Source organism: Rattus norvegicus, chromosome 1, assembly GCF_036323735.1.
Source record: "Rattus norvegicus strain BN/NHsdMcwi chromosome 1, GRCr8, whole genome shotgun sequence".
NCBI classification, from domain to species: domain Eukaryota; kingdom Metazoa; phylum Chordata; class Mammalia; order Rodentia; family Muridae; genus Rattus; species Rattus norvegicus.
The window spans coordinates 255,095,464-255,339,353 of record NC_086019.1 but is presented as its reverse complement, the minus strand read 5'-3'; the positions used below and the strand labels follow the sequence as shown (position 1 = coordinate 255,339,353).

The window sequence follows — 243,890 nt, the reverse complement described above, 5'->3', positions numbered from 1 at the left end:
ATCGGAAGGTTTTTTTTTTTTTTTTTTTTTTGGTCCCTTTTGAAAATGATAATCAAAGGAAGGGACGCGGTGTTTGGTCACGTGGAAAGCTCAATGTATAATTTAGACGTCTGTCAAAAATGCAACAAATAAAATGTAGCTGCAACGAAGGCAGTCTGGAGCGAATTGTGGTCTCTGCTGGGGCTCGGAGAGGGCCCAAGCAGCTTTGCCCTTTTAGAGGTTAGGTTTCCTTAAGGGAGGTTAGGCTTTTTGTTTCGTTTCGTTTTGTTTTGTTTTTTTCAGAAGAAAACACATGAATACCACCACCAGGTAATGTGAAAACCACCAGCACCATTGCAGCAGCGGCAACCACAGCATCTCACCCTCCCCCTAATCCCAGCATCTCCTGCAGAACTAAGCAGTATTAACCCCACTTTGCAGTTGAAGAAACAGAGGCCTTTAGGATTTAGCCAGGATCACAGCAGCCTGTAAGGACTGGAGGAGCCTGAAACCTGGGTGCCCTGCTGTTTCTGAAAGACAAAAAAAAGAAGAAAAAAAGGAGGAGGAGGAGGGGGGAGGAGGAGGAGGGGGGAGAGGAAGAGGAGGAGAGGGAAGAGGGGGAGGAGGAGGGGGGGAGGAAGAAGAGGAGGGGGGAGGAGGAGAAGAAGAAGAAGAGGAAGAAGAAGAAGAGGAGGAAGAAGAAGAAAGAAGAAGAGGAAGAGGAAGAGGAAGAGGAAGAGGAAGAAGAAGAAGAAGAAGAAGAAGAAGAAGAAGAAGAAGAAGAAGAAGAAGAAGAAGAAGAAGAAGAAGAAGAAGAAGAAGAAGAAGAAGAAGAAAAGTGCCACAGCCGACCTCGACCCCCTGGCAGTTTCGACCTCACCTCCTGCTTGTTCAGCAGCTGCCTCACCACAGCCCTCTCTCTGCACCAGGTGTCTCCTAGGCTAGCACTGCCTGCCCTTCCGGACTCCCAGTCCCCAGGGCCTCAGGTCCTCTCATCACAAAAGCACAGCAGCAGATCTCTTTCCTTCCGTTGCACAGGTTCAGCCCCATGGACAGCAGAAAGGAGGGAGATATCAAGAACATTAGCGCTACCAGGGACATTTGCAGTCACCTATTGCCTACCACTGAGTCCTCTCGCCTGCAGCCCCTGAGAGAAAAATGCTAGCCTTTGAAAGGTGGACTTAAAGGCAGCCTGGACTACTTGAAACTCCATCTCAAAAACTCAGAAGTCTGATGGGGACGTTCATGAAAGGTCACACGGTAGCTGGCAGAGGTTCAGAGGTCTATGATCATCCCTTCATCCATTTCCTCCTAGAATTCTTCCTACCCCAATGAAGGGAGGGTGAGTTACTGGCAGGAGAGGGGAGCCAGAGGTGGGAGGAGCAAAGGCACAAGGTGTCAGATGTGTTACAGGACAGTCAGTTCATATTGAATCTCTAATAAAGACTAGTTTTTACTTCAGCTATACTCCATGCAATATGGGACCTCGTTATAATACTCAGGAAAACGCTGTTTATCTGAAATTAAAATGTTACTGCCATTTTGTTTTGTTTTTTCTCTTTTGATAAATCTGATGTTCCTACCAAGGCCTAATAGAGGATATGTGGTGAGTGCACTTGTGTCCTCAGACGGGCAGAGTGGCACAGGCCGCTGATCCCAGCACTCGGGGTCTGTGTGCCTGTGATCCCAGCGCCTCAGGGCTGGCAGGTTCAAGACCAGCCTAGGCTCCATAGTAAATTACTTGAAAAACAACACAAAACGTCCAGCTATGGTAGCACACAACTTCAATCTCAATATTTGGGAGGCAGAAGTAGGAAGATCTCCGTGGGTTCAAGAGCAGCAGCCTGGATTACATAGACAGCAGAGAGGGGGGCTCACCATCCATGCCTGGAAACCTGAGTTCAATTCGCAGAACCCACAGAGTTAGACAGAAAGAACCCACTCTGCAAACAGTAGACCCTTCTTCATGCCTCAGTCTCTCGTGTGTAAAACAGTGACCAGGAGGAGCAGAGAGTAGTTCTGTGTGGTGTGTGATATATATATGAAAGCTCTGAAGCTATTACCAAAGGAAAAAAAAGCATGGCACTTTCCCAGGCTCCCAATATGTCTGCTTCCACCTCCATTCCTAATCCTGTGTGACTCTGTGACTCTCAAAACAACATACAAGCAGTCTGCCGGCAGCCGTCCCCGAGGGGCTGGCAGACCCCTCTCTGAGGCTCCCAGGACCACCCCAACCACACCTCCTGCAATTAGATTTGTAAGTGGGAACAGGCTCTCGTCAGAGGCTCCTGATTGGCTCCAGGCAAAAACACAGTTTAGCGCTCAGTCAAGCTGCATTTTTAGGGCCTCTGTGCCCCCCCATCCCCCTTAATTGCAATCTGCTCTGTAATTTCTTTTTCCAACACTGCAGAATGCAGAGAAGCTGCAGCCGCCACCAGCAGGGCAGGGAGGAGGGAAAGGGCTCCTGTTCCCTGCAGAGCATCTGCTGGTCCAGCACTTGGTGGATAGAGATATGTGAATATGCGTGTGTGTGTGTGTGTGTGTGTGTGTGTGTGTGTGTGTTCTCAGTGTGTGTGTTCTCAGTGTGTGTGTTCAGTGTGTGTGTGTTCAGTGTGTGTGTGTGTGTGTTCAGTGTGTGTGTGTGTTTGCAGTGTGTACAGTGTGTGTGTTCAGTGTGTGTGTGTGTTTGCAGTGTGTGTACAGTGTGTGTGTGTGAGTGTGTGTGTGTGAGCATGTGTGAGAGTGTGTGTATAGTGTGTGCAGTATATGTATGTGTGTGAATGTGTGTGTGTGAGTGTGTGTATGTGTTTGTGTGTATGAGTGTGTGTATGTGTGAGTGTGTGTGTGAGAGTGTGTGTATATGTGTGTGTGAGTGTGTGTGTATGTGTGTGAGTGTGTGTATGTGTATGTGTGTATACGAGTGTGTGTGCGAGTGTGTATGTGTGAGTATGTGTATGTGTGAGTGTGTGTATGTGTATGTGTGTTTATGAGTGTGTGTGAGTGTGTGTGTATGTGTAAGTGTGTGTATGTGTATGTGTGTATATGAGTGTGTGTGTGAGTGTGTGTATGTGTATGTGTGTTTATGAGTGTGTGTGAGTGTGTGTGTATGTGTAAGTGTGTGTATGTGTATGTGTGTATATGAGTGTGTGTGTGAGTGTGTGTGTGTGTGTGTACCAGCCACTGGCATGGACATGTGGAGTTAAAGTCTGCAACCAGTAACCAGACCTCCCCGCATCAGAGTCAGCTGAGAAAAAACAGTTAAGTCAGTATCCTCTTGCCCCAGAAACATCTTATTTATTAATCTTACTTAACCTTTGCAAGGACACTATTAACTGGATATCCTGAATCACTTGTCCAAGATCTCACAAGAAGGAGACAAGGCAAGCTCACTGGACATGGTGGTGAGCACACCTTTAACCCCAGCACTCCAGAGACAGACATAGGCAGAACTCTAAGTTCTAGGTTAGCCTGGGCTACAAAGAGAGTTCCAGGACACTTACACAGTTACACAAAGAAAAATAAAATAAAATAATAACAATAATAGTTTAAAAAAAAAAAAGACAGGCTCACACTGTGTTGTCCTGGCTGGCCCAAACCCAACCAGAATGGTCTCAAACTAATAGAGATCTCCTCCATAGAGTCCTGCCTCTCTGCTGGGACTAACCCAGCTCCTTCTTGACTTCCAAAACGGTGCTCCTAGAAGTACAGAATGAAGGCTGGAGAGCTGGCTTGGTGTTTAAGAGCACCCAGGTGCACACAGTGCACAGACATAGATACAGGCCAAACATCAATACGTGTAAAACAAAACACCAGCAATCTTTTAAAATATTGCTTTGAAAGAGAGAACACAGGAATCTCCCTCACAAAGAACAACAGAGCAATTTCTGTGCTTAGCGTGAAGTGCAGTGTTCCAGGGACAAAAAGCCCTTGCTAAGGAAATTAAATATTAATGACAGAATTTTAGAGAGCAAATGGGGTGCAAGAGTGGGCAGAAGTCTTGGCTGGGGTACCTGAAGAGGCGGGGGAGGGCTGGGACCCAAACAAACTGTTGCCTCTTCTAATGATTGGCTGAGCGAACCCTGCTGAACAACCCCCACTGTCCTAGTGTTCCTGACAGAGGAGAGTGGAGCGCACAGGAGACACAGGTAGCTTGGGTTCCTGCTGACTCCTGGCTTGGAAGCTCTTGTTCTCTGTCGGGACCAGCAGTGGCTAGGAGCACCTGGAGGACAGGCCTCCCAGGTACAGCAAGGTGGGCCAGAGGTGACCTCACTCTGCCTTTGGACCTATCCCTAGCTGCTGTTCCTGAGGTCATCAGCTTAGGCAGCAAACAGGAACCAGCCCCATCCTTAAAACAAAAGACAGCAGCTGGGGTCAGCTGGGAGCGGAGTTCTGGGCTAAGCCTGTGGCCTCTACTCTGGACCGGAGATTGGCAAGTTTGATCTAGGTCATTGGAGCAGCAGTCCATTTTGACTTCCTGATGGGAGGGGAGGAAAAAGGGGCAGCTTGCAGGACTGACACACCCCCTCCAAACACCCACAGCTTCTGCCTGCTGAGCAGTCTTGAAAACAGAAGCCCGAGGACTGCCGTCTGTCTCCATTTTCCTCCTCTGGACAGATTTCACACTGGCTAGAACGCCAAGCATCCACTGGCCTTTCAGTCAGGTATCCGTGTGTAGGGCAGACTTCACATTCATCCTTAGGAATGGCTTATCTGTGTCATTAGCTCCTCCCAGCCTGCTTTCTTTCCCATCCCACCTCCGTACACTCTTCGGGGGCCGGAACCCACCCGCCTCCCTCCCCCAGTCTTACTTGTACCAAAAGGTCCACATCGGGGAAGCACACCAGCCCCCAGTGCGGCTTTTCTGGGGCTTTCCAGTACGATGGGACTTCCCTTCAGCTCCCAGATGACAGGGCTAAAGCAGTTTGCCACAGATGGCTTTTGGAAAAGAGAGGATCATCTTTGGTTGTCACCAGTGGCCCATCCTGAAGCCAAAAGACTTACTTAATCCAGCCCAACTCTTCCCCTCAATTCACTGAGCCCCCCCGCCCCCCCGCGATGGCAGGCTAAATTTCATCCTGACACCATGGCCCCAAGGCCTGTAAGAACTAGCAGGGCAGGGAGAGTTGGGCAGAGAGAGAGTGGGAGGAAGCAGGATTCGTTCGATGGCTGGGATACTGATCCAGGCAGGAGGAGGGGCCTGCACAGCTGCAGGCGGCCCCCCTGCCCCGAGTCTGTGAATGGGCGCGCACCCTCCCGCCCGCCTGAGCTGCTCCTGAAACAGTTGGCCCTAATGAACACTAAGCATGCAGGGCAGCTGTACGCATTATCCATATGCATGGGGAGGTGTATATTTATCCTCACATCCCACCCCACCCTGCAGCTGCTGCCGTCTCCTGTGCCAGGAGAGTGAGTGGGCACCGGGGCCCAGGCTGCTCTGCCCGCCCCCGCCCCACTTCCTAGCCTTCCCTGCCCAACCCACAGCCACAGCCTTCACTTGACCCATTTAGAGGCAGAAGTGTGTGTGTGTGTGTGTGTGTGTGTGTGTGTGTGTGTGTGTGTGTGTGTGTGGTGTGCGTGTATGCGTTCGTACGCACGCAAATGCGAGAGTGTTTGAGAGCGAGCGAGTGTAAGACAGTGTGCACACGTCGTTTCCCCAGTTGGCGCTTTTGATTTCCTCTGAAGCCTCTTGATTGCAGGCACACAATGGCATCTTGCTGCCCTGCTCCCTCAGCAGCTTCGGGTTCTGTGCTGCCTCCTCCCTGGAGCTGCGGATTTTCTGCTGACTCTGGGCACAGGGTTGACAAACAAGGAAGAAAAAGCCTGAACCAGGCTCCCACCCTTGACCCTGGTCCCCATATCTACAGTGCCTTGTACTTCCTTCTGTCTCCCCACTGGTACATTCTCTCCTGCTCCTGGCCCCTCTTCCCTATGGAGGTCAGGGCTATTGTGCAGAAAGGCAGCCCTCTGCTCCGAAGCCTGCTTTCCAGGTCTTGCTAGGACCCTCAAGCTCAAAACAAAGATTTTTCTTTCTTTCTATTTCTCCTTCTTTCTTTCCTCCTCTTCCTCTTCTTCCTCCTCCTCCTTTCTTGAAACAGGGTCTCCCTATATAGCCCAGGCTGGCTTCAACTGCCCAATTCTCCTGTGTCAATATGGAAAGTGTTGGATTTACAGACACATGCTACACTGGATCACTTCTCCTCTTATGGACTTTTTTTTTTCTTTTTCTTTTTTTTCGGAGCTGGGGACTGAACCCAGGGCCTTGCGCTTGCTAGGCAAGCGCTCTACCACTGAGCCAAATCCCCAGCCCTCTCTTATGGACTTTTGACTATGGACACAGACTATGGACACACACAGACCTTCTCCTCCTTGTCCTCCACTAGAGCTCCCACACCTGCTCCAAGAGCGAACCTCTTTCTCTTTCGTGCCTCTCTCTCTTTTCTCTCCTTCAGGACAAGATTAAGCCCTTCCTGCTTAGGAGCCCGGGCTACCCCTGCTTACAGCAGGCACTTGGTTCTCCCGCCCTTACTCATTGAGCAAGTAGCTCATGAGCAGAAGCAGAGCTCGTACAGTGGCCTCAAGTTCCCTCACTGCCTGGGTGACCTCATCACTCACTACCCTGTTCCTCCCTCAGTCTTTCAACCACACTCACCCCCTGACTCTTCCTGAAAGGAACTTCTTCTGCCGGGAAGCAGCTAGCTCATTTCTCCTGCCCGCCCTGCTTGCTATGCCTTTAACTATCTCTGGATTTGCTCCTCCCATAATACATTCTTAAAGTTTTCTTTTCTTTCTTTCTCCCCCCCCCGCCCCCCCCCCCGGGCTGGGGACCAAACCCAGGACCTTGCGCTTCCTAGGCAAGCGCTCTACCACTGAGCCAAGTCCCCAATCCCTTCTTTCTTTTTTTTTAAAGATATATTTATTTATTTTATGTATATGAGTACACTGTAAATTCAGACACACCAGAAGAGGGCATCAGATCCCATTACAGATGGTTGTGAGCCACCATGTGGTTGCTGGGGATTGAACTCAGGACCTCTGGAAGAGCAGTCAGTGCTCTTAACCACTGAGCCATCTCTCCAGCCTTCTTTCTTTTTTCCTTCCTTCCTTCCTTCCTTCCTTCCTTCCTTCCTTCCTTCCTTCCTTCCTTTTTTCCTTCCTTCCTCTGTCTCTCTCTCTCTCTGTCTGTCTCTCTCTGTCTGTCTCTCTCTGTCTGTCTCTCTCTGTCTGTCTGTCTCTCTCTCTCTCTCTCTCTTAGCCCTGGCTGTCCTATCCTAGAACTTGCTCTCTAGACCAGGCTGGCCTCAAACTCAGAGGTCTGCCCACCTCTGCCTCCCAAGTGCTGGCATTAAAAATATGTACTGCCGGGGTTGGAGATTTAGCTCAGTGGTACAGCGCTTGCCTAGGAAGCGCAAGGCCCTGGGTTCGGTCCCAAGCTCCGAAAAAAAGAACCCCCCCCCAAAAATGCCACCACCCAGTATTCTTGAAGTGTTCTGCTCAGTAAAAGCCTACCTACCCATCTCCCTATATAAGAACGTATAGACCCCCACTCTTCCTCATAGCTATATCCCTAACTTACTTTGCTTTTCCTTTGTGATATTTGCCCCAACCCATGATTACTTATTGGCTGTTGTCATCTGCCTCTTCCTCGTTAGATTATCAACTCTAAGATGAGCGGAGGTCACGTTCAGTGGCATTCTAACACTGGAGTGATGCCCAAGACCAAAAGGATCTCAGTGGACATTTACTGGCTGCATGCCCGTCTGAATGAATGAAAGGCACAGTGCTAGACTCTGAAACATCAAAGATGACCAATAATGTGTGTTTCCGTAGGGAGTCATATCCTAGTAGGAAATGTAAGCCCTAACGTTTGTACCCTGACATGTAAACCACAATTAGATTTTTTTTTTTTTCCGAGATAGGGTTTCTGTGTAGCCCTGGCTATCCTGGAACTCACTCTATAGACCAGGCTGGCCTCAAACTCACAGAGATCCACCTGCCTCCTGAGTGCTGGGACTAAAGGTGTGCACCAACACCACCTGGCTTTTCTTTTTCTTTTCCTTCTCTAAATTGTGTATAAGTACGTGCAGAGCCTCTGGCCTGGAGCTCAAGTTACAGACAGTGTACACTCTGAATCATGGAGCCTTCTCTCCAGCCCTGTGAATCACAATTCAAGCATGAAGGAAGGCAGTCACGTGCACGGGAGTAAGGTTAGCCTAAAGGAACAGGAACTTAGGATGGCTTCCAGTGTGTGCAAGCTGGCTAGGCCAGACCAGATCTGGCACTTCACAAACACATCCCATCACTCCTCCGTCCTCCTCCTCCTGCAGAAATGGGGTTGGCGGTGTTCCATGGAGGAAATGAACCTTTGACACTACAGAAAAGGAAGGGTCTGAAGTCCAAAGCCACTGGGACCTGGGACCATGTGGACTGTTGGAAGACTGACCCTCAATATGTGGTTTAATGGGTAAAATCTAGGGAGCTACAGCCGGCAGGGATGGCTCACCGGTAGATCCCCACTAGACTACAAGCTGTCCATTTGCATCCATGCCTTCTCCTGTTTGGTACCCTGCAGCAGGGACGCATATGGACAGTGTTTGATCCCAACATCCAACTGACAAACAGGACATCCATATGTCAAATGACTCCCTGCCAGTTTCCCTCTAGGTAGACCAGTAATCCACATCACTCTTATCACTAGGCTCTTGGAAACCGGCCCCCTATTCTAGTTCTGACATGCAATTTGAGGTGGTGCCTCTGTCACCCCTCACCTCCATTCTATAAATGGCACATCATCCCACATATCACCCCCGTGTCACCTCAATGTAAATACTGAAAAGTAACCCAGGGCACAGAGCAGATGGGTTCGTTTTCAAGAAAGACCCAATTACTGAAGATCTAATGCAAGGAGAAGTCATAAATAGCCTAGTTTGCTGCAGTTGAGAGAAATTAAGCACACAGCAATTAAAGAAAACTGGTCTCCTGTGGAGGGAACAGGCAAAGGCCCTCAGCGCAGAACTCTGAGGTAAGTCCACTGCCTGGCCGAAAGCAGCCCTGGGTCTTCCTGGACCCAGGAGTGTGACGCCCGCCCATGGGTCCAGTCCCCAGGTTTGTTTTTTCACTGTGGAAGATCAGTGAGTTCCAAGGTGAGTTCCTCAAGACTACTGGAATCCATCTGGCTGTGATCGTACAGTGTTTAGATCTCTGTGTGGTGGAATTCATCCTGCCCTGAAGGAGAAGAGAGGCTTTGGGGAGCAGGTAGAAGGGAGAGAGAAAAACATAAGAAACAGATGACTGCTCTTGGGGCCAGGCCTTTCTGTTTTCCTCTTACACCATTCAAGCCCCATTTCCCCTCACCTCAAAGAAAGTTCTAGAATGATAGCTCTTTAAAGAACCTGGATTCAAGGCCTTCACCTTGGCATTTCTGCTCAGGGTAGACGGCGGGGACAGGTTGCCCTCTTAACTTTAGGGAACCGGCTCTGGCCCTGTGAGGTCGTGGATGCCTATCCTGCCAGTATTTGGCAAGCAGTGACAAGAGGAACTGTGAGCTTAAGCCCACCCTAGATTGCACATTGAGAGACCCTGTCTCTCAAAAGAGAAAGAGTTGGGCATGGTGACATGATGCACCAGGGATCCTAGCACCAGAACCTGTTAGAGGAGGTTGGAAGATCTTCCCAAGTTCGAGACCAGTGCTGTCCACAGTGAATTGCAGGCCAGTCTCAGAGACTTTGTCTCAAACAAAACAAAATGAAAGCCAGGCATGGTGGGACACTCAGGCAGGAGGGTCCCTGAATTTGAAGCTAGCCTGATCTACAGGGAGAGTTTCTGGGCAGCCAGATTTACACAGAGAAATCCTGTCTCAAAAAAACCAATAATAGAATAAAATGCCATAAAAGTCGAAAGAAGAAGAAAGCAAGATTCTAAACCAGTGTCAGAATTTAGAGTCTCTCCTCCTTAGCCTGGCAGCCTTCCTCTCTACCTGTCTGTCTGCTGTTTCAGACAAGGTTTTACTTTATTTTATTTTTTTAAAGATTTATTTATTTATATGTAAGCACACTGTCTTCATCCACACCAGAAGAGGGCATCGGATCCCATTACAGATGGTTGTGAGCCACACCATGTGATTGCTGGGATTTGAACTCAGGGCATCTGAAAGAGTAGTCAGTGCCCTTAACCTCTGAGTCATCTCTCCAGCCCCTGAGACAGGTTTTTTTTTTTTTTTTTTTTTTTTTTTTTGGTTCTTTTTTTTTCGAAGCTGGGGACCGAACCCAGGGCCTTGCGCTTCCTAGGTAAGCACTCTACCACTGAGCTAAATCCCCAGCCCCCGAGACAGGATTTTTTTCCTCAGTCCTGGCTGTCCTGGAACAGATCTGTTTGCCTCTGCCTCCCCTGCTAAGACTGAAGGCCTGAACCACCACCCACCCAGCCTTCCTTCTTTAAGTTCTGTCCTGTTTGGTTGTGCAGACCCTGCTCCACCAGGCCAGCTGTGAAGTCGGGGAAACCCTCCCAGCACTCTAACCAAGAGTCCCTGGAGACTCCACCTCTTTGGATTCTGCATTCGGGGTGACCTTTATTGATAAAGGAGAGAGTCTCAACTGTCCCCTCCCTGCGGACCCTCCTCCCCCAGAATTTACTGGATGCAGAGGTCTGGTAGGGAATCTCCCAGAGACTAGGTACACTCCTGAAGTTGCTAACCAATAGCTTCCCAGTTGGGGAGAAGATGAAGGTGACTGAGATCCGGTTTGATGACTGGGCTTTGAGTGGGAGGGTGTGAACAGGGCTTGGGAGGAATTCAGAAGTGAAGCTAGAATGACAGGGGTCTCCATGTAGGGAAGATGCTGACATCGCTCAAATGGCTCTTCGCAGGGTGTGCTGGAACCCTAGGTACCATTCGAAGTGGGAGAGAGGTTTCGCATTCTGTTGCGAAAAATTTGGGGTCAGGGGATCCAATACCCTAGGGCAAGGAGCGGACTGTCTCCAGCCCTTCTTGCCCTCAGTCCTTCTCCCTCCTAGCCGTAGAGAGGCTTCCGGCAGTTGCTGGGCGGCGCCCCCCCATCCCCGCCTCCCCCGCCCTGCAGCTGTTCTCCAGCTGCCCAGCCCCACCCCAAAGACAGCTGGGAGAGGCTGCGGGAGGGGGCGGGAGCCTGTCCAGCTGCTGGCTCTGGCTGAGTCGGGGGAGGGCTGTGACATAAAAGAGCCCGACAGGCCCGGGTAGTGGAGGAAACCGACACCCCTCCCCACCCCACCCCCGCCACCCTGCCGGGTGGCCTCCTCGCGGGCTCTGCACATCTGGGCCACAGGAGCTGCTGTCCCCATCTGTGGGGTGGTGGGGAAAAGGCTGTCGCCTCCCAGCACTTCCTGGAAAGAGGAGGCACAGTGGCCTCCGAGAAGGGGTGAGGTTGAGGGTTCAGGGGCCTGCCTAAAGGACAGTGCACCTTCGGGGTTACAAGGCCTCTGCCTGCTCTTCCAGGTAACCATAGGAAAAGTTCTTCCCTGCTCCCCCCCCCCCCCCCCCCCCCCCCCGAGCTGAGGACCGAACCCAGGGCCTTGCGCTTGCTAGGCAAGCACTCTACCACTGAGCTAAATCTCCAACCCCTTCTTCCCTGCTTTCCTAAGCGGGCCGGGGGCGGGGGTTGTGGGGGGGGGCACTTAAGCCCTTTCTGGGCCTCTGCCCCCTCACTCTGCTGGGAGGTGGGTGACAGCTGCTTCTATGAAGCCAGGACAGCTGGGTAGCTAGGGACAGCTGGATGCAGTTTTCCAGTTTCTCTGGCTGCCCAAACAGGCTCTGGGCCTACAGCTGTGTAGCTGATTGTTGGGGTGGGCTTCAAAGGGGGCTGGGGGTGGGGTTCCACTCTAACCTATCTCCAATGGTGTCTCTCCATGTCTCCATCTGGTTAATGCACCTCGAGAAAGGGCCCCTCCCACTAGCCAAAACAAACTGGGCCAAGTGGGAGAGAAATTAGGGGGCTTTGAGTCTTGGCTTTCAGCTCTTGGCATGGAAGACGCACCAGGGCTCCTGACAAACTAGACGGTGAGAGGGGAGCCGATACAGTAAAAGTGTCTTATCTGCCCACCAGTATCCACCTGTCTCAGAAATCTGTCCCCCGCCCCTTGGACAGGTGCAGGAACCTGGGTGGCTTTTTGTCCTAACTCCTAGCTCTGGCTTCTAGCCAGCCTAGGGGCATGACTTACTTCCCACCTGGAATTTCTGGTTTTTCTGAGGTTCAGTGACCGGAAGTCACCAAGGCCTAGGCAGCTCACAAGGGCCTTAAATTATGGCTCTCTGCCCACATTGTACCAGGTTTCCCCGATTCCACACAAAACAGGAAGAAAAAGGAAAGAACTATGTACCATTCAAGGTTTGTCTCCTTCCAGTCTGGAAAAAAGTTGCAAGCTTACTTTAAGGGGTGGGTGCAAAACAGGCAGCAGAGGCAGAGGTGGTGGCCTGCTCTAATTCCAGCACTCCTGGAGGCAGAGACGGGTAGTTCCAGGCTAGCCTGGTGTAGAGTTCCAGGTCAGCCAGGGCTACATAGACCCTGGCCTAAAAAGCAACCAATCCATTAACCAGACATCTAAACAGAGAACCTTCCAGAATTGAAAGCCAGCCAGCAATCCCAGTGCTCAGGAGGACTTAAAGGAATTTCTAGTTCAGGCCAGGATGGTCTAGGTATGTTCCAGCACCCCTCAAGGAGGCCCTGTACATCACGCAGCCCTTCTCAAACCCTAGGGTCTGTAATCACCACTGGATTTAGGAATGCAAACTCCTGGGTTTTCCAATCTACTCCCTCCCCCAACCCCCTGCCTCCTTAATCCTATTACCTCTCCTATCCCTTCCAGGGCCAAAGTCCCAAGTCTTTACAGGAAGGGATCCAGAGGCCCCTCTCCCTGGAACAGGGCCTGTTTTGTCTCCGAGACAGCCCCGTGTAGCACCTAGCATGTGCTTAGTACTTGTGGTTAGAAGGCAGGTAAACTTTGCAAGCCTCCAAGGTGCCCCTCCTTCACCTATCTTAGCTAGGAGCACACCGGCAGGATCTCATGGTGATGTCAGTGGTCTGTGTCACATGGGGCCAGGTCTGAAGGCTTTCAGCAAGTATTTCTCCAATGACCCCAAGGTGAAGAGCAGACGTAGTTGGTGCCCAAGGAAGTGACATTTACAGGTCTGGAACTGTGTCTAGACCCAGGAGGACAGAGGCAGCAGCCTTAGAGAGAGCCCTGTGCAAACCAATGTCAAAGGCCTGGGCCCGAGAGGGCCAGTGGGGTAAGAGGCAAGGCCGGGCAAGACTGCGCCATCTCGTTTTTTAGAAGACTGGATCTCGGTGTGCTGCACTCTAGACAGGAAGTTCATGATTAGGATAAAGCGCCCACTCTAGGGAGCTGCTCTGTCAAGGTCCAGGTAAGGACCCAAATCTGGGCAGCCCCTTCCCCACTGACCTCAACGAGGGCTGGGCTCTTGTTTTTTATTCATTATTTCTTTTATTTCTCTTTATTATTATTAATATTATTATTTGCTTTTGCTGTGGTCACTATCATTGGCAAAGTTCTTTTTTATTCTCAGCTTTTCCTGGACACGGGGCTCCTGGCTTTGTAGGGTTCCACTCAGGCTTGAAGGTGCCAAAGGCTGCTTGAGACTTGAACTCCATCCGGCTGGGAAGGTGTTGAGTAGAAGAAATCATTCTTGGTTTTTAAAAAATTAAAAAACAAAACAAATAAAACCCTCCACAATCTATAGGTCATTCTTTACTCCACCAGTGATCAAACTGCCCAGAAGAAACATTGGAGGGGGGGGAAGAAATAGGCCAGCGGGCACTGGGCTGCCTCCCGGGGTAAGCAGGGAGAGTTGGCGCCCAAGGCTTCTTCCAGCCATGGGGGGATTGAAGGGAAAGGGGTAGGATTTTATTTAAAAAAGGAACGATAAAGAGCCCAGTGCCTTGAGTTAGGATACTGTCCCAGCTCCAGGGCCACCTGCAGCCCCTGCCCAGGCCACTTCCCACCATCACCTCCTCATCCAGGAGATGCATAATTAAAAAAAAAAAAAAATCAAAACAAGACCCTAAATAAAACATAATCCAAAAAGAAATGACCTGGAGGAATGGAGAAGAAAGGAGGAGAGAGGAGGGTGGAGAGGGCCGGTCTCTGAATGCATAATTCCCGAGCCACCGGGGCTGGGGAGAAGGGTCCCCAGCGTCCATTGCCTGCTTGGCGTTAGCTTGTCACATAGTGTTTGGTGGATGGCTGCCCATACACCCTGTAGAAATCTTGGTGGCCAGGCTGCTGGGAAGCGTCGAGCCAGTCTCTGACTGCCAGGCCAGAGAGGGACTGAGGGACGGAGGGTGTGGGTGGAAGTGGGTGTGAGTATTCTTGAGAGGGCACTGTCCAGGGGAAGTGGCCGGATCGGGGGTACGGCTGGTGGCCACCATGGTTGGCCACGGAAGAACAATAACAGTTGTCCACAGAACAGACGAGAATCTTGCGACCGCCATACTGGGGTAGCATGGGCTGCTGAGTGGCAGAGCCATTGGGGTACTGTGATGGGGGAAACACAGGACTCGAGTGTACTGGCTGGGCACCACCTGGCAAAGCAACCAAGTGCTGCGTGGAGCTACAGGGCCCCAGGGGTTGCCCGGACTGCCCCTCGCTGCTGGCTGGGCCTGCTGCCCCGTACTGGCTGCCCACCGGGCCTGATGAAGTCTCCAGGAAGCTAGCCTCTGGGAAGGCCGTGGAGTGCTTACGCTTCTCTGCCCCAGAGCTGTTCACACCACAAGGGTACAGGGGGACGCTCTGTAGGAAGGGCACCGGCGTGCTGAAGGGACCTGTGGAAAGTTTGGAATGAATGTTGCTGAAGCTCCCAGCCAACCCCAGCAACCCGGGTCTCCTCTCCCGTGTGGGCTTTGAACCACTATGGGTGCAGATATATGACATCTGGGCTGATGTTTACTATTCTTATATTCTAGCTGGAAAAGACCTGAAGCTCAGGAAGGTCATGTCGCTGCCCAAGGTCCCATGCTAGAAGTGGCACAAGCCAGGATCTGAGCTCAGGCCTGCCGTGTGAAGCTAAGACTGCTGCCCTCCTGGAGGCGGCACTGGCGTGTTTACCCCTGCCCAGAGGCTTTAACCCTCACCTTCTAGCATCTTCCGCAACTGCTTCTCCTTCTTGGCCACCTCGTTCAGGAAGAGCTTGGAGTTCAGGTGGCCGATCTTAGGGGGAGAAAGGCTGCTGCCTGTGCAGGTCTGGGTCCTGGGGGCAGTGGACGGGGCGTCTGCTGTGAGGAGGCATCACCAGTGAGCCCGCCCTTCCTCCCCACCAGTGGGAATGGCCCTCTCTGCCCTCCCTCAGATGTGTTCTGGAGGACTGGGGGCCATCAGCTCACCTGTCCATTAGGATTTTCACAGACTTGGTATTCTATGAGAGAAGGAGAGAACAGTCAGTTGGTGGGAAGAGCGAGGTACACCGGCTTTGGTCGCCAAGCACCTGCTCAAAACGGAAGCTCATGCATCCCGGGCTGGCTTAGAACTAAACATTAGGATGACCCTGAGCTATCCTCCAGCTTCCACTTCCCAAGCAGAATTACAAGAAAGTGTGGCAAAGGGGAACAGTATACGGTACTGAAGACCAAACCCTGAGCTTCGTGTATGCCTCTGAGCCACAGTCCAGGCACCGTTTCTTCTCTGTATCTGTTATATCCGGGAGAGAGCTCCACAGGCCCTTTGCTGGGTCTCTTTGTTAGTAGTTCTAGATTTCCTAGAACTCACACTGCAGACCAGGCTGGTCTGGTAGGTAGTCTGAGATCCATCTGCCCCTCTGACTTTTGAATGCTGGGATTAACAGTGCCCCACCACTGTCACAGGCCTTTGAAATCCAGTACGTTCTGGATTTCAGAAGTGAGTGACGCTGCTCTCATTATCACGTTACACACAGACAGGATACCACAGCCCGACCCATCAATACTTCCACAGCAACCTGTTTGAATTTTCTTACCGCGTGACACAGAGAGACTGTTAACTGCCCATGCTAGTTCTACCCAGTAAAATTTGCTATTAAATGACGTAGGTGCCAAAACGTGTTTTAGTTTTCAAGGCTTAAAAAAGGATCTGGACCAGCAGATATATGAAGGCAGACTGGTAGTCAAGGCTCAGGAAGCATCTATGACTTGCCCATGCAGGCTGGCCCTAAAGAGGAAGGGAGATGAGCACCCTGGTTTGAAAGCAGCTGGGGAGCAGGGCTGTGCGGAGCGGGGCCCCAGTCCCACCTTCATGAAGCTGACGTCCTCTGTCTTGTCAAAGAGGAGCTGCAGGGAGCCCAGCAGCTTCTTAGCCTCTTGCATGCGCTCCCCGAGGTGCAGCGCCTGCGCCGCGTTCTCGCTGCAGAACTTGGCCTGCGCCTTGTCTAGGACCTCCACTGTCTGCCGCAGGTCCTCGTCCAGCAGCTGGTGCAGCTTTTCATACTGCAGCCTCACTTCCTCCTTCAGTTGGCTCACTTTCTCCTGCAGAGGCAGACAAGGATGAGCAGGCCCAGGAGCACCCAGTGATCGATACGCCAACTCCATTTCTGATGCTGCGAGGCTAGGGTCTGGGCTCTGGAGCCCCTGCTTCTGAGTAAGGTGTGACCCGCCAATTCCCCACGTGTAGCACTGGGCTGTGCGCCAACCACTCTTAACCTAGTCTGAGAGGTGATTGACAGATGGCTCTGGCATAGAGCAACTCAAGACCCCTAGAAGGGAACTCACCCAAGACCCTGCATCCCCGTCACCCGACCTGTGCTCAGGGTCTCCTACCTCCACCAGGCGCTTGTCTGACTCAAGCTTGTACAACTGGTCCTCAATGTCCTGCTCTCTCTCCTCCAGTCGCTCCTGCTGCTTCATTAGCATCTTCTGTGGGGACAGTTGGGAGTAATGGTGTCAGCCGGGCATCATCTCCCCCTCAAGCAGCCTCGGGACCAGTTATTTTCAGGAACAGGGAAAGCCAAGGGGCTCCCCTTGTGTATTCAAGCCCTGAGCTTCCTAAGGGCAGGCTCTGCACACTAAGCACTTGCAGTCCCCCACTTTCTATGGGCCCATCATTCATTATATCTTAGAAGGGGGTTCATCTAGTCACCCCAGCCATCCATGAGGTAAGTACTGTACTGTGATCATTCACAAAGGGAGAAACTGAGGCCTGGAGGGGTTTTACAACCCGGCTACAGTCATTCAGCCAACGGAGCTGAAGAGATGGCTCAGTGGTTAAGAACACCCACCGCTCTTGCGGTAGACCCAGAGTCGGGTTGCCAGAATGTCAGGGTCAGGGGACTCTGACTCCTCTGGCCTTCGAGAGCGCTTGTAGGCACACATAGACATAATTAAAAATAAATATTTATTTCCGAAGTGGTAGAGCTAATGAGTGACACATCCCAGGTAATGAATGGGGCAGGAGACCTGTGATTATCCAAGCCGGCAACCTTTCCCTGGGGGCACCCTAAGAAGCAGACAGTCAAACAGCCTTCCAAGATGACACAGGCCCTTGAACTCGACTTATATTTGCCTTAGTCTACAGCGCAGCGATGAAGCCACCCTTCCTTGTTCCCGAGGCTAAGCCCTGGCCTCGGAGGTCAAGCAGTTAAGCCCCCCAGTAAGACCAGTAAGTAGAGCGCAGCCCTGCTACTCTCAAGACCAATCTGCTGCCAGGTCAGGTTGGTTTTCCAAGCTCTCAAAAAAAACAAAAAACAAAAAACAAAAAAAACAAAAACCAAACCAAAACAAAACAAAAACCCATTATATTTATTTTATTTAGTATATGAGCGTTTTTTTTTTGTTTTTTTGTTTTTTTTTTGGTTTTTTTTTTTTTTGGTTCTTTTTTTTCGGAGCTGGGGACCGAACCCAGGGCCTTGCGCTTCCTAGGCAAGCGCTCTACCACTGAGCTAAATCCCCAACCCCTATATGAGCGTTTTGCCTGCATATATCTATGTGCACCAGGTACCTGTCTGGCACTGGCAGAGGTCAGAAGGCATCAGATCCCCTGGAAATGGAACTGAATGCAGGTCTTCTACAAGGGGAACTAATGTCCCTACTTGCACATTTCTACAACCCTCTCCTCATAAGCACACCTCTTCAGACAAGGCCTCTCCCACCTAACAAGACTGCCTCCTTTCAGGTAGTTCAGCATGGCCACAAATGATCTTTTAGAGCAGCTCCCAGCCGCTAGGGTAAGGTAAGCACACCTTTGCCTGGGCCAGGATCTCCACATGCCTTTAGAAGATCCTGTGACTATCTACTTCTAAGGGATCTCCCCCAGCACTGTGCTCAGAGGACAGACACTTCAATTCTTCCTGTCATTTCCTGCCAGCCAACAGCACCCCCCCCCCCTTTGTCTGCTTTGAGGCCCAACTCTGAGGAACTTTCCATGACCCTGTTTGTTCTGAGTTGGTACAGGTCCCTTCCTATCCTGGTCATGTGGTGGGTCGGCAGTCACATCCTGCCCTGCTGGGTAGCTGTGTTTAGTATGGCGGCCACTTTTTACATTGACGTTAATACAGAATAAAGCAAGTCAGATGGCCTGGAACCCCAGCACTGGGAAGCAGAGACCGGAGTTTTGGGAGCTGGAGCCAATACATAGGAAGGCCCCCCTCCCCCTTCAAACAAAACGAAACAAAAACAAGAGAAAAACAGGAGTACAGCTGCGGTTTCCGGTTGCACCAGTCTCATTTCAGAGGTTTAACAACAGCTACATGTAAGGAGTATTGTACATAAAACGTTGCCACTTGCAGGAAGTCAGATGGCAGCTCTAGCCTAGAATCCCCTCACTAGGCTACCGCCCCCTACTGTTACTGTTGTGTTAAGACACGAGAAGAGAGCCCAGGGCCTCAGGTGAGGCAAGAGCTCTACACAGACCTACATCTCCTACATCTTCAGCTCACACTCTAGTGCTTTGGATTTCACTTGGAAACCATGATCTGATTTCTCTAGAAATTCCAACGCCCCCCCCCCTTCTCTTTCAATTTGTTTTTTCGAGGCAGTGTTTCATTCCGTAACAGTCCTAACTGTCCAGGAATTTACTCTGACTGACCTGAAACTCACAAGAGACCTGCCTACTTCTGCCTTCAGAGTGTTTGGATTAAAGGCGTGTGCCCACACACCCACCCAGCATTAATCTCAACCCTCTTAAAGAGCTGAGCTTTGGCTTAGGGTGGCGGCATACACCCAAAGGACCAGCACCCTGAAGGTGGAGGAGGATCACCGGGAGTTCAAGGCCAGTCTGAACTACCAGGGGGAAAATAAGAACAGGGGTGGTGGATGACAGTGCAAGCCAGAGTTTCTGATCTGGGGAGACTGAGGGACAAGTTTGAGGTCATCCTTAGCAACAAAGGGAGACCCTGTGTCAAAGGGTATTGTAGCTGCCCTCTGCTTCTCTTAATAGTCAGGCCTCAAAAAGGCCTGAGGACCTGGTTGCTGTTGAATTCATTTCCAGAAACATCCAAGGGTCCAGCACAAGGCTCTGCAAAGCAGCTCCCAGACACTCAGAGGAAATGTCCGCCAGCAAGGTGTGCTTCTTTTCCTCTGTTGTGGGGGTCTTTAGTTTTATTATAACCCTTGCTCACCCCATCATCACTACCACTGCCAAGACAAGCTCCTACCAATTCCCTCCTTACCACCCCACCCTTTTTTATATATGGGGAAACCAAGGCCAGCAAGAAACATCAGGCAGATCTATTCTATAGAGGTCGATAGCCAAGAAACAAAGAATCAAGGTGCTGAGGGCAGGGTTGGGTGAAGGTAAGGTCTCCTTCTAGGCCTAGAAAGCCTGGAGTTTGTCCCAGCTGGCTCTTCAGTGACCCAGCAGCCCTTGCCCTTGTCAGGCAGAGTGGTCAGATTGACAATAAATATAGCTTGTATGGAGTAGAAACAGAGGTGCCCGCAGGACTGCCCAGATACACACCCGAGCACACACACACTGCAACCTGGGCCAAGACCCCAGAGTGCACACACACTTACACCCAATTATAAGTAATGACCTGGGTCTTTGGAGACCCCCCAGACAATGAAGGGGCCTGCATTAAAACTTTCCTGTGGGTTGAAGAAGCAGTTCATCAGTTAAGAGTACACTAGCTGCTTGGGTGGAGAGGACCCAGGTTTGATTCCCAGCACTAACAGAGGCTCACAACCATCTGTTAAGAAACCCCAGTTCCATCGGGGGTTGGGGATTTAGCTCAGTGGTAGAGTGCTTGCCTAGCAAGCACAAGGCCCTGGGTTCAGTCAAAAAAAAAAAAAAAAAAAAAAGCAAGGTATCTCAAGGTTAAAAAAAAAAAAAGAAAGAAAAGAAATCCCAGTTCCTAGGGTTCCAACACATGCTTCTGGCCTCTGCAGGCACTGCATATACATAATACACACACACACACACACACACACACACACACACACACACACACACACACACACACACACACACGGCAGGCAAAACACTCATACACATTTAAAAAAACAAGCTTCACTGTAAACGGAAGCCTTCTCCCCCCTCCTATAATATAACAAACAGGGCTCAAATAGCATGCTGGCTGCCTGTGTGTGCGCATAGGTGTGACTCACATTGAGCCCAGCACCCCGGATACAAACCAGGATCCAGGCCATCTGACAGCTCAGGCTCTCACCACTCCACGTCTGCCTGCCCAAGTCATGGATGATCAGGGCCCTGAACAGAGATGAGGGAGGGAAGCCAGGCTGGGTCCCAGGGGAAGGAGAAGACAGAGAAAAGTTCCAACCAACCTAACTTCTCCTGATTTTTACCCTGCAAGCCATGAGGGTCCTTCCCACTTTCTCACTGAGGACCTTCAGGAATTTATGACTGCTGTCCATCCACTAGCTCCCGCTCAGCCCTCTCTCTCTTCTTAGGCATTCCCAGGAAGCATCCTACTCTGGGAGGCTAGTGTCGGGAACTCAGCTTCAGGATTTTGCAGTTTTCAGAAGGGCTTGGATCCAGCCAAAGCCCAGTGAAGACAGTAACCCCAACAGAAAGGGGGGCTGGTTTCCCCTTGCCACCTCAGAGACCCCCTTTTTACAGTTCTGCTGTAAGAGGAGACAGGGCAGAAAGGGGAAGGAAGCTCAAGGAGACCTCCAGCGCTGCCATAGGCAGGCATAGGCAGGCCCTTCCCCCAGGTTCCCTGCATCCAGGGGGCGGGGAGAGGTGCTACTTCAAGCGAGATTGGCAGGAACCAAATGCTGCCTCTCCATCACAGCCACACCAGCTCCAAGTCAAAAACTCAAATGGGGCGAGCACGGTGCACACCTTTCATCCTAGCACTTGAGAGGCAGAGGCAGGGGAACCCGTGTGCCTTTAAGGTCAGCCTGGTCTACAGAGCTCCATAGGGAGACTCCATCTCAACAAACAAGCAAGCAAACAAACAAACCCCTAAAAACCAACCACACACACCAAGCAGGAAGATGCCAGAGGACCAGGGGCCTGGGAGGCACAGCCTCTCCTCACCCCCAGCAACCTTGTTCTCCCCCAGGTTCTCCCCACCTTCTCTGGGAGTCACAATTCCCATTTGGGAAAAGCATGGCTGAGGCTGGACTCCATCTCCCAGCTTGACTCCCGGCAAGGCACCCCAAAACAGGGAGTAGAGGCTTTCTAAACTGCCTGTGGCTCCCCCCATAAGCTTCCTGGATGGTGGCCCACAATCAAGTGTGTGGAAGGTTGGAACCATGTCTAGTTTAGAGGCAACGGAAGGACCAAGGTCTCTGGAGAAGCCTAGAATTGTAGGACTTGATCACTGTTTCTTTACTTTTGGGTCTTGGCACTCTGGGACCTACTGGGCCTGCTAACTCCCATGCTCTCCAAGGCTCCAGGGTGCCCATGTATCTCAGACCTACTTCCATGCCTTGGTGCCCACCCAGGAAGAGGGGTACTCTTAGGGCCTAACTTCTGCCCTGTCAACTCAGGCTCCTCTGGAGCCTGACCGGCTAGGCCCTGTTGGTATTTTGCTGTCAGACTAGACTAGGCAGACGGGTGAGGTTTGGAGAGTCAGGGCTGTGTAAAAGTTAAATAATAATAAACCCTCAAGTCAACCTTGGAAGAGAAGGGAGGTCAGAGGAGAATGGCGAGGCAGAGGTAGGCCCCAGGTTTATAGGCAAGGCTGAGGTTGGCTCCAGCAGCCCCCCCCCCCCCCCCCCGTAAAAATGAGGGGACAAAAAAGGAGCCAGGTTGACGGGAAAGGAAAAACACATCTCCTTGCTTAGGTCACGCCAGCGCTGGTTCCTCGATCCAGCTTAGAACCATGCAGAACTTTCTTCCCAAGCTTCTGAGACTACCCTTACTTCCCCATTTAATCCTTTATCCCAAGATCGAATTTGACCTGACTCCATGGCACAAGCACTTTCCCCTCCCGGCCATGTGAACCCTTAAGCTGGGGAAAGCACGAACCCAGGGATGAGGGGTGGTGGGCACAGGCGCCAGGGCAAGCAGAAAAGCTAGAGACTCAGCAGTCCCCGTAGACCATCAGCATGAGAGGGCTTCCCAGCTGCAGAGCCGAATTAGCTTTTGCTGCGCACAGAGCAGCCTCTGGGGCAGCAGAACAAAGAGGCGAGAGAGAAAGCCCCCCTTTGTCTGGGTTTGAATGCCAGGCTGGCCAGGGAGGAAGGGCTTTCCCAGAGCCAGGGATGAGCTGGCCAAGGCTTCCTTGCTCAGACCAGGGCAGAGGCCCAAGTGGGGCTGCCCACCCAGACTCTACCCACTCCCCAGTTCTGCAGCACCCACAGGGGCTCTGTCCTACCTCCAACACCCATCACAGGCAACAGCTTACCCTAACGTGAGTCCCAACCTTCTCTCCCTTCCCAAAGATCCCCAGATAAGAAAGTCACAGGCCCCCTGGCAGGCTCACAGCCCACCTTAATAGTCAATGCTGCTCCGACCACTTAGCAAGGGGTGATCTGAACAAAATCAAGGCTAGGAAATTCAGTTTTCAGAAGTAACCATCGAGGCCCAAACAGCCTGCCCTGTACCCCACTCGCGTCTCACCTGACACCCACTTCTCTCTCACAGACATAAAGGTGTGAGCGTACATACTCTCTCCTCCACTCCACAGCCATACAGGACAGCAGTGTCAAGGAAGTCAGTCATGAGACACATGCTTTCTTGGAGACACTCATGTGAGAAAAAAATTAGTTATGACAGACAGATGAACTGAAGGATGGATGGACAGGCAGGTGCCCCAAGTCCATAACTGCTGGCAGGTAAATCAATCAATGGCTGTCAGCAGGATCCTAGGGTAGAGGCAGGGGACTGGGCCTCTGCCTGAGGCTTTTCTTAGGTCCCAGGGAGGAAGCCAAAGCCAGCTCTCTTCTCTAAGGACTCAAGGAAAGGACAGCATTCACACTAACCCCACCCCCACCCCACCCCTTTTGGCAGAGGGAAGGGTGGGTCTGAACTCCCAGAATCAGTCTGTAAACCCGGCCTTCAGCTTAGCAAGAGACCTCCAGGCCTCCTCTCACAGCTAGACTCTCTACAGGGTTGTGCGCTCCTCCAGCACAGACATGGGGTACTCTCACTCCAAGCAACTACAGATCTCAGCAGTGGGACTGCATTCCCAGAGAGCACCCCTTTTCCTTAGGAGGGGGGATGTAAGTCACATGGGCCAGGCCAACATCTCCCGTCTGCTTCCAGGGTCCTCAACAGGACACAGAAACACAAAAATCATGCAAGTTCAACCATGCACATTTGCAAAGCCCCTCACATGCATGACTGTGGCTTCCCTTGGGTCCCTTTCTAGTTGAGAGAGGTCATAAGAGTGTTCCCAACTCCCATTGGCCCCCTATTACTAAGATGAACCCTTAAACTTAGAGGCTTGAAGGGATTTTGTCTGACATTCAGGATTGCTAGGCCTGAGCCCCCTGGATGTCTCAAGCCTGGGCTCATAGCCCAAAAGAAAAACACTTCGAGGGCATAGGTATGTCCCAGTGAGTGATCTTGAGGCCCCATCTGGTTGGCACCCAGTTCTCTCAAAGGCAGAGTGGAGCAATGTCCTGGCCTGCACAGGCCTAACTCTTGAGTACCGCCCCTTCCTGATGCCCCACCCAAGCCACAGGCTCAAGTAGACAAAAGTGAGTGTTTGAGTGTTTGGAGATAAGGCTACTGGAAGGGTTAAGCGGTGGTTGATTTTTTTTGTTGGTGGTGAGGGTGGTATTGGTGGCAGTGGGGTTTTGTTGTTGCTATTCTTGTTTTTCTAAGACAAGGTCTTACTATGTAGCCCTGGCTGGCCTTGAGCTCAGAGACCTCCCTGCATCTGCCTCCCCAGTGATGGGATTAAAGGTGTGGGTCACCACTCCCAGCACAAAACACTCAGCAGGGTTAACTGTTCCAGCCAACCGACCTGGACCCTAACCCACTGTGGGAGGGCAGGTGAGAAACAAACAGAACAGATTATTTTTGTGGTTCTTTGTGCTTCTGCTCCTGTACCTTGGAAAATTCCAGTGCCCCTTTTCCACAGCACTAGCAAAAGGCCCTTTCAGGCAGATTCCCTCTAGCATAAAAAAAAAAAAAAACCAAAAAAAACCAGCTGAGGCGAAGCCTACTCCTCCTGGATAGCCTAAAGAGAAGGCAGGGTTTTCTAGTCAGTTCCTCAGGGCTCAGCTCCTCCCCAAGGGTGGGACCCCTACCTCTGCATTCAATAAGTCAGACTTCTAGAGATAAGGGACAACTGAAGGGTTTTTAAGCCTGGGGCAGCAGAGAGAATGGACGTGAGGAAGATAAGCTGAGCTCATAGAATTGCACATCTGGCCCTAATGCAACTCACTATTTCTGAGCTTGCCCCATAGGCACCAGAGTACATGCATACAGGCACGCATGTATGTGTGTACAACAGACACACACATTACAGAACTGCTGACAAAGTTCAGAACCTGATGAAAGGAATCCTCTAGCCCCAGGTACACTCTACAAGCAAACGCCACCCTTTCCTCCCAATACTAAGGCAGGACATACCCATTTGAGCCTAAGTGCAGACACACACCTAAGGATGCCCTCCTAATACCAAACCAGGTATGATTAACTTTTCATCCCTACCCCAAGACATCCCTAGCACTTAAGGAGTGCAAACACATGGAATATACCACATTCTCCACTGTTCCATTCAGTCCTACCCTTTCCCCCTCTACCCACTTTCTACAGCCAATCCCAGGACAGAGGGCTGGACAGCCATCTTTTCTCCAGCCTTTCCCTGCCTCCAACCCTATCATCTTTATTAATAGCAGCAGCTTCAATCCTGGGTAAAGTGTGGGCTCTGCCTAACTGGAGTCAGGGGAGGAGGACCCCGGGCTCCTCCACTTCCCCCGGACTTGGCCTTTCCCAACTGGTGGGGAGGAGTGACTCCACTTCTCCATCCCCCACACTTCCTTTAAGAAACCAGAGGCCTCTCCTGGCACAAAACCCCAGAGCTGGCCCATGCAATTGCAAACTAATTATACAGCAAATTTTGTTATCCCCGCCCTCAGCCTGCGGTGGCCCTTCTGCCTTTTGTTGGTTGTATATGTGTGGTTTTTAATTGCTAAACAGTGACTCATTTAGATTGGTCCCCTCCTTGTCTCCATCCAGCCCCCACAACCACGGAGGAAAGAACCCCCATAGGCCTGGCTTCCTCATACTGCAGTAGCCTCATTGGGCTCCAGGGGCCCCCACCCTAAACACACACTCCTAGTCCTACCAAACCCAACCTTGCTCCCTTAGCACCAGACCCCTAGCTAGAGCTTTCAAGATGGCACAGTCTTAGATCGACTCCTTCCTTTGGTGTGACTCAACCCAGAGAGGCAGGGGACCTGAGAGGAACCTGGGAGGAGCCCCTTCAGTGAAAGGGACAGAAGTATGCCCCACTCCAGTTCCCCAGCCAGGCCCAGAGGCCTAAGAGGGGGAAGGCCGTTTTGACATTGGCTGCTGCAGCAGGGTGTATACAATGGGAGGGGGGTGCGGTTCGTAATCACCCAGCCGGCAGCCCAAGGGAGCCAGCTGCCTGAAACCAGATTTCAACGCGGCTCAACCTTAAACCCACAGGATTCTTTTTCCGTCTTCCACGTCCCCTCCCCAAATGTGGGAGGGCTGTGTAAGAGGGCAGGGCTGGGAGGAAAGAGCCCAGGGTGAAGACGACACATACTTTAAGGTTTGTTCATGCCAGGCGCAGGCAGCAACCAAGTATATAGAGAGCAGCCTTAGCCTGGAGAGCGTCTACTAGGACGGATTGGAGGAGCTGACAGTCGGGGACTCCTCTGGACAGTCAGGCCTTGCCCAGCTGGATGCCAGAGTTCTGTTCTACCTCCGGAAGCTCACCCCCACCCCCAGTGTGTTTCCAATAGAGCTTAAAACTAACATGGCTGCTTTTGTTTACTTCCTCATTGGTATGCCAGCATCATGGATCATGTCAGCCACAGCAGCGGCACCAGGACACTCATTACATAAACAGCAGCTGGAGAAGCAGGACCGGGGTCACTGCCTTGGTGACTTCCCGTAGAGCTTACAGAAACAATGCAGGGGGAGGGAGCTGCGCAAAACAGAAAAGCAACACTCAAAACTACTTCTAACAGCTTCCCCCAATTCCATAAATGACTTGCAAGAGGGATCCCAAGGGCGCAGGTGCGAGAATGCATCCAGCAGCCGGGGCCTTTTCCCCAGGGCCTTGCCCCCTAAACTTTCACGGAAGAGTTTGGAAGAAGGCCTCTAGGCTAATGTCAAGAGAGTCAGCATGTACGGATGGGTGGCTCCCAGGCCGTATGTGTGAGTGTGTGTGTTCGCGCGCGCGTTCTGTGTACTTGCCCGTATCTCATTCCTCCGTATCTCCACGTCACACACCGAGTGTCCCTGATGCGCGCCGCTGTAGTAGCAGCAGTACTGGCACACCGCCACCTGCTCGGCCTCGCAGTGGTACAGGCGGTAGGCGTTGTGCTGCGGGCAGCTCCAGGCCCGCACGTCGTCCGCCTCCACCAGGAGGTGCCCGCGGGCGGTGGAGGGCTGCTGCAGGTGCGTCTGCACGTGAGACTGGCAGCAGGGAGCCTCGCAGCGCAGGCAGACCTTCTGTGCCGGCAGCGGGGGGCCGCGGCGACAGAACACGCAGTGCAGTGCCGTCGGGGGCTTCTCCACGTGCAGGGCGTTGAACTTCTCCACGATGTTGGTGAGCTTCAGGTTCTTCTCCAGGCCCGGCTTCTGATTGTAGGCCTGGTTGCACTCCGGGCAACGCACAAGGCCACTGTCCTTGGCCCAAGCCTCGCCGATGCAGCCCCGGCAGAAGTTGTGTTTGCACGGCAGCTGCACCGGTTCCACGAAAACGTGCAGGCAGATGGGGCAGATGAGCTCCTCCTCAAAGCAGTTCTTCCAATTCTCCGCCATGGCGGCTGCGGGCAGGGGGCCCGGGTAGACCTCTCTAACTCCCCAACCCTGGGGATCAGTCTGGTGCAGCTGAGGACCCACCAAGCCCGGAGCTCCGGTCCCCGCCGGCCGCGCCAGTCGCTCAGTCACCAGCGCCTTCCGCGTGCCCGCCCCCCAGAGGAGGGAGCCTGGGTCCTTGCGCCGCGCGCGCCGCCGGCTGCGTCTCCTCCTCCTGGCGAGAGCCTAGCGGGAGGCGGCGGGCTGCGCCAGGGCCGCGGCCCGGGCACCAGCCCTGGAGAGGAGCGCCGTGGTCCAAATTCCATATAACAGGCCGCCTTCCCGTCAGCGCGGCTAGGGCAGCGGCGGCTCGAGGCCTGCGCTCGGCCCCGCAGCTGGCATCGGGGCGCGCCCCGCGGCGCACCGAGCTGGGGAGCCGCACTCTTCCTTTGGCGGTGACGGTGGCTCCCTCTTGGCTGCTGCGAGCCGCGCCTTCCTCGCCTGGATCCCGGCGGAGGTCCGAGGGACCAGGAAATCTAGTTCGGCCGCGCCGAGGCTGGCTGGAGCCGGAGCCGGCGAGCAAGGCGCGCCGGCGGTCCCCGGGCTGTGGCGCGGGCGTCCCCCAGCTGGCCGGCCGGCTGCGGGTTGCAGGGCGCGGGCGGGCCGACTCCGGGGCGCTGCGTGCGCGCTGGGGCAGTCATTCAGATGAAATTCCAGTCCCCGGCCAGAGACACCAGCCCGCCTCTGCCTTCCTCCTCCCTTCACAAATAGAAACGGAAGGGGGAGGGAGAGAAGTGGAAAAAAAAAAAAAAAGGCAACCAGAGAGGGAGGGAGGGAGAAGCCCGGGAGGTGCTCCGGCCTGACCCCCTCGTCGCTACTTCTGCGCTCCCTGGAGGCCCCGCGCAGGGCGCCCCCTCCGCGGAGAGACCCCACTCCCTGTCCCCGCGCTGGGCGGGCGCCTCGCCTGCGCTGAGGAAAACAAGGATTGATCAAACTAGAAAGGAATTTTTCTCAACTGCTAATGAACAGGAGGCTCGGCTCCCGGCCCTCCCCTCCCCCCCGCCCGGCCCTCCCCCTTCGCCCCCCACCCCTCCCCCCCACTTTCTTTTCTTCTCGGCCTCTGCTCCGGCCTGGAAGGCTCCGGGCTGCGGTCGGAGCCAGCCTGGGGCGGCGGCGGGGCCAGGCCGAGCCTGCCGGGCCGGGTGCGTCCTCAGCGCCCAGCCATCTTGAGCTCCCAGCGGCCGCGGTGGGGACGGGGGTCCGGGCGCGCGCTCGAGGGTCCTGTAGCTCGCTTTTCCACCCCTCCCTTTGGTGGGATTTTTTTTTTCTCCAAGGGGAGGGCTGGTGGCCTCCAGCAAATTAGGAGAGAGAGAAGGAGAAAAATGCCAAGTCTTGATTTCTCTCTACCTCTGCTCCACCCATCCCGATCCTTTCCAAAAAAAAAAAAATCTTTTAAAAAGATTAGAATTGGAAGAAGTCGGCAGAACGGCGAGCGCCTATTGCCCCCAGCGCTGCCCGGGCGACGCGTCCGGGGCGGGCCCGCGCCCGTCGTTCTGTCCGTGGGTCCGTTTGTCCTCCCGCAGCTTCTCAAGTGAGGGGAGGGCGGGCACTCCGGGCAGGGTCTCCGCTGCGGCTGTCGCTTCAGAGCTTTATCCTTAGATCAAAAAAAAAAAAAAAAAAAAAGGAAGAAAAAAGGGGGGTAAAAAAGGAAGAAACCACCCCCCAGCCCGAACACTCTCATCACAGCCACCTTCAGCCATCTTGCGTGTATTATTTCAAGAATAATCTGTTTAATAGAAATAGCTGCGTCTCTGGCCCCCTTCTCCGCATCCTGGGGTCCCGCCCCCTTTTAATAATAATCCCGATAATAAAAATGATCAGCGGGCCGAGCAGTTAGAGGCTGCTTTTTCCTGCCTCGGGTCTCTCCGCTTTCTTCCCTCTAAGAAGGGACACTAGGGGCTCGCGCTGGGGCTGGGGGTGCGGCCCGCCGGTCCGGGCCACCAGCTCAGCGAGGAAGGGCGCTCTCGTCCCTGCCTGGAACAGCACGGGCGGGGGAAGAGCTTGGGCCCGCGAGACCCACTGACGGGGCACACTGGGCACACTGGGCACACTGTCTCTGGCCCCGGTTCGCAGCTGCCCCGCATACAATGGGTTAGAAGCAGAGTGAGGAGGGCAAGATGGGGGTGGGAGAAGGCAGAAGGATTGCAGCGCTCGGGGCTCCCGGATAAGGGCGATAGAAGCGCGGAGGGGGGGTCAGGGGTGTCCCTACATCAAGGCCGGTCCCGCTACTCGGAAAGGGGGCGGGGAGACAGGCGGGGTGGGGGGAGGTGAGGAGAAAGCGGCAGGCGGCGCCTTTAATCAGCACCCGCTGGTTCAGCCCACCCGGTACTAGCGAAATAAACGGGGAGGGGGAGGGGAGGGGTGTATTTTCCGGAAGTGCTGTTACAGCTGCTTAGATCCTTGGCCCCGCCCTCTTCCCTGTCTGGAATTAGGGCTGTTCCTAAAGCGGTTTGTGCTATTGGTCCCCAAGGAGAGACTCCTCCTCTTTAAGGCGTGGCGAACCTTCGTACTCTCACGTGACTTGCACCAACTTCGGTACATTAAACATTGCCGAGGGAGGGGCTCTAGCCGAGCTTCTTAAAAGGGCAATAATGCTGCTAGGCTGTGGGACCATTTTTTCCCGGGCCTCTTCAGCTGTAGCTCTTTTTACTTGAGAGCGAAGAAGGGTTGTCAATCAGTCCGCTCAAGTGTCTAGAGAAATTAGCAGGGAATTGCAAAGGTTCACCATGGAGCCCGATCTCTGAGATACTTTACCCTACATCTCAGAAGCTTAAAACTACCTGCTAGGAATCCCTTTTCCTATTCAGAAGACGCTTAAAGAACTGTGGACATAGCCCTGGTCAGTCAATGACTATAAAGTATAACAAAGACCTGTGACATCGGTGGAATTTTTCTAGGCCCAGGAAATTGCCTGGGAAGCTACATTTTTTTAAAATTTAAATATAGTTTCTGAGCATAAGAGGTACATGCAAGGGGTTAGGGATTTAGCTCAGCGGTAGAGCACTTGGCTAGCAAGCGCAAGGCCCTGGGTTCGGTCCCCAGCTCCGAAAAATAAATAAATAAATAAATAAATAAATAAATAAATAATAAATGAATGAATGAATGAATAAATAAAGAGGTACATGCAAAAGCTCTAAGTAAAAATGACATTTAAGCCCAGACCTGAATGCACAACAAGAATCATGCCCCTGACAGACAACCTGGGAAGCAGTACTCTCATCAAAAGGCAAAAACAAGGTTTGGGGATTTAGCTAGGCAAGCGCAAGGCCCTGGGTTCGGTCCCCAGCTCTGAAAAATAGAAAAAAAAAAGGCAAAACCAAATGCATGCGCTTATACCTGGGCAGGAAGAAGGCATCATGAGAGAGGGAGAAACAGGTAGGGACCAGAACACACAGGCTATTACCAGTCACAGGAAGTCATTTGGACTCTAAGCTGGTTCTGAGCCACTGGGTTTGGTATATATTGAAAAGAGAGCCAACAGAACTTATTACTGGATTAGCAATGGGGCAGAGAGAAATCCACATAGCAACCATAATAGGGGCGGGAAGAGGACCAAGATGGACTTATCATTCTATGTATACCCTGTTAGATATATAAATATGTGTTTATTGCCTCAATTATCTTGCACAATGTTTTATTTAGTTTGTGGTGGAGGTAACTGAACCCAGAGCCTTGACCAAGCTACAACCCCAGCCAGCCAGCCCTGTGTGTGTAGTGGTGTGTGGACACATTCAAGTCACCCCAGGGAGGCCAGAGCACAGCCTTGCTTAGGTGTTGTTCTCCAGGGTGCTCCCTCCAGTGAGTGTCCCCAGACTGTTAATGACTCTTTCAGAGGCCCTGTCTGTCTCCACTTCCCTGACAAGGGACTCACTTGACTTTTTACATGGACTCTGGGGATTCTACTCTGCTCCTCACATTTGCAAGGTTAAGCTATCTTGCCAGCCCCAAGTCCTCTATAAGTTTATTAAAGCATAGAATACTGGTCCACAGTTATGCTGACGAGTTCTCTGTCAACTTGACATAAGCTAGAGTTGATTTGAAAGGGGAAATCTCAATTGAGAAAATGCTCCTCCCGACTGGGCTGTGGACAAGCCTGTGAAGCATTTTCTAGATTGAGGATTGATGCGGGAGGGCCCAGCTCACGATGGTGGCGCCATCCCTGCCTGCACTGATGGTACCGGATTCTATTAGAAAGCAGGCTGAGCACACCAGAAAGTGGCTCCCCTCCATGGCTTCTTCATCTGTTCCTGCCTCCGAGTTCTTTCTTGAAGTCTGTCTTGACTTCCCTGGATGATACAAACTGTGAACTGACACAAACCCTTTCTTCCCTACTTTGGTTTTGGTCAGGATGTTTCATCATAGCCATGGAAACCTGAACCAAAACAATGCTCGTGGTGTCTAATATGATAACTCACTGACGCATATGTATAATGTGTAATGACATCTTTTTCTGGTGCTGCGTATGGATTAATACGCACTCATACTAGGATGTTAGGTAAATACTCCATCACTAAACTATATATCACAGAAGTCATATACAGAAGTGTGTGTGTGTGTTTGTGTGTTTGTGCGTGCAAGGATGAAGAGTCTCTAAGTTACCTAGCCTGCTTTAAACTTGACTTTGTAGGTCAGTCAGACCTTGAATTTGTAATCCTCCTGAGGATTACAAATAGCAGAGATAGGCTTGTGCCACTAGGTCTGGCTTGAAACTGTTTTTAAATGGCTCACAGAATTTGGGGCTCAACAAGAAACTATTTACTAAGAACCAGGAGATTCAATGAGCATTCTGTTCTGGTAGAGCATCTTGATTGGCTGGGCTAACAGCAGTGTGGCACAGAGGTATATCTATGGGCAGACTCAGTGAGGAAGTATGGACTAGATGTATAGATTTCAGAGACAATTTTTTAAAGATTTATTTATCTATTTTATGTATATGAGTACACTGTATCCTCAGAGATACCAGAAGAGGACATCAGATCCCATTACAGGTGGTTGTGAACCACCATGTGGTTGCTGGGATTTGAACTCAGGACCTCTAGGAAGAGCAGTCAGTGCTCTTAACCGCTGAGCCATCTCTCCAGCCCTTCAGAGACTATTTTAAATTGTAGAACTAAGGTCCAAATCCAGTTCACTGTGAATTCTGGGTCCTTGATCTTTTGAGGACTGAAGACAGCTCAGGCCTTTAGTACTTTGCCGCCCTCCTTGAGAGGCCATCTGGTTGACAAGGAATACATGAGTTAATTCATATACGTGCCTGATTGAACAATGTGAAAATGGCCCCTAAGACATGTTTGCTAGAAGCAGGTGGAGGGTCTCTGGCCACTTCATCCTAGGGATCAATCTAAAGGATTCTTTTCATTTCTCAAACATGGCTTGGAAGACATCAGGGTCTTCCAACTTCTCTACTCAGTAACTCCCAAGTTGGAGATGTTGACAGTTCTGAGAGTCCAGTCCTCCATCTCTCTCTTCCCTAATCCCACCTCTCCTTTGCTCAGAGCCTTTATTTCTGTCCAGATGCTGATCTCCCTGGTGAGTATCTCCAGGCGGTTAATGAGTGACCTCCAGCTTGCAGATCCACATAGCTCACCACCCAGGTCTCTCGGGTCCTTTTGAGTCCTGGGGCTTAGACATGGAACTGCTCACTTTCTTCTCTCTGCAGCTCAGTCCTGCTCCTGTGGTGCCTCCCGTAGCTCGTTGGACAGTCAGCTGTTTAAACACACACAGGTATGGCAGACACACAACGTAGGGTCTCTGTCTTTCACTATCCCATCTACGCAGTCAGCATGAGGAACTGCAGCTAGATCTCTCTCTTCAGTCTCAGATCTCCTACGGGTACACCAGGTTTTCTCGTGCCTTTTTCTTTTCTTTTTTGCTTTTGGTTTTCAAGATTAGGTTACTCTCGAGCTGTAGGCCTGGCTGGCCTGGAACTCAGAGGTTCACATGCCACTGCCTCATGCATACCGGGATTAAAGGCACGCACACCACCACCTGGCTGCTTTGTTTTTCTAGACATGCTCTGTGTGTAGTCCTGGCGGTCCTGGAACTCACTCTGTAGACCAGGCTGGCCTCTGCCTCCCCAGTGCTGGGATTAAAGGCATGTTCTGCCACCAGCCAGTAAAAATAAATCTTAAAAAAAATAAATAAATGAATGCAAACAAAGAGCTCAACAGTCACGTGCTGTGACATGTTTGCGGCGCCACTGAGGGGGCTGAGGTAACGGGAGCACACCGCTTGGAGACTAGCTACGGTGTACTCATATACATAAAATAAATAAATAAACCTTTTAAAAGGAAAGAAAGAGAAAGAAAGAAAGAAGGAAAGAGAGAAAGAAAGAAAAAGAAAGGAAGGAAGAAAGAAAGGAAGAAAGGAAGGAAGGTCGGTCCCAGGTGGAAGGTGCAAACACAGGTGGAAAGTGCAAAACTCCAAGAGCAAGCAATTTCCTTAACTGGGAGGGGACTCTGCAAGAGCAGAGGTCTATGAGCAACAGGTAATTCGCGGAACACTGGAGCTTCGGTATCTGACCCCGGAGGTGAGCAAATTCCCAGACCTGAGATTGGTAGGGCAGCTCCTGCCCAGTGCCAGGGGTATGAGGCTCAACTCTCACAGAAAGGCAAACAGTGGCTTCAGCCTGCGACCAAGCCAAGAGGGACAGAGCTAACACCATAGACTCACGCTGTCCTGAGAAAGCTGCAGACACACAGAAAAGCAGAAAGAACATTTTCCCCAGAGCTTGACTGAAGAGCCCCAAACTTCTTAACTGGTAATGTATAAGTTTGAAGACAATAAAAGTAAAACAAATATTTAGTTTGAAAATAATAAAGTCTCTAAGGAAGAGAAAGAAAAATAAAAATGTTTTAAAAGGTGAATAGATACTAAAAAAAAATTGAACATAGACAGTATTCATAGGAATACAGAGTGCAACTATTAAAAAATAAAGTTTCCATAGAAATGACAAAGATAGAAAAATAAAGTCTCCAATGGAAGGAGAAAGGCAAACTAAAAAGTAAAGTATAGTCTCTAAACAAAGGTAGAGAGTTAGAGAGATTAAAAAGAAATGATTTTCCATACTAAAAAATGGAAAACACCGGGTTGGGGATTTAGCTCAGTGGTAGAGCGCTTGCCTAGCGAGCTCAAGGCCCTGGGTTCGGTCCCCAGCTCCAAAAAAAAAAAAAAAAAAAAAAAAAAAAAAAAAAAAAAAAATGGAAAACACCATAGAAGAAGGCATTAGGACCCATAGAATTTTGTTTTGACTGTCAGAGTAAAAATAATTATATGTTTCAGTAAGTATTACAATTTTATATATCCTCTTTAAGAGAAATCAGAGGGCTGGAGAGATGGCTAAACAGTTAACAGCACCTACTGCTCTTCCAGAGGTCCTGAGTTCAAATCCCAGCGACCACATGGTGGCTCACAACCATCTGTAATGGGATCCGATGCCCTCTTCTGGTGTGTCTGAAGACAGCTACAGTGTACTTATATATAATAAATAAATCTTTAAAGAGAGAGAGAGAAATCAGAATAAAACAAACTTGGAGAAGACTTAAAAATTAAATACTAGTTTAGAGGGTCATAGAGCAGAGATTAAAAGATTCTTTAAACCAGAGTAAAGCACCTTCAGAAGAATCCAATCTGGAACCCAGAACAACAGCAAAAAAGGTAGTTCCAAATGAGAAAACCCACAAAGGCTCAAGAAATTAGAAATAGTAACCCATAGATATGCATCATTGAGTTAAGAATCCAGATTCTGCTTGTTGATTCTACCTTAGAGCAATGTCATACAATAGCTTCTATGTTTCATCATGTAGAGTTTGAAATTTTTAAATATGTACACATGTTGACACATCATACTATTGATCCATTCCAAGGGGCTTTGGCCTTGAACTCTGAAAAGGACGATTCTAAGATTGCACATTTGGCAAGCGCAAGGCCCTGGGTTCGGTCCCCAGCTCCGAAAAAAAGAAAAAAAAGAAAAAAAAAAAAAAAAGAAAGATTGCACATTTGGGGATGGTGGCTATCTTGGAGACTTTCGTGTTGGAGCTAATGACCTGTGATATATGTATTCCTTAGAATACAGCAATATTTTAGACATGATGACATAAAGCCATAACATATCTCACAATCCAATAGGACAACCAACTGTAGAGAGATCTGACAGGACTTTAAAGGAAATGCTCATAGAACAGAAGGGGGATATCGGATCTTCCAAAAACGAGTTTAAATAATGCTTTTATTGACTTTACATTTTCAAAATGTCATGGAGACAGCACAGATCCTGAAAAGCACTGGATTTTAGGAAGGAATGCTAAATTAGATCAGCGTAACTATGTGTTAACTTTAGAACGGAAGTTCTGTTAGGGAAGAGGTTTTGTCTTTGTTTTATCAGGAAAAGAAAAGCTATGGATTCCATCAAAATTAATAAAAATTCAATTTGACCAGGGAGACCCCTTGAAGATATTGAAGAAAGGAATCAAGAAGACCAACAAGACAGGTAACATGTATTGCTGATCCCTCGACATGGGAACAGGTCTGAGACTGTCTGAGACATAAAAATGTCTCCAACCATGACTTCAGCTAAGCGTAGCCAATAAATTTTATTGGCCACAGAATCCTCAGGACATATGCTATTCTTTCAAATGGCATGGATACAAATCTATATTATAGTTTGGTGATCTGGTCCAAACTAACTTTAAAAAAGAAAACCAAAAAACAGAGAGCAGAGAATCTTCTTTAGCTGAATGATGTATACCGCACATTCAATACATGTTAATGCAGAAATGTATATTATCTATGAATGTTTTTATGTTCACAGAAAAAAACAACCAGATACCAATGAGGTTAAAGCAGCCCTGACAAGATTCACCTTGAGGATGCTGAGACACTGAGACACACTAATTCCAGCATCCTGCTTGATCCTACCTCAGACTGCCTCAGTGATGTGGCCTCAAAATCTATACCTGGGATCATTTCAAAATGGCTAGCTAAATTGTCCACCATCACAGATGGTTCCAGCCAGGATTTCACTTGAGCCTTGAGACTGGACAACCAATGCCACAGCTAGGATTCTTAAAACTGGCCAATATCCTAAATTTTGGGCCTCCAAAAGAAAATAATGCCCCCAGACAGCAGGGAGCAATTTTAAAAGAATGATGTCACATGCCCAAGAGGTCGGGTGGATGGGTTTTGGTTGTTGGCTGGATGACAGATGTATCAATATTAAAAGGGGGTTGGTTATAAGTTGATAATGGTCTTGGTCAGGAAGGAAACAAAGTAAGGTCTGTTAGATTCAATTTACTCTTTTTCTCTTTCTTTTCCTTATTTTTTTATTCTTCTTCTCTCCTATGTACTGTTAAGAGGAAAGGGGAGGAAGGGTTAAGAAGAAAACAGGGGGGATCTAGGAATAATAGTATTAAAAGGTAGATTATTAAATTTACTAGATCAAGGAACATCAACAAACTAAATATTTTTACATTGGTATGGACTTTGTATATTGATACAAGTTTAAGGTTACATTTTGTTACAACATACTATGTATATAATGTTACAACTCTTAAGGTATTGTTCCTTTGTGATCCTTAAAAATTCAGTGTAAGTTGTAGTCCTTTGGAAAGCTGCTATTATAAACCATTCAGGATAATTAAGAAATGCAAGTGGATAGTCAACCAAGCTTACGGTCATGTTAGATACTAGTTTAGTTAATTACAGAAACAAGCTTAATTTAAATTTAGCTTCCTATAGATGTTTTCTAAGTAGATAATATGACACTTTAAGGTGTTTCATTAATAAAGGATCTTTTTTGACAGTGAGATGTGTCTACTCCTGGCAGTACCCCCCCACACTAATTCAAAGAATATTCAAAGAAAAACATTGAAGAACCTCCTTATGGAGTTTGCTTCAAAAGTGGCAAGCTAGTCACTGGGCAAAAGACTGCTCTGGCCTCAACTCCTGACAGATTGCTGTCCAAACTAGACAAACAAGACGCAGGGAAGTCAATTGCTGAACTTTGCAGGGACAGGGTAGGCAAGTCCTTCATAATTCCTGCTTCACAGGAAAGTCTGTCAAATGTTTTGGGCCAGAAGGCTAAGGATGATGTTCTAACAACTCAGAGGAATCATAGGTGACTGACCAGGCAGCCTGCTGCTTCTGTCATTTCTATAGTTTTGGAAGCTGCTTATTCTGCACTTTCTATTTACTGAAGTAATGTTCACCCTTCTCAGGGTGAGGTTGAAAACTAGATAGTTATAGTCTCACAATTAGGTTTACATTGTTTGGGATTTAATACTTTAAAGTCTAAAAAGATATTCTTAGCTTTATAAATGCAAGTTATGTAAGAAAATGATTTAGGGGGGTTGGGGATTTAGCTCAGTGGTAGAGCGCTTGCCTAGCAAGTGCAAGGCCCTGGGTTCGGTCCTCAGCTCCAAAAAAAAAGAAAAGGAAAAAAAAAAAAAAGAGAAAATGATTTAGGTACAGAACTTTGAACTCACCAAGATAAGATAGATAGTAGAGGACTTTCTCCACGGCTGCCAAATGCAAATGGACTGGACCTTGTGGGTGTAATTTTACTTGTTAACTTTTCAAAAGGCCACGTGATTGATATAGGACTCTGCTAACAACACACATGTATTGGTCTGCCTTACATTGTGTGGTTGTGCTGCACTTCTTGGGACTCCATAGAGAGAAACACACCAAAAAACTTCTGGTGGTGTGCTGTGGTTTCTTGCTACTTCTGCAGATTTGGGCTGACTGGCAGAGTGATATCCGCTGAGACAGATGTCTGGAGGGTGTAAATAGGACTCACGGACATTGACAGAGGCTGAGCTAGGCTTGTGTATAGAACGAACTGTGTGAAGCTTATAGGTCTCATGTCTTTGATCTTTGCTGCCCTGAGAGGGGCACAGCTGAGAACGTCTCCCGGTGTTTCTCCTGGTCCCTCTTGCAGACTTGAACAGAGGCTGAGGCCTGGCTGTCTCTGCTTGGTTGTACCACCACTGTTGCTAACCTGACTCCACTGAACTGAACTGCTGGAGTAACTGAAGTGTTTGCGAGTGGATTGAGCTGCTTTGCTGCCGCCTGTGAACTGAACTGCTGATTTCCAGACAACAGGAACCTTTCTAAACAGGTCCACTCCCCCCTCCCCCATATCCTTTAAAAGGGAGGTTAAAGCTTTTAAGAACCATCATTACAAATAAGGTTTGAAAACATTGAAGTTAGAGTAGCCCATGGAATGGAGCTGCCTATGGTTAGGTGGGGCTTGCCGTCTCAATTTCACTTTGATAATCCCTGAGTGTCAGACCTAGAGGCCAATCTAATCTAGGAAACCCCTCCCCGGTGAGCTGAGGTTTATTTTCCATGTGAATCCAGATCCTGTCACGCTGACAGACAGTGTTAACCAGGACAGAGTGCTTCTTAAAAATAAAGCAAACCTGGCATGGTGGCACCCACCCATGATCCTAGCTAAGGGAAACTGAGTCAAGTGGCTTCTGAGGCACTGGCTAGACCTGTCTCTCAAAAAAAGAACTGTAGTGAATGGCAGATTGTCATCAATCAGGGTATACCTAGAAGACCCCGTGCAACCTAGCCCCTGTGTCATGTGCCTCATTCAGTTCTAGCCAGTGGCTTCCCTGTGGTTCCTAAACATGCTTGTGCGTTGCTGTCTAGTCTTTCCAGCTGCTCTCCTCCTGCCTGACCTGGCCTTCCCAGATGTCTCTATAGTTTATGTCGTGTCCCAGAGACTCCTTATCCAAATATCAGCCATGCCTCAGGCGTTCCCTGACCTATTTAAAACACATCCCTCCACGGGGGCTGGAGAGATGGCTCAGTGGTTTAGAGCACTGATTGCTCTTCCAGAGGTTCTGAGTTCAATTCCCAGCAACCACATGGTGGCTCACAACCATCTGTAATGAGATCTGGTGCCCTCTTCTGGTGTGTCTGAAGATAGCTATATGTACTTATAGAAATAAAAATTAATAAAAAATAAAAAAACGCATTCCCCACTCTCCCTCTCATTTCTTCACATCATGTATCCCCACGAACATGCACACTCCTTGTTTGCTTCCATGCATGTTTGAGACAGGGCCTCATGTAGCCCAGGCTGGCCTCGAACTCCCAATCCTCCCATCCTCACCTCCCAAGTTTTGGGATGGACTGCATGGCATCCAGCCTCTATATTTGACCTTTAAAAACCATCCTTGGGCCGGAGAGATGACTCAGCAAGTAAGAACAGCTGTTATGCTTGTGGAAGCCCTGGGTTCAGTTCCCAACATCCATGGGGTGTCACTTGAAATGGCACTGGTTTGGAAGCTTTGCCTAGGGATAAGTGAGGTCAGAGGCTGCAGGGCGGCCAAGCAGCTGAGGTCCTCATTGTTGGCATCTGTGGTGAGTCCAACTTCAGCGCATACAGCGGAGGACTCAGCAGCTGAGAGGTGCTCTTGGCCAAGAAGTGGGTAGAAATGCACTTGGGGCAGACATCCATTTTCAGGGGTGAAGGGCCAAGGCAAGAGAGCTGCTCCCAGGGTAGAGAAGACAGGGGCAGAGGTCACATAAATCTTAGAGGATCTCACTATGTAGGCTCTGGTGACTAGTCTGGAACTCACTATGTAGACCAGGCTGACCTCAAATCTGCCTGCCTCTGCCTCCCAAGTGCTAGAATTAAAGGCTTTCACCACCACACCCAGCACCATCTTATTTTTTGAGAGAGGGTCTGTCACTGAGCTTGAAGGTCAGTATTCGGGTGAGGCTGGCTGGCTAGTGAGTTCCCAGGATGCATTCCCCTCTTCCCCGACACTGGTTACACCAGGCACACATGGCTGGTTTTCACATGGGTGCTGGGGACTTGGCCCTCATGCTTTCCCATAAGTTGTTCTTACCCACTGAGCCATCTGCTCAGCCTGCTTTGCACTTCTCACTGCTCACACAGTGTTACCGCAGAGCCTCGACTATACTCGTTGTGCCAACTGACGGCCACCTAGCTCTTGTGCTCCACGCCTAAGACCTCTCATGAGACTGGGGTGGATGTGAGTGGGGTGTTCAGACTCAGGTCATCAGGCTTGGCATTTACTGAACAGAAACATCTCACCAGCCTCTCACGGATTTCCTGAGTCAGCAGGACTGGCTCAGGTTTACTGAGGGCCCCCCCCCCGCCTCCCCCCCAAAGAAGGGCTGCCCCTCCCAGACCACATCCTGACCTGCCACTGCAGACTGGGATCCCATCGCTTCATTCTGCTCAGCAAATCACACCCTACTCTACCCCAACCTCCCACTCCCTCCTCCCTCTCAGTGCCTGCAGCTGCCTCAGAGCCTGGCAGGCTACAGGCTGTGCAGTGACTTCAGCTTGCTTTCCCTTGTGGTTGGGCCAGTTTGGCAAATCTCTTGGGCTCTTCTCCTACCCCCTAATGCTGGAGCAGAGGCCCCCACTTAAGGACCCAGATTAGATGCCCACAGTAACTCTGAGGTCTTCCTAGAGGAGACATTAGAGCCCACATGCCAGATCCCCTGAAGTCATAAGAAGGGGCTTCTGCTCTAGAGACTGGGACTCTAGACAGCTCTTGTCTTTCTAGACAACTTTGGCCTGGTATAGACCTCCCTTTCTGTGGTCTTTGGGACAAGATCTTCACTGACTCGTGTTTTCCTGGTAGGTTAGGTAAGAAGGGTAAGTTAAGGGTAAGTTAAGCGGGAAAGACATGGTCATGGATACCCTGGTCTTGCTGATCTGGCGTTTACTCTCCCTCTTGTTCTCTTGTCCTGGGTTCTGCAGGGACCAAGGGTCCAGGAAGGACCTACTCCGTTGCTCAGAGGCCAGCCATTCTCAGAGTTCAGAAGATGTCATAAGGGGAAGATGGACGCTAATTTCTTGGGAAACGAGTCCTCCAGATAGCTAGTCATAGGTAATGAGAAAAGGGGCTAGCCTCCACATGGGAACTGAATCTGCTCTCTGCCTTGTGATGTCTCAGGGCCTGTCACTAGTCCTGAGTGCTACCAGCCCATGCTGAGGATCAGGAGAAAGGCCCTGCCACTTGCTTGGATAGAGAAGGGGAAGAATGTGGAAGGCCCCAGATGGTTCCAAGGGTTCCAAGAAGCCTGTGTGGATGCTAGTACTTACTGCCTAGGCTGCCCCCAATCCCTCCCCGACCCCAGCACAGGCCTCTATTGATATGAGGGCCCTCAAAAGGCAGATGCCACTGGGCAGCCCAGGGAAAGACAGTATACCACTTTGCCTCTTTACCTAGCTTGGGTGTCTCTGGAAGGGTGAGCTGGCCTGTGTTGGCTGGTTCTGAGATTTTCCAGACCCGAATGCAGCCCCAGGCCCATGCAGAAGAGGCTTGATTTAGATGCCTGGTAGAAAATAGCTAGCTATAAGGGAGAACAGAGCCTGCAAAACTGGAAGTGAGAAAGCCTTTAGGCACCTTTGGGCCTCTTTAGAACCGAAGATCAGATTAGGCAGAGGAGGGGTAAACAGCTGGAGGCGTGCTCCTATACCACACTTGTGGTTCTGGCGCTTGGGAGGCTGAGGCAGGAAGATGATGATTTTGAAGCCAGCTTGGGCTACATGATGAGACCCTTTCTCAAACAAGTAGCAGCAGCAGCAGCAGCAGCAGCAGCAACTTAAACCTAAAGAGGAACGAAGCGATAAAATAGCAGAGAAGCACCTATTACCAGAGACTGTGTTCCAGCTCCAACCCCCTTGACCTTAAGGGAAACAAGACCTGTAAAGGAGGATTCTGCAAGCGCTCGTGCGTGTATGCATGTATGCATGTATGCATGCGTGTTTGGCACCCCAGGGTTTCCTCTAAGGCTCATTCTACATCTCTGAGGTTGCCAGGGTGCTGATCTTCTTGTTCCTCTACTTTAGGCATGCAGAAAGGTCCAGCAGGGATATAACTCAGAGGTAGAGCATTTGCTCAGCATGTGGCAAGGTCACAAGTTCCATCCCCCGTGCCATACTCATCCCAGGAAAACACACACACGTGCGCGCGCGTGCGCACACACTCCCACACGCACACTCACACCGTAGCATGGCAGAAAGAAGCACGCCCCGACGCTCCTGCAGATATGTTTAATGCACTTAGATTACACAGAGGAAGAGGGACAAGTGGGAACAAAATCTAAGTGAGTCACTCAAAATTTCTTACAAAAATCCTGAGCCAGCTGTAGCCCCAGGAACTGAGTCGCCACTGACATTAAAAACTGATATAAAAATGTACAAAAGTCTGTTCATTGCAGCATTCAGATCTTTGTACAAAAGCGGGTCTCCCAACAGGGTTCCTGACTTGTAACAGGGACCCAGACACCTCACCTGGCACCAACATCATGGAAGCCAGAGAGGGAAGACCAGGTTAAAAAAATACAGTTCAGGGAGTTTTCTGATCTGCCCCATAGGGGCACCAAGCTTCATGTTCTCTCCCTGCTATCAATCTCAAGACTCAGTCCCAGGACCCAGGGTCTGCAGTGTACATGCCCTCGCCCTTTAGACTCACTCCCACAGCTTCTACAAGCCCTGTTGGAGTGTCTCACTTGGAAAAGGAGTACCGTGCTTCCTTAGCACGGCAGCTGGCACAGCCACCCTCTGCAGTCCACACAGGCCCCGGAAGCTTGAGTTACAGGAAGTTGAAGTCCCTTCCTTTCAGAATCTCTGGTCCTGTGGACTTGGAAGGTTGAAGGGTGGGGAAATGTAGAGTCAGGGAGGAAGACTCCTGAACCCCTCCCCATGACGGATTAACAACCCCAAAGAGCTGGTTCGGGGAGGGAAAGAAAGGGTCCCTCTACAGAGCACCCATCACATGTCTTGGTAAGGCCAGTCTTGCTTAATCCGATGTTAGGGTCTCTTCCCAGCCAGCAGTTTAATGGTGAACCTCTTTCCCTGAGATTCCTCTGGAAGAAACCAGAGCCCGAGGGAAAGGAGACCTGGTCAGACCAGGCTGAGATCAGCCACTACAGGAGTGATGGGGGTCTGGACCCAGCAGGATTTTAGACATTCCTGAGGTGCCTGACAGGGCAGGGGGAGGAAAGACCTCAGGACCTATGGACATCTGGAGCCTACCTGCCAGTCCCTGCTCCCCAAGTATGGAGCCACCCAAGCAGGTGGTGGCAACCACCTGTCTGCAAAGATCTCACAGAATAAGGGCAAGTTGTTGACCACAGTACTAACATAAACTACGTGATGCTCATAGCATGCATTCTTGCCCCAAAGCCAGACAAATGGAGATAGGGGAGAATGCAGAAGGGGCCCTGAGGCAGGTCTCCGGAGAGAATTAGGGAGGGAGTACTATTACCACACTGGTGATGGCAAGGAACATAGGCTGTGCTGATAGCATTTCTTGGCCCATAAACTTTCAGAAGACAAGAGCTTTAAAGGTAGGGTTTGAAATGTCCTTGTGGAAAAGTCCCAGGGCGGTATGGTGTCTGTTCCAGACAGGCATCTATATTGATTGGCTGGTTAGGGTCTGCAGCCAGCCTCTCTCAGATGCTCCTGATGGGTCTGCCTCTAAGTGCTGGTTAAGCTTAGACCTAGGATATGCAGATGAGGCCAGATGGAGCCATTCCTTCAAAGGCCAATTTCTGCTTCTTTGAGACCCCAGACAGGATTCACAAGGCCCCTAGAGGCACCCGTTGTAGGTGGTGGGTAGAGGCAGCCAGAGCAGGGGAGCTCCTGCAGGGCCCCTGGCAGATAACATATCTTTCCTTGGAGACATTTGAATTTAAAGAATGAACGAAGACCATCCCCATCCACCCTGATCTAGAGGCAGGCAAGAATGCTGGAAGGGGCTTGCCAGTTCCAGTTCAGAAGAGGGAGATCTCTCCTACACAGCTCCCAAATGTCCCTGGAAGGCAAGCAGATCTGCAGTCCTGGGAGTGAGAGCAGGGAACCCACAAGAGGGCCAGGCTGCAGGAAGAGACAGTGATAGAAGACAGGTACAGAATGGATGTGGGAAAGATGAAGGGCCACAGGGAGCAGTGTCAGCAAAATGAAAGGACATAAGCTAGACAGCGTGGGCGCTGGGACTCAAGGGAAGGGGGGATCAAAGCGCTGGGGGCCCTGAGCAGGATGGGGAGGCAGTGGGCTTTACCCTCTTCTTGGGAGGCCTGGCTGGGTAAGAAAGACTGGAAGACATAGCTAGGGCCACCATGTCCTTGAGTCCCTCAAGTCCCCAGAGTCTTGTAGAAGCCTACTTCACTTGGAAGGCAGTGGCACACCTTCCAGGCCACAGCAAATCTATACCCAGGTCTACATGGAGTATGTCAGCTGTCCCCAGCCTTCTCCAGGGTCCAGAGCAGACAGGCAGCACCAAGCATCTTTTTAGGAAGAGGGTATGTGGGATGGGGGGGGCAGAGCCCCCAAACCCTTGTCTAAGAGAACAATAAAGTTCATCTAGAAATAAGTCCTGTTTAAAAATCACTATATACATGGCTTCTGAACCATCTTTGCTGAGCAATAAAAATACCATCCGGTTTCCACAACATTCTCAGGAAAGAAAAAGCAACGGTTCCGCAGGGTGGAGCAGCCTGAGAAGCTCACTGGGGCTGATCAGGCAGTGTCCTCATGTGCATTCTGCACACCAGGCTGTATGATGTCTTATCCCAGGAGCGCATCAGTGAAACCTGGGGCATCAGCGGGTGTGTGGGGAGGGTCTGCAGGTGCACCCTTACTCACTCACTGACACGTAGGACAGGGGCCTGGTCACATGGGCTTGGTTGCTAGGAGTGAGGCCCCGCTGAGCCCGAGGTGGGCGGGGCCTGTGATGGGTGTGGTACTTTGCAGTCATCCCTCACATTTGCCCTTTTATTCATGGGTGTCTCCTTTACAAGCTGCCACACTGGAAGTCACTAGGAGCAGCTGGGCTCCTCTTGGCCCCTGCAGGGCCTAGCTCAGGCTAGTGCAGCGGACTGTCGAACACCACGTCGGGGAGGATGGACACTTTGAGCTTCTTTTCAGGCCAGCTGTACTCTTTGGGAAGTTTAAACTGTGAAGAGAGCAAGCAGAGTAGTTAGCTGCCTTCTAAGACAGTGCCCAGAGAGAGGCAGCACGCTGCCCCACACCCTGTCATTAGGCTGTTGGGAACAAGACAGGCTACTGTAGACCTCTCAAAGGCTAGACTCAGGGTGCGTGTGAGTGTGCGTGCGGCTGGTTCAGGCGCCCCTTTCCTCTGGCACTGTCAGTGCTCAGCAGGCTGCAGAAGGCAGGCTTTGGCTCCTAGTGTAGACTCTCTCCTGCTCTTTCCCTTGGTTCTGCTTTGAGCCAAAATCCTGTAAGGAATCTGTTCCCTGGGGCCCTGGGGCTGGAGGATGGGGACCAGCAGGGAGTAGATATTACAGGAGAGGTCTGTCGTTGTCATGGACTCTTTCTCAGTCTAGAATCTGTCCTCCACTGCTCTGTCAAAGGGTCCACAAGGAAGGAGCAATTCAGCCCCAAAATCTGACCCTGCTGGGAGAAGTACAGGATGAAGGTGGTCTGTGTCCATTCTCAGAAGGAAACTTCCTCTCTACCCACTGTCCCTGTCACCCTGCTTCCCAGGGTTCTCTGTTCAGAGTGACCCCAGATGAGAGCCAAGGTCTTTTAAAATCAACGACAGTCTTGTAATTTTCTCTCCCTCACCTGGGGTCTTTGCTTGGGAGAGGAGGAGAAGCTGACTTCTTGTTCTTTCTGGGTTCTAGAACCTTGTATGGAGCCCAGCACACAGCTGGTGCTGAATAGGTCTCCCTGGCTTGGGTCAGTGCTGGGGCTCTAACTCCCACTGTCTCTGGGTGAGGCTGTAAGTCAGAGCCAGGCACAGGAGGAGAGCATCATGCTGCAGCCTGCCTGGAGCTAGGCTGGAGGTGGACAAACTGACACTTCCTGGCTGCTCCCTCTGCTTTCTCTCTTGGGGGACTGTAGACCCAGGACAAAGTGGAGCCTGGGGCAGGGTGGGGACGGCATCTGGACAGGAAAGAGGCAGAGAAAGTCATTTGTCGTGACCTACTTTCCTAAGCTCCCCTTGGCTCCTGTCTCTCCTGCCTGGACTGTCCTCCTCCTGCCCACTCAACACCCAAGCTCAAAGCAGCAGCTTGGCGTAATGCCATGCAGTGTGACAAGACCTCTCCGGAAGCACTCTGGGCAGCTGGCTTTGGTCTGACTGAATGGGGAGCTAGGCCTCTGAGGCCGTGACTTGTAGGGGTGACTGGCTGGCACAGAGTGGGTACTTCATAACCTCGGACTGTGCAAATGCATGAATTGATCAAGCTGGATCCCTGGGGCAGGGGCAGGGGCAGGGAAGGCATGGGTCTATTGGGGTGACCAGCTCTGAGGAGTTTCTATCTGTCTGGGAGGTGAGGTACTTTGCTTCAAGCACATTAGGGTGATGGAAGGGACGGGGCAGTCTCTGCCACAGGCAGGGGAAGGGGGCAGAGAAGCTTGCAATGCCTCCCACTCCCCACGGATCACTGGGCAGGAAGGACGGCCTGCCTGTTTCCCGGGTGCTGGTTACAGGAGGCAGCAGGAAGAAAAGGGACTTTCCAAGATGAGGTAAGTCCCTGCAAATGAGGAGGCCAGGAACAAGGAAGAAAAACAAAAGGGATTATGGACTCCATTCCTGTACTCCAGAGAAGCAGCCAAGGGGAGAGACAACCCCACCTGGCTGGCCAGCTCCTCAGGCTCGAGCTAGCCAGGAAGAGGCTGAGAGAGGCAAGCTATAGCTGGAGAAGGGAGGGAGTGTGGCTCTTGGGTGGCCCAAGGCAAGAGCAGGAGTCCCCTCCTGCCCACTAGAACTCCCCAGTGGGATGTTCTCTGGCAGCAAACATGGGCTTTCTGTTCAGAACCTGCCAGGGAACAGCAGGGGCTGGGGAGAACTCTAGCCTGAAGGCCCTGGCTACTTTTTCAATGAGGTTCTCAAGAGCTGGCAATTCAGTGTGCTGGGTGTCCTCATAAGGGTGGGGGCAGGGCAGGGTGGTTCATCAAAACAAGAAAAATAAAGTCATTTAACATTCTCAGGGCTCCCCTCCAGATTATCCCTGGACTTCACTCCAAAGATGGGAGCGCGCGCATGTACACACACACACACACACACACACACACACACACACACACACACACACGTAGGTCCATGTTCTGACGCCCAGCCCAGGAGCCCTCTATCAGTGAGAAATGAAATAGGCTCACTTCCTCTGGAGAAGTTAGATCTTCTAAGTCCTCCAACATTTTCTCTACAAACTCTTCTGTCAACAGAATCTGGGAAAGAAAGCAAAAGGCAGGTTTTTATTTTAAAAAAAAAAACAAAACAAAAAACCAAAAAACCCACTCTTTTTTGCCAACTGCAAAGCAAGGGGTGTTTCTTTCAGCTGTGGAGGAGGGATGACCCACTGATTAGTTCTAGGGACAGAGGGAAGTACTTGAGGGTTTCAAAAAAGGCTGCACTCTCAGCGCCTCCCACCACCACCTGCTGGGAATACCGGCTAGAGAGGGGCAGAGAGGTGGGGCGGAGGCAGTGGAGAAAGGGATGGCATCTGGAAGGTGGGCAATGCTGGCCTCAGAAGGGAGCTGGAAGGTGGGTGGAAACCCACGTCTTTAGGCTGTTTGGCCTGTGTTTGCAGGGCAACAGAGAAGGACAGGAAAGCTGAAGGCCATGGGAGAGCTCTTGCCAAGGTCTTTCTTTGCCTGGTCAAGCTCACGTGTTCCCACCTCCTTCTCCCAACCATGTAGGGCCAAAGGAATCCACTTGACTTTGGAGTGCAAGCCCTGTCTGGGGTTTAGATGGGCCCCAGGGGTGGAGCACAAGTCCTGGATCCCATCTCTACCACTGGGGGGCAGGGAAGCAGGTAACGACAGGACAAAAAAAGACCAAAAAACCTGAACCTCAGAGAATGAGAGCCTGCCTGGCTTTTCACAGAGGTGGGTGGACTCTTCAGTTCCTGTTGCAACCACAGCATTATCTGTCAGGGCTGTCCCAGCAGACCCCAGTCAGCAGCTATGCACTTCTAGACTTCTGAGCTACCTCTTCTCTGGGTGTCTCCTACCTCCCCACTCCCCTGCTTTACTCTGATGCTGTTAGCCACAAGCTTTGGTGTTCAAGCCAGCGAGCCCCACCACCTGCTGGAGTATCTGTCATCCTTATGCCCTAAGCAAGTTTTCTCATGCTTCTCCATGACTTGTCGTCTTTGCTCCTCCAATCTCCTCCCTGCCCTTGTCCACAGGGCCTCTCCATTTCTCTGGCAGACCCTGTGCCATACATAGAGGGTGCAAACGAAAGTGAAGGGTTCCTCTCAGGGAAATCCGCCCTTTCAGAAGGTGGTGAATCAAAAATCTGAGAAAATACCCTTTAATTTCCCTTGGGAGTTGTTCCACTGTAAGGGCAGAAGTTTCCATGAGATAAAGTGAGGCAGCAAAGGAAGGAAACAACAAGGAAGGGGAAAGCAACGTGCAAGATGGAGGGCACAAGGAAGCCAATAGCAGACACCACACTGACTGCTCACACCTTATCTCTTTCAGTCTCCTTCCAGATGGAGGAACTGAGGCACAAAGAGGTTATGGCACCTGCCCTGTGGGGCCAAAGCAAGGCCATATCCCAGTCCTGTCTTGGCCTGAAATGTGATGCCTTAGACACTGAGGTAGAGGACACTGACTCATGTCTCCTTCTAGGGCAGGCAAGCCTAGTTCCCACTCAACTAGCAGCTCCCTAGAGGAACAGGACCCACCTTCTCCAAACAGGAGCAAACAGCACTGACCAGCATTGGGAAGGAGGAGGGGGAGGGAGAGAGGGAGGGAGAGAAAACCAACAGTGTCCATGAAGAGTGTCCTCCCAAGGCATTCATTTCTTTTCCTCCTCCAAGACCCCCACAGGGGACTGGCTGGCTCTTTCCAGTCTATCTGGCACTTTCTGGTCCTCAGCCACATCCAGTCACACCTGGCCTTCCTTCCTGGAGCCTGAGCCCTCCCTCCTCTTATTCCATGGGTCCCCTCTCCCAAGCCGAGTTTCTCCACTGGCTATCACCAGTCCGCTTGAGTAATAAAAAGTCACATTCATATTTTTGGCATTTCCGGGGCTTGTTGCCTTCTCTGGAGATGCTAGCACAAACATAAGCATACCTCCAGCCCAGTTATGTTACAGCGACTCCAGTGTGGGTTCATTTCTAACCCTCAAATCATCTGGAGGGAGGAGCTCTCCTCCAGAATGGTAAATAGGTCTGGAACTGGCAGGCTGGGGTAGGATGGGGTGGGGGAGGTTCCAAGAACAGTGGCCACCCAAGGAGACTCCCAAGGGTGTTTTTCAACAACAAGAAAGGTAAGGCCACCAACAGTCCAGTCCTAAGCCAGTCCCTCTGTCAAAGGTCTGGAACTGGTGAGTTATGGAGGCTTTCAGCAGAGCTGCCACCAAGGGTGACACCGTCTGTGTGTGGACTTCATTTTGTACTCAGTTGGGGGAGGGGGTGACAAGACCCCCAGACGGGGACAAATCCTAGCTGTGCCTTCATTTTCACTTTTTGAGATTTGCCGGTTTCTGCTGGAAACCACATTGTTTTAAAAGAATTAAAGGGAAAAAAATTATACACGAGGTTCACATAATATTAAGGGTGACATTCTCTGCAAAGAAACACGGCAGACTGTCATAGCTCCAGGCACCTGATTTAATTTCCTTTGGGAGTTAAACCTTAGAAGCTTAGACTGAACAAACAGGCCCTGTTCTTTGTATATTTCAGAGCTGGAGCCGAGAATGTTAACAGATCTTATCAACAGGATACTGGAGATAGACAGCTATGATGGAGTAGCTCCTGGGAGCCCTCGCTGGGAACAGACTCGCCCTTGTGATGCCACTCTGGGAAAAGCCTGTGCAGGGCTAGGGCTTGGAGCTCCTGAACCGTACTGTCCACTTAGAGTGGCCAGCCTCTGTCACAGTAACAGGAACATCGAGGATCAGAACAGTAAGTTTCTACCTTATACCCAGGAACCTGTGTTACGTGTTAACCTGTATCTCTCCCTTGAGTCCTGCTATGGGCTTGCAAGGGAGGTGACTCTAGTTCTCAGTGTGCAGATGACTGGGTGCAGACAAGGAAAAGCCAATCTTCCTGACTTCAAAACAGGAGCATGCTCTTTCCCTGTTTGGGGAAGTGCGCCAACTCTGAAGGTGCGGATACTCAGGGCTTAGCTCTTTCCGATAGGGAAGGTAATGGTAGTTTTTACCAAGCATCTGGAGGAACAGCACCCTCAACCCAGCCTGGCATCTATCTTCTCATTTCAACGGGGCCAGAACCTGAGTATTACAAACCCAGCTGCTAACAAGAGGCAAACAGAAAAGCACGTTGGCCAACCGGAGAGGGAAGCTTGCTATGTACCACCAAGCCATCTTGCTGGCCAGAGCCCAGACTTTGTTTTAAGAGTCTCTCTCTTTAGTTGTGGCTGTTCTGGAACTTCTTTTGTAAGCCAGACTGATCCCAAACTCTCAGACTGATCTCAAATCCTCCTGCCTCTGCCTCCTAAGCACTGGGATTAAAGGTGTGCACCACATCTCATTCTGAGTCCATACATTTAACAGTTCCTCTAGTCTAGAAAGATCGCAGCAATGGCAAACCATCACTGCATTCTATTACAATTGCATGAAGGACGGGAAAAAGCACTGAGGTTTATGCCCTTGGAGGGAGGAGACCCCTAAGGAGAGAGGCAGGGCCCCTGGACCAATCTAAGTTGCATGTTCCCTTGGGGGCCTCTGGAGAACACAGATGCTGGGCTACACACTCTCTACAACGGCCTATCCAAGGCTATGTGAGACACCCGCATCTTCACAAGGCACCCCAGGAGATCAGATTAGAAGTGCAGGAAGAGGCCTGGAGGAGGAAGAGGAGGAAGAGGAGGAAGAGGAGGAGGAGGAGGAGGAAGAGGAGGAGGACTGTGCTGTGGCTGCAGCTCTGCCACTGTCTGACTGTGAAGGCCCAGTCAGCTGGACAGAGGGTTTGGAGCCAAGGCTCAGAGCTCACTCCAGTGGGCTCATATCACAGGACCTGTGCGGTGCAGTCGGACAACCTGGCTCACTGGTGGTGAGAAAGGATTGTCAACAACCTCTCAATTCTCCAGGTTCTAGCAAGTTCCAGAAAGGAACCTGAAAAGTGACCTTTTGTTGGTGCCTGCCCTGGGCAGGCCCAGTTGTGCTGCAGGCAGAGGCTGGACTGCTACAGATCTGACACTCATTCCAAGATCTGCGGTCAACGGATTTCTAAGTGGCTGACAGCACCCATTCCTTCCTTCGGTACGGGTGACAATCCACACTTTGTCTTGGGCCTTGTTTGCTCCATGTGTTGACACGTTGTTCTGCTTCCCAGCAAGCTTGGCTTTCTTTCCCTCCCTTTCCTCTTCTCCAGGAAGGAAATGTGCTCTTTACAGAGGCAAGGCCTGCCAAGGAGCAACTCTGGCACCCGAGATGGCAGTAAGGTAGAGACCAGCAAGGACTCCTGTCAGCTGTTCTGTTTCTCCACACTCTGGCTGCAGACACTCCCACACTGGGAGGGCAGAGGCCTGTGTGTGAGCTGTGGGGGTATTCATTCATTTCCTGCTCTGGGTGGGTGGTGAGAAGTTGGCTTTGGTGGCCAGAAGCAGGCTTAGACCCCTGCACTGTGACAAAGCAGGGAATTAGTTTGTCCTAAAACTTAATAGGCACTGGACTGAACAATGAGGCCTTCACAGCCCAGGCAATATTTGCAAAGGAGACCAGGTACAGCTGTGCCCACCACAAGGAGAAAGGGAGGCACCAGGAAGGGAGTGCTAGAGGCCGGGCTGGGGACTCCTGGGTTGGCTTCCACACAGCGTCCAAAGGTGTGTGTGGGGACAGAAGAACACAAGGCCTTGGCTGAAGGAATCTGGGGAGCCTGTTCCTGGGCTTCGATAGAGTTAGCAGAGGTTTCCCACTGGGAACAGCTGTGAGGTGTCTTCTCCCAGCCAGGACCTCCCATTGGGCTGCTAGGGAGTGGCTGGGACTAAGGGCGCCACCTGGGTGAGCTATCAGACACCACACAGCTGAGAAAGCATTGCAGGGCCTAAAAAAAATAATCTCATGTTTGGTCATATGACCTCTCTGTGACCTCTGGGACTGAAGTGTCTCCTTCAGATTGCTCTGGCTGAGAACTGATGTGGAACTGACTCAGCTCTGGGCGGGGCTCTGCTCAGAAGACAGACAACTCAGAGTCAACAGGCCAAGGGAGAAGCATGCCTCAGCCCCCAGTGAAGGGGTGCCAGGGGTAGGAAAGGGCACTGGCCTGTTCCTGGGTCTGGAGACCTTCTCATGAAGGTCTGGACTTGGTTTATAGACTCTAATCTTAAGGGTAATACGAAGCAGAATGGATAAAGCCATGTCTCTACTCTGGGAAGAGTAGAGGCCTGAGGTACTTCCTGCCTCTGCGGCATCCCCCAGTGTGTGTGTTTATACCGGCCTCCTCTTTAGTACCTTGGGCCTGACGTCCCCAGGCCTGGGTCCCCCTAAGGTGGTAGAAAATGGGGGAGCATGTGGCAGTCCAGGATGAGGTATGTATGGAAGCCTGTCAGAGGCCATCTCACCAGCTCTGACAAAGGCTCCCTTAGCTTCCCCTCTTCCAGCACTGGGAGGATGGATGGTTTTGCCTCACCTTTCCCTGGGCTGGCAGCCAAGCTGAGAGTAAGCTCTTCGAGGACTGCTGAAGGCTGATACAAGACAGTCTCCTTGGCCTTCCCACTCCAGTTGTGACTTACAGGGACAGTTCAAGCAGCCAAAGGATAGAGGGCTGTCTCTCTGCACCCTATGCCTGTGGGCACTCATTGCTCTTTTGCCTGCAAAGGGCCTGGGCGCAGAGGCTCTGCATGTTGAGTTCTCCCTCCAAACAGGCCTAGGCCCCTTCTTGGCATTAGTGGGGTTTGATTTGTGAGTGAAACCCCAGGAGTTCAATAGACTCCTGGGGACACAGCTGGCCCTCAGAAGCAACCCAGAGGCCCATAAGTCATTTCAAGCCTACTTCCCACAAGCCCAGGAGTGGCCTGTGACCACAGAGGCGAGACCCGGAAGGAAAGTCAGGCTAGGTCAGAGGCAGAAAATGCTGATGCCTTCAGGAGGGGGAGGAAGGCTGATGTGGGTGTGGCCTCACTGCTGAGAACCCGGCTGACTGGGGCAGGTCAGATGGAGAGTTTCCCAGGGCTCCTTGCAAAGAGCCTGAGAAACCCCTTGGTGATCAAGGGTGCGTGCCTGGAGGGCGGGACCTGAGCCAGCCTTCCCAGGACTCTCCTGAGGGGCGGCCCGTGGTGGACCACACTAATGAGCCCATAACAGGCCTTTGATTAAGCAGCTCCTAGCACAGCAACTTGATTGAAACATGCCGAGGCCAGCAACTCGTTCCCACTGCTCCCTGGTTCCCCAGGCAACAGCCCACGGGAGGGGACCCAAGTGCTGGGATTGTTGAAGGCCCCAACTCATTGAGGTGCTGTCTGTGGCAGGGTGGGGAGGGGTAGGGACAGTGGTGCAGTAGTGCCAAGAGTGGGAACACTAGCAGCCAGGGGATTAGGAACTTGAGAATTGGGCGGGGTGCAGGCAGCTTCCTTCCAGAAAACTGAGGGACTGCCAGACATCTGCTGAATTTTCTGGGGACCCAGGTGCCTGAGCAGCTGAAAACTGGAGATGCAGACCATCCCAGCCCCAGGCTGGAAGACATTCTTAGGATGACAGAACAAAAGGGCAGACTCTTATTTAATCTAGGAAGACCCCATCCCTAATTCCCTCCTCAAAATGTGCTTGAACTGCCAATGTACACGCAAATGAACCACAATGACACTTTGCTAAGACCTGCTGGCATGGCATCTCATCCTCTCTGTGGCTGGGGCCTCCTCTGGGGTCCCCATCTCCCACCTCCATACTAGTTTTGACAATGGGAAGAGTCCTGCATCCTCCGGTTGTCAGAGCAGGATGGCAGCCTAGGACAGGGCTGGGGCAGGAGTGGGGGTGGGAGACCTCCTCCGCCTTCTCCACGTGTGCTGGGCTCATTTCAAATGTTACACTTCAGAGCTTCTGCTACAGTAACTACAAGACCACACAGACGAAACCTAACTTACCAAGTGGGACTTTTAAAATGTATTTATAACTTTATGGTTCAAAGTAATTTTGTTATGAAACAATGTAATAACTACAGTGGAAGATAATTTATGGAACACAATATCCCTAAAGCACTAGCTTCCATTTCTACCTCTGGGCTTAGTCTGAGAAGAGTGGCTGGTATCCTTTGTTTGTTGTTTGTTTTAATTAAGGGTTAGGACTTTGGTGGGGAGTAGGGAGGAGGTTGCTCTGAGGGAGGAAGGCTCAGCTGCAAGCAGACATGCGCAGACAAAATTATACCCATATTAAGAATAGTGCAGACCCCAGACTGGGCTACCCACAAAGTCAGTGTAATTCTTTGCCTTTTACTGTAATTTCTGCTTGCTTTCTCTTACACACCACAGACAAAGCTTGGTTACACTTTGGATGAAGATCAGATGTGTTCCCCAGTCCCCTGATTTCATTTCATTTGCTTTTCTTTCCTTTTATTCTTCCTTCCTTCCTCCCTTCCTCCCTTCCTTTCTTTCAAGACAGGATCTCCTAGCTGGCCTGTAACTCTTTGTGTAGAGTAGGCTGGCCTCAAATTCATACAGATCCCCTGTCTCTGTCTCCCAAGTACTGGGATTAAATTGTTTATCAACATATCTAACCCTGATTCCCTTTCATGATATTTTTTATGAAAGGTAAGTAAATTACTTTTCCCCTACTCTAAAATATTGCCACCACCCCCACCCCCAGGAAAAAGAGAGTATGGCAGACCAGGCTGTGACCCCTGAGAGATCTGGGCAGTACAGGCACTGGAAGGAGGCTAAGAGCCCCATGTACTGTGCTTGATATCACCTGTGATCCTTGCTCCAAGCAGGAAAATGGAAGAACAGGACGCTCTAGACAAGCCGTCAGGTTCTGTTCAATGGTTTCCATCAGGAGCAAAGGGAGCAACTGACTGGTCAGTGCAGAGCCCTGGCCACTGGGACCTGCCTGCTCTAGTCACAGAGTTCACTTCCTATACATTCTGGTGAGGTGTCTATACAGTCACTGGAGAGGGCCATCATGTCCCACCCTCCATTCTTGGTCTTGACTTCCCAGAGTATGGGGAGTTCTTTACTTCTCACGCCTGGGTTCCCAATGGCCAGGGAGTGCCCTGCTGCTGTGAGGACAGCAGCATCCATACTCACAGCCTCTGTATCCAAGAGGCAGCTCCCAGCTCAGCATGGGTACCACAGAGAGCTCCTGGGAGGGAGGGCAGGCAGCAAGGGAGGAGTGAAAGGAAAAGAACAAGGAAGAAAAGCTGCTTCTCACTTGTAACCAGGGTCCGTGAGCTGCGTAAGGATGTTCCTCAGTGGCAAAGGCGCCTTCCACTCCGGTGGACACAAACGTGATGGCCATGTCACCTGTGATACTCTTGTAGGTGAAGTGCCGGCCATGCAGGAGTCTGCCCCTGGAGATGGGAACATGGAGACAGTGGGGATCTGTGCCTACAACAGTCCCTAGCCAAGGTGCTGGGGCTACAGAGCAATGTTCCGAGATGGAGCGTCTGGCCAGTGCCCTCCTGATGGCCCACCTGTTCAGTAACAGGGGACTTTAGTGACCAATGACAAACATGTTCATTGTAGCACAACAGTGAAAGGCCACCACTACCAGTTCACTAAAGGCATCCTGCCTTTAGCTCCTGATGCTAGGTCAGAGCTCAGAGAACCTCAGGGAAGGTGAGAACAATGAGGCCAGAGAGGGAAGTTAACCGTATGTATGCTCAGAGGGAAGGACGTATGACTCCCAGTGGGATATTAAGTGCCCGGAACAATCTTCCTTTTGTTCTGGGCTCTCCTGAAACATTTAAACAGTTATCCTAGAGGCAATAAGCAAATCTTTAAAAACACAAAAACAAAAAAACAAATCTGAAGCCAAGCAGGGTCACTGCGAGAAGTCACCACTAGTCTGAAAATACACTTGGAGGACGGTAGGCAGTGGCAACCAACGGCAGGGATACCGAGCATCCAAGGAGGAAAAATTGGCTTTGCATTCTCTGCCTGCTTCAGATAAACCCTTCCCCCGGCTGGAAGTCCAAGCCTGTGCCCAAGAAGCTGCTAGGAGGAAACAGCTGAGTCTGGTGCTGGCCCTGGGAGGCCCTGCTCACCCAGACCACTTGCTACCTTTGCCCTGTTTCTCAGGGCAGTTGGCTAAGGCTGGTTAAACTCTTGACTCCTCCCCTACTTCGCCTGGCTCTTGGATCCATGGGCAGGGTTCAAACCATGAAATTACTTCTTCCTAGTCACTGTCCCCTCAAGTTTAGAGGGATTCTTGTTGCTTCCTCAGTTTGCAAAGTGAAGTTGGAACTCAAAAGTGTTTGGGAGGGGGCAGCTGCAAGAGATCCAGCCTAGTGCAGTGCTTTGAACGGAGCTGAGTCCTGTCCACAGCGTGGGCGCTGACTCTCACAGCAGCAGAACGGACACAGCTGGGCTTCCTGTCCCTCAAGGAGTCTGCGGGGTTGGTCACTGGCTTTTGTAAAGGATCAAGTATCTTTTTTTTTTTTTTTTTTTTTTTTTTAAAGATTTATTTATTTATTATATATAAGTACACTGTAGCTGTCTTCAGACACACCAGAAGAGGGCATCGGATCTCTTTACAGATGGTTGTGAGCCACCATGTGGTTGCTGGGAATTGAACTCATGACCTCTGGAAGAGCAGTCGGGTGCTCTTAACCGCTGAGCCATCTCTCCAGCCCCAAGGATCAAGTATCTTGCATGGGAAAGCATCAAGCAGGAGGATGCAGAGCCTAACCTGTCAGAACCCTCTTGCTCCTGACCTGTGACCCAGCTTAAGGGATGGCAGGGCCATCCTAGACTCTCTTGGTCACTGAACCTCCCAAAAGGGGCACAGCTGAAGGACACTTCCTAGATAAGTGAGAATTCTCAACATCTAGTCCCCATGGTGTCTGACTTTGAAACTTCTTAGAGAACCAGATGTTAAGAAACCTAGGTGTAGGGTGCATATCTTTAAGCATGAAGAAGCAGAAGCTCTCTCTGAGTTCAAGGCCAGCCTGGGCTACGTAGTAAGACTGTCTCAATAAACAAACAAACCCCAGATGACAGGCGGGGTGGGGTGGGGAGTGGGGGCTGTTATGTGACTGGGGCTGTCACAGATCTAGCTTAAGAGATTCGGAACAATCTCTGAGAATGAACTCTAGGCCATCTGGCCTGGTCACTGTCTGAAGACTTCTCAACCACCTGCACTGCCCAGAGCTTTAGACAGGGTGCACTGCGAAGGCTTGTGACACAGAGTCCCCAGTTTCCCACACAGGCCCAGGGCAGAGCTGCCTGAGTGTCTGTCTTCCATCCCTAGCCCTGGACACTGCTTAGGCATCAGACGCTCACAGACAGCCTGTCTGGTAAAATGCTTGCCAAAGCTTACATGAGTTGTACTGGGGGAAGATCGACTGTGGAGGTTTTGAGGCCTGCAGGGTACTGCAGAGGGGCTGATGTGGAAGGTACTGTCCAGCTCACCTTAGGCAGAGGGGGATGAGGGCTCCCGACTCCTGGTTAAATTTCAGATGCACGCTTTCGAGCTGCCGTGTGCGGATCAGCTCGTGGGGGATAACAGCCGTGGAGATGTCACTGCCCAAGCTGTCCTTACGGCTCCTGTGAAGGAAGCACATAGGGACCAGGGGAGAAGCCAATGAGATTTTCTCCATGAATTCCTGGTCAGCACCTATGGTGGCTGTTAACTGCAGTAAGGGTCACCTTCACTGAGCACTAGCCAAGGGTGTCACACACTTCTCAATGGCTGGCTACTCCCCCTAATGCCCCACAAGGTGGGCACACTGGGACGGAGGGGCTGAGTGCCCAGGCTGCACAGCCAATGAAGAGGTGGAGTTGGCATGTGGTCTGAAGTCACTCAGGCGTTAGAGCCCACATCTTTGGCCAACAACACAGAAAAGTCCTCACAGCACGGCTGCTTATTTTGCCTATGAAATCAACGGCTGCTCTAAGGAGCTTTTCTTTCCCTGACTTGAAGCCCTAGAGGCTCTCAGCTCTCCAAGGTGTCACAGACAGCGGCTCAAGGTCAGGCTGGCTGACCCTGGCAGGGTTCTAAGTGAGCCCACTCCTGCACAAGGCCCGGCCAGGCAGCAACATAAGCAGTGACAGGAAGCAGCATGACCTTTGCTGAGAGGTGAATGTTGGGCCCTTAGGAGTCAGATGTGTGTGCCTATGTGACACTCAGCTGAGCTTCACTGGTGTGGCATGTATGTGGTGGTATATGCTGTGTTTTATAAAAAAGAAGAACCAGGAAAATGTTTGGTAGAGGCATGGTATGCTGAGGTGGAAGGAGGTGCCTCTGCAGGTCCATGCTGAGGCATCCCTTCCCCGAGGTACCAGTCACACAATGGGTATAGTATAGAATAGCTTATTTAGGGCATAGGGAGGGGAGTTGAAGGAATAGTAGAGACAGAGAAAGGGAGAGAGAGAGATTGTAGAGGCCAGCCATGAGCACATAGAGAGACGGGGGCGAGGGGGGGGGACGACAAGAGAGTAAGAGAGTAAAAGAGCAAGAGAGTGAGGAGGGGGCAAGCAGCTCCTTTTATAGTGAGTCAGGCACACCTGGCTAACTGTATAACTGGTAACTGTGGGGTGGAGCCTAGAAGAAATGTTAACAATGTGTGTGTGTGTGTGTGTGTGTGTGTGTGTGTGTGTAAGCCTTGAATTAGATCCCTTCTGACAGTGACCTTGGCCACACTAAGCTGTTGCAGTCCCTTAGGTCCCTTCCAGTTAAGACCCCCAGCAATAGCTCAACCCACAGCTAGGGTACTGGACTCTAGTTTGGCTTGTGAAACGCAGAAAATTCTCTAAGTGCCCAGGAAAATACCAGGCTCAGAGCATTCGGTTTTGTTTGTTTTTAAACCATTCAAACAGCAGGCAAGAGCTACTCAGGATGTCTGAGCAGGACAGTCACCCAGGAGCAGGCCTCAATTTACGAAGGGAGGGTGAGCACAGGGGCTTCTAGTCAATGATGCACCTGACAGATAGATCCCCTCCCAGCGGAAAGCCTGGGTCAGCTGGGTCAGCACAGGCAGCAAGGCAGTGACTCAGCCCGCCCCTCACCCCAGGTGCTGGGCAGTTCAGCTCTGCTGTCTGCTCCTCCCAGGACCCACCCCCAGATGACTGCTCTGTCACCAAGGCAGCCCTTCCTGTGGTTCCCAGCGCTGCCTTGGGAACTGCCTTTCCCTTGGCAAGCACTTTCACAAGAGCAGTGAAGGAGACACACTGGCCAAGAGGGTCACAGCATTTCAAGATCGGAAAGAAACTCAACCTGTTTAATTTACCTCTTTCCTTTGCAAAGGAAAACATATCCAAGGCCAAACAAAGAGCACGAGTGTGGCAGGCCAGCTTGTGGGAACCAAGGACTTCTGACCACCTCTGCCTACCGGCCAGCAGCCAAGAAGAACAACTCCACATTTCATCCAGGCACTATGGATAGGTTCAGAGATGACATGTGGGGTACCCCTGGGGCCCAAACAAGAACAGAACACAGGAAACAACAGCAACCATGTTTATCCAGTGCTTCCTCAGAGAGTGTGTCAGGCTCTCTGTTAAAACGCAGTTGCACTCACTGGGTCCTCCCAGCAAGGAAGGAAACGTTCTAAGCCCCAAAGTGGGCACAGATAACCTTGAGGTTAAAGTTTTATTTGGGAGGCAATAGGGTTGAAACTCAGAGTTTTGTGTATGCTAGGCAGGCGCTTTACCACCGAGCCCCGCCCTGAACCCCACTGAGTGATTGAGGAGCAGAGCCAGGATGTGACTCTTATCTGATAACAGGCTCTCCTAGTCTATGCTGCTGCCAGGCTGCTCACTGGGGCCCAGACCTGGCCTGCTAGGGGTGGGACCTTCTGGAGGATTCCAGCCTCAGTGGGCCAGGCAAACATGCTGATGACTAGCCTCGGAGGTAGGGTGGGGGCTGGGAGAGAAGAATCTCACAGCACGCAGGGCTAGAGAGTCTCAAGCTAGAGGGAAAAATAAATTGTTGAAAGTCAGCTAAAGTCACCTTGGTAACTGCCACAACACACTCACCAGAAGGAGGACAGCAAACCCGACTGCAGACAGCTCTAAAGAAGCAGCAAAGAGCTTAATCATCTGAGGAATTAATGTGACAAGTGCCCACATTTACACCTCCCACCAACCTTCAATCATTTGAGAAAACATACTTTAATCTTTTAAGAAAAAAAAACTCAAAATGCTAGATCTGCACTCCTGGAGCCTGGGTATTTCCGGCATGCTGCTTCAATGGGAAGGCGGCTGCCTCACACTCGCCGAGCCCAGCTTTTTGCTGATTTGTTTTTTCTGGACATCGATGCAGAAGCATGAATTATTTGTGTGGGCTGGGTGAGGTATTAAATCTGCAGCCGACACAGGTTTGCAATGTTTTGCATGGTTGTCAGCTTAATCTTAGTCATAAAAAAATAAGTAGTGTGCTAGGCGGCATGGCCTAATTTTTCAGCTGGGCTTTCTCCCCGAGTTCACCATAGTGAAAGAAGGCAGAGCTATTGGGGGATGGGGGCTGGAAAGGGGAGGGGCTTCTGGGAAGTCATGACCCACAGCCACTGGGGAGGTCTAGGGGACATGGGACCATGAGTATGCTCTAGGAGGCACATCATGGGCTCATTCCTTGGTGACCTTAGCAAATGACCTTCCTCTTTCCTTTTCTGAGACACAGATTTGCCATGTAGCCCAGGCTGGCTGTTCATTTATTTTTTAATTTTATGATATTTATCTTCTGTGTGTATGCATGTCACACAGATATGCCAGTGTGCAGAGATCAGATGGCAATTTACAGGGGTTACTTCTCTGGTTTCAGAACTCAGGACAAGTTTTACATACTAAAGTAGACCTGCCTTCAGGTTCTCCTACCACCCCTCAGTCCCTCCCGGGCATTCCCTGAACTTCCCAGCCCAAAGGCTTGGCTGCCCTTCTCCTAGAGGTTCTTCTCTTTCCTATATAATCCAGACATTTTGGTCTCTCTTCTCATTTCTCTGTGAGTGTGCCCTTTCTCTTTCTCTGCCTCCCCCTCCCCATGTGACTCCCCTGGCCTCAATTCTTGGGGCCAGCAAACTTTCCCAATAAACCTGCCTTTGATATAATCTGGCTTGGACTGGCTCAGTCCACCAGCGGCAGAGAAATAACCTATCCCTCTCCTACCGTGGAGCCTGGGCATCACACTCAGGCCATTAGGCTTTGTGGAAGTGCGCTATCTGTTGAGGCACCCCAGCACCCACCCCTTGAACTCCCAGGCTAGTCTTGAACACATGTAGCCAGCTCTCCTGACTCAGTCGCTGCAGTGCTGGGATTCCATCATGTGTTTTGGAGGGCTTAACTATTTCCCTAAGCTTCAATACCCCTAGATAGAAATAAGTAGCTGTAGGGTACTTGTTATAAATGGTCTACTTGCGTCATACTTAAACAAGATGCATCTGATAAGGCAGCTAACAGTGCATGGGGGCCTGAAAGACTGGTGATGGTTCTGAGAGCTAATGGAAACTCATTTGCTCTTATCCTGGGCCCCGATTCAGCTGCCTCTGGCCAGGTCAGTTCCCTACTGAGCAAAGGTCTTAAAAGGTAGACCAAGATTAAATGCTTCAGGTCCTGGTCAACCATTGGTGCACTGGGAAGACCAGATTAAAGGCAAAGAGAGGGGCTGGGGATTTAGCTCAGTGGTAGAGCACTTACCTAGGAAGCGCAAGGCCCTGGGTTCGGTCCCCAGCTCCGAAAAAAAGAACCAAAAAAAAAAAAAAAAAAAAAAGGCAAAGAGAACCCCTCAAGGCCTTTCCTCCCCAAGGGAGAGAGTGGCCAAGTCACCTTGCAATCTGCCTCCCTTGTAAATCTCAATCCAGCAGCCTTTAAGCAGCTCCGTGCTTGCTTGAATCAATCTCTCCCCGGCAGCTTTTTGCATCCTATCAACAGCCTCTGTTTCTTGGCTACAAGGCCCCAACTTTCAACTTCATCCTTGACAAGGTTGGTCAAGCCACCCTCCCCTGGATTCATTTGAACTCGTCAAAGTTAGAGTGCCATGTCCTGAAGTGAGGTAGCATGTGTGGACATAAATACAGTATGTGCCCTAAGCAGGGCAGATCTCAGGGGCTCTGTGCCCACTCTTGTCTGGGGCGGTTTATTTCTATTAAAACTGTCATCAAATTGTCCCTCTTTATAACCTCCTCATCTTACTACCAACTCATACAGCTTTCTCTCTCGCGCTCCCCCCACCTCAGCGAAATCTTATCAGGTTTTCCCCACATGCTGCCCTCTCCTGTCCTGTCCAGTCAGTGTATATTGTGTGGCAGGCACTAAGAGCAGACTTCCCCATTATCTGGCTAGAGCTGCGGGTAGCATGGATGGTTCTCAGCCTGACTGGCTTCCACCAACTCTGCATTCCATCTGGACGGCACGTCATCCACATAAATGATCTACCTGCTATCGATATTTTTAGTCCAGTCGTTGATTAAATTGACAACAGACCTGGGCTGTGCAGACAAACTGACAACACTGCTGTTTGGGTATGCTCATCCAACCAATTATAAACAAACCCGCCTTCCCTCCTGTACACTCTCTGGACATTTCCATCTTGTTTTAAAGACGCCCTGAGCATACTCAAGATGTCTGGCTGAATGCTAATGCTACCCAGGCAAGGCTACAGCATGTTTTTCATCTCAGCAGACATGTAAGCACTTATACATGGGACTCTGTCTCCTGGGATTGCTTCTCCAACAGCGGTCAAAGTTCCTTGCTGAATAATCCAGTCCAGAATTTTCCTGAGAGGATAGCAAGCCACTCTTAGCAGCCTGGCCTTCTCCATGCCTCCAGACTGAGGGCACCTCACTCCCCCCGAAATGATCATGCCTCATCTGCTAATTCTTCTGGCATTCTGGGGCCACAGAGATGTGAAGCATGCCTCATGCCTTCTGCCCTGTGTGGGTCTTCCTAGGTTGTTATCATTTGGTTTGCGATGGACACAGAATACAGCTCCAATACATGGTGCTTCCTGTCACTGCTCAGTTACTCTGTCCAAACAGTAAGTCCTAGGTCCTTTATGCCAGCCACAATTTGTCTTCCAAGACCCAGTCCTTGAATTCCAGCTCTGTTTTTATTTTTGATTCCCTCCCCCGCTTTTCTTGATTTTTCAGGACAGAGTTTCTCTCTGTACCTCTGGTTGTCCTAGAACTCACTCTTCAAACTCAGAGAGCCGTCTGTCTCTGCCCTCAGAGTGGCCATTATGCCCAGCAAATTTTAGCTCTTCCTGACCCTGCGACTTACATCTGGTGGTATAACACACCTCTACGTCTAGATATTATTCATTTTTTTTTTAAAACCTGAAGTGTGTGTTTAATTCTCTACATACCAACACTGGTATCTAGATACCATGCTTCCTTTGGGTTCTCAGATCTATTCACAATAATACCGAGATACCACTTGTCTTAAAACATTATTACTGTGTGGTGTGTGGATGCCTCAGTGCACATGCAGAGGTCAGTTCTCCCCTTCCGCCTTTCCTGGGTTCGTTGCACAGCCAACACTTTTACCCACAGAGCCATCTCTCTGAGTGCAGACAATGGTGCCTCATCCTGTGCTAAGCTCTATCATATACATCACTTCCTTTCATTTTCATAACAACCCTATAAATAGGAGTTAGTTCCCTCACCTTAAAGATGAAGAAACGGAAAGCCAGAGACCGTAAGTAACAAGCCCCAAGTGCACATACAGGGTGCACAGAAAAGCTGACGCAATGCTTTAGCTCTTTCTGTTGCCAGCCAAAACATTTTAAAAATCTCCACCTCAGGGATGGGGAAATGGCTTGGCTGGTAATGTGTCGTGCTGACCTGAGTTCAGGTCCCCAGGTACCCGGATGAGGGGTAGGCCCCATATGGGGCTGGAGAGAGAGCGTGGTGGCTAAAAGCACTTATTGTTCCCACAGAAGGTTTGGGCTCTCAGCCTCTTGACTCCAGTTCCAGGGGACTAGATGCTCTCCTGCACTCATGGGTACACACACTCATGTAGAGTTATACACACACATTAAAAACATCTTTAAAAGCTGGTATAAGCAGCATGTGACTGTAACTCTATCCTGGGTAGGACAGACAGCAGAGACAGGTGGATTCTCAGAGCTTACTGGCCGTAAGCATGGGGTTCAGTGAGGATCCTGTTCAAAAACAAAGATAGAGAGAGAGACAGGAAAGATTCCCAATGTCTACTTCTAGCCTCCATATGCACCCAGACACATATGCATACGTCCTCACTCATACACACATACTCTACATACATACACAATCTCACATACCTCCTCCAGCTTAGGAATTGTGTAGGCAAGCTGGGCCTGGAACTACCTGTGCAGTCGAGGCTAGCCCCAAGCACTTCGATTAGTGCCCTCATACCAGGCTTCCCTGGTCTCTTAAGAGAATGGCCTCTCTGGAATACAAGATTGTGCTTCTTAAACTTTAAGAGCTACTTCTAGAAAATAGATACGGTAAGGCTAGACTTAATAAATTGCTTCTCAGATCAGTGGTTCACAGAATGCTTGCATTCTGGATTAAGGACTACAGAGAAAAACCAGTCAGTTTCACTTTTATAAGCCAGCATTTTTGGCCTGTCAAGAACCTCCTTTTCACTGAACACCAAAATTCTCCAAAATTCTCTGAGGCTGTGAGGATGCCTCTGGGGACCAGAAGCTGGGTACCATCTGAGAGGACTCTGGGTTTCCCATCCTGAGCTCTGCCCTGCCCAGCCACTTCCTTCTAAAGTCCATGTTAGCGGGGTTGGGGATTTAGCTCAGTGGTAGAGTGCTTGCCTAGCAAGCACAAGGCCCTGGGTTCGGTCCCCAGCTCCGAAAAAAAAAAAAATAAAAAAAAAGTCCATGTTAGCCTACTCCATCACTGCTTGATGGCCTAGAGGAGATCCACACTGAGCCCCTCACTCCAAACAGGATGCTCCCGAACAGCTATCAGAGAGTCCTCTGTTCACCACACAACTTATCCAGATGCAAGGGAAGCTCGTGTTCCACTGGGGCTCACCTTTGAGGATACTACTGTGTTTTTACCTGGAATGTGTCAAGTCTTTCCCAGGGCAGGCAGGCTGTAACAGTTAATACAAAATTCTTCCTTCCTTCCTCCCTTCCTTTTTGGTTTTGTTCTGTCTTGTTTTTTTGAGATGGGAATCTTACCACTATAGCCCCAGATGGCCTTGAACTCATAATTACCTTGGTTAACCTCTCCTGGCTTCCTGTTGAAGCTGTCAAGATTACAGGTATGTGCCAGTGGGCTGTTTCCTCTTCGACATCTTAGAGCCAAATGGTGCTACAAGGCTTACTAGCACGGTTCCTAGTGCTCCAGGTTCCCCTCAGAGAACACTGTCATCTGTTAGCTGGCCTTCTGTCTTCCAGTTTCAGTTCTGATCTCTTCCTTGACTCTAACCTGCATTGGCCCTAAACCCAGACCAGTCCTCTTGCCTCAGCCTCCTGGTGCTAGGATCACAGGCATGAGCTACCACACCTGGCCATCCCTGGATAGAAATGTGCGTTTTGTGTGTGTGCATACAGGTAGGGCAGAGGTCAATGCTGGCAGTCTTTCTCAATCATTATTCACCTTTTTTTTTTGACCCAATTGGTAAGATATAATTGCCCACTTAAACATACAAAGCCCGGTACCATCCATCCCCCAGGAACATTAATACACAGAGCAGAATCTTTTTTTTTTTTTTTTTTTTTTGGAGCTGGGGACCGAACCCAGGGCCTCGCGCTTCCTAGGCAAGCGCTCTACCACTGAGCTAAATCCCCAACCCCCACAGAGCAGAATCTTAACATCACCTGCCATGGCTTCTCCCCTTCTCCTCTTCACCTTATTTTTAAGACTGGTCTCAAAAGTCAGAGCTGCTGATTCAGCTACAGGTTAACTGGATCTCCTGATTAGAGCCTCCCTGGTGCTGAGATTACAGGGGTATGAAACCTTTTTTTTCTTTTATGATTTATTCTATTTACAGTATGCACATGTCTTTGAGGGTATGTACATGTGAGTGCACGCGTCTGAGGCTAGAAGAGGGTGGGCATGGAGCCCTAGAGCTATAGGGATGTAAACCTTCTGACATGGCTGTGGAGAACTGAACACAGCCTCTGGAAGAGCAGTGTGTGCTCTTAGCCACTGAGCCATCTCTCCAGCCACTTCTACTTTAATTTTATTTAATATTTGACAAGGTCTTACTGTATAGTCCTACGTGTCCTGGAACTCACTATGTATAGCAGGCTGGCCTTGAACTATTAGCGTCTGCCTCTGCTTTCCTGAGTGCTATAATCAAAGGTGTGTTCCATCATACCTGGCCTAATTTTTTAAAAGTGTTTTACACTTTTTTTTTTTTTCCGGAGCTGGGAACCGAATCCAGGGCCTTGTGCTTGCTAGGCAAGCACTCTACCACTGAGCTAAATCCCCAACCCCTGGGTTTTACACTTTTATCTGAGCATGCACACATATATACACACGTGCATATGGGTCATGAAACCCATAGGTAGGAAGACATCTTTCAATAGTTGGTTCCCTTCTTTCCACCATGTGGGTCCCAGAGACAGAACTCAGTTCCCTTTAATTTTGCAACTGGGTCTTTTGAACCTAGAGCTCAAAATTTTGGCTACACTAGAAGGTCAGTGCGCTCTAGGGATCCACCTGCTCCTGCTGCCCAGTGCTAGAGCTGCAGACGTAGAATATGCCTGGCCTTTTACGTGGGTGATGGGGATCTGTGTGCAGGTCCTCAGATTCAGTCAGCAAGTGCTGTATTGACTAATCCATTACCCCATCCTGATGCTGTCTAATTGAATTTATTTATTCTTTTAACTAAATTCATTCCCCCCTTCCTTCCATTCTATCTGGTGTATGTGTGTGCGTGCGTGTGCTTGTTGTATGCACCCATGTATGGAGGTCAGAGGACAGTTTGCGGAAGTCAGTTCTCTCCTTCTATCAAGTCCCAGGACTGAACTTGTGTTGTCAGCTTTACCTGCTGAGTCATTCATAGCGCTCGCTCTCTCTCTCTCTCTCTCATGCGCGCGCACTCGAGCACACACACACACACACACACACACACACACACACACACACACACACACACACACAATTTTTTAAGTGGTAGGGAGACAGGGTCTCACTATGTAGCTCCAGCTGGCTGAAGCTTGCTATGGAGACCAAGTAAATTCATAGGACCATTTTCCTCACATGCTAAATGGGTTTTTCCCCCCTTCTTTCTTCTTTCATTTTTTTAAAACAAAACAAAACAAAACAAAACAAAACAAAACAAAACAGGATTTTGTTGTGTAGCCCTGGGTGTCCTGAAACTTACTCAGTAGACTAGGCTGGTCTCAAACTCAGAGATCTGCCTGATTCTGCCTCCGGAGTTCAGAGATTAAAGATGTAGATCACCATGACCCAGCAAAGTTTTTGACATTTTATGTGATAACGGTTTGCCTGAATGTCTGTCTGACTGTCTGTCTGTCACGTGTGTGCAATATTATGGAGGCCAGAAAAGGCATCAGATTCCCCTGGGACTAGAGTTACTGTCTGCTGTGAGCCACCATGTAGGTCTAGGAACTGAACCTATGGCCTCTGGACGAGCAGCCAGTTCTCTTAACCAGGCAGCTGTCTTTCCAGCCCCAACAGCCAGCTTCTTCAGGTTCTATGTATGGACTTCCTGCTATGGAAGCTGAACTTTGAGCTTTCTTTCATCCCAGTCTCTCCTTCCCAAGGCAAATTCCCTGGCACCTTTGTGTGACCACAGTAAATGGTCACATGACTGACTACATGGCTCCTTCTTACCTCCAGACCATGAAGTGCACTTAAAGAATGTCCCCAGTCAGAAGCTAGAAAACAAGAGGGACGGAGAGAAGACACAGGCTCCTTTCTCCCAGGTCCATATTGTTTTGGGTCTAAGAACTGTGTTGATGAGGTTGGGGATTTAGCTCAGTGGTAGAGCGCTTGCCTAGCAAGCGCAAGGCCCTGGGTTTGGTCCCCAGCTACGGAAAAAAAGAAAAGGGGGAAAAAAAAAAACCAAACCAAATTGTGTTGATTACTTCTGTGACACTGGAGAGGGCACCCAGGGCTTACATGTGCTCGTCAGGTACCAGTCCTGCTTAGTTGCTTACCACTGAGGTATCGTAAGCTCTTAACTGCTGGATCATACTCAACTTCATTTCTCTGATTGATTGATTGATTTGATTGATTGATTGATTTCTCACGACAGGCTTTTTCTGTGTATCCCTAGCTGTCCTGAGACTCTGCAGACCAGGCTGGCCTTGGCCTCTGGATCTGCCTGTCTCTGCCCTCCTACTGTGCACCTTCTCTTCTTGCCACACATCTGGAGTCATGCTTACCTGGCTTACCTTGCCCCTGACTCCCATGCCTCCTCATGCTGGAGCCTGTGCCGATTAGGTTTGTTTTGCTTAGTTTTTGTCACTGTGACACTAGCTAGAGTTATGGGAAGAGGCTGTAATCTCAAGTTAGAAAATGCCCCGCCAGACTGGCCTGCAGGCAAAGCATGGGAGGCATTTTTGCTTCAGTAATGATTGATGTGGATGAGGAAGGGTCCAGCCCACTGCAGGCAATGTCTCTCCCACACTGGAGGCCACAGTTGTATAAGGAAGCAGCCTGGGCAAGCTGGGTAGAGAGAGAGCCAATAAGCAGCATCCTTCCATGGCCTCTTCAGTTCCTCCTATCAGGTTCCTGCCTCGAGTGCCCTCAGTGATAGCTGTGGGAGCATAAGAAGAAGCAAAGCAAACTCTTTTTTTTTTTTTTTTTTTTTTTTTTTTTTTTTTTTTTTTTTTTTTTTTTTCGGAGCTGGGAACGGAACCCAGGGCCTTGCGCTTCCTAGGTAAGCACTCTAACCACTGAGCTAAATCCCCAGCCCCAGCAAACTCTTTAATATTTAATAAAGCCGGGGGCTGGGGATTTAGCTCAGTGGTAGAGCGCTTACCTAGGAAGCGCAAGGCCCTGGGTTCGGTCCCCAGCTCCGAAAAAAAAAAAAATTAATAAAGCCGTTGCTTTTGGTCTTTGTCTTTTACTCACTGTGCTGTTTTTCACTTTTTCTGTTTCACTTTTAAAAATTATTTTTATCTTTTTAAAAAAATTTCTAATTTTTAATTTTTTAAAATTTTATGTACACTGATGTTTTGACTATATATACATCTGTATGAAGGTGTCAGGTCCCCTGGAACAGGAGTTACAGACAGCTGTGAGCTGCCATGTGGGTGAAGGGAACTGAACATGGACCCTCTGGAAGGGCAGCCAGTGCTCTCAACGGTGGAGTCATCTCTCCAGCCCAATTTTCTAATTCTTTTTTTTTTTAAAGATTTATTCATTTATTATATGTAAATACACTGTAGCTGTCTTCAGATACACCAGAAGAGGGCGTCGGATCTCTTTACAGATGGTTGTGAGCCACCATGTGGTTGCCGGGATTTGAACTCAGGACCTCTGGAAGAGCAGTCGGGCACTCTTAACCACTGAGCCATCTCTCCAGCTCCCCAATTTTCTAATTCTTTAAAATACTTTTGTTATGCTGGGTGGTGGTGGTGCACACCTTTAATCCCAGCACTTGGGAGGCAGAGGCAGACAGATCTCTATGAGTTCCAGGCCAGCCTGGTGTACAGCACAAATTCCAGGACAGCGAGGGCTACACAGAGAAACCTTGTCTCAAAAAAACAACCAACCAACCAAAAAAGAAAACAAAACCAAAAACGTTTGTTACATTTGTTTGTTTGTATGTCCAAGTGTTTGCCTACACGTATGTCTGCGAACCATGTGCATGCTTCGTGCCCGCAGAGACCAGAAGGTAGCATCAGATCCCTGAGAACTAGAGTTCCAGAGGGTTGTGAGCCACCATGTGAGGCTGGAACAAACCTAGGTTCTCCCCTGAGACATTTCTACAGTCCTCTGCATTTACTTATGTGTATGTTTCATATATGTACATGCACACACATACCACAGCATGTATGGTGGTCAGAGGACAACCTGTAGGAGCCAGTTCTCTGCTTCCACCACGTGGATCTCAGGGATCCAAGTCAGGGATCAGGCTCGGGCAAACGTTTGCCTGCTGAGCATTACTGTTGCTGTTGTGATTATTTGGGGGTTTTTGTTTGTTGTTATTATTATTATTACTATTTGTTTTTTGACACAAGGTTTTTCTGTGTAGCCCTGGCTGTCTTGGAACTCACTGTAGACCAGGCTACCTGGAACTCAGCGATCGCCTGCCTCTGCCTCCTGAGTGCTGGAATCTCTAATTCTTAATTATTGTTTCTTTCAGACAGGGTCTCTCTCTCTCTCTCTTTTTTTTTTCTTTTTTTTTTGAGCTGGGTATCGAACTCAGGGCCTTGCGCTTGCTAGGCAAGTGCTCTATCACTGAGCTAAATCCCCAACCCCAGACAGTGTCTCTTTATGTGGCCCTGTGACCTGTATATACATACTTATTATGTAGCCCAGGCTAGCACTGAACTCACAGAGATCTGCCTGCCTCTCCTTCCTGAGTGCTGTGATTAAAGGTGTACGCCATTACATCATTTTTTATTTTATCAAACAGGGCTGGCTATCTACCTACCTATCTACCTACCTATCTATCTATCTATCTATCTATCTATCTATCTATCTATCTATCTATCTATCCCACTCTAGAACTTTAGACTGTTCTGCCTCAATACATACCTGCTGGGATTCCGAGTATGTGACACCACGTTCTGCTCTGTCTCCATTTGCAGGTTACACAGTGTGAGATGTGGTTCTTCAGGCAATGGACCAAGGTTCAAAAACTGACTGATTCTTATTGCTAGTGCCTTGATTCTACAGGGGCTGATTTTGACACAGCATCTGTGTAGCCCTGGCTGGCCTGAAACTCCCTATGTAAACCAGGCCTTCTCAAACTTGCAGCACTCTTCCTGCCTCTGCTCTCCACATTCTGGGATTACAGGCATGTACTACCATGCTCTGGCTTGACTCTATACTGATAAAATCTGGGCAATGGCACTCTACCATGTGACGTGGGGAAAGCAGCAGTCCCCTCCACCCCACAGGAGATATATTTAACACCTACTCAGCCTTGAGAACTCGCCAGCCTAGGACTGCCTGTGTTCAGAGGACTGAGGGCGGTGTGTAGAATGGTTATACTTGATCTTTGCCTGACAATTCAGAAATGGAGCTCATTCTCCATTCCTTTGTTACCACCTGCCTTCCTGTATAACACGATCTGTATTTACCCTTCTCACTGTATAAGGTGACTTTCCACATAGCCTAGCACACCCTTTCCTTCCAGCGTAAAGAATAAGCCTCCTGATTTCCAGTCCTGGGTAGTTTATGGCACATGCTCCAGTCACCCTGCCTTCAGCAGACTGGCAGAACCTAATCTATCTTTCTCGCCACTCTGGAAAGGTCTCAACTTTTCCACATTCACCTAAGCAGCACTGGGTATTTTCTATCCATGGCAACAGGGGCAGGAAGAAGAAGAACCAAGCAGCTGAAATTCCTGCTAGCCATACTCCTCATCCTGTGACAGTTATGACGTCTGTACTGGCCACATGACTTGAGACCTTCTCCTTGGGGACACCTGGAAGCAGGACACTGGGCTTGGTGACAAATCAGACGTGAAGTACAATTGCCGGGCAGAGCCCAGCTCCACCTTTGGCTTCAGCTTTTTGCCCGGGAGATTATTCCTCTTGCTTTCTGATTGGTGACAGAAGCCCCGAACTTTGCAGAGAAAGAGCCCCTGTAGGCCTCCCTCAGGGCAGGACTGTGAAAGGGTGTGAGGGAGAGGGAAGCACAGGCTATGCCTCATTGTCAGCACTGTCACTCAGCACCAACAGGCAAGAACTAAGGCAATGCTTTACTGGGACATCCCACACAGCAGGCACAAAGCTGAAAGGACAAAGGCAGGCGGGACAAGACTGCAACAGAGGTGCTGAGCTCGGGAAGATCCCCTAAGCACTCTTCTTAGCCTGGCCCCTCCGGCCTGGGTGGTAAGGCCAGGACCCCTGTGGTCTCGGGTGAGCCCATTCTATCCTAAGCCCCTGGCTTTCCTTTCTCTGAGACACTGAGTCATTTCCTCTCTTCAGTTCTCACCTTTGAACCTTCCCTTTCCCTTCCCTGCAGAAGTGACTCACTGCTCAAGTGTTGGGTGACACTGAAGATCAAGGATAGATGATAAAAATACTCCCAATTGTGCAACTCGAGGGAGGGGATGCAGCGTTTGCACCTAGACTCAAACCACCAGCCAGGAACTTGAATGATGGCCACTGCTTAGCAGAAGTGGAGCAAAGACCAGAGTCAAACATAAGTTGGCCCATGTCAGATTTGTCAGACCCGTTCCCTTTGCCCTTTCAGATGTGGTTCTAAGCAAGGCAGTGCAGACATTCAGCATGACAACCTGGTTCACAGAGAGGGAGCCAAAACAAAGACCCTACTCCAGGAGCAGTGGAGGAGAGGCCAGGGCCTTTCCACTGTCAACCCTGAAGCAGGGTTCTTTCTGGGCTTGCTTTCCAGTGCAAATGACTGTACTTTGCCAGTATTAGAACTGTGAGTGAAGCCACCGTGACGGAGAGGCTCCAGGCTGTCTACTGCCCTAACACACAACCCTGACAGCAGGGTTATCCAAATCTGTCCTATGTGCAAAGGGGTGCCACAGCAACCAGCTGCCTTCCTAGGGGAAACTCACCTTCCTTCACCCAAATCCAGTGGCGGGGTGGATGAAACCAGATAGCTTCTTCTAATTACACTTCATGGACACCATGGGTTGAGCAAAACAAAACAGTTTTCTCTAAAGAACAACTCCCCAGCCACAACTACTACAACTCAAATGGGAATGAGGGGCAGCAAAGTCACCCCATCCAAAGGCCAAACAGACAGGAGCAGAAACCTGTACAGAGGTAAAGAGACGACCAGGTCTGTGTGGCTCTAACCTGCAACCCTACTTCCTTGGAAGGCCAAGGAAGAAGCATGGCCCTGAGTTTGGGCCAGCCTGCACTACTGGCTACCTGTAAGTTCCAGACCAACCTGAGCTATGGAGTAAGACCCCACCATCTTAAACAGAAATAAATAAATAAATAAATAAATAAATAAATAAATAAATAAGAATAAATGAGTAAATGAATAAACAGAAATAAAGGAAAGAAGGAAGGGAGGTGTGTGCGTGTGTATTTAGGAATCTTACAGAGGTAATATCACAACAGGAGAATTCATTCTCCAGGAAATTAAGGGAGGAGCATCCTGAACCTTCTGGTGATGTCCTAGACAAGTAAGAGGCCTGGCTGAGCAGTGATGCTGAGCTTGCATTTGAAAGGCCCTGACTCCTCACGAGCCTTCCCTCTCTAACACACACGTGCATGCACATGGCGCTTGTCCCTCTTTGGGAAGATGTAGGGCCCAGAGTTGCTTATGGAGTGCTCCTCCTCAGTGAGTCACTGGCTAAGTGAGGTCAGGGGCAGGACACTGGAGGCACAGCTTACAGACACAGACCTTCCCTGCACACACCTGACCCACAGGCTCACCTGTCACCATAGCCATGGAGGCTAATATCAGACTCTTGCTGAGCAGGGGCCTCAGACCGACAGGATGTCCAGTGACTCCCACCCTGCACCCCAACAAGTGTTGGCGGGAACAGCTCTAGCTAGACCAGGCTGTCCTCTGTGGCACAAAGGACTGCTTCCCAGATTCACCCGAGCAGGCAGTGGGAAGGGAGGCGCCAGCAAGCCGAAGGAGGCTTTTCTCAACTGATCATCTTGGGAAAAGGCAGATACAAATTTCATGGCTGGAATGCAAGGGTTGTGAAATGCCAAAGACGCCCCAAAGAGGGCCCAGGACTCTCCTTCCAGGAAGGCCGTGGGAGGAGGGCTGGCAACAGTGGGAGGGAGAACAGGTTACCCAGAGGGGCTGCCTTTCTGGGAAGCAGGAAATAGGGCTCCAGAAAAAAGCAATCCCCCAGTCCTGAGGCGGGAGGTGAGCCAGAGATTGGGCTACACAGCCAAAGCCTGTGTCTACAGTAACTCTGCTATAAAGGAGCCAGTGTGACAAAGCTCATTATTTGTAGAATCATCGGGGCTGAGGAGAGGTCTGTCTGACAGTTAAGTAAGCCTGGCAGCCTGCTAGCACGGACCTAGCTTGTCCTCGGCGCCATGTGAGAGCTTGTCCCTCCCTATTCATGCTTCAACCAGTTAGTACCTGAGTTCCTCCGGTGAGATCATTATTGTCTCAGAGGCTTGGCCTGCATGGTCCTCACGGTCCCTGAGCACAGGGCTAGGAAGACCACACTCGTTGAGCGTGCCCTAAACTACTTATCAGCTCCCTATGTCTCACTGTTTTCTTCTGTAAAAGGAAAACATGTAAGATTATCTGCTTTCCACAGTGGTTTTGAGGATGAATTGAATGAATACTGGTATAAACTGTAGGCTGCTATGGATGTATGAAGTTAGCAAGTACCCAACTCCCCAACTAGGCCAGGACCCAGTTGCTGGTGCCTGGCTGGATCAACTCTTCTAAACTGATCTGTCTCTGTGACCTCCTAGACCCACACATCAGGCTGTACAGCCCAAAGTCCTGACGAAAAGAAAACTGGACAGGCAGACAAAACAGGGCCCTGCTGTGACGGCAGCTTCCCAGGGGGAAAAGGGCAAACGGTGGTGCCAGCACATTTGGGGCTGGCTTTCTCTGTCATGATCTTTATGGTGCATCTGAAACGAGGTCAGGTCCCAGAGTGGGCAGCACAGATATTACAATGGTGCTTGCTAATCTCAACTGAGCTGACTATTGTCGATTCTGAGACAACAGAGAGCTCTGGGAGATCTGAGAGCATGCTGGGGGTGGTCTTAGCCAGGGAGTGAGGAGGAGAAACTGCTGCTCAACTGCTTGTTAAGTTGGTAAACAGGACCAAGAACCTCAGAGGAAGACATTGTTACCCCTTTAGATGTCAGATTTCAGCTCCTTGGGAACCTATTGGGCCCTTGAGCTGCAGGGAGGGCAGATGACTCCAGATCTATTCTCACCCATCTCTTTATACCAGCCAATGGAGAGCAAAGAGTAGGGGCAAAGGGAACAACCTTCTGCCAAGTGCCCAGTCCACCACTTCCTTACTGCCCAATTGTGGTGTCTACAGGAACTGTGAGTCCAACTGGTGTCCCTTGCAGAATCTAGGGGCACAATAGTCAGACACATAAACAAGACAGACAATGAGATATCAAATTCTCTGTCAGAAGTCCTGGCCTTCTTTGAGAGGTGGGAGGGACATTTGGAAGGCTCCACATTTCCTGCACATTACTGGAGGCTATAAGTCCACTAGTATCACTGGCCTACCACCAGTGCCGAGGAAATTCAGTGTAAGAAGTCACAATCAGGGCCTAGGGAGGGAGGAAGGAGTGCAGCTCTGGGTCAGGGTCCAGACTGCAGGTGGAAAGCTTCCGGATGCCCTATGACACAGCTTGGCTACCTGCTACTGCCAGAGCAAAACCCAAGCAACCTAAGAACGTCACGGGCTGGCAGCTGTAGGCTTTGGGCAGCACTGGAGGCCTCTTCACGCTGTTAGAGAGCTCAATTTTTCCAGCGTCTGGATGGCAAGTACACCAGGTAAGCCACATTGGATGGAAGCGAGCCCAGGATAACCCTCTCAGTACCATACTCAGCACCCAGGGTGCATCCTCAGTGCTAACCAGCTAGGCCTCTCCTCCTCAGTCCCTGTAGTAGCTGCAGGTCTAGGGCACACTCTGGATCCTCTCTCTCCAGACACGCTGCCTGTTCCAATGCTGTGTTTGCTGTCCTGTGCTACACCACTGATCTTTCCAGGGATCTTGAATCAGCAACTGCAGCCTGACTCCAACCCATGGTCATTTCCAACAGACTGTGTGCAGGCAGACTGCATGCACCATGACCAGTTTACTGTTTCATTTATGTCCCCAAAGAAAGGTCCTGTGCATCCCAGATGGCCCCCAGGGCTTGGGGTTGCCACATAGACTTCTTAAGGGGTAGGTGGATCATCCTAGTCTTGCAGGATTAGTCCAGCTCCTTTTCCACCCAAGCCCCAACAATTTCCTCCCAGGTAGGCGAGGTCCCTGCTCTGAGTGGCCAGCACCTCGGCATCACCTACTGTGTGAGAAGGGATGCCCAGTTCTAGCCTTGCTCACCACTTGCCTCCTAACAGAGGAAGAGGGGGGAGGAAGCAGATCTGACCTCTGGGGGAGCTAGTTTCTCCTAAGGACTACAGGACCCTTAGACAGGCGGCAGAGGCCTGCACAGGACTTTCCTTCCCCTCCCTGGGCCCCAGGAAGGCAGGCAGGAAGAAGGGCCTCAGCAGCAGCCTGCAATACAGGGCTGGCCAGACAAGGAGGTCCCTGGGGCTGCAGCTATCAGCCAGAGCCCAGGCTCCAGGAAGGAAGAAGGAAGGGCAACTCTGACCCAGAGTGAGCTAAGGAAGGGACTGGCTTAGCACAATGGGCTCCCACAAGGTTCAGAGGCCCTCAGTCAGATTCTGTCCCAACCTGGACTCTCTTCTGTTCACACACAATCCATATAAATATTTACTGCTGTTTATAGTCATGGTCCCCTTTGAGGTCCTTTGCTACAGTCCACAGGTCTATGTGCCCTGGACCAGGGCTGCCCTTAAACCTAGAGACCCTGGGTCTATTCAACAAGAACCATGTACACTGCTCCCTCTCATGCAGTGCTCAGGGATGGCCCCTCAGGAAAAATACCATCCTTTTGTCTTAGTCCCAGCACACAGACACTTACGGGGCTCGGTCGTAGGTGAGGCCATTCTGCCTTTGAGAATTGATTGGTGGAAGGACAGGTTTGCTGTTAATCTCCAGTCCTCGCCTCAGGGTCTCCCGGATCTGCTCTGTGTCTGCAATGAAATCACAAGGTTGCCGGTTGGCCCTCTGGGCTCCCAGCCTGAATGATTAGAAGAGCAGCACACTGGGGAGAGGCAGGGCATGGCGGTGCACATCAGCAGACCCAGCACTCAGTGGTTGAAATACAAGTTTGAGATCAGTTTGGGTGGGCTACACACAATAGCACACTGCGTCCAAGTGAAGGAAGAAAGGGGAAGGAAGAGATGGGCCGGCAGTACTAATGGAGAAGGCACAACCAGCAACTTTGCTGTGTGACCTGTTATTGTACAGTGGATTATTTTACAATAACTAAAAACAAAACCGTGCTGGGCATGGTGGTGCATGTCTGCAATCCCAGCACTGGAGAGTTTGAGGCAGGAAATTAGAAGCCAGTTTCTGTTGCAGAGAGAGAGCCTATCTGAGAAATAAACAATAAATAAAATAGCAACGTTGTCTGCAGCTGTGGACACAATTGCCAACCTCTCTTAAGTCATTCTTTTTTTGTCAAAAGCAACTGAGTGTGCACCCCTCTGACTCCTGCAGGAAGGAAAAAAAGGGCTCAGATGTTTGGGTGAGGAGTTGAAGTTGTCTTTTTAGAAACATTTTCATGAGGGATGAGTGTTCTCACAGACGGCATGGAGTGTGGAGGGGCAGCTCCAGGGCATGGTCTGTGCTTAGCTTCTACCCAGCACAAGGAAGGAAGGAAGGAAGGAAGAAAGGAAGGAAGAAAGGAAGGAAGGAAGGAAGGAAGGAAGGAAGGAAGGAAGGAAGGAAGGAAGGAAAGAACCAGGTGTTATGGTGCCTCTGGAAACCTACCACTGTAGAGGCTGGAAGCAGGAGGATCAGGAATTCAATCAAGGTCATCCTTAGCTACACAGTAAGTTGGAGGTCAGCCTAGGCTGCATGAGACCTTGTCTCCAAAGTAAACCAAGTCAGGTATTTTATTCAAGGTTGAAGGCATCTTGTTCTTTGATAAATGAAAAAGACAGAAGAACTAAGAAAGGAAGGAGACAGAAAGCTTAAACTTACATGCATATAAATGGTTGCTTTTCCTTTGGCATTAGCCAGGGACAGCCTTAGCAAAAAACAAAACAAAACAAAACCCCACAAGTACTTCTGTAGCCAAGACCAGCATGGGAGCGTCCAACAGGACAGCCACATCCTCCTTCTCTAAGCCCTTACCCGGAAGGCAGAGGGAGTAGGCTGACCTCCCACAGCCTCTGGGACTGCAGTAGAGGGCAATGTAGGGCTCCACATTCAGGTCCCTCTCATTAAAAGCCCAGGAAGGCCCAAGGAGAGAGACTCTCAGGCTTGGCGTGGCTTCAGGCTACATCTGGGCTCTGTGTTGGCTCTGTGGGGGTGGACACACGCTGCCTTGTCTTTGGGTGGACTGTGTACTTCTTCTGTTAACTATGCAACGGTTCCTACTCACATGCATGAGGTCAGAGTCCAAGGAGCAAGGTGTATGCATAGTTCCCACTAGTGTGTTTGAAATGCACACAGGAAACAGCTCTAAGCAGGCCAATAACTCTCAAGTAGTTCACCCACATTGGAAAAATTCATTTGTCAGAAAATAATCAGAGTGGGCTGCTATTTAGTTAGAGACTTGTCCTAAGGAGCCTGGAAGAAAGGGGCAAGGCAGGGGAAGGCCTCAACCTTTGCCAGACAGCCTTCGAGGCTGCGTGCCGAGGCAGATGCTCCGGCTATCCTCATCGTCCTCCGGAGGCCGGCTGAGGTCATCCCAGGCACACTTGGCACTGACACCGCTCAGGTTAGAACCGTCTGTCTCGATGCCTTTGTCAACTCTCTCCTGCTTGAAAAGAACCAAAGAGTCAGAGTCTCCCCAGTGAACCAGTGTCCCAGGGTTACTGCCCCGGCACAGCTACTGCTCGCTACAGCATTAGCCCTTGTAGGTGCTGAGTGTGGACAGCTGCTGTAAGGTCAGGGCCTCGTTGACCTTGTTCTGTTACATGCACAGTGGCTCCTTCCAGGCCTGGGACTCCTCTGGGAACAGGGTTAGGAGAAGCCAGAAGGAATGAGCATAGACGGACACTTCCTTCCCACCAACATTTGTGAAGATGGTCTTTGTGCCGTCTTCAGCCCTGACAGACAGCTCTAACCTGCTGGCTCTCAGAGCTGAAGGAGCAAAGACCTATTTCTGTCAGGCAAGGCAGAAGGCTTCCCCTCTTCCTGATCTTCCAACGATGACCATGCACACCCCACCTCACCCCCTAGAGGAGTTAGGGTGTAAGCCTGACCTGATTTGGGAACCCGTACCTGCAGTTCCTCACTATAACAGCTAGAGGGGGCCGTCGCCCCAGAGCAGCCGTGCTCCCTGTGCATAGGTGCCAGCTCACTTTGGCAAAAGGCTCTGGATGGGGTTCTTTTCCATTTCCTAGGCTGAGACAGGAGTCTGAAGGGCAGCAACTGCTGCACACTTCCCCCAGAGGCTTTGCCTTTGTGTAGACATTGGCTCCCTTCAGTCTAAACTTCCTCCAAATGGCCTCAAGGAAGAGTTGTACTCAAAACATCCCTGGATTTTCTGGTAAAACATAGTACTATGGTGCTGGGCTTTGGATCAAAGGTCATCTGGAAGACTCTAGCAACTTTGTCCATAAACAGCCATGCAGGCAAAGTAACCCTCCTGTGACAAAGCTCCTCAGAAGCCCCCATGTCCCTGTGCCAGTCCAGGGCTCCCAGACAAGGGCATTGTTCTTATGCCTTGGTCACAGGTGGCCTCCTACCCATAAGCCACCGGTTCTTCTCTCCTCTGGTACTGTCACCTCCTGGAGAGGCTGGCAGCAGGCAGGACACAGCTTTATAGGTCCTTTAGGCATGAGCGAAGGGGTAGGCTGGAGCTGCTTGGGGAGAAGCTGAGTTCTCTGTCAGCAGCTGCCCTGAGGCCCTCCCTCAGTGAGGCAGAGTGGAGGGCAATCAGTCCATGGCCCCACTAGTCCTGAACACTTATCTTTACTGTAAAAAGGAAAAGCTAAGATCCATAGACGCGGCTGCGTGGTTATCCCAGCTACTCAAGAGGCTGAGGCAGGAGGATAGTAAATTTAAGGCCTGTTGGGGTGCAGAGTAAATTCAAGGCCAGCCTGGGTAACAGCAAGAACCTGTCTGAAAAAGCAAACCGTGGGCTGGGCTGGGGATGAGAGTGGTGGCGAGCACTTACCGCATCATGTGTGAGACCCAGGGTTACAGGGACAAAGGACCTGCCTGGTTAGGCACACAGCGGGTTAGTGGTAAACTAAGGTCAAAGGAATAGGAACCAGCTCTCAGTGGAGCAAACAAGCCCCAGAGAGGCACAGCAAACAGTGTTCTCACTTGATACATGGAGCCATCAGGAAAGCAAGCCATATTCTTTCACTTTGCCTTCCTGTCTGATGACAAAGACCATAGGTGCTACGGTCGTGCTGGCTGTGATCTGAGGGAGCCTCCAGCTTTCACCATGCAGAAGGGGAAGGCTCTGCTTGCTCTACTAATTCAGGGGACCAAGTCCTTTCTGAGTACAGGGGATAAACAAGAGCCCACAGTGCCCCATGCTGTGTCCCAGTGTGGCTGCAGAAGAAGGGATGGAGCCGCCATGGCTTCTGGCTCTCACATAAGCAGAAGCCACACAGAAGGCAGGTTCAAAGTAGAGACACACGAACAGTTCTGACAGCACTGAGACCATGTCAGGGTTAGAGGTACCCGGAAAGTGGAGGAGCCTCTTGTGTAAAGGAAGGCGCTGTGTGCCCCACAATGCACAGGTTGGTAGCAAAGAACCTACGTCTGCAAACGACATGTCCCTGTATAATTTAAAATGCCCAGCCGCTGCCATGGTCTGCCTTACAGGCCTGCCGGAGCTTTACAGAAACATGCCAAGTTCAGAGATGGCCACCACCTGCCTCTGGTGTGAGGTGAGTAGGAGGAGGCAGTGGTTTGGTGCTTCTGCCCCTGCACAGCATACAAGACATGCAGCAATGCTCTGGGTCTTCCAATGTGCAGTTGTGTGCCAAGTGATCACAGAAGGTGACACTGACACTGTCCAGGCAGCCACAGTAGGGTCAGCTGCAGACTGGTGGGGTCTAAAGACTCCTTCACACATCAGAGAGCCAACCTACCTTGGCAGGGTTGGGGAATGAGTTAGGAAGAATGACAGAATCTTTAGACCAAGCAGCACTCACCCTGCAGATGGGCTGTGGGGTCTACATTGCCCGTGCTGCTGTCTCCCTGACACAGGGAGGGTGGCTCCCTGAAAACGTGGTGAGGAGGAGGAGGAACAGGGAAAGGAACACAGGGCAAAGAAACAAAGCTCCTTATGATCACCTTCCTTTGCTGGTGTGATCTAATTTTAAGTTGATATGTAATTTACATATAATAAAGTCCATTCTTTGTAAATGCACACATATATGTGTCAGGCTTGCTTTTCTGGGCTGAAATCTCTGTTTTCCTACGTGGGCTGTATTTAGGGGACAGGTTCCAAACCATGCCATATTTCTACTGGCTCACACACAGGGCTCCTCCGCTTTGTCAGGATGGAAGCCAGTGTTATTTGGAAGAGTGTGCTAGCAAGGTTTTCCTCACTCAAGACATACTTGCAGGTGTGGATCGATCTCGAATATGGTTTCTCCCCTCCGCATGTCAGTTATCAGCCAGGGACCGCCAGCACTGTGGACAAGAAGAGATGGTGGTAACTGAGGGTCTGAACTGATTGGCAGTCAATAGCCTTTCTTGTTTGCTGTCCCGGGCCCAGAACACAAAGGGCAGTGTTAGTGGTCAGGGACCACAGCAAACTGAGTGCCCCAAAGAGCAAAGCGAGAACTCTATAGGTGGGATAGAGGGAGGACAGCCACCCCAAAGACCCAGGGGTCCAACCTTCACCTCACAGGAACATGTACTCACATGGGCACTGTCCGCAGCAGCTCCAGGATGCCCTGCCCATTCCACTGCTGGGCTGAGTGTAACTCCTCAGTGCAGACACCAACAATCTGTGGCCCAGGACAAGAAGCCACTGTGTTTTAATGGCCATCCCTCCCAGATGTCCAGCTATCTGGACTCTCTCAGGGGCTTCTCAAGTAGCTGGGACATAGGTAGGGTCTGTTTCTAGGCTGGTGTCCCCAAAATGTAATGGCTCCCTTAGGAGGTGTTTGCCTAGCTGAGGGGTTCCTGAGTTGCATAGACAGGCATGGAGGCCTGACCAGGTATCTAGTAGCACAGAGCCTAGCTCTTGGCTACAGAAGAAACAACGGGCAGCTTATACCTTAAGTCGGGGGAGGCTCTCCCTAAGGCAGGGGTGGTCAGAGCTGTTCCCACTATAGCTACACCTTTGTGTACCAGCCGAACCTTCTTCACTTGACCTCATTAGAACTGCAAGGATGAGCAGCTGGGGAGAGCCACGCCCACTGGTCTGTTTCTAGGCTGGTGTCCCCAAAATGTAATGGCTCCCTTAGGAGGTGTTTGCCTAGCTGAGGGGTTCCTGAGGCGAGGGGAAGTCCCAACTGCAGCATGAAATCAGATTAGCCCACCACAGGGGAAGACAAGACCAAGGGGAGTCTCCTGCCCTTCATTTTCCCCCTTCGCCTTCCCCTTGTTCTGGACTTTCCCCACAAGGATAAACTGTCTGAAACCTCTGAGGGTACCTCACCTGGAGGAAAGTAACTACCCCAAAGGGTGTCTGCACAGGCTGCATCTGTGGGTCCTCCGTCAGCAGCATGTGCTGAATTCTTGACTCACTGTTATCCAAAGGGCTGTGCCAAGACACGTGGTCCCCACTACAGAAGGTATTCTCTGTGGAGAGACAGGAGGACCCTCAACATTTGGATCCAGGCCTGGAAGCGCCCCAAGACCTCAAAGCCCAGGTTGGGAGGCTCCTCAGTCCCTAAGCCTCCTAGAACAGCCAGATACACCCATTCCCAATACAGGCAAAGAATTGAAGCCACTCCCGAAACAGCAAATGGTCCAGGATGGCCCAGCCTGTTCGCCTTCACTGGAAAGGGTAAGCTACTGGTGTGTATGCTCGCTTGGCCTGGGAAAGCCAAAGACTTCTAGCATCTGCTGTGCTTCTCCAGTGCCACTACCCGTGGGGGAAGGGCATGATCAAGTAAGCCAAGAATGAGGTGCTTTCCAGTGGGGCCAGCGGACCATCAGAGAGCAAGGAAGTTGGGAACTGTGGGAATCCTTCTTGGAAAATGATCTAGGATTTCTGTGCTGGTGAATCAGCACAGAAAGGGAACACTCAACCTCAGAAAACCCTGGCGAGCTGCTATTAGTCTCCCACAGGCAGCCAGAATTTCTGAGGATCACTGGGGACTTCAGATCAATGGAGGTCAGGAGAGTGCCTGCCCACCTCAGCAGACTGCATGGTTTTGGGGTAGGGGTACTTCTGTGACAGCACAGTGACTACAACCTCAGGACACAAAGGCCTATTACTTAAAAACAAAATAAAGTGCCAGGAGTAGGAGGGGCACATACATGCAATCCTCGCACTCAAGAGGTAAGGCAAGAGGACAATAAGTTGAGGCTAGACTGTGTAGACTGAAAAAATAAAAACAAGAAACCAAACAGAACATGCCTAAGGCAGCAAAGCCTTGGAGAACACTCCCATGCGGTACTAAGTCCCCAACCCGGTCTCTTGTCATGAACACTCAGTGTGTGCTGCTTTAGCCAGCTCATGTGCAACCACAGGTGCCAGGCTGGCCCCCAATTCCCTATGCAGCCAAGGATGACCTCGAACTCTGAACCTAGTACTTTCACCTCCAAGTATTGAGATTACAGACATGTGCCACCATACCCGGTTGTGGATTCCTTTCTAAAATGTGCATGGCTGTTTTGACCGCATGTGTGTCTATATTCTACTTAGGTGTTTGGGGTCTGAGGATACTGGAAGAGGCATCAGGTCTCCTGGATATGAACTTTTAGACATCTGTCAGCTGCCATGCGGGTGCTGCAAATCCAACCTATGTCCTCTGGATGAGCAGGCAGTGCTTTTTACCACTGAACTATTTCTCCAGGCCCAACCACACCCAGTTTCATGTGATGCTGGAGACACAGCTCAGACACTGGGCAAGCTAGGTGAGTGGGCTCTGTCCCCAGCTCCCCTCCGTTTCTTTTCTTTGAACACATATGCAAGGACCCTCTTTCCCATATTCCCCCCCCCCCCGATTTCCACATCTTAGCGCTCATTCCACACCTGCTTGCAGAGAACCTCTGCTAAATGTGTGTGCCATATGTCAAGGCAAACACGTCATACATGCCACACAGGTGTGCATACCCCAGCCTAGGGCCAGAGGTTTTTGCCTTCACTTGCCTTGACTGTCTTGGCTTGCTCTGAACTCTAATTCCTTCCTGTGTCACCTCATTACCCAACCATCTTTCCCAGGCAGACACAGGCTCAGGGAGCCGCCAATTCTTCCATAGTGTTCATTCAGGAGGGAAGGAGAGTGTTCCTCTAGGAGACCAGAGGAGGAACATGGAGAAGGTGGAGCTCCTTAGAAAGCCTCAAGTTTCTGGACTCCTGCTTGCTTACTCCTGAACCCCTTCTCTCTTCCCTGCCATGTCTATCTATAATCAGCAGCCCCCCAATACACATGCAGGCATCATATTACATAGGCAATAATAAACACTGAAAGCAAAGAGAAGACTTGGGGTCACATGAGTTTACAGCAAGCTTGGGCTATGTGAGATCCTGTCTATAGGAACAAAGATTAAAAGACAGAAAAGAACAACACAACACTGGTGTCTCTGAGACATGGAAAAACACTTGACAAAATTCAGTGCAGACAAAAACAAAACAAACCACTGAAACTGGGACTAGATGGGCGCTTCTCATTCTGAGAGAGGATGTCTAAAAATCCACGGCTGACACTGCGCTCAACGGTAAACCAAAGACTCATTTCCTTCTTCCACCAAGAGCAAGACAAATATTTTCTAAGTATGAACAAGGAGTCTAAGCTCATCTCCTGGAACTGAAGATAAACACGTAAATAGTAAGAAGAGACAAAGAACAAAGTTGAAGGGCTCCATCTCCCTAGGTCTGTTGTTTGTGTGTTGATCTGTGCGGTACTGAGAATCAGACTTGGGGCCTCAACATACAGTGATCTCAGTCCGCCTGGCTCTAAGCTATGAAGCTACAGCAGCCAAGTGAGTATGGGCTGGCTGGCACGAGGAGGCACGGGATCAATACAGCACAATTGAGAGCACAGAAATAAAGCTGCTCGCTTAAGGCCATTAATTTCGACAACGGTGCCAAGACACTCAAGGGGGGAGGGGGGAGTCTTTTCAGCAAATGGTGCTGGAACAACGGGCTATCCAAATTCAAAGGACTCAAATTGGAACTCTTCCTTATACCATAAACAAAAATTGACTCAAAATGGATCATAGACCTAACTGTGAGAGTTAAAACTGCAAAACACTTAGAAGGAAACAAAGAAGTGTCAGATTGGGTGCCAGTTCCCTGGATGTAATACCAAAGGCACAAGCAACAATGGACAGGCAGATTGAACTTCATCAAAATTAAAACCATTTTGTGCTGTAGCCATCGCCATCAAGAAGGAAAAAAGAAATGCAAATCAAACCACGCCCACTTTACATCCGTTAGAATGGTAATTATAAACAATAACGGAAACAAATCCAGAAATGACAAGTATTGGTGCCTGATGTGGAGAAATTAGAGCCCTTGTACCCTGCTGGTGGCGATGTCAAATGGTACAGCTGCTATGGAAACAGCATGGCAGGTCCTCAAAAACTGGAAAGCAGAATTACCATGTGATCCAGCAATCCCAATTTGGGGTACACACTCCAAAGTACTGAACGCAGGGCCTTGAACAGATTGTGTGCTAATGCTCACTGCGGCAAAAACGTGGAAGCTGTCCAAATGCCCATCATGAACCAATGGACTACCAATATGTGGGATTTACATAAGATGAAATACTATGTAGCCTTAAGAAGACGGACATTCTAACCTGTGCTACCACACGGATGAACGTCCATTAAGTGAAGTCAGACAGAGGTGGGGAACCACTCTGTGTAGTCATGTCACACTGAGACGGGTGACAATTGAACTGGTTTAATGGGGTAAAGTTCAGTCTGGGAAGAGGAGGAAAGTACCCAAGATGATGGTGGGAATGGCTGTATAGCACTGTGTGTGTTTTTTTTTTTTTTTTTTTTGGTTCTTTTTTTCGGAGCTGGGGACCGAACCCAGGGCCTTGCGCTTCCTAGGCAAGCGCTCTATCACTGAGCTAAATCCCCAACCCCGCACTGTGTTTTAAGATGAGAATTTTCATGTTATTTATATTCAAACACAACTTTAAAAAGACAACCTACAGAATGGAAAAATAGTGTCAAGCCAAAAACATGGTAAGTCCTCATAAAATATAAGCATATTGTACCCAGAATATATAGAACTCTTACAACTTAATGACACAAACAATTCAATTAAAATCAGGCAAAATATCCAAATAAATGTTTCTTCAAAGAAGATACAACAGCCAATTAGCTCATAAAAAGAGGCTCAATATATTTGAAGGGGAAATTAAAGTCAAAGCCATGAGGAGGTAACAGTGCTCTCTGTATGCAGCAGTAAAGTGGTTGAGAATTTAGAAGACAGAAAACACAGAGCAGTAAGCATGTGGACAGCCTGGGCTGGGGAGATGCTCAACCTGCTTGCTATGTAAGCCTGAAGACCAGTTCAACCGCTCAGAATCCAGGGAAAAAAAGGGAAAATCGCAGCCCTAAGGAGGAATCCAAGACCAAAACCAAGAAAGGGCTGGAGAGATGCTGCCGTGCTTAGTTAAGAGCACTGTTATTCGTGGGGAGGACCTAGGATTAGTTTCCAGTACTCAGACTGGAAAGTTTGAGAGCCAAAGTTTGATCCCCAGGACCCACAGAGTAGAAGGAAAGGACTGGTTCCTGAAGCGGTTCTCCCACTCCCCATGTGTACTGTGGCACATGTATACACACGTGTGTGTGCACACAAGCTCACACAACACTCACACTAAATGAATGTAACTTAAAAATGACACTAAATGAAAGGAGCTAGTGGATCACAGAAGACCACGTATTCTTGCCAGATGCCACTGCTATAGAGAACTGGGAGCAGTTGCAGGAGATGGAGAGGGAGCGGGCGGGGAAAGTTCTGCATGTGCGTTTCTTAGGGAGATGTTCCAGGCTCACTGAAATAATGGTTTCCAACTGTGAAGTATATATTATGTGAGTTATCAAAAGCTATTGTGAAAAAGAGGAGGAGGGAGAAAAAAGAAGAGGAAGAGGAGGAGACAAGAGGTGGAGGACAAGGAAGCGGAGGGCGTGATGATCCTGGAGTGGGGTAAAGTAGAGGAACCAAGCCCATCTTTACACCTCCCTGGCTCAGCAGCCAGCCTAGCGGAAACCAGCTCATACTGCTGGGACAGCATTTTACTATCCACAGTTGCAGAATCATGTGGCTGTCAGTGAGAGGGACGCTTCCCAATATTTGGCACTGCTACCAAGAGCTCTGCCTTATCTGTGTCCCTACATCATTATTATCTATTTTCCCCACAACACTAACACACTCCTTTCTCAAACAAGCTTAAAAAAATTTTTTTTTTCTCCATCCCCTGGAACAGGAGTTACAGATGGTTGTAAGCGCCATATTGGTGCTGGGAACCATACCTGGATCTTCTGCAAGAGCAGCAAGTGCTTATAACGGCTGAGCCAGCTCCTCAGCCCCTAAAGAAATCTAACTGTACTCAAACCTACTTTTTCTTCAGTGCTGGGATGAACATGACATACACATTAGGCATGTATTCTACCAAACATTCCCTCCACAACATGTATTTAAACAAACAAACAAACTTTAGGGGCTGGAGAGATGGCTCAGAGGTTAAGAGCTCTGACTGCTCTTCCAGAGTACTGAGTTCAATTCCCAGCAACCACATGGTGGCTCACAACCATCTGTAATGGGATCTGATGCCCTCTTCTGGTGTGTCTGAAGACAGCTACAGTGTATGCATATACATAAAATAAATAAATCTTTAAAAACAAAACACCTTTATACCATCATACTCATACTAAATACTGAAGAGTCATATTGTTCAGTTGTCATGGAGTAAAATCGGACAGCTTCAAAACAATACAAGGAAAACAACCCATTAGGTTCTAGCTGATACTGTTGCCAGATTATTGAAAACTGCGAATGAACACGTTCACAATGCTATACAAGTATTAGAAAGTCATATTAAACTCAGATAAAATCAACAGGGCTCAAAGAACTCTGGTGGCTCTAAGAGCAGAGCACAGTACTCTGGAGTTTGGAGGCCTTTGCCCCTTACTAGTTGTAACCTTAGGTTCAGTGCCCAATCCTAGGCCTCTGGTCTGTACTCAGTGTACTACTGCTATGTGCTGAAATACCACAGAGACACACGTGTAATTGCCAGAAAACAGGACAGCCACTGAGCCTGTAGTAACAGAAAGCACCCAGTAGGTGGCACCGTTGCTCCTGGTTTATGAAACAGATGGCTGGACCCTGCAGGCTTGTCCCAGGGCTCAGTTGTCTAGTGAGAGCCTCTATAAGACAGTAAAGACTTTAGATTGGACACAGGGAAAGGGTTGGGAAGGTTTAAAGCTATGACTTTCATCAACCATTATTGACTCCAATGTAAAAACAAATGGTTACCAACCCAAATGGTTAAATAAGAATAATCAAATAGCACTGTGTTCAGGCTTGATTTAGGAAGTAGTGAAGAGACCCTAAGCAAAAAGAGCCTCAGGCCAAGTTGCTGTTCTAGGGTCAACAGACACACCTTGCTCCAAGCATGTGTGTGGCCAAGGCTGCAGAAAGCATTACTGAATTAAGAGGAGTAAAAGAAAGCCTCACTTTGCAATAAATATTTAGAGAGCATGACACACTAACAGAACTTTCCAGAGAATGGCAGGGTCTGTAGTGGCCAAAAAATAGTCTTTCTTAACAATGAAAGAGGCTTGGTCACAGTTTTCAAGCTAAGGACAAAGCCACAAAGGGCTCATTCTTGAGTCCAGCCTGGTCTTTATGCCCTGAACACTTGGCCCTATTCTGTGGGAAGCCACCACAGGTCTCAGCGCTAGGCCCCAGCGCTGCCCCAGGAAGCTCTGGCCCTTCCGAGCCTTTTTCAAATGCTAATAAAGCCTTGGTTGGAGGCCCAGCTGTCCAGCCAGGGGCTAGAGGGGCTCCTTCCCTCTCTGGTTCCCTAAACCTCCTCACCAAGAGGGACTGGAAATCCCTGGGGTCAGGCCTGGCCTATAAAAGGCCATTCCTAGTAGGGGGCTGGGAAATGGCTTTTTATCCCTTCTCTCCTTCTTTCCTTCCTTCCTTCCTTCCTTCCTTCCTTCCTTCCTTCCTTCCTTCCTTCCTTCCTGTGAGCCCTCAGGTTACATGAAAGGCCACTGTCAGCCAGCAGAGTTCAGCCCTCTCTGAATGCTCAGTATTCAGGATATCAGAGAGCCTAAAGAAAGCCAGTTCCAGTCAGTGCCCTGCCCTGCTTGAAAGAACTCATGAGTCCACATGAACATTCCTCAGTAACTACTGCCTGGCAAACCCCTTAAAACCCTGTGCGCGTGTGTGGAGTGTGGATACCTACATGTTTGTGTGTATGTGTGTATATGTGTGTACATGCTTGCAAGCCTAGTGCTGAATGAGTGTTGACTCTGATGGACACCTCAAATTGGCCTTTCCCATCCCCACCTCCCCAGAGTCCAGCTTTAGTCACAGTGCTCTGAAGCCTGACTGATCAGGATATAATAGATTAGCAAAATCTAGGGAAATGGGTTTCAGGAAACAGGTATTGTTTGAAAGAGTGAATACATTCTCCAAGGGTTCCTAATTCATCCTAACCCCGTGTAGCATGATGGGCTGGCTGTCTGCGTTCTGTGTAATAGTATAGTCACACTGGTCTACAAGGAAAATAAGGCACAGCCCCCCCACCCCCAATTTGGCCCTTAGAACTAAAGTGCTTAGGGGGGAAGATAATGTTTTGGGGGGTTGTGTGGCTGAAGCAAGTGTTCCTTTCCAAGTACTGTTTTGAGTACCCTAGGATGGTGATCAGAGGCCTTCTAGGGACAGTCAGTGATAAGCAAGAAATACGACAGAGGGGCCAACAAGCTAGATGAACCTACAGGGTGGAGGAGAAACAACATCCTCCAAGTTCTCTGACCTCCATGTGCGTTCTCTCTCTCTCTCTCTCTCTCTCTCTCTCTCTCTCTCTCTCTCTCTCTCTCTCTCCCCTTACATGCGCTGCAGTCCAATAGGGGCAAACATATAGAGGTTGGGACAGGCAACAAGACTCTCCAGAGGTTGCTGTTTTAACCAGGTCTGGTTGAGGCAGTGAGGGAAACCAAGATCACACATCCCTGATTGGGCTCCCTAACTGTCCCCACTGCATCCCTCCTTAAGTTCACCCTGATTTGAAAGCTTGGGCATTTGCCTACTCTGCAGCCCTAAAACACCTATGCAATGCTAACTTCATTTGGGGAAGGGGTGCACCCAGCACTGACATTGAGGAGTACTATGCTGTGGCCCAGTGTCCTAAGACCCCTCTGCAGTCAGATCCACCTCCCCCTGACAGCACTTACCCATCAAAAGAGGGCAGCAGACTCCCTTCCTGCTGAGGAGGACCAGTCTTGTTCTTTCCCTCAAAGGGATCAAATATAGTTGTGAGTGAGCACTTCAGCAGGAGGAGCCTGCAGTGATTCTGCCTGAGACCAACCCCCCCCTCCCCCAAACACACACAGAACCCACTCCCCAAGCCACAGCAAGAGCTCTGTCCTACAGCAAGGCTCACTCAGAAACTGAGAAAGCAGCTGAATGTGAGGATGTGCACAGGAGCAAAATCAAAATATGTTCTGGGTAATTAATTCTTTTTAAACACTTGACCTTCTCCTAGGGGAGAGGAAAAGGTGTGACACTCTGGAGCGTTGACGCTTCAGTGGTACTAACTTGCATCCCAGCCTTTCTGCACATGTGCACACACGGCAGCCCTACAGCAGGGCTTCCAAACAGACTCTACCAGGGAAGGGCTGGGGTACAGCCATTCTTTAAGACGAGCAAACATACTACACATGCACAGATTTTCTATGTGCACAGTCAGTGGGCTCCTTTGCAGTTAGAAGACCAAGCCCTTCAGAGTTGAGCTGCTGTGGGTAGGAGCAGTTATGACATTCTTCCACCTGGTCAAGTGGTAAAAGAAAAAAATGTCCTCCTTCAACCCCACTGGCCTTTTGAAAATTCTGAAACTTGAAAAGTTCATTTGAGTGGGGTTCCTGACATTAATTTGGCTAAATGTGGCTGAAGACTCCAAAAAGAGAACCGACTATGCACATAACATATCATCCATCAGGAGGGAAGATGAAGGGAGGCCAAGCCTGCAACCCCAGCCATCCTGCAGCAGGATTTTTGAGATCCTTTTTCAAAAATAAAGAAAAGAAAAGCGAGAAGAAATACCCAGGGTGTTCCTTCTAGGTTTCACATGACATCAATAGGAGTTGGGAAAGATCAGAAATCTAACCACAAGAGATACAGAGCTGTACCCCTACAGATTGTCAAATACCTTTCAGTTGAGTGGGGCATGGTGGCCCACACCTTTAATCCAGGCACTTGGAAAGCGAGAGAGGCAGGTAGATCTTATGAGTTCCAGGCCAGCCTGCTCTACATAATGAGTTCCAGTCCAGTCAAGTTTATACGCTGAGACCCTGTCTCCAAAAACCAAACTAAAGCAGAAAAAAACCCTTCTCCCTCTCCACTTCCTTTCTCTTTAGGAAAGTCACAGTCACAGAGAGAGGACTGACTACACAGAAAACACCGTTCACAGTAAAGGAAGCTCAGTACACTGCAGTTATGTAGGCCTGTGCCCCAAATGAGTCTCCCGGGCTAGCAGAGACAGACTGTGGGTCCCTGAACTCCCTGTGAGCCAGGCACATGCACCTCATTCTCGCTGCTGCTACAGAGCTCAGATTCCTGTAGCCACAGCCCATGGCTATTCCTAGTAAAACTCTACTGATTTCACCCACCAGATGTTTAGCCTATGCCCTAAAAATACTAAAAATAAAAGCCCTAGGACTGGAGAGATGATATAGCTCAGTGGTTAAAAGCACTGGCTACTCTTCCAAAGGACCTAGGTTCAATTCCTAGCACCCACATTTGGAGGTTCACATCTGCCTATAACTTCAGGGATTCTATCCTCTAGGAGGATCCAACACCCTTACCCATCCACATACATAATTAAAAATAAAATCTAAAAACAAAAAGTAATAATGCTGTGCTATGCTAGGCGTGGTAGCACACATTTTTAACTGCAGCAGTCAGGAAGTTCAAACAAGAGGATCATGAGTTGGGGTACATCCTGGGCTACATAGTTTCAGATCAGCCATGGCTATACAGAGACCTGTCAAAATAAAGCAAGATAAATAAAAACCCAGAAAGTCAAATGGCCTCTGGGTCATTCATCTAAGTACCCAAATGAGCCAAGTCCATATACAAATTGTGTGACTCACAGGAGCTCTACCAGGGCAGTTTCTGAGCCGATGGATTTACTCACTGCCTCCTAAGGCCTATCATGTTAGGAAAAAATGTTTGGGCCCTGATGAGTAGCTAAGAGTTTTCTAGTTATTTCCATTGATTGGAAAAAACACGAAGCACAAAGGAAACAGTAAGCCCTTTGCCATATGGCAAGACTGCAAACATTCTAAGCACCTGCTGTGGGTCAAGGCTCAACTCTCCGCCAGCCCTTCCTTTAAACAGAGACGCCTCCTCTGTAGCATTCTTCACCCACTGCACAGCTCAGAGGCGGTATCAGTCTGAAAGCAACCCTTGTCTTTGTTTTTTTTTTGTTTTTGTTTTTTTTTTTTTCTTTTTTTTCGGAGCTGGGGACCGAACCCAGGGCCTTGCGCTCGCTAGGCAAGCGCTCTACCGCTGAGCTAAATCCCCAACCCCAGCAACCCTTGTCTGTATCCACTGCTAATCTGCTATGTAGGAAGTGGCACCTAGCCCCCCAACAACTGGACTGGAGGCTCGCCCTAAAGCTGTAGCCTGACTGTGGTGTCAGCTTCCCAACAGGGCTACCTTGTCTGGCCTCACTGGGAAAGGGTGAGCCTACTTTGGCAGAGACTTGATGCACTAGGGTGAGTGAATATAGAGGAGGCGCCCACCTTCTCAGAGGAAAAGAGGGGGAATGGGAGAGCCTCTGTGGGGGTGGGGTGGGAAAGGGGCAGTGTTTAATATAAATAAATTAATTAAATTTAAAATTAAAAAAAGAAAGTGGTGCCTCGGAGGGGCTGTTGGTCGGCAGCAGGCGAAGGCGCAGAGATAAACCGTAGTTTCTGTACCCGCTGCTCCAGGTACTTCAGGTTCCCTCCACTCTCAGGTAAAGGAGAGAGCAGAAGCATAAGCAGTTCTATGTGACCTGACTGAAGGAAGAGGCAGCAATGGTTACTAGTGACAGTGTTAAAGGCAGGAAGCAGGGTTTGCTGAGGTCCAGGTTCTGCTGGATCTTTGAGTCTCTGGCCTTGGAGAACATCTCTGACTGAAATCGAGCTAGCTTTGAAGTCGCAAGACTCCTAAGACTTCTGTGGACTTTAAAGTGATACAGATCTTCCTGGGTGCAGGTGCAGCAGTCAGGGCAGCCGGTCACAGGCACCACATATAACTGCAAGCTGCATCCATACATAATCTGGCAACCTACTTTAGGAATTTGTCCTCAGCTAAGAAGACATAGCTGCAAGTTGCCCACACACGTTCCTTGCACACTATTTGAACAGGGGATAGGAGGGCGAGCTGGAGAAAACTTGAAAGCTCATCAAGGGAGTCTGCCATGGTTTCCATGCCCTTGCACACTGGCTATCACAAACATTGCTACTGAGCTGTACTTACTCAGCCTCCAAGACTTCAATCTGCACAGCCTGGTGCACAGCTGTAATCCCAGGAGTTGGAGGCTGAGGCACAGGACTGATATGAGCTTGAGGCCAGCCTGGGTTCGATAGTGACTGTTGGGGCAGCCTCAGCAACACAGTGATATGCTGTCTCAAAAATAAAACCATCAACGATTTCACAAAGATGACACTGGCTATAGAAACTGTTTATCCCATATAGCACCTGGTAAAACTGTCCAACTAGTTTCTGTTCAGAGACAAGCTCAGAGAGTCACAATCAGACAGGCTGCCTCAGGCTGGATTCTACACAATGCTTGTTTTTCATTTTAACTAAACAGTTACTCTGCAAGTTACAGGCAGAGAGCTCGGCAGCAGCGAGAGTCCCTTCTCCTGAAGTTCCAGTTCTCTGCTGTCCACTTTAAAAAAATAAAAAAAATTTACTGGTGTGTGTGTGTGTGTGTGTGTGTGTGTGTGTGAGAGAGAGAGAGAGAGAGAGAGAGAGAGAGAGAGAGAGAGAGAGAGAGAGAGAGAGAACAGGGGCTGTTGGAGGACAGCCTGTGGATCTGATCATCTACCCCAGCCTTACCCATCCTTACCCATCTTGCTAGCCACACTTTCCTGTGAAGATGGGTAACTAAATTCCACTTCTTTTTGCTTTTTACTGGGCTGGAATCAGAATTTAGGCCTTGATATCATATTTTCTTCCTTCTTTTTTTTCCTCTTTTGTTTTCTTGAGACAGAGTTTCTCTGTGTATCCCTGGCTGACCTGGAACTCACTCTGTAGACCAGGCTGGTCTCAACTTAGAGATCTGCCTGCCTCTACCTTCCAAGTGCTGGGGTTAAAGACATGTGCCATCACTGCCCAGATCATATTTTCTTTTTTAAAAACAAAAATGTAGACAGGCATGGTGGCATATGTTGGGGGTTGGTCTGGTGCTGCCATGTATTCAGATGCTAAATGCTGGCCCCCAAGATCTGGTTGCTGTCCTGAGAACCAAATGATTTATGAATTTGCTCATCAATTTTTTTCTGACTAGTTAAATAAAAGTGGCAACAGCCTGTTACCGGGGAGAATAGAGGTAGGTGGGGCTTTGGTTGCCAGACTGGAGGTTGCAGGGAGGAAACACAGGAGAGAGAAGGAAAATGAGAGAGAAGGAAAAAGGATGGAGAGAGCAGGAGGTCTCCATTGGATGGGATGGACCAGGAGCATGTGTGGGAGAGAGGTGCACACAAAAGGCAGACTGGTGGAGGAGGAATAACCCAGCGAGACTGGGATAGAGCTGGCCCTGCCAGCGCGTAACTGGGAAGCAGCCAGTCAAGGGTAGAAAAATAGTTTTGGGGTAAGCAATTGTCCAATAATTAAATCTATAGGACTTTGTCTTGATTACTGAAGGGCTGGCCTGGTCGCATTAAGAACTAATAGAATTATTAACAGCGATTACAACAGGCATATGCCTTTAATCATAGTACTTGGGAGGCAGACAGGTAGATTTCTGTGAGTTTGAGGCCAGCCTGGTCTACATAATTGAGTCCAGGACAACCAGGGCTACACAGAGAGACCTGCTCTACCCCACTGTCCTCTGACTTGCTTTTCATGTTTCCAGTGTCACCTGGGTATTTTAGCTGTAGCAAAACAATGAGAAAGTTATGTTTGGGAAACTAAAGTGCTCCAGCTAAGACAGACATTAACAAGTGTGTGATCAAGAAGGGGAGGGAAGACGAATGAACTCTGGGGGGGGGCAGCATTTGGGATATAAAGCAATCAATCAATCAATCAATCAACCAATCAATCAATCAGGTGCCTGACCTGAGTAGTCCTGTGAAGAGAGGAAAAGGACAAAGGCTTCAGAGTTCAGGCCACCACACTGCTCAGTAGGACCCAGGTACTTCAGTGGAAGCTGACAGCATACTGTTCTCCTAAATCATCAAGTACAAACAAGGTCTGCTTGGAGGCAGGAAGGCTCAGTGCTTAGAAGAGGCCACAGGCTCTCCCAAGCGCACCTTGGGGTGTGCCTCCCTGAGGTATGGGCATCTGGCAGGAAAAGGGCCCGGTAGCTGTTGTGGAATCCAGCTGATCTCACAGTGTTCCCAGCCTGGCTTTGGGCTCCTAGGCTCAGGTGGCCTGAATGGCTGGGACAGCATGTTTACCACCATCTCCCTCGAAGAGCACCACAGCGCCTTTTCTCCTCTCGGGTACGAGCTTCCTGGAGAGGGCTCTGTGGTGGTTCAGACATGCTCCAGGCACCTCATTAGACTCTGGACGGTCAGACCTGCCACTGACTCTGCCCAGTGAGGCAAGAAGGAAGGCTTGACTGGTAGTGAGATCTACTCCCAGGAATGTGAGACAGGGAGAGCTGTGTCTGGCTTACAGGTGCTAGTCGTTTCCTACCCAAGAGAACTGGAAGAAGAAAGCAGGCCAGCCACTATCCCTTTGTATTTTCCCCCTAATAATAAAACCACATCTCTGTAGAAAATTTCAATATGACAGCAGGTACAAAAAAGGTAGCAGCAATGGCTCCCAGCCCCACCCGTCACACTAGGTGCCTCTATGACTACCTTCTTCCTGTCATCCACGTGTCACGAGGACAAGCCATTAGCACAACTGGGACCCACAGATATACAACACAGCTTTCTTTTAATTGTGCTTTCAAAGCTGGGCATGTGGAAGCACACCTCTGTAATCCTAGAATTCTGAGGTAGAGGCCAGAGATCAGAGCTCAAAATCATCTTTGACTACACAGTGAGTTCGAGGCCAGCTTGGGTTACAGGAAACTGTCTCGAAAACCCAAATAAGCAACAACCAAGATAAATCCCCATGAACAGTATCGCTGCTCTCGTGTGATGCCAGGCAGTGCACCCTGAGTTTCCACCTCTGAAACGGTTTCTCAGATGGAACAATCCTGCCTTTGAGGAGACGGACAGTTTTGACCTGGTGTTCTATGCATTTCTCCTTGTTGAACTCGGGATTTGAGCCCTGACACTTGGGCCCCTGCAATACTGTTCCACAGACTTCACTAAACCTGTGCACATGGCCATCAAAACCAATCAGCCAAACAAAACCCAATTTAAATAAATAAACAAGCCTTTGGAGTGGTCAGAAGTATGGTTCCATCACTCCAACTCTCCAGCTGGGCTGCCCTTTTGCCAGTGGCCTACAGTGCCCCTGCAGGGAGCATCCCTAAAATGCAGGTGACATAAACAAAGGAGTCACATTCAGCTTGAAAGCTAAGCAATTAAGACTCCCCGGGAGGAGGAGGATGAGAGCCCCGCAGTAAGGTGAATTATCTCAGCTCAGTGTGTTAAGTAGCCGCTAGGTACTGGGGCTCCCAGAGGCTCCAGATCTGAGGCAGGTTACAGTGGGTTACAGTGCCCACAGCAGCTCAGCGGGAGATGCGTTCCCTCCCCCCTCAGGGAAGCACCGGCTATAGAGATCCTCTGGCGGCTACAGTGATCCTCTGGCGGGGAGCTGAAGGCAGCTAAGGCAACTCCATTCTCAGAGCTTCTGCAGCCTCAGACCCCAGGCAGCCATCTCTGCACTCGGGTATTGTTCAAAGGTGGGAGACATTTTCCAAGTGAAAAGTTAGGCTCTTCAGTGATTTCCATGGGCCATGCAATGTTTGCTTATTTTCTGGAGTTTGAGGATTGAACCCAGGCCCTCACACATGGGAAACAAGTGTTCTACCACTGAGCTACACCCCACCCTCACCCATTTAACTCTGCGGTTGTACCATGAGCACGGCATGTCAGGTGGACGTGTGCCCTCCGGTGCAGTTTCCTGTATAAGGCAGGTGGTCATCAGAATTTGGCCTGTGGGCTATACTTGCCAACCTCTGCTCTCAGTCGTCCCTAAAACACTTCCTTTATTAGCTCAGGCTCACTTTATTAGCTCAGGCTCACTTTATTAGCTCAGGCTAAGCCACTTAGACTTTGGAGCACTCACTCATTTCTGAGCACTGACCTGTTTTCCTTCTGGGGCAGGAATGCAATCTTTCAGCTATTAATCTAAAGTCTTGGGAAACGCAGAGAAAGTGTTTTGACTTGCAGTTGGTCAGCATTACTAACAGATGAAAGGGGAAATATTTTACAGATCCATAGCAACCAGAAAAGAGGATAAATCAGCCAAAGGGAAAGAAAATGTCAGGGAACTCACAAAGACTAGGAGGAAGAAAAATGATGCTAATAGAAGCAGGCAGCTCCATTTGGCTTTGGTTAGCTGACTGGGGCAACAAGGGCAGCTTATCCAAGCAGGGAAGCGGGGGTCCAGCTCTTGGTGAGCCAGAGCATCTCCTTTAGGAAGGTCACCAAGCACAGAGAGTAAGGGCGTATTCACGGGGAGCCTTAGAGAGCAGCAGACAGGGAAGGTGGAAGCTGAGGCAGGGCAAGGTCTACCTGGGCAGGTCCGAGTGCACATGTGTGTTTGTTAGTGGTGGGGGAAGTAGGAGGAATCGGAGCTTTTCCCCTTGTGGTGTGCTGCTGAGCACAGGTTGGGCAAGGACCACGAGACCTGGAGAAAGAGAAGGCTGCAAGCCTCCGTGGTTAGAGTCTGGGGAAAGGACTGCCCTGAGCTGGGCTCCCAAGAGCTAGGATGGCCGACCACAGACCAGGAACTCTGTAAGTAATGACTGGGCTCTCACCTTGCATGGCCGCAGCACGTTCTAGGGAAGAACCACTCAGAATGTAGCTATGTGCTTGAGAGATAGACGGCTTCCTGGTTAAAATCGTGCTTGTTGTTCTTCCAGAGGCCAGGGTTCAGTTCCAGCACTCACAGGGCAACTCACAAACATCTGTAACTCCTGTCCTAGAGGATCTGACACCCTCTTCTGGCCTCCATGGTACTGAGCATGAACTCAATGCTCATACAATGTGGTCACACACACACACACACACACACACACACACACACACACACACACAGAGAGAGAGAGAGAGAGAGAGAGAGAGAGATCAAAACGCAGGTACCTCAAGTCTAAGCACATCTTATTAAAGGGAACAAAGTTTGCATTTTGCAAGCCCCTCCTCCCTGCTTCTCCTTAAAAGGCATTTGTAGTTTTCCAGTGCCCTTAGAATCAATTCCAGACTCCATCCTGATTCAATGCCTCGAGGCCTCGAGGCCCAGCACTTCCCCATCCAGGCTGCACCTCCAGCCACCCGTGCAGCCTGGCCTTTCCTCTCCCTCCGCTGGCTGAGGAAGGCACTTTCCCTCCTCCAGGGCTCACACATGCTCTTTCTCTCTGCCAAGAATGTTTTCTCTTCCCTCTTGCCTCCAGTCTGTCCTTTGCCCACCCTGTGATCTAAATGCTGCCACCGCTTTCATGTTTCCAGAGCCCTGTGCTCCTCCCCTCAGCGATCTACAGAATCCAGTTCTCCTTAGCTTCTTCCAGTGCTGTCTCCGCCTTGGGACAGGGTCCTGTTCCTTACACTTCGGCTTCCCCAGCATCTGTAGACCCCCAGTGTGCAGCAGGCACACAAGTAAAATAATGCAAAAGAGGAAAATGTTCTTCCCACCAGCCCTCCCTCCTGCAAAGTCAGGCTGGCTCATCAGATGTTCTCGGAGGCGCACACATGCCTGAAGTTGCCGAGCCTCGAGAATTCTGAAGATGATGTCTATTTGAGTTTTAAATGAACAACTGTTTATTTTATTTATGTGTTTGTTTTTACTTTCTAGATAGTCTCATGTAGCAGAGTCTGGTGCTGAGCTCACTGTGCAGCTAAGGATAATATCAACCTGCCTTTACCTCTGAGGTGCAAGTGTGTGCCTGCCATGCCCTGGCTGCTACAATTTATTCTATAAACAGAAGAAAAGAAATGTTTAAGAACCAGGTCTGTGCTGCCAGCCTGTCAGTACCAGCCAACTGGTCAGTCGCCCCATCTGGGGTGCAGGCAAAGGTCCCTGCAGCAACCACCCAGCTCCCTATTGGTGTCTGAACTGCCCTGAGGTTGCCATAGAAGAGGAGCAGGCAAGGGCACGGGCCTTCCACTCTGTTGATTCCAAGGGCTGGGACCGTGATTCTCCTGAAAACTCAAGTCAGGCTGGCCTGACTTGTGGTTAAGACCTGCCAAGGGCAGAGCTCAAGCACTAGACTCTAAGCACAGCTCAGGAATCAAGTCCTGCAGAGCCAGAGTTGGCGAGGCTTCCTCCTAATGAAACCCAGAGGGGGGGAGAAGAGCTGTCAGTGGCCATCTGATGAGAAGGAATCCGCTGGCCAAAAAGTTAAAAGTGAACAGAAAGGAAGAGGAACGGGAGACAGACACTGAAATGTCTGCTCATGAGTACTGACATGCTTACCACAAAACCTTCCACAGAACTCTTCCAGGGGCTAGACTGGATTGTAAATCTGCAGGTGAAATGGTGGCTGCCTATCTGACAGCTACAACATTCTCGTTCCTCATGATACTTTTGTACTGTCCCAGGTCCTGACCAGTACGCAAGGGTCCTTGGACCCCTGATGCTGTATTCTCTTTGTGTTGATAGAGCAAGATACCTGAGGCTGGCCCATCTATAATGCAAAGGGGTTTATTAGGCTTGAGGTTCCAAACAGGATGGTGCTATGATCTGGTCACATCATCTTTCAATGTTACCTGAAAGTGAAATAATCTCATTGGGGCATCTGTGTTGAACACGAGTCCCCAGCGGGCAGCAGTAGGACACTAGGAACAAGCCTTTAAGGTGAAGCCAGCCTCTGGCTCTAGCCTACACTGTTTCCTGTGAACAAGACTTCACGTGTTCCTGCCACATCATCCTTGTAGTTTACATCTCTGTGAAACCTTGAATCACATAACCTATTCCTCTCTCAGGCTGCTCCTGTCAGGTATTAGTCACAACAGCGAGAGAAGTAGCAAATACAACAGAGAGGAAGCAGGAAGGTGCCAGGCAGCAGTGGCACACACCTTAAATGCCAGCACTTGAGAGGCAGAGGCAGGTGGATCTGAGTTCAAGGTTAGCCTGGTCTACAGAGCTAGTTTTAGGACAGCCAGGACTACACAAAGAAACCCTGCCTCAAAAACCAAAAACCAAAACTAAATAAACAAACAAACAGAAGCAGAAAGGGCACTGGGCATGAGCAGAGGAGGTCAGTGTATGGCTGGCCTTGCTTTGTAACAGCGTGCTGTCTTGCCAGATAGCACAGAAGATTCTAGTCCCTTGTCTCTACTGCTGGGTGAACAACTGATTCTGCCAGCCACAGCCACACCCAGTCTGTCTGCCAATAGTTAGCCTTTGGCTTTAAGGGACCCCTCCCCACTCTCTGTGGGTGGAAGTAAGGGTTAGGGGATCTTAGGGAGACCCAGGGCTGTACTGGAACTCGGGCAGCAGCAATAGTGGTTAAATGACACAAGCAGAACTGATCGGAACGGACATACATACATACATACATACATACATACATACATACATACACACACGCATACATACATACGTACATACATACATACATACATACATACATACATACATACATACTGCAGGACTGATATACAAGTTGGGGGGAAACAATCATCCACCCACTGCCCTGCAAACCGAGAGCTGGGAGCAGGACTGGTGGTGTCATTCCTGGCTGATGAGGGCTGCTCTGCAGAACGAGATCAATGCACAGCACTGCAGCCCCACCTTAGCTTCCCACCTCTCAGCAAACCTTCCAGGGGTCAGTCAGAGCTGAGTTTAGAGGGCCCATCTGACGCTCTTCAGAGCAAACTTCAGAGGCTATCTGCTGTGGTCTGATGGCTCAGTGTGGACACTGCTGTCTGCCACTCTGCATCCACCCGAGTTCATCCTCTTTCCCTCGTCGGACACTGGCCTGGTATTTGGATCCGGAACAGCAAGTCCTAACACTCAGTTGTGACTACACTGTTCAGCATGTCCTCACGTGCAACTGGAAGACGGTGGAGGGCTCTGTATGAAGTTAATGGGTCCAGAGTGGACCAAACAGAAAGGGAAGACCATCAGACAGAATTTCGAGACTATTTATACATGGAGGGTGCGCCTGTGCACACATCAAGCAAAGAACACACATATTCTATCTATACATTCATGTGACCCTGATCGAGTGCAACCACAGGGATTAGTGACAGCTACGAGCCACAAGGAGGGGCTCTCTCATCAGCAGAGCATGATCCACACTGAGAGCCTGATAAGCCTAAATCCAGACCAAAGGACAGTCAACCATACTGTAGAGACTCTGCAGCTTAGTCAGGATTTACTTACTATATGGCCCCACCAAACCATACAGAGTCTATTACATTTAGAACAGGGCTCCCAAGGCAAGTACCTAAATCAACTACATAAAATCAAGGAACAGCCATGCATGATGGTACACATGTTTGATCCCAGCCTAGGAGGTAGAAAACATGTAGTGAGACTCTATCTCAAAAAACAAAATAAAAATGAATCAAAAAACCCACCAGACCATTGACTGATCCAAGCTTGGTTTTAGATGTATGTGATGTGATCTGTGAAACAACTGCATCTGCATTTCACTGCTGGTTTTCTACCACACAGGGCAAGACAGTGCAAGACTGTACCGGGCAAACCAGCAAGCAAGCAAGCCGCCTGCTGGTCTATATAGTCTTTCCTTCCCTCCTTCCTCCCTTTCTCTCTTTCTTTCCAATCCTTACGCCTTGAAGACCAAGTAAGATCAACTAAGAATAATGGCAGATGACTAGGAAGGAAAGAGTGCAGGCGTGACAGGGAGAGCAGTGATGAGACCACAGGCCACTCAAGGTTTCTGGAGAACTAGCTTATTTCTCCACTTGGGTGTTGCAGTTTATGAAAATGTATCTGGGCTGGAGAGATGGCTCAGCGGTTAAGAGCACGCACGGCCTGCTCTTCCAGAGGTCCTGAGTTCAATTCCCAGCAACCACATGGTGGCTCACAACCATCTGTAATGGGATCTGATGCCCTCTTCTGGTGTGTCTGAAGACAGCATGTACAGTGTACATGCATACATAAAATAAATAAAATCTAAAAAAAAAAAATATTTCTGTGTAAAACTGTCTTTTATTTGTCTGAAGTAATTTGCCTGAAGCTTACTGCCTCAGTCTACTAACCTAGGCCTAGTTCTGGAAGCTTCTAGCATCCATACAATCTAATGTAGGCCTAGAATGTTCCAGCCTCCGAGACTTACTGCTGAATAAGCTCACCCTTGTTCTTTCTGAACTCTGGCTGGCTGGCTCAACTCAGCTGTGCTGGCTCAGACTCCTGACCAAGCCAACTGATTCAAACTGGCTTCTCTCTTGGCCTCTAACTTTTTTGCTCTGCTCAGCCTCAAACTAACTCTGGTAATCTGTTCTAATCTTCTGGCTCCTTCTCATTCTCTGACTCATTCAGTCTTCATCTACATCTAGCTTGTTCTCTCTGCCATCTGTCTGTAAAGCTGCTCCTCTCTGTCTATGCTGCTCTCCACTAAGTAGTCTCCTCTTCCTCCCTCATGAGAGTTGGGCAGTTCCTATTCTGTCAAACCTTTCTCTGATTTGTTACTTCATCTGCCCCTCAAAAAGACATTACTTTTAAACATGGCACTTCCCTCTACAAACTAACTTACTTTCATTATTTGGGATTAAAGGTGTACACTAAGGGTGTGTCTGTATTTCAGTCAGAGAGATTAAAGCCGTGTGCTAAGGGCTGAGCCATACCATAACTAGAAACAGTTTTTTTCAAGTGTTCTTTTTTTTTTTTAGATTTATTTATTTATTTCATGTATATGAGTACACTGTAGCTGTCTTCAGACACACCAGAAGAAGGCATCAGATCCCATTACAGATGGTTGTGAGCCACCATGTGGTTGCTGGGAATTGAACTAGGACATCTGGAAGAGCAGTCAGTGTTCTTAACTACTAAGCTATCTCTCCAGACCCCCAGTTTTTTTTCCCAGTAAATAACACAATCTTCGGGTTCACAGTGTGATCAAATATCCTGCAACATTCTATATACAGTTTATGTGCACTTTGTACACATATTTTTACGAATAAAAAGTTAAAAAGAAAAAGCTGGATATGGTAGCACACATCTGTGATTCCAGCACTTGGGGGAGGAGACAGGCAGATTTTGGGCTTGCTGGCCAGGAAGCCTCTGTAAGCCACAAGCCAACAAGAGACGCTGACACAGAAAATAAAGTGTGGGCTGTAGAAAGGCTCGGCAGTTACAAGTACTTGGCTGTTCTTACACAGGACTCAGATCTGGTTTCTAGCACCCACAGTAGCCTCACTCCAGTTCTACAAATTCTGAGGCCTTCTGGTCTTGAAGGCACACATGTGGTGCACACACATCTGCATAAAATAATGGTAAGTCTTCCAATACATAGGGCAGATAGCTCCTGGGGAACTACAGCTAAGACTGTTCTCCTACCTCAACATATATGTACAGCATACAAGTGCACCCACACAGAAGTATAACCACACAAATGTGCACCATACATAAGTGCACCCACACATATGGAGCCAAAGACACACATAAAAGTTTTAAAATATAAAAGCTGTATCTAAGAGGATTTTGGAGATTTTATAAATGCTTTTTCTTAAACCATGCTCCATTTTCCAAGAACTGCAGACTGTCGCCCTACTGAGCATTAGTGCTGCTTAACACTGAGTGAGTCATCACAGTGAGTGGCCATGTGTACAAGCAGCATTTATCCACATGGATGATTTTCCAATTTCTCGTTGTATAGCCCGTGGCATCAGGTAGACCAGATATCTGCATAGCTCCTATCAATACAACACTGGGGTAAAGTGGACTTCATTCATTACCTGGGCTCACCTGTTGCCTTCACATGAGATCTGTGATCTTGAATGGGTTAATAACCTCCAGTTGTTTTCTGTAACTCTAAGCTTGACATAACCCTGTGTTCCATTCCCAGTATGAAAAAGAAAAAAAGGACTGAGCACAGTGGCCTAGCACTCACGAAACTAAGAAGGAAGAATACTGAGTACAACATCAGCCTGGTTTACACAGAGAGATCTTGTCTGTAAGCACAAAATAAAACAAAACCAGGGTGCCTACTCTTATACAAGGCACACAAAGCACACTGACAATTCGGCCGTTATCCTCACCTCTATTTGGGCTTAGCCTAAAATCAGGGAGCACTGGCTCCTCCTTATCAGGATCCCGTGTTAAGTAACTTACTATTATTCTCTGTCAAGTTGCAAAAAAAAATTTAAAGTAGACTTGTTTAACAATTTATTTGGTCGGGTTTTTTTTTTTTTCTTTGTTTTATTTTAAGGCAGATTCTTACTATATAGCCCAAGCTGGCCTTCAACTCAAGAGTCTCCCAGCCTCTGTCACACTGGCTGCTCTTACAGAGGTCCTGAGTTCAATTCTCAACAACCGCATGGTGGCTCACAACCATCTTTAATGGGATCTGGTGCCCTCTTCTGGTGTGTCTGAAGATAGTATATGCATATACAGAAGGAGGAGGAGGAGGAGGAAGAAGAGGAGGAAGAAGAGGAGGAGGAGGAGGAGGAGGAGGAGGAGGAGGAGGAAGAGGAGGAGGAGGAGGAGGAGGAGGAGGAGGAGGACATTACCCTGTATAATCACAACACCACAGCTACACAAGGAACCTCATGGTGGTAGAATGCTAGCACCTAACATACAGTCCACAATCCATTTTTCCAGTTGTTCCACAAATATCCATCAAGGATCAAACTTTATCTGTGAACCGCCATGTTTCTGTTAATCTTCTTTTGCTTTTTTTTTTTTATTTTTAAAGATTTATTTATTTTATTTATATGAATACACTGTCATTGTCTTCAGATTAAGGTGATGTCTGCTGAGGCCTTTCTTTGTCAAAACAATCCCTGCCTCTTTCTCAAAGATGTATTTATTTTTGTTTAATGTGCATGAGTACTTTGTCTGCGTGTGTGTCTGCACACCCATATATTCTCTTAGCTCATGGAGGCTAGAAAAAGGAGTTGGCTCCCCCGGAACTTAGACTTACAGGTTGTGAGCTACCATATCCGTGCTGGGAACTGAACTTAGGCTGTCTGCAAGAACAGCCAGAGCTTTTAACCAGGAAGCCATCTCTCCAGCCTGTCTTTTCCCTTTCAATAAATAAGTAATCTGTAGAGTGAATCTTTGAGTTCTTGTCTCATAACAACTTTTTTTGTTTGAATTACCACATTATTTACTGAGGATGGAGGTGCATACCCCACATGGAGATCCGGGCAACAATGGGAAGGAGCTGCTTCTCTCCATCATCTGGTTTCCAGGAATCAGCCTCAGGCTTGGCAGGAAGCACCTTTACCCACTGAGCCATCTCACCAGCTCCCTACTACACTCTTTTTGACTGTAAGAAAATATGTTTATTTGTGTGTCCATGTGTGTGGGCACATGTGCTCTGGCATACACATGGAGGTCAGAGGACAGCTTGAAGGGGCTGGTTCTCTTCGTCCTCCATGTGCGCTTTCAGGAGGCCGGGCATAGCAGCAAGCACCTTTACCTACTGAGCTATTTCCCCAGTCCCCTAATCACCTTTTTGGTTTTGAGACAGGGTTTCCTCTATGTAGCCCTGGCTGTGCTAGAACTCTCTCTGTAGACCAGACTGGCCTTGAAGTGACAGATACTGCCTCTGTCTCCTAAGTGTTGGAATTAACACCACCACCACCACCCTTTTAACCAGTTAAAAAGGACCTGAATAGCTTGGGTTGTTCAAAAAAAAAAATCTATCTATCTATCTATCTATCTATCTATCTATCTATCTATCTATCTATCTAGACTGTGTGTCAAAAGAAAAGGGAGGTAAAATAAAATAAAACTGTCACTAGTGAAATGTATTCTGTGTGTGAATGAGTATCTGCGAATAAGATCCTATTTTCCATTGATTTTCATTATAACTTCAAAATGACTTCACATTAGAAATTACTGTGATTTTATAACATCTGTTTTACATTTCCCTGATCTCTGCCTACCTGAGCAGGTACACAAGTGAATGTATTAAGTTCCTATTTCTACAAACAAGAAGTTGCTTCATCTTTAGAATCCCATACCAATATCATATCAAAAACTACATCAAAGAAAAATCTATTTTCAAAGTTAGACCTGGTGGCACAGGCCTATAATCAGGCTAAAGAGTGAGTTCAAGGTCAGCTTGGACAACTTAATGAGACACTGCTCAAAATAAAAAATATGTCAGCTGGATATGGGTCAGTGTCAGAGTACTTGCCTTTATGTATCAGGCCCCAGGCTCAATCCCCATCAAAACTAACTCTCTCTCTCTTTCCTCTCCTTCTCTCTCTCTCTCTCTCTCTCTCTCTCTCTCTCTCTCTCTCTCTCTCTCTCTCGTCGCTGTCTCTGTCTCCCCCCGCACCCCACCTCTCACCTAGGTTTATGTATGCCCTATAATCCCAGCACTTGGAGGCTGAGAGAGGTGGATATACACAGTGACTTTCAGGCTAGCAAGGCCATTCATTATGTTAGTGAGGGAAGGAGGGGAAGAGGGAGAGAACTCGGGCTATATATCAAATCAAAGAAACAGAATCTAGGTCATGTAAGTCCTCTCAACTCCCTCAACATTAGCACTGAGAATATTCAGGAGCTCTGAAGCCTCTGCAGGCTGGGGGGTTCTGGCCGAGTGACCTAAGAAAGTAAGATCACTCCCAGCACAAAGGCCTTACCCAAGATCCATTGCAGCAGTCCCCAGGGGGCAGTGGGAGCAAAGGACAATCTCTTGGAGGGCATTGGGATAATCTAATTCAGCTCTGATTTTAGCATCCCCTCCGCCCTGTGAGGGAAGGGTGCAAGCTCCAGTCTACTATCCTTCCAAACGGAGCCAAGGTCAGCCTGTGTACTTGAGGCCTGGAAGCAGACACAGGGACAGCCAGGCCACTGGGAACAGGGAACAGACTAGTGATGACAGACAGCAACAAAGCCTCAGGATGTCAGGACACTGACGTAATCTCGGTCTGTTAAGGTCAACATAGTTTTCCACTCACGAAAGGACTCTGTAGACATCAAAATATGCCTGCAAGTTCCCAAAGCCCACCAGGCTGGTGGCCACAGGACAGGACCAGCACCCCAACCTCTGGGCCATTACCTGACTGGAAGACATATCGGGCTAGGCCCTGCATCAGCTCTGCTGGCCATGTTGGTGGGGCAGACTCCCCAGTTTCTCTCTTCAGACGAAATGTCAATTCAAAGCCAAATCCACTTGGTCCGTCTGTTCCTGTAAACCTGAAAGGAATAAACATTTTCAGTTTAACTACCATAGGACACAGTTCTGCAAAGTCTTCGTGTGGTGTCCTCCACATGCAAATGCAAAACAAACTCAGTGGAAATCCCAGGGTGAAGAAGTCTCTCCAAAGCCTTTTACCCTCTAGTGAGCCGAGAGTGTACATGTGTGACATCAGCCCAGACAAACTCCTACACTGCTGCTCCTGAGTTACAGCTTCCAGACTGTGGTTCTATATAACAGAGGAACTACTACTGAAAATCTCCCTTATGCTCCTCGCTTATCCAAACTGTTAGTAAGCATCCACTGAATTCGCTAAAGATACACACCCTGTGATCCAACAATATGGCCGTGTGCTCTGTGAAGACACGGCCTTCTCCCATCCTACCTCTGGGGACACCGGGACTCCAGTGCACCAGGACTCCTATCTGCACTGACTGGCTTCCTGAATGAGCACTTGAGTCAGATCCGAGGCAGAATGAAAACTGAAAGGGCCCTCTTGACCCTAAGGTCAGCAAGCACCACTTTCTCTACCCCTCATGAGCACCCCTCAGTCACTGGACCCCAAAGCAGAAGAGCAACAGGATGGGAGGATTGCAGTTTCTGTGGCCACACTCCTCAGGGTGACTGTAAGCATGAGATCTGAACGCCTGCCTCTTTTGTTAGGAAGCACTCAGGAGCCCTGAGTCTCAGTGTCCCTGAAACAGATTACTGCTAAACAGGGCAGCAATGTCATCCAAGAGCAGAACGTGGTTGGTAGGATGCCATACCCATTCAGGTGAGGGAGGTGTCCAGGGAGGAGTCCCCGAAAGCTCCACAAGGCTTGCCAGGATGAGAAGGGTTAAGAACTAAAATATGTTCATCATGTAATTTTGAGTAATTATATCTTGTACAAACATGAACCACAATGATTATACACATGTAAACTCCCCAGCATACAAACACAAACTGTAAGCTAAAATGACGGCTGACACCTTCCTCCTACCTCTTGCAAGCTGAAGACACAATCACTGTTCAGCCCTAGAGCTCCTGGCAGCATCCTTCCTACGTCATCACCCCAGGGGCTGGGATGCGAGCCTGGGTAGAAGAAAACCCCCGAGCCTTAGAAACTGACATGAGCCCCAGCTTCAGCTCTGTGTGCTTAGGCAGGGACAGGGAGATCCGGCCCCCTTGAAGCACTGGGGAGAGATCACTCTGAGAAGCTGCCTTTCTGACTGAAGAGGCATCCTTAGAAATCATCCCAGTCAAAGGAAGTGTGTTGGTTCTTATTTCTCTGGTTGCCATGTGGGAAGCAGGATCTATTTAGAGTCTATAACATGTGGATTTTTGGAGACAAGGCTACAAGTTGCTTAAAGTGACACTATTTACTCTATTTCCTTGATGAATTACCACGTTGGGGTCAAGTCCACACAGAATCTGAGAAAACAGCTATGTACATTGAGGATGCCTCTCGGAGACCCCAGGTTTGGGAGACCCCAGGTTTGGAAGAGCGTGAAAATCCAGAGTACTAAAAGGTTAACTTTACAACTCTGTAAAAAGGTTGGGGCATAGCAGTGCACAACCTTTCATCTTAGCACTGGAGAGGCAGAGAGAACTCAGTGGGCTCTAGGTTACCCAGGGTACACAACCCTGTCTCAAAAATCAACAACTAAGCAAAACTCTACACAGGCAGATGGGTCACTAGGGCAAAAGGAAGATCTCAAGCAGCCAGCAATTAGACAGCTTTGTAAAGTGCATTAGACTATTGTTCCAGGGCTTTCATCTTGGGCCAAGGAAAATACATGATTTCTAACCACAAAAGCTTGAGAAGCAGACTTAAGGAGCATATGTTATAGACTATCCATGGTGCAGAGAGAGAAGTCACTGAATCATTTGCACCCACACCACATCTCTTCCCTGAAGAGAACTACGTGCACACACATGTGTGACTGTGCATTCATGCACACACACATGTGCATACCATCTGTCTCCACATAGGGAGGTTTCTAAGCCAGCTCTGTGGTGGGCAGGCCAGCTCTTACTTGGCTGAGGAGGAACAGACCCAGCCAGATGGTCTCCACCTGCGTTTGATTACCACCCACTAGGCTGGCTGGACACAACCTCAAACTCTGAAACACAAGTCTGGAATGACCCAGCCTTAGGATAAACACATGACCTGGGCCTGTCAGATTTCTTTTTCAGAGCAGGCTGTCCAGGCAATAACAGCCAAGCAACAAGACCATTCAGTGTTTAGAGTTCTCTGCAGGGGCTTGGCTTGGTCTGGACCACTTCACACAAAGGCTTCTCTGCCAAAGTGGGTGTGTCTGATCAGAGAATGGAGTCACTCCAATGGGACAGCTGTCTCTCGTGTCTTCTAGGATGAAATATGTGAGCAGAGGCATGTTCACACTCACACTCGCACACACGTGCCCCCTCACCAACTTGCATATGCTCATGTACCCACATTTACAAAAATTAAGTTTATAAACTAAAAGAGTAATTTAATGTTAATTAATTCAAGGAAATATTTGGAGGGGTTATGTGTCAATGTTTATAAAGTCTAACGTAGTGCACCACAGTGTCTTAGGGCCCCATAGACACTCAGCAGACTCAGCCAGAGCAACCTCTAGTCCTGGATGTGGGAGTGTCCTATAGGCATAAGATTTCTTCACATGTGTGAGTGCATGTGTATAGGGATGGAAGGGACCACATGCCCTTGCACAAATGGGACTATTGAAAAGCAACCTGCAGGAGCAGTTTCTCTCCTTTCACATGGACCCAGGCCGTCAGGCTCTCAGATGGTCTCTTACCATTGAGCCTCCAACCAGTCCTATTGAAAATCCTTTTATGCCTCATTTTTATTATATCTTCTTTATGATTTATTTATTTTCAGAAACGGTGACACTAAACATCCGATATTAACATGCTATATAGGCTTGTAGCCAAAGAGTGACAGGCTATGCCATATGGCTGTGCCGTCAGGTTATACCATATAGATTTGTAAGAAGACGCCATGATGTTCATAAAACAACAGCAGGGCCCAGTGATACACTTGTTAGAATGTACCCCCATGAACCAGTGTATGAGGGTGCATGCCTCACAAGCATGTGATAAAACGCTCAACCTTACTCAAAATGAGAGGCATAGATGGGAGCAAACTCACACCTGTCCCTCCCTCAGATTAGCCGGCATTAGCAGGTAATTGCTACACTTTGTTGGTGAGGTTACAGCAAAGAGGAGTTCTCACAGGGTGAGAGCACAATTAGTACAGTTATTAAGGAGGGGCATTTAGCACCTTAACAAAGATACATACATGTTCACTACCTCCAAAAATTGTACCTTCAAACTACTACAAACTCCCTAAAAGCTCATTTATGTATCTGCAGCTATAAGAAAGAATGTAGAGGGGCTGGGGATTTAGCTCAGTGGTAGAGCGCTTACCTAGGAAGCGCAAGGCCCTGGGTTCGGTCCCCAGCTCCGAAAAAAAGAACCAAAAAAAAAAAAAAGAAAGAATGTAGAAAGCAGGGACTCAGAAGTTGAAGGTCAATCTTTTTTTTTTTTTTTTTTTTTAGATTTATTTATTTCATGTATATAAGTACACTGTCACTGTCCTCAGACACACCAGAAGAGGGCATCAGATCCCATTACAGATGGTTGTGAGCCACCATGTGGTTGCTGGGGTTTGAACTCAGGACCCTGGAAGAGCAGTCAGTGCTCTTAACCGCTGAGCCATCTCTCCAGCACTACCACCCCCCCTTTTTTAAAAAAAGATTTACTTTAATTATGGATATGTGTATGTCTGTGTGCACGAGCGCAAATGACCATGGGAAGAGAGGTGTCAGATCCCCCTTGAGACAGAGTTACAGGCAGTCATAAACCACACCAGTGTGGGTGCTTGGAACCAAACAAGAATCTGCTGGAAGAACAGCAAATACACCTAACCATGGAGCCACCCTGCGTCTTAAGAGCTGTATGCACACACACGAGTGTACAAGGAGGCGAGAGGCACTAATCTCCTGGGGCTGACACCACAGACAGCTCGCTAGGAGGTGCTCACAAAGCAGCAGACTTAAGCACGCATGGAGCCCCCATTCCCTGAAGCTGAGTCTGACCTTAGCAAGTGGGAGGCCGCCCAGGCCTCCTGAGAAACTGTCTCAAGACACAACACCACACCACCTCGCCTGCACGGTAAGCCAGCAAGACCAGCAGCACACCAACAGTCAGGACTAATTGGACCCAGTAGATGCTTAAAAACAAAAACCTTAAAGGGATGGGACAGGAAAGGGACAGGGGTGTGCTGGGGAGCCTGGGGCATGGAGGAAAGGTGCTGAAGGTAGGTATGATCAGGAAACAGTGTTTACATGTGTGAAACTATTATTATTGTGGAATTAATAAAGTATATTTTCTTTTTTTTTTTAATTCACTTTACATCCCAATCACTGCCCCCTCCCCATCCTCTCCACACACAGTCCCTCCCTTCAGCCTCTCTCCCATCTTCCTCTGAGAGGGTGGAGCCCCTCTCTTCTACCCCTCCCACCCTGGCACATCAAGTCTCTGCATGGTTAGGTGCATCCTCTCCCACTGAAGCTAGCTTAGACAAGGTAGCCCAGGTAGGGAATGTATTCCAGACAGGCAACAGCTTTAGGGACAGGACCCACATGAAGACCAAGCTGCACATCTGCTACATATGTGAGGGAGGCCTTGCTCCAGCCTGTGTGTGTTCTTTGGTTGGTGGTTCAGTCTCTGAGAACACCAAGGGTCCTTCTTTCTTTCTTTCTTTTTCTTTTCTTTCTTTCTTTTTCTTTTTTTTTCAGAGCTGGGACCGAACTCAGGGACTTAAGCGCTCTACCACTGAGCTAAATCCCTAATCCCCCTTCTTTCTTTCTTCAATAGTGGGTCTGGAGAGATGGCTCAGTTAGTTAAGAGCACAGGCTACTCTTCCAGAGGATCTGGGTTTGATTCCCAGCAACCACATGGGGATTCACAATCATCTGTAGTTTCATTTCCAGGAGATCTGTTGTCCTTTTTCCCAACCTCTGAGGGCACTAGGCACACATATGCATTCATGTAGGCAAAACAAACATTAAGAAATATCAATGATAAACAAGTCTAATTTAAAAATTAAAAATAATAGTGCTTGTGCTTTGTCCAACTAGTGAACAAAGGCATGAACAATAAGTAAAAACGTGAATCCTTTTGCAGCTCCGAACCCAGTATGAGTCTTGACACACAAGACACTCAACGTGATGATGGTATTGATAATGAGGTCAGCTCTATAAAGAGCTTATAATTTAAAAAAAAAAATCCAAACAAAACCAAACTGATGCAACATTGTTATGTGGAAAAAAGCAAACAACACTATTCATTTATGTGAAGCCACACAGGAAGGATAACCTGGAAAGAAGACGAGATGCCTACCAGGGCAGTGTGACTCAGATGGCAAGGGCTAGAGCAACAGTATTTTGTGTTGGTTGGTTTGTTTACTTTTCCTGTAGTTATAACTGCAGTCACTCTAGTATCTTCCCATAGTCAAAGCAAGCAATTAGTGACTCTCACTGTCTCAAATGAGCCCAAACCACCATGAAGACAGTCAACTAAGTAAGCTTTGGATACAATTTATTGGCCATGTATTTCCAGGGGAAAGAGAACAGAAAGCAAAGGGTAAACTCTAGGGAGCTGGTTTATTGTTACATTAGTTAGTATAGGTTAGTAATCCTCAAACTACCCAAGTGTTAATATAGTGAGGGTAATGAGAGTCAGATTCCTCTGTCAGAAAAGATAAACACTGGTAGTCAAAACCATGATTTAAAAAGCTGGACAAGTGAGCTGGAGAGATGGCTCAGTGGTTAAGAGCACTGTCTGTTCTTCCAGAGGTCTTGAGTTCAATTCCCAGCAACCACATGGTGGCTCACAACCATCTGTAATGGGATCTTCTGGTGTGTTTGAAGGCAACTACAGTGTTATATATAATAAATAAATAAATAAATCTTTCTAAAAAAAAAAAGCTGGGGGGAAGGGGAAAGAAAAAGATGGGGGTTGGGGATTTAGCTCAGTGGTAGAGCGCTTGCCTAGCAAGCGCAAGGCCCTGGGTTTGGTCCCCAGCTCCGGAAAAAAGAAAAAGAAAAAGAAAAAAAAAGCTAGAGAGATGGCTCAGTAGTGAAGAGTACTTCTTATTCTTTCCCAGGACACAGATTCAGTCCCCAGCAAGCACACGGTGGCTTACAACCATCTGTAACTCCAGTTCCAGTGGAACTCCTCTGACCTTTGCAGGCACCATGCATACACAAAGTACATTTACATAAATGAATGCAAAACATCCATACACATAATTTTTTTAAATATAAAAAGAAAAAGGGGTGGGCTGGTGAGATGGCCAGGCAATTAGCAACACGTGCGCGCTATACACTCACGAGGCTGTGGCTCAGAGCATCCACACAACAAGCCCTAAGGACAAACCTCTTGAGGAATAGTTTTGGAAGGGAAGCATCCTATCAAATCCATAGTATAGAGAGACTTTGTCTAGGAAAAGAAAAAAAAAAAAACTTCTAGAAAGCTACTTAATTCACGCAAAATACACAGAGTCAAATGCTTCGAACAACACCTGAACACAGCAAGGAAAGCCAAGTACTGGCTATCACTCACAGTAGCAGTACTGGCTATCATTCACAGTAGCAGTACTGGCGATCATTCACAGTAGCAGCACTGGCTATCACTCACAGTAGCAGCACTGGCTATCACTCACAGTAGCAGTGACTAGTTCTGGGGACTCACCATAAGGGAACTATCTTAGAAAAAAGCCTTTGGCATAAACATATTCAGCAGTATTTATAAAACAAAACAAAAAATTAGAAAAACTCCCGCTGTTCTATAAGTAGGGGCTTATATAAGGTCTGGTGCTTCATTAGGACACCGCCATGACTAAAGGCCAGAGACAGCAGGAAGCTGACTGCTGTGAGCACTGAGAAGCAAAGGGCTCTCTGTGCCTCCACCAGAGGAGGAGGAGCCAGGCCCCACAGTAGAACCTCTACTGTTAACATCAGGTGAAATGTAAATGGTGCCTCATCAAGTCAAATGGTCATGAAGTTGGGACTTTCATGGATGGCTGGTGGCAATGCAGCTGCTATAGAAAACATGATGGTTGTTTTCAAAAAATGAGAGAGAATTACTGCAATGAGCCAGGAATCCTATCTCTCGGTAGCTACACAAAAGCCTGAAAATAGGTCTTGAAGAGCCTTGTTGACAGCAGCATCCCTCACCACAGTGCTGAAGGGGTCACAAACAGCACAGGAACCGGAGAGCCTACTGCCAGGTGAGGAGGTAGGAAGGGCAGACAGGAAACAGTCGACTGGTATCTGTCCTTCGAAAAGGAAAAGCAGGCACCGTGCACATCCTTAAATTCCCAGCCCTTGGGAGGTGGAAGCGGGAGTCAGACGACCCTGGGCCACACTGTCATCTTTGTGGCCAGCCTGTGTTGTATGAAACTCTGTCTCAAACACAAGCACGCACACACACACAGATCCTCACCCACATGACATGGATGAATCTTGAAGACATCACACTAAGTGAAATACACCTGACACTGGGAGCAACCACCTGCATCAACTTAGGCAGCTGCAGTCAGAGTCACACAGAAAGTAGAACCCGGCTTTCTAGGTGTTTGGAGACATGAAGAATGGGAAACTATCATTTTGAAAGGGTCTAGTTTCAACTGGGAAAATTAAAAAGTTCCAGAAACTGAAAGTAGTAATGGCCGTACACTAATGTAAAACTTAATTTCACTAAACTATACCTAAACATGCTGGCAATGGTGATTTTCATATCATGAATATTTTACCATAAATGAATGGGCATTAAAAACAACCATGAAGCAAGGCAAGCATACACACCTTTAATCCCAGCACTTGGGGGGTGGGGGAAACAGCACAAAGACAGGCAGATTCCTGGATTTCAGACCAGGCTGGTCTGCAAAGGGAGTTCCAGGACAGACTGGACTACACAGAACAAAACCTTGTCTCAGAAAACAAAACAAAATAAAACAACAACAAAAACCATGATGCAAAAACCAACAAATTTATCAAAAATGCCTGTAGCTGGCTGTAATGTGTCACCTCACTGTTAGCTACTAAGAAGCTGATGCAGGAAGACACCTCTCAAAGAGATGGACTCACTCGCACTAAATAGATAAATACAGAAATGTAATATCAAATTAAACAGCTCAACAGCTGCTGGACATGATGGTGTAAACCTTTAATCCCAGCGCAGAGGCAGAGGCAGAGGCAGAGGGGCAGAGGGGCAGAGGGGCAGAGAGGGGCAGAGAGGGGCAGAGAGGGGCAGAGAGGGGCAGAGAGGGGCAGAGAGGGGCAGAGAGGGGCAGAGAGGGGCAGAGAGGGGCAGAGAGGGGCAGAGAGGGGCAGAGAGGGGCAGAGAGGGGCAGAGAGAGGCAGAGAGAGGCAGAGAGAGGCAGAGAGGGGCAGAGAGGGGCAGAGAGAGGCAGAGAGGCAGAGAGAGGCAGAGAGGCAGAGAGGCAGAGAGGCAGAGGCAGAGGCAGAGGCAGAGGCAGAGGCAGAGGCAGAGGCAGGTGGATCTCTGTGAGTTTCAGGCTAGCCTTGTCTACAAAGTGAGTTCCAGGACAGCTGAGGTAGAATGGCAAGTCTGCCAGTAGCAAGAAAGAAGCTGGACAGTGAGGACATCACCCAACAGTCTCCCTGTCAACTTGCTTAGCCCAGGGATGCCGCAGGGTGGACTCTAAAGCCACCCAACTCCAGGATCCCAGTGCGAGACTGGATAAGAAACAGCACAAGCCCAGGCTGGGAGGACCAATGAACTGACACCAGCTCCACTCTACCACCTTCTTGTGGCCCTCGGGCAAATGCCATGTGTCCCAGGTTCCTCCTCCACACACAGATAAGGGCATTCTCCACGCAGTGATAGACTTTCAACCTCAGGCAGAGAACACCTTCGGCCTATCTTAGAGCCAGCTGGAAGTCACCTGTCCCCACTGTCTCTCACCTCAGGTGTGTGAGGAACTCTGAGGCTCTGTAGACACAGTCCTTCAAGAACCACTGGCCAGTTTCTACTTGTGTCTAATTTCCTGGCTGTGGATCCCTCCCAGAGCCCTCAAACTTGGCCTGAGACTCATTGATTACTACTGTTCTCTGACATCAGCACAATGGTGGAATTCCGTAAATAATTACTGAATAAGCAGAGGGGACATTCTCATCGTGAACTACTCAGAATTACTGATAACATCATTAGCCAATTGGAAAGTGTTGGTGACATCAGTATTATTATACTGGGTAGTAAAACAGCAATAAAATAAAATAAAATAAAGAACCTGAAAAATTTTAAGATATGTTTATATGGCAATATTCTTCCAGAATTAAGACTTCTTTAAAACTCTGAGTTATATTAAACCACTTTCTATAACCTTTATAAAAAGAGATGGGAGCTGGTATGGTGTCATGAACTTATAATTCTAGCATTTAGGGAAGTAAAGGCAGGAAGATCAGGAGCTTCAAGGTTACCTTCAGCTAGCAAATTCAAGGACAGCCTGGGCTATGTGAGACCCTGTCTCAAAAAAACAAAAAGTTAAAAAGGGAAGTGGGATGGCAAAGAGGGGTTAGGTAGGAAAAAAAGAAAACCCATCATCCTAGGGCCAGAGGCTGAGACTGCAGATTGTCCTGGGCTCAGTTCCTAGCAAGGTGGAGAAAGAACTGAGGTGGGATCACAGAGAGCATGCTCGCTCTAGAGCTAAGAGAGAGCTAACAGCAAGTGTCACATGCTCACTTTCTGTTACACCCTGTCCAATCTGATTCATGGCATCCATCTGCCTCACTGGGGTAGCCCTTTCCTGAGACATCTTGCTAGAAGCCAAGGACCACATTCCCACAGCATTCCTCGGGTTTAAAAACAGTAGCTCCCAGGACAGATTTGGCTAAGAATCCAGGCAGACAAACCCTCCTGCTCTCAATACTTTAGCAGCTTAACTCTGCTCTGGGCTTCAGTGAACAAAGAGCTTCCCAGCCAAGACATGGAATTTAAGAAAAATAAAGGCCAGGAGCAGCAGAGCCTTCCTGGAGAGCAGTGGGGGCTCAATCAACTGCCCCCCATTCCCCATGGGAGGTCTGCTAGGGCTTGTTCCCTCTAGTTCCAGCCACCTCCAGAGGACAGGCAGTCAGACCCAGGGAAATCCCAAGCCACTGAGCAAGCTATTAAGAACTCTAACATGAAGCCAGGTATGGTTGTGCATGCATGCCTTTAGGCCCAGCACTTGGGAGGCAGAGGCAGGAGGATCTCTGAGTTCTAGGCCAGCTACCCTGGTCTACAGAGTTCCAGACAGGTAGGACTACACAGAGAAACTCTGTCTCAAAAAACAAAACAAAACAAAACAAAACAAAAACCCCAATAAACAAACACACAAGCAAACAAATAAAGAAAAAAGAAAATTGAAAAAAAAATAAAGATAACAGAACCCCAACAGCTACCATTCCTCATTCTGGCTTAAGTCAACAACCTCACAAAACCTTTAAAAAAAGAAGGCGAGCCGGGCCGATGATGGTTAAGTCACAGTCTGATTCGGGAAGCGCGCCTCTCTCACACAGGTGTATAGCTCAAGGCTTGCTGAGGTCTGCCCAGGGGCCTTTTGTCCACCCACTGCCTCCCAAGACTTTGAGCAGCCAGGTGCCTCCAGACACCTGAAGCAGGTAATTCAAGACACAATCTTCTTAGCATCTCAGCTCCCCCAGGGCAAGGCTGTTCTGTGTGTGTGTGTGTGTGTGTGTGTGTGTGTGTGTGTGTGTGTGTGTGTGTGTATGCATGGGGCAGGTACATCATGTCAAGGTTGAGCATGTGCATGATGACACGCCCATGGTTTCAGAGATGACCAGACCTTGATATCAAACAACAAACGAGCAATATCCAAGTGTCATGAGCTTTCTTCTTACTGTCAAAGCTAGGTCCAAGTACCTTTCTGATGCTACCCTGGGGCCACTCTTGCAGCCATCAGTCACCTCATCTCTGCAACCCTCACACTAGGGCAGAGCCCTGCCTCCAGGAAAGTTTCCCTATATACCTGTGTTCCCTATGTCTGTCACCCATGAATTCACTGCCAGTCCTTTTTCAAAATCAAACTTAATTTTAATTAACTTTTTTAGACTTTAATATTTTCTATGTGTGTATGTATGTACACACACCATGTTTGTATCTGGTACTGGGGGTCAGTGGAAGGAAGGCACTGGATCCTCGGGAACTGGGTTATGAATGGTTGTCCTGACTGTCACATTCTTTTGGAAGCTTTTATTTTTATTTTATGTATACAGGGGTGTTTTGCCTGCATGTATGTATGTGTACCATGTGTTTGCCTAGGTACCCAAAGAGGCCAGAAGAGGGCAATAGATCCTCTTGAGCTGGAGTCCCAGGAGGTTTTTAGCTACCACTGATTGGGTGGTAGGAACCAGACCCAAGTGTTCTTAACCCCTGAGCCATCTCTCCAGTGCTAACAGTCACATTTCTCTTCTCACACTGCCTGCAGACTGCATGCTCATCCTGTCCCACCCTGACCTTCCTTCTGTACCTAAAAGGCCTCAGGGTCCCTCCTGCTTCAACTGTCACATAGTTGGATGGCCAGGGCTCTAAGCACCTTACCTCCAGGGAGCACCCACTGCAGAACAGTCTGATCAGTGTCCCTAGAGTTGTACAACATGACCGTCTTGGCTCAAGGCCTCATACAAACCAATTCAAAACTTCATACAAACCAATACTGGTCACTGTGAAATGAACCCTCTCCCTCTCTGCTCACTTTATAATATCTAGTACTCTCTAATACTCCATCCCCAACTCAATATTCAGCCTGGCACCTGGACTCTTTAAAACTATAAATACATTTTCATTTGTCTTCCCGTAAGAATTTAAGACTCAGGGAAGCAGAAACCCTGCCTGTCTTATACTCCAGGGCACTCCTGCACTGAGCAGAACACAGACCTCTCAATAATGGGCCTGGGAATTTGAGGAACAAAATGAAGAGCTTCCCAATACTGTGTACAGCACTCAGTCCTTCACTCAAGCCAAGTTAGACTTGATCCACATCACACACCACTCCCAGAGAAAGGCTTGACATGATCCCCAGAATGGGGACCTGAATGGAAGAAATGCCTTCACCTGGGCTCAGAGCCAGGCATCATGCTGAGGCATTCTCCTTCCCTCTGGAGCTAAGAGCCGGACCCATGGAGTGAAAACTGTCTCCAACTGACTCATTTAGCACATACTAGAGTCATCAGGGAAACACCAATGTATAAAGTATGTTTATATATGTGCATTTGGATCTCTGTGAGTTCAACCCAGCCTGGTCTATACAGTGAGACCCAGTCTCAAAGGAAAGAAAGAAAGAAAGAAAGAAAGAAAGAAAGAAAGAAAGAAAGAAGAGAGAGAGAGAGAGAGAGAGAGAGAGAGAGAGAGAGAGAGAAGAAAGACAGGCAGGCAGGCAGACAGGCAGAAAGACAGAAAGGGAAGGTTAAGGAAAAAAGAAAGGTGGGATGGAGGAGGGAGGGGAGGAGGGAGGGGAGGAGAAGAGAGAGAAGAAAGGAAAGAGGCAGTTAGAGAAGGCCTTACTACTTGAGAAGACCTAAGGAGTGCAGGAGTCAGGGGTGAGACTGTCGTAGGCAGAGCACTCCAGGTTTGCCCAGGCAAGTGCAAAGGCCTTTAGATAGAGGAGAGAGCAGGGAGCAGAGTGAGGAAGGGCAAGAGTGGCAGAGGAAGAGGAAGAGGTGCTGGACCATAACGACTACGGATGCCCATGGCTTTTCCTCAAGTGCAACAGGCTGGTTCTGAGCAGAGACATAACTACAAGACATGCTATGGATGCTGTCCCTGGTCAAAGACCTAGCCCAAAACTCACAGGCCCACATCACCAACATTTCTAGAAATTTCTACCTCCAAAGGCCCAGCTGCTGCCTTCTTCTGGTCTCTTCTCTATGTAAAAGCCCTGGTTACAAGAATGAAGTGTTCAGACAAGGGAGGGGATCCGGCATCTGCAACCTGATCTTGGAGATGCTGGAGCAGGAAGGAGACAGAGTTTGAGCACGTTGTGATGTCGCCTGTCAACTTTCACTAATTTTCTCTGTCTAGGAGCTAAGCCTTCAGAGGTGCATAGGAGTCCTATCTGCAGCTAGCAGAAGTGGAGCCAGCCAGCTAGACGGACCTGAACCCAGAGGCAGACCCCCTTCTCCAGAAGTCGTATACCTCACAGCTGTGAGCCCTGAGCTCTGACCTCACGCCCTGGAAGGCAGGGCTCCCAGCAGCACTGGGTATCACATGAAAGTCAGCTCTGGAGATCACGAACAGCCCTTTGATTTGAGTGGTCTTTCTGAGGCTGGTTCTATGAGCAGGTTTGTGACCCCTAAAGAAGGGGACTAGGAAAAGAAGGACCTTTGAGGGTTACATTAGAAGTCTAGAGACTAGAGCACTCCACTTTCTAGGAAGCCGCTATGAACCCAAGTCCTCACTGTCAAATGGCCAACTGGCCTCACCTCCAATATAGGCTGACCACATTTCTAAGCCTCTGGATTCCTTCTCCACAAGGCCTAAGGCATGAACTCTACAAGAAGAGATAGTCAGGCACCATGAGGACCGAAGGCTCTGAAGTGGTATCAAGCCCACCTCCTATAAAGAGACTTGCCATGGCAGGCGGTGAAGTGCAGGATTGGGTGTCGTTTATTACCACAAACCTCAGGCCCAGAGCCTGCCCAGCAGTGGCGCCCTATACAGTGAAGAAATGCCGGTCCTCCAAAGACATCTCAAGATTCATGCTGGGTAGAAATCCGCTGGGCCTAGCAACCCATCACCTGCAGACCTGTGTCAGAAAGATCATTCTTTCTTCTAAGCCGAACACCAAGCCTCCCGTCGCTTGACTTCTGTGTACCATAGAAAACTAACGAGCCTGGCCTAGAATGCAGCCTATTTATCTCAGCAGCTAGACTTACCCACCATGGCATTTGTGTGTACTCTGTGAATACTCTGTGTATTCTGGACACAAGGATCCCGAGAGAAAGCTCAGCGGTTAGGAGCACTTGCTGCTCTTGCAGACGATCAGGGTCAGTTTCTAGTGCCCACATCAGGCTCACAACAGCCTGTAACTCCATCTTTTGGCCTCTTGGGCACCCAGAGTCACTACAAGAACACACATACATGCAAATAAACACATTTATAAATTTTTTATTTAAATATAGGCTACAAATTTGTGATCCTTGTGACTCTGCTTCCCAAGTGCTGGGATTACAGTCACATACTACCATGTTCAGCCTAAGACTGACCTTTTAAAGGGAAAAATGACATGATCAACATATCATTGCTACAACCAAGCATGAAAGTACATTTATGATTTTGTTTAAACATTCTAGGAGCAAACAGACCATGCGTGTAATACTAGCACTTGGAGGCCAATGCATGAGGATTTCTAAACGTCAAGGATAGCCTGGGTGTACTTGTCATAATTCTCTAGAAGACAGAGAGAGAGAGAGAGAGAGAGAGAGAGAGAGAGAGAGAGAGAGAGAGAGAGAGAGAGAGAGAGGTTTATTAGAGTAGTTTTAATAATCCAGCTAGTCCAACAATGGCTATCTACCAACAGAAAGTCCAAGAATCCAGTAGTTGTTCAGTCCAAGAGGCTGGATGTCTTAGCTGGTCTTCAGTTTACTCCGGAATCGTAAAGAAGTAAGCTTTAGTGGCTGGAGAGATGGCTGCTCTTCCAGAGGACCTGGGTTCAGTTCCCAGTACCCACATGGTAGTTCATAGCTGTCTATAACCACAGTTCCAGGGGATCCCAACACTCTCACACAGACATACATGCAGGTAAAACACAAAAGCACATAAAATAGGTAATTTTTAAATAAAGACTATAAAACATTAAAAAAGAAGATAAGAAGGGTCTCCATCTTCTTCATCACATTCCAGGATGGAGTGGACTCTCCAGTGAGAGTGAGAGGAAGTGGGCAAAGAGCAAAGCTTCTCTCCCCAAGTCCTTCATACGGGCTCCCACCTCACCAGACCCAGACTAAAGGCGGCTTCCCACCTCACCAGACCCAGACTAAAGGCGGGCTTCCCACCTCACCAGACCCAGACTAAAGGCGGCTTCCCACCTCACCAGACCCAGACTAAAGGCGGGCTTCCCACCTCACTAGACCCAGACTAAAGGCGGCTTCCCACCTCACCAGACCCAGACTAAAGGCGGGCTTCCCACCTCACTAGACCCAGACTAAAGGCAGGCTTCCCACCTCACTAGACCCAGACTAAAGGCAGGCTTCCCACCTCACTAGACCCAGACTAAAGGCGGGCTTCCCACCTCACTAGACCCAGACTAAAGGCAGGCTTCCCACTTCGAATGATTTAACTAGAAAAAAAAATCCCTCACAAGTGCACTCCAGATGTAGTCACTTGGCAACCAAGAACAACCATCACACTAGGGTATATAACCAAGGCCTTGTCTTAAAACAAAAGTAAATAATAATAATAACAATAACACTCAGGCAAGGTGGTTCAAATCCTAAGGCCATCTCATGGACAGGAAGGCAGGAAGATCTGGAATTCATGGACAGCCATAGCTACACAGCAAGCTGAGGCCTGGGCTACAGTTTAAAAGATGTCAGTATTAACTGAAAAGTGAGCAAGGGCTCAGCGAGTACGATGTTCTCTGGACTCTGTGCCTAGAGTGGGCAAGATGAACACAGGCAAGGTGACAGGGCAATGAACGAACAGCAGATGCTTTCTTCACAGGCAAATGTGAGTTCTCAGGCTGTAGCAGCGGGCAGGCGGCAAGGTGAGGTTGGCAACAGTCAGCCAAGGGGCGGAGAGGCAAGGTGAGGTTGGCAACAGTCAGCCAAGGGGCGGAGAGGCCGTGGAAGAAGTTAGGTCTCCACACAGACTCACGTGGAGCTGGGGCAGCAGTCACTCCCAACTGTTTTCGGGTCAGAATAAAGGATCACAAACAAAGGTAGGAGGGTTATGGGTCCTCCCTCCAGTTTCCAACTCTGAGAACAATAAAGGGCGGGACAGGAAAAGGCCAGGCCCGGCAAGTTGTAGATTTTGTCTTTTTTGTAATGGTTCAACTGAGACAGAGAGAGTCTAAGATGGGTTGAGACTTCAACAGAGCAGGCCAGTCACTTCTCATGGACGGCAACTCGTTAGGCTCCAAGAGACAAAGGAAAATATGCCAGAAAACACAAGACCAACTTGTGGATTTGTGAAGTGAGAGGAGTATATAGAGACAAAGTGGGCCTAAGAAGAGGGGAGAGGGACAAAGACAAATGTAAAAGTCTGTCATGCTAAGGTGTGCAGGCGGAAGAGATGCTCAGTACCGTATTTCACACTGAGGTGTGCAGACGGAATGTATTTCATTAGAGAATTGCAAGTTAAAACAATACTGTGTAGATTATCCCCCACCCACTAAAGAGGCTAAAACACCATCAACAATGAGTGCTAGTGAGGATATAAAACAGAGGCTCTCGGTCACTGCTGGCTGGGATGCAAAATGATGCAGTCGCTTTGGAAGACAGTTTGGCAGTTTTTCACAAAGCTAAACGTAATTTTAGCATATAACCCAGAATGCACATCCCTACTCCCCAAACAAACTGAAAACCTATATTCACACAAAAGCCTTTATAAGAACCAGTGTTCATATCAGCTTTGTTCAAATCACCAAAACCTAAAAACAAGATGTCCTTAAGAAATAGACATCTTTAACTCCAGCACTGTGGAGGCAGAGGCAGGCCAGGCAGATCTGTGAGTTCAAGGTCAGTCAAAGCTTCATAGTGAGACAGACAGACAGACAAGTGAGATAGCTCAGCAATCGGCAAAGATACTGAACAGAACTGGTGACCCAAGTTCAATCCCAAGAAGCTGCACGCTCCAGTTTGCTCTCCTCGCTGTGATAACCATCATTAAGACCAAAAGCAACGCAGCTCGGGGTAAAGGGAAGTCAGGGTAGGAACTCAGGTGGGACCGGAAGGCAGGAACTGAAGTGAGGCCATGGTCATGAAGGCCCCTCCTGGCTTAGTTTGGCTTAGTGGCTACGCACTCTGATTCCATCTAGACGGCATTTTCAGAAATGAAAAGCTACAGAGACAAAAGTTCAGTGGTTGCCAGGGGCTAGAGGGAGGGACAACTACATGGAGCCAGGAAACATCTAGAGACAGTCAAACTACTGTGTGTGGGTAGACAGGGCACGGGTTTTCCAAACCCAAGTAACTGTACAGTCCAGAGTGAACTTCTGAGAATTCTGCCATGTTGAACTTTAATTACTAATAAGTTATCAGTAATGTAACACACCACACACAGGAGTTGATCATAGAACTCTTCTTTGATGGAGGCCAGCCTTGAACTCATCCTCCTGAGTTCTGGGACTACAGGTATACACCATCATGCCACATGAGTCTGCTCAATCTGTCACAAGCCTAACACTAGTCTAAAAGAACAAGTCTAACCAGGCACAGTGGTTCATCTATTTAATCTCAGCACCCAGGGAGCAGAGACAGGCTGATCTCTATGAGTTCAACGTTATCCAGGGTACACAATGAGACCCTATTTAAAAAAAAAAGAATTAAGGTAGGGGCTGGAGTGGAGAGTACTAGCTGCTGCTCTAGAGAACCAGGTTTGATTCCCAGTCCCATGACAGATCACAACCATCTCCAACTCCATTGCCAGGGGGTCCTACATCCTCATTCCAGTCTCATTTGGCATACGTTCTCCCCACCCCACTGCACCCACCCCTGCCACACAAACACACACACACACACACACACACACACACACACACACACACACACACACACAAATAAATAAGAATCTCAAAGTAAAGCATCCACGTATGTGTGTGTACATATGTGCACATATGTGCCTATGTGCATGTGTGAGCGTGTGTCCGTGTGTACATGTTATAACTGAATATAAAAACAGAAGAAAAAGATCTGGGTATCCACATGTCTTTGGGGGTGTAATGAGGAAGGGGCACATTATATAACCTAGGTACCCCTAGAACTCTCTGTGCAGTGCAGGTTGGCTTCAAACTTACGATCCTCCTAAGACAGCCTCCCAAGTGCTGGATTAGAGGAATGGCCATACCTGGTTGAAGGGACTCTAGCTGACTCTAGCATGGCGAACATGGCTCTGGCAGGCCTTGTCCTCCCCTACTCCCTCTGCCTTGCTAAAGAACATTAGATGACATTCCTGAATCTAGCCACCAAGGCCTATCTCCTTATTTGGCCAGCCTATCCCCTCTCTATCCGAGACAGTCCTTTGGGTCAGCTCCCCTCCCAGAGTCCCCAACAAATATCCCTTTCTTTGTTCTCTTTCCCTTCATCATCCTCTCCTCTCCTGGTTTTGTCTCTTACTCCCTGTGTCTCCCTGGGGCAAATAAATCCTTTGTGTAGAAAACTTGGTCTTGGGGTTCTGAGTTGATACCCTTTCCTTTCAGTTGTTGGTTTAGATTCATTTATTTATATTTTATGAGTATGAATGTTTGGTTTGTATGTATGTACGTGTGTCACATGCATGTTTAGCACCTGCAGAGGCCAGAAAATGGGTTGGATCTCCCGGAACTGGAGTTACAGATGGTTGTGAACTGCCGTATAAGTACTGGGAACTGAACCCAGGATCCTCTGTAAGAACAGCAAGTCCTCTTAACCAATGAGCCATCTCTCTGGTCCATTTTGTTTTGTTTTATTTTGTTTTGATTTAAAGTTGAGATTTTACTGGATATAGTGGCTTATCTGTGATCCTTCCACTCTAGAGGCAGGAGGATTGCTGGGGGCTCCAGGGCAGCCTGGCCCTTTCCCACCAAAACTAGAGTCTGAGTTACCCAGGCAAGCTCCAGGTCTGCTAAGCACATACTCTACAAACTCACACATCCTCCTGCCTCAGCATGTGCCACCATGCCCACTTCCACATATTTATAAATCATCTCAGACTAGCTATGCCTTAGCCACCTTGGAAAGTGCACCTCCTAGCTACAGGAAACCTCAGAAAGATACCCCAAAATCCTGGCCAAGACATGCTGTGGGCTTGTGGAATAGTGGACATAGATATTCCTGACCACACAAGAAGTATAACCATGTTAATTTGCCAACTAAGCCAGTAACAAATGATGTCACCACTGTGCATTACAGAGTTGTAGACTTCCCTGGTAACTCTGAAAATACACAATAAGGTTATAGAAGCCATGACTCAAGAGATGACCCAAGATCCTATAACCACTGTCCAGCTGTCACCAGTGTCCAACTGGTCCCTGGCCTGATCCCAGCAAGACTTTCCTCTGTACAGAGTGACTTCAACCTCCGGCTTGACAATTCCCTAACAGGCACATCCTGGTTAACTTTACTCAGTCGTGATCATACCACTAGTTCAGGATACCTCTGAATTTAAGTACATCTCTTTATTTATTTTGATGGTATCTTTTTCACTCTAGAAGTAAGTTGGTTATCATTCTGAGCCTCCAGAGTGGTGCTACACAGGTGGCAGTGTCTACACTCATGGGACACAGCCCTATCCTACCACTGCTCTTGCATTAAAAAAAATGGAGCCAAATGCTTCTTGTAACAAGGGTCGACCAGGGTACAGCACAGTTTGAAAACCACTGCTTCACTCAACAGGGAGTAGTTAGGTTGAGGGCACAGCTTCCCATTCTGTTATCCATCCTCCAAGCTTACACAGACTTGGAATCAGAGTGCTTTCTTTGCTACCTAGAAGCTTCCTTATTCATGGGGTCTCTGAGATAGGAGCTCAGCTCCCCTTTAAGGGCAGACCACAGTAGAACATAATTTTTTATTAGTAGTATTACATGTGTATGTGGAGGTCAGAGGACAACTTCTCAGAGTTAGTTTTCTCCCTTCACCGTTTCATAGGTTTCAGGACTCAAACTCAGGTTATCAGGAGTTATAGGTGGTGATATTGTAAGGCACTGGAGATGGATACTAGGAAATGAACTTGGGTCCTCTGCAGTGTCTTAACAACTGAACTCTCTTCAGCCCCCAGTGCTGTGAATTTAGCATTTTATTTATGTGTATGTATGTATTTCTGTGACTGTATTCCCTGAATGTGTGTGTGCTCATGGAGGCCAGAGGAGGGTGTTGGATCTCCTGGAGCTAGAGTTGTGGGCAGCTCACAGCTGCCCAGTGTGAGTTCTAGGAACCAAACTCAGGTGCTCTGGAAAAACAGCAAGAGCTCTTAACTGCTGAGTCATCTCTCCAGGTCCTGATGTAGTGAATTTTAAAGATGGTTCGATACTGCTCTGCTGGTGTGTGTGCTGCACACCAGCAGGTCTCTAGGCCTGAGAGGTCTCTAGGTCTGAGAGGTCTCTAGGCCTGAGAGGTCTCTAGGTCTGAGAGGCCTCTAGGTCTCTTGGTCCCAAGCTGCAGTTATTTAAAGGGTAAGGAGATCATTCATCAGGACTCACCTTCATCCATCTTACCTCAGGGACACAGATCAAAGCTGAGACACAGAAACAGAAGATGCAACTTATGGGGACAGTTCAGAGACAGGACACAGGAAGGAACTCGGGGGTCAGTGTTTCAGAAGAGGAACGTTGGACAAGGAAGGTGCTGGCAAACTCAGGTAACGCAGGAAGTAGGAAGGCAGGTAATCACTATATTAAAGGCAGGCTCGGAATGTACTTGTTTGGTAAAATGCATGTCTATCATGCACAAACATGGGTTTGATTCCCAACACTGCGCACACATAGTGTGGAGCTGAAGATGTAGCTCAGTTGGTTAAGTGTTAGCCTAGCATCCATGAAGCCCTGGGTTTGATCCCAGAATCCCATAAACCAGGCCTGGTTCAGGGAGTGCCTATAATCTGGCACCTGGGAGGAAGAGGCAGGAGGATTAGGGGTTCTAGATTATCCTCAGCTATACAGTTTTCATTCTGAGACAACATGAAATCCTGTCTCAGAAAAAAAAAAATTAGATAAACAGATAAGTTGTAGAGATGGCACAGTGGGTAAAGTGGTTGCTATGCAACCATGAGAACTTGAGATCATATCCTCATCACCCATGGAAATGTTGAACACAGTCATACAGGCTTGCAGGCCCAATGTGGTGGGTAAGGAAGCAACAGGTAGGTTCTGAGGGCTTAATGGCTAGCCAGTGCAGTTGAAATAGCAAGCTCAGGGTTCAGTGAGCATCCTGGCTAGTTCTTATGCTAACTTCACACAAGTTATAGTCATCTGAGAGGAGGAGACCTCACCTGAGAAAACGTCTCCACAGGATCTGGGGAAGGCAGGCCCATGGGACATTGTCTTAGTGATTGATGTGCTGCGGGTGGAACCACCTGTGAGGAGCCATAAGGAATAAGGCAGGAAGCAGCATCCACCATGGCCTCTGCATCAGCTCCTGCCTCAGGTTCCTGCCCTGCTTGGATCCCTGCCCCTAACCTCTGAGTGTGATGAGAGCATAAGCCCTTCCTTCCGTCCCCGAGACGCCTTTGGCCACTTTGGTGCTTCATCACAGCAATAGGAACCCTAACTAAGACAGTGAGAGCTTGTCTCAAAGAACTAAGGTGGAAAATGACAGAGAAAGATAACCAGAGGCCACACATGCACTCAGACTCAGAACCCCACACCACTTTTCTGGTGGACAGGGAATACCTCCGAGGTCTAGGAGCCTGGGGTTTTAGAGGCTTGCCTAGTATACTCAAAGTCCTGGGTCTGACTCCCAGCACTACAGCGACTACAAAAATAAGAGGTCTATGAGCTGCTGAGACAGCTCAGCAAGTTAAGATGCTTGCTGCCAAGCCTGACTAACTCAGTTTGGTCCTGGGAATCCACATGTCGGAGAAAGAACCAATTCATGAAAGCTGTCCTCTAACATGTGCACAGGGGCATATGTATCTGTGACATCCCCAAATGTAAATTTAAAAAAAAAAAGTAAAAATGTAAAAAAAAAAAAAAGGTCCAGGCCCCCTCCTTGAACTCTGCCCCTGTTCACCTTCCACTCTTCTCAGGTGGTCTGAATCCCCGCCCTGGCAGACACTGTCCCAGTTTCACAGTCACTCTGAAACTAAACACCTCTGAGATAAAAGCAAAGGGACCAGGTTTCAGAGAGGCCTGCCTTCTGCTGAGCCAGCAGAGCACTTCCTTCCTTCAGCCGGCTACTTCAGCTGTGCTATACATCAACTGGTCTTGTAAGGCACACCAGGGAGGGCAGCAAGCTCGGATCCACTGGGAGGGAAGGCCAAGACATGTACACACAGCAAAGGCAGAATTTCTACTGAAGAGCCCGGCATAGAAAGGGGCATGTTACAGAACTCCTTTAAGGCAAGTTTCGAGAAAGGAAAGTTAGCCTTTCTAAACTGCAGGAGATTGAGTCCACACTAATTAACAAGTGGCCGAGTTAATCTGTGGCCAGTGTTTCAATAAATAACTCGTGTGGTGCAGTGTCCAGTGAAGAAGAACAGGAAAGGAGAGAAGGCTCTCAGTCAAGGCAGCTACAGGAAGCCCTCCATGTGCAACTCCAGCCTCAAGTAGGACCAGAACAACCCCACATCCACTTGAATATGCCATGTCTGTCAACCAGTCTCATCTGGAGGGCACAGCGTAGCTCTCCCCTAGTGGTGAAGTGTGGTCCTATGGGTAGGGCCAACATTTGCAGCAATTCCACATGAAGCCAGTCTTTGGAACCAGTCCAGTAATTCTACAGATGACTGCCTCACAGAATCGCACCAGGAAGTCGGCCTTGGTTCATGAACACACTCTACAGCTAGGTAGCTTCAAAGGCCTTTCTCTGGCCTCTGGAACTTTTTGTCCAGGGAGGGCTTCTAGAGGTCCCAGGAGCCACAGAAATGCTCAGAGAAAGGCACTGAAGGCTCGTCCACAGCCTCACACATTTCTCCACTCCATGCATACGTGCCTGGCCACAAAGGAAAAGGCCAGCGCTGCAGGCTTCTAACCAGCGCTTGGCAGCTGAGGCCCAGATGTCTGACAGATCCCAGGTGTGGGCCTAGGAAAGAGCAGTCTCTTCTACTGAAGGCATTTGTGGGTAGCCTTTCTAGAAAATCCTCATGCTCGCCCATTATTGCTCCAAGGGAGAATCTACGTCATCTTTCAACCTCAGAAACAGCCTCTTCACAACCTTTTGGGCTAGGGGTGTGGTTCATTTGGTCGTGTCTGCCTAGACTCACAGAGCCAGGGTTCTCTAGCCCCTGCATGTAAGCCTTGCTATGGTAGCATCCAGCTGCAACCCCATAGGGCCATACAGCGGGACAGGCAGGAGGAGCTGAGGTCCAAGGTCATCCTCAGAAACACAACAAGTTCAAGTCTGGAGTATATGAGACCCTGTTTCAAAAAACTAAGACGAGGGCCAGACAGAGGCCTCGGCCAGTTGAGAGCACTAGCTGCTCTTCCAAAGGATGCAGGTTTGAGTCCCAGCACCCACATGGAAGCCCCAACCATCTGTAACTGAGGTTCCAGGGACTCTGAGGCCTGCCCTTTTCTGGCCTCCAGCTAGACAAACCAGTGGTGCACATACATGCTGGCAAAACACCATACACATAAAATAAAACCAGATAAGAGCAAAAATAAAGGGGCTGGGGATGTAGCTCAGCGGTAGAGCGCTTGCCTAGCAAGCACAAGGTACTGGGTTCGGTCCCCAGCTCCGAAAAAAAAGAAAATGAAAAAAAAAAAAAGAGCAAAAATAAAGCAAACAAAAGAAAAGGACTTTTGGTACGCTCACAGAAATGGGGGCGAGCCTGAGGTTAAGCAGGGCCATAGAGAGCAGAAGGGCAAAACGGGGAGAAGCTGATCAATGGAAACTAAGCTCAAGAAACACTGGGGTGCAACTGAATCATGGCTGTCTAGAAATAACAAGAGTGCACGGCACTTCTCAGAAAGCTAAAAGAAAGGATATAGGGTGTTTTGACCATAAAAGATTAATAAGCATGTGAAATGGAGCTGTGTAAGCACTACATGGTTTATATGTGTCAAAACCATGAACTCCCATGACATAGTTTTTATGTTTTTAGACTCAAAGTGTAGCTCAGTGGTAGGAAATGCACCCAGCATGGGGCAGGGGGCTGAGTACAATTCTCAGCATCCAAATCTGTGTGTGTGTGTGTGTGTGTGTGTAAATAAAAATATATAGGGGTTGGGGATTTAGCTCAGTGGTAGAGCGCTTGCCTAGGAAGCGCAAGGCCCTGGGTTCGGTCCCCAGCTCCGAAAAAAAGAACAACAACAACAACAACAACAACAACAACAACAACAAAAAAAAAAAATATATATATATATATATCCCACATTTCACTTTGTTTTTAGTTTGTGCATGTGTGTGGTATTGTGCATGTACGTGTCATGTCAGTGTACACATGTGTGGCATCTCCCCTACTGTTCTTCACTTTAATTTTTTGAAACAGGCTTTCTCATTGGGTCTGGGGCACACCATTTGGAAAGATGGACTAGTCAGTGAGCTCCAGGCATTTCCCTGTCTCCACTTGCCTCCTGTTAAGATTATAGATGCGCACCACCATGCCCAGCTTTTCCTGTGGAAGCTGGGGGAGCCAAACTCAGCTCCTCACGCTTGAATGGCAAGCAGTTTGGCGCAAACAATGGTTCTCATCCTGTTTCCGCTAGTGAATGGGAGGCAGGGAGAAACCATGGGTGAAAATGGCCGTACAATCAATTGTATGTCACCAAAGGATTACCAAAGGGGGCTCCTCCTCTCCTCCTGTCCCTGAGCAAGAAGAAATGTCTGTCTCTATTCTCAACAAGCTATGAGGAAGAAAGAAAGATGCTAGGAGGAGACACAGTAGGAACAAAAATAAAAATAGCACAACACCATGGAGAGGAATGGGGTCACCAGACTGGCTTTTACTTCACCACCTGGATAGCCAACATTGCTGAGCTATACTTAAGAGGTAACGAGAAGTCCTCGTGGTGGGGAGCGGACCTGGGGAGATGGTTCAATGCTTAAGAGTGCTTGCTGCTGTCTGAGAAAAGCACAGCTCAGTTCCCACCACCCACATCAGATGGCTCACAACTGCCTGCAATGCCAGCTCTAGGGGATCCAACTGCCTCTTCTAGCCTCCACATGTGCATGTGTGCATACACGAACATGCACACACACATGCACACACACACACACACACACACAGAATTTTTTTTTAATTTTTTTTTTTGGAAAAAGGGTCTCTCTATAGCTCTGGCTGTCCTGGAACTAATTATATAGACCAGGCTGGCCTCCTGGATACTGGAAATAAAGGTGTGTGCCACTACATGTTACACATTTTCTCAATTATTTATTAATTAACCTGGGAGGGCCCAGCATTTTGTGGGTGGTACGACCTTGGTCTGGTGGAGCAGGTGCTATAAGAGAGCAGGCTGAACAAGTCCTAAGGAGCAAGCACTCCTCCATGGCCTCTGCATCAGTTCCTGCCTGGTTTTGAGTTCCTGTTTGACTTCTCTCAAATCCTGCTTTGGATTCAGGATATATAAGCGGAATAACCCTTTCCTCTCCAAGTGCTTTTGGTCATGGTGTTTCATTACATAGTAACCCTGGCTGAGACAGTGTATGAGGAGGAATGTGCACATTTTACTATGTCATGAGTATGGAGGTCAGAGGGCAACTGTGGAGCTGGTTCTCTCCTTCCCCCTGGGTTCCGGGGAATAAACTCAGGTCATTATCAGGGTTGGAGCAGGTGCCTTTACCTACAAGACCATTGCACTGTCACCGAGTTGTCTGGAGCACTTCCTGCTCTTCCAGAGAAACTGAGGTAGGTTCCCAGCACCCTGATCAGATGGTTCACAACCACCGGAACTCCAGCTCCAGAGGATGTGGGTCAGCCTTGATTACAATGAGTTCTAGGTCAGTGTTAGCCACAGAGTGAGGTCTGTCTCTAAAACCCAATAGAAAAAAGCACACAGCACAGTCTCTTTCCTTCCTCATCTGTTTTCATCATTCTATCTCCACTGTAAATACCGTACAGCAAGGTCCTCACTCAGGCAAGACTAAGTCTATTCCCAAGGTTTCTGCTAACCCATTTGGAAGGCTGTGAAGGCAGACATAGACACTACCTCCCATGTGTGCTAGGGAAGAGAGGCAGCCTGGCCTCTGAACCTAACAAAAGAGAAAAAGCTAGCCTGGGCCTGTGGGTAAAGAGAGTTGGGATGGATGGTCTAAGAGTTCAACCTCTGGACTCAGTCTAATGCAAATTTCAGTCCCTTTATTATCTAGATGTAGGGCTTAAGTAACTCAGTTTCCTCATCGATAAGACAGCAGCAGCAAGAGAACCCAGTGACAAGGGAGACCTCTTACACTATCCTTCTTCTTTCTGGGTGATATACTTGGCTTAGGCCAGTTGAAAAAGTAGCAAGGCTCAGCCAGGTGACGGTGTCACAGGCCTTTAATCCCAGGCAGATCTCTGTGAATTCGAGGCCAGCCTGGTCTACAGAGTAAATTCCAGAAAACAGAGCTCTACACAGAAACACAGAAACAAAAAAGTAGCAAGGCCCCTCTTGTCCTGACTCTGTAAGACTCTGTAGAGGCTGTCTTTGGAGATGGTAACATGTTCATGCAAGTGATCATAACTTTCCTCCCAGTTTGTTGTAGTTCTTCATATCTTCTATGTTGCTGTGTTAAATACTTTCATGTGGTGATTCCAGGCATGTCGTGGTTACATACTAAGGACTTGTCTCAAAAGACCTGAAGACTGTAGACTGCTTTAGCTGAAGACGGAGCTCCACGATACGGCATTCACCTACTGTGCCTGAGGACCTGGGTGTGATCCTGAAGGAGTCTCCCCTATGGAGCCAGACTGTCTACATCTAAACCCTGGCTCTGAATCAACCACCCAGTCAATCAATCAATCAATCTTGGCCCTCACACCACTGAGAAAAGATTTATGTTATAGAGGCTCTTTATGTTTTCTCATTTCTAAGTGGAGTGAATAGTATTACCTAGTAGTTTTACAGTGTTGTGCTGAAATTAAATTCATTAGTGACACAGATGTATAAATGGCTACAAGAGTCCCTGGTGCCTAATCACTGATTTAAAAAATGTTGTTAGCTTTTATAATTAGCCTAATTGTAATTTTGGAGGACTAAATACTAAGTTAATTATATTTCACTTGGTATCAAAATATGTTATGGGAATTAAAACATGTATTAGTTGATTATAAAGAGAAATTAGAGTAAGAAAAAAATTTTAATTTTCTATTATTTTGTGTGTGCAGGTATCTTGGCTGCATGTATGTCTATTGCTTATGTGTCTACTGCCTACAGAGGCCAGAAGAGGACCCTGGATCTGCTGGAACTAGAGTTAAAAGACAGTTGTGAGCTACCCCGTGGGTGCCCTGGGTCCTCTGTATGAGCAGCCATGGCTAAACTATCTCTGTCCCTGAAAGGGGTAGGATTTCAGAAGGCACAGGGCAGAGAATAGCAGCCTGGGGCTAAACACGTGAAGCAGGCAACCCAAGCACCGATGAATGCAAACTTGGCAGCACAGATCTGCAACCCCTGCCACTGGGGAGAGAGGATGGAGAGTTCAAGACCAGCTTAAGCAATTCTACAAGCCGCCCCTCCACCACAAATTCAAGACCAGCTTGGCCTACATAGCCAATTCTGGGCTAGCCAACACAGGCAGAAGGTGGAAACAGAGAGGTGACATGGAAAAGTGTTACTCCCACAGAACCAACATTATCACACATATTCAATGAAACGTCAGAAACAGGCTTAGGGTTAAGGAAAGACAGGTGGCACACACTCACTCGTGGACTCTGTTGTCACCGTAGAGATCACTCAGGCCAAAGCTGATGTAGTGCCAGTGCTCAGGGATGTTGGCAGAAGGACTCCCCATATTCCTGTACATGCTTACATAATCCAAGGGGTCTGGACCACCCAACCTGCAAAAGACAAAACACACGGTGTCACTTCAAACCTGGAAACCAGGAACTATCAAGTAAGAGGCTCTGCTCTACAAACCTGAAAGCCCCGTCCTAGAGGGAGCTATGGTGCAAGATACCTAAAGAGAGGCAAAAATCTCTGTAGAGATGAGCAAGTTCAAGAAGTTCCCTCCCCTTCCCTCCAACAGGCAGGGCCTCTTTTAGAAATAAAACAGACATTAGTGGTTACCCATCTTGCTTTTGCCTGTTTCAAGTTGCGGACTCCAAATGGAGTGAGTCTTCATCTATCTATGTCAACATGCCAGCCTTCAAGGTAAGAGATGCACCCGTCAGTCAGTGGCTTCTGTTGAATGACTGTGCGGAGCATGCCAGTGGACATCGTTCCTGAAAGTACAGCCTCCACTCCACACCCGCTTTTAGACAGATTAGCTCCTGAAAGACTGTACTGCGCCTTCTACTGTTGTTGCTTCTGAGTACACACAAAGCTTCCGGTCTGCACAGATCAAAACTTAGTCACTGCAAACGATGAAGTCCAAACGTCAGCTAGCTCGGCTCTGCACGAGGCCTGTAGTGTGAGCCAGGCTGAGCCCTGTGAGCACCTGCATCCTAAAGAGGGAGCCAGCCAGCACTTGGCTCAAAGGAAGAGCTGGGACATTTCACAGTTTAAGGCTCCTAAGGATGACATTAGATCTCCCCATAAATCCAACAGAGAGGCAGCTGAAGATTTAATTCAGTAAAAGCTCTTTTAGCAGTTAGTGCTTTAAAAAAAAAAAACAAAACCAACAGCAACAAACGAAACCTGCTCTCCCTCAGAATGGACAGGAAAACACAGTAGACTTGGGAAATACCCTAAATGAAACCCCTTAGCAGAAGAAAGTGTGCACTGAGCCCATAAACTCGGCATTCGAGCTGCCTCACGTGGACCACTCCACAGACCACAGAGTGGAGTTTGCCTTTGCCTGCCCCTGGAACATGGACAGGAGTGCACTCTGCAAGTGGGCTAAACTACTGAGGAAAAGCTAACAACCAAATAAAAGACATGGTACAAGAGATCCCAGCAAGTGTGCCAGAACCATGCAATTCAAACCCTATTTTAAAACCAGTAAGTCTGGTTTCATCCTCTTTGCCAGGATGTTACTAGCCTTTGTTGAAATCCTTATTCTTGGGGGAGGAGGGAGGCTAAGTTATTTATAGAAGTCATAAGAAAGAAAGTCACTAAAATAGCTTAGGATCTCGCCTGAGGGAGTTAGGTAGAGGGACAGATCTCTACGTCTTTAACTGTGATTTCACGAAATCATCTGATTAAACCCATAACCAGCTGGGTTTGGAAATGGTTTGGGGATGGATAGAGGAGAGAAAAGGCTGTAGAACCCTAAAAGAGACAGACTCCACACTCTTTCCAACTTCCTGCTACAAATCCCCAACAGCCCTTGACGCAGCCCAGGTCCATGCAGCAACAGGCAGTAGCACTGTGTCTCCTCTCCTTGTTCTGCTTGCAGGCATGCTGTGGCTCCCACAGCCGGTCTCCCAAGAGAGGTCACATCAAGAAGAGGCCACGAACCAAGCAAAGTTAGCCTTATACTTGCACTCAGATGAATGGGGGAAAAATCATATTTTACACTTAGGAAGAGATGCAGTCCAATGGCCCAGAACATCCCTTACCTCAATTCCCTCAACACCTGATTTCTTTCTCTCTATAGGGTAGTTGCAGGATAAGACACAAGGCTCTGCCTCCCTACTTTGATCTTGTCTTGCTTGAAAATCTCAGTCAGAGTATTCCTGGTGGCCAGGGACCACTAGCTAAAATGCTACCCCTCAACCCCCAAAGAAAGCCCATAGCCAGACGCAAGCAGTTTAGTGGGTCATACTGCTGTAAGATACTAAACATAAGGGACAGCAATAAACTTCAGTATCTCAATTCTGCAAATCCCTATGAGTTTTAGAAAGAACCATTACTAAGCTGGTTCCTCTTAGATTCCCGTGTCTAGGTGGCATTTCTTACTTCACAAAGTACTGTACATGTCTTTTCATTTGTCATCACATGCTAGTCTACCTCTGGGGATACAGCCTCACTACAAACTTGTAGAAAAAAAAATAAGTGGTATAATTACCCTTGGTCTTTTGCATAATGGTTTCATACCTCTAATGCACGACTCTGTCTTGATGGCCGTGTAGGTGATATAAAACCAGGCGCCCCATATTCTGCACAGAAACTTTTCCCTCACACTTACACAAGATTAGAGCAAACAGCACGGCAAGGCTAGCCCCATTTTTCTCATGACGTGGGACAAGTTCATCATAACTAATACAGAGGTGCAATTGAAATGGGTGATTAGGTTAGCAAGAGCTGCTTCCTGCTCAGAAGCACTCTTTGAAACTCTCTTCAGCCTGGAAACAGGCTGCCCTGCACAGATGCCTTGCCGGCATGTCTCCTGGCTACCCAGATGAGGCTGGTCCCCAGGTCCTCCCGGCTGTCAGTTTCCTTCCCATCATGTACATAACTGACACAGGGAGTTAGCCTCAGTCCTGTATAGCCTGTCGCCCATCTCCAGAGGCAATCAGAGGTTGTTACATAGGAAAAAGACTCGGCTTTAAAAGCAGTGTAAGCTGTAAAGACATCCACTTCCCCCACTTCAGGTCCAGTTTTTGCCAATTCCCCAAGCCATTGCTCCAGGTATTTTCCGGGATCCACTGAAAGGGGTCATCTAATACAGTGACTGCCTACATGAATGTGGCCATCTCTTAGTCTATTTTTGGTGCAGAAAGACCACGAGGACTTGTCCCATAACACTTGTCTGAATTCAGGCTGACTTGAAGAAACGGGTTGCAAAAAGAATAGGAGATTAGAGAGCACCATTTCTACCCCAAGGACAGCCAGCCCGTTTGGAACCTGATCGTTACTGGGCAACTTTAAACTTCGGCTGAAATCCTGAAGGCAAGGCAGGAAGCGCTTCTTCAAGCTACACTTCATTCCTCCTGCCCACTCAGGTCTCCATCACGCACCTCGTGGCAAGCTACGATCTCCTTCAATCCAGAGCCAAAGCTTGGCCCTCCCGAAACCTGTTCTTAACTAACGACCTAAAGCAAAAGCAGCTGCAAAGTCAGAAGCAAGCTCTGCAGGGAGAAAGAGAAGTGTGCAGAGTAAGCAAAAAGTTTATCTGGAAGAGCGGCTCTGTCAAACTTCAAGAGCAACAGCTTCGCACTGAATGACAGAAGCTCCAGCGTTCGTTCGGGAACCTCCCGGAAAAAAAGAAAGCTGTCTCCTCAACTCTTCACGCATCAAAGGCACAATGCCCTCACATCTTACTCCCTCCTAACCCACAGGGGCGTCCTGGTCCCCGGACCGCCCTAGACTACGCGATCTCGTACCCTCCAAAGCCCTCTCAAATGCTCTCCAGGCCCCGCCTTACCTCCCCCCCATTCCACTCCAGCCGCCCCCTGGCTCCCCCAAGCCCACTAATGACCCACCACAGGCGCCCCCTCCTTTCTCCACGTTTACAGTTCGCTCTCACACGTCCCCCCTCAGTTCCTGTATACACCCCTAGTTCTCAGTTCTCCTAATCCCGGTTAACCCCTCACTACTCAAGGGATCCATTAACCCTTTGTCCCCATTCCCAACTTCTGTCCTAACTCCTTCCACAGCATCAGGAAGCTCCTGGTTCCTAAGTACTTGGACCGTTTTCTTCCTCCCACTTCTGCAAATTACTTCGTCCCCAGTGCTCGAAGCTTTCCCGGCCAGCCCCGGTCCTCCCGAGGCCCAGAGCATACCAGTACTTGACGATAGCGGTAACCTGGAGCGGGTTCGGCTGGTCAGGGTAGAGGCGGCGGCACTCTCCGTAGATGGCGTGGAGTCCCGGGGGAAAGAGTGAAGCAAAGGCCGGGGGGGCACTAGGGCCAGAGGCCGGGGGCGCGGCGGGGCCGGGGGCGACGCTAGGCCTCAGCTCCGCCATTGGGGCGCGTAGGGCGCGCGGGGAACCCGGGAGGGTAGAGGAGGGAAAGCGCCCCTATGGGCCAGCGGACCCACTGTGGATGAAGAGTCCCCGAGGCGATGGGGGCTACGGCGAGGTCTAACTCCGCGCCTGCGCACGAGGCTCCGTCCGCCCAAGTCGGAGCCTTCAAGACGTCGGCCAGAGGATGCTGTGGGACCGCGGGGAGCTCCAGAGGGTGGGGCGTCGGCGTGCCCTTGCCTGGCACCCATTGGCTAGTGTCTTTGCCAGTCACAAGTGGGAAAGGCGTGACTTGACAATAGACTCCGCCTCCCTGCCCCTGTGTTGGGAGTGTCCCAAGGATCTTGGCCTCCCCCTAGTGTTAGGAGGAACCCAGTTTAAAACCGAGGCGCCGTACCTTGAGGTGCTAGGGTCCTATGAAAGCTCTAAGAAACGCCCGAGAAGCGCTTAACATGGTGCTAACACACGATTTTAAGATAAGCTTGACAAATGATTAAATCATCAGACTGTGTCATTATTATTAATATATTACAAGTCTAATTATTTCTTGGAACTATTGATAAAAAGAGTAACACGAAAAGTGCCTGGGGAAAATTCCTAGCTGAAAAGCATTTACCTACTCTTTCTCTTCACCTGGATATTATCATCCATCAAGGTCAAGCTCAAGAAAGATGATAAAAGTTTCTAAACCTGGGGTTGAGGATTTAGCTCAGTGGTAGAGCGCTTGCCTAGCAAGCTGCAAGTTTCTAAACCTCTTTAGACCAGTAGTTCCGTGGCATCCAACTTACAGGTAATTTTTGATAACCTCCATTGGCTTTTGCTTCACGGTTTTGTCTTGTTTTGCTTTTCGTTTTACTTTTTGTTGTTTTTCGAGACAGGTTTGTTTTCTCTGTATAGCCCCTCACTGTTCTGGAACTCACTCTATAAACCAGGCTAGCCTCGAACTCAGATCTTGCTACCTTTGCCCCAAGTGGTGAGATTAAAGGCATGCAGCACCACCCCCGGTGCTGCTGGGCTCTTGTAAGTGCCGGGCAAGCATTCTACCACTGACATTCCAGTTCCACAGATGTTTGTAATGGTTTATATTGCCCAAGTGAAGGAATGGCTGAAAGGTAGAAATAATCTGTAAAATTCAACCGCCCCTGAACTACTGACAAATCCAATCCCAACTATTCACAAGTACTTCAGACTCCAAAAGAGTGTATTGGAAACCCCTTGGAAGGGGCCTCAAATCCAGTCATGCAACATTAATCATCAACATTGTGGCTCTTTAATCTACAGACACTACAAACCCCATGGCACCATATGTCGGAAATACACTGTCCAATCTCCTAAACCCGATCTGGATGGGACTCGGTTTGGAGCAAAGAATGCTGGGGATTGTAGTTCTTCGGAGGCGAGGTCGGGCCGCTCCCTGGACGCCCAGTACCGGCGACTAGACTGCGCATGCGTGTCAGTGGCGTTTGCTGCGGACCGGGCTGGCAGTTCCTTCCTCGGAGGGAAAGATTCCTCTGCCATGGAGTCCTACGATGTGATCGCCAACCAGCCTGTTGTGATCGACAATGTGAGTAGCATCTTTCCTATCTTTGAAGGGACTGTGTTCTCCTCCAGGAAGGATTGTTTCCGAGGTTTCAGCCTAGGCCGCCAGCTCTTTGTCACTGGCCCGGCCTGTCAGGCGGGTTCAGCTGCCGCCGCCCGGGTCCTCCTCACATCCATAGTTTGAAGGCAGGGTGGCCAGCCAACACCCATGTGATGGAGAATTTGAAGGTAGACAAAGGGAAGAGCTGTAGTCCAAGAAGGGTCCTTGGACCCTCGGTTTAAGGGGCCTTAACCGTTCTCCTAGAGCTTAGCATCCGCCTTCGCTCTGGATTTCCATCACCCAATTGGCTGCTCTTGCTGTCTATCTTCTCCTATTGGTCCCGCCCTTGGGCCTTGCCCGATTAGAACAGCACTCTGCAGTTATTGGCTCCGGCGCTTGTCGCTCTTCCGGCCGCCAAGGTGTTTCCCTTCTGTAAGGGGCGGTGCCGTGCACTATAACTGTAGGGATTGGCTCAGCAATTCAGGGTGCGGAAGGCGATGGCTGGTCCACCGGCTAAGGAGTACAGTTTCCTTGGGTGTGAGCTGGAGGGGCGATTTAGTAAACTGTATCTGGGTGGGGCCGGATAATCCGGTACCATAAATGGCCATAGGATTTCAGTTATTTTTGTGATTATAAATTATAGTTAGTAAAGGTAAAAAAGAAAGGGGAGTGACAAAGGCAAGGTGCTCTCCTGTTTACAGTGCCCACTTGAGAGACAGGGAGATTTTTCAGACACAGTGGTTGTCAAGTACGCTAGCGTTTCCAGGGCGCTTTTCACCGATATGCAAGTTGAAACTTCCCAAAAAGTGAATGGCTAAGGAGAAAGTTTGCACCTCTTCTCACCGACAGAACAAACACCGAAGGTGGAAGTGATCAAGGTCATACAGCTGTGGTGCCCCATAACTTCATTGCCTTATCTAAATAGCATTCCTTTGCTAAGCACCGTTCCACAAATGCTTCGATAAGGACAAATAGAAAGAACCTAAGTGTTCCATTTATGAGGAGGAGCGATTGTCTTCAGTTTCTGTATTTCACTCAAAGGTTTGGTCCCTCCCATTCTGGTTGGAATCTTCCTATTCACTTTCCAGGTCCCTCCATTGAGACAAACTACCACTTCCCTCTGTCCGAGGCTGACCTTTTCAGAGTAACTGTGATGCTGGGAACGTGGACATACCACTAGGTTCTTTTCTTTGTATTGTAGGTGGATAGAGATTGCTTTCTCTAGTTTATGCAGGAACAGGAGGCTTGGAGAGATTTTTTTAAACTACTCACTTTAGGAGTTGAGGATCCAAATCTCACACTGAAATCTGGTTCCAAGTTCTTCAGTCCTTCCAGGAAGGCTACTGTATTTGTTATGAACTGCCTTTTTAAAGGGGGAGGCTGAGGCTGGGGGTGTAGCCCAGATGCTAGAGCTTGTCTGACATTCATGAAATCCTGGGCTCCATCCGCAGCACAGCATAAACCTAGTGTATAAGCAGGTGTGGTGGTCCATGTCTGTAATCCCAGGACTAGAGAGGTAGAGACAGGAAAATGAGAAATGCAAGGTCATTGTTTGAAGCCGGCCTCTAAGGTGTGACATTGTTGGGAGCAGGGAATGGGAGCAAGGTTAGTTAAATAAGACCCATTATTTTGGGGGTTTGTTTTTGGTTTTGTCTCCCTCAATAGCCTCAGTAGACTTTTTAACCCTTGTGGATAAGAGGGTGAGATCCTTCTTTTTTTATTAATCCCTCTACCCACTCTACACAGCCCAAGGCCCCTTATGCTCTCTCTCTCTCTCTCTCTCTCTCTCTCTCTCTCTCCCTCTCTCCCCCTCTCCCCCTCTCCCTCTCCCTCTCTCTCTCTCTCTCTCTCTCTCTCTCTCTCTCTCTCTCTCTCTCTCGTTTGTGTGTGTTCGTGCCTTTAGAGGCCAGAAGAGGTCATTAATTCCTCTTCATAGAGCTGCAGGCAGTTATGAGCTATCCAACATGGTTGCAGTGCAGAAGGGATCCAACTCTGGTCCTCCCAAAGGGCTGTAGCTAGTGCTCTGAACTAATGGGCCAACTCCCCAGCCCTCGACTGTTCGATTTACACCCAACTCTACACAGTACCTAGGGCCTGGTAGCACTGTGTACAAAATGAGGCCTTCTTATTGGCTAAGTGGTAAATAGACAACTAATGATTGCTGTCATGTCAACAAAGATGTCCAGTGTTCGGTACGGAGGTGGGGGTGGGGGGAAACCCGGTCAGGATGAGGGGTTTCAGCTAATGTAATGCTGTAAATGATGAATAACACTTCTTTCTTTCGTTTGTTTGAGACGGGGTCTTTGTGAATTCTTGTTTTCAATGTTAATATCTAGACAAAACCAACTAAGTCTTTTTTTCTTGTTTTTTTTTTTTTTCTTTTTTCCGGGGCTGGGGACCGAACCCAGGACCTTGCGCTTCCTAGGCAAGCGCTCTACCACTGAGCCAAATCCCCAACCCCCCAACTAAGTCTTTAGCCAGTTCCTGTGTGTTAGGTCTCCTTTTTCTTAGTTGTTGAAAGAAAAAAAATGCATAGAAATGATCTACCTCAGACTGGAGAGATGGCTCAGCAGTTAAGAGTGATTGGTGCTCTTCCAGAGGTCCAAAGCTTGATGCCTAGCACCCACATAGGCAGGTTACAACCTGTCACTGAAGCTCCAGATGGGCAGGAATTCTCTTTGGTCTGAGAGCTGTTTTACTCATATAGACAGACCCACACACAGGACGTTCACACACACACACACACTTAAAATAAAGAGTTATCATGGACTGGAGAGATGGCTCAGAGGTTAAGAGCACTGACTTCTCTTCCAGAGGTCCTAAGTTCAATTCCCAGCAACCACATGGTGGCTCACAGCCATCTGTAATGGGATCTGATGCCTTCTTCTGGTGTGTCTGAAGACAGCAACAGTGTACTCACATACATTAAATAAATAAATAAATAAATAAATAAATAAATAAATAAATAAATAAATAAATGTGTTATCAGTTTTGCTTTGGCATTAGCAGTGCAGGAGCAGTCTGTCCATCCCCACAGCTCCCCTGCCTTGGATCCCTGGAGCTGGAATTACAGGTGGTTGTGAGCCACTCAGTGTGGATGCTAGGAACCAGACTCCAGTCCTCTGGAAGGACAGCAAGTACTCCTAACTGATGTGCTATCTCTTCAGCCCCTGGTTTCTTTTCCTTATTTGAGATTTAAATACCTGTATCACATGCATGCAGTGCCTGAGGAAGTCAGAAGAGGGCATCGGATGCCTTGGAACTGGAATTAATAGTCAGTTGAGAGCTTCTGAGTGATGCTTGGGAACTGAACCTGTGTCCTGTGGATAAGCAACACATGCGCTTAATAGATGATCATCTCTCTGGCCCTTTTTTCTTTTCTTAAAAAAGGCTCTCACTGTGTAGCTCTGGCTCACGGAGACACATTGTGTGGACAAAACTCAGCTTCAGGTCCTGTTTCCCTGTCCCCTGGAGGCTGAGATGACAGGTGTATCATCTCAAAGCCATACATACCCAACAGGTTTTCTGATTTTTCCAGAAAAATAGAAAGTTTATTTCATATGCAGTCTTGCATTTGTAACCATTGCCAGTTACTATAAAGTTTGTTGTGGTTTACAAAAACAAGTAGGTTGGTTGCATAGTGCTAGAAGAATGGATACAGCTGACGCAGAAGAACCGTTTTGGGACTCAGGACCTCTTTTTGAGTGATTAAAAGTTCTATTAATTACAAGTTTGTGGCCAACCTTGGCTATATGGCTAAACTGTTTATATACAATTCTGACTGTACTAAAAACATTGAATTGTGGGGCTGGGGATTTAGCTCAGTGGTAGAGCGCTTACCTAGGAAGCCACAAGGCCCTGGGTTTGGTCCCCAGCTCCGAAAAAGAGAACCAAAAAAAAAAAAAAAAAATTGAATTGTACTATACCTTGAATTAGTAAATTATATCTGTGACATATTCTTAACTCAATAAGTTTTTTGTCTTTCTTTAAAACACTTTCGGGATCAAACCAAAGTCTTAGGACCAAAATGGACCGATTAACAACTTCCATCCTAGAACCCATGACCCCACCTCTCTTGGTATCTAGTTTTGTTAGATAGAAGACCATGAGCCTCTTTCTCCGCACATCACACAACCTGAAGTCCTTAAGATAAAACTTTCTCAAGCCACGGCCTGCAGCCGGCTGGTGCTGCGAGAGGCTGCTAAAGGAGCTGCTTGCTGCCTGCATCAGAATGGTCAGAGTCTCAGAAATGAGACTCCATTTTCAAGGAACTTCTACAGGGTGTTGGCCCTTCCCTTTGCAGAAGTGCGTGGCTGGGTGGCAGTGCACTGTTGTGTGCACACTCAGGCCTGTATACTCTGAGGGGTGGGCAGCTCGCAGAGCAGAGCACCTCATCTCACCGCCTCCTCTGCTTGTTGGTCCACACCTTGTCTTGGCAGGCCTGTGAGGGCCATGGGGACAAGCTGGGTCTGGTTCCTCTGAATTCATCTCTCCCTGTGCTGCTCATCTTCCCTGCCCCACCTCTGCCTGAGGCTGCTCACTGGCCTTCTGGGTGCTCGCTCAGGTTCAGAGTTTAGGTTTCCTCCGCCATTTTGTTTTTAATTTTTATTTTATTTTATTGGTTATTTTTTTTTAAATATTTTATTTATTTATTATATATATGAGTACACTGTAGCTGTCTTCAGACACACCAGAAGAGGGCATCAGATCTCATTACAGATGGTTGTGAGCCACCATGTGGTTGCTGGGATTTGAACTCAGGACCTCGGGAAGAGCAGTCGGTGCCCTTAACCACTGAGCCATCTCTCCAGCCCTGGTTATTTTTTGAAATGGGGTCTCACTTTGTAGACCAGACTGACCATGAACTCACAGAGATCCCCTTGCCTCTTGCCCAAGTGCTGGAATTAAAGGTGTGCACCACTGTATCCTGCTGTCTGCCTACTTTTTAAAATTTTTTTAAGACAGGGATGTTCCTGGCTGTCTTGAAACTTGGTTTGTAGACCAGGCTGGCCTGAAACTCAAAACTGGCCTGCAAAAAAAAAAAAAAAAAAAAAAAAAAAAAAAAAAAAAAAAACTGGCCTGCAGCTGCCTCTAGAGTGCTTGGATTAAAGACACTTGCTACCATGCCTGGTACCTTTCTGCCAATCTTTTGCTCATAAATTTAACCCTTACCAGTTAGTCTCTTGAGTGTCTAGCAAATGACAGATACTGCTGTGTGAAGTCTCTAATCTTGAGGAACTTGAAATGAAGTAGAGAAAGATAGGAAACACAAATTCTAACAGAGGGCAGTGAGAGCCATGCTTTGTCGTGGTGCAGGTAATAGTGAGTTCTGGGGTTACCCTTCAAGAAGGCACAGGATTGTACTGGACCTCTGATACTCTAGGTAGAAAACCAGAGGCCAATAAATGAGTCTGGCTTTGTTTCACTGGGCTTTGGGTTTGAGTTTTTTGAGATATATATAAAATGCTTTGCCTGCAAGTCTTCATATCACATGCATGCAGTGCCTGAGGAGTACTACCCTTTGTTAGCCTCTGTGTGGACACCGGAAGTCCAACCTGGACCCTCTGGTAGAGCAGTCAGTGCTCTTAACCCCTGAGCCATCTCTCCAGCCCCTCGCTTGGCTTTTTGAGACAGGGTCTTGCTCTGTGGCTTTCTTACACAGTGGGTCTTCCAGCTCCAGCCTCCAATTGGGATTGTGAGTAGCTGAGTCTAACATCATGACCTGCCTTGGGTAACAGGCTCTTGGTTTTGTGCTAGTAAACTAAAACGTTTACAACTTGGAAAATTAATTCTTAAAAATACTCAGATCTGAGCTGGAGAGATGGCTCAGCCGTTAAGAGCACTGGCTGCTCTTCCAGAGGTCCTGAGTTCAATTCCCAGCAACCACATGGTGGCTCACAACCATCTGTAATGGGATCCGATGCCCTCTTCTGATGTCTGAAGATGATGACAGCGTATTCATATACATAAAATAAATAAATCTTTTTTAAAAATTCAGATCTTAATGTATGTATGGTGACACGTGCCTGTAACCTCAGCATTCAGGAAGCAGAGGCAGAGAAGTCAGAAATTCAGGGTCACCTTCTGCTACAGAACAGGTTTGAGGCCATCCTGGGATATGTGAAATCCTATCTCAAGTAAATAAAAATCCTGGTCTAATGTAAGGATCTCACCTTCATTTCTCATGTCTTGAGTCCCTGCCAGGAGAGCCAACTAGTCTGTTGGCATTACACACCCTGATGAAGACAATGAACAATTATTAGAAACTTGAACGGGTTCCTGAAGATCTTTTGCACAGTGCTGTTCCCACCCACCCGTCCAAGCCCTGGGATTTGCAGTAGGATTTTCCCCCTCCTTCTTAGATTTTCAGTTCAATTCATAGCTGCACCTCTCTGGGTTCTTAGTCTGCTGTCCAAGTCAGTGAGTTTGCACAGTATGTCCTGTTTGCTCTCTTCTGCCGATAGAGGTTCCTCCTCTTCTAGAGAACTAGCTGCCCCCTGCTGTCCTTGCTGTCCCCTCTACACTGCTTTCAATGTCCTCCCTCCTCTTCTCACCAGACCTACCCCTGTCCTCAGACTTGCCAGAGGCAGGTTGGTCTCGTCACCTCCATCTTCCCTGCCTACCTCTCTGTAGAGGAGCAGGAGGCAGGGAGTCAAAGGTGCGCCAGAAGCCGTAGGCACAGAGATAACCTTGACACCTTGAATCTCTTGTGTATTAACTGATGCTGTGTGGCCTCTGCAAGTTTGCTGTGCCCCAGAAGTAGTTGAGTGCAGACCAGACAGGCAGGAGGACACGGGAACCAAATATGGTAGTTAAGTTTAGATGGAAGATAATGTGTGGTGGCACATGCCTTTAATGCCAGCCCTCACAGGTCAGAGGCAGGCGGAACTCTGTGAGTGTGAGGCCAGCCTGGTCTACATAGTGAATTTCAGGCTAGTCAGGGCTACACAGAGAAACCTTGTCTCAAAAAAGAAAAAGAAGAGGAAGAGGAAGAAGAATGGAGTGTATTTGCAAGCAGCATCAGGTCTTAACATCTTTCCTGCACACAGTGCCTAGAGTCAGTGTTTACATTGGTTGGGTCCTGGAAGGTATAAAGAAAAACAGTTCTTTCCTGGCACTGCCCTCAACCGACATGCCGGATATTGGAGCAGGAATTTGCATCTGTCTTCTGCCCTCAGAGAAGCCACCAAGGTCTCTCTGCTCTTCATCAGGAGCAAAGGAGCAAAGGAGTAAAACGCTGGCTTATAGCACGTGCCGACCTCTTGGGAGCACAGTGCTTCTGTCCTTCAGGAAGAGCCTGGGAACTGCCTTCTGCCAGGATCAGTGCCACACACCTGTAGTGGGATGTGTCCTAGAGACCTGAGGACAGGAGGGCTGCAGCCTAAGGTGGCAGTGCAGCCTGAAAGCACCCCTTGCCAGTAAAGGATGCAGCTCCCGGCTTCCCTCGTGTGCACTAAAACATGTAACTTCTAGGTAATTGCAATTTCTCATGCTTTCTGTTTTTTCTCTTGTATTTATTATTATTGTATGTGTGTGGAGAGTGCACATAGCACAGCACACATGTGGAGACTAGAGAGTCAGTCTCTTTTTAGCAGACATGCATGACAAGTGCTTTGAACTGATGAGCCTTCTCCTCGACCCTACCAGTGTTATGTGTATTAATATTCGTATCAACGTTATAAGTAATGCTCAAAGTGTATGTTCCATGAGGTCAAGGAGAAAACTACAGAGAACTTGAGCAGTTCACTAAAGATGCAGTGAAAGTCCTGTTCACTGCTCCCTGTCCCTTCCTGGATGTGTACTCACAGTTCCTATGCTCCTGCCCACTCAGCCGCTACACACAATTATAAGGGCTTTCTCTCTTCTTGGAAACGGAATCATACTGTGGCGGCTCTCACTTCTCTTTGTCCTCTCTCCGCAGGGATCCGGTGTGATTAAAGCTGGTTTTGCTGGTGATCAGATCCCCAAATACTGCTTTCCAAACTAGTAAGTCATTTTGAGGCTTGGTTGTGACTCTGGAGAGCTTGTCTTCTTTGCCCTGTGACCAGCCCTGCCTTGTTAAGGAGGAAGAATTCTTGGTACCCAAAACAATAAACAACGGATGTGCTCTGGGTCTGGGATAAGGGACGTGATTGCCCGGCGTGTTTTGAGAGGCATAGCAGGGCCTCTTCCTTTTTTTTAAGTGTGAGTGTGTGTGTGTTGGAGGAGGTAGGTGCTATGGCATGTGTGTGCTGGTCAGAGCACAACTTCGTGGGATCAGGTCACTCTTCCAGCTTATGCTGTTCCAGGGATCATACTCAGGTCACTGACTGGCACATCAGAGCCTTTACCCACTCAGACATCTTGCTGGGTAAAACAAAAAATTGATTCTAAGGCTGGGTATGGTGGTTCATGCCTTTAATCCAGCATTTGGGAGGCCAACTGGATCTAGATAGAGTTCCAGGACTACACAGAGAGGCCCTATCTCAAAAAACCAAAAACGCTGTCTGATTCCATCTACTGACACCAATCTTATCCTTGGTGATTCAGAGAACCACAGAGCCCTCCAAGTTTTATTTCTTTAAACAGAGTCTCCCTGTATTGCCAGGTTGACCTCAGTTTCTTGAGTTCAGACAATCCTGCACCTCAGCCGCCTCAGTACCAGGACTGTGGCAGGCACGCCACACTCAGCCACTCTCTCTTTAACATCCTCTTCCCGGGCCAGAGATGGCTCAGCAGGTCAAGGCACCTGCCCAGGAGCCAGGAACCTGAGCTGGATCCCAGGACCCAGCGGTGGAAAGAGAGAACTGACTCCTGCGAACTGACACACAACTAAATAAATTTTAAAACATCTTTTTAATTCTCCTATTTTCTAGCACAGAGTTTATTTAAAGTTAAACCACATTTGTTGTCTTAGACTGAGGGCTCTGAGCTTTTCTGCGAGGGAGAGATTACAAGGAGAAGATGGCATGGCAGGCTTAGGAAGTCCATGCCTGGGAAGGAAGAGAGCAGTGGGGCAACAGCAGTCCTGGGACGGGACTTAGGAGAGAAAAGATCTGCTTTTATTTCTTTTTTACTTTTTTAAAAAATATTTATTTAAGTACACTGTAGTTGTCTTCAGACACTCCAGAAGAGGTACCCAGATCTCATTACAGATGGTTGTGAGCCACCATGTGGTTACTGGGAATTGAACTTAGGACCTCTGGAAGAGCAGTCAGTGCTCTTAACCCCTGAGCCATCTCTCCAGTCCAGTTTTCTCTTTTTCTTTTCTATTCTTTTTTTGTATAACTAGAGATGAAATACAGGGCACAGGGCTCTGGCACTGAGCTATAATCCCAGTTCTTAAATTTTTTTTAGTTCATCATTTATTTAGAAATCCATTTTTTTTTTCCAAGACAGGGTTTCTCTGTGTAGCCCTGGCTGTTCTGGAACTCACCCTGTAGATCAGGTTGGCTCCAATCTAACACATCCGTCTGCCTCTCCTCGAGTGCTGGGATTAAAGGTGTGCCCCACCACTGCCTGACCATTTACAAAATAATTTTTTTAAAGGCATGTGCCACCTTGCCCAATGACACTTTTATCCTCTTTTTTTTTTTTTTTTTTATTTAAAGATTTAGTGAGTGCTCTGTCTGCATATACACCTACATGCCAGAAGGGGGCATTAGATCCCAGTATAGATGGTTGTGAGCCACCTCATAGTTACTGGGACCTGAACTCAGGACCTGTGGAAGAGCAGACAAAGCTCTAACTGCTGAGCCATCTCTCCAGCCCCATTTAGATCTCTGTCTAATGTACACTGGGAAAATAGGTGAACCAGAGGTATTATTTATAGAACAACTTAACAAAAATAGATAATATGCAGGTGACTCCGAATAGTACATGTTCTTTATATAAAAGACAGAAAAAAGTATAAGAAAGGGCATGGAAGCTAACCGAGCCCTCCCTGCTCGGAGACAAGCATGAGCGAGGGGCATTGGTGTATCTAGACTGTGCTCTTCCACGACTGTCCTGAAATAAAACCATTCCTTTCTGCTGTCCTCTGCAGTGTGGGCAGACCCAAACATGTTCGAGTCATGGCAGGAGCCCTCGAAGGTGACATCTTCATTGGCCCCAAAGCTGAGGTAATTCCCAGTCCAACAGAAGAAGCCTCGGGCTTGCAGAGGGCTTACCTGTCCACCACAGTAAGCATACCAATGGGGAAAGAGGTCATCGTTCTCCCAAGAGCAGACTCTGGCCTTAAAGAAGACATACCTGGAACCCACATGGTGGGACAGAGACCAGTCTAGAAAATGGCACTGCTTCTGTACCTCTGTGTCCTGTCACTGTCTTACAGTCATTAAATTGATTGGCTTGGGTATATTTTTGGCAAGAGGGATTCAGAGAGAAATCCAATCTGGTCTATCCAAGGTATGAGTTAATTACCCAGGCTTTGGCAAAACCTTCGACAGGCTCTAGGAAACGTAACTACAGAGCCAGTGCTGCCCATTTTGGTTCCAGGAACTGAGATAAGAGCCAGGACACTGTGTCCCAGAACCAGGCAATGAAACAGGGGACCTGGGGGCCATGGAAATTCAGAAGCCTCTGCTTCTCAGCTGCGCACTGAGTCAGGCAGCTTGTAGCATCCAGTCTCCAATGCCTACACTCAGTGTGGATGAGGACAGCGGGCTGGGACCTGAGGAAGCTGAGGTTCCTTGACAGTGCTTGTACCTGTACCCTCGGGTTGGTAGGGTGAGATGCCAGGCAGGGCCTGACTCTGCAACAGACTGTGCCCTCTACTTGCAGGAGCACCGGGGGCTGCTGTCAATCCGCTACCCCATGGAACATGGCATCGTCAAGGACTGGAACGACATGGAGCGCATCTGGCAATATGTCTATTCTAAGGACCAGCTGCAGACTTTCTCAGAGGAGGTGAGGGGCCTGTGTGCAAGACACTGCTGTGCAGGATGCCGAGTTGGGTAGAACTCCACCCCAGAGATGCCGGGGAGAAAGAGGGACCTGATGACTGCCGAAAGCGTTTGAGTATAAATACATGCAGCACTGAGCTGTGTACTTGTAGATACACTGTAATTTTATCTCTGTGCCATCCCTAATATATTCGAACTGAAGTTAGCTGTAGGAACGTGCTTACAGTGCTAGTGCCTGGAAGGCAGAGGCTGCAGGGTGAGGAACGGTTGAGACCAATCTAGGGCTATGTAGCAAGACTCTTATCTCAAAAGGGGAGCAAAAATGGGGGCTGGAGAGATGGCTCTGTGGTTAAGAACACTTACTATGCTCACAGAGGACCCTGGTTTGGTTGCCAGCACCCACATGGCAGCTTACAACCATCTTTCGCTCCAGTTCCAGGCAGATCTGATGTCTTTTGGCATCTGAAGGCACCCACACATGTGCACATACATACATACTCATACACACATGTGCACATACATACATACTCATACACACATGTGCACATACATACATACTCATAAATAAACAAAAATAAAAACAGAACCAAAAGACCTGGGTAGAATCATCTCCCTCTTACAAACAAGAGAAAAAAGCAGACTGGGCACGGTGGTACACAACCTGGGCACAGTGGTTCACCACCGTGATACCAAGAGGCTAGGTGTTCAGGGTGGTCCTTAGCTCCACTGCCTCTTTAAAGCTAACCAGGCCTACGTTGTCAACAAAATAGAAAACAAACAAAAACGTTAGAGCAGCAAGGTACTAAGTAGGAGAGAACCAACTCTACAGTGACCATTGACTTTCACATGTGCATGTGTGCATACACAAGATAATAAATGTAGAAAGATGAAAAGGAAGTCAGAAAATCGAAGTGGTATTTCCAAAATCATTCAATGAGTAAAGAAAGGAGTAGAGATGGGATTCGAACCCACATCTGTCAGAGCCCATACCTGTTAACTTCCAAGGAAGCGACTCTCGGAGATAAAAGAAGGATGTGTCAGTTTTCAGGGAGAGAAACTGGTCAGGCTTTGAAAACCATTTTGTATGTACTAGAGAGACAGCTCGGCAGTTAAGAACGAGTTCTAGGGGTTAGGGATTTAGCTCAGTGGTAGAGCGCTTGCCTAGCAAGCACAAGGCTCTGGGTTCGGTCCCCAGCTCCGAAAAAAAGAAAAGAAAAGAAAAAAAAAAAAAAAAAAGAACGAGTTCTACCCTTCCAGAGAACCTGAGCTCTGTTCCTACTGCTCATACAGGTGGTTTATAACCCCATGTACTGGGTCTAGCCTCCACCAGTACCTGCATTTGCATGCATAAATACACATGCAGAAACATAATTTAAAATAATTAAAATGTAAACATCCCACCCAGGGTCGGTGGTACACTTTTATAACCCAGCACTTGGGAAGCAGAGGCAGGTAAGTCTCTTGAGTCTGAGGCCAGCCTGGTCTACATAACAAGTTCTAAGCCAGCCAGGGGGTACAGACATCTTTTTTAAAAATAATAAAAATAAGTAAATAAGTAAAAGGGCTGGAAATAGAGCTCTATGAGGAGTGCTTGTCTAGCGGGAAACAATTTCCAATACCATGAAAAACCAATTTCAATATTTAAAAAGGGGGGCGGGGAGGCTGGAGAGATGGCTCAGCGGTTAAGAGCACTGACTGCTCTTCCAGAGGTCCTGAGTTCAATTCCCAGCAACCACATGGTGGCTCACAACCATCTGTAATGGGATCTGATGCCCTCTTCTGGTGAGTCTGAAGATGGTTACAGTGTATTCACATACATAAAATATTTTTTAAAAAACCAATATTAAATTTAAAATTTCTATTTTGAAATATATTTACCATAGAAAAACTTGAATTTAACAATATATTGACAGACAGAGGGACCTGTAGAGTAGTTTTGGAGGACAAGGAGGTGCACTCTGAGAATAAGGACAGAATGGGGCTTTAGGATGTGACATTGACAGACACGGGCATGACTTGTGACAGCCTCAGCTGACAAAGGCCCCCAGACAACAGACTTTCAGGGCAGGGTCACCAGGGTGGAGAGCTGACCTCACTGCCTGCCTCCTGGGCCTCTTTCCCCAGCATCCTGTGCTCCTGACTGAGGCACCTTTAAACCCTCGGAAAAACCGGGAGCGAGCGGCAGAAGTTTTCTTCGAGACCTTCAATGTGCCAGCTCTCTTCATCTCCATGCAAGCTGTGCTTAGCCTGTGAGTAGCAGCCCGGCTAGCGTGGCCTCTCTATAACCTAAGCCTCCGAATACATCCACTCTCCCCAGGGAAGATGAGCCGAGGTAGTGAGAAAAAGAAACTCTTACTGAAACTAGACATCGAAGTGCCTCAGATAAACCAAAGCAAAGTGTGGGTGCCCATTGCTCTCAGGTTTGGGGTTCAGGTCTGTGGTACACACCGCCGAGGCCCTTCTCAAGGTTCCTTAATGTATCCCAGTATTCACTCTGTGGACCGCGTGCCAGCTGTTCTGCAGGGCTGCTGGCATAGCTGTGGTCCAGACAGCACCACACCTGCCATGCTGCCCACCCGGCCTCATGCCTACCTCCATCAGCTGCTGAGATGGTGCCCTATGACCTACACAGACTATGTATTTGACCTCCTTAAATCATGAGCCAGCATTTGCAGGCTGGGAGATTTCCTGGGCTGGGGATGGTCCCCAGCACCCTCCCAAAACAAAAATAAAGGATTTCTTATCCAAATTTAAATTTCTAACCTCTGGACAAATGGAAATCTCTGATACCACTGGGCCAGCATTCCTGGACTAAATCCAATCTCGGCTGGCGCAGTTGCCGTGGCACGTTGGGTGTGCAAGCTGACTTTACCTATTGACCCCTGAATGCTGAGCCTGAGTAAGGGTTTGCCCTATTCCTGAGTCTCATTTCTGCCATTTGGATATTTTAAAAAAAAAAAAACCTAAAACTATGGGCTGACGTCAGAGGCAGCATGGGAAAGCCATAGCTCTCAGGGAAAGGGAAAAGCAGCCCCTTTTCCTCCTCCGCTGAATGCTTTTTCCTCCTCTTCTCTTGGGAATCGAAACTGCCCTTTAGGTCAGGTCCCCAGGACTGTAAACACCAGGCTGTGCTCTCAGACCAGAAGGCCTGTCCTTTAGGATGCTGGAGAAGCTTTGCTCCTCACTCAGTACTTCAAGGTCTCCTTAGTACCCAGGGACCCAGCCAGAGGGCCCAGGAGAAAAGTGGACCAAGGCTCAGAGCTCCCCTGACCCGGAGCTTTAACACGTGGACTTCTTCCTAGAGGGCATGGGGTTCAGTGATTGTCTCTTTGCCTCAGTTATGCCACAGGCAGAACCACAGGTGTGGTGTTGGATTCTGGGGATGGCGTCACCCATGCAGTCCCGATTTACGAAGGCTTCGCCATGCCTCACTCCATCATGCGCATTGACATTGCCGGCCGCGATGTCTCACGCTTCCTCCGCCTCTACCTACGAAAGGAGGGCTACGATTTCCACTCCTCCTCCGAGTTTGAGATTGTCAAGGCCATAAAGGAAGTGAGTGGTGTCCTGTGGCCGAGGGGTGGCAGGGGAATAGTGAACCTAAGAGTAAAGCAGGACGATGCTCCTGCTGGGTCCTGGGTCAGGCTCTGGATCCTCCTGGTACCTGTGTGCGTCTGTCTCGTCTGTCTTGCTCCTTCCCCTTCCTGAAAGCTGCCTGAGTGTGGGAAAGGAGCTGTTTCCAGTCCCTCAGCCCACAGGCCACTGCCCCTGAGTTTAGGATCACATCCTTGTTGAAGTTGAAATGCTTTTGTCTTCTTACGTAAACCCTCCTACCATGTATGGTTTGGGGAAACCTCTGAACTGGTGGGAAGCCAGAACCATACCAGAGGGAGGAGGAGAAAGGTGCCTGAGCCTGGCTAAACTTAGGCAGTCACAGGCCTGGGAGCTATGGAGCCAAGTTCCCAGGTTTGCTTACCAGGAAAGCAGAACAAGAATTCATGGTTTAAGTGTGCCCAGGACAGTGTGTCAGACCCCTGTCCCTGCTTGTGGGCGAGCACTTTTAGGCAGTCGCTGCAGATAGGCATGCTACTCCTGTGGACTTTGCCTGAGAGTGCACTAGGTTTCCTGCATACATGACTCATATCTGATTCTGCAGAGAGCTTGCTACCTGTCCATAAACCCCCAGAAGGATGAGACACTGGAGACGGAGAAGGCTCAGTACTACCTGCCCGATGGCAGCACCATTGAGGTAGTGACCACATTTTTCTCCTTTCCCCTCACACCTAAGCTTTGGGCTCAGCAGAAGGTCCTGAGAGGGCCTGACCAGCAGAACTGAGAACACAGCAGCCCAGAGCTTCTATGGGGACTTCCCTAGGGAGTACTTGTGTAGTGCTTGCTGTCCTAACCATCCCTGGGTACAGATTAGCGAAGTCACTGCTCCCTGGAACTCCAATTGATAAGACATTTCCTAGAGTGTCAATGCCAGAAATCTCTTAGCTAGAAAGTTCCAAAGCTAGTAGTAAGATAAGCACTCCCCCTAACCGCCACCCTAGTTCCCCAGAACGGTTTCTTTGGTCTGTTCCTAGGAGCCCTGTCTTTGCTCCTTGAGACCCTTGTCACAGAAGGTTTGTCTTTAGCCCGGGCTTCACAGACACCTGATTGCTAAGAGATAGGCAGGAAGGCCTCTTCTGTTCCCATTCCAGGGACCTCAGTCCCAGCCCAACCTCTTGAGCTGGCTCTTTACCCCACAGATTGGCCCTTCCAGGTTCCGGGCCCCTGAGCTGCTGTTCAGGCCTGACTTGATTGGCGAGGAGAGTGAGGGTATCCATGAGGTGCTGGTGTTCGCTATCCAGAAGTCAGACATGGATTTACGGCGGACGCTCTTTTCCAACATTGTCCTCTCAGGAGGTTCTACCCTCTTCAAAGGTTGGTCTTTGCTCTTGGGACCCTTGCTAGGGAAGCATCCTCATCCCACAGGGATCAGATGCCCAGAGTTAACTTGGGGGTCTCTGCTCTTTTGTAGGTTTTGGGGACAGGCTACTGAGTGAAGTGAAGAAACTGGCTCCAAAAGATGTGAAGATCAGGGTAGGGCACACTGCAGGCCGGGCCGGGCACAACGGGGCTCCACAGACTTGCAGGACAGGGCAGCTCTGTCCCCTGCCGGGTCTCCCCCAAGCTCTCCAGGTAGTGCAGACTAGTACCCCATGGCCTATCAGGAAAACTGAATTGACAGCTTGACCTTACCGTTACCGTGCCCTCTCCCATCCCCCAAGGTAGGACCCCTGTAATGCAGTTGCCTTCTGAACGGCTGCTGAAGGGCTTCATGTGGAGAGGACAGGCCCCAAGAGAAGGCATCTAATTCCTGCCATAGGTGTATCTCCCCACGTACGGTCAGGCTGGCCACAGCTCCTGCAAAGAGCCTATTGCGTGGTGTACATCCATTACACCCAGCCAAGGGACAGAGTGAGACAGTGGGCAGGGACAGGGTGGGGCTGAGAAGGTGGCTCAGCACTTGCTATGTAAGCATCAGGACCAGAGTGCAGATGCCCAGAATTCACATCAGAGCCAGGTAGGCATGGCCACCTCTTAAAATGGCAGCCTTTGGGAGGTAAAGACAAGGTCCCCAAGGGCAAGCTAGCTAGGTAGGCGAGCCAGCATGAGCCAGGAAGACCAGGTGTCAACCCTGGGCCTCCATGCACACACTCATGTGCATGTGCTCCCACACACCTGGGAACACACATGTAACAGAGGGATGACTGCGTCTGGGTGTCTTAGATTCCTCTCCTGTCCCCCTCTGCAGATATCTGCACCCCAGGAGAGACTGTATTCCACATGGATTGGGTGAGTAGCCCACGGAATAAGAGCAGAATGGGAAGCGAGGCTCTGACCATCCCACCATCCTACCTTGTCCCACCCCCAGGGAATTGACCGGCTGCACAATTTCATTCAGTCACACTGCTTCTCTGGGTTTTCTCCACTGCAGAGGCTCTATCCTTGCCTCCCTGGATACCTTTAAGAAGATGTGGGTCTCCAAGAAGGAATATGAAGAAGATGGTGCCCGATCCATCCACAGGAAAACCTTCTAATGTTGCGACATCACCACCTCTCTCTGAAGTTAACTCCACTTTAAAACTTTCTTGAGCTGGAGTGTTTGAGAGGAACTGCCTGTGTGTATGAGTGAGTGTGTGGGTATGGTATGAGTGTGTACTACTATGGAGTGCCGTGTGGCCCAGAAATCCTGGGCCCAGAGAGGACATTGAACTACCCACGAGGGGGATGGCCTGAGGCCTGGGGTTGACTACTCACTGGCCCCTTGCAGGAAGAGCTCTGGCAGAGGCCCACTCCTTTCTCAGCCAGGCCTTTGGCTGACTGTGTGGAACTATGGTTACTACCATGAGAGACCTTGCTGCTGCCAATCTCGGCTGGGCTGGCCCTGCTCCACTCCACCCGAGTGCCCTGAGGCCAGAGGCAGCTGCTGTCTCCCCAGCTCATCATTCTGTGCTGCCCATGCCTCTGGATCACACCGAGAACTGGGGCTGGGGTTAAGTTCTGTCTGGTTTGGTTCAGTTTGGGTTTGGGAGACTGAAAAAGCACTCTAGCAGTGGTTAAAGACTGGGTTCAGGAGAGAGCAGGGTACACTCACATCCACCTGGGAACCAGGTAGCAATTTGGACCGCACTGGGCATTTGGGAAGGATGGGGGATAGCTTCAGGGTTGATTTACAAGCTCCAGCCACATCCAGGGCTCGGGGACACTGTAAGGACTGTGGGCTCCAGGTCCTGCTGTTTGCTTCTCATACATCTTGGTTTCAATACCATCGCCATCGGTTTATTTATTGACATGTTTGTTCAGTAAAGGGAGTAGAGAGGGCTCCTGTCTCCTGCCCACTGGTCACCTTTGCTTACACTAATGTTTACAGCACCCAGGCTTTCCACAGTATCAGGGGCTCTGGCATTCCCTGCTGATAGTGAACTGACAGTATTCACGGGCCTCAGGACCCTGTGGGATTGGAGGCCGCACATGAAGGCACCCCAACCAGCCTCTTCCTTTCTCCTGGCCCCACTTGCTCACTGCCCTGGAGCCAACAGGCTGGTTGTGGTTGGATTTTCTAAGACAGGAAGGAGCATCCCTCTTTGGCAGAGGCCCTTTGTGAGGGGGGTGTGTTGGAGATCTAGACCCTTCAAAACAAAGCAAGCTGCAGTTAACCATGTTGCCTTTGCCACTCTAATTGACCGGGCGACTAAGTCAAAGTGGCAGGGAGGCCCCCTTCGAGGTTGGTCAGATTGAAGGGAGAGAAGGGGCCAGACCAAAGTGCCAAGATCTGATGGATTCCAGCCTTGTCCTCGGAAGTGGTCCAAGGGCCTTTGTACCCAGTACAAAGCTAGGGTGAGTCTGTGTGCACGGCACCCTCACTAGTGATGCCGTCTCACCCCAGTTCCAGATTCCAGACAGTATTCTCTCTCCACCATCCTATGACCAAAGGCCCCTGCCAGATGTAAAGCGAAGCTGGTGTGTGTGGAATCGATGTGGCAGCCCGTGGACTGCAGTGCGCTTAGCCAGCTCACCTCTCTCAGCCCAAGCCTGTCCCCTGCACAGCCTCGCAAAGCCACATTGCCTGGTGGGGCCCAGTGTACTTAAATAAAGTCGTTCCGATAGATACATCAGTCTGACCTCTGTGTGACCAGTGCCTGGTAGGAAGAAAGGGAAGCTCCCTAAAAGTGATATGCAGACCGTACCCCAACCTGTAAGGTGGATGGGAAAATAACAGAGTCTTAATTCCTGTGTATACTCAAACTGGTGAAGCCTCACTTCATCTCTGAGAACAGAGGGCTATTGTTTTTCTGAGAAGTGGTTTCTCTGTGTCCTGAGGGTTCTGGCTGTCCTGGAACTCTTAGACCTGGCTGACCTTGAACTCACAAAGATCTGCCTCCTGAGTGCTGGGATTAAGGATGTGCACCCCGACACCTGGCCTAAAACGGAGGTTCTTAAAACTCGTTTGTATAAGACATTTGAATCAGGCCTATAATCCTATCAACTCAGGAGACCAAGGCAGGGGACTCGCATGTTTAAGGACTGTGTGGGTTACAGAGAGAGTTCTGAGCCAGTCTCCACAACTTACTGAGATCCTGTCTCAAAGAGAGCTGGGGCTTACAGTTCAGTAGCAGAGCACTTGCCTAGCAAGCATGAAGCCCTTCTTTCAACCCTCAGTACCCCTCACCTGCCGTTCAGGAATGTAAGACGAAGCACGTGATCTATGGAGATGACTGCAGATAAAGGCAGGTACCAACAATCCTGTCCATCTGCTCGACTCCCGGGACCCACACAGAACTGACTTCATGCAGCAAGCTGACCTTTGACCTCCAGTCCACATACCTATACAAATAAGTGTAGTGAGGAATTCCTCTTTAAGTTAAGGGAGCTAGATACTCAGGCCGCAGAAGCAGTTGATCTCTGAACTTGAGGCCAGTCTGATCTACACTAAGAAACCTTGTCTCAAAAAAACTAGAAATTCCTATACCTAAGATTAAGTTGCCAGGTACCTAACAAATCTTTATATTCCCCCAATAACTATAAAATATGAGTGTCTTAGGATTCATTTCATAAAGACTTTCAGAACAAAAAGGTAACTTTGAGAGAACTGCCGCTCATTGGCTGGGCCATGTGCCCAACAAAGTCTGGTCCCCTGTGCAGACCCTCAGAATCCACAGAGGATAAAGGCCACACCACTGTTCAGACCCATTCAACCAGAATCTCAGCCAAGACCCAGGTACTGGTGTTTTGGAAGTTCCTCGGGTGACTCTGGGCCGAGAGCCCCTAGCCTAGCAGGGGCTCCTTTTTTGAGGACTTCTGCAGTGGTGTGTAGGAAAGGAGCTGAAGTAACTGGCCCCAGGCCTGACCACCCAGCAGTCTGCTGGATTCATTTGGTGGTGGTGTCAGTGGTTTTTTGTTTGGTCTGTTGGTTGTTTTTTAGGCTAGCTTTGAACTTGGAGCAATCCTGCCTCAGTCTTCCAAATGCTGGGATTATAGGCACAGATCACCAGGCTCAGCCTGCAGTTTCCGGTTGTGTCCGAACATCTCTAAGAAAATGATCTTGGGGAACTTTTCCTGTTTCCCAGCCCCCAGACACCCTGCCCACCTGCCTCCCACACACAGCACAGACCCAGAGAATCGGAATGGCTGGCTTTACTTGATTTGAAATGAGATGAGCCTCTTTAGCGTTTGGAGGCCTGCTGGGCTTTGGGGAGCCCTGCAGTAGAGGGGGCATGCCACTTCCAGCATAGCTGAAGCAGAGGACCCTCTGAGAAACTACTAGAATAGGCAAGTGGCACTTTCAGCTTCACCTGAGTGGGCAAAGGGGGCAGTCACAGCATCAGAAGCCCTGGAGCCCACCGAGTGGCCAGCCCCAGCTACGGGTCCCAGGCAGCTCCTGGGCACCGCACTCAGTCCTGCCCTTTCTGGTCCTTTCTTCCTGCCCTACAGGAGCTGCAGGTCCCTGAGCACATACGCCCAGCCCTTGCACAAGCTGAGTCATGTGACTAAAGAAGGGCAGACCTTGGTGATGCTCCTGGTTCTACCCTAGGAGCTCCCCGACATCATCTGTTCGCTGGGCTTAAACCCAGAGGTGGTGAGGAAGCAGGATGCTAGCTGGCAAGAGAGGCTACTGCTGGGACTAGGGCAATGAATGATCTCAGCACAGTGGCCCTGCCAGACGTCTCACACCATCTTAATGTTCAGGGTATGGATCTGAGCTAGGTTCTGACGCTGGGCCTTGACCATACGTAGGCGTCTCCCATGCAGTGTGAACTGGGACCAGGTGAAGAGCTGCAGCAGTGCACAGATGATGGGGACGAGGACCAGCAGGTAGAAGCAGCCTTGGCGCAGTGTGGGAGCCTGCACTGGGGCTGGGGCTGGCGGCTCTGGCCATGGCTGCACACTCCCCACAGAAGTCACTGGGGGCTGCTGAAAAAGGTCATGACCTAGGGCAAGAGCACACAAGAGCAGAGTCAGCCCAGCAGCCTCCAACGCCCCAAGAAGGACACCCCAACCAGTACAGGTATCCTAAACAACTAAAATTTAAGACAGGCCAGGTATGGTGGTGCACGCCAGCACTCAGGAGGCAGAGGCAGGTGGATCTCTATGAGTTTGAGGCCAGCCTGGTCTACAGAGCGAGTTCCAGGACAGCCAGGTCTATACACAGAAACCCTGTCTCAAAATACAAAAACAAAACAAAAAAACTTCTTTTTGAACTGTCACTGTTGGCTTAACGAGTAGCTGTCATAAGTAAATGCCACAATTCCTAACCACAAATCTATCGTCTACATTTTATTGAAAAACATTTTTTTTTTTGGTTCTTTTTTTTCGGAGCTGGGGACCAAACCCAGGGCCTTGCGCTTCCTAGGCAAGCGCTCTACCACTGAGCTAAATCCCCAACCCTGAAAAACATTTTTTTGAGACAGAGTCTCTCTAGTAATCCTGGCTGTCCTGGAACTTACTATATAGACCAAATTGGCCTCAAATTCACAGAATTCCCTTCCTGACTCTGCCTCCCAAGTTCTGGAATTAAAGGCATGTACCACCACATCTGGCTGCTGCTGCTGCTGCTGCTGCTGCTGCTGCTGCTTCCCCTCCTTCCTGCTCCTCTTCCTCCTGTCAGGGTACATAGTTCAAATTAGCTCTAAACTCCTTATGTACTCAAGGATGACATCAGCCGTCTGATCTGCTGCCTCCACTTCCTGAGTGCTGGGATTGCAGGTGTCCATCACCACAGCTAGTTGCATGGTTCCAGAGCTAAACTCACGGCTTCATACACACTTGGCAAGTGCTCTTCCAGCTGCGCTACATCCCAGCACGTTTGCCGAGACAGCACCATGAACCCTAGGTTGTTCTCAGTCGCTGTGTGGCTGAGGGTAACCTTGAGCTCCTCATTCTCCTGCCTCCGTCTCCTAGAGTCAGAATTACAGGTCTCTTCCATCTCGCCAACTCCTAGAACATCCCTTTTTATGTTTGTTTGGTTTGCTTTTTCTCTCTCTCTCCTTTAATCTTTAATTTTATGTGCATAGGATTGAGGTTGTCAGGTCCCCTGGAACTGGAGTTACCAACAGTTGTGAGCCACCATGTGGGCTCTGGGAATTGAACTCAGGACCTCTGGAAGAGCAGCCAGGGCTCTTAACTACTGAGCCATCTCTCCAGTCTCATTTGCTTTTTGAGACAGGGTTTCTCTGTGTAACCCTGGCTGGCCTGGGACTTACTCTGTAGACCAGGCTGGCCTCGAACCCTTTTCTCACCTCCTTCCTCTCTCAGAGAGACACCACCACATCTCATGTCTCTCAGTCCTCAGCTGTCACGTCCTGACACCCATGCTTATGTGTCACCTCAGTTCCCAATGCACCCACCTGCCCCCTCCCTAGTCTAAGCTTCCACAGCCTCTGTCACAGTGTCCCTAACATCTCCAAGCTACTGACCACACTGATTTGTACGCACTGCTCAGGGCAGCCTGAGCAAATAATACTTCTTCTAAACACCGATCAGACACATCTCGTCCCAGTCTCTGATTCTCCAAACAGCTTCCATATGTCGCCCTATCTACCCCTCCCCCTGTCTAAAAATTCTCCTAAGACAGGGTTTCTCTATGTAGCCCTGGCTATACTGGAATTCACTCTGTACCAGGCTGGCCTCAGACTCACAGATCTGTCTGCCTCTGCCTTCTGAATGCTAGGATTCAAGGTGTGCACCACCAACGCCCATCTAGAATCTAAGCTCCAAGACAGCTAAGATTTCATAAGCCTTACCACGTCACTTCCCTTACACCACAGGGCCCAGCCTACACAGGTCTACGCTGATTTGTTGAATGAATCGTTTCACTTAGGAAAAAACGAAGGGGTGGGCCAGCAAGGCTTAGCATCCCAAGGCAGCACAAGCCTAGGCACAGCCTTCTGTCCCCGTCACTAGACCCAGAGCTGGTACAAGCAAGCTGTGCACCACAAGCCTCACCTGTGTAGAAGCAGAGCAGCCAGGTGCCCAGCAGTGGGGCAAAGGTCTGGCCGGGTTTGGTTACCAGGGCGACCATGCCAAAGAGAAGCGCCGAGGCTGCCTGCTTCCGATGGTTCAGCACCAGGTCCTCATCCACCAGGTCAGTGACCACGAGGGTCAGCAGCTTACAGGTACCCTCGGTGAAGACACGGTTGCTGCCCAGAGCGAGAAAGAAGCGAGAGTAAAAACGAGTGGACACGGAGGTGTGGGGGCAAGGGTAGGCGGGGCATACCTGGCAATGAAGAAGCAAAGCAGGCCAGGGTGGTCTGGGCCAGCCAGCAGCATGAGGAGGCTTAGGCTCAGCTTGAGCAGGAGAAGCCCCCGCACCACCGCATAGACACCCCAGCGCCGGCACAGGGGCAGGAAGTACAGGTTGTTGAGATGAGGAGCAACATAGGAGATGCCTGGGGAGGGAAGAGGGCCCCACTTCTTCAGGAGCAATGCCACAGCCTCAACGGCGGTCGGCAACTGACGTTGTAATAATTGGAATCACCATTTGCATTTCTGGCAAACTGACAATGTCTGTACTTTTCGCACTTGATTATCATACCTTAATTTTTATTTTATGTGTGCGTGTATATCTGTGCAGAGGCCAGAAGAGGGCACTGGATCCCTTGGAACTGGAGTTACAGACAGCTCTGAGCAGCCATGTAGGTAAATGCAAATCAAACCCGGGGCCTCTGGAAGAGCAGCCAGGGTTCCTAACCACTGAGTCATCTCCAGTTTGCTTTTCACACAGTAATTTCCACAAGTCCTTCAGGGTAGGTATTTAGTCCCTTGGGATCATGGAGTCAACACTCCAGTAGCCCTCATGGATAGCAAAGTCCATGGATTTTCAAGACCTTGATATAGAATGAAATCATATCTGCATAGGGTCTGTATACATACTCCCATATACTTTTATTTGTTTTTCAATTTAGTGTCATGTAGCTCTACACCGCCTTAAACTCGTTTGTTTGTTTGAGACAGGGTCTCTCTCTATGTAGCCCTGGCTATCCTGGAACTCACTCTGTAGACCAGGCTATCCTCAAACTCACAGAAATGCACCTCCTTTGCCTCCCAGTGCTGGGATTAAGAGCATGTAATGACACTCAGCCTATTTTGTTTTATTTTGTTTTTGTTTTGTACAGGATCTCAGTCTGTAGCCCTGGCTGGTTTGAAACTCATAATGTAGACCAGGCTGGCCTCAAACTCACAGAAGTCTGCTTCTTTCTTCTGGGTGCTGGGACTAAAGACCTACATTGCCATGTTCCAACTCTTATTAAAATAAAAATGTTAATATATGCAGGGCTAGCCTCAAACTTGCTATGTAGCCTAGGCTAAACTTGAATTTCTGGTCCTAACCACACCTCCCAAGTTCGTCAGTTATAGATGTGAACCACCAGCCATGTTCACATGGTGCTGGGTCCAGCCAGGCAGAACTATCCAGGCTCTACCAACTGCACTACGTCCTCAACCTCCCCCCCACAGACTTTAAATTATCTTTTTTTGTTATTCCTTTAAAAAATTATTTGCAGTTTGAGGGCTTTTCCTTTATTGTTGATACTGTTTGTTTATTAGACCCAGGAGGGCATCAAACACTCCTCATTCCTGCCTCAGTTTCAGTAATGCTGAGATTACAGGTGTCATCAAGCCCGGTGTAATCGATGTCTTGATTATAATATTCAGTACCATGTAAATGCTATGCAAAGAGCTGTCATACTGTGTCAATTAGGAGGCGAGCACAGGAAAGAAAAGGGCTTCGGGGTCAGTGAGTGGCCCAGCAGGTTATGAGCTTGCCGCCAAGCCAGACAACCTGAGTTTAATCCCTGGGTCCCACATGGTGGAAGGAAAGAACCATTTCCTGAAAGTTGTCCTTTGACCTCCAGATGTGTACCCCGGCGTGTATGCATCCACGCTCTCTCCACACAAACGGCAGATGATAAGGCAGATGATAAACACACTCATGTGGAGACAGGGCTGCTGTGTCATTGTTACCCTGCACCGACAACTGAGAGTGGTGGGAAACAAAAAAAAAAAAAAAAAAGCTGGGCTGTGGTGACGCACACTTTAATCCCTCTAGCACTCAGGAGGCAGAGGGAGGCGGATCTCTGTGAGTCTGAGGCATGGTTTGTAGAGCAAAATCCACAACAGTCAAGACTACACAAAGAAACACTGTCTCAAAGGAAAAAAGAAAAGAAACAAACAAACAAAAAATTGAGTGACTCAGAAAGATTCAAAAACACAGCGAATCCACCTGGCGTTGCACTTTGTCACTCTGCCTCTTGGTGTCACCATCACTCCTGACTGAAGTGAGGCCCACTAACCTCCACCCAAGAACAGACCTGGGGACAGCACGTGAGAGCTGCTGGCCAGGGGCACTACTCACCCAACAGGAAGGAGCCAGTGGAGAGAGAGATGTGGTCCGACAGCAAGTGCTCCAGGAAGAGGGGGAAGAAGTTACTGTTGAAGTGGCAGTGAAACACCTGCAGGACACAGGGGGGGTAGGGAGGAGGGAGAGAGGGGGAGGGGGTGAGGGGGAGGGGGCGAGGGGGAGGGGGACGGACGACAGGACAGTTCACAGACCAGCAGGGGAGCAGTAGCCCTGGTCCTCAGAGCAAGAGTAAACACTGGCCCATGCCACCAAACATGGAGTATGCCCAAACAAACCTAAACGACTATCCCTTTTGGCCTATGGAATTTTAGATTGAAGGCATGGTAAAATCAGCAAATAGAACAATTGTTAAATTTTCATGGTATAAACATAATTTATTTTCAAGTCTGGCTAAGGCTGGAGAGATGATGGCTCAGTGGTTAAGAGCACTGACTGCTCTTCCAGAGGTCCGGAGTTCAAATCCCAGCAACCACATGGTGGATCACAACCACCTGTAATGGGATCTAATGTCCTCTCCTGGTGAAGACAGCTAAGTGTACTTATAATAAATAAATAAATAAATAAATAAATAAATAAATAAATAAATTTCATGTCTGGCTAACTTATATACCTATGTTTTCTTTTCTTTTTTTTTCGGAGCGGGGATCGAACCCAGAGCCTTGCGCGTGCTAGGCAAGCACTTTACCACTGAGTTAAACCCCCAACCCTACCTATGTTTTAAATGTGGCTCTTAACGTTAAAAAAGAAAAAGAAAAAAAGATTGTTTCGGGGGTGGAGAGATGGCTCAGTGATTAGGAGCACTGGCTGCTCTTCCAAAGGCCCCAGGATCAATTCCCTGAACTCTCATGGTGGCTCACAGCCTTCTTAACTCTAGTTCCGGGGGATCTCACAGCCTCTTTTAGCCTCCCTGGGTACCAGGCACACACTTGTACACAGACAGACATTCAGGCAAAATACCCATACACATGAAAGAAGACATATAAAAAAAAAAAAAAAAGATTCTTCAGTCTTATTATGAGTGAAGACAGGCCTGACCTTGGAGGCTGAAACCTACCTAAGCTCACAGTGAGAGGCAGGGGTGTGGCTAGCTCAGTTGTAGGGTGATTCCCTAATAATATACAAGGCCCTGGATTCTACAGTTCTAGGCACTGTAGGAACGGAGTGGGGGGAGGAGGGGCATGGGGGTGGGGGGTGGGGAGAGTGGAGGGGCGGGGAGAGTGGGGGGGCGGGGAGAGTGGAGGGGCGGGGAGAGTGGGGGGGGGCGGGGGCGGGCAGCAATGACACAAGGGAGTATGGAACACAGAAAGTGGTCCTAGAACCTAGGTCTCCTGACTTCCCACACTTCCAGCTCTTGAATACCCTTGAAGGAGGGGTGAGGAGTGATTCCCCATACCTGTACCAGGTCCATGCCCACGAACCACAGGAAGTTTTGGTGGTGTGCCAGTTGCCGGAGATACTGACCCAAGGTAATGCTGCCTGCTTCCTCACCACCCACCAGCGGCTCCTCTTCACACACGCTGTGGACAGAGAGGAAGGGACGACGTGGGGTTCCACCAGAGTAGGCCAGGAGTGGGCATTAAAACCAAGTTCCGACCGTAGGGAGCCAAGGCTAGTGTCACTTACCCACCATCCATGACCAGGCCCGGGCAACCCCTGTCCTTTCTGGTCGCCTCAATCCGCCGCTTCAACAATTGTGTGGCCCCCAAAAAGCCCAGCCCAGAGCCAGCAGCTAGTACCACACAGAAGGCACGGAAGGAGGAGAAGTCCTCCTTGTTCCAAAAGGCGTAGGAGGCAAAGACAGACATGGCGCCAGCTGCACTGAAGAGGGAGCAGTAAAAGTTGAGGTGGGTGCGGTCATGGGCCGAGAGCGCCAGGTCGGCCAGCAAGGCATGATGGTGGAGGTCCACGAGTGTCAGGAAGCCATCATAAAGGCACAGGCACAGTAAGAACTGTAAGCCAGCAGGGGCCCAGGGCACCCAGAATGCCAGGAAGGACAGTGCCAGCAGTGGCCCGTGCCAACCCAGAGCCCGCACCCGGGTCAGCACCACATCTCTGGAGGAGAGCCCTGCTCCTGACCTGTCAGGGAGAGGACGGAGTTAGGAGGTAACCTTTAAGCCAGAGCAGGCCCTAGTTCCCCTGGCTGGGCCCAAAAGAAATGGAGGAATTCACACCTAGATATACCCTGAGTTTCCTGATCGGAGCCTTCAGAAGCACAGCTTACCCAGTCACAGGCCCTCTCCTCAGCCTCACTGCGTTACCATGACTAAAGGGCTATGGGATACTGATTCTCGGGGCTGGGGGTAGAAAGGGACCCAAACAGGGAAAGAGAGGGAATGCCTAAGAAACAGGGGAAATATGTGGTAGACCCGTGAGGAGCCCCACATGTCACACTAGGGTCAACCCCTTCCCCTGGTTGGGCCATGCCCAGACCACAACCGGCATCCCCCTCGACGCCCATATATGATCCTTCATTCGGGGATCATCAGAACAGGACTAGGGCAGTTAGGGCAGTGATGTATACCATTCCCTAAGACACACCGGGGCTGGGAGCTGAGGAACCGGCGGTCACTGAGCCAACCGAAGAGGGGGTCATTGAAGCTATTCCAGAGGAGAAATACAGTCTGCAAGAAGAGAGAGAGGTGGGCAGGTGGGGTGTACAGGACTCCCAAGCTCCAGTCCATGCACCCTCCCCAAAGATGGCACTTGCTTCCTGCCAGCAAGCTTTTGTTCATGCTCCTCTGCCAAACCCCCTCTCATGGCTGGTACGCACATCGAACTCCAGCGACCCAAGGCAGCTAGCTGGTAAGTGTGTATCCAGCTGACTGATGCATATGGGTATATTATATGTGAACATACAGTGGGGACCTAAGGCAGTGGCCTGGAAGTGCTTCTAGAATCCTCCGGAAGAGTCCTTAGGACCCTACTGGCTTTCCTGGCTGAGTCTTGCTAAACAGCCCAGCCTGCCCCAAGAGCCTAACACTGGGACAGGACCCAGCACCTTCTGTCTGCCTGGAAACCCCATGCCCAGTCTCCCACCTGTGCTAACTGCCCCATGTTCATCCTACCTCTCCAACCCAGAAGGACACTTTGTTGATCTTATACACCGAGACAAAGGTGTCCACGTAGTACAGCAGAAACACATTATGCAGAATGGTGGTGAAGAAAGCCAAGGAGCCATACACCACGGCTGTGGGCAGGCCCAACAGCCAGGCTGGGGGCCAGTCTAGCCCCATGGCTGCAGGTGGTGCCTCAGCCCCATTGCCACTCCGACCATCCTCGTCTCTGGGGAAGAAGAAGTCATTGAGCCATGAGGGTGAGAGCTAACTCTCTCAATCTAGCTCTGGGACCCTCAACACCCCATAAAACGAATAACTCGCTCCTGGCTGGGGTCTGAAGCTCTGTCACTGCCTTCTAGTCTAGCTCCTACATTTGACCCCTGACAGTGAAAAATAATCGTTTCCTAAACTCACTTCCTTTGTGAAGAGACGAAGCTGGTGAATTACCAGTGAAGTACGACAGGAACATCCAAGGGAGATACGCTGGAAACGCTGGGGGAAACAGAGATGGGAAGAGAGGGCAGGCATCCAAGTACTGGGCCGGGATACCTCCTCAGACTGGATACTTAGCATGCTGTCCAACCTAAATGATCTAACTGTGACCTTATGGCTTTGGGCACCGTGTGCTTACAGGGTAGGCAGCACCGATAAGATTAACCTTGGTGGGGTTGGGGATTTAGCTCAGTGGTAGAGCTCTTGCCTAGCAAGCGCAAGGCTGTGAGCTCGGTCCCCAGCTCTGAAAAAAAAAAAAAAAAAAAAAAAAGATTAACCTTGGTTTCTTAAAACTGGCCAAAGGGAATCATTATGTGAAAGACCAGATAAATTTGGGGAAAGCCCATTAGAAAATGCTCTGTGAGCCAGGCATGAGGACACACACCTCTAATCCCAGCACCAGGGAGGCCAAGATAGTCAGCCTGGGCTGCACAGTTCAGGCTGGCCTTGGTTACCTGCTGAAACCCTACTGAGAGAGGTGTCAAATCAGTGCACATTGGTATGATTATTAGCTTTACAAAATCCCTAGGAAGCACTGTTATGATCTTATAGAACAACTCAAATTTAAAAATACTGAGGACCTCAGCCAATGTCACATAGCAGAAAAAGCAATAGATTTGAATCCAGACTTCATATATTCCCTGGTTTCTCATCAAATCATATAAATGTTTCCCTTTCTTGAAGGTTTATCTGATGCTAAAGCCTTTCTAATTGACCTCCAAAATCAGATTGATGTGCACCACTGGGGAAGACGGGAAAAGTCTGTGAGAAGTCTACTCTGTAAGAGCAAAATTCGAGACTAGGCATGGTGGTACACACCTTTGACCCCAGCATGTAAGAGGCCACGGCTGGTAGACCTCTATGAGCTCAAGGCCAGCCTGGTCTACACAGTGAGTCCCAGGACAGCCAGGGCTACATATTGAGACGCTGTTCAAAACAACAACCGTGCAACAAAAGAACAAGAAACGACTGGCTGTGGTGGTGTATGCTTTTGATCCCAGCACTTAGGAAGCAGAGCAGGCCAATCTTCAAGTCCCATGTCAGTGTGGTCTACACAGTAAGTCCCAGGCTCCTCATGGCTTGCTCAGTCTGTTTTCTTATAGGACCCAGGACCACCAGACCAGGGATGGCACCACCCACAAGAGACTGCACCATCCCCCATCAATCACTAATGAAGAAAATGCTTTATAGGGGCTGGAGAGATGGCTCAGGGGTTAAAAGCACTGACTACTCTTCCAGAGGTCCTGAGTTCAATTCCCAGCAACCACATGGTGGCTCACAACCATCTGAGGTGGGATCCAATGCCCTCTTCTGGTGTCTGAAGAGAGCAACAGTGTACTCACATACATGAAATAAAAAAATATACCTTTTAAAGAAAAGAAAAAAAGAAAATGCCTTAGAGCCATCTTTTTTTTTTTTTTTTTTGTTCTTTTTTTCGGAGCTGGGAACCGAACCCAGGGCCTTGTGCTTGCTAGGCAAGCGCTCTACCACTGAGCTAAATCTCCAACCCCTAGAGCCATCTTTTTGAGGCGTTTCTCAATTTAGCTTCCATCCTAGCTTGTGATAACTCTAGCTTGTGTCAGGTTGACATAAAACTAGCTAGCAAGCACACTTGATAATCAGTTTTCATTTTACTAAGGGACTGGCCACACCAGTTCAATATGACTCCATCTTAATTTGGTTTCAAATGCACAGATGCTGTGTCCAAGTAGGGTCTTACTCATGGGTTCTCATCCCCCACCTCTTTGCCCGGGATAGAACCCAGGGCCTTGTAGATGCTAGACTAGGGCTCCACCACTGAGCTACACCCCCAGCTTCTATACACTCTCATAGTGTTTGTTCTTTTTTTTTTTTAAAGATTTATTCATTTATTGTATATGAGTACACTGTAGCTGTCTTCAGACACACCAGAAGAGGGCATCAGATCTTATTACAGATGGTTGTGAGCTACCATGTGGTTGCTGGGATTTGAACTCAGGACCTCTGGAAGAGCAGTCAGTGGTCTTTTTTTTTTTTTAAATAACATCATAATGATGGTCTTTATTTTTTAGAATTATTTATTTTATGTATATGAGTAGTACACTGTAGCTGTCTTCAGGCACACCAGAAGAGGGCATCAGATCTTATTACAGATGGTTGTGAGCCACCATGTGGTTGCTGGGATTTGAACTCAGGACCTCTGGAAGAGCAGTCAGTGCTCTTAACCACTGAGCCATCTCTCCAGCCCATAGTGTTTGTTCTTAAGTCTCTCTGTATGACTGCTGCTTATACATGCTGCTGACAAGCACACCTCTGCACATACGCCCTTGGGGAGGCGCCCAGAATCAGTGTATGATCATATCTTGTCCTTTTTTCTCTCTTAGTTTTGAGATTAGGACTCACTATGTAACTTGGCTAGCCTGGCTCACCAAGTAGACCAGGCAGCCCAGGCTGTAAGCAGCACCCCTCATGGGCTCTGCCTCAGTTCTTGTCTCCTGGTTCTCTCTCTGTTTCAGTTCCTGTCCTGACTTCCTTCAAGCGATGGACTATGGATGTGCAAGTGTACGCCCACTAAACCTTTTCCTCCCCAACTTGCTTTTTCAGCCATGGTATTTCATCACAGCAATGTTTCATCACAGCAAAAGTAACCCAAAACTAATAGTAACAGTAACCCACACTAAGACATCAAATCAAGCAGGATGGCCATGTGAGGATGAAGTCTGAAGCTGCTATAACACAGCCACAAGCCAAGGGGTGCTGACATCACCAGTGGACTTCCAAACGCTAGACAGAGAAGGAAGGACTCTTCCCCAGAGCTTCCAGCGGAAACAGGACTCTGCTCAGGCCTTAAATGTGGACTTTTACCCTCTAGCCATGAGCAAATATTCAGTTGCTTTAAGCCATTAGTTGGTGTCATCTGTTATGGTAGCTTAGTGACACTGAGGGTGACTCCCAGAGATTCTCTGACTTCTTCCCGAGGCTGCATGGTCAGAGGTTGCAAACTACCCCCATCAGTCATATCCTGTTTGCCCTCTGCCCTAGTCCAACAAAAAGAACAAAGTCTTCAAGAGCTATCCTTCCCAAGACCCAGCTCCCTGCCTCCCCACCATGCCTGCAGGTCTCTACAATGTAGCCACTCCCAGCCCAGCCTCCCTTTCCTCTGACAAGGCTTTTGTGCTTGCTGGTTCTTTCCATGAACAGAATCATTCTAGTCTGCACCTGCCATTCCAAGAGCTAGCCTAGAGTCCAGACTTCTCACTCTCTGTAGGGACTGCTGGCATAAGCCTGTAATTCCAGATACTCAGGCAGCTAAAGCAGGAGGGTTTAGATATACCCTCCAAACATCACACATCCTCCATGGGTCTTGCCTCGGCACATGCATCTGTCTCAGCTGACATCACTCTGCCAATCAGCCCAAGCGGCAAGAAACTGCAGCACGCCACCAGACATTTGTTGGCGCGTTTCTCTCTGTGGAGTCCTGACAAATGCAGCTGAACTGCACGATGTAAGAGGGACCAATATACCTTTCACGTGCTTGCTTCAGCACAACATCCTTTCACCTGTGTCAGCGAAACATTCCTTCATGTGTCGGCCTTAGCCTTTCACACCTGTGTCCACTGCAGCTAAATGTTCCTATACGTGTTTGCCTCAGCAAAACACCATCCAACCGACTTTACAAAGAAGGCGTAAGTTTCCACTTCAGTGGTGGTTTGAATAATAATGGTCCCCATAGACTCATATATTTGAATGCTCAGCTAACAGGGAGTAGAACTGTTTAAAAGGTTTAAAAGGATCAGCAAGTGTGACTTGTTGGAGGCAGAGTGTCACTGGGGTTTGGCTCAGATGTTTCAAAAGCCCTTGCCAAGTCCATGGTCTCTCGGTCTGTCTCTGTCTCTCTCTCTCTTTGTCTCTCTCTGTCTCTCTGTGTGTCTCTCTGTCTCTCTGTGTGTCTCTCTGTCTCTCTGTGTGTCTCTCTGTCTCTCTGTGTGTCTCTCTGTCTCTGTCTGTCTCTCTCTTTGTCTCTCTCTCTGTCTCTCTCTGTGTGTCTCTCTCTGTGTGTCTCTGTCTCTCTGTGTGTCTCTGTCTCTCTCTGTGTGTCTCTCTGTCTCTCTGTCTCTCTGTCTCTCTCTCTCTCTCTCTCTGTCTCTCTCTCTCTCTCTCTGTGTGTGTGTGTCTCTCTCTCTGCCTGTGGACCAGGATGCAGGTCTCAGCTATTGCTCCAATGCCTGCCTGCACGCCGCCATGCTCCCTGCCATGATGATAATGGACTAACCATCTAAAACTGTAAGTCCAAGTTAAATGCTTTCTTTATAAGTGTTGTCTTAGTCATGGTGTCTCTGCACAGCGACAAGACAGTAGCTAAGACAGTCACCCCACTACCCTCAGAGTTCCTCTGTTCAAATCCATAGCCTTTATCGAAGCCACTCCTTGGTGACTGGCCCTTATCACCCAAGAAGGTGAACCTCGTCTCCATGTGTTGGCTTCTCAAACCCATGCTGAAGAGAAGGTAGAAGCCCTTGAAGGGTGGGTGGTGTTAAATGGTTTTTGCCATTAGAAAAGGTAAGGGTTCAAATCACTGCTTCCTCCCACAGATGTATCTTGATCTAGTCATTTACTGAGCCTGCAAGACAGGGGAATAAAGGCAGTCTGTACAAGAACATAGCAAGCACTAAACTAACACTCAGGAAACCCAGCGCACCATGCTAGGCACAAGGCAGGTGCTTACAAACCAGCTTTGTCCTTCTCGAGACGGCTCTCACTATGCGACCTGTTACTTTAGACCAGGATGGCCTGAAGCTTGCAGAAATTTGCCTGTCTCTATCCCAAGACCAGCTTTCTCTTAAAGATTGGGTCAGGGCTGGTGGGATATCCAGGCTCCTTTCTGAAGTAAAAGAAGTGGAGGAAAAACTTGGGACAGAGGAAGAGCAGAGAGGAAGCCTGCCGGGGCTGGAGAGACAGCTCAGTGGTTAAGAGCACTGACTGTTCTTCCAGAGGTCCTGAGTTCAAATCCCAGCAACCACATGGTGGCTCACAACCATCTGTAATGGGATCTGATGCCCTTTTCTGGTGTGTCTGAGGACAATGTACTCATATATAATAAAGAAATAAATAATAAAAAAAAAGAGAGAGGAAGCCTGCCAACTCGAACACTGAGGATGAACTCCATAGATAAGGCCCTATCCCAGATCTCAGGTAGAGGCTCTCCATACAGGCGAGCCAGCACTGGATTTGCTGGAAGAGGAGGGTGTGATGGTGCTTGCCAGACTGTGTGTCTCCACGTCCTACTCCAGCAGCAAACAGCCTTCCTCCTCTGCCCTTCCTACTCTCAACCCACTTCACACGAGAACAGAAGCCTCGCCAAGGAATGCCACGGAGCCCACACTGTCCTCTTTGCATAAGCTGTAACCTGCAACCGAGCTGCCCACTCCTGTACACACTTCACCTTGCACAAGCGCTGGAGGCAGTCCTGGGAACCTCCGAGGTGTTGGCCTTGGGCCAGCTACTTCCTTTCCCTGGGCCAGTGGAGAGGTTAAAGTGGGGCTCAAATTTAACCAAGCACCAAGCACAGGGCCCAGGACATACAAGACTATCCATAAACAATAGCTCTTGCTGAGTTTCATGACCTTTAAAAATTGGCTGGGAGTTGGGGATATGGCTTAGAGTGTAAAAACACTTGCTATGCAAGCCCTAAGACGTACACGGGATCCATGGAACCCATATAAAAATGAAAGGTTAAAAAAGGGGGGGGGGAGGGATGAAGAGATGGCTCAGTGGTTAAGAGCACTGACTGTTCTTCCAGAGGTCCTGAGTTCAAATCCCAGCAACCACATGGTGGCTCACAACCATCTGTAATGAGATCTGATGCCCTCTTCTGGTGTGTCTGAGGACAGCTACAGTGTACTTATATATAATAGGTAAATAAATCCTTTAAAAATTTTTAAAAAGTCGTTTTCAAAGACTAGAAGGCGAGGACCAACACCTGAGGTTGTCCTCTGCCTTCTACACACTCACTGTCCCTTGTGCAGGCGTGTCCTTAAACGCAAACATGTATGGACAAATGCACACACACATGACATACATCATTTTTTTAAAAAAAATCAGTTAGGGACCCCTCTGACTAATATATAAATCTTTGTGACAAGGGCCAGCTGGCCTCAAACTATGGCAATCCTCCTGCCTCCCCAGTGCTGGAAGGCCAGGTGTATGCCACCACACCCGGCTAAGCATTCAACATGGACGCCTCTCACTGCTTTGACATCCCAGACCTTCCCATGTGTCATCCCCCAAATTCTGTCTTAAATGCCACCTCTGCATTCGGCTCACGTGCTGCCTTCCATCCGGAAGCCCTGGATGTGACTGTGTGCTGGCTGTGAGACCTTTAGGACAGGCGTGGCTTCCACACCCAGGGATGTGAACCCTTCACAGTGCAATGACTGTTCCCATCTACATGGCCCACAGTCGCAAGCTATGAGGTGCCGGAACCAAGGTTCAAAATCGGTTCTGCCTACAAACCTCAGCCCTTCTCACTTCACTGCACACCCACTTCCATGATTGTATCAAGTCTTGCTCCCTCAAAGCCCAGGGTCCTCATACCCTCCAGGTTCACCCAGTCAGGTACTGTCGACCTTCTTGAGTCCCTCAGTATCCAGAGAACAAATGCTTTCCTTCTTTCCTACCGGCTCACAAGCTCCTTAGGAGCAAGGCAGGGCTAGTCCTGCTGCAGCTCCCTCCTCCAAGCTCTGCTCAATTAACACCTGCTGAGTCCATTGTCTCAAAGAGGCCAATGTGGGCGTCCTCTGCCTTACAGAGGACAGTCACAGGATGTACAGAGGAGAGTATTGGTAAAAGCCAGCAGTAACATTTATAACACTGTCACCAAGGATGAAGCATCAAGTTAAGAAAACAATACGGGCAGAATGTGGCCCAGGCAGTAAAAGGGGCCAGACTAAAATGGGGGTTTGTAAGCCTCCAACAAGATTCTATCAAGATGGGCTGGAGAGATGGCTCAGTGGTTAAGAGCACTGACTGCTCTTCCAGAGGTTCCGAGTTCAAATCCCAGCAACCACATGGTGGTTCAAATCATCTGTAATGAGATCTGATGCTCTCTTCTGGTGTGTCTGAAGACAACAACAGAGTACTTGTGTATAATAAATAAATCTATCAAGATGGAAGGCACACCAGCTGAGGGTAGGAGATAAGAAGCATTTCTCTGTTGAGGAGCGCTCCGGGGCTACTTAAAGATCTCTCCCTAGCAGTTCACTCTCCAAGGTTTCTGGGAGATTAATAACAGGAAAGACTGGCCAACCGCAGCAACAGACTGTGAGTACAGTTGGGGGAGGAAACCAAGAAGTGTCAGGCTGGGCCTGGAAGGAAGACTCTCAGGAGGAGGGATCCTGTAGAGCCCACAGGAGGCAACTCTACTAAGTAATTTGTATCAGCAGTGCCTGGGTCAAGGCTGAACGTTATCCTCAAGTAACCAAAAAGCTTATATGCCCACATCTGTGGAAAAAGCAAATCTGTTTCCTGTCTATCCTGGGGGTATCAAATGAGCAGGTGGAATTTCTAGTCATAATAACAAAGCAAATACTAGGTGTGTCCTTTTCTCAGCAAGCAGCTGACTGGATTGTTTGCTCTACTTCATCACACCCCGTTGAGTCTCTCCAGAGCATGATGGAGCCCCAGGAGAGCTGTTGGAGGAGCCCTACTCCCTACCCCAAGTTAACAGGTTTACCCTCGGATGGAAAATTGGGGCTTTTCGCCCATTGCAAGAGGGATTTTCTTGGTCTTTCACAGGATTTTCTGGTGGCACGAAAGTGGACTCACCTCAGAATCGCAGGCCACTTCTAAGTCCCTGAGGAACTGGTTATCAACTCAGGAGCTTTCTACTCAGAAACGTGTAGTGGTTTTCATTTCGTTTGCACATTAAAATCACCTGAAGAGCTAGCTATTCTAGAACACCTAGGCTCGGACCTCACTCAGAACACTAAAATTGGGATCTCTGGAGGTGATGCTCAACAGAATCTTTTAAAGCTTCCCCAGTGGTTCTACTGCGCCACCAGGGTTAAGGGCCACTAGGTCAGTGAGTGAATCCTGGCCTGAACCATTGCATCCACGAACTCAGATTCCTCAGGGGGCAACCTGGACAGTGCATCCCCTTTCCTTACCCCAACAGAGCCCTTCTGCGGGGATTCTACGCTTGCCTCTTGGTCCCAACTCCTCCTGACCCCAGAATTTTCCAATCGATAATCTGACACCTCAAGGAACCGCGCAAACTGTCCCAATGACTCAAACACCAAAACGCATTCCCGCCCCACCCTCGGCCTGGTCCTCTGTATCAGATCGGGCCCCGGGCCCCGGGTCCCGCCGGCTCCTCCGGGACCAAAGAGGTCCCGGGCCGCGGGCCAGCAGCTCACCGCAGTCCTGGCAGACGATTGCTTATTCCGCGGCTGCGGGGGAGCCAGGTGCCAGCCAGTGCGCCTGCGCGCTAGCAGCCCAGGGCTTCCCCGTCTCTCCCCCCGCCCCTTCCCGCTATTGGTTCCGCATGGCTCTCCCGATAGCTCAGGCAGGTGACCGCGCCTGAGGCTGTCGCTGCCATGTTTGTCATGGGCTCTTTCCCTGAGGGACCCAAAAGAAAACGGGCATCAGCCAGCAGGGGCAGGTTGCCTGGATTCCAGATCTCCTTTCTTTTACCTCCACGAAAACTGTCATTTCAGCTCAAATCAAGTTTCTCTTGGGGAGTTTCCCCTCCCCTTCCCTGATCCTAATTTCAGAAGATGAGAATTTAGCAGGGATTACCCTACGGCTGGATTGTGAGCCTTGCGAGCGCGAAGCCCTGCTTGAACTGTGGGCATGAGAAATCAGAGGAATTGGGAGCCAGGGCAGGAGATGTTAGACACAGGCACTCGGACATCAACCCACAACCCACGCAGCCCAACCTCTTTGTAGTGGCAGTGATAAGAATTAGAGGAGGAAGTCGTGCCTGGTTGTGCCTTTCTGAAATTCCTTTTGCTGTTGTTGTATGTTTTATAAGACAGGGTTTCTCCATATAGCTCTGGCTCTTCTGGAACTCGCTATGTAGACCAGGCTGGCCTCGAACTCACAAAGATCTGCTAATCTCTGCTTTCTGAGTGCTGAGATTAAAGGCATAGTTTGTAATTCTTACCATACAGAAGGCTAGGCTACCGCAGAGTGAATTAAAGCCAATCTGGGCAACGTAAGCCCTATCTCAAACTAAAATCAAAAACAGGGCTGGGGACACACAAATAAAAGAAGTACTCGGCCACCCACTATTATGTTCCTTGCAGGATGGGTGCTCGGCTCCAAATGCCTCATCCTCAAATTATACATGTGAAGTAGATGCTGTTATTTCCACTGACAGATGAAAATAACCACTGGGTGCTGGTGGCGGCTGCACACGCCTTTAATCTAGGCACTAGGGAGGCAGAGACAGGTGGATTTCTGCTTTCAAGTCCAGCCTGGTCCACAAAGCAAGTTCCAAGACAGCCAGGGTTACACAGAGAAACTCCATCTCAAAAACCAGTCAACCAACCAATCAAAAACCCTGAAGTTCAGAGAAAGTCAATGAATTACTGCTTGTTTGTTTGTTTGTTTGTTACTACGTTTCTCTGTTTAACAGCACTAGCTGCCCAGACTGGTCTTGAACTCACAGAAATCCCTCCTGCCTCTGCCTCTAAGTGCTGGGGTTAAAGATGCCCAGCCCAGGGGTTGGGGATTTAGCTCAGTGGTAGAGCGCTTGCCTAGCAAGCTCAAGGCCCTGGGTTCGGTCCCCAGCTCCAAAAAAAGAAAAAGAAAAAGAAAAAGAAAAGATGCCCAGCGCATGCTCAGTCTTCAACAAATTTCATACAACCAGATGACCAACCAGGCTAGACCTGACCAACCAGGCTAGACCTGACTTCTCCTGAGTCCCAGGGGAGTCTTTCCTCTTCTGTACTTGCTAGACCTTTAAAATCAAGTTTGTACGGCTCAGTCCAGTTTCTAAGCAATTAAATAGGACACACTGCCCACCTGCTCAGCTTCCCTACCCTGAGCTAAAGGCAAGGAGTGCCTCTTGACTTCTCTACTAAGGGACCTTCCGTTTTGTTGAAACAGCTCCCTCTGTTGCTTACCGGGATTTCATAGGCAAACAAGGAGAGAAAGAGCTGAACAAGCTGACGCCCATCTGTAGGAAGCTGGAGGCAGCGAGACCACCCAAGGCTGCAGAGCTGGACCCTGTCAAGAAAGAAAGAAAAGAAAGCAGGGGGCTAGGAGTGTAGCTAAGTTTGGAAGAATTCTTGCTGAGCGTACCTGAGTGTCTGGTTCAGTCCTCAGTGTTGGATAAAGTGACTGTGGCTGTGGACATACCTGTAGTCGTAGCACTTGGCAGACGGAGGCATCAGTCCAACACCGTCACTGGCTACATAGTTTCAGGAGCTCCATAAGACTGTTTCCACCCGGCAGCTGAACATCCTAGAGGTTAGGCACTACTGACTTTTTGTGGCTGGTCATTTTTGTGCAGCAGGAATATCACTCCCTTTTTACTTTGTGACAACATAGCAATAGGTTGTCGTCACAGCGAATGAGCCCACAAGACCCTGTTCAACCCAGTGCTAGAGAGTCCTCAGGGATCCCACAGACAATGACCCAGCACACCTACATTCTACTAGGTTTTCCCCTTTCTCTCCTCCTCCAAGCCCTTCTCTACCCTTCTATGCCCTGTTCTGGAATAAGCCTGTTCAAAAAAATAAAGACATGTTCTAAGGTGCTTTGAGATGGAAGAAAAATAAGCAGATACAAGATTTGCAGGGTGAAATTTATTCCAGGGCTTACATACATGAAGATAGCACCAATCCCACTCGACCCATCCAGTGTGTGAATGTATATTGGTTAGGACAAAAGTCACTTCATCCTGATCAGAATATCCCTGCTCTTTCTTTCTTTGCTCCTTTTTTTAAATTTTTTTAAAATTTATTTTATATATGTGAGTACACTGTCAGACACACCAGAAGAGGGCGTTGAAACCCATCAAAGATGGTTGTGAGCCACCATGTGGTTGCTGGGGTTTGAACTCAGGACCCTGGAAGGGCAGTCTGTGCTCTTAACCGCTGAGCCATCTCTCCAGTCCTGCTCTTTCTTGATTCTCATTTTTTTTCTTTTTGTTTTTTTGCTTATTTTTGAGACAGGGTTATTCTGTGTAGCCCTGGCTGTCCTGAAACTTGCTTTGTAGACCAGGCTGGCCATGAACTCAGAAATCTGCCAGCCTCTGTCTCCTGAACTCTGTGACTAAAGGTATAAGCCACTGTCATCCAGCTATATCTTTAAAAACATTTTTTCTATTTATTTTATTACTGTATGAGTGTTTTATCTGCATGTATGTGTATATATCATGTTCATGCCTACTCCCCATAGAAGGCAGAAGAGGGCATCAGATCTCATGGGACAGAAGTTATAGTTGTGAGCCACCATGTTGGTGCTAGAAGTTGAACTTGGATCCTCTTCAAGAGTAAATGTTCTTTTATCACTAAACCAAGTCTCTGGCTCATGCACATGCACATTGCTGGCACCAGGGTCTGGTTGTAAAGCTCTACATGCCATTATAATGGCTCATCTGTTTTAATGTGCTGAGAAACTATTGGGAAAAACTTTCTAGAACAATCATCAGTTACAATCCAAGATGGCTTCAGTCAGGTCAAGTACAACCTGCTTACCCTGCCTAAGCCACATATTTATCTCTTTAGATATATACACTTTATTCTAGATTTTAACAATCATTAACGCTCCCCTCCCCTGCTCTAGAATATAGTCCTTATCAGAATATGGTCATTTCTCCTCTCCCATGCCCACCACTTCTCTCCATGGATGTTCTCCTGGCTGTGTGAAGAGGACCAAAAATCAGTACTCAGACCTTTGTACATCTATTACAGCTTTCCTCCAGCCTTTCCGTCTCTGCTCAGTGTACTTTCACCTCAAAGCACACCTCGAGTCTTTCCTTAACCAACCTTGGCGACAGAATGGTAGGACGGGAAGAGCTGGCAAGACCAGCTCTGAAAAGTGGCCCAGCAGGGAAGACCTTGATTCCTTCTTACTGAGCTTCATGCCCTACAGTTACACTCTGGCCCATAGCCTTCACATGCTGGAGACAGTCATCAGCTGCTGCAATACTGTGGCGCTGGAGGCCAAATCCCCTGCTAGACTCCTCCAGTCCTTGAACCTAAGGGGAATGATATACAAGTAGTGTCCTTGAAATTCTCTCCTGGGGGCTGGAGAGATAGCTCAGGGGTTAAGAGCACTGACTGCTCTTCCAGAGGCCCTGAGTTCAATTCCCAGCAACCACATGGTGGCTCACAACCATCTGTAATGGGATCCGACGCCCTCTTCTGGTGTGTCTGAAGATAGCAACAGTGTATTCACATCCATAAAATAAATACTTTTTAAAAAAGAATGAAAGAAATTCTCTCCTAAGCTAGGCTTCCTCCCTCTCTGTCCTAGGTGATACCATATTCTCCTGTTCTCTAAGAGCTCCCCGTTCCTGTTCTTGGCTATTGGGCCATTTCTCCCAGGGCTTCTACTTTGCCCACTAGTGAGGCTTTGATCATGAGGCTTCCTGACCAAAACTAAGGTTGTTGTATTCTCAAATGTTTCACAAGACACTGAGAAAATACTAAAGTGTGTATCATTGGGGTGGGGTGGAAGGAACAATGGGGCATTCAAACCAGCTTACACAAAAAGGAATGTAATGGTCTGGGTAACTGTAAAGACCGTGACTCACACACCATTATTTCTGTCTCTGAGCTTCATGTCATCTTTGACTGTGGATTCAGTGACTAAGGCCTTCCCACACCCCACACCCCCAACCCGATTCTTTCAGATTTCTGTCTTGAGGAAAATGTTTCCTTCACAAGAAAACAGGGTGCTGGAGAGATGGCTCGAGAGTTAAGAGTTTGTGCTTCAGCAGGGCATGGTGGTGTATTGCTTGGATCCTGGCACTCTGAGTTTGAGGCCAGCCTGGTCTACAGAGCTCATTCCAGGGCAACCAGAGCTACACAGAGAAACCCTGTCTTAAAAAATAAACAGTGCGGGAGTGCGGGGTTGGGGATTTAGCTCAGTGGTAGAGCGCTTGCCTAGGAAGGGCAAGGCCCTGGGTTCGGTCCCCAGTTCCGAAAAAAAGAACCAAAATAAATAAATAAATAAATATGTCGACACCTCTGTCTCCTGCGCAGGATACGTGTCGACCCGGCCATCCCCGTAATAGATCTCTGTAATAAACCTCACCTTTGCTTATTACATCAAAAATAATAAATAAACAAACAAACAAACAGGGCAGTCTGGGGCTCTTACAGAGGACCTGTTTTCTCCCTACAACCCATATCAGGCAGCTTTTGCCTGGAACCTCAGATCCAGGGAATATGACACTGTCTTTTGGCCTCCCTGGCCATCTACACTCATGTAACTAAGAAGATAAATCTTCAAATGGGGCTGGAGAGATAGCTCAGTAACTGAGAGCGCTTCCTGCAGGAAGAATTGAGTTCTCCACACCCACATCAAATGGCTCACATCTGACTGAAACTCCAGCTTCAGGGGCATCAGACACTCTTCTGGCCTCCCAGGCCACACTCCCATACACACACACACACACACACACACACACACACACACACACACACACGAGAGAGAGAGAGAGACAGAGACAGAGACAGAGACACAGAGAGACAGACAGAACATAAGTATGCATATACACATATAGATATAGAGTTCCAGGCCAGCCAGCACTGCACAGCTAGACACTGTCTCAAAAGGAGAGGAAGGGCACTGGAGAGCTAGTTTGGCAATTAAGAGCACTACCTGTCCTTCAGGAGGATCCGTGTTCAGTTCCCAGCACCCACATGACAGCTTATGACCATCCATCAGTAACTCCAGTCCCAAGGGACTGAACCCCTTCCTTTTCAGACCTCCGTGGGCTCCTGCACATACACGGTGGACGGATATATACCCAGGCACACACGCATACACATAAAATTAAGTATTTTTAAGAGAAGAAAGTGTAGCATTCCCAAAATATGAAGGCTCTTTCTAGAATGATGAATGAACACCAACCCATGGTTGGTCCCTCCCTGTACCTAAAAACTCCCTGGACCAGCGAAGCGTGACGACACCAGTATAAAGCGCAGGTTCTTCGCCTTCTCAGTCCTGGCTTGAGCTTGGTCCATCATGCACGTGTCTTTCACCAACCAGGTGAGGCTAGATTCCCTGAGGAAGTAGAAACAGTAGAAACTATGCCCAGTCCTGATGGGGGGAGATCAACCCAGGGCTAATCCTGAACATTCCAGAGATGCTGGTTCCAGAGGGTAAAGTTACAGAACTCATGTTATATAAAGACGAGTCCTTTTGGTGGAACATAAACTGAAAACGGCTTAGAACAAGACAAACCTAACTGTTATGGAGGCTGGAAGTCGGAAATGGGCCCCACTGGCTAACAGGAAGGTGTTGGTTGGACTCGGGTCCCCACTGCAGGCTTTCGTGGTTGAATCTACTGCCTCACAATTTCTGATTTCCAGACACTGCCTGTACTCCTTGCTCCTGATACCCCCCTCCATCTATGAAGCCAACGATGGTGGGTAGTGTTTTCTGGATGGCATCCGTATGACTCTGGACCTCTTTCGTGTTTGAAGTCCTTATAATTGATTCCATTGAGTTCGTATGAAATCCAGAACGTTCTTTTATGATTTGGTATTTATCTTATTCATAAGTTTGCTTCCATGAATGCATGTAGGAGCCCTTAGAGACCAGATCCCCTGGAAGTGGAGTTGCAGGCGGCTGAGAGTCACCATGGAGGTGCCAGGGCTTAAAAGAGGTGGGAAGTGTTCAGCGGTCTAGAGAATGATGTCTGTGAGCTCAAGCAGCAGCTGCCTCTAGCTTGGAGCCACTGTACTTTAGTTTCTACCTAGGACAGATTGGCCGGCTCCAAGCCAGCTCGAGGTGTTTCTCTCTGCCTAGTAACAGAGGTGTGGCTGAGGCTGGGCATGGAAGTGGGAAACAGAACTGCAAAGCAGTGTGGAGAAGCTCCGTTCTGGACTGTTCTGGCACTCCCAAAGGCTGGAAAACAATCCCATTAGGCTGAAGGAGGCAAGTGAACGGCGGTTAAAAGGGGAAAGACAATAAGGGCCGGGGGCTCAAAAGCGTGGGGAGGGGGGTTGGGGATTTAGCTCAGTGGTAGAGCGCTTGCCTAGCAAGCGCAAGGCCTTGGGTTCAGTCCCCAGCTCCGAAAAAAAGAAAAAAAAAAAAAAAAGCGTGGGGAGGAACTGTGCTGTGTTTTATAAAATAGAAAAGAAGCCAGGGATATGTTTGGTAGAGGAGCGGCATCGCGGGGTGGGGGTGGGGGTTGCCTCTGTGGGCTCACGCTAAGGCATCCCTTCCCCCTGAGGTGAGAGAGAGAGAGGGAGAGGGAAATGAGGAGAGAGGGGGAAGAGTGCAAGCATGAGAGTGAGGAGAGGGGCAAGCAGTCCCTTTTATAGTGAGTCAGGCATACCTGGCTATTGCCAGGTAACTGTGGGGCGGAGCCTAAAGGGAATGCTGACAGATTGATTGTTTTGCAATCGGTAGCCCTGGCTGTTCTCAAACAGGATGACTGAATTTCAGGTCTTTCTGCCTCTAGGAGTCCTGGGATTACAGACAGGAGCCACCACACCCGTTTATGTGGTGCTGGAGACCGAACCCAGGGATTTATGTATGTCAGATTCTTTATTAACAGACCTACATCCCCAGCCCGGGAATAATTGATGAGGAGGTGGGGAGCAGAACCTCTGACCCAGAAAATGTTTCACAAAGCACGAGCCAGGCAAGAGCCAGGGTGGGGGGAACCAGTGACGGGTGCTTGCTAGAAATTATGTATCCATACCCATCCACCACAGGTCTGGACCCAGTAAAAATGCTCGTCATCTGAGTTCCAGGTCATGTACTCCTACGTCTGCCTGCCGCCCGGAGAGGGTTTCCTGCCTCGGCTGCAGACCCTCACCTACACCTACCTGCCCGCCCCTCTGCTGCTGCCACCCATCCAGACCCACAACTTCTGCAGCCGGCCGGTGGGCCTGAGCACGGCGCCGCGAGAACTCCACTGCTTCCATGGTACGGGCCCGGCCCTCGCCTTCTCCACGCCACCCTGGTGGGCCTTCCCGCTGCTGGGTGCCGCAGCCCCAGGCTCGTCGTTCCCCGCCTCCGGCTTGTCCGCGCCATCCCGGCCAGCGCGCGAAGCCGCGTGGCCGGAAGGCAGCAGCCTGCAGCTGCAGCTGCGCTGGGGCCGCGTGGAGCGCATGCGGGGGCCGCCCCTACCGCTGCCGGACGCCGTGCGCCGCGACTTGCGGCGCGTCTACGGCACCTACCCACGCACCGACGTGCGCGTCACCCAGCGCGGCGGCCAGTTCTTGCTGCGGGCCGAGCCGCGCGTGGGCGAGCCCGAATACAAGGTGGCCCGGCGCGTGGTGCGCAGGCCAGCCAGCGGCGACGATGGGGACAGCGGGGACCGCCCGGCCGCTCCGGAGGCGGTGCAGCGTAGCCGCCGGAAGAAAAAGCTAGGACCAAAATGAGCGTCTCAGCGCGTCATGTAGGTGCGCGCTCCCCAAGTCTGTATTTGATTTCCCTTGAGTTGTTGCTGGACCGGGCAGGGAGAGAAAGGTGCTCGGTCCAGAGGGTCTTGAAGTGAAAGCAGTGTCTGGACTGCTGCTTCTCCCCTCCTTATCCCTCTGTGTGGCTCCCACTTGCCTTTCTCTCTCCCTTGCACCACAACTCCCCTCTTCACAAAGCAGAGGGAGCCACAGCAGTCTCCAGCTTGGAAAAGGAAGTAAACGGACGACTGAAGTCCAGCATCCACTGCAAGATAGAGAAGTGGGCATTTTGCCATCTGTGTAATGTGAGTCTTTGCTCTGTTTGTAGCCTGACTCCCAGGGCCTGCTCTTAAGTAGCACCTCCACAGTGGGCAGTGGACAATCTTCTAGAGTTGCCGGCCTGGATTCACTCTCCAAACGTCATCTGAAGACCTAGGGTAGTTTTGATATGTGGGAAACGTCGCCTATGAGATAACTAGGGTTAGAGCTTCTGACGTTTTTTTCAAGCCACGTGTCCTTAGCTTCTCTGAACCCCTTAACTATCACATCTGTAAAACATATAAGATTAGATGTTCAGAGGGATGTCATTCGTTTTGTTCTTTTGGTTTTTCCAGACAGGGTTTCTCTCTGTACCCCTGGCTGTCCTGGAACTAACTCTCTAGATCAGGCTGACCTCGAACTCAGAGAAACCACCTGTCTTTGCCTCTAGAGTGCTGGGATTAAAGGTGTGCACTACCATGCCCAGCCTGAATGTCCTCCTGTTTGTTTGTTTGTTTGTTTGTTTGTTGAGACAGGTCTTTGTAGCTTGTCTTTGGCTACTTTGTGGGTTCTTTTTTTCCTCCCACACTTTTCCTACCCTTTCAAGCCCCTAACATTAGGAGAGAAGAAAGGATAGAAAGAAAAGGAACTACAACTGTGTCCTTAGACTACTTCCTGCTGATTAGGAGCTTTGAGTTCCTTAACGCAAGTTTGATCTTCATTGTCAGGATATCTGATCTTCTTGTTTCTTCTTTTTCCCTGGACTCACCACATCACTTGGGTGCTAGCACGCATATAAATATAAATATAAATATATATGTATGTATATGTATATATATTCTGAAAAGTTCCCAGAATTCCAAACACTGCACAACTGCAGAAACCGTCTGCCCCTGACAAAAATCATTCCCCTGCTAGAGCACTTGGCAAATCTGTCACCTGCTGAGGACAGTCTGAAGCAGTCCCATATTCCACATCTGGGATTAAGACAAAAATTCTTATAGTAGCTCTGTGTTTCTAAAAATTACACAATTCCAGAATCTTACTACAGGGCTTCTCTGTATCACCCTGGCTGTCCTGGAACCCTCTCTGTAGACCAGGCTGGCCTCGAACTCAGCCACCCCAGCACTGCCTCCCAAGTGCTGGAGTTAAAGGTGTGCACCACGATGCCTTTATTCCCAGTTTTTATTAAACCTTTAATTAATTTTCAGATAAAGAAGGTCTTGCTATTTAACTGACTGACCTCAAACTGGTTGTAATACTCCTGCTTAAGCCTGTTGTGGCAGGAAGTGTTCATGAACCCCAAAAGACCAGCAAGGAGCTGCTTCTGATGTAACAGCGTTAGGGTCCCTTTATACAACCCAACCCTGACACAGCAGGATGGGAAGGGAAGGCTCCAACCCTCAGCAGGACAAGGTGTCTCAGGGAATGGGAGTAAGTGAGAGGGTTGGCCCTGGCAAGTATCTAACTGAATGTCTATTGTAAGCGGACAGCTGGGTGTTCTGAAACAAGACCATGAACAATCACAGATGGTCTGGAAGTACATCTGATACAATCAGACTAATCTTTGATTGACTGTTGCTAGGAAGTAGCTAGGGAGTAACTCTGGGTCAAGGACAAGCTGTGGGGTCCTTCCTGGTACTCCGGTACAGCCTGGGTTCTGCTGCAGGTCAAGTTTCTCATGCTTTTCTTCAAGATGGAGGTTGGTCCCAAGATGGAGTAGGGGAGCACACATGGGCACCACACCTGACTGGTCTTTTTCTCCTAAATACATCTGGAAAATTCGGTATTTCAATATAGTGTTGTTGATGGGCTGGGTAGAGCACCCCTTTAATCCTAGCATTCATGAACCAGAGTTAGGAGGATACAGATCTACTACTGATCTGAGTTCCAGACCAGAGCCAGACTCTATCGTGTGTGTGTGTGTGTGTGTGTGTGTGTGTGTGTGTGTGTGTGTAAGTGTTGACTTAGTTAATATGTCCTTCCTTGTCTCACCACTCTCTGCATGTGTGTGCCTGTTCCTGTGTGCACAGGTACACACCATCAGCGTCAACCTTATTAAGATTTAATTGGCACACACCTTTAATCCCAGCCCTCAGGAGGCAAAGGCAGTGGATCTCTGTGAGTTCGAGACCAGCCTGGTCCACAGAGAAAGTTCCAGGACAGAGAAACCCTGCCTCGAAAAACCAAAAAACAAAGAATTAATTTAATTATTCTTTAATTATGTGTTTGTGTGTGAGTGTAGATTGCAGATGCCTGAGGATACAGAGGTGTTGTTAGATGCCCCCTGGAATTAGTTGTGAGCCACCTCTGGAAGAGCACTACTATGCACCAGGGCAAGCCATCTGTACAGGCCCCACTCCTCAGCCCAGCTTGTTTTGTTTTGTTTTGTTTTTAAAGATTTATTTATTTATTATATGTAAGTATATTGTAGCTGTCTTCAGACACACCAGAAGAGGGCATCGAATCTCATTACAGATGGTTGTGAACCACCATGTGGTTGCTGGGATTTGAACTCAGGACCTCTGGAAGAGCAGTCAGTGCTTTTAACTACTGAGCCATCTCTCCAGCCCCCAGCTTGTTTTTTGATACAAGGTTTCTCCTAGGGGCTTGCTAACAGGCTAGTACCAGAGGGAGCTGTCTCCTTCCTCTTCCTCTTCCTATGCCCAGTGGTCGCAGGCATGCACCGCTGTGCCCTGCTTTTTATATGGGGATTGAGGTCGGAATTCAGATCCTATTGGGACACACACATTAAATAAATGAATAAAAATAAGTAAAATGTCAAAACAAAACAAACCTTTGGCATATAGCCAGGCGTGCTGAGGCACACCTTTGATCCCAGCATTCAGTAGGCAGAGGCAGGTGATCTCTGAGTTTAAGGCCAGCCTGGTCTACAGAGAGTTCCAGGACAGTCAGGGCTACACAGAGAAACCTTGTCTTGAAAGAAACAACAATAAAAAAGTAAAATTTTTTTTAAAAATGAAAATAATGGAAGGGATTTGGGAGAGAAATAGGAATATAATTTTTATTTTACTTTATAGAGCTATTTTAAAGTATTAATTGATTAGTTAATTAGGTTTTTTGAGACAAGGTTTCTCTGTATAGCCCTGGCTGTCCTAAAACTTGCTCTGTAGATCAGAGCTGAACTTGAACTCACAGAGATCTGCCTGCCTCTGCCTCTTACAGCTGTCTTCAGACACAGCAGAAGAGGGCATCAGATCCCATTACAAACGGTTCTGCGCCACCATGTGGTTGCTGGGAATTGAACTCAGGACCTCTGGAAGAGCAGTCAGTGCTTTTTTTTTTTTTTTTTTTTTTTTAAGATTTATTTTATTTTTATTTATTATATATAAGTTCACTGTAGCTGTCTTCAGATACACCAGAAGAGGGCATCAGATCCCATTACAGATGGTTGTGAGCCACCATGTGGTTGCTGGGAATTGAACTCAGGACCTCTGGAAGAGCAGTCGGGTGCTCTTAACTGCTGAGCCATCTCTCCAGCCTCAGTCAGTGCTCTGAACCCCTGAGCCATCATCTCTCCAGCCCTGAGATCATTTTTTTTTTTTTTTGGTTCTTTTTTTTGGAGCTGGGGACCAAACCCAGGGCCTTGCGCTTCCTAGGTAAGCGCTCTACCACTGAGCTAAATCCCCAGCCCCGAGATCATTTTAAAAGAAGTTTCGAAGACAAATTACTACGTACCCATGCCACTTTTTTTTTTAAAGATGTATTTATTTTATGTATATAATCAGACCCCATTACAGATGGTCGTGAGCCACCTGTTGTTGCTGGGAATTGAACTTAGGACTTCTGGAAGAATAGTCAGTGCTCTTAACCACTGAGCCACCTCTCCAGCCCTTTATTTTTGAGACTGTCTCATTGTGAAGCCCTAGCTGACCCTGAACTCCAATATGTAAACAAAACTGACCTTGAATTCACAAGGACTTGCCTATTAGGCACTGGGAGATGTGTGTGTGTGTGTGTGTGTGTGTGTGTGTGTGTGTGTGTGTGTATTATCATAGCTAGATATTTTCTATTTTTACATTCACACACATATTACTTACAGAAATCAGGGGAAAAAAAACCTGGTAATTGGTTCTCTCCTCCCACTACGTACATTCTGGGGAAAGAACTCTGATGGTTAGCTCTAAGGCAAACAGTCCTTGATAAAAAGCCCAGCCTTTGATTTTTTTCTATTTTTCCTTCATGTGTATGAGGGTTTTGCCAAAATGCATGTATGTACACTATATGTATGCCCAGTGCCGTCCAATACGAGAAGATGACATGGAATCCCATCTCACTATCCATCCCTGGCTGGCCTAGAACACACAGATGTCTGGCTCCCAAGTACTGGGATTAAAGGCATGAGTTAGCACAGCCAGCTCAGATCACCCTTAGAAACAAAGGAGGTTTAAAATAAGTGATGAACCCCATTTCAACACATGTTTTGTGCGTCCTGCTCCTTCTCAATCTTCTTGGGCCCTGACCCTTGAAGTCTTTCAACTTTCTCCTTTCTGGTCTGCCCTGTTCATAAACATGCCTCCCTGTGGCTGTAATTACCCCTGGTTTCCCACAAGTTACTCCTACCTATCCTATGCCCAGCATATGGAAGGAGGAAGAACCCTACGTTAGGCTCTTAGAGACAGATGTTGCTAGATGTTGCTACTCCACAGAGTCCAGCATCAGTACACTCCACTCCCAGCCCTGTAGGGAGCTGATTGCTTCCTTGTTTGATCTTTTCTTTGAACTTAACTCTCAAAGAACAGGACTTATAAAACACCCAGACAGCCTGAGACCTGATGGTTGTGGGTTGTCCTGGTGATGTCTGTGTTCTGACGTCGTTAATTCTGCTTCCTCAAGAGGGGCTCCTGGACTAGGAGTGGATAACTCAGGTTATCCTGTGAACCTTCTCCCCATTTTAACTGGCCAGATAAAGCCTAGAGCCTGTGCTTGGGCAGAGGAAGGGAAAGCTGGAGCTGGAGATTTTAGAGAGTGGGGGAAGAGAGGGAGAGAGAGGAAGAAGGACAGAGGAAGAGGAGGTGGAAGGAATGTGGAGCGGACCCACGTGGCCCCGAGAAGCCACAAGTAGCAAGGATCTCATTGCTGGGGAGTGGAGCAGTGTAGGGGTAGATCCGCCCAGTCTAGGATCTCATTGCTGGGGATTGGAGCAGTGCAGGGGTAGATCCCCCCAATCAAGGATCTCATTGCTGGGGAGTAGAGCAGTGCAGGGGTAGATCCCCCCAATCAAGGATCTCATTGCTGGGGAGTGGAGCAGTGCAGGGGCAGATCCGCCCAGTCTAGGCGCGCAGCTTATGAATATTGTAACGGAGCTGTGTCTGCATGGGCTTATTTGGTTGGAGATTCGCTGTAGCCCCTGGCCGTTCATCTGTTCTTCAAAGCTCCTTGCCCCAGTTCACACTCTGTCAGGACTCCAGGGTTACAAGAAGGTAGTCATGCAAGTTCAGGTCCATAGGTGGGAATGCAGAACTCTCAGCTCCCAGGAGGACCTGACCAAACTATCCCCGATCCTCAGACCGGCATCTCCTGCCCTTGCAGGATCAGGTCTGGGGACCATCACGTGGGAAGGCCTGGCAGGTAAATCTCTTTCTTTTTTTTTTTTCCGGAGCTGGGGACCGAACCCAGGGCCTTGCGCTCTACCACTGAGCTAAATCCCCAACCCCCTGGCAGGTAAATCTCAATGCCAACTTCACTCGGCAACTGTCCTTTCCGTCGAACCCATGCTACTTAAAGACAAAAGCCAACAAGGCACTAACAAGATGGTTCAGCCAGTAGAGCGCTTGAGGTCTAGCCTGGTGACCTGAGTTCACTCCCTGGGACCCACAATGACAGGAGAGAACCAATTCCCTCAAGTTTTCTTCTGACTCCACAAGCACACTATAGCATGCATACACTACCCCGCCGCCGCAACACACACATACACATACATACACACACACACACACACACACACACACACACACACACACACTGAGTAAATATATTTTCCAAGGAATAGGAGCCAATGTCTCCCGTGTATCCTGGGGGCTCTCTGTGTGCTGCGTAAGATACTAAATCCCTGTGCAGACAGTTACCAACTCACTAAAGTGCGTGCTCACAAAACTCTGATGTGGATATAATTAGTATTCCCATTTACACACAGGTCAGCCTGACACAGTCCTATATGAATCCAACAGCTCATCTGAGGCTACAAGAGAGTGTAATCTGATTGATTTCAATCTCGAGGTCAAACTTCCTCTTCCTATACGAGACACGCAATGAAATGCAAGGGATGTTTGTTGGGGAACTGTGCTGTGCAGAACCCTGGGTGAGATACCTACCGGGGTGAAGGGCTTATGAATCAACCCCACTGGGGAGGAATGTGGGGAGTCCATGCACTGTTGGGAAGTCGAAGGAAGTTTTAAAGGACAGATAGGACTGTGACAGATGGACGGACAGTGGATGGATGGACGGACGGTGATGGGGATGAGGTAACCCAGGAAGGGCTGAGCAGGATGCAGCAAGAGCGAAGGCAGGGCCGCAGGAGGAGAAAGCAGCAGTTATCACTGACAAGATAGCAATGAAGATTTGCCCTGAGAGCTAAGTGGACGTCATCCTGGAGGACTGACAGCACACAGATGGAGGGCTGAGAGAGTGGAGCATGTCTGTAAACATTTGGGAGGTAGAGGCAGGAAGAGGTAGTTCAAGGTTATTCTTGGTTAGATAGGTACCCTGGGTGACGTAGATATTCTGCTTATGTAGGTATGCTGGGTTTTATAGGTATTCTAAGTTATATAGGTATCCTGTCTCAGAGCCTATACCCCCTCCCCCCCACACACACAAGGAGAGATTTGATTGGGAAGCCATTTAAGCCTTTGAGCAGAAGAGTATCCCCAAGTTAGTGTTATTAATAATGTTTGGACCCTGGAGGTGGTGGCTAATGCCTTTAATCCCAGCACTTGGGAGGCAAGGGAAGGCAGATCTGTGAGTCTAAGGCCAGCTTGGTCTACAAAGCAAGTTCCAGGACATCCAGAGCTACGCAGAGAAACCCCATCTCAAAGAACCAGAATTAAACAAGCAAACAAAAGGTTTGGCCAAAGAGTCTCCAGGAGCGCCTGCTGGACAGCTGTGAGAAAGAGCTATCTGGTTTCCTAAACCGTTGGTATCGATGGTGTAGCACAGCCAGGCACCAGAACTGAGTCCCTAGGGCATCTGCTAGAGTTCACAGCCTATGGAATTCAGTTCTCAGGGCCAGGTGGCCAAAGTTCTCTCAGCCTGGATGCTGCCCGCCCTTCAGAGCTCTCTTCTGTGGATGTCAAACATACATACACACGCACAGAGGGCATGTGAGATCAGATCTTTTTTTTTCAATTCCACCATGTGGGCTTCAGGGTGTCAAGTTTTGTGGTAAGTACCTTGAACCATCTCCTTGGTCCCCCTTCTATAAATGTTCTCCACACCCTAACATGGACATGTTGAGACTCAGTATAGCCCGAGAGCTCGGAATACTGCCCACTCTCTCTGGTGGGTGCTGAGCTTGGAGCTGAGAAATGGGATCCCACAGCTAGAAGACAAGAGCATGAAGGGAGGGGCACAGAGGTTGGCAGGGGCTGGGTGTTGCCTGCCCAGATGTGCTCTTGATGGGCCAAGTATAGGGGCTAGAGGGCTGAGGGACTGGGGAAAAAGCCAAAATTTGCACCTGATGACATATCTGCACATATCTGCAGTTGAAAAAGCTTCCTCGGCTGCGTGTGGGGTGGGGTGGGGTCTCCAAGACAGTAGCTTAGGAGTGTCAGCCCCTGGAAAGGCTCCCGATTGGACAGAGATCTTGAGTTGGGGATGGCTGAATGGGGAGGAAAACTTCCCTGAGCTGTGCTTCCATTTGCCGGAGAATTAAAGTGACAGCCAGGCACTGTCCCTGGAGAGGGACAGCAAAAGCAGCCACTCAGGAATCACCCTCCCCTGCTGAGTCCCGGGAGAGGAGCAGGACTTACCCACAAAGCCTCTTCTCTGGCATCCCTAGGGCTGGATCTGCAGTAAGCAATGTGGTGGACCAGAGCGCCTTAAATAGGCCCCCATGCTGCACGGCAGAGCCCCACCCACCCATGCAGGCTCTTCTGAGAAAGGAGGAAGGTGTGGGAGGACCGGGCATGCTGCCTGCTGCCCAGAGAGTCCTTTCTGACCTCAAGCCAGAGCTGGGGACACTCCCCCCACACCCGTTTTTCCAAGTGTCTCCTTCCTTATTTCAGTGCCTGATGAGTGCACTCCCAGACATGAGCCTTCTGGTTCTTTCGTTGTTTCTAATGCCGGGAACCTCTTGATGCTGAACTCAACCCCAATTCCAGCTTCTGAGACAGGGGCCTGGGGAATTATAAGTCAGAGTTATTTACAGCATAGGCTCCTAGTCTTTTTCAGTCGAGGATACCCTGCAGCCTACAAAAGTCACCTAAGGGAAGAGGAGAGAAGAGGCAAGCAACACTTGCCTTCCTTACAGGGGCTTGAAGCAGTACTCAGTGAAGTTGGCTCCCACCTTGGGGAAGGAGAGAAAATAAGAATTTAGGGGACCGGAAACCAGGAACTAAGGGCAAGGCCACATTAGCTGTGTATATCTAACAGATGGTTTTCTGGAGCAATGGTTCTCAACCTGTTGGTCGCAAACCCCTTGAGAATCAAAGGGCCCTTTCATTGGGGTCACCTAAGACCATCAGAAAACACAGACATTTACAATGTGATTCGTTTTTTTTTAGAGCTGAGGACGGAACCCAGGGCCTTGCGCTTGCTAGGCGAGTGTTCTACCACTGAGCTAAATCCCCAACCCCTACAATGTGATTCGTAACAATAAAAATTACACTCATGAAGTAGTAGTAAAAATAACTTTATGGTCGGGGGTAACCATAACACAAGGGACTGTATTAAAGGGCCTGAGCCTTTGGAAGGTTTAGGACCACCATTTTAGAGATTCATGGAAGTGCTACCTGACATTTTAGTCTGTAGCAGTTCCTTCCCTCTGCCCACATTCTGTTCTGAGGCCCCAGAACCTGACTCCAGCTGCACAGAGTTAGGTCTCCCCAGAGTCTGAGTTAGGAATAGAGAAGTTCCCCCTAGAAATCTTTGGCATTGTTATTCCCTGAGAGTTCAGGGTTATCTTTTCTGCTATCTAGCTACACCCAGTAGCAAACCATGCAAGAATGGGAGATGGGAGAGGAAGGGTAGAGCCTTGGGTATGCAGGGGTCTGGGTTAGAACAAGAGGCAGCTCTGCTGAGGAAACCTGTAGGTTCCGGGAATGGGGGTGGTAAGGAATAAACAGTCATCTGTATTGTGCAATGGGTAAAGGGGAGGGGGAAAGGGGACCCAGAAGGGAGAGCAGGCAGGAGCCTGGGGCTGATGGGGGAGACCATTGGTTCCTTTCCAGAGGCCTGCTTGGCAAGAGTTCAAAGTGGCTGTCACCTACCTCTTATTAACCCTCACAGCGCCAGTCTGGCAGCAACAGTACTTTTATGGGAGAAGCCAAGCCTGCCCCTCCCTCTCCTCCTTCCTTCTCCTTCTCAGCAGTCACCCACCCTGTTGGGGAGGAGGGAGCCTATGGTGAGGAGCAGTGTGGGGAAGCTGAGGTAGCAGGAAGAGAAAGCAGAAGCTGAGGACTTACTTACTGGGTCCTGGTGTATAGCTGCCCTGTCTCTTCTAGATTATTAGCCCTGCCAGCGTAGGCAAGAGGACACTGTGGCTGCAGAGGATCTGCAGGCTGTCTTGGACCCGGGTTCAGTTCTATCCTCACTTCAAGCATTTAATGTTCATCACCTGCTAAAGACCCTGTAAGCCACGTTAATCTTGGGAAGACATCTATAAGGGACAAAGGGGACACATAAGGTCCTGGAAGTGAGACCCCAAGAGCTGACTGGGTGGCAGGGCTTGAAGCCAGATCGAACACATGCTGGAATATGGGGGAGATCTTTAGATCTTGCAATAGGAGACACCACATCCAGTCGGTGACCCACAGAGATTGAAGAAGGACCGGAAAGACAAGGAAGAGGAAAGGGAAATCTATAGGATTTCCAGGTGGGGCTCCTGGTGACGAGGAAATAAGGCAGGGAAGGAAATCCTGGAATCTTTCAGGAATAAATGCCGAAATGTTCCGGACCTCTAGCGGACAATAAGGGAACAAGTCAGTCATGCCTCTCTACCCAAAACAAAAATGGCCGCCGGAGGAGCCGGTTCAAAACGCGGGTATATTTGAAAATGAGGAGAGAAACCCCGCCTTTGTACGGGCAAATTGCCCTCTTCAAAAATGGCCACCATGTCATCCTCCAGAAGGGAACTGCTCTGGCCCCGCCTTTGGTCTCCTTGTTGGGGCTAGGGGGTAAGAACTGCACCGCGCGGGACAAGTCGCCGGCGGCGCCTGACGGAGCAGGTGATTTCCCTTCCAGCCTTAGGAGAGTCTCAGAGAGCATTGACACAGGGTACCTACACTTCATGGTGTTCCCTTACAACACCCCCCCCCGGGGGGGGTGTCGGCCGGACCCCTTTCTCTAATTGTCTCCGTGGCCTGTATGGAGGAACATCTAGTTTGTTCAGGCCTATCTCGTCACGTGACTCACCCCCTTCCACTGGCGGCTGCTGCATCGCTGTCCTCCGGCAGCTATTGTGAAAGTTTTTGAGTGCCCTGCTAACGGTTATAAAAAGCTCTTGCTTCAAGGGTCGGCCGTCAAGGGGATCCTACTTTCTGTGCTTCACCTCCCGTGGTTTGTGCACTTGCCTAACTTTGAGTGGCCGGATCCCTTGTTCCTCACAATGGCTTTGGTACTAAGACCTGGCGTGGGAATCAAGGTGAAATAGTATTTGCTAAGTCCTTCATTACGCTTCATCGAGTCTTTACTAAAGGGCACGGAAGAAGTAGTGAAGACCTCTGGGCTAAGGACCCCTTTACTCCCTTAGCTTCTCAGGGCTCCTTCCCACATTGCTTCCCAGGAATTCTCCATCCACGTGGCCTGCTCTCAGTAAGTGCCTCTCCACTCTGAGGGAGTAGCATGATACTACATTCTCCAATCCAAGTTGCCCAGAGGATCCCTCTAGCCCTGCACCCTCGAATAGAGTGTCTGAAGGGTGCAGGCCGGTACCCACTCCTTTGGGAGGCTTTCAAGCCATCTTGGGCCAGTGGGGATGGTAGCTGAGTTAGCTGGCTGTAGAGAGGAAGTGATTTCTGAAGAATCGTGCTTGTAGAGGCACAGGGGGAAAGTTGTTCTGAACAGGGAGATGGGGCCGAACAAGCAAAGAATCTGATCTAGACAAGACTGATGGATGGCCAGGCAGGAGAGGCCACACCACTGGCATTGTGAGAGGTGGTGCAGTGTTTAACAGAGGCTTCTGGTGCCAGGCTTTCTTTCCCTGTGTGAATCTGCCATTAAACCTACCCTGTGACCTTAGGAAAGTTTCTCAAATTTCCAGTGCCTTCATTTCTGTTCAGGTAACAGGCAGAATAGAATTACCCACATTTTAAAGCTTGCTACAAGGATTAAGAAAGTTAATGCCGTGCTTTATATGCAGTCAGTAGATGCTGCTTTTCACCCTCATCAGAGATGTTTTCCCTACTATCTTTAGATGTATTTCATCAAATTATATGTATGTAATATGTATTATGTATATGTATTACTCCTTTGCTTGCATGTATGTCTGTGTACCACATGTATGCCTGGTACCCTTGGAGCTGAAAGAGAGTGTTGTATCCCCAGGGACTGGAATTCTGGACAGCTGTAAGCCGTGTGAGTGCTGGGAATCGAACTTAGGTCTAATGCACGAACAAGTGCTCTCAACTGTTGATCTGTCTCTCCAGCCCCCAACAGAGCTATTTTAGCAGAACTCCTGAAAGAATGGTTGTCACATTTCATAGGTTACCGCCAAACAGTAATCTCTGTTTGGGGTTCTCAAGAAGTAATGGGGTCCTATGGGCTATTATCTGGAATTTGAGAAGTCCCATGGAAATCCTGATTTTATTCCAGAACAAAAACAAGATGCCCAGGCTGACTCAGGAAGCCAGTTTAGTAGTTCAGGCCTTCCCCAGCTCAGGGGAGACAAACATTAGGAAGTGACCCCAAGCAGGAAGGACATGCCAGGGAAGCTGGGAGGAAAGAGAAGGGAGAGAAGGAAGGGAGATGTGGCAGATGCTAAAATCTGGGCCATGTTTGATCAGTCCAAGAACAAGAGGAGAGGCGATGGCCCCTTAGCAGAAAAGCCAGCCACAGAACCTTGACGGAAGAAGGCTTTTCCTTTGAAGACAGTTTGCAACTCCTACCCTTTGGTTAGAAATCCAGAGACACCCCATATATCCCTGGAGAAGCTTCCTCAGAAACTGGGCTTTCATGGGCAGCCAAGTTTCTTTTTCCCTGCAGAGGTTTCCAGGCCACTGTCAACAGTCAGGGTGTGAAGGTGGGGTAAGTGTCTGGAGGGGGTATGTTTTCAGGGGAGTTGCATGATGGGGCTAGAATGCCTGGGCAAAGGTGTTCTGCCCCTGCACTAAGGCTGCCCCATGGCTAAGGTCTGCCCCATGGCTAAGGGTCACAGTGTGGTCATCTCCTTGGGAGATGGGAGTTACTCAGTCCTCCTTCCCAAATGACTTGTTCTGTCACAGCTACATCCTTACATTCTGTGGGAATCTTGATATCCCTCATCCTCAGCGTTAACCCTAAATTGACTCTGGAGAGTTGCTGGGGAGTCCAGCCTTGGGCATCGCACATGCAGACCTTGTACTGCTGAGCTGCATCCCCTGAACTTAGATCTAACTGGGCAGTTCACTCAGGTAACTCTGGCTGCTCCATTAAACTCAGTGGGTTTCACTCATCATCTGTACAGACAGGAGTCATTGATTTTTTTTTTTTTCTTTTTTTCGGAGCTGGGAACCGAACCCAGGGCCTTGCGCTTGCTAGGCAAGCGCTCTACCACTGAGCTAAATCCCCAACCCCGAGTCATTGATTTTTGAGCGCCTAGTTCCCAAGGATGTTGAGGGCAGAGGGTTGGAGCAAGGTTCCAGGGGAGGAAACAGGAGAGTTGTCTTCGACTTCATAAAACAACTGGAAGAAACATTAAACATAGTTCAAATAATTCACTAACTATGGCTATGAAAAGCCCCGGTAAGTAAGGAAAAGTTACTCTGTCTGGAGAGTATTGGGTAGTCGTGAGTAGACGAGCCCTAAAAGTGGCTCACTCACTATGTAGACCAGGCTGGACTCAATTCATAGAGCTCCACCTGCTTCTGTCTGCTGAGTGCTGGGATTAAAGGTGTGAGCCACCACATCATCATTTTTAAAGCTGCGTTGTGTTCAGGTGGGGCAAAAAGGGATGTCAGGCCCTATCGGGAACCTCCTGGTGTGGATGGTGATGTGCAAACTCTGCTACTCTGATACAGCAGTAAGTACCCTTCACTGAGGAGTCGTCTCTCCAGCCCCAGCTACTGGACTTTAAGTAACTCATATAGCTATGGTATGGAGAAGACATTGCTGGGGAAGAGATCGTAGCAGGGAGAGAGAAAGCTCCAGGAAGCTCCTGCAGGTGAGAAATGGCACAACGTGGATGCTGAGGAGGAACTAAGATATAGGGCTAGGGGATGCTTCGGTGGGTACAGTGCATGCTGTACAGGCATGAGGACCCAAGTTCTGATCCCTGGCACCCAAGCTAAGAACAACAACAAAAACAGGCATAGCCAGACATAGTGGTACCTGCCTTTAATCCCAAGCAGACGCAGGTGGATCTCTGTGAGTTCAAGACTGTCCCGGAGTACATAGTAAGTTCCAAGACAGCCAACACTAGATAAGAGATCTTGTCTCAAACAAACAAAAGCAAAACAAAAAAACCCAAAACCTTACAAACAGGTGGGGTAGCACAAACCTGTAAGTCCAGCACTGTGGGTTCAAGACAGGAGTGCCAAGGCCAGTTAGAAAAGCCAAAATGGAATGCTCTGGGTTCATCAAGAAAGAGCTACTGCCTCAAACGGGGCAGTGGTAGTGCATGCCTGGTAGAGCATGCCTTTAATCCCAGCTCTTGGGAGGCAGAGACAGGCAGATCTCTTGAGTACTGAGTTCCAGGACAGTCAGGGTTACACAGAGAAACCCTAACTCAATAGAACAAAACAAAGACAAAAAAGAGATTCTGTATCAAAAAAACCCCCAAGGCTCATGCCTTTAATCACAACACTTGGGAGGCAGAAGCAAGAGAATCTCTGGACCATTCTGGGCTGCATAGAGAGCTCCAGGACCCCCAGCTCCGGAAAAAAAAAAAAGTTCCAGGACAGCCAGGACTAAACAGAGAGACCTTATCTTAAACCAAAAAGGTAGGCAAGTCATTGAAGCAGACAGCTTGTTGTCACCCTCTGGCCTCCATATACACATACCCCGTTAGCAAGCCCACCCACGATCCCACAGCACTGCACACTACACTACACTGTACCCACATACATAGTAGATGTGTTAAAGGGTAGTCAGGAGTTTGTAACTGGTTGGTGGAAAGCAAGGGCAGGGTGGTGTCACCGTTCATTCCTAGATTTGTAGCAGGAACTGTGTGTGGACATGCATTTAGGGAGGATGTCCCTTTGGGACGTGCAAAGTGTAAGGTGCCTGTGACCTTTCAATATAGTGTCATCAGTAATGTATAGAGAGAACAGCTCATAGGCTGAACCAGGGGACTGAGCATTTGGGAGTTGGTGACATACAGTTGTGCCTAAGGAGGGACCCAGATGGACCACTGCTAAGAGAAAGCAGCAGGGTAAGGAGGGTAGTGGCCTTGAGGGCAGCAGAGAAGGGGTCAGAAGCAGGAGGCCAGGGAAGAAATCCCTGCAGAGGGGAGGCCACCAGAAGCTGTGATCTTAGAAGACCTAGGTGGTGTTGCTAAAAGGGCAAATATTGAGCAAAACTATATATAAAGTGTTCGAAACAAAATTGGGGAGTTATATGCTTAAACCTCAGTAGGCCAAAACCTGAAATAACTGGGAACCTTAGCCTGAGAAGTGCGAGCAGAGATGAAGGAACAGGAGCTGTCCTGAGGAAGAAGTTAGCAGGAGGGGGAGAGGGTGTAGTCGGTAAGACTTGGTTTGATCCTTCGGGTCCAGGGAAGGGTGAGAGGGCAAGATCGAGGGTACCCCCAAGTTTCATGTGTGGTAGCTGAGTGAATGGTATGTGTTTGTCGGGGGATGTGGACCTGTGGAGGGGAGTTTGGGGTAGGTGGATTCTGGAGCTTTCTAAATGAGAGGACTGGCTGACATTTGGTTCTCCGAGTCTTGAGCCATTCCTGCCATCTGTGCACTCCCAACTCTCACAGAGAGTTTGCGAGAGTCAGAAACATGGAAATGGGGGCTGGAGATCTGGCTTGGCAGTTAAGAGCATTTGCTGCTTTTGCAAAAGACATAGGTTCAGTTCCTAACACCCACATGGTGGCTTAAAACGGTTTGAAAACCCAGTTCTAATGAACCTGGCCCCTCTTCTGACCTCCATGAGCACCAGGCGTGTACCTTTGTGTCCATACACACTCAGGCAGATACTTATGCACAGAAAATAATAATAGATCTTGGGGTTAGACAGATGGCTCAGTGGTTAAGAGCACTGATTGCTCTTCCAGAGGTCCTGAGTTCAATTCCCAGCAACCACATGGTGGCTCACAACCACCTGTAATAAGATCTGGTGTCCTCCTCTGGTGTGTCTGAAGATAGCTACAGTGTACTCACATATATAAAATAAGTGAATTTTTAAATAACAAATCTGTTTTTAAATGCAGAATTAAGCTTTTAAATTAAGCCAGCAAGAATTTACCTAGACTTGCTGAATACAGAGACTTTGGTGGGCGCTAGGACCCACCAATGTATAAGCGGGTGCAAGGAACAGCAAGGGCATGGGGTAGTGCGCGTGAGGAGAGAGGGTCAGAGTGGGCAAGGACCAGACTGTGGAACTCTATAGCCTAGAAGATGACAAAGGTCTCTCATGGCCCAGACTGTTGGAAAGGCAGGGACTTGGCAAGAGGAGAGAATCCATGTAGGACTTCTCCTTTATATAGGCTCCAGAGCAAAAAAAAAGAAGTCCCTTTGTGCAAAGAGTGGGTGGCCTCTCCTGGAAGGGGGAAGGGCTGTGCTTGGTCCTGAGGCCTCCTTCTTTATGGGGCCAGACAATGGGGCCCCTTGTGATTGGAGTTGGGGGCCATGTAGCCCCTTCAGTGATGAGATTCCTTAGCCAAGAAGCATGTGACCCCGAGACCTCAGCTTCTAGCCACAGTAGATGGGGAGAGGCACGACTCCCTTTGAGGATTTTCTAGAGACAGTGTTGTACCCTGTCTGGAGCTGGAGGAGGTAGAAGTGGGTGGCCATGGGAGTGGCTCTGCTTGCAGGAGCTAGGAGGGCAACATTAATAGCTGGTTCAGCCTCAGAAGGGAGAGCAGGGGCTGCTGCCCCGTGGCCCAGTGGGTGGAGGCAGGCCAGAGACTTGGCAACTCTATCTTGTATGTCTTCAGAAGACAGAGCATGGAGTTGGAGAGGATCGTCAGTTCAGCCCTCTTTGCCTTCGTTCAGACACACCTCCCAGAGGCAGACCTCAGGTAAGGGCAGCACACCTCCCAGAGGTAGACCTCAGGTAAGGGCAGCTCCTTCTGAGGGAGGAACAGGCCAAGTTCAGAGAGTGTGTCACCAGATACTACAGTGAAAAGGTGATTAGAAAACATTCGGTCCTGTTCTAAAGTGGGAACTGAGCTCCAGTCCTCTGCAAGAACAGTGAACACTCAACCACTGGCCATCTTGCTAACCCGTTTTTGTTTTCAGATTATTTGTTTTTCTGTGTGTGTATGTAGGTACCTATGGAGGCCAGAAGAGGGTGTCAGACACCCTGGAGCTGGCAGTGTAGGCAGCTACTTCACATGGGTCCTCTGAAGAACAGTCAGTACTCTGAACTACTGAGCCATCTCTACACCCTGGAGAGCTGATCTGTATTTGCTTAGATGGTCTTAATCTCCGATTGGGTCTACCACCTACACTGGACTGACTGAGAACTAAAGCTGAAGGAGTTGGGGAGGCAGGCCTCAAGGACTGAGCTGACTCATGAGCCCCATGAGACTGGGGAGTGAAGTCTTAGACGAGGTAGGGCTGCTGACATATCCACTGTGCTGCCCCATGGACTTGCTCTCTCTTACAGTGGCTTGGATGAGGTCATCTTCTCCTATGTGCTTGGGGTCCTGGAGGACCTGGGCCCCTCAGGGCCATCAGAGGAGAACTTTGATATGGAGGCTTTCATTGAGATGATGGAGGCTTATGTGCCTGGCTTTGCCCACATCCACAGGTAAGCCTTGGCTAGGATAAAACGGAGGAGGATGGGCTGGCTGGCTGGGGTTGGGGCAGAGTGGTCCTCCCACTACCTCTCTGCCCTTTCAGGGGTATAATAGAAGACATGGTGCAGACGCTCTCGGTGCAGCTGAGCAGTGCTAGGAACAAAGGTGAGTTTGGGGACCCAGTATTTGGAGGATTCACACCCCCGCCCAAGCCCTGGCAAATCCGATACCTCTCTTCCTCTTGAAGAGAACCTGCACCCACAGAGCTCCTGTGTCCAAGGTCATGTGCCTATTTTTCCAGAGACCCTGAGGCGACCTGAAAAGCTCAAGGAAGAGAGCAGGCCTCCTGCTGCTACTGGGAACACCCAAGATGAGGTACTGCTAGAGAAGAAAACCCATGATGGACCTTGGGGTGGGAAAGGAGGAAGCGGAGCCCACTGTTAACATTTGTGCCCACAGGCAGCTGCTGCTGAGGAAGAACAGCCAGGAGTAGACGTACTCTTGGAGGTGTTCCCTACCTGTTCTATGGAGCAGGCCCAGTGGGTGCTGGCCAAAGCTCGGGGGAACCTGGAAGAAGCTGTGCAGATGCTGATAGAGGGCAAGGAAGAGGGGCCTCCAGGCTGGGGTGGCCCAAATCAGGTAAGGTCTTTCAGCTCCTCCCCCATAGTAACACCAGCTCTATTAGGCCTTCTTGTGAGGCACATGCCCTGCCTACCCTCTTCTCTTCCCCTGCTGTTACCACTGGTCCTAGAATAGGTCTCCTTTTGTCTATCTCCAGGATTTACCCAGACGCCTCAGAGGCCCCCGGAAGGAGGAGTTGAAGTCTTTCATCCTTCAGAAGTAAGTCTGGGCCGAGCTAGGCCTTGGAGGGTCTCCCAGGGTGGCTGGAGCTTCATCTGCCTGTCTGTCAGGTACATGATGGTGGACAGGGCAGAGGACCAGAAGACTCACAGACCTATGGCTCCCAAGGAGGTAAGAGAGGTATGCAGTTGGGGATATGGAACGAGCGGTACCAACCCCTGGTTTTAGTCATTCGTTGCCTGATTGTCTGCCAGGCCCCCAAGAAGCTGATCCGATACATTGACAACCAAGTAGTGAGCACCAAAGGAGAGCGATTCAAAGATGTACGGAACCCCGAAACTGAGGAGATGAAGGCCACATACATCAACCTCAAGCCGGCCAGAAAGTACCGCTTCCACTGAGGCACTGGCTGGACTCTGCCAGGCATCACAGATCCCAGAAGGATGCAGAAACCTTCCCGTCCACCCTACCCCTTCTCTATGCCTTTGCTCTAGTGTTAATTTATTCTTGGAGCTTCCTTCAACAGCACAGTAAAGGTTGTCCAAGGAAGGTGTACGTTCATTCTAGTGATTTCTGCCCCAGGGCAAGAAAATACTATGTCTGTCTGACCAGCTTCACATCCCCTATGCACCATGCAAGAAGGGGTAAAAAGCTCTTTATTTGAAATTCCAGGGTGGGACAGGGCTATCCCAGGCCTCTCAACCGCAGGCCCCACAGTTCAGTTTCCCTACGGCTCAGTATCAAGCTCCATCTACACAGTCCAGCTGTGCTCCCACCCAAGGAAAGTCAGTCAGACCTGTAGGTTGACAAAGGGTGCGAAGCCAGCCATGTCCTGGAGTAGCACCAGGGCCTGGTGCAGCGGTGGCTCCACGTCGATGTCCACACCACGCTTCCGCAAGCGGCTCAGGCTGGGCTCGGCCACATGGTGGCAGTGCCGCACCCGCAGAGAGCGCAACGCCGGGCAGTACTCCGCCAGTGTCCTGAGGGAGGAGCAGGGTGATGCTAGGTGCTGAAGGCCCTCTCGCGGTCTGTCTGTAGGGCCAGCTCGCTAAACCTGCTCTGGCTCCAGCAAATTCTAGGTTTCCCTCAGCTCAGGGCCTGCTCTTTCTTACTGTCCCTATGAGAAGGGGCCAGGATGGAATTACAGACTCCAGGCCCCAGCTCATTTGGGGTTTCTGGTGCTTAGAGAATACCAACCCATAGTTCTTTCCAGTGTTTCAAGATTACCCATCCCTTTGTTGCAGAAATGCCAGAAATTAACTTTATGTGACATCTCACAGTGTGTCAATCTTGGATCAGAAGTTTTTGTTTGTTTTTAATTGTACACTTTCTAGCCTAAAAATATTCTAGAGGCCTTTCTGATGGGTCTTTGACAAGTACAACCCGCCTCCCCATCCCCATGTGACTGCCCACTTCCTACCGTACCGCCCCCATGCCCAGGCACCTGACACCGTCGCTTCCGACCCGAAGGCAGCCGGTGAGGTCTAGGTGCTCGAGTTGCGGGCAGTTTCGAGCCAACTCTTGGACCGCGGTGTCCCCCACATTGGCGTTGACTGCCAACGAGAGGCTGCGGAGGCCCGCGCCGCGTCTCTGCGCCAGGTACACGATGGCCTCGTCCTTGAGTTGACGACAGGCGGTGAGGTCTAGCTCCTCCAGAGCCGGGCAGCGGTCAGCAAGGCCACGCAGTGCCAGCCCGTCCACCCAGTCACAGTGAGCGAGCGAAATGCGCTGCAGACGCGGGCAGCCCTCAGCCAGCGCTCCGAGTGCTCGGCGACTCAGTTGGCCGCAGCCGGCCAGTGCTACGCTCCGTAGCTGTGGATTCCGTGCCAGCACCGGCACCAGGTCCTCGTCCAACAGCCATTCGTGACACGGAGCCAGCGCCAGCTCCTGCAACCCCTCAGCATCTCGCAGTAGCCGGACTAGTGCGGCCCGTGGAATCTGTGGACCCACCTGCGGGCGGGAGGCACGGAGATCAGTCTGTCCCCGGGGCCGGTCACTGCCTGGCAGCCGCCTAACTTCGGGACTTTGCCACCTGCCCTCCCCGGAGAGACACCAAGCTCCCTCCGAGTCGCCGCTCAGTACTCGCCCACCGGAGTTCTCCACGTCGCACCAGGGGTTGGAAAGGGTTTACCGCGCAGCTGGGGCTGGCCTGGAGGCGGGGCGACGGTGGTACCCACGCGGGGGCGGGGCGGGGGCGGGGTCCAGTCCCCAGCTCACCTGAGCGGCGTCAAAGCGGCGCAGCCTAGCCAGGTGCAGCTGAACGAGCGCCCGGAAGGCGCGACTGACGCGCTGCAGCCGGAGCAGCTGGCGCAGCGGGACCCAGTTCAGGACGTGCGGGAGCAGCACGTCTTCCCAGGGCAGGTCCAGGAGCCTGAAGGGAAAGCGGCGTTGACGTCCCTCGGCCGCTGTTACGTGCGAGTCCTTCTGTTATACCCCAGAGTCCCAGCTGGCAAGAGGGGTCCGGGTCCTGCCCGGGCTCAGCTGCCCTCCCGCGGGTACCTTTTTCCCCTCCCTAGGCCCCTCCAGTGCTCGGTACCTGACGGCTCCTGGTTCTTGCTCCCCTCCGGACTGCTCCATTGGTGGCTCCATCGCTGTATACTGCGCGTGCGCAGTAAGCTTTACTAGCTTTGGCCTTGAAGCGGCTGCGGCGAACCCGCCTCCTTGGTCTGAAGAGACAGACCGATTTAATCGAGTGCGGTCTCACTGAGAATCCTTATCGGGAAGCTTTCTGGATGGACCCCGAAACTGAGGCAGAACAGACCAGTGATGCACCATTAGTTGTCTTCTCAGCTACAGGGCTTGAAGCCCGAGGCTGGAGTAGCGGCGAGCGAAGACTGCTTTCGGTCTTCGTTGCGGGCCGGTAGCCGCCTCTGAGTGGTGATGGGAGGAGCAGACAAGGCCAAAGGCAGAAGGGGCGGAGCCAGGACTCCTAGGTTACCGAGTGCCTCCTCTGTCCTCTGGTCGCGTTTAAGCGACTCTGGAAAAATAAAAGGGGGAGAGACTGCCCAGACTATAACTAACTGGTATGTAGTAGGTGCTCAGTAAGCAATTACCAAAAGAGTAGATTAAGCGGGCGACACCAGGATTTTTATTATCAAGCAAACTTGTCTAAACCTATCATTCCTTGTGAATCGTGAAATGCACAATCATGACTTCCATCTCTTTCCACTTCAAGGCAGCGTAGGTCGGCTCTTTGCCCAAGAAGAAAAGACTATACAGCCAGGCTTCCTTTCCAGAAGTCCAAAATTCAAGGGAATGCATGCTCAGCGTAGCCCACTAGTCGTACTGTTTCTTGACTGGCCCTGGATTAATTGGAGGGAGAGTGACTCCCCAAAGCTCAATCATAAGACTTTCCTTTCTCTGCATCCCCAAATGCTAAGCCAAGTCCATCTCTGGGGAACCCCTGGCGTAATATTTTCCTCCAGTGTCTGATGGGGGGGGGGCACGCTGCATCCTACATGATTGCGTGCAAACATTTCAGCCGCTTCATAATGCTGCTTCCCATCCGTTGGCTTAGGGGGTTTGGATACACCAGCAAAGGTAGGAGGGTCCGTCCATTTTAAAGTCGGACAAACCGAGGCTCTGGCGAGGAAGCTCCTTAACCAGGATCAAACGAAGCAAGGATAAAGAACCCAGAAATCCTGGTTTTCCCAGAATTCCTACTACACTACTTCATTATTCAATGTAGCTAAGGCCAACCAGCACCGGAAAGAGAGAAGAGGGTGAAGGTGGATGAGGGGATTGCTTCCTCATCTCAGCCTACTTGGGGAAGGGGTAGCCTCGAAGGATCTCTGCAAGATACATGTGGGCGCGCACCACCCCCGGGCGCGCGCCTCCCCTTCCACCACCCCCCCCCCCGCTTTGTTCGCACCTCTGCGCTTGCGCATTACGACAAATCTGGCGCTGTCCCCTTCAGCACCTCGCGGAACTCGCGCCACCCCTCCCCGCGGTGAGCCCCGCGCACCCCCGCTTCGAACATCCTCGCACCCTCTAGCCACCCGAATCGACCCTCTCTTCCTTCCCAGGTCATAACCTGCGGGTCTTGGCCTTCCAAAGGAGAATAGTTACCATAGTAACTCGTGTGGCGTTTTCCTAAAATAGTCAGACCCTTTTCCACCCTGGCCAAGGGCACAAGGTTTGCCTGTGCTTCTTGTCCCAGTTTCGGGGTCATCCCTTCTAAACTCTAACCCCTGAAAAGGCAGGACGATTAACCTAGACCGCAAGGAAGTTCTTCCTGGAGTCTGAATTATCCTTCCTCTGCACTCCGGGTTGGGGTTCAGGACAAGACTCCTGGGTCTGAGGTTCAGAACCCCGAAGTGTTTAATACTGCATTTGCTTGATGTCCCTTCCATAGTTGGTCTTCTGGTTTTAGGGGGCGGGTCCGATCTACTCCGTACCGTGTGCTTTGCGTGGCCGCGTGCTTGTGGGGGCGGGAGCGCGTGTGGCATGTAACAGGTCATGTGGCAGCCTCCTAGGGACACGCGTGGGGTCTGGAGCAGGACAGGCGTATGCAGCTGGACCCTTCGTGTGGTTCAGGAGATGATGGACGAGAGAGAACTGAACACGAGTGGGGTGGGGCATATGAGGGTTTAGGGAACAGAACCAGGGCTTTCTACATCCTCCCTTTCCTCTGGTGTGTGTCTTAGGTAGTGACTAGGTGGTGGCATTCTCTAGGACTTAGGGCCTTGGGAAAGAAGGAAGGTTGGGGAGGGGGGGATTAGCGTTGCTTGAGCAGAGCGTGGGGAGGGGTGGAGGAGGGACTGAGAGGCGGGCGGGCCTGGAGCAAGCGGGAGCCGTGCTGCTTTTACAGCTGAGCGGGGCCCAGCCTCTCTGCCTCTCTTCGATTCCAGCTCCTGACGAGCAGCGGTGAGTACTGGGGTGCCTTGGAGGAGGGCCTGCACAAGGGAGATCCAGGCTCCTGTTGAGCTTCAAGAACCTGTCTGGCAGGGGTGCTGCTTCGGACATGTTTCTCTACCCTGCTTTGCCTTCAGAGGCCCGGTTTTCCTTTATGGTCCCTCCTGGACTGGACAAGATATTTCTTATCCCTGGAGTTAGGGGAGAGGGATGTGGTACAGAGCCCCCCCCCAAGACTTGGTTACTGGTAGGGGGAGGAGAGAATGTGTGTCTCTGATTCTGTGTGCAAATATGCATCTGTGTTTATGATTGTGACGAGGAGGTCTCTGATACACCTGTTTCTGTGTGCATCAGAGGACCAGAGCCTGAATTTTAGGAACCTCTTTGTGTGCTCCTGTTTGGTGATCCTCCGTGTGTGTGTGTGTGTGTGTGTGTGTGTGTGTGTGTGTGTGTGTGTAAAACAAGCATGTGCTTTTCCGTCATACACAAATTTGTTATGACTGTAATTGTATGAGGGTGTGTCTATGAGCAGTACTGCGTGTGTGTACCGGAGGGTGTTGCCTTTGAGTGTGTTAACTGTACTGATACTTTGTCCTTCTGCATGTGTGTATATGAATTCATGTGTGTGTGCATGTGTGTGTGTGTGCGCGTGCATGTACTGGTATGGAAAACAGAATGTCTCTTCCCCACTCAGCAATCTATGGACCAAGGTTAAGGCCTCTTCAGACCTTCCCTCTCAGTTCTTCCCTCTCAGCACTTCATCATCCCCATCCTTCAAAGCAGCGGATTTCTCCTGCTCTAAGTGAGGGCTCCCCATAGGTGTAACTATAGAGGACCCATGATCTCTATGGTCCAGAAGATGGGATACCAGCCTCCACCCAAGAAAGAGTTCCCCACTGCCCCAGAACTGGACTTGATGAACCGAATTAGCTTTCTTTCATCATAAAGTGATGCTTGGGGCTCCCAGACAGAAGGAGAGGAGGCTGGAGGACCACTGGGTAGATGGTCCTTTCTGTGTAAGCTTTTCAAATCCGGAGTCCCTCCGGGTTAGGATGGGTGAGCCCATACTCCCAGGATGAGCCTCTGGACTGTAGAAAGCCCAACCCACCTTCCCATCTCTGACTGCTGTCTTGTCTGTCTGACTCCAATACACTCCACCCATGCTCCCCTTCCTCTTTTGCAGGCCTGTCTGAAGAGCATGCAGCCCCCTTACTCCCTGCCTGGCCTCGCCATCCCTGCCCCCCCAGCCTGACCCCCGGCTCCAGCATGGCCCAGGGTGCCATGCGGTTCTGCTCAGAAGGCGACTGTGCCATCTCCCCACCACGATGCCCTCGTCGCTGGCTCCCGGAAGGCCCAGTGCCCCAAAGTCCCCCAGCCAGCATGTATGGCAGCACAGGATCCCTAATACGACGAGTGGTGGGCCCAGGTCCTCGAGGCCGGGATCTGGGACGTGTGACAGCACCTTGTACCCCTCTGCGAGCCCCTCCCTCACCCCATATAGCTCCCTCACCCTGGGGACCCTCTTCACCCACTGGGAAGCCCCCACCAGGGGCACAGAGTTCTGTGGTCATCTTCCGTTTCGTGGAGAAGGCCAGTGTGAGGCCACTGAATGGCCTACCTGCTTCTGGAGGCCTGAGTCGGAGCTGGGACCTGGGTGGGATTTCTCCCTCCAGGCCCACCCCAGCCCTTGGACCTGGCTGCAACCGGAAGTTGCGGCTAGAAGCGTCCACATCAGACCCACTCCCAGCCGGAGGAGGCTCCGTTCTTCCTGGCAGCAGGGACCCCTCACGTGGGCCATTGATCCCACCCCAGATTGGGGCAGATGGCCTTTACTCCTCTCTCCCCAATGGGCTGGGGGGGACCCCTGAGCACTTGGTCATGCACTTCCGAGGACCTGCAGACACCGGATTTCTAAACCAGGTACGAAATCTGCCTTGGGCTGCCTGGGGCCCTAGTGCCCCAACTAAGGGACAAAGCTCAGCCCCTGTTGGACTGAGATTTGTCTCATAGTCACCCAAATCCTTTAATGTCCTAAATCAGCTTTTTTGCCCTCTGTCACTGTGTCCCTGCACCTTCATCTCTGTCCCGTGTGGCTTTCTTTCTGCTGCTCCATATTCCTGTGTCCTTGTATGTCTGGCTCTCATGTTGGGGTCCTGTGCCTTTTGCTCCCTCTTTGGCTCAGGGGGACACCTGGTCCTCCCGGGAAGTCTCCTCTCATGCCCAGAGAATCGCTCGAGCCAAGTGGGAATTCTTCTATGGCTCCTTGGACCCCCCCAGCTCAGGTAAGACTTGGACTTAACCCAGGGGAGGAGGGCAGGACATTTTCTACAACAGCGGATGCCTGGCAAAGAGGCCTCCTTTAAACCTTCCTTCTGTTTGGCTTCCCTGGGCTCCTAAGTCAGTCAAAGTCTCCCCAGGCTCCAGTCTTTCATCTGTGTCATGAGAGTTTGCACTGGGCTCTGGAGGAAGCTGGGTGGTAGAGGAGGGGATGGCCAGATATCAAGGGTTATTCCTAAGACTAGAAGAAAGTCTGGCTTTCTTCATAGCTGTTTGACAGGGCCTTGATTTGAGAGGAGTTCCCCAGGCATTTGGATCAAGTAAAGGGTGTGGCAGATGCATAGTGTTAGATGATGAGAGTTCCCAGCCTATGGAAGACGGTGGGGAATCTGTCCAACATGACTTACCTCCTAACCTTGATATCTGTGCACACAGGTGCTAAGCCCCCAGAGCAGGCCCTCCCATCACATGGGGTGGGCTCCAAGCAAGGCTCTGGGGTAGCTGTGGGGCGAGCAGCCAAGTACTCCGAGACAGACCTGGACAAGGTACCCCTGAGGTGCTACCGAGAGACTGACATTGACGAGGTGCTGGCTGAGCGGGAGGAGGCTGACTCCGCCATTGAGAGTCAGCCCAGCTCTGAGGGCCCCCCTGGCACTACCCAACCACCTGCCTCACGACCCAGCCCATGCCCTGGTCCTTCTTCCAGTCTGGGCAGTGGTAACGGAGATGATGAGGCAGGTGGTGAAGAGGACGTGGATGATGAGGTGTTTGAGGCCTCAGAGGGGGCCCGGTGAGTGGGACCACTTCCGGGAAAGTGGCTTGCTCTTTGTAACTGACCCCCAGCAAGAACCCAGGGTGGAGAAAACAGACTGTGAGGACCAGGGGATTCCAGACAGAGCCCTGAGGCCTGGGAGAACATTAGGAATATGTGGACATTGGCAAGGCCAGGAGTCAGGGCGGTCACATGGACCAGGCGGAGTTCTGCATTACCAGGGGCCAAAAGCCAGAGGCTAAACCAGGGGCATGGGAGCGAGCCTGGGGACAGGGGAGCATGGGTTGTATCCTGGGTCCTGGCAGGAGAACGTGGAAATGTGGGGGCTTTTCCTTTCTGTCTCACGCCCCACTGCAGCTCGGAGCTGCGTCTCCTAAGATGTTGCCAGAAATAGAAAAGGGATGGCAGGAGAGAAGCGGATCAGGGAAAGGAGGGGAGAGGGAGATTAGTGTGGAGGGGAGGAGGGGGACTGGGTGCTGTGGATGGGCAGGGCTGGGACACTGCAGAAACACCCAGTTTCATGGGCCCTAAGCTCTAGTGACTTTTAAGGGGTCTGAATCTGTAGGAAGGGGCTGATAACCTTTGCACCAATCAGCAAGAGTTCAGTGAAATCCTGCCAAATCCCGATTCTGGGGAGCTGATCAGACATTCTCCCTGCCTCTGCAGGCCAGGGGACCACATGCCTCACTCTGGGCTCCTCAAGTCACCAGTCCCCTTTCTACCGGGGACCAGCCCCTCAGCGGATGGGCCTGACTCTTTCAGTTGTATGTTTGAAGCCATCATGGAGTCGCACCGGGCCAAGGGCACCTCCTATAGTAGCCTTGCCTCCCTGGAAGCTCTGGCCTCACCTGGCCCAACCCAGAGTCCCTTCTTCACCTTTGAGATGCCTCCCCAACCCCCAGCTCCCCGGCCTGACCCACCTGCACCTGCCCCACTTGCCCCTCTTGAACCGGATTCTGGTACCAGCTCTGTTGCTGATGGTCCTTGGACCCAAAGGAGAGAGGTAGAAGAGTCAGATGCTGGGGCTACGCTGGCCCCAAGGAAAGAGCTTCCTAGTCCCTCCCACTCTGAGGACAGCCTTGGGCTGGGGGCAGCACCCCTGGGCAGGTGAGTATTTTCTTTGACTGGTCATCCCCAAACCCTGGCCCCCCAGAAACTGCTGATTAAGGGACAGAGCCCCAGAATGAGGAAGTCATTTATATATTCCTGACCAAGAGCGGGTGGTTAACAGATGTCTGTTTTCCCATTTGGAGGCCTCCTGCCATTGGCCCCCTGCAGCTCCCTCCCTGGGCTCAGATCCAGTGACTGGAGAAACCATGATTCAGGACGGAAGAATCCCCAGAGTACATCCTCTTTCTCTCCTGGAGGGCCCTCTCTTTCCCAGACAGAGCCTCTCACCCCCACCTATCTAGACCCACAGCCAGCAGCCCCTCCCTTCCCCTCCCTCTACCCTCCTCCAAGAGGCTACCTTTCACCCTGCTCTAGGAATGTCCTTTCATAGCCTAACCTTTGTGCTCTCCCCTCTGCTGCTACCCTCCCAGTCATGGAAGCCATGGCAACAGGAGGGGGGTGGCCAGGGAGACAGGGTTGCCTAGCAACCAGGAGTTTCCGGCCTCTGTCTCTGGGGTGACAGGTGGCTTTTCGAGTAGAGCAGCTGGGGTGAGGAAGGAAGGAGAGGAAGAGGATGAGTACAATCTGACCCCCCCCCAAACTGTAACCTCAGAGAGTGCTTCCCTGTGGGTAGCAGGCAGTGTCAATGAGAGTTCTCCCTAAGGCGGGAAATAAAGGGAGCAGGATGTATCTATCTGCTCTCAGATCTTGGACCTCATTCAACCCCAGCACCTGTTTACACCTGGATTGCCTGTGTCCAGGAGTGTGTGCAGAGGAAAGACCGCCTTGAGAGAGGGCAGGTGTGCAGACGGAGACTCTATCAAAGAGTAAACTTAGGCCCCTGATAGCTTTGGGGAGCAGCCAGGATTCCCACAGCAGTAAGACTGACATGGGCTAGATCTGAAGCAGAACTTCCATGGAGAAAAGTGGGAAGTAGAGAGAAAGCTAACCAATCTCCTTTCAAAACAAAGAGACAAGACCTTTCCATGTCCCTCTAGCCATTCCCCAAGGGGAGGGTCTGGCTGACTCCCAAGGTCTCTACCCCAACTCTGAGCTGCTGATCTACCCTGGCAGTGAACCGCCCCTGAGCCAACTGGTGTCCGACTCAGACTCAGAGCTGGACAGCACAGAGCGGCTGGCCCTGGGAAGCACAGACACCTTGTCCAATGGACAGAAAGCAGATCTGGAGGCTGCACAGCGCCTAGCCAAGAGGCTATACCGACTTGATGGCTTCAGGAAGGCCGACGTAGCCCGGCATCTGGGCAAGAAGTAATGCCCCTGGGCTGGGACTGAGGCTAGGGCCAAGGAATGCACCCCGGGGCAGTCCCTCACCCTCTCCAGTTAATGCCCACAGTCTCTAGGCCACTGAAGTGACCTTGTGACCTCTACCTGCCCTGTCCACAGCAATGACTTCAGCAAATTGGTGGCTGGCGAGTATCTCAAGTTTTTTGTCTTCACGGGCATGACCCTGGATCAAGCTCTCAGGTGGGTGTCGAACCCTCTAAGGACAGTCCTGCTGACCAGCCTTGGCATTTAGGGTTCCAGCTATGTGTGTTCTAAATTGTCTTGATGACACTCTTCAGAGACCAGGGCTTCCTGGTAAGGAGACCTCGAGTGGAAGGTGACATCATCTTCCTCCTACCTTAGGGTGTTTCTAAAGGAGCTGGCTTTAATGGGTGAGACCCAGGAGCGGGAGCGTGTACTGGCCCACTTCTCCCAGCGATATTTCCAGTGTAATCCTGAAGCCCTGTCCTCAGAGGGTGAGCAGGTTGGGAGCAGAGTTGTCCCATCTGTGGCCACAGAGGCACACGCACACACACACGCAGGAGCAAGTGTTTGTGCAAGAGGAAACGCATGTCCATGTTTGTAAGGCATGTGAAATGCGGCTACATGCATGCGGAGCTGTCCATGTAGCAGGCATGTTGCTAGGTCAACAGTGTTCTGGTGTCTTGGAAGGCAGGTGGAGATGTGTCTGCATGAAGTCGTTCCATATATATGTGCTGGACCAGTTTTGGCTTCCGTGCTGACTGACTCTGCATATGTGTGATGGCTACCAGCTTGCTTTTGTTTAGTGCGTCGAGCATGTTGAGTGTTGGGAGAAGACAGGGAGCAACTGTCCCAGCAACTTGAGGAACTAGGGAGGGGGAGCCGGAGATCAGAGGGGAGGTCCTTGCAGAGGAAATGGGCTGGAGGAGAGATGGAGTGGTTTCATGGAGTTTGGGTGGTAAGAAAGTGTAGGCAGAAAGGGTGCAGAAGGAGGTAGGTGATGGACTGCTGTGGAAGAACCCCTTGGGGGTGGCTGAAGCTGACAATCAGTTCTCCCCTAGACGGCGCTCACACGCTGACCTGTGCTCTCATGCTCCTCAACACGGACCTCCACGGCCACGTGAGTTGGGGGCATGGAGAGTGGGAGGCCAGAAAACGAGAATTTTTTTTTTCCGGAGCTGGGGATCGAACCCAGGGCCTTGCGCTTGCTAGGCAAGCACTCTACCACTGAGCTAAATCCCCAACCCCAGAAAACGAGAATCTTAAAGGCTTTAGGAAGCCAGCCTCACAGACCTCTGTTTTCCTCCCTTAGAACATTGGGAAGCGAATGACCTGTGGGGACTTCATCGGAAACCTGGAGGGCCTCAATGATGGCGGCGACTTCCCCAGGGAGCTGCTCAAGGTTGGGGGGAGGGAGGGCGACTCAGACGTAGCCGTAACCGGAAGGGCATGACAGGGTACCTGCCCCGGGAGCAGAGGGGAAGGGAAGAGCTGGGACTTGGGACTTGTTGGGTAGCTCAGGCAAGCAGGAACCTAGGCTCTGGTGACTCAGCTTGGGGACCGCCCCCTCGCCCAGCCCCCATAGGCAGGCTCTCACAGCACATGCGCACATGCATGCAATACTGAGGTAGAGGAAAGGGGGACCGGCTCTGGAAAGCACGTGAGCAGGCGTTCCTGGACTCTGCAATTTGCTCTCTTTGATTCCCTTCCAGTGTTCACAGAGGGTGGAAGGGAGGTGTCTCTGCTGGCGCGCGGTGGTGGGGTGGGCACAGGGACATTACTCTCCAACTTAGTGTATAAGAGCCACAAAGATCCTCCTGGCACCACTACTCAGGAGGGAGCCTAAGGTAAAGAGGGGTCAGAGAAGGCGCAAAGCTTTTTCCCAGGTTTGTGCATCCAGAACACAACGCTGGGACTAGATACTGCTCTTCTGGCTCCCTTGGAAGCAGGTCCCGCACCCAGGTCCCAGGAAGGATAGGTGTCAGTGGGAGGGGGCCGTCTGACACTGTCTTGCAGTTCCCTCCTTCCTATGGAGGAGTACGGGGAGGACTGGACTAACTTGAAGAAGGTGGGGGGTGGGGGTCGTCTCTGGCCCACATGTGACCACACAGGACAGATCCAAGGTTGGGGTGTATTGGACATCTGAGTTTGAGCATGTGAGTGGGCGCGTCCACTGTGAGTTGAGGTGTCAGTGAATTGGAGTGTTTGCGTGAGTTCTGTGTGTTTAGCAATGTCTGTGAATCAAAGGACCTATGTGATTTAAGGTGTCTGTGCTTTGGGTGTAATCTGGGTATTTGTGTGTGATGCGGTGTGGTCTGCGTCTTCCAGTTGGCTGTGTCTGCTTTGACAGTAGAGGGTGTTTATCAGCTGTAGATGGTACCTTTAGAGGTGTGCATCTGTAACTCTGGGTGAATGGTAATCGGCGCGTCTGGAAGTTGGTTTGTCTGACCTCGGTGGCATAGGGACTTACTTGCCTTGGACATCGGGAGATCTGCCCAAGGGTTGGACTAGGTCATCATGACTGTTCGAAGGCCGGCCGCGTGTCTCAGACAGGGCCACGGGGGTGGGGGTGAGGAGAGTAAGGGAGCAGGCCGAGTGGTCCCTTTAGCCCTCGATTCTTACAAGCTGAAGGGTGCTCCGCAGCCGCCTACCGTGAGCGCGAGCTCGGCCCCCCTGGCGAGACCCCACGCATGCGCCCCCGCTGGCTGCCGGCCCTCCCCACCGCGCCCGGCTCGCGCCGTGCTGCTCAGTCGCGCGACGTCCCCGCCCCAGCCCGCGCCCTCCCCTCCCGCCGGCGCCCCCTCCTTCTGCGGAGCTGCGGAGCCCACGGCGCCGCCGCCGAGCGCTCGGTGCGTCGGTGGGAGCCGGCGGGCTCGGGCCGGGCGCTCGCGCTGGCTGTCAGGGAGCCGTCCGCGGCCGTCCGGGCGGGCCGGGGCCGAGGGCGGGCGGGGGCATGGCCGGGCGCCGCGGCGAGGCGGGCGGGCCAGCATGATCGGCGTCAACAGCATCCACAGCAGCGCGGGGCGGCTGCGCTCGCGCTCGCTCTGCTCGGTGCGCTACGGGCGCACCCACCGCGGCGCGGAGACCCTATGCTACGGCTGGCCGCAGCGCTCGCGCAGTCTCAAGCCCGTGCTCTACACCGACCTGGTGGTCAGCCGCCTGCAGAGCCGCAAGAAGAAAAAGGCGGTGAGGGCGTGGGGCCCGCGGCCCACGCCAGGCCGGGCGGCGAGCGAGGGGGCGGCTTGAGGGAGGTGCGGAGGGCAGCAGAGCGAGCGTTCGAGGAGGGCATGGGTGAGGATGAAGGTGGTTGGAGAGCCCAACAAGGATAGAACTCCTGGGCAGCTAGAGATGGGTATTGGCTGTAGGGAAGGGCCAAGATGGACCAGCCTCACCAATCACGGTATTTCTGCGTGCAGACGGTTTTCTAGATGGGAACAGGACCTTGGGCTCTATGGTAGGGTTCAGGACCTTCAGAAGAAGGAAGGTGTGGTTGTAGGCAGAGGTAGTGTTGAGGAGGGCAAAATGAAGAACTGGAAGGCCGGAGGCAAGGATTGCAGGTTGGATCTTAGTAGTTACTCCAGCCCCCTAGCTGGATCACTGGGAAGTGATCTGGTTCAGGGTCTGTGCCCCGCTGGGTTTGGCCCAGCTGTTTGGGAGCTGTGTGTTGATTAGCCTGGCTTGTGTTGTGTGGGGTAGAGGTTGTGGTGTACACCTACCTGCAGACAGGATGTGCAGGAATGGAGTGCCTGGAGAGCCTTGTGGCTGGGCATGACTATGGGCAGAAAGAGTCGGAGCCTGTGGTGTGTTGGGAGAATGAGGGGGTGCTGTGTCCCAGCATCGGGAAGGCGCCGACGTCACCACTGCACCCAACTCACGCGCAGGCAGCATCACAGCCCCACAGCAAAACACGCACATGCTGGGGACACACCCACTCACAGACAGGCTGGCAGAAGCGCCCCCACAGTTGGAGTTGCTGGTATATTCTAAGCCATCCATCCCCAAGCACAGGGTCTCATACACTACTCCTAAAGGCCAACTTTGCAGAGGGGAAGTGGTTGGTTCAGGTTTTGAGGTGGACAGTAATTGGAAACCAAAACTACGGTTTCAGTCTTTGGTTGACACACCAGCAGTATGAAGAATGGCTGTGGGTAGAGCACTGAGCCCCTTGGCATCATGTTTGATGGAGCTTGGGGGGCGAGGGGAGGGCTCACTTTGTCCTGAAGTTGGGAACCAGGGAGGGTGAAAGGATGAATACTCTATAGGGAGCCTCAGTTTCCCATTTGCTCTGTGTGGGTTTATGCTGTGAAATCTGGCCAGAACACATGGCTGGGGGAAGGAGGATTTCTTTGGCTTCCTCTCAGATTCTATTTAGGGTTGTACTTCTCCTACCAGGCCCGGAGCAGGAGAGTCCCTTGCTGACAGGCAACGCACCTGGCAGTTACTATGTATCAGCTGCGGCTCAGGCTTCCTTGCTGACTAGCCAGTTCCCTACGTGTTGCTCTGCTTGCTCTCCCTGTAGAAAGCGGCCCAAGTCAGGCAGCTTCAATGCTGGAGATGGGCAGGGTCTTGGTGTCTTATTTCAGAGCTGGATTGTGGTCATTAGGACCTCGTTTAGTCCCATGTCCTCTCCCAAGTCACCAGGAAGGCTCTGAGCTCTAACAGTGGTGTGCATGGTGTCCCTCCCACAGGACTGATCCCTTGGTTTGTCTCTCTCCAGGCCTTGTACAGCTCCATCAAGAATGAAAAGTTGCAATGGGCCATGTGAGTGCTGGAGCCGTTGGCCCCGGGTTAGGGTTGGAGCATGAGGAAGAGGGAACCTGGGGACCCCAGAGAACCGGCGCTGTGGTACAGGGATGGGGTGGGAGGCCCTAAGAAGCAGGAAGGCTACCTTACTTCCTTCTTTGGAAATGCCTGCCTAGACTTAGGGGTCTGTCTTGTGTCTAGCCCTGTTGTTATGACAAGCTGGGCTGAGGAGGAGAAGGGTGTGTGTTGAAACATAAAGGGTGACTCCTGGCAGCCTGAGGAGAGAGCAGATTAACTCTGGAGGTACACAAGGTTACCTTGGAGTGCCACAGAAAAAGGAAGCAAGTTTTCTCATTGTCTTGGAGAAGTTCTGTCTGAAGGAGAAGGTCCAGTTTAGTCTTTGGGGCCCCAGGCAGGAAGAGCCCTTCTAAACACCAGTAGACACAGTTTGTTAAGCCAGACTCAGATCAGTGCCCTTCAAGGGAGGGGATTGAGAACAGCTTGCTGGAGGCAAGCCTTGAAGTCCACAGTGTCTTGTAGGAGATAAGGGGGAAGCTGGTATTAAGGGGAAACAAAGTTGTGACTGAAGTTAGTGTGGAAGTCGGGTACAAGGTCACAGGCCTGGCTGGGGTGACTGGAAAGAGTGGGTTGGGAAAGAAGTAATGTAGGTTTCATGTGGGAGGCAAGGGGGCCATTGAAAATTCTTGAGCAAAGCAATGAGAGAATCTGAGTTTTCTGTCTTGACAGGATTTACAAAGGAAGATGTTGGGGGGGGGGGCAGCCTCCTAAGAAGCCACCTTTAGCTTTTAGATTTTTGAGACAGGGTCTCAAGACAGGCCGGCATGGATTTGCGGCAATCTGCTGTAAACTCCCTAGTGGTGGGATTACAGGCATGAGCCTGGTCCTTTTGGCTCCACATAACCAACTGTGAGCAGAGCTGGGTGTTAGGTGTGGTTAGGACACAGCTGCGTCACATGTGTCTGTCCAGGAGGAAAGTGTGAGGAATGGGTGTGTGCAGAAACAGAGACATAGGAAGGGTCCGTGTGGTTGGGGGAGGGAAGGCCCCATGCAGTCCTACCCCAGGTAGCTCTCAGACCAGGGAGGACACAGACCTGGAGCCTGTTGAGCCCTACTCAGAGAAGCAGAGCCTCCTCCAGTTGAAGGGAGTCCCTGGCAGCCACCAGTCACTAAAGAGGCATTCTAGGGCAGAGGCTTGGGCTGTAGGTGCGTGTGGCAGCATGGCCAGCACCCTCTGAAAGAGTCACACCCACAGAGACGAGGAGGAACTTCGGCGATCTCTGTCCGAGTTGGCCGACCCTAACCCCAAGGTCATCAAGAGGGTCAGCGGAGGCAGCGGCAGCAGCTCCAGCCCCTTCCTGGACCTGACTCCCGAGCCTGGGGCAGCTGTCTACAAGCACGGGGCCCTGGTGCGAAAGGTGCACGCAGACCCTGACTGCAGGAAGAGTACGTGGCTGTGCAGGGGCCTGAGGGATGGACGGGAGCGGGCCTTCCTCAGGCCACCCTGACCTGCCTTCCCTCCCTAGCACCTCGTGGCAAGCGGGGCTGGAAGAGCTTCCACGGGATCCTCAAGGGCATGATCCTCTACCTGCAGAAGGTGCGGGGCCACGAGCGGGTGGTGGGGCTGGCTTGGCAGAGGGGAGTAAGTGGCTGGAGAAGGCCAGTCTAGGACTGGGGCAGGACAAGATGGGCACCCCCATAGGAGGAGTACCAGCCCGGGAAGGCTCTTTCCGAGGCAGAGCTGAAGAACGCCATTAGCATTCACCACGCTCTGGCCACCCGCGCCAGCGACTACAGCAAGAGACCACACGTCTTCTACCTGCGCACAGCCGACTGGAGGGTCTTCCTCTTCCAGGCCCCGTGAGTGTTCTTTCCTCTTACCTATTCCAGACCCTGCTCCCTGGACTCCTCTTTCCTCGTAAGACCTCGCTCCATGGACTGGAGACATAGCTTAGTCGGTAGAGGGATTGCATAGCATGCAGAAGGCCCCGAGTTCAATCGCCAACCCTCCCTGTATATGCCAGACCTGGTGGTCCACACCTATAGTTCTAGCACTTGAGAGGTGGGGGCAAAAAATACAAGTCAGAAACTCAAGGTGTCCTAGCCCGGCAGACTCAAGACCCTACCTCAAAACAGACCAAGACCAGGCTCCAGGTCGGGACCGGCATTCCTGGACAGGAACCCGGGGTCCCTATGCTGTCTCCCCAGGAGCCTGGAGCAAATGCAGTCCTGGATTACTCGCATCAATGTGGTGGCTGCCATGTTTTCTGCACCCCCCTTCCCAGCTGCTGTCAGTTCCCAGAAGAAATTCAGCCGTCCTCTGCTGCCCAGCGCTGCCACCCGCCTCTCCCAGGTAGTCCCAAATGGCTCGGCCCTCCTGGGGACAGTCGGTGGGGGCAGGGTGGTAAGCTGTACTCCGTGCATGCAGGAGGCCTGTGTGGGTCACGAGAGGGAGGCAGCCCCCTGCACAAAGACTAGTGACCCTGACCGGGCATCCCTGGCTGTTAGGAGGAGCAGGTGAGGACTCACGAGGCCAAGCTGAAGGCCATGGCAAGCGAGCTTCGAGAGCACCGGGCAGCACATCTGGGGAAGAAGGCCCGAGGCAAGGAGGCTGAGGAGCAGAGGCAGAAGGAGACCTACCTGGAGTTTGAGGTGAGCCTCCTTGCCCGATGGTTTGGTCTTCCCTGCAGGACCAGGCTGGGGATAAGAGTGTGACAGCCAAGCATGGAACCCAGCTAGGTCCCTGGCAGAGCCCTAAGTCTTCCTTTTCCCCTCTGGGGATCGAGGCTAAATTCCATTACCCATGACATGTCTCCAGCCCTAGTAGAAGCTACAGAAATGTCAGCCGCCACAATAGGCTCTAAGAGCTCAGGCTGGAGACTCGGCTCAGTGGTTAAGAGCACTGACGGGGGCTGGGGATTTAGCTCAATGGTAGAGCGTTTACCTAGGAAGCGCAAGGCCCTGGGTTCTGTCCCCAGCTCCGGGGGGGGGGGGGGGGGGAAAAGAACCAAAAAAAAAAAAAAAAAAAAGAGCACTGACTGCGGGGTTGGGGATTTAGCTCAGTGGTAGAGCGCTTGCCCAGCAAGAGCAAGGCCCTGGCAAGGCCCTGGGTTCGGTCCCCAGCTCCGGAAAAAAAGGAAAAAAAGAAAAAAAAAAAAAAGAGCACTGACTGCTCTTCTGGGGGCCTGAGTTCAATTCCCAGCGACCACATGGTGGCTCACAACTATCTGTAATGAGATCTGATGCCCTCTTCTGGTGTGTCTCAAGACGGTTACAGTGTACTTACATAGAATAAATAAATCTTTTTAAAAAAGTTTCTAAGAACTCAGAGAGGGCCACTAGCCTCTCAATTAGGACCCCGCATCTCTTGCTGGGCGGTGGGGGCAGGGCTTTTACCGCTCTGACCTCCTGTCTCAGAAATCCCGCTATGGCACCTACGCGGCGCTGCTTCGAGTCAAGATGAAGGCCGCCAGCGAGGAGCTGGATGCCATAGAGGCAGCACTGGCCCAGGCTGGGAGCACGGAGGAAGGATGCCCTCCGCCTCACTCCAGTCCTTCCCTGCAGCCCAACCCCACCAGCCAGCCCCGGGCTCAGCGTCCTGGCTCAGAAGCCCGGGCCGGGGCAGGCAGTACAAGGCCAAAGCCCTGAGCAGGGAGTAGGAGCAATGGGGGCAGTGCCTGCTGGGCACCTGCATGATGACATGGCCCCGCCTGAGCTCAGCTAGCCTCAGGCCAGCCACGGGGGCCTCCTGGTCCAGGGCCCGACCGCGCCGGACGCGGTGTCCGGGGCAGGGCAGGGCTGAGCCGGGCCTCAGAGCCTAGGCTGAGGGCCTCTCAGAGACCCCCTTTTTGTGATAATGTTTTGCACTTTTTCGTACAGGAAGGGTGGGTAGGGTGGGAGGGGCCCACGCCCCTAATTTTTGATGGGGGTTTCCTTTCCTTTTCTTTCTTTTTTCTTTTTCTTTTCTCTTCTTTTTCTTTTCTTTTTTTTTCTTTTTTTTGTGGGTGGGGAGGCCTGATAAAGTTTCTGCTTTCTGCTGAGACCCCCCCACCCTTACACCAGCAATACCCCTCCATCCTGGGGCCTGGCTCAGACAGAGGCCAGGAGTTGGGGCTGAGCTGGTCCCCCTCTTTCTCCCCAAGGGCTCACCTCTCTCTTTGCAGAGACAGAGGAAAGGCGTCCATGCTGAGGCCCCATCCACAGGCTGGGGTGGCACGGCCTGCTTCCCTCCTCTGGTGGGCCCTGCCCTTTGTATAGCCTTCACCCTCATTAAAACTGCTCTGAATTGCTGGCTTGGGCCTCCTCTGTTCTTGCTCGGGGACAGGGACTGGCGTGACATTGGGGTTGCCGTACCGTAAACTGGGAAGGGGTCTTTCCCTTTATTTGGCCCACTGAGGTGTGGGCTTGAAGTTTAAATAAGATTTCAATTAGGCAGGGATGCTGTACAGAGGGATCCAGGTGGAAGTTGACCGGGTAGCATTCAGTGCACCTGAGGCTGGGGGTGCCCGTGGCAGAGCCCTCCTGGAGGCTCAGGGGGTGGACACAGCTTCTCTGCCTCCTGCTCCACTGACTGGCTCCCGTAGGCACTGTCTTCTTTCACCTCTGCCAGGGGACAGGGGGGAGTCAAGCCTCAGGCCTCTTACCCTCAGCCCAGGCACACCTTCCGAGCCGGTGCCTTTACCTGTGCTGGGCAGCTTGTCTCGGGTCTCAGGCGCCTTCAGCAGCCTAACTCCCTCATGAAGACCCATGTCGGACAAGGCTTCCAATAGACCCACCAAGTCTCCACCAGCCAGCTGATGAGAAAAGGAAAGAGACAGGGTCTGAGTGAAGTTTAGGGCGTGGGGTAGAAAGTCTTGTGGGGAGGGGACTCTGAGAGGGCAAGGCTTCTAGCTTCTGGGCAGGTACAGGCTACTCACCTTGTAACTACGAAGGAGACTGCCACTGGGGGAGGGGGTCTTCCTGTATGTGTCCACCAGGCTCCTCAGCCCCAGTCTCTCTGCCAGCTCTGCCCAGCTGCCCTGGGCTTCTGGCCCATCTAGCAGTTGCTCCAGGTTCTGCAGGGCTGCATCCCCCAGTGACAGCCCTGGCCCTGAGGGGACAAATTCAGACCTGTGAGTTAGGTAGGAGGTGTGCAGAGGCACATACCCGGACATGGCTTCTCTCCCTGGTAACCTGACACACACGGCAGACATGTCAACAGGGCATGGATGGAAGAGGGGCTGGAGAAAGGAGGCTCTTGCCACAGTCCCTAGGGAGCTTCTCTCTGGAAGGAGGTGCCTGAGGCCGCTGCAACCTCACCTGCAGGGCTGGGTGGGGCCAGGGGTGGCTCCGTGGTGTTCTGAGCAGCGTTCAACAGCAGGGTCTTCACCTGGGGACATGGTGGTGACTGTCATCCAGACCTTAAGCCAAGCTCTCCCTAAGTCCGCGATCGGGCCCACACCCTCAAGCCCAGAAGGCACCCAGTCCCCACCTCAGTACTTCTATTGCAGGGATGGCCTCACCTTGGTACTGCGAGTGAGGTCAAGAGGGGTATGGCCTCGGAAGTTTCTTTGGGTATCTGTCTCAGGCCCCTCAGAGTCTGAATCGCTCCCAGAGGTAGGGGGTGAGGGCAGTGGGCAGAGAGGCTCTTCATTCTCCGCATGGATGTCAGCACCTGAGGGAGGGAGGCGGTCCTCAGGAGGGACTAGTGGAGGCTCCTACGATGGGGAGCTGGGAGGTCCCCCTTTCTTTCTCTCGCCCTGTTCATACACCAAGGGTGAAACTGACCAGCCTTTAGAAGGAGGCGGGTGAGGGTTGGGGATCCAAGTCCAGCCGCCAGGTGGAGGGGTGTGTTTCCAGCAAAGGTCCGGGCATTCACATTAGCATGGAGCTGTAAGGTGCAATAGTGTCCAGCATGGTCCAGCGACCAGCATGGTCCAGCTATCCAAGCCCTTCCCACACACTTCTTCATCATTCCTGGTCTCTCCCCACAATCCATGGCCCCATCCCTTCCGCCATGGTCCTCATTCCCACCTTGGTGACCAGATGGGTGACCAACCCCAGCTCCTCCATCTCTGTGGCTAGATGCAGTGGGGTTCGGCCTCCTTGCCTCTCTGCTGCCTCCACTTCAGCTCCACAGTCAACTAACAGATCCAGGCACTCAGGGCTTCGGGCATGGACCGCCAGGTGTACTGGGTATAGTCCTAGAGAATAGCACAGTCAGCCTGCAGCTTTGACCCTCCCTCCGGGCAAATGCTGACAGGCAACCTCCACTCCTGTTTATTGATCACATACACTCCTTGGTTCCCACCTTTGTCCCCAGAACGGGAGGAGGTGGCAAACTTACCCTCAAAATCAGGCATGTGTAACATTTGGGGCAGAGCGTGGGCTCCACTGTGCAACACTGCCTGCAGCAGGTCTGGGGCTGCAGCACCTGCCCGGAGAGCCAAGTGGACAGCTGAGTCACCATGGCGATCCAGCAGTGTGGGGTCTGCACCCACCTGCAGCAGGAAGCTCACCACCCGTGTCTGCCCAGTGATTACTGCCAGGTGCAGAGGTGTCTGAGGAGAAAGGCAGAGTGAGCCAAGCCCACTCCAGCTTTGGCCTCCCTGCCTACGACTTCTCCCCAAAGGCTTCCCCCCTTACCTGGTGCAGGTGATTGGTGAGGTTGATGACCCCAAGGTACTGAGCATGATAAATGACTTGGGCTATCTGCTCAATGACACCAGTCTGCCCATGGATAATGGCCAGGTGCAGCGGCCTGGGGGTGGAGAGTGAGACTTTTGACCTCAGAAACCCAGTCACCCAGAGCATCATATGCCCTCAAAACTCCACACTCCACTGTCTCCCTTACTGAGGCCCCTTGAAACCTGTATGCCACCATCTTAATCTTTTGTCACGCCTTGCTATTGTGCCTCTTCATAGCTAATAATATTGAAGGTCAGAGAGAGTAAGTAAATATCTAGAAAACAGCGAGGACCTGAGACCAGATCTGTCCAACCCCAGGGTTCAGCTCTTTGCAGATTCCTCTACCTGAACCTCTAGACCTGGGAGCAGAAGATCCCAGCCACTGGAGGTCCCACAGACGTCGGTCCTGTGGTGGTTGCTTACGTGTCTCCGTTCTCGTCCTGTGCCATCAGCAGGTGGCGCTGTCCCGCTAGCAGAGCACGCGCGTCCGCGGTGACGCCGTAGTCCAGCAACGCTCGGGCGCTGCGCTGCGCCAGACCGAACAGGCGCGCGTTGTACTCGCGAGCTAGGGACGACAGGGCGCGTGGGTGCGGGCCAGACCCCCAGCCTGGTGCACGCCCGTCCCCCAGAGTTCCTAAGACCTACCTCGCTGCAGCGTGTCCAGGGCCTGCTGCTCGCTCTGGGGGGCCTCGGAGGGTGCTCTGGGCTGCTCCTCTGCCTCGCCAGCCTCCGCGTCCCGTCCAGAGCCGGCCATCTGCGCTCCACCTCCCCCACCCGGGAAGCAGCCCATTGGGGCTGCACCGGATTGGTAGGGGCTGTAGGCGAAGGAGGAGAAAAAGCCGAGGCTGCCACCTGTGGGCATGGGGAAGGCTGTGAGGTGCTAGCCAGGACTCTCCCAGATTTCTCTTCTAACTTCGCCTTATCTCCTCCACCCCTTTCCCTGCCACGGACACCTGCTCACCTCCTCCAGCGCCTCCATAACCCCCAGCGGAGCCCCCAGAACCTCCACCCATGTGGGATCCGCCCCCGAAGGGCTGGGAGAAGGTAGGCAAGGCCTTTCTCCGCTTCCTCTGTACTTCCTCCTTGTCTAGGGGGAAAGAGAATCGGGGAGTTAAAACCCAATATGGGTCAGACCCTAGATTCCTCAAGCCGGCTCCTGGGAGCCAACTCTAGGCCACCTCCAGGCCGGCCTTGCTCTGTCCAGTCTTTGGGAATGCTGAAGCCCCACCTGACCCACCTTCCACCAGAGGGTAATACGTGAACTGTTTGGAGTCGGAGACATCGCCCCCACGCTTGCGTTTCAGCTGCAGGAACACCGTTACAGGCCTCTCAATCTTCATCTTGTGATAGGGCGGTGTCCGGAACACAATGGCATACTGGGGTGGAGGGTGGGAGAGCAACATGGTGTCAGTGAGGCCTCTTCATAGCTCTGTCTCCAAGACAGGCCCTAGTTCCTCAGTACCTGTTTATGAACGTCTGTGGGAGAGAAGTCCCCAAAGGCTTGCCATCCGTTCTCGTCATCCTCATAGAAACGAACCTCAATGTCATCTACAGAGAAAAGTGACGCTTAGCCACAGGGAGAACCTGCAGGCCAGTGCATTCATTCCGAAATTGCCCTGGCCCCTAAGCCTTACAGCCAATGTTTCCACCTCCCAGAGAGGGCTTCTGCCTCACCTTTCTGCACCTTATCGCAAAGCAAATAAACTTCGTCTCCACCGCGCACGGAACCTGCTGTTTTGTCCATTCGGGAAATCTTCAGGTTTGAGGCCCCTGGAGACTCTATAAGGTGGGGGATGGGTTGGGGACACATTGATGGGATTGGAGGCTTGGCAAGGTCATTGTCATCATTATCAAACTTCAGGAACCACAGTATTCTCATTAACCAACTCGGAAACAACACTCAGATTTGCTTACGACCACTCACCCAACACGAACATAGCAGGGCCAAACCCCATAGCTTGGAGGTATCGCCAGTGCTCCTTTGGGAACCCACACTTGGCACCCTGCAGAATACTCACTGCTGTCGTGGATGGGCTGGGAGATCACAGGCTTCAGGGGCAGGGAGAAGGAGCCATCACTAGCTCGAAGGAAAGCTGAGAAGCGTAGCCGTACAATGCTCAAATCCATGACTTTCTTCAGCTCCTTGGCCTCCTGCTCCAGCTCCCGGCGCTCGGCCTCTGGATGGGGCAACGTGGTGTGAGCTCTGAGCTCCTTTCCCCGGCTCCTCTCGAAACACCTCCCGGCCATCCCTTGCTACCACACCTGTAAGGCCCTGAGGCTTGGAGCGGAGCCGCTGCCTCTGGAGTTTCTGAATCATAATCTCCATCATGTTCTTCTTGGTTACATGCAGGACACCCAGATTATTAAATCTGGAGAGGGCAAGGAGGGGTCAGAGGGCTTTGACCATGAAGCTTTTTCCTTCTGAGGCAGCGCCCCTCCCCTCACCCCTGACCCCTGCACATGGCCAGACTCATTCGGGCTCTGTCCTCCAAGGAAACTGTTTATAGCTGAGCCCTGGGGGTTCTGGGGCCGAGGTACATCTCCCCCTTTGTGTGTTAATCACACAGGTAGGCTGAGACCTGAGACTGCCAGGCAGTGAGCATCCCACTGGGGGCCACGGGCGGAAACACCTACTGAGCAGTCATGTCCTTGGGTCCCACAGACACGGCACACACCCCCAGCTCAGAGCACTGCTTGCCCACCAGACTGTGGGCATGTGCACGGGGTGGGTCACTGTGTGTCACCAGGTCCACCTCAATCTTGGCCGGCCCCTCGTAGTTACAGATCTGAGAAGGGTAAAGGATCATCATCAGTCGTAGCGCGGATATCCCGTTCCTACCCTCCAGCGTCATCATCCGAGCTCACCTTGACAGTAGGATAGGTCTTCCGGCCCTTCTCACTGGAGGCACCTGGCAGACCTCCATGGGAGGGGCCTTCACAGCCATATCGAAATCTGAAGCCTCGCTGAAGGTTCCATGGAAGAGACACTGTGATCAGGAGAGGCAACTCCCCCCTGCCACCCCCACATGGTAACTACTGGCTAACACTGACCACAATGACCAATAGTGTCTCTCCTGTATATTTCCTTATAACCCCCCAAAATAGCAGCAATTGACAGTTATAACCACCCCACGTGTCCCCAGAGCTGAAGCCATCACATCTCTGTTGTTCACTCACCTGTTTAGGCTGTTCCACAATCACCAGATAGGGGCCATCAGCTGGAAATAGAGGGGCCTTGCTGAGCGTGGGGGGGGGGTATCTAAGACCATCCCTCAGTGGGGCCTCCCCAGGGAACACGCGAGGTTTGCAGACACTGGGAGGCCAAAGACTTACTGACCTGTCTCTGGGGCTGGATCCTTGGGCTCCACAATGGAGGGGCTGAATTCAAAATCATCATATTCAGGGATGCCATCCAAACCCTGGTTTATAGACGGAGAAGGTGGCAGCTGATTCAACCCACACCCACTCCCCCACACACCCCCCTTAAGCCCTCTGCAGTCACTCCTAGGACTCCTCTTCAAGCTATGAGGAAGCTCCTTTCTGGGCAGGGTTTGCAGACAGCACAGACTGACAGACTAGGGGAATTTGAAGCCGTGCAGAAGTAGGGAGTGGAGGAGCGTCCAATACAGACACAGACGGCACCAGCCGCCTTCAGGGTCAGGCAGTGTGACTTACTGGATCGTAGCAACGGTCCATATTTCTGGGCTAGGCCCTGCTGTGTCTTTTGGCTTCGGCCCGGTTCAGCTTCCCAGAGTTTCAGACGCCCGCCTAAGGTGAAGAGAGGCACAGGAGGGGGAAGAGGGGAAGAGCTCAGGATAGGGGTGGGCAGGAGAGGGGGGTTCAGATCTGGGGGAGGGTCTGATCTCCTCCAGCCGCCCGTCCGGGCGTGGCGGGAAAGATCCGGTGGAGGTCGAGATCCGGATCGGGGCTGGGCCGGGGAAGGGGCAGAAAGTTAGTGCTCTTAGGAAAGTCCCGAAAATACCAGGGGGAGGCGGAGCCGGAGGGGGCGGGCCTGGAAATGACGCCGGGGCCCCGCCCCCGCGGCGGGAGGGGCGGGAGGCCCAGGCTGTTCCTGGTTCCCCAGCAGCCGCTGCAGCCCCTGGGGCTCAGTCGAGGCCTAGCCGGCCTCGCCCCCTCTCCGCAGCCTGGAGCAACCTTGGGATTTTCAGCCAGTGTGGAGGACACGGCTGATTCACCTAGGGGCTTTTGTGGGGACATTCCTGCCGTCGGAGGCCCCTTTTCCGAATGGCCCGTAGGCGGGGGCTCTTGCAGTGGGGCCTCCGGGGGTTCTGCCCAGAGAATGTGATTCGGGCCGCTGGGTGGGGGGAAGGAGTTTCCCCCTTCACGGTCTCCGGAGACTCCGGAACGTCTTAGCTTCCCGGATTCTCCCGCTGCACCTGCTCTGGGTGGCCAGGCAACCGGTCGCATTCCGCCCTCCCCGGCGACCCCAATCCCAAAGCCATGTGTATTGCGCGTGTGTCCGCTACAGGAATGTGCGTTTCATCCCTAATGTCTTGTGTGCCTGGTGAGTGCGAGTGGTGGCAACGTGGCACGTGCAAGTGAGCATTCGTCCACACAGGTGAGTTCTTGAGCTGCTCAGTGTGGGCACACGTCCGTGCACGTCTGGATGTCCGTGTGCAGGCACCGGTGCACTGGTGCCCTTCTGCCCGCGAGTGCGTGTGCAGGGCTGACACCGGCCGGCTGTGCGCAGGCGGGCTAAGGGCAGGCATACGTGTCGATGATGTGTAGCAAAGTGTTCTGTTCCTGTGCGCACTCACTGGAGGTGGCGTCCAGCCCCAGACTGTCATCTAAAGTGTCCCTTCCCTCCCTCTCCATTCCCTGGACACTCAGGGTTCTGAATCCAGCCACTCACCGTGGTGGCGGCTCTGGTTCCGACTTCTTTCCGAGCCCTTCCCTGGACCGGTCGTTGCTCCTCTCCAGCAGTAGGGCTCCAGCCGGGAAAGCCCCTTTCGGCCCCCCGAGGGGGGGAATTCCCGTGACGTTCCTGTGCGTCACTCCCCATGCCCTTTTTTATTGGCTGAAAGTTTAACTCCAGGACTCTTGTAGCAACCCGGAGCGACGAAGGCGCGCCCCTTTCGGGGAAGGCTCGCCCGGGACTGGCCGCGGGGTGTTACCAAGCGCCAGTTCTGCTGGGGACAGGCGAGGTGGGACGGCGGACCAGCGCAGGGAGCGGCTCGGATCTCTGCACCTTTCCAGGCTTGCCCGGGACCGCTACGGAGTCCATTGGGCCTTTTGGCTCTTGCTATGCCTGGAGAGTGGCTATCTCTGAAACGGGAAACCCAAGGAAACCGGGTCAGCTGGACACTCCAGTCACCCTCCGGGAGAGGGGCCTCTTAGCTGGGAAGTAAGGGGAAGAGGAAGGAGTCGGATCTTGCGGTCAGCTCCAGATCGCCATCTAGCGGCTTTTCTGGAGCCGCGAGGAAACTCTGGGGTCAACTGTCTTAGTTTCCTGGCTTTAGATGTTTATTCTGTAAGTGTCCGGTTCACAAGGGCCAAGGCTTTTAAGAGATCCATTGGAGAAGCAATGCGCTGGGGGGAGAAAAGAAAAGGAAGAGAAGAAAGATGTTTGGCTGGGAGTCTTAGGCCTCGTTCACCCACCACAGATGTCTCAACTATTGGAGTTGAAAGGAGTCCAACCGGGTGTGAACTGCACCTGCAGTCCCAGCTTTCTTGAAACCAAGAGATCCCAAGTTTTACTCCACCCGTTATCAACACACATGCACACAAAGGTGTCCAAAGTGTATTTCAGACTTCCTCCTCTGTGGAAAATTGCCAGTGGTGTGCTTTGCATGGGTGAGGCCCAGCTATTACCATCATAAAAGGGGGTGGGAGGCTGGGGAGACAGCACAGCACTTCTTCTGCTCTTCCAGGGGACCGATCCGCGTGGGACAGCTCACACGTGTCTGAAACTACCCCACCAGGATCCCCTGGCTCTCTCTCCGCCTCTGGGAGACCGAATTCAGGTGCACACTCTTCAATTCTCGCCTACCCACCCCAAACCCATGTAATTATAAAAATAAGGAATATAATCTTTTTAAAAAGTCACCCTGAAAATGATGTTTCGCTGACTTCTCCGCGCACACTTCCACTAACAAGGTCAGGACAAGAGTTTCCAGCATGTTCTCTGTCTGGGCCTCGTGTTGTCATCTTTCCCCGTAGGGACTGTGTGTACGGTGCGTCTCCGTCCTGAAGCCCTCCGTCCGGAAGCCCTCCGTCCTGTAGCACAGCACAGGTTCTTTCAGGGCTCTCCTACAGCTGGCCCTGTTGCTTAGCAGCTGATCATAGACTTGTACTGGCACCAGGTGAGGGGAAAGGCATTCATTCTCTCCCTGCCCCTCACTCCCTTATACTAAATGCGTTGACAGGAAGCAGTTCAGATGTTTTTAAAATTTATGGTATTTGCATAGGCTTTACTAGCCTGAAAACCTGAACTCTCCCAACTGATACTGTTTGTTTCTGATTGGGGGTGCCAACTGTGTTCCTCTTATACTGTTGGTGAAAGCTAAGGTTTGAAGAGGCCTAACACAACCAAACACATAGCTAGGAAGGAGAGAGAATAGAGGATCTCCTGCTTCTGAGATAACACTCCTCTTCTGATCTTTTTATTTATTTATCTATCTATTGATTTATTTATTATAAGTACACTGTCGCTGTCTTCAGACACATCAGAAGAGAGAGCATCATCTCATTACAGATGGTTGTGAGCCACCACGTGGTTGCTGGGATTTGAACTCAGGACCTCTGGAAGACCAGTCAGTGCTCTTAACCACTGAGCCATCTCTCCAGACCCCGACTCCTTTAAAAAAGGGTTTGTTTGATTTATTTTTGAGACAAGTCTCTCTTACATAGCTCTGGCTGTCCCGGGATTCACTATGTAAAATAGGTTGTCCTGAAGCACAGAGAGCCATATAGCATAAACCTGGCTTTCCTACACCTGCTCTGACTCCCAAACAAAGACAGGAAGACCTTATATTTATTAGAAGCTTCAGCACTTCAGCTGGGCAGATGCTCATCGACTCTCACCCTGTTCTAACCCATCTGTGGCTGCCTACTACCCCCACATGCCCCATTGCTTGCCAACTTCATCTTGCTCTGGCTGTTCCTGCTCCATCAGCGTCCTCATAGTGACTCCTCTGGTGACCTGTTTATGGTGAGTCTTCCATGGTGAATCCCTTCTCTCAGTTGCTGGTCCTCACTAGAGACCCTCTCTGGGATCAGAAGTCCACCTCCTCCTCTGCTGCCCAGCTATGGGCTGATAAGTTCTTTACTAACTAATCAGAGGTGATGGACAACAAGTTTTACAGAGCAGTGAGACAGGAGATGCTTGACAATCAAACATCTGAACGGCACCCAGACCTCTGGGCACAGCAATCGGCATCTGAATACACAGTGCACACAATCATCCCCTGACATTTCCCCATTTTAGTCCAATATAGACTCTTTCTCATATTAATAAACCATATGCAATAGTAACAATTATGAAAGCTGTCAGGTCAAGGTTACACTCACAATGTCCAGGCCATTTGTGTTTGGCAACCGTGGGGAAAGTACTTATCTATCCTATCGTGGTGAGTTCAAAGTTCTATATTTAAATCCTAAGTAACTTAAGCTTACTGTGAGACTATAACTATGTTGTCTTCAACCCCACCAGAGACCTGAGAAGGAATAAATGTGCCTGAGTACATAGGAAGTGCAGAGCAAGCGGATTCCAAAACTGTAGAAACGACAGAGGGGCTGGGTGTCTGGACAGCCACTCAAGGTTTCTCTGCATTGTTGAAGCTTCATCTTTGGCCCTCTGGCCCAGAATCTGACAGGCTGTTCTGTGAAGTGGGAATCATGAAGGGCTTGCCTACCTTGTCCTGGTATAACTTGGCAGTCAACTTCTTCCGTGGCCTGCTTGTCCACAGCTTGGAACGCATGCTGTCTGCAGTTGAGGCAAAGGCAGTCTCTTGCCCGGTGTCAGCCTGAAGCAAATTCGGTGTGGAGGGTCCTCAGTGCTCATCGTCTTTTTTGAAATGGAATGGAGGCTGATGTGTCTCATTGTCAAAGAGCGAACAAACAAACAAAACACATTTTTATCAATAAAACATTTTTAAATGCCATATTCTGTGGATCTCTGTGGCTTTTGAAGACATCTATCTCTAGTATATCTGAACAGGCAAACATTGTGTGTTTCTAGCTATTTAATATCTATCTATTCAACCTAGGAAGCATTTTTGAAATTAATTATACGAGTATCTAACATTATCGTAAGTTTGACTAACGACTAGCTCGCATTTCATAATAATCCTCAACATTTTGTAATAGCAGCTTTGGAAAGGACTAGAACTTCACACTGCATTTTTAAGTGAGTTGCACAGGTACAATACCTTATATAAGAGTTGAAACATATACACAGTACGTTGTAGCAAAAGCAGCCTCAAATCTGTATCAATATATAAAATCCATACCAGTGTAGAATGTTTGTCTAGTCGATGCTCTCAAGTTCATATATTCCCCCTTTCCTTTATTTTCCCCCAACATTAAATGTGAGAGAAAGGATAAAGGAAAGAAAAAGAAAGAGAAATCTACCAATCTGACCTCCTTGACTTTGAATCCTCTCTGACCAAGACCATTAACAACTGTAACATTTGTTAACATCTGTAACATTTGCTGCCCACTGTCTGTCTGCTGTGAAGGTGCAGGGCTTAACTGAAGTCCTCGCTGGAACCATTGGAGGTGGGGTGCCGGTTCAACAAGGGATGACTGTTTTGAAGCTGTCCTGGAAACACGTTTTTTTTTTTTTTTTTACGGTATGTTGTCATAATTATTCATTTGTTATTACTTCTTTTTTTTTGACCACAGTTTATACATGTTTATTACAAAACATTTTAGACATAAAAAATGTGACAATTATCTAATGAAACCACAAAGACTCAGATTTACTGCCATGTTGTGCTCCTGTAACAGTTTATTATCATATTGCATATTCATCCACCTCAAGTTTCCTTCATCCCTCCACCAATTCTAAAGTTTCTATGAATCTCAAGATTGCTAACATTTCTACCTGTCTGCCAAAATAATTCAGCAGGCATATCAACTGTATCTCAATTTATTTGTGGTCTATTTCACATAAAGTTTGAATAAAATAACTCATTTCAGTATTTGAAATATTACCTTCGTTGCCAGTTTTCTCATTCCCTTCCTAGTCAATTTACCAGCTACCCAAGTCAAATACTATTTTTGCCTTTGGAAACACGTTTTGATGAAATAGCAGCTAAGGCCATCTGAGGCCGAATTCAACAGGATGCGGGAATAAATGTGTCTCAGACTCTCAGCATCCTTCTTCACAATCTTGCTGCTGCTTTAACTCGTTGGCGTCTGGCTGTTTTTCTCTGGGAACATATAAACTCTTGAAGGTAGTTTATTTCTGCATTAACACACATAGGGAACGTTGCTTAGGGCCAGGCAGGAGGGATGACAAAAGGCCTTAGAACTCATGAAATGTGGCCCAACGGTTAGCATAGCTGCTATGGGTGCACCTCAGAGGCATGGTCCCAAGGACCCTGAGGACTTCATCCTTTACGGAGTTCTGCTTGCTGCCCTTACATCCCTCTCAATCTAAGAACTGCTTGAAAACTCTAAAGGGAGCTTCCAGCCCCTCACTGGGCCACATCGATTGGCACTCATAATTTCAGTGGAAATTTCTGGTTTCTATGGAGACTCAGTTGTGTCAGGGGATGTTTTTCTGGAGGCTGTCTTAGGAGATGATGTTTTCGCTGAGAGTAGACCTTTTGTGTTTTTCTGGAAGCGCCTGGAAAAAGAGGCATGTGATGTTTTGCTGGAGTGCATGCATGAGAGGATGTGATTTTTGGGAAGAACATAAGTGTAACCCAGCAGACAGTGGAGGACACACTGGCATTGGTTTGCCTTGCTGCACTTCTTTGGGCCTCCCTAACGAACACTGGGCTTCACTGACGATACTCTTGGCATTGAAGCGTTTAAGAAGCCTTATTAAAGTAGGTTTTGAAGAATAGCAGTCTACACACAATACTAGTGCCTGATCTTTTTCAGACATTGCTGCTATTCGATCACCACCCTTGGAAAGAATTTAGAGATGGAGAGCATCAGCAGTGACCACCACCCTCAGAAAGCATTGGAAAAATAGTGAAGAGAGGTTAAGATGTTTTTGCTGCTGGATCCGATGTAGAAAATCTTAGGGAACAACGTGAAGTTTAGAAAGGCACACCCTTATTAGTTGAGCTAGGGACCTTCATGGTCAGGGAACAAGAACAATGGCAGTGCTGGCTGACTTGACTCTCCCTGAGGTGGGACTGGTGGTGATTGGTTTCTTATGCCCATTTTTACCTGCAGCTTCCTGATCTGATTTAATAAGAATTGCCGATGAGCAGATGTGCATTCTGACGATTTAAAACAGATATGACAGATTTTTATATATAAAAGTTAGATTCACGATTCTTTTAAGATTCTTATAATATTACTTTTAAAGATAAATAATAATTCTTTCTTTGTAACTGCAAGTGCTGTCTGCCTGTAAGAGAAACTGGCGAGAAAACTACCTTGCTTGCTCATACTTTATTTATCTATAACAGTTGCTTAGTTACAAATGTACGTGGGTTCTTGGGAATACTTTGTTTTCTTTACCTGTACTAAGTAATGTTTTTTTCTTGTAAAGGTATTGGGGAACACACTGTTTTTCATAGTCATTCACTAGAAGAAAACTGGAATATAATCACATTGTAATTTTATACTGCTTGAAAGATTTTGCTGGGATATATAAGCTATGGGAGAAAAAATAAGTTGTTGGAACTTCATTCCACCCATCGAATATATATATATATATATATATATATATATATATATATATATACACATATATGTATCTTCTGAGGGTATATTGGAGCTTTGTTCTATCCATCAAAAATATATATGTAAAGTTTGTGTGGCTGTGTTGGAACTTGCTCCATCTACTAACTCTGTATAACTCTGTATATATACATGTATGTATATATGTGTATGTATGTGTATATGTGCATGTATGTGTATGAAATGAAATACTTGGAGCATGATTGTTGAAACTTCGTTCCATCCACCCACCAGGCATGTGTGTATATGTGTATATGTGCATATGTGCATATGTGTGTATGTGTGTTTGAAACACTTGAACCCTGCTTGCTGGAGCTTTGCTCCATCCATTCAATGTGTGAATGTCTGTCTGTCTATCCATCTGTCTGTCTATCTGTATGTATGTATTTGTATGTATGAGGTTATTGGAATCTGTCTTTTGCTCCCCCCCCCGTGTGTGTGTGTGTGTGTGTGTGTGTGTGTGTGTGTGTGTATGAATTTTCTCTTTGCTTTTCCCTCTTGCTGGCCTCTAAGAGTTAAAAGAGTTCAGAGTTTTTTGCTGGCCACAAGGAGTGCCAGTCAAGTAAATCAAGCTTTATTCCCTCAGAGAAAAGTCTGCTGAGTAATTTCTCTTATTGCTGGCTGCCACAGGCAGCAGCCCCTGTCAGTTGCTATCTGGACCAACTCCTGTCAGCCCCTCTCAGTGCTGACCTTTGTCAGCTGTTCTCAGCACCGACCCCCGACTGATGCCATGTTTAGCTACCTGCCTTGGTTTACGTCCCTGGATGTCATATCAGGTCTTGGACATCCTTGGCATTTTTTTTTTTTTTTTTGGTTTTTTTTTGGAGCTGGGGACCGAACCCAGGGCCTTGCGCTTCCTAGGCAAGCGCTCTACCACTGAGCTAAATCCCCAACCCCTTGGCATTTTTTTTTGACAGAACGTGTGGCGTGTGCACAGAGTAGCTAGCTAAAGATGATTGTCTGCTCTCTGAGCAGGTGAGGCATCTAGTTTTCTTAATAAGTTAGTTTAGACTATATAACCAAACTGTAATATAAAGTTTCAGCCATGCCCTTTGAAAAGATGGCATGATAAGTCCTGAGGACTCTGTAGCCAACAAGATTTATTGCTTAGCTGACGTCCTGTCTGGAAACATTTTCAGTCTCAGAACTGTTCCCATGTAGAGGGGTCAGTGTTCATGTTCCCTGTGTAGAGGGGTCAGTGTTCATGTTCTCTGTTTTGTTGTTTTTGATTTTGTCCTTCATGTCTGCAACAAAGATTTTCAGGAGGTGTCCCCTGGTCAAATATAATCCTTATTAATTTTGATGGAATCCATAGCTTTTCTTTTCCCGTTGAAACAAAGACAAGACTGCTTCTTTAACACATTTCCTTCCTTTCATTCTGAAGTTAAGGCATCTTTAAAACAGACAGGATAGTACAATTCCCAGGTTCTTTCCCCACATAGTCCAATGTCTTCAAACAGCTGTTGTTTTTTGCTCATTAGCATTTGGAAAATTTAAAGTTAATAAAGCATTATGTAGTCTATCTCTGTGGGTCTTTGTTACCCCTTCTGTTTGTTAGGCATCTCCTTTAAAGTTCGATTAGATGTCTCTACAACTGCTTGTCCTGTAGGATTGTATGTATACCTTTAATATACTTTATATATATATATATTTTAATTTTTCAAAATTTACTTTTGTTTTATGTTCATGGCTGTTTTGCCTGCATGTATGTCTCTGCGAAGGTGTCAGCCTCTGAGACTGGAGTTACAGACAGTTGTGAGCTGCCATGTGGGTTCTGGGAATTGAACTCAGGGCCTCTGGAGGAGCAGACAGTGTTCTTAACCCGTGAAGCCATCTCTCCCACCCCCAATATGCTTTATTTTATAATATGTAAAAAATGTTTCATTGTACGACAGACATGCTGGAGCACTGCCACAGGTAAGCCCGTGATAGCATAACATCTAATAAAGGTATAATTACAGAATCAGCCTTTTCAGAGCGTAGAGCAGTTGCCACTGAAATCCCGAACATGTATCTATGCTATGGTGCACATACTTTAACTTTCCAAGCTCTGCAAAATGAAATGCACCCATTTGTCAACTAGCATTTCTTGGGTACCTTCTGGGTTACTCCCTGCAGGTAATGGAGTTTGGTTATACAAAGAACAAGGAGGACATTTCCTTATAATTTCCTTGGCTTGCTGCCAAGTGGTAGAAAACAGTTTCCTCAAACCTTTGCTGTTAACATGTGTATTTTTTTTTTATAAAAATAAAGTCCTGAAGTTTCCAGCACATTTCCTATCTCTAACTGATTAATTTCACCATTACCTTGTGCTAGAGGGCCTTGAAGACCTGTATGGGGTCTGATATGTGTTATATATGATGCTGATTTCTATTTCTGATTACTTTTTGTAGTTGAATTAAATAGTGAATTCTGAATCATCTGGAATAAATTCAGCAGTTTCAATATGTAAAACACCACTTTCTTTTTTTTTTTTTTTTAAAGATTTATTTATTTATTATATATAAGTACACTGTAGCTGTCTTCAGACACACCAGAAGAGGGCATCGGATCTCTTTACAGATGGTTGTGAGCCACCATGTGGTTGCTGGGAATTGAACTCATGACCTCTGGAAGAGCAGTCGGGTGCTCTTAACCGCTGAGCCATCTCTCCAGCCCAAAACACCACTTTCTGCATATTGAGAGTAACTATATTAAGGGATTCTGGAAAATCTAATAATCCCATAGGAACGGCATGCAACTCTGATTTCTGAACTGGACCATAAGGGACCCGAATTACTTTATATATTTTCTGACTTGTAACCTGCTTTTCCCGGTTTATTTGCATCAGAATAGAATGTAGGGGTTCAAGAAATTGGCATCCCTTTTACATATGAGGGAGAGTCCAACAATTTCTTTTCACAGACTTGAAGTCATTTACTCTGCAACTTTGTTAACTTCTTTCAAAAGTTACTGTAAGCTTTGCCCCTGTTAATTTTTTTGCCCATAATGAGGTAATTTCTGCATTAGTAAAAGGTATTATAATTTCTGCTGGACCTATTCCTGCTAATTGACGAAGACTCATTTTTTTCCTTTCAGAATCAATTCAGAATCCTTTTCTACTTAGGTCTTTAATTTTTTACTCTGTTTGTGTTCTAAAAACATCCATTCTAAGATCTAATCTTCTCAGGGTTGGGGATTTAGCTCAGTGGTAGAGCGCTTGCCTAGCAAGCGAAAGGCCCTGGGTTCGGTCCCCAGCTCCGGAAAAAAAAAAAAAAAAAGATCTAATCTTCTCTCTGCATGAGAATTCCAGAGGGGGAATGAGTAGAGTACAGTAGGAGAAGATGCAGGCCATCTGTGGACCGATACAATCTAGATGTGCATCCTGCAGTCTCCTTTCTATCAGAGTCAACTCCTTTTCAGCCCCAGTTGATAATTTTCTTGGGATATTTAAATCTTTATCATCTTGTAAGGTTTTAAATAAATTACTCAGCTCTTGAGTAGCCAAGCCAATTATAGGCTGAAGCCAGTTAATATCTCCCAATAATTTCTGGAAATCATTAAGAGTCCTTAATTGGTTTCTCCTAACTTGTACCTTTTGTGGCGTAACCTTTTGTAGACTTATTTTATATCCTAGATAATAGAATCTCCTGCATATGTTTTTTCCAGGGCCAATTTGTAATCCCCAACAAGGCAAAGTTTTCTTTATTTCATTAAATATTCTTTCCAAGGCATTTGTATCTGAATCAGCCAATAAGATATCATCCATATAGTGGTGAATTATAGACTGAGGAAACTGTTTATGAATAATTTCCAGTGGCTGTTGTACAAAATATTGGCATAAGGTAGGACTATTCAGCATTGCTTGAGGAAGAACTTTCCATTTATATCTTTTTGTTGGCATTGAGTGGTTAAATGTGGGCACAGTGAAAGCAAATCTTTATCATGCTCTTCTTGCAAAAGGATTGAGAAAAAGCAATCTTTTAAATCAGTCACTATAGTAGGCCATGACTTAGGCAACAAGGCAGGCAATGGGATTCTAGGCTGTAAAGAGCCCATTGGGCTGAGTGATTTTTTTTTTTCAGAGCTGGGGACCGAACCCAGGGCCTTGCGCTTGCTAGGCAAGCGCTCTACCGCTGAGCTAAATCCCCAACACCGGGCTGAGTGATTTTATTGATTGCACTCAGATCTGTTAATAGCCTCCATTTTTCAGATTTCCTTTTAACGACATATAAGGAGAATTCCAGGGATTGGTCACAGTCTGTGTGCTGAGCCTCCACCTACCTGTTCTTGGATGAGCTGTACCAATGCCTGTAGCTTTTCTTTTGTCATAGGCCATTGTTCTATCTAAGTAGGTTGGTCAGCCATCCACTTTAGTGTTAGACCATTGGTGTTCTGCCTCAGATAAAATGGAAGAGTCAGCTTCCAGTGCGTCTTGATTATGGACACCTTGGGCACTTTGTGGCTGTTCTTGATAATTTTTTTCCAATAACTTCATCAGGAATATCCCATATGTAAAGTTTGTCCTCGAGGTTGGAGGGATGCTAATCTGTGCTTCTTGTTGTTGCAATAGATCTCTTCCCCTAAAAGTCATGTCCATATCAGTCACATATGACTTTAATTTTCCTATTTGACCTTCAAGCCCTACACATTCAAGTCATTTCACACTTTGCCTTATCTGGGATCAAGTTTCAACCCCTTGAAATTGAATCTCTCCCTCCTGAAAAGACCAATCTGGAGGTGACAATTTTGGTGACATTATGGTTACATCTTCTCTAGTGTCTACTATTCCTTCAGTTTCAGTATTACTTATAAGTGCCTTTAGTTTTGGCCTCTGATCATTTATAGAAATTTGCCAAAATACTTGTTGGGTTTTTTTGTTTGTGTTTTTTTTTTTTTTTTTTTTTTTTTTTTTTGGTTCCTTCTGGGTTTTCTGCTTTATCTATTGAAGTTGCTCTGACTTTGATGACTGGGTTTTTTTTTTTTTTTTTTTTTTTTTTTTTTTTTTTTTGGTTCTTTTTTTTGGAGCTGGGGACCGAACCCAGGGCCTTGCGCTTCCTAGGCAAGCGCTCTACCACTGAGCTAAATCCCCAACCCCAATGACTGGGGTTTTTAATATCTGTCTTCAGAGCAGTGTTGCTTAAGTGTTTTGCAGATGAGTTTCTCCACTGCTAACCTGAGATGATTGATCTGAACCTGATATTGGGGCCTGTGAGAGTTCCCACTGGGTGTTTCCTGACAAAGAGTTACTGTGTTTGTCTCTTGTTGATATACATTCCTTAATCCAATGTCGGCCTTTGCCACGTCATCTGTGTATTCCAGAACACTCAGACCTTCTTTCAGAATTAGCTTGGTCCTACCTACAATTCTTTTTGCAATGATTTTGCTTAAAGACATCTGGCAGTTTGGCTTTTCTCAAAATTGGGAGACCACTTCTCCTAATAAAGTCATATCAAGTGAATGAAATCCAATATACACTGTAGTTCTAATCCATTCATCTATCAGTGCCGATGAAGTAGAAATGTCTGGTTTGTTTGGAAAGTCAGTTTTGTCAAATGACATTTTGCTGGGGCACACAGGTGAAAGGATGTCTTGCTGTAGTAGATGTATAAAGTTCTGTTTGAGAGAGAGAGAGAGAGAGAGAGAGAGAGAGAGAGAGAGGTATAAGAATGAGCAAAACAATATCACAGAGCATTTGGGCCCTTAGATGGCTTAAAGATAGAAGTGGAAAAGATAAATAACTTAGCTGAAACTGACACAATACGGATTATAATTATTACCATGCTGCTGATTCTTGTTCTAGTCTCCATAGCCATAGCAACTTTTTATGCCTTCTCAAGAAAAAGGGCTTTATAGATACAAGAAAAGGAGGAAAGTGAAAAAAATGGAGACTGCTTTAGAAGAAAAAGAAGAACTTATACATAAGAATCAGAAAGATGCGGTCCCCAGCTCCGAAAAAAAGAAAAAAGAGGGGCTGGGGATTTAGCTCAGTGGTAGA

The 243,890-nt window shown here is 49.6% G+C and overlaps 9 protein-coding genes, 3 long non-coding RNA genes and 1 other non-coding gene across 52 annotated transcripts; 6 read left to right on the top strand and 7 right to left on the bottom strand.

The window, feature by feature from the left end:
• Positions 1-13,416: 13,416 nt before the first annotated feature.
• Positions 13,417-28,315, bottom strand: Trim8 (tripartite motif-containing 8). 2 transcript variants are annotated; one of them, NM_001128083.2, is given in 6 exon segments: positions 13,417-14,783; positions 15,093-15,208; positions 15,342-15,373; positions 16,221-16,454; positions 16,746-16,841; positions 26,731-28,315. In NM_001128083.2, coding segments are annotated over 6 exon segments (1,656 nt in total). In that variant the 5' UTR covers positions 27,301-28,315; the 3' UTR covers positions 13,417-14,175.
• Positions 28,316-42,370: 14,055 nt separating this feature from the next.
• Sufu (SUFU negative regulator of hedgehog signaling) lies at positions 42,371-140,246 on the bottom strand. 2 transcript variants are annotated; one of them, XM_006231546.5, is made up of 12 exons: positions 139,814-140,246; positions 135,911-136,045; positions 108,068-108,204; positions 82,822-82,964; positions 82,080-82,165; positions 81,773-81,845; positions 78,849-79,002; positions 77,095-77,206; positions 57,836-57,970; positions 55,635-55,773; positions 47,462-47,530; positions 42,371-45,290 (listed from the first exon to the last, which is right to left on the bottom strand). In XM_006231546.5, exons 1-12 carry the CDS (start codon positions 139,993-139,995, stop codon positions 45,201-45,203), a joined length of 1,455 nt encoding a protein of 484 aa, XP_006231608.1. In that variant the 5' UTR covers positions 139,996-140,246; the 3' UTR covers positions 42,371-45,200. The 2 variants fall into 2 exon arrangements, with proteins under 2 accessions (XP_006231608.1, NP_001020070.1); NM_001024899.1 differs by having other exon boundaries at positions 45,096-45,290; positions 78,849-79,005; positions 139,814-140,165.
• On the top strand, positions 45,436-52,364 carry LOC134484077 (uncharacterized). The gene is made up of 2 exons (XR_010061426.1): positions 45,436-46,828; positions 49,996-52,364. It is a non-coding gene; the product is annotated as an uncharacterized LOC134484077 (long non-coding RNA).
• Positions 110,715-135,904, bottom strand: LOC134484078 (uncharacterized). The gene is made up of 2 exons (XR_010061427.1): positions 123,243-135,904; positions 110,715-123,209 (listed from the first exon to the last, which is right to left on the bottom strand). It is a non-coding gene; the product is annotated as an uncharacterized LOC134484078 (long non-coding RNA).
• Positions 140,247-140,344: 98 nt separating the features above from the next.
• Positions 140,345-160,113, top strand: Actr1a (actin related protein 1A). 5 transcript variants are annotated; one of them, XM_063287265.1, is made up of 12 exons: positions 140,345-140,782; positions 141,274-141,556; positions 149,493-149,557; positions 151,596-151,671; positions 152,333-152,458; positions 154,579-154,703; positions 155,793-156,009; positions 156,611-156,703; positions 157,206-157,380; positions 157,478-157,539; positions 158,255-158,295; positions 158,438-160,113. In XM_063287265.1, exons 2-12 carry the CDS (start codon positions 141,509-141,511, stop codon positions 158,538-158,540), a joined length of 1,131 nt encoding a protein of 376 aa, XP_063143335.1. In that variant the 5' UTR covers positions 140,345-140,782; positions 141,274-141,508; the 3' UTR covers positions 158,541-160,113. The 5 variants fall into 5 exon arrangements, with proteins under 5 accessions (XP_063143335.1, XP_006231532.1, XP_063143332.1 ...); XM_006231470.5 differs by lacking the exon at positions 140,345-140,782 and having other exon boundaries at positions 141,396-141,556; positions 151,596-151,731; NM_001106364.1 differs by lacking the exon at positions 140,345-140,782 and having other exon boundaries at positions 141,445-141,556; positions 158,438-160,112.
• A 1,509-nt stretch (positions 160,114-161,622) lies between these two features.
• Mfsd13a (major facilitator superfamily domain containing 13A) lies at positions 161,623-181,016 on the bottom strand. 13 transcript variants are annotated; one of them, XM_008760432.4, is made up of 11 exons: positions 180,748-181,015; positions 180,513-180,615; positions 170,329-170,406; positions 169,924-170,140; positions 169,397-169,479; positions 168,482-168,934; positions 168,252-168,375; positions 166,853-166,949; positions 164,717-164,888; positions 164,446-164,639; positions 161,623-162,431 (listed from the first exon to the last, which is right to left on the bottom strand). In XM_008760432.4, the coding sequence occupies exons 4-11, from the start codon at positions 170,089-170,091 to the stop codon at positions 162,169-162,171; spliced, it is 1,554 nt and encodes a 517-aa protein (XP_008758654.1). In that variant the 5' UTR covers positions 170,092-170,140; positions 170,329-170,406; positions 180,513-180,615; positions 180,748-181,015; the 3' UTR covers positions 161,623-162,168. The 13 variants fall into 13 exon arrangements, 12 of the variants coding, with proteins under 12 accessions (XP_008758654.1, XP_017444781.1, XP_063121085.1 ...); XM_017589292.3 differs by lacking the exon at positions 170,329-170,406 and having other exon boundaries at positions 180,748-181,016; XM_063265015.1 differs by having other exon boundaries at positions 180,513-181,015.
• Positions 181,017-181,452: 436 nt separating this feature from the next.
• C1h10orf95 (similar to human chromosome 10 open reading frame 95) lies at positions 181,453-196,090 on the top strand. Of its 3 annotated transcripts, none has more exons than XM_063269933.1 (2): positions 181,453-186,979; positions 187,309-196,090. In XM_063269933.1, exon 1 carries the CDS (start codon positions 186,333-186,335, stop codon positions 186,960-186,962), a length of 630 nt encoding a protein of 209 aa, XP_063126003.1. In that variant the 5' UTR covers positions 181,453-186,332; the 3' UTR covers positions 186,963-186,979; positions 187,309-196,090. The 3 variants fall into 3 exon arrangements, with proteins under 3 accessions (XP_063126003.1, XP_063125970.1, NP_001388791.1); XM_063269900.1 differs by having other exon boundaries at positions 181,453-186,983; NM_001401862.1 differs by having other exon boundaries at positions 185,855-186,106; positions 186,291-187,707.
• Positions 194,407-194,494, bottom strand: Mir146b (microRNA 146b). The gene has a single exon (NR_032311.1). It is a non-coding gene; the product is annotated as a microRNA 146b (primary transcript).
• A 1,247-nt stretch (positions 196,091-197,337) lies between the features above and the next one.
• Cuedc2 (CUE domain containing 2) lies at positions 197,338-205,875 on the top strand. Of its 12 annotated transcripts, none has more exons than XM_006231466.4 (9): positions 197,493-197,641; positions 203,716-203,796; positions 204,387-204,530; positions 204,623-204,684; positions 204,821-204,894; positions 204,979-205,158; positions 205,298-205,359; positions 205,431-205,491; positions 205,575-205,869. In XM_006231466.4, exons 2-9 carry the CDS (start codon positions 203,723-203,725, stop codon positions 205,719-205,721), a joined length of 804 nt encoding a protein of 267 aa, XP_006231528.1. In that variant the 5' UTR covers positions 197,493-197,641; positions 203,716-203,722; the 3' UTR covers positions 205,722-205,869. The 12 variants fall into 12 exon arrangements, with proteins under 12 accessions (XP_063143318.1, XP_008758632.1, XP_006231528.1 ...); XM_006231460.4 differs by having other exon boundaries at positions 197,503-197,641; positions 204,767-204,894; XM_006231458.4 differs by having other exon boundaries at positions 197,503-197,641; positions 203,713-203,796; positions 204,767-204,894.
• Positions 205,876-205,958: 83 nt separating this feature from the next.
• Fbxl15 (F-box and leucine-rich repeat protein 15) lies at positions 205,959-208,200 on the bottom strand. The gene is made up of 4 exons (NM_001107603.1): positions 207,857-208,200; positions 207,538-207,691; positions 206,765-207,270; positions 205,959-206,300 (listed from the first exon to the last, which is right to left on the bottom strand). Exons 1-4 carry the CDS (start codon positions 207,907-207,909, stop codon positions 206,111-206,113), a joined length of 903 nt encoding a protein of 300 aa, NP_001101073.1. The 5' UTR covers positions 207,910-208,200; the 3' UTR covers positions 205,959-206,110.
• A 1,002-nt stretch (positions 208,201-209,202) lies between these two features.
• On the top strand, positions 209,203-224,651 carry Psd (pleckstrin and Sec7 domain containing). Of its 8 annotated transcripts, none has more exons than XM_006231432.5 (18): positions 209,203-209,269; positions 210,131-210,186; positions 211,358-212,094; positions 212,357-212,456; positions 212,887-213,241; positions 213,890-214,330; positions 215,408-215,602; positions 215,738-215,818; positions 215,981-216,093; positions 216,661-216,719; positions 216,912-217,001; positions 220,317-220,360; positions 221,616-221,806; positions 221,887-221,957; positions 222,063-222,220; positions 222,569-222,713; positions 222,869-223,012; positions 223,778-224,651. In XM_006231432.5, exons 3-18 carry the CDS (start codon positions 211,441-211,443, stop codon positions 224,006-224,008), a joined length of 3,072 nt encoding a protein of 1,023 aa, XP_006231494.1. In that variant the 5' UTR covers positions 209,203-209,269; positions 210,131-210,186; positions 211,358-211,440; the 3' UTR covers positions 224,009-224,651. The 8 variants fall into 8 exon arrangements, 7 of the variants coding, with proteins under 7 accessions (XP_006231494.1, XP_008758618.1, XP_008758616.1 ...); XM_008760396.4 differs by having other exon boundaries at positions 209,216-209,345; XM_008760394.4 differs by lacking the exon at positions 209,203-209,269 and adding an exon at positions 209,411-209,892.
• Positions 224,652-224,704: 53 nt separating this feature from the next.
• On the bottom strand, positions 224,705-233,344 carry Nfkb2 (nuclear factor kappa B subunit 2). Of its 2 annotated transcripts, XM_006231503.4 has the most exons (23): positions 231,900-233,344; positions 230,702-230,794; positions 230,364-230,445; positions 230,204-230,244; positions 229,892-229,990; positions 229,661-229,812; positions 229,289-229,395; positions 229,045-229,203; positions 228,701-228,805; positions 228,489-228,574; positions 228,264-228,402; positions 227,988-228,113; positions 227,672-227,878; positions 227,450-227,591; positions 226,985-227,099; positions 226,686-226,899; positions 226,373-226,542; positions 226,127-226,229; positions 225,862-226,013; positions 225,659-225,728; positions 225,277-225,449; positions 225,042-225,153; positions 224,705-224,962 (listed from the first exon to the last, which is right to left on the bottom strand). In XM_006231503.4, the coding sequence occupies exons 2-23, from the start codon at positions 230,720-230,722 to the stop codon at positions 224,841-224,843; spliced, it is 2,697 nt and encodes an 898-aa protein (XP_006231565.1). In that variant the 5' UTR covers positions 230,723-230,794; positions 231,900-233,344; the 3' UTR covers positions 224,705-224,840. The 2 variants fall into 2 exon arrangements, with proteins under 2 accessions (XP_006231565.1, NP_001008350.1); NM_001008349.1 differs by lacking the exon at positions 231,900-233,344 and having other exon boundaries at positions 224,726-224,962; positions 230,702-230,980.
• An 11-nt stretch (positions 233,345-233,355) lies between these two features.
• On the top strand, positions 233,356-235,149 carry LOC134484075 (uncharacterized). Its single transcript, XR_010061425.1, has 2 exons — positions 233,356-233,855; positions 234,955-235,149. It is a non-coding gene; the product is annotated as an uncharacterized LOC134484075 (long non-coding RNA).
• Positions 235,150-243,890: the final 8,741 nt, after the last annotated feature.

Coding starts and splice junctions, on each gene's coding strand:
- Sufu (NM_001024899.1), bottom strand. CDS start 139,995: ATGGCGGAGCTGAGGCCTAGCGTCGCCCCCGGCCCCGCCGCGCCCCCG. Junction 136,046..139,813: donor ACCGCTATCGTCAAGTACTG/GTATGCTCTGGG, acceptor TGTCTTTTGCAG/GTTGGGTGGTCCAGACCCCT. Junction 82,965..108,067: donor CCGATATGTCTTCCAGTCAG/GTAATGGCCCAG, acceptor GTCTCTCCACAG/AGAATACCTTCTGTAGTGGG.
- Actr1a (XM_006231470.5), top strand. CDS start 141,509: ATGGAGTCCTACGATGTGATCGCCAACCAGCCTGTTGTGATCGACAAT. Junction 141,557..149,492: donor AGCCTGTTGTGATCGACAAT/GTGAGTAGCATC, acceptor CTCTCTCCGCAG/GGATCCGGTGTGATTAAAGC. Junction 156,010..156,610: donor TTGTCAAGGCCATAAAGGAA/GTGAGTGGTGTC, acceptor CTGATTCTGCAG/AGAGCTTGCTACCTGTCCAT.
- Mfsd13a (XM_063264998.1), bottom strand. CDS start 180,565: ATGGGCGTCAGCTTGTTCAGCTCTTTCTCTCCTTGTTTGCCTATGAAA. Junction 170,141..180,512: donor TGTTTGCCTATGAAATCCCG/GTAAGCAACAGA, acceptor CTTCTTCCCCAG/AGACGAGGATGGTCGGAGTG. Junction 164,640..164,716: donor CTTTGCTTCTTCATTGCCAG/GTATGCCCCGCC, acceptor CGCTCTGGGCAG/CAACCGTGTCTTCACCGAGG.
- C1h10orf95 (XM_063269933.1), top strand. CDS start 186,333: ATGTACTCCTACGTCTGCCTGCCGCCCGGAGAGGGTTTCCTGCCTCGG.
- Cuedc2 (XM_008760410.3), top strand. CDS start 197,353: ATGCCGAAATGTTCCGGACCTCTAGCGGACAATAAGGGAACAAGTCAG. Junction 205,159..205,297: donor GCTGGGGTGGCCCAAATCAG/GTAAGGTCTTTC, acceptor GTCTATCTCCAG/GATTTACCCAGACGCCTCAG. Junction 205,360..205,430: donor AAGTCTTTCATCCTTCAGAA/GTAAGTCTGGGC, acceptor CCTGTCTGTCAG/GTACATGATGGTGGACAGGG.
- Fbxl15 (NM_001107603.1), bottom strand. CDS start 207,909: ATGGAGCCACCAATGGAGCAGTCCGGAGGGGAGCAAGAACCAGGAGCC. Junction 207,692..207,856: donor CAAGAACCAGGAGCCGTCAG/GTACCGAGCACT, acceptor CTTTCCCTTCAG/GCTCCTGGACCTGCCCTGGG. Junction 206,301..206,764: donor GTCGGAAGCGACGGTGTCAG/GTGCCTGGGCAT, acceptor CTCCTCCCTCAG/GACACTGGCGGAGTACTGCC.
- Psd (XM_006231432.5), top strand. CDS start 211,441: ATGGCCCAGGGTGCCATGCGGTTCTGCTCAGAAGGCGACTGTGCCATC. Junction 216,094..216,660: donor TGAAGCCCTGTCCTCAGAGG/GTGAGCAGGTTG, acceptor GTTCTCCCCTAG/ACGGCGCTCACACGCTGACC. Junction 222,714..222,868: donor CTGCCACCCGCCTCTCCCAG/GTAGTCCCAAAT, acceptor CCTGGCTGTTAG/GAGGAGCAGGTGAGGACTCA.
- Nfkb2 (XM_006231503.4), bottom strand. CDS start 230,722: ATGGACCGTTGCTACGATCCA. Junction 228,403..228,488: donor CCACAGACGTTCATAAACAG/GTACTGAGGAAC, acceptor CCTCCACCCCAG/TATGCCATTGTGTTCCGGAC. Junction 224,963..225,041: donor AGACAAGCTGCCCAGCACAG/GTAAAGGCACCG, acceptor GTCCCCTGGCAG/AGGTGAAAGAAGACAGTGCC.